The 244,022-nt window shown below is 40.4% G+C and overlaps 4 protein-coding genes, 1 long non-coding RNA gene and 1 other non-coding gene across 8 annotated transcripts; 4 read left to right on the forward strand and 2 right to left on the reverse strand.

The window, feature by feature from the left end:
- The first annotated feature begins 1,764 nt into the window (after nt 1–1,764).
- On the forward strand, nt 1,765–28,990 carry LOC127647928 (serine/threonine-protein phosphatase alpha-2 isoform-like). Its single transcript, XM_052132459.1, has 7 exons — nt 1,765–2,134; nt 16,491–16,622; nt 23,972–24,202; nt 24,579–24,683; nt 26,107–26,330; nt 26,595–26,729; nt 27,031–28,990. Exons 1-7 carry the CDS (start codon nt 2,080–2,082, stop codon nt 27,142–27,144), a joined length of 996 nt encoding a protein of 331 aa, XP_051988419.1. The 5' UTR covers nt 1,765–2,079; the 3' UTR covers nt 27,145–28,990.
- A 2,242-nt stretch (nt 28,991–31,232) lies between these two features.
- On the forward strand, nt 31,233–48,000 carry LOC127647923 (uncharacterized). 2 transcript variants are annotated; one of them, XM_052132450.1, is made up of 10 exons: nt 31,233–31,479; nt 33,299–33,431; nt 33,848–34,013; nt 35,047–35,156; nt 35,312–35,475; nt 35,673–35,692; nt 36,305–36,441; nt 36,631–36,779; nt 36,990–42,194; nt 42,334–48,000. In XM_052132450.1, the coding sequence occupies exons 2-10, from the start codon at nt 33,319–33,321 to the stop codon at nt 42,456–42,458; spliced, it is 6,189 nt and encodes a 2,062-aa protein (XP_051988410.1). In that variant the 5' UTR covers nt 31,233–31,479; nt 33,299–33,318; the 3' UTR covers nt 42,459–48,000. The 2 variants fall into 2 exon arrangements, with proteins under 2 accessions (XP_051988410.1, XP_051988409.1); XM_052132449.1 differs by having other exon boundaries at nt 36,990–48,000.
- Nucleotides 48,001–61,824: 13,824 nt separating this feature from the next.
- Nucleotides 61,825–173,280, forward strand: LOC127647922 (SH3 and multiple ankyrin repeat domains protein 1-like). Its single transcript, XM_052132448.1, is given in 29 exon segments — nt 61,825–61,906; nt 62,104–62,139; nt 95,160–95,714; nt 115,027–115,230; nt 117,468–117,539; nt 117,924–118,032; nt 120,097–120,251; nt 120,375–120,542; nt 124,226–124,342; nt 124,849–124,926; nt 125,660–125,726; nt 125,907–126,076; nt 126,657–126,781; nt 131,784–131,932; nt 132,712–132,825; nt 133,267–133,342; nt 158,565–158,647; nt 158,834–158,958; nt 159,167–159,302; nt 160,288–160,368; nt 163,108–163,134; nt 163,231–163,287; nt 163,729–163,841; nt 164,082–164,199; nt 165,130–167,172; nt 167,175–168,660; nt 169,157–169,572; nt 169,575–170,058; nt 170,340–173,280. Coding segments are annotated over 27 exon segments (7,377 nt in total). The 5' UTR covers nt 61,825–61,906; nt 62,104–62,139; nt 95,160–95,210; the 3' UTR covers nt 170,440–173,280.
- A 941-nt stretch (nt 173,281–174,221) lies between these two features.
- Nucleotides 174,222–175,098, reverse strand: LOC127648441 (uncharacterized). Its single transcript, XR_007971170.1, has 3 exons — nt 175,037–175,098; nt 174,672–174,710; nt 174,222–174,466 (listed from the first exon to the last, which is right to left on the reverse strand). It is a non-coding gene; the product is annotated as an uncharacterized LOC127648441 (long non-coding RNA).
- LOC127648495 (small nucleolar RNA SNORD88) lies at nt 174,536–174,627 on the reverse strand. The gene has a single exon (XR_007971176.1). It is a non-coding gene; the product is annotated as a small nucleolar RNA SNORD88 (small nucleolar RNA).
- A 2,880-nt stretch (nt 175,099–177,978) lies between the features above and the next one.
- LOC127648400 (protein kinase C and casein kinase substrate in neurons protein 3-like) lies at nt 177,979–194,933 on the forward strand. 2 transcript variants are annotated; one of them, XM_052133065.1, is made up of 11 exons: nt 177,979–178,231; nt 182,680–182,742; nt 185,801–185,957; nt 189,232–189,467; nt 190,184–190,339; nt 190,582–190,757; nt 190,898–191,018; nt 191,478–191,551; nt 191,749–191,828; nt 192,459–192,559; nt 193,691–194,933. In XM_052133065.1, the coding sequence occupies exons 2-11, from the start codon at nt 182,683–182,685 to the stop codon at nt 193,703–193,705; spliced, it is 1,176 nt and encodes a 391-aa protein (XP_051989025.1). In that variant the 5' UTR covers nt 177,979–178,231; nt 182,680–182,682; the 3' UTR covers nt 193,706–194,933. The 2 variants fall into 2 exon arrangements, with proteins under 2 accessions (XP_051989025.1, XP_051989026.1); XM_052133066.1 differs by having other exon boundaries at nt 177,979–178,224.
- The last annotated feature ends 49,089 nt before the right edge of the window (nt 194,934–244,022 follow it).

Here is a 244,022-nt window from a genome sequence, read left to right on the forward strand (position 1 = left end):
CAATCAACTTTTTTAAATATTTTTATTGAACACCAAGAACAGAACAAAAAATAGAATGTAGGCTACATCTACAATGGCATTGGTAAGTACAGGTAAATGAGTATTAAGCAAGGCACATATCAGTTAAAAATAAAATAAATTCAATGTATAAAATACAAATACAGAGGGGTCTCTTTATTCCTCTTTTAAGAGCTCAAGGTCTCTTTTATCATTCCAGCCAATTTCTGGGCCTTTTTACTTTTCATACATTCCAACGCTGGAAAGAAATTACAAATCAATTCTCTTTTAAATACAGAAAAATAAGGTTTCGTCTTCATACATTTGGACTTATGAATGAAAAATGTGCCCAGTATCAACATTACATTAATAAGAAATTCATTTATTTTCTCGTTCAACAGCATTCCAAACACAACATGTTTCCTAGCAAAAGTGGGCAGTGAGTGAATCTTAGATTCCAAGACATATTTTCCCAAAAAGTATTTGAAGAAAAACAAGAAAAAAAAAAGATGATCAGTTGTCTCTGTCAATTTGACAAAAAGTACAGGCATTTTCTGCAAAATTAAACCGTTGGCTTAAAAATTCACTTGACGGGTATACCCCATTGAATATTTTAAAATGAGTTTCCTTAAACAATCAACTTTATATACCTGAGATCCACCTGCATACCTGTGCTCAGCCATGATGTTTGAGCCGTGTCTCAAGCTAATGATGTAACTTCCAGGGAGGCATCACCGAGCCCACGCCCCAATCCCCTGACTCCACCCCCACGTCAAAACAGTGGCCATAAAGTGAAACGCATAGAAAAGTGAAGCGCAAAGGCAAAACGGTATCACGAGCTCACACGTGATGGAAATGCAGATTAAAAGGAGCATTGCAAAATAATTAGTAGGCATTGCAAAGAAAAAGATGTGTGGCAAAATCATTGCTGCCTAAAAATCTGTTGCAGAGATAAAAAAGGATAAAAGTTATTTAGTTTCTTTTACAACAGTCATTGATTTTTGCAATTAATTATATATTGGTTTTTGCTATATTTTATTTATATTTTGCAATTCTTTATTTTTGTTTGCAAAATTTTATTTTTTTCTCTCGATACTTTATTTTACGTTTGTGATACTTCATTTTTGTTTTACATTTTTTTTTTTTTTGTTTGCTCAATACTTTTTTTCTTTTGCAAAACTTTATTTTATTTTGCAATACTTTATATTTTTGCAAATATATGTGGCATGGAATTGATTCTATACCGTTTCCATCAGCTTTATTTTGATGCGCTAAAACATTTTTTGCAACAAAAAAAATCCTTGGGTGGAAACGTATGGAAATATAGAGGAAAATGTACATCAATTTCACGCTTTTGTTCTATAATGTAATAATGTGAATTGTAATGGTTCTTGGAAAAAAAAATATTTCGTCATAAATCACGGCTAATTTTGAATTGCTGTCTATGGTGAAATATGCTTTTGCCATGGGGTGGTGTAGTTCCAGCATTTACCAACAGGTGCTAATAGCTAATTACCATTATAATTTTTCAACTGATTTACGTCATTACTTTACAACTCGGGGGCGGGGCATTAAAACAGATTTGTGTGAATATTAGCCAATGAATGGCCGTATCCTCAATTCAAAGTAGATATGTAATCCAATCATCTCCCAGGATTTCCATACGGAGGCGGGCCCTACCAACCTCAATTTTCGACAACACGGTCCTTTTGATGTTCCGTAGGTGATGAGAGAAGGGGGGTGGTGAGGATAAGGAGAACAGGGGGGCATTCCGAATATTTTTAGATTGTGAAGGCAAAAACTGAATCAGATGAACACTTAAAGGGGTATATTGGGGTCTTTTCTATCATATTAACCGTTTGCTGTTTGGTTTTTAATACGGGTAGGCAAGTGTTTGCGCCATCAGGCTTACGGTGTTAGCAGCTAGCGATCAACCAAACGACAAAGGAAATACAGCCAGTCGAATCGCATTTCCATAAAATATATTTTATTCACGTAAACTATTTGGATTGGGTACTTATTTTCGAAAATTCACCGGCAATATTAAAAACAGTTTGAATAAACGCGAAATAATCCACTAAAATGGCGGAGCCGGACAAATTAAACATTGACTCCATAATACAGCGTCTCCTGGAAGGTGAGAATGTTGTCCCATATCTTTACATATGAACTAATATTCGCCAGTGATATATGAAAGAATATATTTATTTAGCTATGTGTGCCTCGCATGTATTCTGCAGTACATTCATTGTAAACAATTGTTGTGTCCCCGAGAACAGCCCGAATGGTTTATGACTATCTTGATACAGAATAGATCAAGCAGGCAAAGGGGTACTTTCTGTCTTTTTTCCCCTTCTTCTATCTTATCATTTAAATCGTTATTTGCCGGTTTGAGTGGAGACCATGTTCATTCAATGACTGCTAGGATGCTTGGTGCGGTTTGGAGCGATCGGTCTACATGTGCATACATACTGTATGTGTCACGTATGCTGTTGTGTTAACTTTCATTTCAGCCACGACGGCTTTGTGTCTAATTAAAACCAACACCAATAGGATTACTGTAACTATGAAGATATGCAGTACCAAGTGGTCTTAACAATAGATTTCCACGCTGGCATTAGTCGTTGAAAATATAGTTGCAGGGAGAGTTTGAAAAGCAGCTGATGTAAATGTTTAGGTATTTCCAGTTACACTTATTGCCAAATGATGGTAGTTTGGTTTGCTTGTTTAGGGACATAAAGGACTAGTTCACCCAAAAGTCTACTTTCTCATATAATTTGCATGCCATCCCAGATGTGTGTCTGTCTTCCTTCTGTTAGAAGACAGATTTTTAGAAGAATATTTCGGCTCTGTTGGTCCATCCAATGCAACTGAATGGTGACCGGAGCACATAAAGGCAGCTTAAGTGTAACCCATAAGCCTTCCGTTGTTAAATCAATGTGATCAGTAGCTATATAATAGATGTGGGTGAGCTAGAGATCACTTTTAAGTCATTTTGGCAAAAATCTCTACTTTCGCTTCCACATTCTTTCCACGATTTGCAGTCTTCGTGCATATTGCATGTCTCTCACATAAACAAAGTTAGACACATCTGGTGGCATGAGGGTGTGTAAATGATTAATGAAATATTCCTTAAGTTTGTTTCAATTGCATTGTAGACATGTTTGGTTTAACTTGGTCTATTAAGCCTATACCTTTAAAGTTGCAATTATATCATCTATCATATTTGCCACAGAGTTTGATTATGCTGTCTAGAATGAGCATCAGACAGCCTTTTCATCTTTTTTGTTCTTTCATCTGCTGTTGCTCAAGAGTCCTTGTTTTGTTTTTTTAGTTTAACATGTATACTACAGAGTAGAAAAATCTCAGCAAGTTCTTCTTAATAAAAAATGGGGTCTATATTGGACTGGTTGAGCTTTCATATCTATTGAGAACGTTCCCTTCTATGTAAAATTGGGACCACTTGTATTCTGAATTCTGCACAACGTCCCTTTGCTAAACTTTTGCTACTGTAGCTGGAAAAGTGCCTTTTGTACTTGGTATTTACTAATGCTTACTGTGGGTAAACCTTGTGAATCACAGCACAGATGAGCAGTTTATCATATATCTGAATCACATCAAGCATGTATGTAACTGTAATAGTGCCATAGGCCTTTTGTAAACTACGTACCATCTTACCAGCCTTTTCCATTGCGAAGGAAGCAGTGATTGTGGTCATGGGTAGTGAGGCATCATTGATGCTGATGCTCTTGGTTTATTTGGTCTGCATTTGGAAGAACTAGGCTACAACTGAACTGAATTAAAATTGAATTGGGCTACTAAAAATGGGGTTCTTTCCTTTTCTGTTTTTTTTTTTTATCTCGGAAAAATATTTATGATATATAAGGTAAAGGAAATTCTGTCTTGTCACAAATGCAAGCATACAAAGTTTTTTTCCCCCATATAAAGGGCACTTTTGCTTTGGGCCCTGTTGACGGCACTGTTGTGTAAACCTGGTTTTTGCCTGCAAAGCACATGAAAAAAATAAACAAGCCCAATAAAAGTAGCATTATATGTCTCCTTATGTAATCCTGGTGTTCTTTTTCCCTCCGAGCTTGATGCCTCTATCCAAAGTCCTGATTCTATTGAGGCTTTTTTCATATGGTTCTTCCAGGTTTTGGTGGCCTTTCAGATTGAACCTGAAAATATTAGTTTTCTTTTTTTAATGTGATAAAGAACAATTCTAGTCATTATCCTTCAAATGCATACAAAACAATAAATATGTAGTTTTTTTATTCTTTGCTGTTCTATTTTGACCTGCGTAGTTGCTGGCATTGATCTCAAGGGTGTAAAAAGTGCATTGCTTTGACCTTGCTTTCATGGTCTGTCACTGTTTGTATGTAGGCAGATTCATCTCCACAAGACAAATGAAACCCAGTGAACCTTACCAGAAACTGGACAGGACTTTAGAAAAGTGACAGATTTTTTTACTTTGCTACTGTGCCTGTAGTTTGGAATTAATTGCATCAAGTAAGTTAAGTAACTTAATATTCACCTCTTCTGACAGGTTGTACCATATTATCCAGATCCAAACACTTGCTCAGTGGAATGTTGAGAAATTCCAGATTATAAATCTAGATACTTTCAATTCTGTACCCTCACAGTTGTGCCTGAAGTCTCATGGTCACCCAATGGAAAATCAATTGTACTGATTACAGGTGACATGAAGGAAGCCATTGTACATTGACTGATTCTTTTGGTTCAGTGTATTTTTGGCCAGCATCTGTTTACACTTGTCATTCTGAGGAGAGCTGTCAGTTAGTTGTTTTCTTCACCCCAGGTTTTCCCTCTATCTGATTGCCTTCATTGGATTGTAAAAGGTATCACCCCCTTGAGTACCTGAAGTGATTGAGGGACATGAATGTCTGTGTGATGACTGCTTGCCAAACCAATTAAGCATGGGACTGTTGACATAGGGTTTCCTGTCATTTCCCATTGCACAGCTGGATGTTATGGACATTTGTACTCCTGTGTTTCTGTGAATTGTGTTTAATGTGATTGGTTGAACTGTTCTCATTCCCTTCTCTTTATTCATATTTAAAGAATTTAGCATGCCTAATTTACTACAAATAACTTGGTACATTGACTGGTTATTGTTCGAGTGGTTTATTTGGTTGTTTATCAACTTGGTCCACTCCCACCCTTATATTAGGCCTAAGCTCTGTGATGCTTATTGGCCCCTTGACTAACTTTAGGGCAAGTGCTCTCAGGGCATTAGCTGGCCATAATCTGGATTTAAAGTGATGAGTGGCAGGTTCCTATTTATACGTTCTTTTCACCGGCTGAGCCATTGGGCTTCTGGTCACTGTCAAGGCCCTCAGATCACTCATCAGCTGCTGGAGACCTTAACCTGTTGATGCGTAATTCCCAGCACGCGGTGGTGACGTCACTCTGCTTACATTTAATATATAATTTACCGTCTATAAATGTAATTAATGTTAACAAATTATGTATCTTTTCAAAGGTCTAAGGGTTCAACATTGATATCCGATCTGTGTTTCACGATAGCGATGCTCCAGAAACAGCAATTTAGTTATTTGTGCCAGGAGTACAAATGAAAACATGCAATATTTTCCCAGGACTTTCAGTTTCATCATACCACGGTGGTGGAATGACCTTCCCAACTCAATCCGGGAAGCTAACTCACTCTCTATCTTCAAAAAACGGCTAAAAACACATCTTTTCCAAAAGCACTTAACCGGTCAATAAAAAAAATAAAAAATAAAAAAAAATAAAAAATATATATATATATATTTACATTTCTTGTTGCACCTAAATCTGTTTTGTATACTATTATGATGATAGTGAAACTTTGTAATATGGCACTTTTTGTACCACTGTCTCCCTAAAATGATTCGCTGATGTTCTTCCTCTTTTGTAAGTCGCTTTGGATAAAAGCGTCTGCCAAATGAATAAATGTAAATGTAAATATCAAAACGGGACTTCATACATTTGTTATGAAAACATGATCGCCAGATTAATCCAGTTCGCCACACTTGGGTCAATTGTCCATGACAAGCGTTCATTGAAATGCATCCAATAGCACTTTTTGTCCATAAAAGTGATAAATCTGAGAAACATTTATAAATTATCCATTGTTTACATGAAAAGCAATACCCTTTGTCATCGTTCTTCAACAAACTATGCAATCTTAGCAGCATTCATGTTGTAAAACTGATATTATCTTGTATATTATAGTCTCGAAAACAAAATGAGCCTGTCTCAAGTCTATTTTAAAATGGGGCGTAGTTTTATTCATAATAGCCAAGCAGTGCATTCAGATTTTGTGTCGTCTTGAAAGGCGAGCATTAATTTTACTCCGTACGCTTCTTTACAGAGAAAAAAACCTTGCAGGAACCTCATTTTTTGTTAGATCATCTTCAAATTTGTGGCTTTGAGAACATTGTATTTCTGGGTTGTCTTGGTACTTTTATTATTGTTTTTTAGATTATAAAAATATGTTCAGCTCAAAATATTTCCATTACTATAAACTTCAGCTTCTGTAACTTTAAAAAATAACAACATATATTAATTCTGAAAATTGGGAAATAAAGCCCAAAGTAAATACAACCATTTAAGTTGAGGTATGTCATTTTCATGGTTTGTGCTCAAAAAGGGGGTGCGTATCAACAGGTTAAAGGCCTTCATTTTAGTGACCCCGACCTCTTTTTTTGGCTGCACCTTTTGCACACATGCAGTGCATTGTCTGATTTAATGTTTGCTTATTCCTTTTTTAAAATGGAACTGAGAGATATTTAATGTTAGTATCAATCACCAAAAACACAAAGTGTTTGTTCCACAATTTGGAAGTCGAAGTCAGTTTATCTTTTCACTGCAGGGCAAGATCGAAAACAAAATGGAGTTTCCCAGGTAACTTTTGTGCAAAAATACACTTACACACATCAAAGTAGCAATTAGTTGTTTTTTTTAATGGCCGATATCCAGAAAGCAGGGTGGCCGATACAATGCCAATAAATCACACAGTTTAATATAGTAAATAACATTCATAAAATTGCTAATAAAATATGATTTAGCTTTATATTTATAGCTCTGTATGCAAAACTAAAAATTATATTGTATTTTTAAATGGGAGATAGCAGTTTCTTCAGATTTCTGTTTATTCATCAAATTTGAGTATTTATTTGCACATGAAGAGATTGTTAATATATTAGGAAAATGGAAATAACAGTACACACTGTAGTCCAGCAACCATGGATTACATTAGCAATCGTATTTACTCAAAAAATACAGAATCAAACCAATTGTTCATGTAGTGCATAGTTAATAATACATTTACTTATCGTATACATGATGCACTTTTACTTTGGGCTGCAGCTGAATTGTTACCTTGCTGCCTAATCAGTTAATGCTTAACTGACAGATGTTTTGAACTCTTTAAGTAAACTGGTCTCCGAACAGTTTGAAAGCACCTTATTTTCATTCTACCTCCGTATACAGCCTCCGGAGGCATCATTTTCCTGGTTTCGGACGCAGCTTTGAAGTTGCACTCACGCGCTTGTGCGGATCCAGTGCTAGCAGTGATCTCCTGACAGTTTAAACGGCCTGAATCACCTGCTTGGATTGTCACAGACTGACCATCATGATTTGTGAATCAGAGGAAGTTTTGATCCTGATCCTGAAGTATTTGATTCTGGCTGATGGAATACGCTTCAGAGGAAGATATTAGATGAGCGTTCGACGGAAAGAAAACACTGGGGTTTTGTGAGGTTCGTGAAATACATCTGTTTAAACGAGATATCTGCATATTTGTAGACTGTATACAAACCAGTTTTATTGATATTTACTTTTAGCAATAGAAAAGGTTAGAAGTTAGAGGGAACTCTAACTTTGCTGAGGAGAGAGAGGGAGAATGAAACAGGCGAGCACTTTAACATTATAAGCTCAAACGTGTCAAACTCTGAAATGCGGATCCTTCAAATGAGATGGAGTTGCACACCGGTCTATAGTAACACGATGGCACGTAACATGAAGACGAACTGTGGTTGGTTGTACAAGAAATTTACAAGAAATCGGCCAAACAGGAAAATAATTTGGCTGATACGATAATTTAAAAAAGCCGACTGCTTTATCGGCATCTGCGATTTTATATTGGTCGACCACTACAGTGAACCCACAGTCAGGCAGCTGTTCACCTCCATAGATCATCAGGTTAAATTGAGAGTCTTTAATGCTGATATAAATTGCTAGAGAAAGGTGGATGCAAGCATGCTCTCCTTTCCACCCATTCATCATGCACCGTGAACTCATTTTGCTGGTAGAAATGTCAGTTTGCATGAAATGGGCTGTTATAACATACATTCAATGCCGTAGAGCTTTTTGTGTCCTTAGAGGTTTGATCTATGTAAAACCGCATGTTTTAAACATTTATTTAGAGATGTGGGCTGGTTTGATCGATTTTGTGACTGCACAAATAAGCCGTCTCCCAAATTTTAGCATAACTGCCCAATTATATGAGTCACTGGGATGTGCTCGGTATATTTTTCTCTTTTGAAGCCCGCCTTTTCAAATGTATATTTAAAAGCAAACACTTGACTGTTGAATGAGACTGCAGGGCTGTCACAGGTTTTATTTCAGAGCAGTACATCAGAATTGGTGTATCTGCATGAGCTGTTTGGAATGGGACACTGGCCATATTGACCTCACAGACGTCTGTGAAGACTAAACTTCCCCTAGCTTCAGTGCTGCTGTGTCCAAAGGGGCACTAATATTTCACCTTTCCAGGTACACTGTGTTTAGATCCTGTAAACCTTGACAGAGCAGCAGAAAGTGTCTTTGGGGCTCCAATTTTTATAGGATCTGTTGACCCATGTTAATATCTGCCTTGTTTGTTTGTCATTAATATTTTATTCTAGTTGAAGCTCAATTGCACATGATCTTAGACAATGGGCAGCAATCCCACTGGGCAAGATCTTAACCCAGTTTTGTCGTTCTTAAAAGCTGTGTGTGTTTGTACGGACAGCGTGTGCATGTTTGACAAACACTAAGGAATGTGTTTAACAAACCTGCTAAATTCTATACATGTCTTCTCCGGGTCTAGCGCGGTTGGGATGCACATTTCAGTAGAGACACACACAATTTTGATATTGAGCGCACCAACATCTGTGTGTCACTAGTCTGACCATCGCATAATTTCGGAGAGCCCCTTGAGACAAGATTTTCTTCCTCTGGTTCTCCCTTGTTCTTAAAGGGCCACGCAGATAACACCGAGCTGGTTCTAAGCTGTCACATTTGCTTTTTCATTTTAGCTTGTGCAGCCCTGTGGGGATCCGGGGTAGAATAGGTCCCTAGCACCCCCTTGCTGATCGTAAGAGGCGACAAATGGGGCAACTTGTACGCCATGAGTTGCGACTCGTGTCAGTGGAGGAAGAGATCCTGGTGCTTGAGGATTTTGGCCTGCTGCGGCCGCCATATATCCAACACATCACTTTGGCTCCTACTTCATTCAGACGAGGGGTTGGAATGGCCCATTCCAATCAATTGGCTTGTCAGGATTTGCCCTGGACTTGGTTCAGAATTACAACCAACTATTTAGTTTTCACCTCTTCCAGAAGGCACTGGCGTAGGGTCAATTGAGTAGTATAAATCTTGTATTTTTATGCTCAAGTATATCATATCTGTATCCTTGGTGTACATCCGGTGGAATCCGCGGCACTGTACATCCCCTTGTAGGACTCGAGGTGGGTGAGGAGCAGAGATGATGAATCTATTCTTTCTAAACATGGCAAATAAACAAAACACCAAAAAACGGATACTGGAACAAGACTTGGAAGTCGAACTAACCACTAACATTTTTTCTTGAAAAGAAGGAAATTGGCAAAGATTTATTTTACTTGAGTCTCTATCAATTGACAGCCCTCTCACTAAACTGTCTCCTTTTGCTATTCAGAAAGGAATCACAGGAATAGCAGGAACAGTCAAGGATATTAAAAAGCTGTGATCGGGACAAATTTTGGTGGAGTGCGCTCGGAAAGCAAACTCCGAGAACTTATTACGAGCAACAAATCTGCCTGGAGTCACTATGAGAGCATTCTGTCACCCTTCTCTGAATAACAGCAAAGGAGTGATCCGCACCAGAGAATTGCAAGACATGGATGAAGCTGACATAACCTCAGAACTGAATCATCTAGGTGTGATTGATGTCAAAAGAATAAGTATCAAAAAAGATGGACAAGTAATTCCAACAGGAACATACATTCTGACTTTTAACAGACCTCTCCCGCCAGAGAGAATTCAAATAGGATACCTAAGTGTCACTGTAGATATCTACATACCAAACCCGTTGAGATGTTTTAAATGTCAGAAATTTGGTCATGGTTCTGCTGGATGCAAAAATAAGGCTGTTTGCCACAATTGTGGTAAGGATGACCATGAAACAAACTGTACTAATTCTGCTAAATGTAAAAACTGTCTTGGTGACCATGCAGCCTCATCAAAGAAATGCCCTGCTTGGATTAAAGAGAAGGAAATACAAAAATTAAACACACAAAGAAGGTGAGCTATCCTGAAGCCCGAAAACTTGTTGAAGGTCTCCCTGCCTTCACGCTGAATAGATCCTACTCTGCTGTGGTCAAACCAAATATACTGAGAAATTAGTACTCAGGCCGGAACTGACTTGGATTTCTACAGACAAACCTCAAGTTATTAGTAATATTAAGAATTCATCTTCACAAAAAAGCAAGAATGTATGTATCCAAACCAACCCGACTCAAGATACCCAGTTGGAACAAAGAGAACCCAGAGAGAAAAGGAAACCTCAAAATACAGTAACTCGACTACCAAACCAAGATAAAAACAGAACTTCACAACATGACAACCCAAAAGATGTCGAAATGTCAGAACCTACGACTAGTCGAAGTCGTAGTCTTTCCCCTAAGTGTAAGAATAAAGGATTTGTACCTATCCTTCCCACTTGAAGATGAGTAATCTTTTAATCCAGTGGAATTGTCGGGGTCTAAAAGCTAATTTTGCAGAGCTGCAGCGTTTAACTTCTGTTTTGAACCCCTTGCCTATTGTATTCAAGAGACTCACTTATCTCCAAATGATCCCCTGACTGTTAAAATTTTAGACTGTTTAATGTCTATGGACCAAATGCACAAAGACCTTCTGGTGGATCAGCTGTCTTGGTTAAAAAGGATATTATTCACAGTCACATTGTACTGGATACCCAAATACAGGCAGTAGCAGTACGTATCACCTTTCATAGAGTCATTACATTATGCTCTATCTACATTATGCTCTATCTACATACCTCCCAGCGAAGTTATTACACTGAAAGAATTGGACAAACTCGTAGCACAATTGCCGACTCCATTTATACTTATGGGTGATTTTAATAGCCATAATCCTTTATGGGGAGAAGATCGATGTGATGCTAAAGGAAAGAGAATGGAGGATTTTATACATAAAAATGACTTGTGTTTACTAAATGATGGAACCAAAACCTACCTTCATCCAGGTCATGGCACATATTCTGCAATTGATTTGACTATATGCAGTGCTGAAATCTTTTTAGATTGTACATGGCGGGTCTGGGCCGATTTACAGTGGGTACGGAAAGTATTCAGACCCCCTTCAATTTTTCACTCTTTGTTATATTGCAGCCATTTGCTAAAATCATTTAAGTTCCTTTTTTTTTCCTCATTATTGTACACACAGCACCCCATATTGACAGAAAAACACAGAATTGTTGACATTTTTGCACATTTATTAAAAAATAAAAACTGAAATATCACATGGTCCTAAGTATTCAGACCCTTTGATGTGACACTCATATATTTAACTCAGGTGCTGTCCATTTCTTCTGATCATCCTTGAGATGGTTCTACACCTTCAATTGAGTCCAGCTGTGTTTGATTATACTGATTGGACTTGATTAGGAAAGCCACACACCTGTCTATATAAGACCTTACAGCTTACAGCTCAGTGCATGTCAGAGCAAATGAGAATCATGAGGTCAAAGGAACTGCCTGAAGAGCTCAGAGACAGAATTGTGGCAAGGCACAGATCTGGCCAAGGTTACAAAAACATTTCTGCTGCCCTTAAGGTTCATAAGAGCACAGTGGCCTCCATAATCCTTAAATGGAAGACGTTTGGGACGACCAGAACCCTTCCTAGAGCTGGCCGTCCGGCCAAACTGAGCTATCGGGGGAGAAGAGCCTTGGTGAGAGAGGTAAAGAAGAACCCAAAGATCACTGTGGCTGAGCTCCAGAGATGCAGTCGGGAGATGGGAGAAAGTTGTAGTAAGTCAACCATCACTGCAGCCATCCACCAGTCGGGGCTTTATGGCAGAGTGGCCCGACGGAAGCCTCTCCTCAGTGCAAGACACATGAAAGCCTGCATGGACTTTGCTAAAAAACACCTGAAGGACTCCAAGATGGTGATAAATAAGATTCTCTAGTCTGATGAGACCAAGATAGAACTATTTGGCCTTAATTCTAAGCGGTATGTGTGGAGAAAACCAGGCACTGCTCATCACCTGTCCAATACAGTCTCAACAGTGAAGCATGGTGGTGGCAGCATCATGCTGTGGGGGTGTTTTTCAGCTGCAGGGACAGGACGACTGGTTGCAATTGAGGGAAAGATGAATGCGGCCAAGTACAGGGATATCCTGGGCGAAAACCTTCTCCAGAGTGCTCTGGACCTCAGACTGGGCGAAGGTTCACCTTCCAACAAGACAATGACCCTAAGCACACCGCTAAAATAGCGGAGTGGCTTCACAACAACTCCGTGACTGTTCTTGAATGGCCCAGCCAGAGCCCTGACTTAAACCCAATTGAGCATCTCTGGAGAAACCTGAAAATGGCTGTCCACCAGCGTTTACCATCCAACCTGACAGAACTGGAGAGGATCTGCAAGGAGGAATGGCAGAGGATACCCAAATCCAGATGTGAAAAACTTGTTGCATCTTTCCCAAAAAGACTCATGGCTGTATTAGATCAAAGGGTGCTTCTACTAAATACTGAACAAAGGGTCTGAATACTTAGGACCATGTGATATTTCAGTTTTTCTTTTTTAATAAATGTGCAAAAATGTCAACAATTCTGTGTTTTTCTGTCAATATGGGGTGCTGTGTGTACAATAATGAGGGAAAAAAATGAACTTAAATGATTTTAGCAAATGGCTGCAATATAACAAAGAGTGAAAAAATTTAAGGGGGTCTGAATACTTTCCGTACCCACTGTATGTGGGAGTGACCACTTTCCACTTATTACCTCATTCCCTCAATCGGATGTCCAACAAAGACCTTCAAGATGGCAACTTAAAAAAGCAAATTGGCCTTCTTTCGAAATTATGTGTTATGAAAAATTTATTTCAGCAACTCAAGACAATCAGAACTCTATAGAAACTTTTACTGAACAGTTAATTGATATTGCAAATGAAACAATTCCAAAGACATCCTCTAAATCGCACTGTAAAGCTAACCCCTGGTTTAACGAGCAGTGTAAAAAAGCTATCGGGGCACGGAAAAAGGCGGAAAGACTTTTTAATAAACAGCCTTCAACGGCTAATTTTATATCTTTTAAAATTTGTAGAGCTCAAGCTCACAGAATTTTAAATGAAGCAAAAAAGCAAAGCTGGAGACAGTTTGTATCAAGTTTAACATGCTATACTCCCATGAAGAGGATCTGGAACATGATTCGCAAAATGAAGAACATTGGAAATGGATTTAATATCCAACATATTAAAAAACTAGATATTCTCCAGACAAAGGAAATGGATATAGCAAACACATTAGCAGAATCTTTTGAAAAGAATTTGTCAATAGAAAACTGCCTCCCTGAGTTCCAGTTAATTCGAATACAGCAGGAAAGGGAAAAATTTAAATTCTGTTCTGATAACAAAGAAGTATATAATCAACCTTTCAAGATGGATGAATTAATACACTCTTTAAAATGTTCCCATGACACTGCTGTAGGGCCAGACCAAATTCACTATCAATTCTTAAAGCACTTACCCCAAAGCATATTATCTCTTCTTTTAGATAATTTTAACTCTGTCTGGTCTTCTGGACAAATACCACTCTCCTGGAAAGAAGCAACCGTAATTCCTATACCTAAACCAGGAAAAGACCATTCAGATCCAAATAACTACCGACCAATCGCTCTTACCAGTTGCCTCTGTAAAACGATGGAGAGAATGGTAAATAATCGGCTTGTTTGGACTCTGGAGTCGAAGAAACAAATAAATGACTATCAATGTGGCTTTAGACGTGGAAAGTGCACCTTGGATCAATTAATCCGACTGGAAACTTATATTAGAGATGGTTTCATTAGAAAAGAACATGTTGTTGCCGTCTGTTTTGACTTGGAAAAAGCATATGATACAACATGGAGATATGGGATTTTGAAAGATCTTTACCACATGGGTTTTAGAGGACGATTACCCATCTTTATTTCCAATTTTTTGACCAGCAGATATTTCAAAGTCCAAGTAGGAAACACCTTGTCGGATATTCACAAACAAGAAATTGGAGTTCCTCAGGGAAGCATTCTTTCTGTCACTCTCTTCGGTATTAAAATAAACAGCATTGAGAGTATCATTGGATCTAATATATTCTGCAGCTTATATGTGGACGATCTCTGCATCTGCTATAGAGGGAAGAACATGAGTACAATTGAAAGACAACTGCAGTTATGCATTCACAAAATATATCAGTGGTCAGTTGAAAATGGATTCAAATTCTCTAAATCAAAAACAGTCTGTACCCACTTCTGTATCCAGCGATCCCTTCATCTTGACCCAGAACTCTTCATTAATAGAGAACCGATTAATGTTGTTAAAGAAATTAAGTTCTTAGGACTCCTTCTTGACAACAAAATGACTTTCATTCCTCATTTGAAAGCACTTAAAAACAGGTGTCTTAAAGCCATGAATATAATGAAAGTACTGGCAAAAACAAAATGGGGAGCAGATTACATGGTTCTTTTGAGACTCTATAGAACACTAATTAGTTCCCGGCTGGACTATGGAAGCATAATTTATGACTCTGCCAGAGAATCATATAAGCGGATGTTGGACTCAGTACATCATCAGGGCTTACGACTCGCCTTGGGAGCATTTAGAACTTCGCCGATGCAAAGCTTGTACATCGAAGCCAATGAACCTTCACTTCAAAACAAGCGATTGAAGCTTTCACTCCAATATGCTATCAAAATAAAGGCAAATAAAACCAACCCCGCTTATTCTTCAATCTTCAACCCACAATTTACTCCTTTGTATGAGAGCAAACCTAAAAGTATCAGATCCTTTGGTATTCAGTATTAAACCTCATTTGGAGAACTTGAATATAAATTTGAACATTCTAACCCAAATACAATTCAATTCTATATCTCCCTGGAAACTAAAGAAGCCTAATATCAATTTGGACTTGACTCATCAGAAGAAAGGGGTGACCCATCCAAATGTATATAGACAGCAATATTTGGAAATAAGAAACCAATTCCCCTCCCATGTACCTATTCACAGATGGCTCGAAGATGAAAAACAGTGTAACGGCAGCAATGGTGACTGGAAATCAACGCTATGGAATTCGTATTCCAAAACAGTGCTCAATTTTCTCTGCTGAGGCTCGTGCTTTACTTTTAGCTTTGGAGCACATTGAAAATTCTCTGCAAAAATGTTTTATAATTTTTACTGACTCTAAATCCTGCCTTCAAGCAATGGGCACTTTAAAAATTGACCATCCTTTAGTGGACTGCATCTTAACCAAAGTGGATTATCTACTAAATCAGTTCTTCAGCATTATCTTTTGCTGGGTTCCAGGACATGTTGGTCTTGCAGGAAATGAACAAGCTGATGCAGCTGCTAAGGAAGCTCTTAATCAGGAAGTTAATGAATGTCAAATCCCTCCCTCAGATATCAGACCGATTATTAACCGATATATTTTAAATAAGTGGCAAGAAGAGTGGAATATGTGCAAGAACAATAAGTTGTATGTAATTCATCCGGAAATTTCAAACAGACTTTTTATCAATTTTAAAACAAGATTTGATCAAGTGGTCTACACCAGATGTTGTATATAGGTCACATAAATCTGACCCATGCCTTTTGCTTAAAGGTGAAGACCCAACCCTATGTATGTTTTGTAATATTCCCTTATCTGTCAAACATATTTTACTAGATTGTCCTGGTCTTAACACAAGTAGAATGCTCTTTTATGAAGTTACCTCGTTAAAGGACTTATTTAAGGAGATTGTGCCTGAAAAGGTTTTGGATTTCTTATCATATATTAATCTTAAAAAAAATATTGTATAATATGACTTGCTATTTATATTTGTTTTGTTTTTATTGTATTTATATGATATTTGTTTTTTTTTTAATTGAATTCTTGCCATGAAAATAGCTTTGATCGCTGACATGGCATTAAATAAAACATACTACTACTTAGCTTGTGCACTGGTGCACACTCATATTGTTTTCCCTCTTTGTTTCAGTGAAAGGCTCCAGGCCTGGCAAGAACGTACAGCTGACAGAGAATGAAATCCGTGGTCTCTGTCTCAAGTCTCGGGAAATTTTCCTCAGCCAGCCGATCTTGCTGGAGCTGGAAGCACCGCTCAAGATTTGTGGTAAGTATGTTTGACCCTGGAAGGATATAAACTTATTCTAATAAACTGATTGCCTCTCTTCTGAGTGTTTTTTTTAAATTAATTAATTAATTTATTTTTTATAGATGTTAAAGGGATAGTTCAACCCAAAATTATTATTTTTCTTATGATTTACTGAGCCTTATGTTGTTGCAAACCTGAATGCCTTTTATTCTTCTGTGGAACACAAAAGTAGTTGTTTGGCAGAATGACAGATGCCACCATTCAATTTAATTGTATGGAAAAACGGTACAGTGATAGTGAACAATAACCGGGGCTCATTCTTCTTAGCATCTCCTTTTGTGTTCCACAGAAGTCAAATGGGTTTGAAACAACATTAGGGTGAGTAAAACACGACAGAATATTTTTTTATTTTTATGAATGATCCCTTAAACACCACAACATAATTTGCATTCAGTACATGTAAAACTGTCCTACTTTGCAAAATCTTACAACATCACTTGTTATTCTGCATATCGTGTCTTGTTTTAAGATTTGTTCAAATTTCTCATCTGCTCTTCACTTTTCTTTAGAGATGCACCTATATGGAAATTTTGGGCCGATACAATGATTCAGTGTATTTGGTCCGATAACCAATATATTTGCTGATTAATCTATATCTGAATATAAATCTACATTTTATGTCTGATTACAAAAAACATAAGGCTCATGTTATAAAACCATATCCGGAGCACTTCTAATAAAATCAATCATGTAAAGTTAGGGGTGTAATGGTTTCAAGGTTTCACAATATACCTCGGTTTTAAAACGGACAGTTATACTGTTGAAATATTCTCATTGACTGTATTGCATGAATATAAAGACAGATTTTTCCAGAACCTTTCTAAAATCCAAATCGGTTTAATTAAGACAATCTGCGACTTTTACAGCATCACATAAACTTGGCGAGATAAAATAAATCTTTAAATTGCGTGTTCCACATGTTACATTCGACTGTCACTCCTTAGACCTTTTTCACAGACCGTGATGACTTGTTTTTGCATTAGCAGCTTAAATCTAACAAACTTTTATATTATAATTTTTTTAAATATTGAGTTTAACTTTATAACATTATACTTTGTGTTATATTACCTTGGAATTAGTTTTAAAAACAAATGACCACAGCTGTGAGAAGCTTTCTGTTACAGCTCCTCACATCTGACTGTCTTAATCCACCGCTCTATTTTGAAATGTAATGGTGTATTTCACTTTTGGTCTTGGAGCAAATGGGTAAGTGAAAATAATATTTCCTATTCACTCCCATTCACCGCTGTCGAAGTGTACCCTTCAATTGTTTACTTCCATGTTTTAAAACCTGGAGGGTGAAAAAGGTCTATTTTAAAGGTGACATGCATTTGTCACGAGCGCAGCGCATCACGAGAAGTGCAGCATGAGCGCATCATACAGACATGTCCGAGCCTGAAACTTTATTTCCGCCGCCAACACATTTGAATTCCGCTGTCTGGTATTACTTTGGGTATGTTAAAGACCCACGAGGCACCATCAATGTTGATGGTTACCCAGTCAGTAAAGTTTGTCTCAAAAAAGGGTCGGCTCAGGCTGGAAACACGTCAAACCTTAAGTGCCTTCTCTGTGAGCACCATTCCAAGGAATTTGCGGAGATGATATAAGTGGAAATACAGTGTACAGCCATGGCCAAATGTATTGGCAGTGAAATAAATTTTGTGATTGCAAAGTTTTCTGCTTCAGTTGTTGTGTTGTTTTCTAGACTATTGTGCAGAGTGATCAGATGCATTTTAAATAATTGCAAAAAGCTTCATTGGCCAAAAAAATTAACTTTATCACAACCCAAATGTTTTGGCCCTGGCACAAAATGACTAACTAACATAATTTCACTAATCATATCAGCAGCTCCTGGGACGAGTACTAGTCTGGTGAAATATCTCTATCATTCTGATTGGATTATAGGAGCAGACTGATTGCATAAAATGAGGGGAAAAGTGCTTCCATCATTGTGTTCTTGTTTAGCAATGGTTACCTCTAAAGAAAGACATGCAGCCATCATCGCTTTGCATCAAAATGGCCTCGCGTGCAAGGAAATTGCTGCAAAGAACATTGCACCTGAAAGAACCATTTACCGGATCATCAAGAACTTCAAGGAGAGAGGTTCAACTGCAGTGAAGAAGGCTTCAGGACATCCCAGAGTGTCCAGCAAGTGCCAGGACCATCTCCTCCTGAGGAGTCAGCTACTCAATCGTGTCACCACCAGTGCAGAGCTTGCTCAGTATTGGCAGCAGGTTGGTGTGAGTGCATCTGCACGCACAGTGAGGCGAAGACTTTGACAATGGCCTTGTGTCAAAAGGGCAGCAAAGAAGCCACTTCTCTCCGAGAAAAACATCATGGACGGAATGAAATTCTGCAGGAAGTACAAGGATTGGACAGCAGAAGACTGGTGCAAAGTTATTTTCTCTGATGAAGCCCCCTTCCGAATATTTGGGACATCTGGAAAATCAATAGTCCGGTGAAGAATAGGCTAACGCTACTATGAGTCCTGTGTCGTGCCAACAGTGAAGCATCCTGAGATCATCCATGTGTGGGGTTGCTTTTCATACGAGGGTGTGGGCTCTCTCAAAATTCTGCCCAACGAACTGCCATGAATAAAGAATGGTATCAAAACTTCCTGCAAGAGTAACTTCTCCCAATGATCCAGGAGAAATTTGGTGATGATCCGTGCATTTTCCAGCATGATGGAGCACCATGTCACAAGGCAAGAGTAATAATGAAGTGGCTCGGAGATCATTACATTGAAATTTTGGATCCGTGGCCAGGCAACACCCCGGATCTTAATCCCATAGAGAACCTGTGGTCAATCCTCAAAAGGCGAGTGGACAAGCAGAAGCCCACAAATTGTGATAAACTCCGAGCACTAATAAGGCAAAAATGGATCGCCATCAGTCAGGATTTGGCCCAGAAGCTGATGAACGAATGTCAGAACGTCAGAACGAATTGCAGAGGTTATGAAGAACAAGGGTCAACACTGTAAATATTGACTCTTTGCATATATTGAATGTTTTTGCAAATAAAAGCCTTTAAAACTTATGAAATGCTTATTGTTTCCAGTATAACATAGAAACATGTGAAAAAATTATCTACAAATACTGAAGCAGCAAACTTTGCAAAACACAAAATTGATGTCACTGCCAATACTTTTGGCCATGGCTGTACAGGCAGGGCCGAATCTACCGGGTGGCAAATGGTGGAAAATGCCACCCTAAGAAAAGGCATTGCCACCCCAGTATAAGTATACAAATATATAAATGTAAGATGTTGATATTGTGTAGGGGTTCATCCATGTAGAACTGCCTCCGCTCTCACCGAACACACAAATGACCACACAGACTGATTTCGTGGTTGATTACAGCAGCAGCCAATCATGTGATATGTTAAAGCAGTTGCCAAAGGCGTGATTTGGTTATAGCAGCAGCCAATCATGTACTTGCTACTACAGCGCATGTACAGTGCTTAGGCACTTGCGTGTTGAGGTTTTTGAGATTATTTTCTCAACCACAATGACAATATGGAGAAATACATGGATAAAAAAAAAAAGAGGTAAGAGATTAATTTCTCAGTTGTTTCAAGTATTCACTGAATGATTATTCGATTTATCGCTGTCAGTTATAGGTTGAGACAGGTCCTCCACACTGTCTGAAATAACATTAATCAGGTATGTGTATAATCCAGATGAAACATCTCCAGTTCTTGAGTAGGAGTTTCTATTTCATCTGATCTGTGTGTGTTTTGATTGGCCATTCGGCACTGGAATGTGTTATTTTGAAAGCTATGATGAGTGTTTGTTGCCGCTGTTATAAGTGTTGTTTAGTGTCAGCAGTTTTTTCTGTAGCTCGTGCTTTTTTTTTTTTTTTTTCTCCCCAGTGGAAAGAAAAGAAAAATACAGTATGTCCTTCATTGTGATAGCCTTCTCGGCCGTATTGTTTGTGTGTGTGTGTAGAGCATGCGTGTTGTCTTTTTCTCCTTCTCTCTTAATTGCTCTTAGGTGTGGGGTAACAAGGTGATCTGATTAATGGGGCGCACCAGTGTGCAGTGTGTTTCCTTCCTATATAAACGGAGTATTCAATTGTTGGATTGTGCAATGGGAGGCTGGTGTTCGTGAGCTGTGCCATCTGATGCTCCGCCGCAGATTGACTTTTTTTCTTTCTTTGTTTTTCTTCCATATTCCTACTGCTGGAGCGGAGAGTTTGTGGCTGTTGCTGTCTGAACTTCTGAGTTATCTGTTTTTTCAAATACAGAACTGTCAATAAATGTGTCTGTGTTTCCGCTATTCTCGTCTCCCTGCATCTTTTATTGCGTTTTTATTTTTTAAAGTGTAACACCCATCCACAGATTTACAGATACAATCTTTGTTTATTAAAATAAAAAGTTATATTTTGGGCCAATTAGAAACTAGAAGCTCTAAAAACTAGAGGCAAAAAGTTATCACTATTCATGTTCTTCAAGCGCTTGTCTAGGTGTTCATCTACTGACTAACAAAATCCCAAAGACTGATAGTGGCAGTTGTAGAGCTGAAAGTACTATATTATGTGAAATATTTATTTGAGTGCTTGAATCTGTCATTAAAAATGACTAATTTAAAAGAATCTTTTACTTTTACTATAATAAATATTAATGAGTTTCACAGCACTGCCACCTACAGTACAATTTTAATACAGTTTATTTATTTAGTACTAACTTTGTTAATGTTCACTTTCAAATGGCTTATTCTAGGTGACACAAAGGTTATTAGTAGAATAACATTGGATGTGCATGCACTCCATTCACGAGAATGCTTAACAAAAAAATTAGGTGGTGACGTTTAGCCCAGATTGCCAGTTTTGCAGTATGTCAAGCTAAGAAACATTTAGAATTTGTTGATGTGTTTATTAGACAATGTCTTGGTGCTCTGGAGATATAATATTTTTTATATTTTGAATAAAATGTGTATTTATATAATTTTTAATGTAATTTAATATTTTTGTTTTTTATGTTTGCAAATCAGTAGCAAGATGGTTACTAAATAGTTCCTGTAGAAAGTGCAGTTGTATTGCAAATTCATGAATATTTATATTTTGATTGTGACTCCAATTAATGAACTTGTATTTGCTACAATTAAGCTTGGTACCTCAATCCATAAGAACTACGCATGGGTGCTTGCTTTGGTGTTGCTACCCCTCATAGTCTGCATGCTGCCGCCTTGCCACCCCAACATTACGCTCAACATTACGATGTGCCTACTGTTTGTTAAAGTGCAGCGTAGCAGTGGGCCAACAATATTTTTGATACTACTAATACTATGTTTTACTTATAAAACAAAAGTACTAAATAGGGGTTACAAAGTGCATGGCTTTTGGTGTGCAGGAAATTGACATTGACAGTATGCATGCTGGAAACTGACAGTGAAACTGTGGCAGAAAATAGACTGTATTGGACAAAATGGCAATAAATAAACTGCAAATGAATAATGTATTTTAAGTAGATTATTGTTTAGAATTAAACTAAATCACAAATACAATAATTTATTGAATGCATAGAAATGCATATCTGAAGTGTTAACCTGGGCAATAATCATTTTATCATGCATTCAGCATATGTTATTTCAATTCAATTTTATAAATCATAAAATAACTAATATATATTATATTTCTGTTATAATCATCTGACTACTGAACATGTTGCACATTTTTTTGTTTTGATATTATTGTTTTACCTGTTTGAGATAATTTTTTTTCCGGCTTAAGAGAGTGTCCTGATGATCAAGATCAAATGTTAAAGGATTAACGTTGAAGAAATGCTAAATACATTTCAAGAACTGGTTAAAACTGAAATATGTTTTTGTGTGTTTATCAGACATATTTTATAACCAAATATTAAACCGCTGATAATATCATCATAGCACCACAAATACCATAATACTGTGGTCATTTTATGTGATGGTTATCATACCGTGAAAATGTCATTCCGTTAGACACCTAATGTAAAGTGGATTATTATTTTTTATTTTAAAACAACTTCAATTGCAGAAAAGCTGGAAGAGGAACCTGCAAGAAACATATAAAACTTTTAATTAATTTACCCCAAATGTAGTCAGCTTTGAACATGTCAAGAAATGTTACATTCCTATGGCCAACTTCTTTTTATAAAAAAAAACAAAAAACGTGATGACTGCAATTTAAGATTAATTTGATGAGTGAGCTACTATTATAAATACAGTGCATTGCACTCTATTCAAACCTGTGAAAAGACAAAATGAAGGAATGCAAACAAGTCTGAAACATACAAAAAGAAGGAAAGAAAAACCATGTATATGACATACATAAATACTGTATAATGGAGTGTTTACTCAGATCCATGATGATCCTTTAGTAGTCTAAAGCAAAGCCAGAAGGCACCAGTCAAAAGTCACATGGTGAACTGGCATGTTCATTAACACAGTGTTTCCCAAAACAGTTTCTGCCACGGCACGCTTTTTACGATTATAAAATCCCACGGCACACCAATATCCCACATAACCATCGTCGATAGTTTTCCTTTACAAGAACTTGTCCGTGTTTTCTGTCTGTCTTAGTAGCACATTTACTTGAATGTTTGAAATGTGGCTATGCAAAAAACGCGTCAAATAGGCACGCTGTATTATGAAGTCACAGGTGACAAGAGTACTTATTGGGTAATAAAAACCCCACAAACGTACGTCTTTTCCAATTTGTAGATTAGTTATTGCAAATTAAATCTTGCAACGCCACAGCAAATACTATTTTTATTTATGTATATATTTACCTTATTTTCCGGAAATAAAGTCGCAGCTGACTATAAGTCGCCCCGGGTCAAAATCGCATTGTTGAGAGAGAGAGAGAGAGAGAGAGAGAGAAAACAATATTAGTCGCATCCACTGATATATAGCGCGTGTTTGGCCAGCCAACATCAGTTACGTATAAATTATGTATATAAATCACTTCGGACTACAGTATAAGTTGCAGGACCTTCCAGATGACGAAAAATCTGTGATTTTATATTCCGGGAAAAATTTTATATATACATTTAGTGGAATTTGATCATTTTCCATGGCACACCTGACAAACTTACATGGCTCACTGGTTGGGAAACACTGCCTTAACATGCCATCATTTATTGGCTTTAATATATTGGCCAAGTTTTCTTATCGGACCGATAACTACAATTCACATTTATTGGCTGATACCAATATGGCCGCCGATATATTGTGCATCCCTAATTTTCTTCCTAAGAGCTGTTCAATAAACATTAATAGTCAAAGGTGCTTCAAATTTTAAAGTTGCTGAATGACTGATTTCCCCATGCAGGTGATGTTCACGGTCAGTACTATGACCTTCTTCGTCTCTTTGAATATGGGGGCTTTCCTCCTGAGAGCAACTACTTGTTCCTGGGGGACTATGTGGACAGAGGGAAACAGTCGCTAGAGACCATCTGCCTCCTGTTGGCCTACAAAGTCAAATATCCTGAAAACTTTTTCTTGCTGCGTGGCAACCATGAGTGCGCCTCTATCAACCGTATATATGGCTTCTATGATGAGTGTAAGCATCAGTATAATCACTGCTGTTGACCTACATTTGACTCGACACCCTCCAATATACACACATACACAGTTTCTAATGTGCACAAACCCATAAAGTTGTACAAAGTCACTCCAGAATCAGTTTGTTAAAAATTGATCTCAAACGCCTTTTATTTGTTTTATATCTGGATTTAAGTGATGTTAAAAACAATAAAATTTTCACCTAAGATTAAATGTGTAGCCCTTGGTGTGATGTAATGTCGAACTGATGGGAGAAATAATGTTTATAAAGAGATCTTGGCTTATTTAAGCCTTTTTGGTCCAAACTTTTCAGAACATTCTGCAATTTTATTTAAAAAAATTTGGACACCTAAAGATTTTATCAATCTTTTCAGGTAAACGACGGTATAATATTAAACTTTGGAAGACCTTCACAGACTGTTTCAACTGTTTACCTGTGGCTGCCGTTGTAGACGAGAAGATCTTCTGTTGCCATGGAGGTGAGTACAGAGCAGAACAAGGTCCTCTGCCCCCATGGTAGTTTTAATGTTCTGTTATAACTCCAGTGCTTACTTTGCAAATTCATTGGAGAAGATGAATGTGGCTGAGTAAAATGTATCTGTTTTATAACCATATCTCTAGGAGACCATAAAGTTTGTTTCATTTGATTGGCATGAAAGCTGTATTCCAAACTCAAGGGCACACTAGTGGACTGAAGTAAGTCCTTATAAAAACGGGTTTAGGGTTCACTTCGTTTGAACTGAAATATGGTTTGCGGATGATGTGGAAGTAATCTGGTCTGGAAGTGAACTGTACTTGATTGTGTATTTTGGGGATAGTCACAAATTCATCATGTCTTCAAAATAAGCAGTGAGGGATTTGTATGGTTGGAGAAGGAAATGCAGTGTTTATAGAAGTAAATCCAATGTAAACGAAGGCACAGATGTAAATATGCTAAGATTATTATATTATAATTTGTTTTTTTACGTTATGGCATTTAAGCTAAAGGGGTTCACTAGAATTATTGATCGATGCTACATATACAGTTCTGTGAAAAAGTATTTGCCCCTTTCCTGTTTTCTTCTATTTTTGTGTATTTTTCATACTAAATTGTTTTAGATCTTCAACAAGATATAACATAAAACAAAGGCAACTAAAAAAAAAAAAGTTTTCTGTATTTAAAAAATACAGTTTTCAAATATATATTTGTTTTATTGAAGCAACAAAGTTGTCCAACACCTATATCACCTATGTGAAAAACTAACTGCCCCCTTAAACTTAATAGCTGGTTGTGCCATCTTTAGCAGCAACAACTGCTATGCCCTAAATGCCCTCGTGACTACCCAGAACACCCTAGGCACCACTTGGCAACACCCTAGCAATCACCTAGCGACAACCCAGAACACCCTAGCAACCACTTAGCGACCACTAAGAACACCATAGCAACCACCTAGCAACTCCCTATCGAACACCCTAGCCACTGCCTAGCGACTACCCTGAAAACCCAAGTAACAGCCTAGCAATCACCTAGTAATGCCCTACCAACCACTAAGAACTTACTAGCAATTACCTGGCAATGCCCTAGCAATCACCCCTGACTCCCTAGCAACCGCCTGTCTGTCTGTTATAACTAGCTATTTGTCTATCTGTTCTATCTATAACTTTCAGACAGGCTTTTTCAAGTCAACCTAAAGTTTGTCCACAAACTTTTTAATCTAGTTTTTCTTTACGCAGCCATGCAAAATTAAGCTCTTTTATTGTGATTATTGCCCAAAAAGTGTGACAACTTAGAAGTTTCTAAAAGTGTGGGAACATCCCTGTCTGTTTCTAAATATACTGATTCGATTTTGATCAGCTATTAAAAAACTGGGGAGACAGTAGTGCCTTAAATCTGCAATGTAAAACATGTGTTATCTGCTTTAGGCCTCTCTCCAGACCTGCAGTCAATGGAGCAGGTGCGGCGTGTCATGCGGCCCACGGATGTGCCTGACCAGGGGTTGCTGTGTGACCTGCTTTGGGCTGACCCCGACAAAGACGTGCTGGGCTGGGGAGAGAACGACCGCGGTGTATCCTTCACCTTCGGTGCGGACGTGGTGGCCAAATTCCTTCACAAATACGACATGGACCTAATATGCAGGGCACATCAGGTTAGTATTTGCTCAGTGGCAAAAGGTTGTCCGGTGTATTCTTTCATGATGCTTTGATGATATTCCACAAAGCATTGGCACATTTAATAATAGACTCTTCAGAAGATTATTGTTCCCAACTATACATGCCAGGGGTCTGAATAAAACTTTTAGCTGAAATTTGGTTTCTTTTTGTATTTTTACCACATTTTAAAATGACATTAATTGATAATCAAACAATAATTGTTGAAAAGTCCCTGCTCAAAGCATCTCTTCTTGTTGCAGGTGGTGGAGGATGGTTATGAGTTTTTTGCTAAGAGACAGTTAGTCACTCTGTTCTCCGCTCCTAACTACTGTGGTGAGTTTGATAACGCTGGGGCCATGATGAGTGTAGATGAGACACTCATGTGTTCTTTTCAGGTAAGAGAGCAAGAACTACCATTTTTCTTGCATCCTTTTGTTTTACCCCTTTACCTGATTATTAGGCTTTCTAGGTCCTCTTCAAATGCATTAGGTATGCTTGAACCAATGGATCCATTTCATCATTAGATTTGCATTAGATCATCTGCTGAAGGTGTATAATATGCATTTGCAATGATTGTCTTGCTTGTGATATACTGAAGAGCTCACTATGTGGGCGGATGTGTCTATATTTGGAAGTCCTAAAAGCAAACATTTGCTGTCATGCACTGTTACTTACTCTCTTCCTCTCTTCTTTCAGATCCTTAAGCCAGCCGATAAGAAGCTGTATTACGGAGGAGGTGGTGGAATGGGTTCAGGTCGTCCAGTAACCCCACCACGAAATTCAGCCAAGGGCGGAAAAGTGAAAAAATAACACCTGCTGGATAACCCCCTTACTTCCCATATTCCGAAAATCCATTTTTACCCCACAATCTTTCTCTACCTCCCTTCTTCCTTTCCGTCTCCAAACTGCTCTAAAGCAAAACAGTACCCAGGGTTGAAGTCTTTTTATTGTCCCCCCCAAACTCTTTGTATTTGTCTTTCCACCCATCCCTCCCCTTTTTCGTTTCCCCACCTGTATCTATTGTGATGGAACCTTCAAAGAAGCCTCCATTTGAATGCTAAACACAGAACTGCACTTTCTCATTTGGTTAGAGAGCCAGTCAGAATGAAATGTAAACATGTATTTACATGTGTACACATATGCAGGGACGGATGTGCAGAGAAAGTGTGAGGTAGAGAGAGACACGTCACAGATGCATATTTTCCATTTAGAGATCCAGTGATTTAAAAACAATCATGTTGGAACTTTTTACTTTTTTTAGATGGATCACAACAAAAGCTTTGAAATTCTTTGCTTATTATGTGTGTTTTTTTTATGTCTTTTTTGAAAGACAGTTATCAATAAAAATAACTTTATTTAAACATCCTGTACTATTTTACTGTCTCTCATTATCTGAAGTCACAACTTGTTTCCTCAACTGAATGTTTACTGTTTTATCCTGTTTTATTTGTTTTGCATGTTTAAAGAGGACTGAATTTAGTCTTTCAGGGTTGACCAGAGCATACAGATTTGCATAGGACTGAGAATGTACATCTGATCATTTTATGTTTGTATTCTCACTATCTGTCTGTCACTTTGGTCTTTCTGTGTAATTCTCTCTGGACCCAATTGTAACACAGTTTCTTCCCCTTTTACCTTTAAATTATGCATTTCTCCACAGCGCTTGTAATCACTCTTTCCTATTGGTCCCTCTGTCCTTTTTTGCCCTCTTCCAAGTGAGCATTATCTGGCTTTAAAGCAGTGGTCATGAATCTTTCTTTGCCAGCTCTCTTCTCATCCCTCTAGACCTTTGGAGACCTATTGTCCTTTTTATCTGTCTCCCTCCATTTCAATCATTGTGTTTAAGTTAATAGGTAGTTGGTAAATCTCAGAGGAGTTGCTATAGTAATTAGGATTTAAGAAATCTTCTGTTGGCCTCACAAATGCACGCCACTGGCTCTGACACATTGTTAATGCAAAACACTGATTCACTAGTTTTTCAATGTGTCCTCTAGCAGGGGATAAGGATATTGCAAAGCAATACATTAGTGCCCTCTGCTGCCTCAAAGAAACACTGTGCACGTAACCATGCCTCTACGCTTTTAAATTACTTTAGCATCACAGCAGTATTTGTGATATACCAAATACAATAGTATGCCATTGTTCCAATGCGTGGCATCTGCTGACCATGGAATCCAAAGTGGTCAAACACACCGGTAGGAGGGATAATATCTCTCTTATACCAAGAGAGAGAGAGTATGCGTGTGTGTGTGTGTTTTAATGAATATGTGGAAAGAAAGCAAAAAGTTTGTCAGTTTCCTATTGCTTAATGACCTGTCTGTTATTTCTGATCCCAGGAAAGGCTGATAAATTTGGGCATAACATGTTTGTTTACAGCAACACTGAGATTATTACTTTATTAATAGTAGAGTTCTTGTTGTTCATTTATAAATAGTTATTTTTCTCCCTTTTGGTTTACTTGATAGAGCAGGATTTTTAGGATTGTTATATATTTTTCTCTCTTTTCTTTCATGAAGCATTCAGGGATGCTTTTCCTCAGTCCACTGTTGTAGTTTAAAAACATTTCAGCTGTACCATAATGACAAATAAAATGGGGGTCCCCCCCCCAATGCAGTTTAATTTCCAACCACAAATCTTGTTTCTCAGCTATCAGAAATAAAATATAATGATAAAATAAAACAGTGTATTTGTACTGGCTGTTTTGATATTCATTATACACTTTATAAAACAGGTCCTCATAATCTATGGAATACGATTTAAAGGTGCACTCCGTAATTGTTTTCCTCATCCTATAAATCAATAAATAGCTATTTTGAAACATATGTATAAATTCATAACCATTCGCATAAGATGAAGACTTGTATACCAGTAACCTTATAAAAGCTGTTTTATTCTACATGGAGAGGGTCCCCTCATGGGGGCTGCCATGTTGGGATCACATGATCAGCTGAATATGATTTATTCTTAGCAAACGCCCAACTATTGGATACTTTCACTCATGGATTAAAGGCTGACTATGATTACTAAATTTCTACATTGTAGTCGGTAACGGAAAACTATTGCATTTGAACGATGCTGCATCCTCTCCTAGGTGTCAGTGTAAGTCCAAGACAACACAAAAATTATTGAGTGCACTGAGATATTCCTCATGAAAGTGGGTGATTTCTTAAAGGAATAGTCTATCAAAAAATTAAGTCTCATAACTTACTCTCATGCCATCCCAGAGGTGTATTTTCTTTCTTCTGCTGAACTCAAACAAAGATTTTCAGATCTCATCGCTGTAGGTCCTGAAAATGCAAGTGAATGGGTACCAAAATTTTGAAGCTCCTAAAGCACAACATAAGAGTAATCCATATGACTAAAGTTTTTTATCCATGTCTTCAAAAGTTTTTTATCCATGTCTTCAGAAGCAATATGATATGTGTGGGTGAGAAACAGATCAATATTTGTAGGTGCACTCAGTAACGTTTTGTTTGTGTCATCTTGGACTTACAGTGACATCTAGTGGTGTGGATGCAGCATCATTAAAAATCTATAGTTTTCAGTTAGATCTGCCATTGTAAAAATTCACTATTAACAATCAGCCATGATTAATTTAATCCAAGAGTGAAAGTGCCCAATAACAAGATGGATACTGAGATTAAGCAAATAGTATACAGCTGGTCATGTGATTCTAAAATGGCATCCCCAATGAGGATGCCCCTGCCCCATGTAGAATAAAACAGCTTTTATAAGGTTACTGATATGACTAGAGCCCTCATCTCATGTGAGTGGTGTTGCTTTTATTTGTTTCAAAATTACAATGAATTTCTTTAGAAGTAAAACTTTTTTAATGGGGAAAAATTACTGAGTGCACTTTTAAGTCATTTTTTTACTATAAATCTCCACTTTCACATTTTAAATTCTTCTTGTGTTTTTGACAATTCATATTCTTTGTACATATCACCACCTACTGGTCAGGGAGAATTCATAGTAAACAAATTACTTAAATATTTATCTGTTTCTAGATTAAACCCCAGAGTCGTGTGGATTACGTTTATGCTGCCTTTGTGTGCTTTAGGGGAGCTTCAAAATGTTGGTACACATTCACTTGCAACAAAGCTGAAATATTATTTTCTAAATCTTTGTGTTAAGCAGTAGAAAGAAAGAGATGGCATGAGGGGAAACTATCTCTTTTATAAGCATAAACAGTCTAAAAGAAGACTAATTATAAAGTAGATTTTATACATTGAAACCCTACCATTTGTAATGCGAAAAACAAACAAACAAACTAGAATATATAGCTACACAGTATAATTTCACCTACAAGGGCTGTTATACAAATATATATATCTTTTTAAAATGATAAAATCTTATACATTTAATTTAAATAAGAATTTTGGTACGTTGAAGTGATTTTCAACCTTATTTTTAAAAGTTAATAGGAACTCAAAGCGCATGTTAGAGACCATGCTATGCCTACAACCCTTTTTTTGGCTTTGATACTATGGGCAACACTTAAATAATACAATTTAAATAGTACAAATACATAGCGAGGGTAATGCATATTTAAACAGCTACTGTGCATGTTCAGAAAACCTTAATCCCATCAAACATACATCTTTCCCAACAAGCAGACTGGTATTTTATTGCATAACTCCAAGAGGTCAGCAGGACACGGTTACAGAGAAGAGGAGGGAAATTATGTTTCTTTGTCGTCCATTGATTGGTCCAACCGTGTGGTATTTTCCACATCTGTACGCCCACAGGCCAGCCTTAACGCCATGCAACTAAACCAGCCAATGGGATGAGGCAATTATCACTGAGGCGCGTGTCACTTTTTACACGAACCAATGGGAGTGCGACAGTGGCCGTCAAGGATTGGTTGAATTCACTTTTACAGTACGAGACTTTCAGCTTCGAAAACAACGCAGGACTGAAAAAAATGAATGCTTATATCTAATCCGAATTACCTCACCCAGCTGCTTTCCCGCTGCTTCACTGATCATATATCCGCACCAGAAACGTTCAAACGATGGATTATGCGGACAGCAGGTGCAGATGGCAGCTGGACTTGTAGCCAACAGGAAGAGCTAGCCTGCTAGCTTTGTAACCAATTTCACTAAAGGACAAATCGATCGGAAATTTTGAAGGAAAGCCCGTCAGGTAACAAAAATGGGTTAAAATCGAACATTAAAATCGATGTAATGTCGCTTTTTTTGCAGAAAAAACCCGATTCAGGTTGATATTTTCAGTCATAAAGATTAAGTTTGGACCGTGCTGGTTTAGGTTATGTTTCCAGCGAGCTAACTGGACCGCGTTGGTTCTGGGAGGTTCAGGGTGAAGTCCGCCTCATCGACTCCTCTGACGGCGACATACTGTCACTTTAACTGAGGCGGGCTATTTAGACAATTATGAAATGGCAAATTCTCTCCTCTGACCTCTAGTCGTTTTTTGTTTTGTTTTTGTGGAGAATCTTTGTTTAATTACAAAAAATACAAAACAAATGCCTAGGTCAAAGCTGTTTGACAACAGACGTGGGATTCACTGCGAGACCATGTGAAATTAATCAATTGTATTAACCCTTTCACACTTGTCCATTATTACTTTTTTTCCATTCACTCTGCTGGCGAAAAGCGCTGTTGTTTTTCTGAGCTTGCCTGCAGCTGGTATATTGTCCACACTCACTTACTACTCAATCTCTGTTACAACTCAAGAGCTGTAATGTTTCCTGATGCAGAAAAAAATCTGCATTGTATTGTGTGACAAGTAAACCTGTCCGCCTCTTCTAACTGGTCAAATACAGAATTTAGTTACAGTGGTGACGGTTATTCAGAACATGCTTAGTGGAGTGCATTTAAAAAAATAAAATAATGTTTGTCCCCCTTCTGCTGTCTTAAGTTATAATTCCTTTATACCTGTGTCTATTGTATCGCTAGGTTACTGGTTAAAAATCATCCTGACTGGCAGATGATTTAATAACCATGCGATATTTCATCTTGTCTGAAAGGTCGGGGGCAATTGTAATATTAATTATGACATAAAGTTGGATAACCTTTAGACGCATAAATTATGTTAAGAAGAAATAGGTGTTTTATCTAGTTTTATATAATTATAATGTAGGTCCTTCTTAGACTTTTGCTTTAGACACGTATGATTTCTGAAAGCTAAATAAATAACCATAAGTAATATAAGTATTTGTGCAGACATTTATATTATTACTTTGAGGTGTGCTCTTATTTGAGATGCTGTGGGGTAGTTTCCCGATCCTTAAAATGGATCTCAACTACTGTTACAGTCGCCCCCGTCGCGAGAGAGATTGAAACACTTCTCGATTGAACCTGCGTTCAAGACGGCCTAAATTATGCCTTCGGAGGGCACTTCTAAAGGATTGCAATCATTATCGTAATGCAGCAGTGTCATTCCAAATAGAATTTCGAATAAAAATGACTCTAAAAGTGAGTTCCAAATTACCATTATTGTTTTTAGCCCTATTCTTTTCAGCACTGCAAAGTGCTTGCAGTAGATGGTAAAGTCTTCAAAGGGAGTAGAGTTTAAGAATGATCAGCTTTGAATGGAATGCAACCTTTGACTTCTTGTATTACATTTGACATTATGACCTATTTTCTGTCAATGTAAATATGGTTATGGTATTACTTTTCATTGTGGGCACATATACATGATTCTTATGCCAATAGAAAATGAGTAGATTTGGAGGAGTCTATGTTTATTGATAAAACAATTAAAAACATCAACTGTTGACCAATGTGCTGTACACCAACGTGTAGATGAAATAAATAGGTACAATGACAAAGGCAACAAAAAATTGGTCTCTAGGATTGATTAAATGGCTGAGAGAAGAGATGGGTTTTTTAAGCGAAGTTTGAGTTATAAAGGTAACAACTACTCCTGTTGTCCTACACTTTGTGCTAGCATGACTTGCAGCTGTTTGAAAATGTAACCCACGGGTGTTATTCCATTCCAGCATGTTGATGGTGGGCGACCATGGAGGGATCCTATAGAATGAGTGTGAGAGAGCTGTGTGAGACAGATGATCTGGCCACGAGTCTGGTGCTGGATCCCTTACTGGGGTTCAGCACCCACAAGATGAACATAAGGTACATATTCTGAAGAAGCATTCTCTTGACACTACTGCAAAAATGCTTTTTGAATTATGTTTGTAATGCATGATTGATGACTTTTAGACATGGCATGTGACAGGGTCAGAAATTAAGGGCGATACCACCGAAAAAATATCACCGAAATGTAAAATATGAGGGCAAAAAGTATCTGTTATAAATTCTTGTCATAAAATGAGTTCATGTTGATTTGATTCTGATACACAGTTTTGTTATAGATGGTTAGAATTTTTTTTAATGTAAATGTCTATTTTTGACACTAGTTTTTGAAGAAAAATAAAAGCTTTATTTACTTAAATGTCGATGGTAATGCTAATAAACCCTCAATTCATGTTCATCTGTTTGAGGAACATATATTACAATGTATTCATTGTTTTCTTTCCTCTTACATGAAGTGCACCCCCAGAGATCCGGCGATGGGGCTACCTCAGAGAAACACTGCTGCGGTTCAAACGCACACATGACTTCCAGGCTACCTTTGATGCTCTGTTGGATGGGGAATGGGTCAGTGACTATTTCACTGGGCTGGGTTCACACCGACAGGAGTTGTTGAAGCAGCATGTGAGTTATCATAATCCTTTTTTCCTCTTTTAAAAGATACATTGAGAATTGCTGTAAGTGCACCTTCTCTGTTTGTTAACCTGCAATCAATTAAGAATGAGATAAAGACTTAAGTCATATCTGTAGCATTTAAACAGCTGTTTTATTCTGCCTGGAGTAGGTCCCCCCCGCACGGGGTCTGCCATGTTGATATCACATGGCCAGCCATGTCTTGAAATTCTATTAATAATTTACTCTATACAGCACATTGCTAAAGCTGAAGGCATGTTCCAAAACATAAGTAAACTGAAACAAAACAAGCTAACCAAACATTATGACAACAAACACAGCATAGCTACAGTGTAGCCTGCCGTGCACTTCTCCAAAAATGTAGCTCACTCTACAACAGCTGTGATTAGTCAGTTTTGTAGCTATTGACAGTCCCCCAGTATGATAAAAAGATATCTGATGTAGCGTCACATTTTCTCCAAGATTATAAGATCTAGCTATACATCATATCATAATGTTTTGGACTCTTTTATTCAGAATATGCTGTTTTTATATTCTGTTCTTGTTTCATGAAGTTACAAGCTAAAAAGAGTACAACTTCACACTTCTCTAGGCTTTTACTTGATACATATTTGTTCTTTGAGTGAAACAATATTTTTTTTATTCTACTCGAGGATGTTTTCACCATATGTTTGACAGTATGGCGTGTGGTATTTGCTCATATTTCATAAGTTATGAAAATAGAACATTTCTAGTTTGTCAGCAAATTAAAAAGCACCTTACAAGAGTTGGTTATATTGCTTTTATGCATTGTAAAGTCCTGCTTCGAAGCTTTAAAAGTACACCAATTTTGTATTGGTCATTGTTATTAATTCATTTGATGCATGGAGCATCATAGTACGGCGAAATATTTATTTCCTTAGGACACTTTGAACCTTAGTTTTTACATTGAAAGAGTGCAAAAAAAAAACAATTTAATCTCAAATACAAATTTTGTAACCTCTTCATTTCTCTCTCTCTCTCTCTTTTTTTTTTTTTTAAATAGATGTACCGCTATATGACAGCATTTCTGTTGGACAGTGGAGTGAACATAGAACCGTGTAACCGCTATTCCTCAGAGACAAATGGAGCCAAAATCACATCCACCCGACACTGGTTAGAATCATCATTCTTTAAATTATTATAAATCTTTTTAACTTTATAACTGTTATATTTCTGATGGCCACATTTTCAGTGAATTGAGGGATATGATGTAGTTGAAGCTGCATCAGTGACATTTAAAATATGATTCTGGGTGTTAAATTCTTCAGGTTTGTGGGAGAGCGGTTGGAGGTTCTGCAGGGCTGCATCGCTGAGCTGAGCCCTGAAGACAGTGCAGTGCTGCAGGCAGGAGTCAATGACTTCAGTGTCATGTACTCAACACGCAAGAGATGTGCTCAGCTTTGGCTTGGGCCTGCTGCCTTTATTAATCATGGTGAGAGGATCATGTTACACAGAAGAACATAGACTCATTCAGTCCATTCAATCATAAATGCCATAAAAAGATCTAAATGAAGAGATTAAAATGAATTTGATACCCATTAGATTTTAGACATATTTTGAAAATACTGTCTTTGGAAATGTAGAGGATCTAATTGTGCATTTTCCATTTGTTTTTCCATTTGTGTTCAGACTGCAGACCCAATTGTAAGGTAAGGTCCTAAATTGATCAAATACTTTTTACTTGTGTGTCACAAATTCTTAACTTAACAAAAAACATATGTACTGTAGCATAATTCAAATATCAGAATGACACAAATTTTACCTTTTTATACACAATTGGAATTAAAAATATGCTCTCTCGCTTCTATGTGTTTTCTTTTAGGTTTTATTTTTTAACAAGTATTTATATCTGGAACAATTCTCTTGCCTTGCATTTGAACTTCTTGATGAAGCAGGAGTGTAAGAGAGTGTGCAATGTATGCAACAATGTGCAATGGAGCAACGATTCAGAACGTTTTAATACTTATTTTTTTATTATTATTTGCAAACTTTTTATTTTTTTTACTGCACCAGTATTTTGACTATATATGGTTAATATCTGTGGAATGTTTGTCTCTGGTCAATCACCATATTCTGAAGTCAAATATTCCAGTATAATGAGCGCTAAACTGTACATTTGACAGATGTCCCAAGCAAGCAATTTCCTATATTGCTGTGCTAGTTTAATCTTTCTGTGCTGTTTATCTTCTCACATAAAAACTAAACTGTCCATAATTTGTTCCTACTCTTTTTGTTTCCATTTCCACTTATGCTCTTTGTAGTTCGTCCCTGGAGATAAGAATGGAGCTTGTGTTAAAGTGGTGCGACCCATCTCACCGGGGGAAGAGATTACCTGTTACTATGGGGACAGCTTTTTTGGGGAAAATAATGAAATGTGTGAATGTTGCACCTGTGAGAGGTAAGAAAAAATGCACTGCTATTGCTTCAAGAGCAATCTGCTTTGGGGATAATGGTCATGTTGAATCTATAACACTTTTAATTAGTCTTATTGAATTGTTTTTTTCAAGTTATGTTATTTAAAACCTTTTAAATACTTTTATCACAATGAAATCCCTTATTATTTAAGTCTTATGATGCCCATATGTAGGAGAGGAGAAGGATCTTTTGAGAAGAGAGACTTGGTTTGCTCCAGTGATCCTTCGGGACAGAAATACGAGTTCAGAGAGACTGATCTGAGGCTTAACAGAAAAAGGGGAAATGGCACTCCAAAGACATTTCTCACAGTGTCACACTCAGGTATGTGTATTATATTATTCATTTTTGCTTAAATATTTATATTCTTATCCTGCTTATGTCCTGGTGTAAAATTATATTTGCGCACAGCTGAATAAGAATCCCAGTGCTCTGTTCCATTCAGTTTTTGGTGAAAAACTCTATAAATTGGATCTGATATTACCATTCCCAGCCCCTTAACTCTGACTGTCTATTATTCTTATTTTCTCTCAGTCTTGCCAATGAGGAATATGTTTTCCCAGCGGACAAAGAGGAACTCCCTTGTTTTGAGCAGAAAGATGAGAAAGACTGGGGGGCAGAGGAGGGAGGAGCTTTGCAAACAGGTGGAGAAGAAGAGGCAAAACCTTTTATCATCTTTGTCTCACCATGGCCTTAAGGAGTTAAGCGTTTGCCTCTATCAGCACAGTGTAAATTTCTTGCTATGCTGTAGGAACCCCACAAGCAAAGAAAGGACCCTGCTATACCTTATTGAGAAGGAGCGACCACAACCTGAGAATATCAAAAGGAAAAAGGAACCTGTTCCTCCATCACCCAGTAATGTGAACGGAAATGGACCAGAGGAGAGTAAGGATAAGGATGGAGACATGTTAAATAGAGACTCTGTCATTAGGTTCAAACCGTTTACTCTTGGATGTGTTTCCAGAGTCCCTGAAAGAGACGGCATGAAAGCCAAGGGACGTAAAGTTGATGCGTCATCTGTCAGAATTGTTCACCAGATGGCCATTTCCTCAAGGAACAGGAATATTCTTCGTAGTCGTCTAAGCAGTCTCAGAGCAAGCAATCGATCTAAACTCTCCTTATTCAATAAAAAACGGACCAGACTGATCAAGCGAAACTCTAAACTCTCTACAGGTGGAAAGGAATGTTCAGTTTTGCAGACAAAAGAAGTGAGACAGCAAAGAGGAAGTGAGGTTGAGTCCAAGAACATGTCCAATTCTATTTTAACCCCTGGTAAACCAAGTACTGCTAAACATAAACGCATCGGAGAGGCTGGAAAAAATGGTGACAAATCTTCACAAACAGCGAGCACAGTGATCAGAGAGGCGCAGCAGAGATTCTTTAGGGATCGCCTCAGGGTGGTGGCTGATGGTAGGAGACACATCAGTGGTTCCAGTGCTACTAGGGAAGGTGATGCTGGTTCTTGTGTAGCTTTAGAGACCTTGGGGGATAACAAGCAAAACCACAGGCAGTCTGTCGCTTCTAGCACTGTAAGCATTACTCCGTCTTCACCATATTATCGTAATCCTGTCTCTCTCCTCCCAGGCTCAAATCATTACCTCAGAGTCAGTCTGGTCAGGGTAGCTATCCCAGGTGAAGCCAAGACTGAAAGTACAGGTCAGGGGCAGGCAGACAGTGAAGGAGACAAGGGTATCACACCAGAAGCAGCATCAGAGTTAAATGGGAGCAAAGAATCCAGTAGACAAGGTAAGAAGGGGGTGAAGGAGATGTATTTCACACCAGTAAATATGGAGAGTGCAGATAAGTACTTGAAAGTTACATGTGATTTATTACCATGTGCTTCAGAGATGGGCAAAAACACAGTTAAAACGCAACCCGTTGTGAAAGAACTTGTAGATGTTTGCAGTTATGGTAGCCAAAGTGACCATGAAATTGAAGGTAATCAAGATAGAGATAATGACATTGTAACGATTGCATCTGTTGAGGTGACCGTCTCAAAAAATTCAGAAGACGCTACAAGACATACACTTGAGAAAGATTTAATAAAGCAAAAATGTGCATCCAAGGATAAAAAACAACCAAGTGTTGAGAACATACCTGAAGTGCAAGGTAAGAAAGAGAGCAGTGGTAAGGTAAGTGTTGAAGCAAAAGATTTAAATAGGAAAGAATTATCAGTGTATTTTGAGAGCAAGACAGTTGTCATCAGAGAGGCAAGGGTACTGCTTTCAGATATTAGAAAGAGTTCAAGTGGCCAGTTTAGCCAACAAAATAAGGATGGTAATGTCTGCCACCCTGCATTTTTGAAGTCTCCATCCAGTTACAAGAGTAAAGTAGCTGTTAATAAGAAGACCCCTTCAGCCAAAAAAGAGATTAAGGACACTGACAAACATGATGCATTAAATAAGAGAAATGAGCACCCTATACATGGTGTCATTCCAGCTGATCAACCAAATATTATGACGGTCCAAGTGAGACGGACAGAAAAATGTTTGCGTTCCTCAGAGCCTCTATCAATGAGCAGGGTGTCTCTGGATAACAGTCCCCAGAGCAATATTCCCCTAAAGAAACGTGCATTTCGAGAATCGCTTGATACAGACCCAGATCAGGACAACAGTGTAGCAACACAATGCAAAGATATCAATAATGACACCGAAACCAAGCTGAACAATCTGTCATCCAAGCCAAACGACAACAGCAGTGTAGAGACAAAAGAGCAGAAATGTCCAGAATCAAGCGCAATTCTCAGACACAATGTTGGTGTTGGCTCAAAAAAGAGTGATTCATCTAGATTGATGAAAACTTCATCGAAACGCTACAGGGGTCGTCCGAGTGCTCCGCCTGGAACAGTACAAAACAAAACTAGAGGATGTGGGGATAGTACAAGTCATGTGTATGAAACTGAGAGAAAAATGTCTGAACCTAAGAAATTAGCATCCAGAATTGATGAAAAAGTGGAGTGCAAGATGAGCGAGATGGAGGGTAATCAAGCAGAAAGTGAGGAAAAATTAGGACAAACAGAAGGGTCAGATGGCTGTGAGGTAATTGATAGTACAGCAGCTTACATTACAAATGAGTCTACCTCAAATGTTTCTGATGAGACGGAGGAAGAGCAGAAGTTAAACTTCAGAATCCGCCTTAAGAGGAAAAGGGGAAAACAGTGGGAAAGGGAGAATACGATTGAAGCAGAAACTGTTGAGGACAAATCAAGCCCTCAGCAACGTTTGGTTGCAGTTGACCCTTTTAGGGCCATTTTGGATTCCGTCTCTATTCTAAATGCAGAAATGGAGAGGATTCAGGGTCATGGGGAGTCAGATAATGGCTTAGGTTTGGAGAAAGCCACCAAAGCAGTCCAAGATGTGCTAGAGCATTGCAGAATGGAATATGCACCCAAGCCAAGAAAAAGACAACGAAAAGTTAACATACCAAAAGAAATTGTTCAAGAAGGCCATGATGTTACAGAGAAAATACAACAAAGCCAACCAGGTCTAAAAGTTGAGGTAGACATTGATGATATTAAACCATTACCTCCAATTCGATTGTGCAGGAAGGCTGAAGGCAAATGGGAGGTGCAGTGGAAGGAAGCTCAGAAACAAGATGGGAACATGCAAACGAAAAATTCTGCACCCATAGAGCCAAATAAATTTACATTGGTCCCTTCTAAGATGGCAATACTGGAACAAATGCCTCACAGTAAAATTAAAGAAGAAAATGTGTCCCCTTGCCAGGAACGGATGGCTGTGCCGAGTTGTAATAAGGGTACAGATGCCTATAAAGATCCACTGTGTTTTGAGGCTGCACCTCAACCATTATCACTTTCACCTTTGTCGCTATATTCTCCTTGCTATGAGGGGATGACAGGAGTTTATGTCGGTGGCAGTATTCAAGAAAAAGAGGATGTTAGAGAGCAAAGAGTTTCAGAGAATATTGACAGGAATGATGGTTTTAAGACTGGAGTTAGTAGAACTGAAATTAAAGGAACAAATGATGCTTCCTTGAGTCACAATTTACTTCAGATTAATAAAAGTCTGTCAAGACTGCAGGCTCTGAGTCAGCCACAGGTATCTGAAAAATGTGAGCCCACTAACACCAGTGTAACTACTACTCAGATTCAGTCTCCTCCCATCTCTCCCTTCACCACTGAGTGCAGCTTTAGCAATTATTCAGAGGATGTCCTTGACTTTCCATGTTTAAATCTTGAAAGCTATGATCAAATGGCAGCTCAAAACAACTTGGCAAGCTCTTTGATGGACTACTGTTCTGGGGAACCACATAATACGGGGTCCTTCACCAGCCCCTTCACTCAAAGTCCCACAGATGCATGGAATCCAGAGACACCTTACCTAGGATCCCCGAGCCCAGTGAGTAACTTCAGTAATGATGAAGATCTTAGCTTCCCGGATCTTGTCTTTAGTCAATCTGACACATTCTCATCGAGCAGTGGTCCTCACCTGCTCTTCAAAGATAAAATATGTAATGCAGCCATGAGTTCTGCTCCTCTTCAACGCACTGAAAAAGATTTATACTTGTCTGAAAGTGATTTGTCAAAAAGTCCCACAGTGCTCCAGGTCCAGGAAGATTCAGCAACACAGTTTCACAGGAAAGACTTGATCATGTTTAATAATGAATCTACAAATGCTAAACAGTCAGTACACACAACTGCACATTTACATCCTCAGGATAAAAAGTTCAATGTCCTTGATTCCAATGTTAGCACAAAGACTGTTTCAGCTGAGTCATGCTTAAGTAAAATCCAGGAAAAAGACAAAACTCACGGACCTCTTAACTTAAGCTCAAATAATAAAACCCAACCTGTCTTTCCGAGCCAGTCAACACAATGCATGCCCGATGCTGGATCTCGGAGTAACTTGGTTACACCCTTCCATTCTCTTAACGTAGGAAATAAGTCCACCTCACTTGCTGACTTCCAAGGGACATTCAGCCCTGGTAATGCACTTTTCCGCAGCTATGACAAGAAGCTTCCATTTTTCCAGAACCCAAAGAATGTCATGAAAACTGAGGCAGGTCAGAATTCATGTAGAGTTTCTGCGGCTGCCAGCAGCCAAAAATCTAGCAACATCCTGGAAAACACCTTTACTGGTCCAGGGCCATCAAGTTCTCACAGTGGAAAATATTCTCCAGCTAAATGTCCTAATGCTGGGTTTTCAAGATTGATTGAAAATCTACAGAGAAGCTCCAAGAACACCTCGTCAAAACCTGTTAATCCTTGCCAGCAAAGTGATTGCATTCACCCGGTTTATTTCCTCAGCTCTAGCAAAACCACAATGAATGCTTTCAAGAACATTCCAGGTATAAAGCCCCAAATTTCACAGAATGACAAAGATCCATCCTTGCCCTCCAAATTTGTATTTTCCTCTTCTCAAAATCCTCAGAGTTACAGTACACCACAAAGCAAAATCTCGAAATCTGTGAAGCCACATGCTGTTGTGGCTCCCACTCAAAATGCTCAACTTTCTGGAGTATCTACTTCTATTCCTAAAAATCTGATAAGCCAGAATGTTTCTCACTGTGATTCTTCTGACTTCAACTTCAGCTCCTCCCTTTCACCTGCTTTGTCACAGCACAGCAGTCCTCAACTGGGATACAAGGAATCCTCAACCCATGAGGTCCCAGGGACTAAAACTCAGTCAGCCACCTTTACACACCGTCAGCCTCCTCACCAGTCGTATGTTGTAAACTTTACAGGAGATCATTCTGTTACATTGGGGTACAGTGATGACGGTAAATGCTTGAATTACTCTGGTTCAGGGCCTACAAATTACACCTACCATTGTCTCATGGAGCCTTCTGGAACCCAAGGAAGGCTAGTTGTAGAGGCATGTGGTCCCTCAAATGTCTCACCTTCTCCCTCTGTGGATAGGTTTGCTGGGTCTAAAGTCCATGGAGGCCAAACTAGTAAAGACCCACAGCAGCAGGGGCAGCCTGGAAATCACCCATACAATTCTCTACACTTTTCCACCTCCCACTCGCAAAGCACCCCCATAACGGATCGCAAGCCTAAGAGACTGCGGCTTGTGGTGACTGATGGTACAGTGGATCTGGACCTACAATATACTGATTAATAATGACTGTTTGTCGTTGCAATGCTGACATATACACCAAGCAGCCACAACATTAAACCCACCTGCCTAATATTGTGTAGGTCCCCCTCATGTCGCTAAAACAGCACTAACCCGCACCTCAGAATAGCATTCTGAGATGCTATTCCTCTTACCACAATGTCACTGAGCGGTTATCTGAATTACTGTAGACTTTGTAAGTTCGAACCAGTCTGGCTATTCTATTTTGACCTTTCTCATCAACAAGGCATTTCAGACAACAGAACTGCTGCTCACTAAATGCATTTTGTTTTTGGCACCATTCGGAGTAAATTCTAGAGACTGTTGTGTGTGGAGATCAGCAGTTACAGAATTACTCAGACCAGCCCATCTGGCACCAACAATCATGTCCCTGTCATTGAGATAAAAAAATTTCCCCATTCTGATGGCTGAATTGAAGATTAACTGATGGTCCGAACCTGTATCTGGGTTATTTTATGCACTCGCTGCTGCCACTCAAATGGCTGATATAGATTATCGCGTGGATGATTGGTGGTGCTGTTTTGGTGGCACGAGGGCAACCTACACAATATTAAGCAGGTGGTTTTAATGTTGTGGCTGATCTGGGTATTTGAGAGAGAATATTTATTCACATTCAGATAAGGTGTTCTTTGTTTTCATTAATTTTGTAGAGATTTTGTTCATATTATCAAAAACAAAAGACTTTTTGAAATATTTAGTCACAATTTTATCAACACACTTGCCTAATTTGTATACTATAGTCTGCTTGGTATGTTAATATAAAAGATATTCTTTCCACACCAGTCAGTTCTTTAAAGGGGTAATTCACGACCATTTACTCATCAACTACTGCTGTTTCCTCTGTGGAATAGAAAAGGAGATGTTAGGCAGTGTTAGAGCCTCAGTCACTGTTCACTTTCACCACCACCATGTTCATCTTTTTTCTGTACATTGAAAGTTATTAGTGACTGAGGTTAACATTCTGCCTAACATCGTTTGTGTTCCACAGAAGAAATTAAATCAGTCATCTTTGGAACAACATGAGGGGTGAGTGAATGATGACAAAATGTTCGTTTTTGGGTGAACAAGTATTGAAGAAGAAAAAATATCCTCTATTTTACCTGTAGTACATAAGACATGCCACATGATGGGGATGCAGTTCTCCATGATGTGGAATTATTTTTCATTCTCTCCTATCTTTTTTCCCCCTTTCATTTCAAAGTTATCGATGTAGTTGTTTTTAAAAGATGTGACCCATCAACATATGTGAAATGTATTAGCACATATGGCAACTTGCATGTTTCATTGGGTTGCACATGAAGGACCAAGGCAGGATTCATATGTTTTTTCCCTGTTTTTTTTTTTTTTTTTTTTTTTTGATCTTGTCAAATTGACTGAGTACACAGTCAATGGTGCGCAAACATTTGTGCAGCATATGAAAAACTCATACATTTGCGCAGCTCTCAGGTGTCCTGCATTTGACTAAGGGGATTCCTGTATGTCACATAAGAGAACTGTAGCAGCTGCTACATTAAATACACACATATGCTCTCGTAACCGTCACATACAATCCTAACCATCTATTGTGATGGTTATTTATTTGAATAACATCCTATCATTAACACACAAATCACACACTTTGCAAGCATATTGTTAGAGCACAATTGTGTTTAGTGTTTGATGCAATTTGAACTCAAAACCTTAGGTGTCTGTTTCAGTTTCATTGGTTTTTGTGGCACAATAGGTGTTACAATGGGACGCAAATGCATATTTTTTAGTTGCCACTTGTATATCTCTATAGAGAAATGTTTAGTGCCCTTTGAAGCTGTTCATTGATCAGACTCCCTGTTTAACACTTGATATAATATTGTTAAATGTACTGTAGCTCTGTAGGTCTCTATGACCCAAAGCCAGACATCACTCGCCATCGTTATGTTGTATATTATCTTACCTTTTTCCCAGTCCATGTCAGAGATTCAAGGTGTTTGTTGGTTTCTTCTCAATTTTGTGGATATGAGAAAGTTGCAAACACGAGAAAGCTTTGGGGTTTGTTGTAGTTGTGTTCAGCCTTGCCTCAGTCTATAAAAGCCAGTGTATTACTTATATTTATTTCAATATGTTCTTAACATGGTGCTTCAATATAACTTAATTTTTTTTTTATTGTACTGGACATAATGTATTTTACTCTGTTTTTAAATGCTAGAACTGAAATATCAGATTTTGTTATGGTAATTCTTGTCTGGCCATCTTGTTAGTTACTTAGAAATTTGTAAGAGATTACATTTTAAAATGTGATTGTTCCATTGTAAAATGGTAAAAATTAGAATAATGCAAGTAAAATTAAATGGTTTTAAAATGAGCTGTTCATTGTGTTTTAAGCATACTGTGGTATTTTGTTGAGAATCTTTCATTGTTGCCAGTTCTCTGAAATCAAGTTAATAGTTCAGAGAACTACAGTTTCTTTTAGTAATTAATTGTTATAAATCTTAATATCTATTTAAGTGGGTCAAATACCTGTAAAATTGAAAGTGCTAAATAATATATTGACTTGGCCTTGAATAGTTATGAGAGGAGAGCTGTATTGCTGTGATTGAATAGTGGTCTATGAGTGTTCCCTTTTTATTTCCTCTTTTTCTTGCAGTAAGCATTTATTCAAGGTTATGAGTCTTGCAGTTATTATTTCTGCAGTGTCTGACATGGCCTAATTACTGGAAAGACATTATTAATGAGATGAATCACTTGACAGAGATCATAGAAGGGAACAAGAATAATTTGCATATCCTCTGCTCACAAACAGTACAAATTCATGAGCATATCTGTATGCTTGCTTATTTGTAGTGCATTACTCGCAATCCATTTTTTTTTTCTCTCTCTCTGGTTTGCATCACTGCAGCTCATTTACAGTAAATGTAACCCATCACTAAGCCTTTTTGTTTCCCTAGTTCTCTTCATCCTCTCTTTCAATATATTTTTTTCAAAGATGCTTATATTCTGTAGCTTACAATTCCTTGGATCTCCCAATTTTTCTATTTTTTTCTCTCTTTTAGACATTTTTCTCCAAAATATAAAGCTGTCTTTTTCACATTTCTGATGTGTGCCATTGCCACATACCTTTTTAGAAACAGACTTTATTATTCATTCTCTATGTGCTATATTGTCCCTTGCCCCCAATGTCATTTTTCCACACTTTTATACTAGTCAGTATATATTCTCTCTTCCTTATCCCTCAATCTTTCAACCCTTTGTCCACTACCTATCTCTCTTGTTCCATATTCTTCCCCTTTCCGATACATGACCCATTTTCTCTTTTCTCACTGGTGAGTGGCGGGTTAACTGAAGCTAAGAGGAACAGATTTTTCATAATAAGGACACTGGCAGCAAGGCAGTGGATAGAGTGTTAGGTGGTAAAAGGATGAAACTGAGGCACTGCAGTAGGATCCAAAAACCTTTCAGTCTTCAGTGACCTTATTGACGTCCATGACAGGCACAATTATTCAGAAACCTCACTCTCCAGTTGTGTTGATGCTAGTGACCGGAGGACCTCAATACTTTTGTGTCGTTTCACTTTAATGCGATAAGCACCAAAGATCATTCTATTGACTACAATGTCATTTTGCTTAATCTGGTGACCCAATGAAGCATGGTTTTGCTCCTTTTGAAGTCTCTGCCAAATCGTACAGACAGTTCTGTGCAACAAAAGAGATGTACAAGAGCATCCTCCATTTTATGGTGCTTGTGTGTGAAACAGGCACTAGCCCGCTTGAGTCATCTGTGCTTTCTTCTCTTTTTCAATTATTCAGTAATCCTTTCCTGCACCCAACCAACCTTCCACCCACCTTCCTGTGTAAACCATGTTACTAATCATTTAGAATTTACAATGGCAATCTATAGCTTTCCTATTAATCTCTCATGGAAACTATATATAGCTCTCTGTCTCACTCTTACACACTTTGGCAAAGGAGATTCTGTGATATTGGTGGTTTGCTGAAACAGCCAGATGCAATCTGTAAAATTGTATTGGTGAGCCAATAAATGAGGGGTGAGGTATGATGATGTTACTTTTTGGAGCAGTGGCCTTGAGATCAATGCTCTGGTGCTTGTAGGAGACCCAGGTACTATTCTGGTCTGGGTCATATTCCCATTGCATTTCCTTCCCAAATACTATATAATGTAAACTGTATCACTGTATAGAAATCACTGTTTTATTATTTTGCTCAGATATATAGTTTTTTCTAAAACAATAGGCAACATCTCTTATGGAATCATGTTATTATACCTACATTTTTGCAAAATAATGTTTACGTGGCAGTTTTCTGGTGAAATAAACACTAGAGGCACTACATTACTCCACAACTACTTTTATTCACCTTCAAACAAATCACTAGGAAAACTACAGAATATCAGTTAATTTCAATTAAAATTCCACTTTGATTGTTTCATTTGCTATTTAAAGGACAGGCGTACACGCGAGTTGACACTTGAGCCAGAAGTTTCATAGAAACACCTCAAAATGATGTTTGAACTATTGTGTTTTTCATCTCATTTACTTTTATGACACCATTGGTTAGGTTTAGGGTAGAGAAGTAGGTATTGTTTATTCAAAACTCGACAGAGCATTAACCTTAAAATGCTAATCTGTTTTTCAAAGGGTAGGGAGGTATATTTTGCTATATTAAAGCTCTATTGAGCATTAACCTTACGTCCTTTAAAACATCATCTGTTTGTGAGAAGTTTTAAATCTCTTTTCATGCCACGCAGTGGACATTTCACCTCGGAGCTACCGTTATATGTGTAAAGAACCACGTAAATTCATTTTGCAAAATATCCCCACATTCACATAATTTTCATGAGATCATGTTCCAAATGGATGGAAGGTTTTTAGCAGTGTGGAATTCTCTGTGAAAAGCATTTCTTTATGATTCTACTACCTTTTAATGTGCCGGATCATATTTAAGTGTTCTTTATGAGAAAGCTTGATTGCCCATGACAAAAAACTACCAACTTCTTCCCTTAAAGTTTGATTCACTGCAAGGTTTGTCTATAGGTATGGTTTTCTTAAATAGTGCTACAAGACAGTGTCGTCCATTTGCAGTACATTTGCTAGAATGTTATTTGTTGTTTCTATCTCTTATGAACATTTAATATACCTCCTTAAAATGCAACATTATCAAATTGTTAATGGAGGAATAGTGACCTCCCAGCATGTGAATAGATCTGTGAGTGGGCTTGAAAGGCCCTGTGCATATGATGCTTTTTACCAGGACCTGGTCATACTGAAAGCTTGTCATGTCTGTAGAGGTTGGAAATGGATTATAATAAAAAGAAGGAAAAAAAAAAAAAAAAACAGTGTTCAGTAGGCACACTCATACATTTAGAACCGGCCAAGTATCCAAATGGCCAGTGATGTGCACAGACCTTAGCAGGGATGGGTGGAAGGATAAAAAAGGGCACTGATTTTTATTTTCATGAGAAGTAATTACAAAAATAAATGTATTTTGTTTTTGAGTATTTAACAATTTTCTTGTGTGTGTGTGTGTGTGTGTGTGTGTGTGTGTGTGTGTGTATGTGTATATATATATATATAATTATACTGTACATCATTTTTTCAATTTTTCCCTAATCACAAATAATAGCCTATTCTGTTATATTTCTTCATGGTTATACACTTGTTTATTTATTTTCAGACATGGTCTGTGATAACCTCATGTTTATGACAAGTGTCATTGTAAAACCATGGTATCATGACATTATCAAATAATATGAGTACCATGACATTATCAAATAATATGAACATGATCAATCATTCAGTACCATGGCATTACTCTGGTAACATGGTGCACGGTGCGAAGGCAAGAAGAGAAAGTGCGAGCGCGAGGCGATCGACTGAATAACGTATAACCTGCGAGTAAGGGCAGCTGGTGGAGTTTCTGGTGCCCATCTAGGGAGTTAGTGCCCTACGCAGACTGCGTAATATGCGTATAGGGAGCTGCGGTACTGGTAGCCTAATGGTATGTTTCTGAAAATGATTAGTCTAATGGCTTATTAGTTTCAACAAAACAAACTGGCTTTGGCTGAACCTGACAGCTTCAGTTTATGTCAATATTCTATAAAAGACTAATATAATTTATATCACTGAAAGCGACGCGACCGCTGTAATTAATACATCTGTCTACACAGTGGTAGCCTACACAATGTTGGAAATTCGGTAGCAATCGAGTATTATTCTTTTGATGAACTTACAACACAATACATTGAGTGGACTTTTTATCTAACCTGCTACTCATCTGAGGTAACAGCACTTATATGTTCCAGGGTGAAATCAAAACTGCATTTTTTGCTTCGTTGAAGGGCACTGCTGCGGGAGGGGACACCTCTCAAAAGCTTCTTCAAAATAAATTAATCTTTTCTCGAAGGGCCCTTCCAGAAGACTGTTAGCGAAGGGTACATTCATACAGTAATGCCATGTTTCCTTCAAGGGCTCTGCCGTTCAGAGTGAGAATAGGGCATAGGGAGGATCACTTGCGATTGGAATCTGCCACCGATCTGCTGTAGCACACGCAACATTTTCTTTAATAGGCCTGTGATTTACAAAGAAATCTCATAATAACACATTATTACGGTTATTGTGAGATTATGATGAGATTTTTGATTTATTTAACTATTTTAATTTAATTATTACAATGTCTCCCCTTTTTCTGGACAATCAAAAGAGCACCTTTAAAATTGTGAACGAAAGTGGCTTGCACCCCTGCTGCCCCTGTTCTGTGCACGTCAGTGCAAAGGGCCACTCAGAATTAGTGTCTGACGCTATTTAAATGTATACAATAAGTGAATGATGGATTATTTTCTTAACTGGATCTTCACAGTTCTCAATAATTCAACATCAATTTAGCAGAAATTGTATATTGAATTACTTGCCCCATGACACATTAAGTATGTGTTGGCAAAGGCAGCATTGTTAAGTAATCTAATTGCTAAGCTGTTTCACTCAGCTGTTATTTGTTATATTTTTGTATGTCTTCCGAGGACAGTGTTACTCGAAATAGTGTGCAGAGACAATACGGTAACATTTTACATTAAGGTTCCCATTGTAAAGTGTTTATAAAGGGGTTCATTAATGACTAATAACTCATCTGCAAATGCATTATAAATAATTTATGTTCAGTTATAAAAATATTAATTTAAAGGTTGATTTTCATGTGATACTTAACAAATTGAGAGCCAATTTAAACTCTCGTGTTATAAATGCTTAAAGGTTTTAATCAGTCATGAAATGTCATAATTCATGGTTTATGTCATGATGCAGCAAACATTTATAATAATAGAGAGAATAAAAAGTGGTGTGTTTGTATTCATTACTCTAATATCTTGACTCGTGTCACTTTGCTTGTCGAGTTGGTGATAAAAGTATGCTGCTACTCAGATTGGTAACCTATCAAAGTTGGAATGTCTCCAAACACCTCTTAGGTCTACATGCTCATCCACAGCAATTATGTATACATGTGACTTTGTTTTCTCTCACTTATTAAAAGTATATATATATATATTCTTTATTTCCCTTAATTTTATTGGTCATTAAGGAATTAAGTAACATAATCTATACCTTGTAATACAAGTCTTAATTCAAGGTGGATTTACACTTCTTTAGAAACCTTAAAAAAGTATTATAATGTAAGCTGGACAACCATGGCCTATATATTGACTTCTGTGAACCATTTACTGTATTAATGAATTACCAACAGTAATACGATATAAAAGTGTGCCTTATATTCACCTGTGAACCATTTATTAACGACTTACCAACATTTATAAGCAATGAAAGTGTACCTTAATGTAAAGTGGACAACTGTGAACCATTTATTGATAATTTACCAACATTTATAGGCGAAAGTGTACCTTAAAGGTGCAATATGTAACAATTTTCATGTAATATTCGCCTGAACGGCTTGTTACGCAACTTAAAAATTAGCCCTTCCCGGACTTCCTAGGTTGCCTATTAAAGCCTGTAGACTGATATTCATGCGAAGGGAGCTGGTCGGTTTTCCTGGGAAAATCCTAAGGATGTGACGTTTATGTGCACTTCTGAGAGCCTCGCCTCTATGGAGGACTAAACATGCATAAATAATAAATGAATAAATGTGATAATACAAAAATAAATAAAGGAATAAATGTCTTGATAAAACAAATATAATTAGTTTTTAATTAAATTTATTCCTGAATTTATTATTGTATGAGTTGATTCCTTTATTATTTTCTATATTTATTTTTAACTTTATTTTTATTCTTTTTAGCTTTTAATTATTTATTCATTTATTTTGCATATTTTTTTTATTTATGTGTTAATTTATTTTGCATATTTATTTATTACCACATATATTTATTTCAATATTTATATATTCCCATATTTATTTATTTATTTATACATGTATTTATTTTTACTTTTCTGTGTGCAACATGGAAATGAGGGAGGCGGTCCTTGCGGAGCTCCAGTGCATCATTGGTCGAGAGCTCAATAGTATTATCGGAAGCAGATGGACGTCCCACCTTAGCACCTTTTGACTCGTTTTGCAGAGAGTTTAACAATCCAGGATGTCCTTCTACATTCATACCGGCATACAGCTCTCTTAAAACATCAATAAGCACCTCTACTCTAAATGAAACAGTTATTTGATGCGTGAATATCCACTTCATTAGCATTTCGCGCAACTCTCTAGATATATGTGAAGCGTCAGCATATACATACATAAACGATCAGGGAAATGAAGCATGGTTGTATCTTTTACAATGAACAATCATAACAACAGAAAACAATATTATGGATTTGCAGACATCAAAATATGAAGTTATATACACACACAAAAAAGAAAAGGACAAGGTTAAATCATATCATTTATGAAACTTGCTCATTTTGTGGTTTTGTTGAAGAAACAGCTCCCCATTTATTTTGTGATTGTAGTATAACCAATACATCTTGGCTTAACGACTCTGTTACTAACGTAACCTCGGTTCCCTGAGAGGAGGGAACGAGTATTGCGTAAGTAGCTTACGCTATGGCAAAACTCAGTTTCTCGAGAAATATTGAAGTCTTTATGTAAAACGCATTGCAGCTGCACAGCAGACAGCAATGAGCGAGGTAGCTCGGTCATTGGCTGTGCTGCAGCAACTTGCTCGAACCAATGACGGGGCGACTCTGAACGCTGCGACCAATGGGCGTGCCTAGCGCTACAGGCTCAGAGCCCGCCAAGATGGGCGTGGCTTAGGGCTATATATTAGGCGCCCGTCATGAGAGTTCTTTAGGTTCAATCGACTGAAGCTGAACTGACCAAGCACTAGCACGGCAGCTTACGCAATACTCGTTCCCTCCTCTCAGGGAACCGAGGTTACGTTAGTAACCGAGTCATTCCCTATCGAGAGGTCTCCCCTATTGCGTAAGTAGCTTACGCTATGGGAACACCATGCAAAACGCTGTGCGTGCTGACTTCGCTCTATAAAGCCAGAGGCAGATGCCTGAGCCTTAAAGCAAAGTGATTATTCCACGAGCCGGCCAACGGTGAGCTACATAATGGGATAGTATAGAGCGCCTTTCAAGGTGGTCCATGGTGGGGTGCTCATAGTTCAAACACAAGCACATATCTTATGTACTGAGTTTTTTATGTACTGATATGCATAAAAAAATCCTTTAAGTCAGTCAGAGACGGACCTACAGGGGAGGAGATAATGCTCAGCATATACATACTCCAGTCCATTCTATAGTCAGGCTGATAGAATGTTGGAATGCAATGAGGGGACCTGTAGGTTATAAAACCTGATAAATGTCGAAGGTGAGGCCCAGCCTGCCGCCGCACAAATATCTTCAATGGGTATCCCACTCGACCACGCCCACGAGGAGGCCATGCTCCTCGTAGAGTGAGCTCTGACGCCTAAGGGACATTGAAGGCCCTTGGCTTCATAAGCCAGCGCTATAGCATCCACTATCCAGCGCGATATTCTTTGCTTTGAAACTGCGAGACCTTTAGTGCGGCCGCCAAAGCATACAAATAATTGTTCCATCTGTCTGAACAGGGCAGAATGTTCCAAATATACTCTGAGCGCCCTGACCGGGCAGAGTAAATTAGCGTCGCTTTCGTCTGCTGGGGACGATAGCGCTGCCAGAGATATCACCTGTACTCTGAAGGGTGTGGAGAGCACTTTAGGAATATACCCGTGCTTTGGCCTAAGGACAACTCTGCAGTCGTTAGGTCCAAATTCCAGGCAAGCAACGCTTGATGACAGCGCGTGCAGGTCGCCCACTCTCTTGACTGAGGCGAGGGCCAGCAAGAGTGCAGTTTTGAGCGAGAGCTGTTTAAGGTGCACGGTTTGGAGAGGTTCGAACTCTTGAGTCGCCCAGGACCGTGGGCCAGGTCCCAGATCGGCACCGAGGGGGCGAGGAGGGTTCATCCTCCTAAGCCTCTTAGGAAACGAATGATTAGGTCGTTTTTCCCTAATGAACGTCCTTTATCAGGATTGTGTGACGCCACTATGGCAGCCACATAGACTTTGAGCGTGGAGGGTGTGCGGCCCGCCTCCAGCAGCTCTTGCAAAAAAGGCGAGTACACTTGGTATCTCGCACGATTTGGGGTTCAAGCTCTTGGTATCACACCAGTCACTGAACACTTTCCACTTTTGGGCATATAAGCGCCTCGTAGAGGGCGCTCGCGCCTCAGTGATGGTTCTCAAAACTCCACTGGGGAGGTTCTTGGGAACCCGTTGAAGGGCCATGCATGGAGGGCCCACAGATCGAGGCGGGGATGAAGAATCATCCCGTTGGCCTGCCTGAGGAGGTCTAGCCTCAACAGAATCGGCCATGGGGCAGATTGCATCATCTGCATCAGTTCTGGAAACCACGTCTGGTTTTTCCAGAGTGGGGCTACCAGGAGCACTGCACATTTCACTTCCCTGATCCGACTGATGACCTGAGGTAGCATCGCGATCGGGGGAAACGCATACAAGGGACGGCTCGGCCAGACTTGGGCGAGCGCGTCCGTGCTCTCTGAGAAGAAAAGGGGGCAGTGTGCATTTTCCCTGGAGGCGAAGAGGTCGACCTCTGCCTCGCCAAAGGTTTGCCATAACCACTGAACCATTAGGGGGTGGAGAGACCATTCTCCTGGGAGCACCTTGTCTCTGGACAGCATGTCCGCTCCCTGGTTCAGGGCGCCTGGCACATGCGCTGCTCTCAGCGAGCGTAGGTGGTGCTGTGACCATAAGATGAGCTCCCTGGCCATAGAGTGCAGGGAGCTCGACCTGAGTCCACCCTGGCGATTTATATACGAAAATACCGTCATGTTGTCCGTTCGGACCAGGACGTGTTCGTTTTTCAGGTACGGAAGCAGGGCTCTGAGAGCCAAGGCGACCGCTTTCATTTCCAGACAGTTTATATGTAGGCGCTTTTCCGGGTTTGACCAAAAGCCGGAGACAGGCCTGCCCTCGTAAAGGGCCCCCCATCCTATTTTGGAGGCATCTGTCGTGATCATTTTTCTCCGCGTATTCACGTCCAGACTCACGCCGGTTTGATACCAGTTGACGGCTTTCCAGGGCGTCAGGGCTTTTATACAGCCGTGATTCGCTCTGATCAAAAAGTGGCCCGAGCGCCACGCGTGAGTGGGGACACGGCTCTTGAGCCAGCGCTGGAGAGGACGCATGTGCAACAATCCTAGCTGGAGTACAGCTGATGCCGAGGCCATGAGACCGAGCATTCTTTGAAATCGTTTGACTGGGGCGTGCGCGCCCGTTCTGAATGATGTTGCAAGGCGTCGAATAGAGAGTGCGCGCTCTGATGAGAGGCGCGCTGTCATCTGCACTGAGTCTAGCACTATTCCCAGAAAAGAGATATTCTGGCTGGGGGATAGCACGCTCTTTGCAAAATTGATTCTCAGACCCAGGCATTCTAGATGGCTGATAATCCAAGATCTGTGCGTCGTTAACTGACCCTCTGATTGTGCTATGATTAGCCAATCGTCGAGGTAATTCAGTATTCGCACTCCCCGCTGTCTCAGGGTGCCGCGTCCATACATTTCGTGAATGTACGGGGGCCAATGATAGGCCGAATGGTAGTACTGTGTACTGGTATGACTGTCCCTCGAAGCGAATCTCAGAAAAGGCCTGTGATGAGGCGCTATCGAATGTGAAAGTAAGCGTCTTTCAAATCCACTGATAGAAACCAATCCCCGGGCGAACTTGCGCGAGGATATGTTTGGTTGTTAACATTCTGAACGAGCCGAATCATTAAAGCTTTGTTCAGATGTCTGAGATCTAGGATGGGGCGGAGGCCACCGTCCTTTTTCGGGACGAGAAAATAGCGGCTGTAAAAACCCGCCTCGCTCATAGAAGGAGGAACAGTTTCTATAGCGCCCTTCTCTATCAGTTTGAGCACCTCGGTGCGTAGAACATGTGACACATCTTTCCTCACTTTCGTCTCGACCACCGCTGAAAAGCGGGGTGGTCTGCGAGCGAATTGAAGTGAGTAACGGTGTTTTATTATATTCAAAACCCATTTCAGCATGTCGGGGATTTTTTCCCAGGCTTTTGCTCGCACAGATATGGGCTGAATGCTGGCTGGGGGCGTGTCGCAGTGACGTATGGGACCCACCGGCAAATTGCCTTGTGCTAACACTGAGTTTACAGCTCTCAGAGGCGCAGGTGCGCGCTGAGCAGCCGTGTTGAGTGCCGAGTGCAGGGGTGCGTGTGAGAGTACAGGCACGCGCGCTATCTCCGAAATGCTTGCAGCATGAGTCGGAGAAATGCTTGAAACTTTATGGACAGAGTTTTCGGGTGGGGGTGCATACATCGTAATAGGCACGCGCGCCACATTCATAAAGCTTCCCGCTCTTAGCGGGTAGTCTTTTGGCTCGCGCATCACATCTGTGATGTTTGCGGCATGAGACAGAGAACTGTTTGAAACTGTATGGGCAGCGCTTATGGGTGGGGGTGCATATGCTGTAGTAGGCACGCGCGCCACTTTCATAAAGTCTTCCGCTCGCAGCGGGGGTTTTTTGGCTATGCATACCGTGTTTGTGTGTAGGGGTGCATGCATAGCAGCAGGCACGCGCGCTACTTTTATAGTATTTCCCGCTTTTACTGGGGAAGTGTTTATAACTGTGGGAACAGTGCTTGTGTGTAGTGGTGCATACATGACAATAGGCACACGATCTACATTTATGGAGCGTCCAGCTGAGCTGGGGAAGTATTCGGCACTGTTTGGACAGTATTGATATGTGGGAATGCGCACTTTAGTGTGGACACGTGACCCCTTAGTGACACAGGCAGAAAATGTGATTTCTGTGTGTTGCCGTTAAAACGGCATTTGATTGCAGGTGAGCGAGTTCTGTGACTGGCCCATTGACTGCTGTACAGACATTTCCAGCCGCCTGTAAGGGGACTGGGTAATGTTTTACACGCTTTGGAGACGGAGGCGCCGCCCTGGCTCGCTGCTGCTGCTGAGGCGGTCTCTGGCGGCTCTGTGACGAGCTGGAGCGCTTGGGCAGGAAGTGACGCATAGCCTGCGAATCCTTCCGAGCTTCAGTGAAGCGTTCAGTGAACTCTCTTACCGTTTTAGACAGGATGCGGACGATCTCTGAGTCCATGCTGGTGCCCGTGCTCGTGTCCGCTAATGTCGACGGCGCGGGGTCGAAGGCCGAGCCTGGCCAGTCGTTGGATGCAGCGTCAATGGAAAGGCTGTCATCCTTTTCACCGTCATCCCCTGACGCGCCGAACGAGACGAGACCCACCGCTCTGTAGGAGGGGTGCTGGTCCGCCTGCGTTGAAATGGACTGGCGGTAGGGAGTTCTCGGGTAGTGGTGAAGCACGCGGGGACTGGCCCGGCGTGACGTCACTGAAGTTCTCATGCTCTGGCGAAGGCCGAGCCCGGCCAGTCGTCGGATGCAGCGTCAATGCAAAGGCTGTCATCCTTTTCACCGTCGTCCCCTGACGCGCCGAACGAGACGAGACCCACCGCTCTGTTGGAGGGGTGCTGGTCCGCCTGCGTTGAAATGGACTGGCGGCGGGGAGTTCTCGGGTAGTGGTGAAGCACGCTGGGACTGGCCCGGCTTGACGTCACTGAAGTCTGCGTGCTCTGGCATCCTCCGTGAGCGGCGCTTTTTCTTGCGCGGCTCGAACAGAGGGGACGGCAGCACGGTGGTAGCAGGCTCGTTCACGGCGAAGGCAGCAAAGCGAGCGTGCAGCTCGGTGAGGCCCAGGGAGTCACATTCGGGGCATCCGCCTCGAGTGAGAGCAGCTTCTGCGTGGTCAGGTCCAAGGCAGCGAGTGCAAATGATGTGACGATCCCCGTCAGGAAGAGGGCCTCTGCACGAGGCTGAAGGCATTTGCAACAACGCCTTGAAAAATTACTCTTTTACTCAATCAAAACGCGTCGCAGAGGCGAGCGCTTGCAGTAAAAGGATATAGCGATGCGCGCCGGATGGCATAGCAGAAGGCTTCGAAGGCGGCTGAAGACGCCGGCGTCCTCTTAGCAGTCCTGCTGTAGGCTTTTCGACGGCGGGCGAAAGACTCCAACAATCCGGAGGATCCAGCGAAGAGAAGGTCTTTGCTGAAGGAGATTAAATCTAAAGAACTCTCATGACAGGGCGCCTAATATATAGCCCTAAGCCACGCCCATCTTGGCGGGCTCTGAGCGCGCGAGCGCGAAGCACGTGCTCATTGGTTGCGCGTTCAGAGTCGCCCCGTCATTGGTTCGAGCAAGTTACTGCAGCACAGCCAATGACCCAGCTACCTCGCTCATTGCTGTCTGCTGTGCAGCTGCAATGCGTTTTACATAAAGACTTCAATATTTCTCGAGAAACGGAGTTTTCCCATAGCGTAAGTTACTTACGTAATAGGAGAGACCTCTCGATAGGGAACTGAAGCTCTTATGTTTATAGCCCCACAAATAGCTATAGTTTACACGCGATATGGCTATGACCTAACGTCACATCAAAACAAGTCAAGAGTAATCGAGCACACGCTTCAATCTACAATAAGCCAATGGTAAGCAGGACCCGCCCACATCATTATCATACAAGAGACAGAAATGTAAGAAGAAATACAAAAATAAATACATGTGGGAATACATTTATATAAAAATAAATGAATGCATAAATAAATAAATTAAAAAAAAAACAAAAACAAATCAAAGAATAAAAATGTTTTAAAGAATAAAAATAAAAAGAGAAAATAATAAATAAAAAGAGAAAATAATAAATAAAGGAAAAAAAAAGAATACAAAAATAAATTCAGGAATAACTTTCATTAAAAACGAATTCTATTTGTTTTATCAAGACATTTATCCTTTATTTATTTTCTTATTATTAAATTTATTTATTTATGTATTTATTTATTATTTTTTCATGTTTAGTCCTCCATACGCCTCAGACAGTAATAGCTTCTCTTCCGCTATTCAACAGCAACATCAAACTGCAACACTAGGTAACGTTATCTTAGAGATGGAATCCAGCAAACGTCCGGCTCCCAGCACAACACCGACTCCTACACAAACTCTGAGTTAGCCAAAAACACACACAATATTTATCTACTGAATATCATCTGGCTAAGCGTGAACATGATCGTGGTCGAGCGAATATCGGCAGGGCATTTGATTCCTGGAGGGACCTTCATTTGGTTTTCGGGATCTAAACTGGTTTTGGGGATCAAAACCTACCCTGAATTGGTGTTCTTCTTATTGAACAGGTAAGCTTACATAACTGCAAAGCATGTGAAATATAGTGCCATAAGGATTGATCTCTGTAAAAACTACAATAACACATGAAATGAATGCTAAACAATGTTCAAGATAATGCAAAAAGAACCATTCATTAGTGTAACGTAACTTGGTTATACAGAAAATATATACAATCTATTATTATAAAACAATAGCGCATCGATATATCAAAATTACAGTTGTGATGGAATCACATAAATACTGAATTGTGTCAACATATGATGTATTTGTCTTTTATTAACAGCTACAGTCATCATCCACTAAATGTAGCTAACAGCTATTGATAAAGCTGGCTAGCTAGCTAATGCCGACATAGGATATCGTATAAATGCAGTCAATGTATCATGCAAAGAAAAGAGATTACTTCAAACTACTGTCTTGCATAGTCAGATCTATATCCACACTTTGTTTTAGCCCTGTTCCAGCACTGGAGAGTCAAATATAATAATACAGTCTCAAAGTTTGTAGTAAAACAATCATAACTGTTATTTTAATTATGCTGTCTCATCTGTCAGCAGGGCTGGACTGGGAAGAGAAATTGGCCCTGTATTTTACATAGCAACTGGCCCAAAATTTGAGCCAAAAGTTATTGAGTGGGCCTTTTCTGCATATGGCGGCAGCGTTTTATGGTCCGTTCTGCATAACACAGCCGTTTCCCGGCCGACCCACCCTGATTGGCCCCAAAGTGCGTCAGCCCATCGGGAAAATGCCTGGTATGCCAGATTACCAGTCCAGCCCTGTCTGTCAGCATGATGTCAGTGAATCACGTTGTCTCTTTGTACGTTACATCATTGTTTTGGCCAGTGCTCACATCCCTATGGATTGTGTGCACGAGCGCGAGCATGAGCAACAGGTAGCTGGCTGCAGTTCACTTAACGGCCACAGGTGTCATTAATAACAAGGGTTTCTAAATCTTACATACTGCACCTTTAAAGTAAAGTGGACACCTGTGAACCATTTACTGATGACTTACCAACATTTATAAGCGATGAAAGTGTACCTTAATGTAAATTGGACACCTGTGAACAATTTATTGATGGCTTAACAACATTTAAAGGTGATGAAAGTGTACCTTAATGTAAAGTGGACAACTGTGAACCATTTACTGATGACTTACCAACATTTATAAGCGATGAAAGTGTACCTTAATGTAAAGTGGACAACTGTGAATCATTTATTTTTCTCCCGAATTTGGAATGCCCAATTTCCAATGCGCTTAAGGTACTCATGGTGGCATAGTGACTCATCTCAATATGGGTGGCGGAGGACGAAACTCAGTTGCCTCCCGTCTGAGACAGCCAGTCACATGGCCTGTTGAGCGCAATAAACCCATTGAGTCACTCAAAATATTGGTGTGCAGTGAACATTTTTCCCCTGCCGATTTCAGACCAGCACAGGGATCTGACGATATCAACATACCAGCGCGCTCACATCATGTGAGAGGCAGCTTGAACTCCACCCTTGTGAAGGTGAATACCACAGCTGGCCAGAAGCTAATATTTTTAGTAAAAAAAGGTTTTAAATATTGATCTATTTCTTACACACACCTAGTGTTTTACTTCAAGAAGACATTAATTAATACACTGGAGTCAAATGGATTACTTTTATGATGGCTGTATTTGCTTTTTGGAGCTTCAAAGTGTTGGCACCCATTCACTTGCATTGTATGGACCTACAGAGCTGAGATATTCTTCCAAAAATCATAGTTTGTGGTCTGCTGAAGACAGTCATACACATCAGGGTTTGCATGGGGGTGAGTAAATGATCAGAGAATTTTAATTAGATGAACTCTTCCTTTAAACTAGTTAAATCTCTGTAAAGTATAAAGTAGTATTTAAAAAATGCTCATTATATATACTGTATGTTTAAATTGTTTAAATTGAACTGCTGGGTACTACCAATCTTGCTTGCAAAAATATATCATATGGGAAACACGATTGGTTAATGGTGGGTCACGTGACTTTTCAAAGCTGTGAGTGTCCAGCAGGTGGGGCACAGGTTAGTAGTGCAGGTAATTAATGGAACAACATGGGAGATTTATTTATTTCATTATTTATTCTTAATTTATCATGTAGAAGTTGCCAATTTGTGTTTGTTAATTCTGTTTTTAATAAACTATGATCTGACAGAAATGTGCTCTGGACCATTAATTTGCTTATATTAATCCAGTATGTAAAGTAGATATAGGCTAGCCTAATGTAATAATGTAGCCTTAGTTTATAGATTAATGTGTATTGATTTTTTCGAATGACAGTGTAAGCATGTCTATTTTTCTATGCTGAATGTTAATTGTATTGTTTATTTGCTATAAAAAAGACCATTACATGATGTATGTTTATTTATAAACGGTATAATAAGTATGATAAATTCTGTAATCTTGATGCATTACAAGTCACTCATTAACAAATGGAGTGCAGGAGTTGGAAACTCTTTTCATCAATGTTTCTTAACTGTCCACTTTACATTAAGGTACACTTTCATAGATTACTAATGTTGGTTACTCGTAAATAAATGGTTCACATGTGTTCACTTTACATTATGGTACACTCATAGATTATTAATGTTGGTAAATCACACAAGTTAAGTTCAATCAACTGCAGTTGTGGCATAAAGTTGATTACCACAAACATTTTATTTGACTCATCCCACCTTTTCTTAGAAAGCAAAAAAAAAAAAAAAAAAAGCAAAAATCAAGGTTAAAGTGTGGCACTTACAATGGAAGTGAATGGGGACACTTTTTAGATGGTTTAAACAAAAATATGAAGCTTATAATTTTAAATCTGTTAAAACTTGTGTATTATTTAAATTGTAATTTTTACAGTAGTTTTAGGGTTTTAGATTTTGTTGACATTACATTACAATTACATTGACAAAGTATATTCAATTCTCAATTTATGTTTGAATACAGCAAGCTTTTTCAATAGAGCCGACATTTTTTCTGTGGACTGCATCAAGGAATGGGTGGGCTCAATCAAACAGCTGCTATTACTGTGTTTTACTCAGATGTCTTCCCCTATTCTGTGTAGTGCTTTCTTTTGTCCTCTGCAATGAATTTATGAGTTCATGTTATTGCTTTGTGCAAGACCTGCGTCTGAGTGTAGAACACAATGTAGCCTGATGTATTTTTCATTTTAACTCTCCTTTCATTCCTTGCTTTGCAACCATCTTAGTCTGTCAAGAAGTCTCTCTCAACCAAGAGTCTAGAACTCCACACAACATCAAAGAAAAAAAGGGAGAGCGAGATGGAGAGAGAGCGAAGGAGGGGGTCTTCCTTGTATCTGGGTTCTGATAGAGAAAAGACAGCGAAGGAGAAACCGGGAAGGGAGGAGGAGGATGGGGGAGGGCCAAAAGCGATTGAGAGAGAGGAAGACAGGTATGGAGGGAGGGAAACAAGAGGATGAGAGAGGAACGAAGCCAACCAACCAGCTGCAAGAGAACGAGAGATTGGGGCTGTTTGAACGTGTTAGGGAGAAAAGGAGGGAGGGATGGAAGGAGAGAGAGAGAGGGTTAGACCGATTGTCAGTACTATTGCATGGCCTATTACACGGCCACTGGAATGGTGTCTGCCTGCTGAGGATATGCATTGGCTCCCAGCGCTCACCGGCTTACAGGACACACTCTAGAATGTAATTTCAGAAGGCTTAATTGTTTCCTCAGTGATTTAGTTTCATCCTGTTCTTTTTTCTTTTCTTTTTTATCTTCCTTTCTCTCCTCTTCTCTTTTGTGTTGTATTTTTTTTTTTTTTTTTTTACATTTATTTGTTTTACCAGCAGCTGGATTTTTCCATTCTTTATAACTACTGTCATTCTCTCCGTTTACAAAGGAGGGATCTGCAAATAGAGACAACCACAGCAAGACAGTAAGTAGGGTTGATTTCTCCTAATGCTTGAGCTTGTGAATGCATGAAATGCTTTGGGAGTCTGGTAAAAATGTGAGGATGTTGAGAAATAAATTAATCTGATGGAGATGGAGGGATTTTAAGAGTAGATCCAATAATCTGACCGGTGCTTTGAAATGTAAAGTTTATCCATTTATATCTGGAATCAGTTCAGCTATTGGAAAGCAGAGCCAGCCCATGTATGCTCTGTATCTACTGTCGGAGTAAAAGATGCGATGAGATCAGTCTTTGTGTTTCTCACTATCTGTATTTTGGCTGCAGCAGTGTGTCTGATATAGGGGAATTTGTGTCTCCGTTAAAGGCGACAGATGCTGAGGTTAGATTTAAACAGGAGGTGCAGTAGGAGGTAAATACTGCATCTGCAGGTATTAAGTTTACCTCCATGTGCAAAAGCAAGTGAATAATGCAATGACTTTCTTGTGCTGAGTGTTATGTGGACTGTTTCTATTCCTCCGTGTATTAAAGTGACTGAACATTGACAGGAGCACGATATGCAGTATACTGTCACTCCCTGAAACACACCCACCCACATACATTAGCATGCATGCAGACTTACTCACCCAGCAACGCCAACTGACTGATCTGCAATCATGGCAGCTCTCTCATATGATTGCTGCTCTCAAAAGCCACATCAGTGTCTATATATCTTTCTCATAAACACACACAATGTATGACTGACTTTACTATGAAGTTATTGTTTGACTCGGAAAAGCAATTCTGCAATAATTCCAAATGAATATTTAAAGGGAAAGTTCACCCAAAAATAAAAATTATGTCAAATAAAAGATAAAGCATTTAAGTCCTTAATCACTATAAATCTCGATATCAGCAGTCCTTGGCGTGTTCATGGGAGAAGCTCGATCAAACACTTCTTTGCACTTCACGCAAGCACAGAGCGATGCTCACAAACCAGACACAATGTTGCCAGGTTCGAGTTTTCATTCCGTTTGACTATTTCAAAAATGCAGACGTAATAAAATGATAGTCACAGGTTGAGTTTTTTTGGGGGGAAACTTTTAAATGTACCATGGTTGCCAAAAGGTTAATGGTAAAAAATGGAAAGTGAAAATGGAACGTCTTACTGATGTACAGTGATACTGGGATTGAGTACCTGACAATTGTGTGCTGCATCAAAGCATCACCGTCTTGAAGCCTGCACTGTGTTTCAATCAGATTTATGGTAAAGACTTACATTTTTATCTGTTTCTCTTACAAATCGATTGTATTTTTTCAGAAGACATGGATTAAACAACTTGTTTTATGGATTACTTTTATGCTGCCTTTATATATAAAAATAAAAGGTAACCCCATTGACTTGAGAAACACCAATTCAAAATATATTTGTGTTCCACAGAAGAAAAAAGTAATACGAGTTTCGGAAGGAGGGTGAGTGAATTATGAATTTTCATATTTGGGTTTCATGATTTGGGTTTAATCATTAAATAACAGACATATAAAAAGCAACTGCAACTCTTAAAGTAGGAGCTAACTAACAGGATCAGATATTTTTCAAGTGCTTTTCATCAACATGAATACCTTTAGTTTTTCCTTTTCTCGCTCTCAAACAGCGGCATAACAAAAATGAATCCACAAAGACACTAAAATATATTTTTCTGGCACAGATCCTGGAGGCAAAACAGTGTTGCCAGTGTCCTTGTAAAAAAGCAGCTCTTCCTCAGTCACACTGTCACACAACTGTCACACACTTTTTTCCATATTCTCTCTTTCTTCCCTTTTAACACATTGAGTCTTTCCGGTGTGTGTTAGCTGATGACAGAGTGGATAATCAGACAAAGGCAAACAAAGAGAACTAAAATTAAACACAATGAACGGGACATTGACAAATAGGGAAACTAGAATGGCACTATAACCTATCCACTCAATGCTCTGGTAAAACACAGCCTCTCTCCTGATCTGCATTGCCCTCTACATCTCATGCATACACATGGATGTGTGCAAATCAATTTAAGAGAAACTGCTATGTCTTTACTCTAAGAAGAGGAACGCAATGATTTGAATTCCAAATAGTATTTTTGTACCCCTGATGGACACTGCGAGAAGAGAACGGTACTCATAGTGTTGTTCCAAATGAAAGTGAGCAAAGGAATCCTTTCATGAAGGGCCCTTCCATCACTGTATATTCATAGTGCCCTGAGTTAGTTACACTTATGTGATGCTTTGGGGTGTGTATAACATCAGTGTGCATCATAAGTAGTTTGTCAAACATGCAGGGGTATCTCATTTACTTATAACTGTCTGCCTCAAACAAAAATGTGTAAATATCTTTAAAAGATAAGATGTCACAAAACTTTTCAGAACAGGTTCTTTATAATAATCATGTTTATGAGTAAAATGAATTAATTAAACTTAATTTAATTTGTCTTTTCATCAAATTAACAGGCCTATCAGTTTTTGAATTTGTAAAAATTTGCTTCTTCATTTGGCGTATATTTATTTCCTTTCATAATGTAATGCAGTCTTAATTCATCTAGACTAGTATTTTATTAATATTTTTTGATAATACCCAATTTATATCTATATTGAGTATACAAAACAGAAATCCATGCACATTTCTTGCTACCCTTTGTTATTCTGTATTAGTTCTGATGTGGGAATCAGGTTTGAATTGGAACAAAATACTTACTGAACTGTGCAGTACTGCCAGTCTATTGTGATGGATGCAGTCCCACGTGTTCCTCTCACACTTTCCCAAGAAATGGGTAGATACAGATGTTTGTTAATGTGTGTTAATGTGTGTGCACTGTGCATTTTTTAAGGGAGGGCTAATTACATGTTTGCCTGCATAAGCTGAATCCAAGCAGTGGGCTCTACCTGGCCGGCATGGATCAATACCAATGGATCTGTTTTAATTAGGCCAGTGTGAAGGCTACATATGGTGTTCAGTCTTTTATTCCTGTTCATTTAACTCAACTACTGTCAGCTTATGTTTGCTCCCTGTTCCAGCCTGTCTTGTCATTATTCCTGACCAGTCCTTCTCTTCCTCCTGTTGAAAAGACCAGCATTGCAGCATTGCAGTTAAGGGTGCAGATCCCCAGTGTAGGTCCTGCTATCTGCAAACTACACAAGTTGCATAGGGGCCCCCTTGCTGTCAAATATATTGTAAATAATCTAGTACTTATATTTGTCATGTAAACATAACAGTAAAATTTAGTAGACATAGAATTAACATCGAAAAGGGAGCAGAGGGCTCTGGAACAGAAAATTGTAGAGACATGGGGGTGGCCTCTTTTCACAAGTTTAGCACAACACCTTGAGGGCCTCTGGGGGTCCTAACTATATCTTGGCACCAGAAAATTGTAGAGGCATGGGTTTTTTGACTTGGGAAAGTGGCTTGACTTGACATTGTGGAGACAGTTTTGCCAAGGCAACCACCATACACACTTTCTTAAGAAAATTGACCTTGCTAGTTATTTTTACTATTTCATTTTTGTATCGGACATTCAGAAAGTTTTTGTATAGGGCCCCAAAAAAGTGGGGACCAGAACTGCTGATCTCCAACATGGGATGCTAGTGTACTGGTCTCCACACTAAGCTTCTTAACTAGTTTAACCAACAGTAATTCCTTGGCCAACCATCTTCACCAGCACACAAGTTGGTCTTTTCATTAGGATTCTTCTCTGTCACCTCTACAGTCTGTAAGTTTTTCTTACCCCCTTGTCATTTTCTCCATCTTGGTGTGTTTACCCAAGAGTAGAAGACAGTGAAATCTCTCCCTGTCTAATATTTGCTGTGTAGACTCTTGGGGAGATTTCAGAATTTAGCCCACTCATTTACGCACTTCCACTCACATTTTTTCCCCTCCCTCTCTCATTCTGCTCGAGGTAGAGGACTGATCTGGGACAGACGGTCTCCCTTGTGCTCTGGCCTACTTCAGCTCTGTCCTTTCTCTCTCCCTTGCCATCCTTTCTCTCTCTCCTCTTTTACTTTCTCCATCTGTCTCTCTATCTTCTGCCCTGGGTCTGTTGCGGTGTCTCTTTGGCTTACGGGGTGATGAGGTTGGCGTGGTGGTGTGTCAGATTGTGTAATGTCTGGTTAACGCAAGTTTTACACTAGATGCATAGCAGTGCATAAGCAGTGCAGTGGTGCATAGGCATAACTAAAGCAGCATGCGCTTGATTGTGCTTTCACATAAGATGCGTTTGTAGTGCGCAACTGAACCTGTGGCTTCTGTATACCACAAATACAGTAAAACAATGGGTAAGTAGTTCACCATTATTTTGTGTCCCCCTCCCCACACACTATATAACATGCTATGTTGTGTATTTCACATGAAAAAAATCGTTAGATATACTTCTGATCGCATTTGTTATTTTTGCAACTCCTGGTGATAGTATGTTTTGGTTTTCTTTGCTTTACCCAGTGCTGAAAGTCATATGGTGAAAGTGAAACGTTTCAATCCATATTAATTTTTTGACCACGAACAATGCACTATCACTTTAATTCAGTGCATGCAGCACAGCAAAAATAAACTCGGTGTGGAAACGTTCGTTGCACTGCTGTTTCTGCACCACTCCTGCAACGCATTGCTGTGCTGCACCTGGACATGGTTTGAATGCTCTAACCTGTTAACATAATATGTATTTAAAACAATGTGTACTGCATATGCACTGCATACGCATCATGTGTTAAACGGGTGTAATAAGGGTACTACATTGTTATGTAGTGACAGGTGTACTCTGATGGTGTCTGTGTGATTTTGGCAGACATGGAGTGCTGAAGTGGATCTTCAAGCCCCCTTGTACTACCCTCTTGAGCATTATGACTCAGGGAGACTCAAACTCTGGACCCAAACTAAAACCCTGTTGTTGAGATTGGTCTAGCACTTTGGAAACTCAGGCACAGAGAGCGTGTGATGGTGTCTACATCAGTGTGCGTATAGGACATTGGGTTCTTCAGTTGTTGTGAATATGAATGTGTGTGGATGTGCATGTAAACAGAATAGATTTTGTGAATCCTGGATGACAGCATCATTCTTTATTCCTTTTTCTTTTTCTCTTTCTGTTTCAATCACTCCATCTCTTTCTTCCTCCATTGCTTCACTGCAAAATGCAAGTGAAATATGGTTGCAGTAATGCAGCTACATGCTGCCATTCCCCTTCCCACTCACCCCTTGCTTTGCAACTTGACTGCTGCATGGCGGGATAAGCTCATTCATGCCAACTGATCTGAGCAATTGGCTGGAGTCTCCTTCACTTCTCTGGACCAGCTCCTGGTGTATTAGTGCTAATTGCACCATTGAGAGGGAAAGAGGGATGCAGCAAAAGAGGGGGAGTGGGGCATGAATTTTTCCCAGCAGTAACCAGCGCATCATCAAAGTACAGCTATTTTTAGACACAGAAGCAGGTTTGGGGAGATGGTCGTCCCAGAACAGCAGTTTTACTGCTGTGGCAGTGCATTACTCCCATATTGACTTATCCATGGCAGGTTTTGCTGCTTGTGCACATTTATTAAGTGTTGACATTCAGGTTCTGTACGAAGATTCTGAAGAGTATATTGATGCTCTATTCAATGCTGTATAAAAGTGTAATCGATTCTGAGCATATTCACATGCACACCAAGATGCTGATAACTACCAAAAAAAGTTTACATGAGACTTGAAATCATCTGATATATTCTTTGATTTTGATGTCATAACTTAATGCACACACGTAAACAGCTCTAAAGGTGTTGCAGAGTGAAATCGGCGTAATAAAGGAAATCCGTGTAAAACGTTAACATTATCGTACACATTGTGGGCTCATTAAGTATAATGAGCTTAATTTGTGTAAGATTTTGCATTACACTTATAAGCTACTGAAGAATGCAAACTGTCAAAACACCATTGTGTGCATAATATAATTCAGCGTGATCTGAATTCAGTTCTACACCCAGTCCCATGTAATTGCTTGTAATCTTGACAGTTCACAAAATTCCATGTCAGGCCATTGGACAAACATCTATAAATCGTTTCCGTTTGTGGCTTCTTTCAGGATAACCTGATCAAAACTGATATGGGGAATGAGCTGTGTGTGTTTGTGGTTAAGAAACACTTATTTTCATTCAGATGGATTGTGTTGATGAGACTTGCTTAATGAAGACAGGAGATAGTCCATTACTCATGAATACTTCTGCATAGAATCCCATTGTTTGACGAATAGTTGCCTTCAAAACTGTATTAAACCATCAATGGAAAATCCTGCAGCACTGATCTTCTTCAGCAGCATCAACATTGTGAATATGTTGCTGCTTTTGATGAGAATATCAGTTAGCAAAATTACTATTGCACACACTACTGCAGATATTAGGAACTGAACGTCATTAAGGCAAATGACACCATCCAGTTTGTTTATTAGGAGCATGTTTTAGAGTTCTGCTGAACAGATAAACGCTGCATACTATCCATTGCATTAGTTGATGAATGGCTTGTTGGACACCAATGATGCATTGGTGTCCTTCACTGTTATCCTTCAGTCTCTGCTCATCTATGGTAGGTCTAACAACCACATGCTTCAGCTCACAGCATTAGATGTTTATCACGGTGGCTTCATTTAAGTTGCTAATGTACCCTTTCTTACGCTGACAGCTGTGGCTCTATTTATCAGTGTCAAGTGTAGAGAGACCATCAATCAACCTTCAACTGAGCTGCGGTCACCGTGTCAATTCAAGTGAATATCTAGATCAATAAGCTTTTGGAGCCATCCTTCATGCCAGTCATAAATGTTTATCTAGGCTAATGCTCAATCATGCTTTTAAAAGGGTAGTTGACCTAAAAAAGTCAATTCTATCACATTTTTGTAGCATTTAACTATACAATTTTTTTTTATAGGTTCAGTATAACTTTATGTCGGGCCTATTGGTTTTACTATAATTTTGCCTTAATGGTTTGCTTAATTAACCTAGTTTTGATTAAGTGTCTAGTGTTTGGAAGAACTTGATATGCGTTTTAACCAAAGAAAACAATGGATATCATACTGATATCATACATACCCTGTGCCTGGCAAACTGGAATTAGGAGTTGATAAATTTGTGAAAAAGAGAGAATTGCAACAACAAATTAAGAACATTTCTTCTTTCACTGAAACAGGTGCATACCCAAGCATATGGCTCTTAGCCTGAAGAGATGAGCAATATGTGGCAGCATAAATTAAAACAAAATAGCAAGGCCCCATCTGTGCACTTGCAGTAGTCTAAGTAATATTTTACACATCTTTTAAAGAGTAAGAGGCCTACCTACCAACCTGTTGGTACCTTCACATTTATTATGTAAACCACACAAATATCTCCCACGCTTTGTGTTAATGTGCATAAGTGACTGCCTATATGTAATTAACAGCTTTCTTAAAGCTACACTACAGAACTTTGTGCTTTCTTTTGACATCTGAGGTTGAAACTTAAAATTGCATGTAACTTGATGTGGAACATTTTACATCAGTTGTGTTTTGGTGTGCTCTGTGCAGATGAATCTCACAGTTTAAGGTTACCTGGGATTTGCCTGTCATCATCATTAGTCGCCTTCACACATACAACATTTTCTAGAAAATTACCTACAATTTTCTATTTAGTGGTAATGTGTACACGACACGATACCTATATATTTAGCACTAGCTATTTCCATGAATGAGAAGTTGTAATATTATCTGAAAAGTTGCTATGTGTGATGTAAGACTGTAAGAATTTAGTTCCTTTGGAGTCAAAAATGTCATTAAATTGGACAGATAGTGAAAATATTTAGTTTAGTCTGAGGATATAAAAATATTTAATAGTTTAGAGCCAACTATAGAGGACATTTCTTAGTGTATGATGCTTCATGGCTCAAATATGAAATTATCTGGTAAATCATTGTAATGCAAGCAAAGCAAATTGACTGCATACGGCCACAACACTGGTGGACCACAAAGAAATGGAAATGGCCAACAACTGCCATTCAAATCCCATTGCAGTTTTTCCACCCAAAACCGCACCCAAATGCACTCAAACCATTTCTTTTGAGATTAGGAAAAAAGAAGCAGCAACATTAATGGCAGCACTCATGAACAAACATGTTTGTTTACATCTGGCATGTGTCTCTTTGAACGGGGGCGTGTGTTTTCACAAGAGTTTGTGATCAGATCAACTTGACAGCTGGAGTGACCCTTAACCATTTAATATGTGATGCTCAGTTTTTGTCTGTAGCCATTTACATAGTCAATGTGTGTGCTACCTAGCATTTTTAGTTTCTGTATTTTAGAAGTGGTGAAGTGTTATCAAGCCTAAAAGCACTTCTCATCATCCGAGCAGATGGAGGAATTTGTCAACTGATAAAATAACAAGCTACATCTCAGAGTTTAATGGCATTTTGGTGCTAATGTGTGAATGGTCGCAAAACGGAAAAAGATGGAAACTGTTGCATGTGCGACTAGTAAATTTGGTAGGCTGCATTTACCAGTAAAAAGTAATTCAACAATTTTACTGAAATTTACCAGGTTGTATATGTGAAAGGGGCTATTGGGAGATATCCACCTGCAAATCTGAAGTCAAAACATGCTATTTTCATGTTGATATTATGTTATTTGTTTAAAATGTTTTAACTGAAATATTACTTACTTTGAGGAAGATAAAAATAAATATTTTCATATATTAAAATGATTATTCAATTGTTTTATCCATTATACATTAACATTATTATTGTACCACACATATAATTTCAAGACGTAAAATTCACAATAGGAGTTAAATGGAAGACCTTTAATTATTTATATATTGCACTTACAATAATAAACAGTTTCCTTTAATGTTTCTTTGAAAGTGAAGTTATAATAGAGAGACTGTTATATGCTAAATATATTAATATGTTCATTACTGTGCTATGAAATTTTATTAACAACTTGAGATGAGTATACATTAATTGGTAGTACCATGCACCTATAGTTGCTTTTATATGCACTTTTTAAATGTCCTCTCTGTTTAAATACACTATCTGCTGAAAGGGCAATAGAAAGTAATACAAAAACTTGTGCATTTCTTTAACTGGGATAAAGAAAATACGAAAACAGTGGCACACACACAGTTAGGGACAGACACACTTAAGGAACCTCGAAACTGCAATTTTATACTTAGAAGTCATGAATATTAGTAAACAAGTTACATTAACTTCACCGGAAAATGAAATCAATTAAACACTTTTCAATCGGTAAACACAATATCCCCAGAGTAATGTTCGATTAATTAAACATGAAAACCAAAATAAGCTTCAACAACCCTACCAGAAAACATATCCAAGCATTATAGCAAGAAAACAACCTTGTCAAAAAGTTAACAGTTAAACATCCAACCGAAGACTGCTGGTCTGCCGTCGCTGTCTTGAACTGTGACTGACTGAACAGCCATAGCTTCCCCAGCCACCACACGACACATTATATGACACGACACAATAAATTACATGACACAGTAATTAACTTTTGTTAATTTTATAAAAAAAATCTTCAGTAGTGCAGCTTTAAAATGTCACAATTAAGTAAATGTAAGAAAAACTTGAAAAAAAAAAGGTAAAATGTAAAGCTTAATTCACTGCTCTTTAGAGCCCCAAAAGATGGATATTACTGTATTACTTTCACTGATTGGGCCATTGGCAAGATGTTGTGTCCTCGAGTGTCAGAGCATTCATATTACCCTCACCACGTGCTCGGTCATCCGTTCACTCCATTTATAAGAGATTAAGGTGAATGAGCGAAATCCACTTTCCCCGCTCACACTGGCCTCCCCAGGATCCCTATTTGATCACCTTCTTAAACCTGTGTGAAGCCGCAGGCCTAATTCAGAGAGCTGTGGGTGGATCAATAAGGCAGGCATCTGGCAGTGGTGCCATTAAGTCTGCAATGATGAGTTTTGGAAAGATTGGTGTGATTGGCTGCATCGGCTCTGTGCATTAATAATAAAAGGGCTGCTAGTTGTATTTATAGTAACAGTGGCGGGTGGCTGCGATGTGAATCGAGAATTATATTTGACAGAACCTCCCTTACCACCCAGCCCGCCTGCGAGAACATTGTATGAGTGGACGGCAATTGTCGTGACTAACAGCTGCAGAAATAGTAGGTGGCAAGGTCCTAGAGACATGCATAGATGCACTGGCATACATTTATGCACTCAGACAAACATGCACTTAGATAGATAGCTCAATGACTCTTCTTTTCACTCCTCCACACACACACACACACACACACACACACACACACACACACGTTGGTGCGGATATCCTTATGAGCACTCTCCATAGACATTATGATTTTTATATTGTACGAACTATAGATTCTAAACCCTACCCCTAAACCTAACCCTCACAAAAAGCTTTCTGCATTTTTACATTTTCAATAGAACATAGTTTAGTATGTTTTTAAAAGTGATTTCAATGATGGGCAAACTAGAACTGTCCTCATACACCCCATTTATAGCATAATACCCTTGTAATTACCAGTTTGTAACCTAAAAAGATGTCCTCATTAACCGCCCAAACACACACACACACACACACTCATGCACGCACGCATGCACGCACGCACACACACACACACACACACACACAAATTAAGCTTTCAGTTCTTCCTTTTGCTGCAAATACACTTTCAAATGAGGCATTTTTCCTTTCTCCTATCTGAACCTTTGTGCAAACAGTGAAAGTTTTCTCATAGAAAGTGATGGAACACACATTCACACACTTGTTTCACTAAATTAGTGAGTACATCTTATAAACACAATAGTTTTTACTTTTTAACAGAGGTAATGATACTATCTTTACCCTAATCCTCACACAAACCTGTTATAGGTGTAGTTCACCCCAAAATAATTATGTCATCATGTACCCTCATGTTGTTCCAAACCTATATACATTTTTGGGTGAATTAATGTTCTCTTATCACAGCTCATTTACCAAGTCTCCTAATAGTTTTAGGAAATGTGTAAATTTTACTTTGTCCTCTGTGGATCCCAAGAATGTATGTTAGTCTCAGTCAACATTCACTTCCATTGCATTTTTTTCCCCCATATAATCAAAGTGGATGGTGAGTAAGGTTGTCATTCTACGTAACATCTCCTTTTGTGTTCATCTAAGGTTACAAACTGTCCCCTATTAGCCGAGATGTTATGTATTTTGGCCAAAATGTGTTGTTCTCTGTTTTTGTGGCATATTGAAGCATTTGGAAGGCTCAAGTGTCCTGTATTTGTGAGACGAAAAGTTGGCAAACTTTTCAGTCATACGTATTTGAAACAACATGCGGGTGAGTGAATGATGACAGAATTTCCATTTTTTAGTGAACAACCCCTTTAGTAGATTTGAAGAAAAACGTTATTGTGCCAATTTATGAGCCTTTTTAATAAGTGAGGACTGCTGGAAATGTCCTCAAGATTCAATTTTTATCATGGCTACTATATTACTAATGACATTTTAAAAACGTGGCCCTCACGAGTACAGCCAAATCTGTACATACATACAATGGCTGAATATATTCTTTCCTCATTACCAAGTCAAAGACTTGCTTCTGTCTTCCTGTCAACATAAGTTCAGTGTTGTTGGCTCTTCAGACACACCAGGTGGCAACTCTTATGTCGTACAGGGTGCAGATTCTCCAGAGCTACGGTAATTATGGAAGAGGACCAGACAATGATGGCCAATGATCTAATTAAAATTTGAAAGCAGAAAGCCTTCACACTAAACAAGATTGATTTCATACAAATCCCTCAAATGTATATTGCCAGATTATTGCTTTATTTTCTGATCAGCTATGGACCATTGATTGCAGAACCCTAAATGATCACAATCAATGTCTAATCCTTCCCGATTAGAGCCAAGAACAAGCATCCCATTGCATTGTTTTCTCAATTAGAGGAGTTTAGTGGGAAGTGATACACACACAAATCAAAAATATTATTTACTCATGTCAAACTCTAAATAGCCATATGTGCACAAGACAAGTCAGGAAATTCAGTAATGTTGTTTTGCTTTACCTGTGGTTTCTAGCCTACTTGCACTATAATTACTCCTTGAATTTAAAATTATAATTCCAACCGTTCCTGCTGATTTCTGGATCTCCTTAGATGTAATCAACAGCTCGCTGTCAGTAAAGTCATGCTTTATCATTTCAGTCCTACACATCATTTAGCATTGTCCTGGGAGAACACAGCACTACGTTAACTCAAACATAATTTGCAGCTTTGCATGACAGCCATAAGACTGCAGGATTCTGAAGTCAAAATGGAAGAATTCTAAGTGCATTCCTCTATTGCTTTGAATAATTAAAAATGCACAAATTCAAAACACAATTAGGAGGTGAAGAGCATGTGAGTGTTATTGAAGCCGGGTGGACAGGAGGAGAGGGAGGAGGGAGACAAATCCCGTTTGTAGTATCGCTATATTGATTGGTCTATCTAGAGTAGATTAGTGATATTAGTGATAGAGGGATATTAAGACAATTCAGTGTTTGTTGGTTCCCCCCTTTCATCCACAGTTTAAATGTATGAAGCCAGATTTAATATTTGGCTTGATGTTCAACTCTCTGTTTCCCAGCATCACTTATCTGACACTCTCAACTAAAATCAATGAGAAATGTTTGTTCCCTATCGGTCACTCACTTGACGTTGTGTCGATATAGTGACACTCCTGACTGCGGTCACATCCATCAAGTGGGTTGGGGACCTGCAGGTGTTCTCTGTCAGCGACACCTGCCTGGAGTTCAGTCCGGGGTACTCTTACGTGTTCTTGATACCCCGACCGGGCTATGTAACCAAGGTTCCCATGACCCCTTTTAGGGATCAGGTGGTGAGCCTGCAAGCACTGCCCTGGGATGGGGCAGACCCAGCCTTGTTGTTGCTGTGTTCGAGGCATGCTTTGCTCATCTACTTGGACTGCACGCAGAGCTTTAGATGCTCTGAGCAGCTCTTTTTCTGGTTTGGTGGACAGCGGAAAGGAAAACTGTCTCCAAACAAAGGCTTGCCCACTGGATCATGGATGCCATCACTTTCACATATCTCCCCTTTGGGATTACAAGCCATTCCACGAGGAGTGCCTCTCTAGCAGACATATGTAGAGCAGCAGGCAGGGCAACACCCAATACCTTCGTGACCCCTTGTGATGTATTTTCCATGGTACGGATTTCCTGTAGGTAAATCCGCATCTCACTTGGGCAGAGCTCCCTCTGCCTCCGGTCGCAGTGTTTGTAGAGCTCCTCCCCACCGGGTAGGACCTACCGCATGACCGGTAAGTTTCTCCACACGTTACCTCCCCTTTGGGTAGGGTGTGGTCTCCATGGTGTCTTTCCCTTTGGGAAAGGACCCCCTCGATGAAGATGAATATGGACCCTGATTGATTTTCAATTTTGTGGAAGAAAAGAGAGGAGAAGAGGCCACGGCTGGTGCAGCCTGTCCCCACTATGAGTGTGTCTTGTCCCCAGGGTGTTAGGGGCTGTAAGATACTCGTGGGGCGTTGGGGGAGGTTACGTGGGAGCCGGGTGCACTTGCTATGAGGCACTCACCTGCACCGCCAAACCACGTAACACAGTTCAGCCGTATAGGGAACTTTGGTGTCACTACATCGACACAATGTTGAGTGAGTGACAGATAAGGAACGTCTTGTTACGGTCATAATCTCTGTTCCCTGATGGAGGGAACGAGATGTTTTGTCCCTCTTGCCACAACGCTGAGCTACCCGCTGAAGTGGCCGGTACCCTGTCTCAGCTCCTCAGCCAAAAGTATTGGCAGTGACATATATTTTGTGTATGTAAAGTTTGCTGCTTCAGTATTTGTAGATTATTTTTTCACAAGTTTATATGGTTTACTTGAAACAATGATACGTGTTTCAAAAGATTTAAAGGCTTTTGTTGGCAAAAACATCCAATATACGCAAAGAGTTAATATTTACAGTGTTGACCCTTGTTCTTCATAACCTCTGCAATTCGCTGTGGCATGCTGGATATCAGCTTTTGGGCCAAAACCTGACTGATGGCGATTCATTCTTGACTTATTAGTGCTCGGAGTTGATCACAATTTGTGGGCTTCTGCTTGTCTACTCACCTTTTGAGGATTGACCACAGGTTCTCTATGGGATTAAGATCCGGGGAGTTGCCTGGCCACAGATCCAAAATTTCTATGTAATGATCTCCGAGCCACTTCATTATTACTTTTGCCTTGTGACATGGTGCTCCATCATTTACATTTATGCATTTGGCAGATGCTTTTATCCAAAGTGACTTACAGTTCACTTATTACAGGGACAATCCCCCTGCAGCAACCTGGAGTTAAGTGCCTTGCTCAAGGACACAATGGTGGCGGATCGAACCAGTGACCTTCTGAACAGTTCTGATTAACAGCTATGTGCTTTAGCCCACTACGCCACCACCACTCCATCATGTGGAAAATGCACGGATCATCACCAAATTGCTTCTGGATCATTGGGAGAAGTTGTTCTTGCAGGACGTTTTGATACCATTCTTTATTCATGGCAGTGTTTTTGGGCAGAATTGTGAGAGAGCCCACTCCCTTAGATGAAAAGCAACCCCACACATGGATGGTCTCAGGATGCTTCACTGTTGGCATGACACAATCAAATCAAATCAAATCACTTTATTGTCACACTACCATGTACACAAGTGCAACAGTAGGGGAAAGTCTTGTGTGCAGTTCCGAGCAACATAGCAGTCATGATAGTGACAAGACATATACCAATTACAATAAACAACATACTTACACAACACAATTTACATATCAAATGTACACATAATTACACAACACAATAATAATATACAATGTACAGTAAACAATACACACAATATAGAATACACATACAATAAAAAATAAAGAGTATATAAAAATATATATATACAGTAGTTGTATTGTGGAGAATATATTTGACAGTCCAGTGTGAGATATAAGATTAATAAAGTGCAGTGCTGATTATTGATCGTGAGAGATCAAGTGTTCAAAATTCTGATTGCTTGGGGGAAGAAGCTGTCATGTCGTCGGCTGGTGCGGGTCCTGATGCTGCGATACCGCCTGCCTGATGGTAGCAGTGAGAGCTACCATCAGGTGGTTGGAGTCTCTGATGATCCTCCAAGCTTTTTTCACACACCGCCTGTTATATATGTCCTGGAGGGAGGGAAGCTCACCTCCGATGATGTGTCTGGCAGTTTGCACCACCCTTTGCAGGACTTTGCGGTTGTGGGCGGTGCTATTGCCATACCAGGCGATGATGCAGCCCGTCAGGATGCTCTCTACAGTGCTGGTGTAGAACCGTGTGAGGATGTGGTGGTTCATTCCAAACTTCCTCAGCCGTCTCAGGAAGAAGAGGCGCTGGTGAGCCTTCTTCACAACGGCCTCAGTGTGGACGGACCATGTGAGTTCCTCAGTAATGTGGACACAGAGGAACTTGAAGCTGCAGACTCTCTCCACTGGTGCTCCATTAATGGTGATGGGGCTGTGTTCTCCGTCTTTCTTCCTGAAGTCCACTACAAGCTCCTTGGTTTAACTGATGTTGAGGGAGACGTTGTGCTTCATTGTTTCATCATTGTCAGTAATCAGACCTACCACCATCATATCGTCAGCAAACTTATTGATGGCATTGGAGCTATGTGTTGCCACAAAGTCATGTGTATACAGGGAATACAGGAGTGGGCTGAGAACACAGCCATGCGGAGCTCCAGTGTTGAGGAGATGTTGCTGCCCATTCTAACCACCTGACGTCTGCCTGACAGGAAGTCCAGGATCCAGCTGCACAGCGAGCTGTTTAAGCCCAGAGCCCAGAGTTTCACATCAAGCTTGGAAGGCACTATGGTGTTGAATGCTGAGCTGTAGTCTACAAACAGCATTCTCACATATGTGATCCTTTTTTCCAGGTGGGAGAGAGCAGTGTGTATTGTAGATGTAATGGCATCATCAGTGGAGCGGTTATTGCAGGGTCCAGAGAGGTGGGCAGCACAGAGCAGATGTGATCTCTGATTAGCCTCTCAAAGCATTTGCTGATGATGGAGGTCAGCGCAACATGACGCCAGTCATTTAAACAAGTTATTTTTGATTGCTTTTGTACAGGCACAATGGTGGACGTTTTGAAGCATGTGGGGACTACAGACAGGGAGAGGGACAGGTTGAAAATGTCCATAAAAACACCAGCCCGTTGGCTTGCACACGCTCTGATGACGCGGCCTGGAATGCCATCTGGACCCGCGGCTTTGTGGATATTCACCCGTCGGAAGTATTGGGTTACATCCGCAACAGAGACGAAGAGTGAACCATCATCTGTAGCGTCGGCCACGAGTGCTCTCTCTGCGAGGGCAGTGTTATTGTCCTCGAAACGAGAATAAAATATATTAAGCTCATCCGGGAGGGAGGCAGCGGTGTTCACAGCGGAGTTTTTATTCCCTTTGTAGTCCGTGATGATGTTAATTCCCTGCCACATACTTCTAGAGTTGGTGGTGTTGAACTGTCCTTCAATTTTGTGCCTGTACTGCATGTGGCTGCTCTGATAGAGTTACGGAGGGCATAACTGGCTTGTTTATGCTCCTCCGCATTCCCGGAATTAAAAGCCGTTAACCCATGGTTTCTGGTTGGTGTAGATCCGTATTGTTTTGGTTGGAATAACGTCCTCTACGCACTTCCTGATTAAACACGTTACGCTATCAGCGTAAACTTTGATGTCGTCATCAGAGGCAGACCGGAACATCTCCCAGTCCGCGTGATAAAAACAGACTTGTAGCATAGAGTCTGATTGGTCCGACCAGCACTGGATCGTTCTGAGGCAGTCAATAAGGCAGACAACATCCAAGACAAAAAAAAAAACTGTAAACAAAACAAACAATAAACTGCAGTGTTGTTACGGAGCTCGCAACGCAGCAGCCATACTTGGTGCCATCTTGAGTCCAAGACACAGGACTCATGGTAGCGTTCACCTTTTCTTCTCTGGACTATCGATTTTCCAGATGTCCCAAACAGTCAGAAGGGGGCTTCATCAGAGAAAATAACTTTGCACCAGTATATTGCAGTCCAATCCTTGTAGTTCCTGCAGAATTTCAGTCTGTCCTTGATGTTTTTCTTGGAGAGAAGTTGCTTCTTTACTGCCCTTCTTGACTCCAGGCCATAGTCCAAAAGTATTCGCCTCACTGTGCATGCAGATGCACTCACACCAACCTGCTGTCAATATTGAGCAAGCTCTGCACTGGTGGTGACACAATTCCGTAGCTGACTCCTCAGGAGGAGATGGTCCTGGTGCTTGCTGGACACTCTGGGACATCCTGAAGCCTTCTTCACTGCAGTTGAACATCTCTCCTTGAAGTTCTTGATGATCCGGTAAATGGTTCTTTCAGGTGCAATATTCTTTGCAGCAATTTCCTATTTTTGTACTTCAATAACTTCAATATACCGTATATTTAAAGTGCTTAAACCATTATCTTAGGGGTTAATGAAGGTGTGTGTGGAGAAGTTTAATGGAAAGGAGGAGGCGAGAACCGGCCTGGCGACATAAACAATATTTTAATGATTAACTTAAACAAAAGACAAACACACACACATGATGGACATCTCCGTAAACAATCTCTCTCTCGTTGCACCACCATCCGCAATTGGCCTTTATCCCGCTCGGATGCTTAATTAGCCTGATAAGGGACCGGGTGTGTATAATCACGACCTGGCCACGCCCTCCGCCCTGTCACAGAAGGAAACATTGACAGTATAGTTTTTGCAAGAACAAAGAATAAGAGAACTCAAAGGGATTTTACTCTCAAAACTTCACTCAATTAAAAGTCAAGGGACCTAGAAAAGCTTTTTTTATATATAATTCTTAATTCTTATTGAAGGGTGAGGGTCAAAATCCCTTGTCTCTTCAGATATATCATATATATATATATATATATATATATATATATATATATATATATATATATATATATATATATATATATATATATATATCCTTTTATATCAATATCTATCTGTATTCTGTTGCTTAACTTCTTTAATAAAGTGATGAATTAACTATATGCATGATCACATAATCAATTCTATTTTCTTATGCATAACTGAAATATACTTTGAATCATATGTGTGTTGAATGTTAACTAGTCTCTTTTAGGAACATTCCAGAGTCTTAATCTCTGTCCTGCACATAGGCTGAAGGTCTTTTGGGGATAAGCTTATCTGTGATGCGCTCCAGCCTCTCAGGGGAGGGGGGCAGGGGGAATGCGTTAAACATAGGTTCCAGATGTATTCTGTGTTTGACTGTTACATTTCCATGACTAATTATATGGTTTAAAGTCCTATGTAATAATACCTGAATAGTAGAAGTGTGATTTTCTCTTATTATTTCTTTAGGGAAGAAATATATGTTATTTCTACCCCTCTCCTCTGCCCGAGGAGTGAATATTTTATCTCTCTGTTTTGGTTTAAATGGCCTGATAACGTTGTGCTCTGGCTCTCTTGTGCCCAGAGAAGAACTGTCGTTCGATCAGTGTTTTGTGTGTGCGTTTGACCTTCTACCCAGGTTTTGAACCCAGGGATGCACACCAGGCCGACTCGAAGACGCCCGCGACCATCTGCGAGGTCACTTCTGATGTAAATCTCGGGCTCGGACGACAAGTGCGCTGATTAATGTTGATAGGCCGCATAGCTGTCCATATGTTGTGACTTTATGGTCTTTTAGCCAATCAGGAGTAAAATAATGGAATGTACGTCCTTGCAAATGGTATAATTGATGTAAGATTTTGTGTAAGGTACGAGTTGGCTTTCGATCTCCTCGTGAGACTTTGCCGCTGGCTCTACCAATTTCACTGCAGACTATACTTCAGTAAATTTTTGATTCTTTAATTGAACTTCTCGACTCCTGGTCTTCTTTCTCCATATCTGGTCCGGGTCACAACTGTTATACCCCTAACATTATCAAAGTGACTAACTTATTGTTAAACTAAAACCTGTTAAACCCATTTAACTGAAATTGTTAAATTCATCGTGAGCTGAATGTATAGTTGTTGGACATTTTAGTTTAATTGTCTGATCACTGACCATGTTTGCATTTGAGTTGAAGTTCATTTAAAATTATTATAATAACACAAGAATGTGTTTTGACTTGTTAGTTTATTTAGACAGACAAAAATATATCTGTAGATAGATTTACATCATGATTACCAATCTACTTTGAAACCAGTGTATTTGAAATGTACCTTGAATAAAACTGTATATCGAGTAAAAAGTATGACCATTTTTTTTTAGATATTGAGTAAAAGTACAATTATTCAGTTTCAACAATACATAAGTAAAGCACAAATTCCCCAAAATAATACTAGAGAATAGCAATGAAGTAGCTTACAGTTACTCAGGTACTCAAGAATTTTACACCCCAGCGTATTACAGTGGTCTTTAACCTTTTTAGAGCCATGGACCACTTGGTGCATTGACAGACAGACACATTGTTAAATATTGTATTAAACTGAATATAAAAGTGTACATGTATATTTTATGTCACATATTTGTGCATTACATTTACATTTTCATTTACTTAAATAATTGTTAACTTAAATAGGAGTTAACTTAAATATTGTATTTTTGTTTAACAAATGTTCTCTTTTTTTTCTTTTACTTTGTTTGAGATCAAACAATAATAGGAGGACCCTCTGTATCACTACAGCCCCCTGTTGAAGACCTCTATTGTAAACACAATAAACATAATTGCAGTGTAGCATTTGGTGGAATGTAAAATGAAGGGTTAAAAGTAAACAATACAATATATGGAACTGGATGAAGTGTTATGCCCATTCAAAGTGAGATGGCACATTCCCTTTTAGATAAGTGAGCTATGTAGATTTTGAATATAATATGTAAATGTAAATTCTATGTTTTTTTTTTTTATTAATTTGCAAGATTATTGCAGGTAGAACATTTCTGTGAAACACAAAAGTTTATCATCAAAATGTCAAAGAGGCTCCTTTCCATACAATGAAAATGCATTGCACTTGTTGTCAAGATAAAATTTAGCTTGATTTAAAGTTATTTAATCAGTTGGGCATTGAACTCAGGTCCTCTTGATCACTAATAAAAAACTCCACTAGACCATCCAATCTTATTCATATACAGTATTATGAAACCACTAAAAAGGACACCAAGTAAGCCAGGACTGCTACTAGTCCCGCTTTAAAAAAATAGTTGCATGATGCCTCTGTATAGTCATTATTTCCCTTACAGCATCTGTGCTGGCTTCTGCCTGTGTTTGTGAAATTGAGTTTTGACATCGGGATTGCAAGTGTGAAATGCACTCTTACTGTGGAATAGATAGCATGTACTTGTCAGAGAGCAAGAGGATGCTTGCAGGCTCAGCTGATCTAGCTTCCTCCCGCCCTGCCTCTCAACCACCTCACTGAAACAGACACACAAAGACATTTTAATCCTGTGTTTGCCCCTTCAAATCCCTTTGAAGGCTGTATCATCGCAAAATATGTCCGTCACAAAATGCTAAATCAGCTTTATTTTGTACCTGAGGGAGTTAAGTCAAAACAGCAGCGTGGCCTTTCAGGAAACCTCAGCAAGAACGATTTTTACTCTCCCACTCTGTCAAACAAGATCAGCTGGAGAAAGCCCTCAGGCCACAGTCATGACATATCACAGTCCAGCAGTGTCTCAAGCACCGTGAAGCCAGCATTATTTGACACACTAATCCAGCACTTAAACAACTGACATTACATACTATTGGTGTTGTTTGCATGAGGAAAAATTTGGATTTTTATCTGTTTATTCTGAATCGTGCCACTCCAGTTGTAATGCATATGCATGTTGGATTAGATCTTTCTATTGTGTTTGCTTTCAAACCAATCTCAGCCTAAGACAAACATTCAGTTTCTTTTTTACTTTCTGTAAAGTATTCAATGGAAAGGAGGAGGCGGGAACCGGCTTGACGATATAAATAATGGTTTAATGATAAACTTAAAAGACAACATAAACACACACATGACGGACATGTCCGTAAACGATCTCTCTCTCCCGCACGATCCTCTGCAGTCGACCTTTATCCGGTGGCTTTACACGGTGCTATCCTTGTACAAATCTTTGAGCACCTTGGCCTGGTGGACCTGCGGGATGGCTATGGCGTGCAAGGCGGAGGTAGCCTGACCCGTGGCATTGTAAGCCTTCGCCACTAGGGACGAAGTAAACTTACAGGCTTTGGAAGAGAGCCTTGGTAGGTTCCTCCAGGTGGCTGCGCCCTGCGGGCATAAATGCACCGTAACAGTGCGTTCTACCTGGGAAAGCTCGACATATCCCTTAGCCGCCCCACCGTCGATGGTAGTCAGAATAGACAAGCCAGCAAAGCAAGTACGGGCAGAGAAAGGTGCCATTACACGACTTTGTGAGCTGCTCATGCACTTCCGGGAAGAAAGGCACCGGGCCCAGAAACCAATCATCTTGCCGCGAACGCTCAGGGCAGGGCGGAGGGAAGTAGAAAGAACAACAACATACAGTTGGTCTGTATTCAATCTACTCAATGTTTATTAGAGCAAGCATGTCATTTATATTTTTCATGAGACAATAAGCAGCCCACAGGAAAGTGGTAACAAGGCCTAGGGTCAAGGGGGAGAAAATAGGTGTACAGGAAAGAGGCCATATACAGATGTTCCAGCCGTGATGCCTTACGGTTGATCTTGTGGATGGGTGTGACCTTAATCAGATCACAGAAATAAGTATGCAGAACATGATAAAGAGGAAGAGAAAAATGGTCAGCAGTTGCTAAATATATTGACTCACTATCGTGCGCACTGCAGCCTGCATCTGGGGTCAACTGAACACACATGGAAGGCCAGAAACACATACACAGAGCAGAACAGCATGTACAATTTCATATTTCTCACAAAAATAAATCACAGTTGTTGCAGTCTGAGCTGTAAAAATGTGTAGTGCACATTTGTAATAGCCTAAACCAACATGGACTGAGACAAACCTCTTTTACCACTTTATTGTAAGCGTATGATTTTTATAATGCGGGATAAGTTGTGATAATAGGTATGTCTTCTGCAGGATTTGATTTGAAGGTACACACAGAAATCTGCCTAATAAAACCTTATTTCTAGCCCCGCCTCGAAAAAAATGACTTTACTTAAAACAATCAATTAAGTCAACTTTTATGCCATTTAAGTCAGAGCAACTAACATTTTTAAACAGCGAGCACATACAATATCAAGTTTGATGGTGAAGGTAGAACATACAGGCCTTTGAACATGCTCAGTTTGATCACTGACCCTCCAACACCCCCTTATTTGAAACTTTGTGCACCTCTGTGAAATGGAAGTTTAAATGTTACTGGTATAGGTCGATAAAACCAGGCTCTACTATGGAAAATCAGTTAATATGTGGGAAATTAAATCTTTGACACTTTACTACACAACACTTTAATGATGTTATCATTTGTTAAAGTCATGGAAAGTTCTTGAAAATTCATGGGTCAAAATCTGGTGGAACTTTGTAAGGCTGAGCACTATGAACATCACATTGTTGCACCAGCTACTGAGCATGCCCACTGGAGAAGCATTGTGGCTAAAGACACTACCCACAATCCCCTGCTCTTGAATTTATTTAAGTGTGTGTGGTCAAAGCGTGCCTACGTATGAGGACACATAAATAATTGGCAAATAATCTGTTTTTAATTAATAGATGTTTTTGCTCTGTGTTTTTAATAATGTTTTGCTGTAAAAAGTTGTGTTATGTTTAAAGTCACCATGAGGGTAATAAGTGTTTGTTTTGATGAAGTTTCTTTATTTATGAAACTGATTCAATTTTGAAAAGTTTGAAGTATTACTTTTCAAGAATCTTGATAATTATGGACAGTTATACTTAAAAATTCAAATTGATTGAAATTATTGATCATTGATATTTTTCAGTTTGCTAAAAATTTTGTGTTAGGTTAATGGAACTTAAGAGCCAACTTAATTTGCCTGAAATGTTTGCAGCTGGTTGCCTTTAAGTTTACAGTGTAATAAGGTTTTAATAATATACATGGGGGTCTATATATGGATTTATTCATGGATTTATTTATTCATTTATTAAAGTTTTTCAGATGCATCGATATGACTGGTATTCTGTTTTGATAATTTTTTATGTATATAATTTTTCAACTTAATTGTGAAAATACATACTGTAATTATAGGATAAATTCAGTTTATTAGATGCCAAAAAAAAAAAAAAGAAATTATGTCACATGTATTTTATACATGTCCTGCTATTGTACTAGATATAATGTAGGCAGTATCTGACCTTAAACACTCAAAAATATATAAAATATGCATTAAAACTGTTGCTAATAAATTATGGAATTAATTAAAGCCATTAGAAGTTTTACAGGGATCAATCAAAAACCGCATCAGAGAAAACAATTAATTGGATGGATTAACAAACAAGCCTTTTTTTTTCTTTTTGGAATTGACGGTGCCGGAACGCTGACTGTACCATGCCCAATTTAACCCCTGGGTCCAGGGGCATGTTCCCCTGAGAGATTTAAATTTTATTTTTTGCAAAAACAACACCAAAGCATTCAATTCTGGTGACTTTGAGAGAAGCATAACATGTTTACATGACAGAACTAGCTGAAGGTTCTCAAAGTTACCTCTCAAAAAGACAAACATTTGTTTCAGTTGATTGAAGGTAAATTTCACCTTTATCCAGTGCTGTTTGTTCTCTGTGTTCTTAAATATCGCGATACTGTTTTACTGTGTGAGAAAAAATCATTCAGAGAAAGAGCGCTCAGAACAATGTACTGAATCGCGAATTGATTCAGACTGTATTTGCAAGCCCATTTGGCCAATTCACTGAAAAGAACCGACCCAAAATAATTATTATTTCGCAAATTGGGCATAGCTTGTTCTTTTAAACAGCCAACAGAAATATGGGGCACACTTGTTTGATGAAATATTATGAGATATAATGTTTCTCAAGTTAGTTGGAGCACTCATGGTATGCACAGTGCATATGGCCATTCAGCTGCAGGCGCCACTGATAATAGGATACAAAGGATTTGTTAGTTAATTTAGTGTGATGTCACAATAATGCCAAACCCAATAATGCAGGTTCTTCTCTCCCACTTTTTGTGCTGTGTCGCTACTTTTCTTTATTAAACTTTCACGTTTAAAAAATCCAATCTCCGCCCATTTGGCCCCGTTTCGCAGCCGGCCCATCTGGAAAAGTCCGGTTCTCCCTATGGCCAGTTCGCCCCTCTTATAAAACACAAGGGTTTAAAGCAGCATGCCATTAATCTGAATTGTTTGTTGATTGAGCCGTTCTGTATTTATGTCATCCTTCATGGTGTCTCATTTTTAAGCATGAAAAACGTAGATCCCACCGATTCTCTACCCCTGCAGGATTCCGCTCTGATGTGTGTAACCACTTTATGCTCTTCCATTCAGGAATGTTTTCGACAGAATTCCTTTCCCATTGAGATTTTTGCGCTTTTTTGGCTAACCAGAAAAAGCAGGCTAACGAAGCATTGGCCATTCGGCATTTGGCCGTTTAGCCATTCGGAGGCGACAGGAGGAGAGCTGTTCCCTTGTTATGACATTATCGGTGTGTCCCATTGAATTTGTACCCAGAGGAAATACAACACAGTGTCACATGCCCAATGTTTAGTTGATGTATGGGTCATGATGAAATATCATTCTCACAGGTAGGCAAAGGAAAGCTACTTGCAGTCATATCTGTTGTTGACAAAGCATAGTGACCTTTCCTCATCATGAACACTCTACATACATAAGTATTGTCGTCCTTGCTCTGTATGTGGGCAGTTGATCTGCATAATAATCTCACGCATGCTCTCCTTATAGATATACAGGTCACTGATGATTGATGCTGACCTCAGAGGCATCAGTGTGTGTATAGAATAGGAAATCACTAGAGCAGCTACAGTACGATCAGGTGTTTCAAGAGAGACATTGCTTTTGAAATCTCCTCTATTCAAACAACATCCATCTGCTTGAGACTGCTTACATGAGTATATATTTAAGGGTCTGAAACTTTTCAAAATAGTGAACCAGATTGTGACTCAGAAACATCCTCTCTTAAGAGTTTATAATGACATTTAAGTGAAAGATTTTGTAAGAAATGTCTTAAGGACAGAGCTCTGTGGTAGAGTGCATTATTCGCTCTGCTCTGGAATATTTCTGATATTTTCTGTGCAGCCATTTTGGACAATATGGTTTGAAAAATGGGATCTGAGATACCAGTTAGACCCATGGTGGACAATGTTTTACTTAGAGGGGGTAGTTTGATTTGTAGCTTCCTCTGAGGTATGTCTACGTCGAAGTACAGCTGTTTCCTGCTCTGTAATGTATTTTTTTATGATATAACAGGGCCAGACTGCTACAGAGTAGCACATAGTAGAGATTTTAGCTTTTTGGCATCCTTTGCTGTGGGAATGGTTCTACACTACAAAATAATCATTTTCTTAATCAGTATTTTTGTCTTTCCAGTAAAAAATTCTAAACATCCTGAAAAAAGATACATATATATATATATATATATTTGAGACTTATCTTGACTTAGGTTTATTTTTGCTACCTCATTGGCCATTTGTTTTCTTGTCTTAAGTATAAACTTCAAAGCATTTTGCTAGCATAAGTTTAAAACAATATAAACTATTTGTGGTAAGAAATTGGGTCAGAAAATAACCTATAAATATTTATTCTTAGTATATTTTTCAGTGTAATATATATATGGAACAATTTGATTCCTAAGTAAATATATCTTGATACATTTAAAATATCTAAACAGTGTTTAAATGTTTTAACTGAAAAAAAGACAAAAAGTGTAATAATCTCCATACAAATGTGACTGTGTGTGTGCTGTTTAATTGTCTTTTGACTTGCCCTTTGCATGTTAAGTACCTTGGTTCAATTACCTAATTGGACATTCACAACACTTAAAAATGGGAATGGGATACAAAAATGGCTGGCAAAAGTGATTTTGAAGTGGGTCACTGTTATTACACACAAAATATGATGTGGCGGTTTATTGTTTTATAAGCTCTAGTGAAGGGGTGGCTGAGGGTAAGGGAATTAAAATAACTTACTTCCATTATGCAAAGGAGATTGCAGAATAACTTTCTGAAGACTTCAACTCTCTTAGGGGCCAAGCTTGTGTCTTAGTAAGTTGATTGACATATTCTGTGACACATGAGATCATCCAATAGGTCTTGAGAGATAGAACTGAACAATGGTGCACACACGTCATTTCCTGGCCTACCTGACTGGTCTCTCTCTCTCTCTCTCTCTCTCTCTCTCTCACACACACACACACACACACACACACACACACACACACACACACACACACATGTTGGTCTACCTATCATTATGAGGACTTTCCATAGACATAATGACTTTTATACTGTACAAACTATAGATTCTATCCTCTAAACCTAACACAACCCCTAAACCTAACCCTCACAGAAAACCTTCTGCATTTTTACATTTTCAATAAAACATTGTTTATTATGATTTTTAAGCGATTTGAATTATGGGGACACTAGAAATGTCCTCATAAATCACATTTATAGCATAATACCCTTGTAATTACTAATTTGTAACTTACAAAATTGTCCTCGTAAATCACAAAAACACACACACACACACACACACACACACACACACACACACACACACACACACACACACACACACACACACACACACACACACACACACACACACTCATAGTATTAGCCTTTGGGTATGTATGTATGTAAGTGTGTGTGTAATGTGTATGTATATGCTTGTATGTATGTGTATGTATCAGAGAAAAATTGGCCGCTCCAGTTTCATGGTGTAAAAGTGGGGCGGTCTGTTCCTTGGAAGTTTCCAAGTATAATGTCCTGGGGGCTGAGATACTGAAAATATCTATCTATATAGATGCTTTGTCCTACATTTAAGTGAGGGTGAAAGAGAGAGAGGCAGAGAGATGGAGAGTAAGAGAGAAGGCAGGACACCTGAGAGTGTACAGGTAACACAAGGAGAGAGCGATAGGAGAAAAAGTCATTTTGGGGATGAGGAATGGTTTAGAAGTTTCCTGCTCTGAAATTTCTCACTGGATGTCCTCCTGACCAGTGAGTGAATTATTTATGGGGATAGAATTCATATTCTGTCATCATATAGGCTAATCACATCACCCTCATGTTGTTCCATCTAACTTTATGGGCCCAAACATACCTCACGCAAGTATGCAAATGCAGATGCAAACACTTCACCAATGCATGGCCAATGTGTGGTCCTGTTGTACATACATTATGTGTGCTCGTGCATTGCTCTGGTGGTTTCAAACCTTGGACCACAAGGGGGTAACAGTGTTTTTTAGTCATTATGAAACCAGATGTGGTGGAGTCAACATGTTGACAGTTGAGGAGTGTGCTTTTGTATTTGCTAAAAAGACGACAGAAAATACGTTTGTGTAATATAACTAGACTCTCCTCAAATTGCTGCTCCAACTTGACAGTTGTTGATTGAAAAAGAAAATATAAACGCTAAGAATACAGAGCATACTTGTTTCAGTAGTTCGCAAGTTAATATAATCCTGTATTTAGGATAATGTAAACATGTGTGGCTCACTGTCCTGAGTGAAGGGCTCGAGACTTGGCCCGAGCTCGAATACCCCCCTGGACTGGATTAGTATTGATGGAACAGATAGGAGGAGATGGGGAGGAGGAGGGATGCTGAAAACTCTCAATACCATGTAGAGGTAAGCTCCTCCCGAACCTTGTTAATGAAACTACATGTTAGGTTATAAATTGCGCTCTGACACATTTCACAATGCAACGACACGTGCAATTGAGCTTGCGTAGTGTTACGATCCCTGGTTGTCTGCCCCGTGTTTCTCATGTCCTTTGTCAAAAACTACACTTCCCACAATTCCCTGCCCTCATCACTACCAGCCCTGTGTCATTGTTCGCACCTGATTGTCGTTTGTGATCATCCTGTGTCAGTGTATTTAAACCCTGTCTGTTTCTCTATTCCTTTTAATCAAAGACAACCAGGGATCATAACACATAACAAGATGTGTCTGTGTTCTCATACTTAAATAGAGTATGTTTGGGCCTTATCTCTTCCATGGAACACAAAGAGAGGATGTGGGCCTCAGTCATAATTTACTTTTGCATTTTTTTTTCCATGCAATGAAAGCAAATGATGACTTAAGCTCACATTCTGACCCATCTAATTAAGTAACTTTGTATCCTAAAATTATTTCTGTATATCACTGTGATTGGTGAATGTAGATAAAGTTAATGATTTACAGCTGTGCTGATGAGCGTTGCAATCCAAAACTGGTGGGACGGTGGCAGGTTTATCATTTCTTTGGCCCCAAGCAAATTTGGATTTGAGGCTCCGGATTTTTACATGATTTACTGCAAGTCCTGATGGTTGGGTTATTTGTTATGTAGAAAAGATGTGTAGACCACACTGATTTATTAAATCGTTTGCGGCCAGCAGAGGGACCTCCAAACCTCCAGGGCTCCACCAAGCATTTATGTGGTGTTAACAACGCCACTGTGGGGGGACATGCCCTCACCCCACCATACAGACAGACACACTAGAAATGTCTACATATTTTTACATACTACATACTTTTTAAACACTCTTGTCTTAATGGCCACTTTTGCACATTAACCCTGTTAAATTGCAGTACAATTGCTGTATTGCCTTTTCTGGTACATGTACCATATCACACTTTCACACATGTAACTGCTTTTTGTCTTATTTGTTTTCTACCATTCACACGTCATCACCAAACTGTCGTTAAACTCTGTGATGTGATTTGCTGGTGTTGATCACTTGTCTTTTGGTCCTGTGTGTACCTCATTCCCGAAGGAGGCTAGTTATATTACCATAAGTAATGGAATCACTTATTGTTTCTGAAAACTGGTGACAAATTACCATATGAAGAGCAGCACTTTAGTATCAAAATATGTGAATTCCATATGGCATTTTTGTGCCCTTGAATGGCACTGTGGGGAGGGATACCACTCAAAAAGTTTGAGTCAACTCAACCCTTTTACGACAGGCCCTTTTATGGCTTTTCCACAAGGCCGTTATTTCCCAATGGGTCCTGTTCACACTTTACCTATAAACAGAAAAATGACAATGTGTCTGCTGTGTTTGTTTTCTGCTCAAAATAAATGAGAATATAGCACAAACTCAGACATAACAAAAGGTGAGACTGTTTTAAATTAAAGGTTGATATTTTAAAAGGATAAAAAAAGAAACAAAAAGTTCCATGGTAACCTGAGGTATACCATCAAACGTCAGAAACCGTGATGCTGAGTAATTACTCCACAGGCTCAGAAACATTGGAGCTCATTAAACTCATGTAGAAATATTGGTATGAGGTTGATTGCCAGGACAGAGCAAGAGAAAAGGTGCCAAGGGAGAAGGACAAAAGAGAACAAGATGATGAGAGACTGTTGCTCTTGTCATCTCTCTGTTTCTTCTGGCCCCACAGAGGGGATCAATCACTTCCTTTGTCTTGATTTATCTTGATTTATCTCTTCACCTCTGCTGATGATTAATTGAGATTTGCTCTGTCTCTTTCCAGCTCTGTCCTTATGCAATCTTTAAAGGAATAGTTCACCCAAAAATGAACATTTTGTTATCATTTACTCAGCCCAGCAGCTATTTTCCAGACAACGGAAGTGGATAGTGATTTGAAATGCCAAGCTCCAAAAAAACATAAACAATAAACATAAAAGTGTTAGAAAAACAGTCCGATATGACTTGTGTGCTGTATCCCAAGTCTTCTGTAGCAATACGATAGATTTGTGTGAGGAACAGACTGAAATGTAATAATCTTTTCTTTTTTTTTGCATTTTGGCCATTGCTTTCAAATACCATTCATGCTTGTGTTCAATTAAACAAAATGGCAACTTTTGATTCGTCATTCCAGGTTTTGACGTCACCTTTGGTTTTGCATGTCACATAATGATCGTAACATTTGTAAAAATTATGTTTGAGAGCAGAGGAAAAGATTATCAGTGAATAATGGCTTAATTAGACAGCTTATGTCTCACGATGATGGTGTAGTTACAACCTCTATTAGCAGGAACTAACTGGGCCATGCTGACCATCCAAACCATGACAACTTGATCATTATACCCCAGATTACTACACACAAAACCATTTATGGTTCTCATTCTTGGTGTTGGGAGGTCAGTTTTGTTGGAGGAAAACTGCACAAAGACAAAGTTTCAGAGAACTTGCCAAAGGTGCATTAGTTTGATCTTTTAGTTGTAAATAAATGGGTTTTATGCCTCATTTATTGTATTTCATTCATATTGCCCTCTCTTCCCACTACACTTCTCTCTCTCATTTCCATTTATTTTATTTGACAGTCATATTATTGCTTTTACAACCCCTTAATGTTCCTAACACATATTTTCTGTCACTCTCTCCACCCATTTTATACCTCTAGCAATCTTCTCCTTTACTTATCTCTATTTATTTTCTTTTTCTCTTTCTCTCCCTCAGAAGGAGTTTGACAGGCTCTAGCTTCCTCTGTCACTCATTTTCAGATTGGGTCAGGCCTGTCATTGTGAGTCCAACATGTCCCTTGTCTTTCTGACACACTTCTCTGTTTTATGCATCCCTGTCTCTCACATAAGGAAACATGCATATGGGTGGTTGACATGTCCTGTGGTGATTTGCTACACAAACTAATATGATTTAAAAGAGCATTTACAATTGTTTTATTTTTTGTATTATGCAGGCAGCTCAAATTAATTTTAAGTCCAAAAGACATTTCAAAAGACAGTCTATATACACGCATCCATCATTCACTTTTAAAATAACGTATCAAACAAAACAAAAAATTTGGTATGATTTGGTATAATTTAGAAATTAATTCATGCATTCATTCACAAAATTGCTTCTCCTTAGTTTATATACACATTTAACCACATTTTGTAGTTATGTCGTTTGTCATTTACCTTCTTGACAAAGTCACTCTTTTAAAAGAGATTTTATTTCAACGAGTTTTTTGTCCTGGTTAAATAAAGGTTACTGAACTACTGAATCTTTAATTAATGATGGTCAACAATTAGAGGGTCCGGATGTTGCACTGAACTTGACGGAGAGTCCTAAAGACAGTATTAAAATACTCTGCCTGGAAGCTTGACTGTTTCAGCGACTCTCTGTGGGGCACTTCAAAACAAATCCACAAGCTCACAGCTATTATGATCTGTGTGCTTTGTTGAAGATGCAAATTGGGTGTAATTGTGTTTGGCACTTTGTCAAATTTGATAGTGTTGCTCTCTGTATTTTTTACACAGTGTTTTATTGTTTTTTTTATAATTGGATGACTAAACTCCTCATGCAGCTAAGCTGTTTTAGGGCTATTTTCCTACTGTTTTGAATAGTTTTTTTTTTCTTCTGGGGATAAGGGCATGGTAGACAAAGGAATCATGTTTCAGCACCCCCAGGAATGGCTTTTGTATTACATTTCTGCTGGGACATTAACACCAGCTGTCCTCCAATGCTGAGTCAATAGCCCTTGTGGCAGTCATGCAATTATGTGTTGTTCAGTGGTTCAATTGCTTCCTATCTCACTGAAGAACAATAATACAAACCAGCATATTGTGTTTTGGATGCTGGTCACCAGCATGGGATGCTGGTATGATGTTTTCCCCACCAAACTGGTTCAAAATTCAGCATCAACGGTATGTTGCTTCACCAGCACAACCAGCACCAAACCAGCATAAACCAGCTTGGAAATGTATGCTGGTCTTTTTAGATGAAAACGGTTCATAGATCACCGAAAATGAAAATTCTGTTATAATTTACCCTGATGGAGAATTCCAGCCTGTATGACTTTCTTTCTCATGTAGAAGACTAAAGATCTCAGTCCATGTTTTCAATACAGTGGTAGTTGAAAGTGCTTCACTTTAAAGCTTAAAGGACCAAAGCATAGTATCATAAAATAGTAATTACGTCATCATATTCTAAATTCTTCTGAAGGTGTACAATTAGGCTTTGATGAGAAACAACCCATATTTCAGTGCAAATCTTGACGTCCTTGAGTGTTCGTAGCACAGGAGAAAAGCTTGTTCATGTGTGTTCACATGAAAACTTGTGTTGTTTAGTACTTAAAAACAACACAAGTTCAAGTGTAGTGTCTTTTCCTATCATTTCCTTTTTCACTATTCCTATCAATAAGTATCAAAAGACCAAAAAGTTATACATTGCATAGAATAATAGCTTACACTATGTGGCCAAAAGCATGTGGCCACCCAAGTGTGTTATTGATCATTTGATTTAAAAACAGTTGGCAATAAGTAGTTGATTCTCTCTAACAGCTTCCACTGTATCATGACTCTTTCATGACTCCATTTCTGTATGTACCTTGCTTTGTGCACAGGAACATATCCTATTCTACAGAAAATACTTGTCTAAGGAGATTGCTTGGCGGTATGATTGATTTTATACACTTCTAAATAATACTGTAGGTGTACCTGAAACAGCCAAACCTGTTAATTAGAAGGGGGCATCCCTTTGGGACATAGAAGCTAACTGCCACAACAACACTAACAAGTCACACATTGAGTTAAAAGACATAATCCAGATCAAAAGTGGTGGGTACAGCATATGAGCCACACAACAGCTGGGTGTTGTGTGAGTTTAGAAAGCGGAGGCACGTGGGTACAAAAATGAAGGGGAGTGGATACAGTGACACCCGGAACGGACAGGTGCGGTGACCTTGGTGTGTGCACGTGTTAAGTCTACTGTGTATTGGGGTTGTACAGAGATGGTTCAATCTCTAAAAAACGAATTTGTGCCCAAGACAAAAAATGACCAAAAAGGCAATTGCCAGTGGGGTACATGGTGGCTATGGCCACCCCTGGCCACCCCGTAGCTCTGCCACTGGGTTAACTGATGTTGGATGTTTAAGTGAAACTAATGTCTCATTTTATTCTCTCAAACTCCTACTTCTGTTCTCTTTCTCATGCATGTACTCCTCCTCTCTCTTCACAGTGTCTCTCTGGGGATGATGCTGTTGCCGTTGGTGCCACTCTCCCTGTCACCATGACAATGCCGCTCAGCCCTCTCTCCAGTGACGAGGAGCAGCGAAGGATGCTGGGAAACAGTCAACACCTATATCCAGGGGCAGAAGAGGAAGAGGGAGAGGAAGAGGAGATGGACGTTGATGGCATAGACGAGGAAGGGGAGGAGGAGAATGGAGAGCTGGAGTTAGAAGAGGAAGAGGAGGTGGATGATGAAGAGGACATCAGGCGAGGACCCAGGCATTTGAGAGGAGGCAGGGAAGAGGGGCACAGGCAAAAAGGCATAATGGCTGGACGACTCCCAGGAGACAGACAGATAAGAACCGGCAACCCAGTCCACACGGCAAACCCTTATTCGTCCAACCCTGGACCTACCCACCAACCATCAACTAATCAGCAGCAACAACAGCATCAGCAGCAACAGCAGCAGCGGAAGCTAAGAGAGCAGAGCTCTAGCAACGCACCTGACGACACACATATAGCTATGATGGTGTTTCGCATTGGCATTCCAGATATCAAACAGACGGTTAGTTACACACACTCACACAAACCCACACCTGTACCCCATTTACCCACTCATACACTATGCAGCAGCCGTCTTTTACTAACTATGCCTGGTTGAGCCCACTGCATACATAATAACCAGGCAGTCACAGCATGGCCAAACACTGTTAGAAAAATCAATGGGCGAATAATGTGGGTGATACAAGGAATCATCATGAGCAAAACATGAAAACCCACAACTCACATGATGCTCATTTATGGGATATGAATTCTATTTTAAAGTGTATGAATCTGAATATGGCCAAAGTCTTTCTAGCAAGTCAGTCCACTGTCGGCCATCTTTGGAACGCTGATAGGAGGCTATTTCCAATTATGACAATGCAGCTCCTATCTACTTGAATGGGGGAATACCGAAATCTCAAAAACTGCTTGCCAAGCTTACGTTTAAATGACATATTTCAAGTCAGCATTAAAATCTGACAACACTGGTATCACAAGTTGTGCTTCTTTACCTCATTTTACACTAAATTGTATAGCTAATGCGTATATTCTCAAGTTGATATCTGTATCTAAAAAGTGATTGGCTCTTATACCTGTAAAGCGGGACTTCCTTTCTACATCCGTTGACCATTGGCCGCTAGAGCTCCTTGGCTGGGCATTCCAATTTCTCCAATTCATTTTTATAGAAGTGGCCCATCTCTCATAAATAAATAGTCTCTGATATGGGGAAGGAATTAATTCAAAAGAAAACAGAAAAGCTGTTCACAAGTGTTCAGTGCCAGAGAGACCATCTGAAACACTCAGCATGTGTTCTACTAAGGAAAACCACAAATCAGAACCTTCAAATGAGTCATTCTCCAAGCCAAAACGCAGTAACTGTGCCAACACTGAATGGAGAAAAAGTTTTTGGATTGCCCAGCCAAATTAGTATTATAAAACAGTGTCTCTGTTTTCTCAGAATCAGAGCATAGTTGAGCCAAATCATCTGTTAGAAGACAGGCCATACAGTAGTGTAAGAGATAAAGAGATACATTTAGACTCCCAAACATTTATTTTGCAAATAGAATAGAATAGAATAGAATAGAATAGAATAGAAGAACAGGGAGCCACAGATGGCATGGTAGCCATAGAACCCACACTGAATATTGAGTCAGTCTGGGATTACAAGAAGATTTAGAAGCATTTGAGATAGCCGATAAAAGATAAAAGAACTGTGGCAAATTCTCCCAGAAGCTTGGAACATCCTATCTGCCAACAACCAAGCAAAACTGTATCCAGGAGTACCTAGGGTAATTGGTGCTGTTGTGAATGCAAAGGTGGTCACACCAACTATTGATTTAGCTTTTTTATTTATGTTTACTTGACTTTGTATGATTTATATTTGTAATTATGCCATTATTTTTGAAGACATCCTCACTATGCAACATTTTTCCCAAGTGCCTAAAAATGTTGCACAGTACTGCATATATATATATATACAACAGTTAGTTCTGGTCCTCGAATCTGATGATGTTCCATGAGTACTGATGGTCTTACACCATCATCACTCAGACGCTTGTGTGTATCAATCTGCTTCTGTTCATGCCATTCTAAACTAAAGTTTAAGAGCAGTGCAGATGGGTTAAGAGCTACTGTATATGTGTTTCTTCACATGTAATCTTTTGACATTACATATGTAGCCAGCAGGTGGTGGCAAAAGATACATTTTGTGTGTAACATGAGTCATTTAGATGATGTGAAGTCAGCATCAGTCAGTGTTTACATACAACAGCACTACGTGATCACTTGTATTACTGCTACACTACTAAAGCTAGGAAATAGCTTTAAATGGCTTTAAACTAACAACTTCAGCATTATGGCTCATCACAGCTGAGAGACACAACAGACTGATTAATTAGACAAACTCAAGGCACTTACCTCTTACCAGACTTCACACATTGGAGAGGACATACTGTTTAAAATGGCAGAGAAGATTGCGGTTTCTATGGTGAATGTCTCTTGCGCACTGGCTACCGTAAAATAGGGATAAATACCCCCTATTGGATGGCTATTTTTCCACTGAGAAATCTGATCTTCAGAAAGCTGACAGCATTTCTGCTTGGGAGTAGCAGCAGGTTGATAGCACATGCTCCATTTCTCTCTCTCTCTCTCTCTCTCTCTCTCTCACACACACACACACACACACATACACACACACACACACACACACACACACAACCTTGTTTATCCAATAACTTGGCAGAAACAGCAAAAGCCATGATACTATTTCTGAAGTGACATGTTTGAATTACTAACGAAGGCTTTGACGCTGTATATATATATATACTGTATATATATATATATATATATATATATATATATATATATATATATATATATATATATATATGTGTCTCGAAACTTATTGACAAATTCCCTTTTGAAATGGTTTGCTGTGAACAGTATGCCAATGATTTGCTTAGGTTCAATAATATGGTAGTAAACAATACATTGTATTCTAAAACCGCTTTTGTATTGTCTTATTAATTATTAACTCTTCTGCCACAAGAATGTAATGCATTTTAATTTTCTGAATATTTTGTATTTATATATTTAAAAACAAAATTACGTAAACAATCGCACTTCCCCCGGACCATAATAAGGAAGATTCCTGAGAATTGCAAGTTTGTGGTACCACCTGTTTACTCCAGAGGGCAGTAAGTGAAATTTCAGCTCTATGAGCAACGCACAGTTTATACAGTGAAGAAAACACTTCAGTAGGCAGAACAACACAAACATGCTTTACGTTCTTGCGTTCAAAACACTCGAAGGAGCGCACATGCGATCTAAGGGATCTCAAGATGTATTTATAGATTAAGTATTAAACTATATTTAACTTGAAATAGTGACCTAAACATTTTATGTTTATGATGCAACACACCCGAGACACTACGCAAGTATGTCTGAAGCTGGATTGAGATTGCAAAATTTGGAAATTACCCATAAATATTTAATCACAAATAAAATCAAAGAAATTTCCTTCAAACTTATTTATAAGTAATAAGTTATTATTTACTTACTCACTAATTATTTTCTGGTAGAGAGATTTAATTGTGATATCGATACATTCTGTACATTTTGTGGTCTGCAGGAGGAAACATTTTTTCATTTATTTTGGAGTATATATATATATATATATATATATATATATATATATATATACAGCGATTAGCAATTAGCCACAACATAAAACCCCCTGCCTAATATTGTGTTGGTCAGATGATATTCTTCTCACCATAATTGTACAGAGTGGTTATCTGAATTACCGTAGACTTACAGAAATACTCAAAAAATTTTGTCAGAAAAGCCTTGTTGATGAGAGAGGACAACAGAGAAAGGCCAGACTGGTTCGAACTGACAAAATATTTTTTTATTTTATTTATTTAGTGTGCAAAACTTGGCAAAATATAAGATTTAATTAACTAAATAAATAGTTAATTGATAATTTTGGAGCATCTTCTATTTTCTCTAGCATCTATGATACAGGCTTTATTTTCTGGAGCTTGCACTTTCAGACCAAAAAGGCAAACTCCTCCACAGGTTCTCACCAAGTACCTGCTCTTACATCACCTACAGGGTCCAGTGATTCTGTACTTGAACTTAATCAGATTGAACATTAAGACATGATTTAACAGTAATATTAAAATTAGATTAGAAATGGTCACTTTAATTAGCCAGAATCCATTGAAGACAGGGAGATTACACTGAAATACAGTTACACTGAAATACATTGCAGAACATACATCTCTTTATATGGTATAGTTTTCTGGTATTCTGATTGCTCAGGAATCCATATTTAAATATAAGCTGACACTTGATCTGCTGAAATTCCCCTCCAGTCTTTGCTTGTACAGTTTGTGTGTGCGTGCGTGCGTGTGTGTGTGTGTGTGTAAATAGATGTAATCCAAACGTCACCTCCATGAAGATTTGCAAAGCTTGGCAGTGCTTTTTTTCCCAGATAAAGCAAAAATGAAAACCAAGAAAGAAAGAAAGAGAGAGAAAAAAGAAGAAAAAAATGGATAAGCAAGTACAGGCATTTTAGTCAAACAACCACGCATTCCTTTATACACCGCACCAGCAGCTGAGAATAAAGCTGTGAAATAATTCAGTAAAGAAGCCTGTAACTTTTAAATAGAAAGAAAAAATAGAATGAAAAAATGTATAACAAAAGAATGAGATTCACGAGAACTCAAAAATTTTAGACAAAACAGCAAGAGAGAAAAAAAGATCAGGATTGGAAGTGGTCCAGTAAAAAGCCAGTGATGGTGTTCAAGTGAAGCTCTTTTTTACAAGTCTAGAAATTAAGAGCTTTAGTGGTTTGAGGAATGAAATCACCACTGCTGTAATCCATTTATTGTGCACCACAAACTGAAGCAGGCACTTTTAATTAATGTCACTGTGGACATGCTTGCTGAGAGGAACACAAACGATGGTGCTGCTCCCTCTCAGTCCAGAATTGACATGGCAGCATCTAGTCTCTGTCTTCATTCCATATAATGACATTTTCAAGGGTTTCTTCACTTTCCCATAATGCTCTATGGCCTGCTTTATAGCTGGGCAGTGTTGAGAGCTTATTGTTTCATTAATAATTTGATTATTTTCAATTAATAATTTAAATAAAATGGTAGGAAAACTGAGACCCAGAGTGTTCGACTGCATGTGTGTCTGTGAAGATTCAGGCTGTGTCTGAAACCAAAGATGCCTTGCTGACCAGTCAATCAATGATTTACTATAACAGCCAGAATATATAATTTATATATTATTATATATGAAATAAATTATATGATTAATTTAACAAAAAATAACACGTTAAAAACATTTACGCAATTAATCGCATGCCCATGGACCATAATAAGGAAGATTCCTGAGAATTGCAAGTTTGTGGTACCACCTGTTTACTTCAGAGGGCAGTAAGTGAAATTTCAGCTCTATGAGCAACGCACAGTTTATACAGTGAAGAAAACACTTCAGTAGGCAGAACAACACAAACTTGCTTTACGTTCTTGCGTTCAAAACACTCAAAGGAGCGCACATGCGATCTAAGGGATCTCAAGATGTATTTATAGATTAATTATTAAACTATATTTAACTTGAAACAGTGACCTAAACATTTATGTTTATGACGCTAACACACCCGATATGTCTGACGTAGGTGTAAATTGACGGGCTCTTAATATATATATATATATATATATATATATATATATATATATATATATATATATATATATATATAATTTTTAATATTTAAAGATAACTATGTGTAATTATATATTGATATATAATAACAATAACTCAATATATAATGATTATACATATTTATATTATATATTGGTATAAATATGTATAATCATTATATATTGAATTATTGTAATATGAGGGCTTTCTCAGCAAATATTTGTATATATGATTAATCGCGATTAATTAATCGGGACACCATGTAATTAATTTGATTAAAAAATATAATTGATTGACAGCCCTAATATATATATATATATATATATATATATATATATATATATATATATGTAGACGTGAGGAGACAGGGACAGTCAGAACGGGAAGACCTTGTACTGGTACGCTCATCCCTCGAAGGCAATCCAGAGAAAAGGTCTGTGTCGAGAAAGGATTGTTGCGTGAAAGTACGCATCCTCAGATCGATGGCCGCAAACTAATCCTGATGTCATACTGATGCAGGATGTGCTTCTGCATCAGCATCTTGTAGGGAAGCCTGTGTAAAGCTTTGTTGAAAGTAAGCAGATCTAGGATCTAGGCCCTGTGGTGGAGAGGATGCCACTGAACCTGGGCGATCGTCTGGCGAACTCGTGTAGCCGAGACAGATCGTCCTGATGAGCCATCGTGATGGGCTGGGAAGCGCTAGCCAGGCTTCCCGACTCTGCGCTAACTGAACCAAGGGGATGATTGGTTTAACTAGGCACGGGGAGGGTGGTTTACGGCAAGGCAGAAGGTTGGCTGGGTCCGGGCGAGCGTCCCAAAGGACCGCCGTACTTACCTGCTTGCCGGCTTTCTTTCGCCGAAGGACAAGGGAAGGCGAGTGGCTTGCATCCCGCTTGTCGACCAGAAAGACTTTCAGCACCTGGTAATCGCAGCTCAAGAGATTCATCCACTTCCGATAGCAGCAGCCCACTCTCTGTTGCTGCAACCGAAATCTCATCCTCATCACGAGCACCGAACGAGACATTAAATCCCCCCGGAGGTGGACTACCTGCACTGCACGTAAACTGTACTAGAGTAGAAAAAGCATGTTGGAGGGTGGGAGGACAGTGGGGATTGACCCGGCGGAAGCGCTCCCATCTCTACATACAAATCACCAGCTTTCTGACAGCAGTTAGTGAGACTGGGGAAATTCACTTCCAGCACCTGTACAATCAGCACTTGTGCCCTTCAGGAATGTGAGCTCTCCCCACTACTCTTCTCCTTCTACACCAAAGACTGCATTGCCAAGGACCCCTCTGTCAAGCTCTGAACTTTGCAGACGACACCACTGTCATCCTGGCTGTCTGTTGCTGTCAAAACAATCTTGAGCTGAACATGCTCAAAAAGGTGAAGATGATTGTGGACTTTAGGAGGAACACCCCAACACTGACCCCCTCACCATTCTAAACAGCACTGTGGCAGCAGTGGAGCTGAAGTGGGAGACCCACGTTGACTCCATTGTGAAAAAGGTTCAGCAGTTGAGGAAGTTCAACCTGCCACAGGCGCTGCTAATATAATTCTACTCAGCAGTCATTGAGTCTGTCCTCTGCACTTCAATAACTGTCTGGTATGGTTCAGCTATGAAATCAGACATCAGAGGACAAAAAGGACAGTTCGGACTGCTGAGAGGATTATTGGTTGCCCCCTGCCCTCCCTTCAAGAACTATAAACTTCCAGAGTGAGGAAAAAGGCTGGAAAAAAACATTCTGGACCCCACTCACATTGCCCACTACTTTTTGAACTGATGCCTTCTGCCGAAGCTTCAAAGCTCATCATATATATATATATATATATATATATATATATATACAGTGAGGAAAATAAGTATTTGAACACCCTGCTATTTTGCAAGTTCTCCCACTTCGAAATCATGGAGGGGTCTGAAATTGTCATCGTAGGTGCATGTCCACTGTGAGAGACATAATCTAAAAAAAAAATCCAGAAATCACAATGTATGATTTTTTAACTATTTATTTGTATGATACAGCTGCAAATAAGTATTTGAACACCTGAGAAGATCAATGTTAATATTTGGTACAGTAGCCTTTGTTTGCAATTACAGAGGTCAAACGTTTGCACACACTGCAGGAGGGATTTTGGCCCACTCCTCCACACAGATCTTCTCTAGATCAGTCAGGTTTCTGGGCTGTCGCTGAGAAACACGGAGTTTGAGCTCCCTCCAAAGATTCTCTATTGGGTTTAGGTCTGGAGACTGGCTAGGCCACGCCAGAACCTTGATATGCTTCTTACAGAGCCACTCCTTGGTTATCCTGGCTGTGTGTTTCGGGTCATTGTCATGTTAGAAGACCCAGCCTCGACCCATCTTCAATGCTCTAACTGAGGGAAGGAGGTTGTTCCCCAAAATCTCGCAATACATGGCCCCGGTCATCCTCTCCTTAATACAGTGCAGTCGCCCTGTCCCATGTGCAGAAAAACACCCACAAAGCATGATGCTACCACCCACATGCTTCACAGTAGGGATGGTGTTCTTGGGAAGGTACTCATCATTCTTCTTCCTCCAAACACGGTTAGTGGAATTATGACCAAAAAGTTATATTTTGGTCTCATCTGACCACATGACTTTCTCCCATGACTCCTCTGGATCATCCAAATGGTCATTGGCAAACTTAAGACGGGCCTTGACATGTGCTGGTTTAAGCAGGGGAACCTTCCGTGCCATGCATGATTTCAAACCATGACGTCTTAGTGTATTACCAACAGTAACCTTGGAAACGGTGGTCCCAGCTCTTTTCAGGTCATTGACCAGCTCCTCCCGTGTAGTTCTGGGCTGATTTCTCACCTTTCTTAGGATCATTGAGACCCCACAAGGTGAGATCTTGCATGGAGCCCCAGTCCGAGGGAGATTGACAGTCATGTTTAGCTTCTTCCATTTTCTAATGATTGCTCCAACAGTGGACCTTTTTTCACCAAGCTGCTTGGCAATTTCCCCGTAGCCCTTTCCAGCCTTGTGGAGGTGTACAATTTTGTCTCTAGTGTCTTTGGACAGCTCTTTGGTCTTGGCCATGTTAGTAGTTGGATTCTTACTGATTGTATGGGGTGGACAGGTGTCTTTATGCAGCTAACGACCTCAAACAGGTGCATCTAATTTAGGATAATAAATGGAGTGGAGGTGGACATTTTAAAGGCAGACTAACAGGTCTTTGAGGGTCAGAATTCTAGCTGATATACAGGTGTTCAAATACTTATTTGCAGCTGTATCATACAAATAAATAGTTAAAAAAATCATACATTGTGATTTCTGGATTTTTTTTTTTAGATTATGTCTCTCACAGTGGACATGCACCTACGATGACAATTTCAGACCCCTCCATGATTTCCAAGTGGGAGAACTTGCAAAATAGCAGGGTGTTCAAATACTTATTTTCCTCACTGTATATATATATATATATATACACACACACACAACAATTAGCTGTGTGATGATGACTAAATGCAGCCAGTGCCAGCCAAATATCACTTCAGTCTATTATGATGGACTTCCGAGGATGAACCGATGCCAACTCCAACCATAAGACATGGGATACTTCATATGCCATTGTCTGAACCTTGGATTTAGGATGGACCACACCGAACTGCGATGCATCTCACTGATCTCTACCTGCATCACCTCAGTCTTTTGATAGACTACGCTCTTGAAATGGAATACATAGACTATCAATTGCCAACAAAAGCCTTCACCAGCCAATTAACAAGGACAATTGCATCTATGTGAACTTCTGCAGTTAATCCAGAATGGACTTCAAAAACATTGGTCATTAAACTTACAGTTCATACAAAATCTATGTTTAAACACTGTCCCTTAACACTTACTTAATTTAATAATTTTAAACCATGACTTGCACTATACATAAGTAATATTTACATTATATTCATGATGTTAGTCAGAGCGGAACTGGCCCCCACAGTGAGTCTGGTTTCTCCCAAGGTAATTTTTCTCCCATTAATCAACATCATATGGAGTTTTGTGTTCCTTGCAACAGTCACCTTCGGCTCATATATACTTATGTGTACTTTTTCATATATTTTTATTTATTTACTTGTTCATTGAATGGTTGTATATAAGCAATATCACACTCGTAATTATGCTATATTGGCAAAATCAGCACTGCTGTTTTTACCTACGGCACAGTGCTGATGTAGTGCCATATTGCACTCTTGCTCATGTGATATTGCTTAAACGTATATATATATATATATGTTGTCATATTGTGTATTCTATATATACTTTATTTTCTATAAAATATTTTGTTATTTTTATTATTATCTATATCTTGTTGCTGTTTTGTATTGTTGTGCACTGGAAGCTCCTGTCACCAAGATAAATTCCTTGAATGTGTAAGTATACTTGGCAATAAAGCTGATTAGGATTTATTGCTGTTAATTTGTTGCAAAGAAATACCTTTTGTATTTACAAAAGGAAATAACCCCCCACCATTGGCTTTTAATAATAATAATAATAATAATAATAATAATAGGAATATATAGGTACATAAATGTATATAAAATACTTTTTTAAGGTTTTAATAATAAATACATTATAATAAACCACAGTGTTTAGACAAGCCTGCAAGAAAAATGGACACTGTTTTTGGGGAATCTTTCTTCTTATGGCTGTCTACAGTAATATCTTATGAATGAGAATGAATGTAAACAGTGGAGGACGAGAAGCATCTGTTATAAATGAGCTATAGCGCTTATGGCCAAGTATTTGAACATGTAATATGTTCTGATTAGGGGTGGTGCTAGTTTCAGTGGACATTATTGGAATATATTACACTTAATATAAAAAATTGGAATACATCTATGAGGTGTCATATATAGTAAACTAGAAAATCTCACTAACTTTTGTCTCAGTCTTAGATATGCTCGTAGATCAGAAATTGCATGCTTTTAACACAAATACTTTAAAACGCGATAAAAAACGTCACTTTGGGCTTTCCATAGTTTGATACACAATGAGTATGCTGTATACAGTTTTCATTGATTTGTTGGGTACTTGTTAACTTACAAAAAAGCAGGTTGTAAACAGGCTAAACAGGTACTAGAGATGAAAAATAATAGCTAGATCTGCTAAAGTTGGCTAGGTTTATTGCATCGTGTCTCAATAAAGAGTTTTGCTAAAAACGCAAACAACCTGCTCGTGACGTTAAAGTTAGCAAATTACTCGAGTATCTGTATATTTGTGGTATTACTCCTTGTTTTCAGGGTTATATATCTAAATATTTGGTACTTGCTGCATCTGGATGGACCAACTCAACACAGTTTCCAAGAAACAGCCGCAATTGCGTGTCGCAAACTCTCTTGTACGTGCACACAAAGGCTACACGAGAGCTGGAAAGACAGCGTGGGACTGAAGTAAGTTTGTATTAGCTGTTATCAATACCGTAGAAAGACAGGAATCGTTAATTTATATATTACCCTAACTTTAAAATGTAATGTTAAATATAATAAATAAATATATTTTCATATCAGCTTGATGCCTAAGCACTGGTACTTCTGACGTTCTTACAAAAAGATGATCAAAACATACGGGGCTTTACGGAAAACTTTCGTGGCTTAAAACCTGGCCGCCCATGGTTCTGATAGACCACCTTGCTTTAAAATATATCGAGAGGACATGCCACACAGGGTCACGTCTTCATAAATGGTAAAATTACTTCCTTGAAGTGACCTTCGCATGTACCCTTTGCTAACGGCCTTGTGGAAGGGCCCTTCATGGAGGGCTTGAGTTGCACACTTTAGTTTCAAACACCCCCTTCGTGTGGTGTCTCCTTCCCTCAGTGCCCTTCAAGGGTGCAAAAACGCAGTTTGGAAATCGGCGTTTGTGTGTGTGCGAGCATGTGCGTTTCTTTGATGGGGACGTTTGTGTATGTTTTAGTGTTAGAGGAAGACAGAGACATAAAGTTTTTATTTCTTTTTTCCAGATATCCAAAGCTGCCTATTTAGTCTAACAAGCTGCTAGCAAATTGTAATTAGTGTAAGATTGGTAGATAGCTGAAACAGTGTGGAAATGGAACACCTGGAGGTGATCTGAACTGAATCTACACACTCTGCCAAATACATTCCTCATGATTGTGTAGCCCATCTGCAAAAACACACACACACACACACACACACACACACACACACACACACACACACACACACACACACACACACACACACATAACCCACAATGACATTCTTCTATCCTTTTCAAATTCTCTTTCATCTCATTCTCTCCTGTCTTCATGATTTCTGTCTTGCCTCAAACCATGTTCTTTTATGATTCTCTCTCTCTATTTCCCTCTCTCTGTTTCTCTTATTCGGAGTAATATTTCTGTGTAATACCAGCACATTAGGCTTGCTCTACATAATCAGCTAATTCACCCTCAATAAACTGTAATTGCTCGTTAATTGTGCTTTAATGAGTTCGGAGAGAGAAAGGAGGTGCACAAACACAACCAAGTGAATATAGGGAGAAGTGCTTCCAGGGCCATGGGAACACCCACTCACCATGAAATACGCTAAAGACTTAAACTGTTATACTTGCCTTTATGATGCAATGGCACATGCATATGCCAATTTTACTGATACAACTGTGGTGGTAGTGTGAGGCGCTATTAGTCTCTGAGGGGCAACAGGGCAGTAGCTGAATGATCTTGCATCCCTACATCTTGCACTCATAAGCCATATCCTTTCTGCAGGCTTATGCACCAGTGATTAGTAGAGAAGTAGAGACAGAGTTAGAGAGAGTGAGAGGAATGGATAGAGGAAGGGAGGATGGCGGAGAACAGCATCACTAGACAAAAATCAGGGCAAAGAGAAGTATGTTGCGTCAGAAACATAGGGAGTAGATGGACCACCCTGTTGAAAATTAGGTGTTTTGGGAACTTTTTAGCTGGTCAGACTGAGATCAGTTTGTCGACCCACTAAACAAGCTGAGCACCAGCTTCGCCAGGTTGGGACAGGAGACCATCTTAAACCTGCTAAAAATATATAGGGGAAATCACAATGCTTAATATGGTGTTTATGGGAATGGAAGTCCCGCCAGAGCTCCTTTCAAATACCTTTCAATTGAGCCATTGCAACACTCAATTTGATGGCTAGATGAATAGAATTCCTTCAATTAAAAGAGCCAGTTGTCTCTCTTTTTTCCCCCTAGAACACACATGCACATCACCTTATCTGGCCTGAAAATTATTTATTTTCTTAGCATGATTTGAGCTAAATAATTAAGTATTATGATACTGTTGTCAGATTTTTTTGCTGATTTGAAATATGCTATTGAAAAGAAACATTGAAAGACCGTTTTGGAGATTGTGGTCTTTCCCATTCAATTGGGTATTGCCAATCTGATCAGTGAACTGCATTACATTTACATTTATGCATTTGGCAGACGCTTTTATCCAAAGCGACTTACAGTGCACTTATTACAGGGACAATCCCCCCCGGAGCAACCTGGAGTTAAGTGCCTTGCTCAAGGACACAATGGTAGTGGCTGTGGGGATCGAACCGGCAACCTTCTGTTACTAGTTCTGTGCTTTAGCCCACTACGCTGCCACCTCCAGACTTTATACTTGCCTTAAAGGGATAGTTTGACAGTTCTGTCAATATCTATGCACCCTCCTGTTATTCCAAGTCTGTATGACTTACTTTTTTTTCTGTGGAACACAAAGGCAGATGTGAAGCATTTTAGCCTCAGTCACCATTCACTTTCATTGTATGGAAAAAAGATACAATTTTTGAATGTGACTAAGGCTATCATTTGACCCAGGATTTCCTTTTTGTGTTCCAAGGATGACAAAAAGTCATAGGAGAAAGAAGTTACATGAGGGAGTGTAAATAAAAAATGTTTTTTGGTGGTGAACTATGCCTTTAAAAGGGATTTTGTTTGAGCAGATTGAACACTAGAAGGGAGCGGTCATGAATATGGCAATAAAGGAGAAGGATAGAGGAGGAGGACATAGTCAAAGTTATTTCCCTATAGATCTCATTAAAGGCTCCTAATCCCCCTGCTCTTGCTCTGCAGAAATGGGCCTGAGGGAGCAGATTGAGAGAGATGGAGAGGCATATAGGTTATAGGGAATAGAATGTCCCATTCATACATGACTGGGGGAAATACAACTAAAAGATGACACCATTTAACACTTTCATATGTATGATTGTTTTAGATTACAATGTCAATTTGTTTTCTTCATCATTAACAATAGGTACATTTATTTTAAATACTGTATATTGCATATTCTGTGCTGTCTCTAAACGATTGGCTCACTCACATGAACAGTATATCCAGAGGTATTCACACTGAGAGCAATTTGCAGCAACAAAGGGACCTGCAGTCATTAATTTTCAGTAAAAGCTGGAGATTTCTGATGACAGCAGAGTTCAACTTTATGCAAATGACCTGCAAAGTGATGTGGCAACTGTCAATGTCTGCACGGCAGGCGCAGACAGTGATTGCTGTCTGATACATTTGGATACTAAAGTCAAAAAGAATGGCTACTTGCAACCAACATCACTGAGACTCATTACTTGGTCCGAAATAGAGTATCACATACTGTACACTGGAATAAGAACAGTTTGAATGTATTCAGAGTAAGAGAAAATATATTGGTCTGTCATGCGCAGCAATCATTTTTGTAGCAGCAAAATTGAGTGGTGGTGGCGTAGTGGGCTAAAGCACTGAACTGTTAAGCAGAAGGTTGTCGGTTCGATCCCCACAGCACCACCATTGTGTCCTTGAGCAAGACACTTAACTCCTGTCCCTGAAATAATACATTGTAAGTCGCTTTGGATAAAAGCGTCTGCCAAATGTAAATATAAAATTACAGCCCCCCCACCCCCAAACGGCACCCAGGATGTTCCACTTAATAGAGATACTTGTTAGATAATGTTAAAATGTCTTGGTAACAAGCCAGACCCACAAAGATTAGTTTAAAGTATCAATTTAAAAAGTAATATTTGACACGTGTGGACCATTCTCATAAAAACTCTCCACTGCAAAACAGTTTTAACTATTGAACCTGATCCCTGATCATTGAACTTTAATTGAATGTTCTACCTCTTTGCACCAAGCTGAATGAGGCTGGATGTGAGAGGGAAATTTCATGAAACAAAGTGATCGACTAAAAACGAGTACACTCCAAAAAATATTTTAGCCTATTTTCAAGATGTATCCATTTAAATTGAATAACAAATTTCCATCTAATTGAATTGCCTAATCTTTAACAAAATAAAATTTACAAATCTTACAAAATGCAAGTTTTATTAATTACATTTTCTTCAAGATTATTCAATTCAATTAGATGGAAATTTGTTCTTAAATCTTAAAAATAAAAAATCTTAAAAATAGGCAAATATTTTTTTTGAGTGTAGTATAAAGAACTGAGAGAAAAGAGAAGTGTAAAGATGATTAACCAGCCTAGACCAGCATGGACATTCATGTTGGTCATTTCAACAGGGGGATCTAGCGCTTGAGAAGGTTTTCTAATTTATTATTATTATTTTGTTTTTTTTAAATAATATACTTGAACTTTAGAAGATACAAGCACATTTCTGTAAATTTGTTAAAGAATCTGTTTCTGTTTAGAACCATCATCCATTTTTCATTAAATTGTTTCACAATTGTTTTAAACACCAGAGACCATGACTGTCTGAGAGTATTCTGCAGAAGCCTCAGATTCAATCTGAAAATAATAGCTCTTAGATTAACAGCTAAATTACTACAATTAGATATCATTATAATTAATAATTTTCCACATTTATCATCATTCAGACTAAATAATTGTAATCACATAGGTGCCAATGTACTCAAGTCTATATCTGTATTATGCACCTTTTTTTAAATTTGTTTTTATCATTTGCATGGTGTGAGTGTGTGTGTGTAGTACTAATGTTGTTTAAGCATTAGCCTGCTAGTACTACCTTAGCATGGATGTTCATACGGGAGTGCATGCAAGATGTTTCACCTCTATGTAATGAAATGTGAGTGACAGGTCATGCATGATCTGGACAAGACTCTAAATTGTCAGTGAACTCACCCACTTGACATCTGAACCATAGGCGCGGGAAGAGGGGTGCTGAAGATGCTGAAGCACCCCCTAGTGAGCAAGACTGGAAAACATTACCAAAGAAATGTCATTGTATTTATGCAGTTTTCGCTTTCAGTATATGATTTATGTTAATAAATATGCCGTCCCACTTCGGAGAGATTTGTCATGCTTATGGGCAGGGCTCTGCCGAACTGATCAGATCTGCAAATTGTGTTATTGTATCATTACTGTTGTTTAATAGTAGTGTAATATTGCAGATTATGAATAAAAAAAATTCAATCCTCAACATTTTTATTGAGAAGAATATTGTGCTTTACTCATACTTTAAAATTATAATAATTTAAGACCCCCCCCCAGTACAGGTTAGAGCTTTTGTGTTTTGTGTTCGTCGCCCTTCGGAAGGCGCTACAACCTCAGCTGAGCAAAAACGTAATCTTCTGGTGTTTGTATGTGTTTAACATAAATCTCTTGGATATTTAAAAATCTCATGAAGATATTTATTAGCAAAACCCCCGACTGTCTACAACTGAGGCCTTCAAGTAACAGGTAGGATATTTCTTAATGGCTTAACATTTTAGCATATGAGTTTATTTTAATAGCTGTTTTGTCTGAACAATTATGTGTTTTATGGTTATTTCTCATTCACACTGACACTACAACCGTTTTGAACGTGGCAGAATGTAACTAATGCATTGGTTTGCTTACTGAATGACTTAATTGCTGGTGAAAACATTCCATTGCGTTTTGAGTGAATGTGTGTGCGTATGTTTATGTGTGTGTGTGTGTGAGCGATGAGAGAAAGGTGCCTCTGGTTGTTCCTTGCAGGGTACTCAGGGGTGGGATTAGGGCATCTGCTGCCTCACAGGAACAAACTGAGGCCCCTTTGTGCAATGGGTTTACGGTGAAAGGGAGACACGTGGTTCTCTGATCCCCTCGTTGCGCGAGCAAGATATGTAAATCCTCCGCCAAAACTGCAGCACCCCCTTGCCAAAAATGAATTCCGGCGCCTTTGCTCTGAATCCCGTCCACTCCCCACACTCACCACAAGATCACACAGAAAAACGTACACCCTACCATAGTGCACCGATGGACTGCTGAAATGTTTCTATGGCAACCTGCAGCTTACTCCACTAATGAACTGGTTGCCATGGTGATGGGGATTGGCTGTGCGCAAAGTGAGAGACTGAATAACAGATGGAGGAAGACATTTCTCACACACACACACACACACACACACACACACACACACACACACACACACACACACACACACACACACACCCTCACAAAAAACATTCAGCATTTTTAAATTTTCAATAAAACATTGTTTTGTATGTTTTTTAAGGGATTTAAATGATGGGCACACTAGAACTGTCCTCATTCACCACATTTAGAGCATAATACCCTTGTAATTACCAGTTTGTAACCTAAAAAACTGAACCCCCCCCCACACACACACACACACACATATGTGCTAGAGGACAGAGAAGGAGAGATCAACCATTTCGGATTTAAATCATAAAGATATATTTGCAGTTACAACCACGGATCAATCATGCCAACTCCTCAAGGTCAGAGGAGGGAGTTTCATTCCAGCACTCTGTGCAGGGCTGTCCAACTGGGGTCAGTGCTCAAGCTTGTAGGCTGCAAGGATTCTTTTTTAGGCAATATCATAGCTCTTGTGCAGCCAGACATTTGACTAAAGGATGTAAGGTCTGGTCCTTATTGCAGCTTATCTTGTCAAGAACCGCCCACACTTATACAGTACATGAAGAGACTAAATACAGTTTCAAATATAACACTAATCTAGAAACCTTTGGCAAATCCAGTGATTAGACCCTTCACTAACCGTCTGATGCATTTAGACCCTTTTCACATTTTTGGCATTTGAAATGCGGAAATAAACATTTGCAGGGTAAACTTATATAGTAGTGAATGGGAGACCACAGCAAAACCTATTTTTGCTTATCCATTTGCAAAAGAAAAAATCCACTATTACATTTCCACAACTTTCCTAATGGAGAAAAAAATGTGAAAGCAGTTGATTACAGCATTGAGAGGAGAAAAGATGACTAATTTACTGTCACTCCCTCATCAGCTATATTAGAAACCCTATTACAGCTGTGATAACTAGTTCTTGTTAACTAATTCCAGGATAATATAACAAAGCATAATGCTATAAATTAACACAAAACAATAAAAAAAAAATATATATATAAAAGTTAGCTAGATTTACACAGAAACGCATCATCACATCTGTGAAAATGGTCTATTGCACACAAAACGGCCAGCCACTTTTCACAGCCTTCATTTGCCATATTTTGGAGAATGCATCAAGTGCATCCTTCACTGCTTTAAATCACCCATAATCCCTTGCACATGTCCCTCCAAACAAAACAAGTCCTTCTGCATGCTATTGTCCTGGTTTCTTCCTCCATATCTACAAAGAACTTGTAGAGGATTTGCACAATTTCCACATCTGTCATATTCAATGCCGTTTGCTCTCTCTTCAAAGTTTTTGAAGTTTTGAAAGTTTTGAGGAAGAAACATTTATGACGTAGCCGTGCGCACTTACTAGACCATCTCATTCTAGCGCTGAGTGCTGAGGAGGAGCCTAGCCTACAGTCTCAGAAGGACTGGTCTAGGAAAGACATTGGCTAACTAGGCTGCAGCCTTCCGACTGAGAAGCAGCCATTTCCCAAGTAAGTAAGTCTTAATCTGATTGGCTGGTTTGGTGGGCCTTTCGTAAATAAAAGCACACAGAACTTTTTTTAGGAGTCTGCCTGGAATCAGAGTCATCTTCTCAAGGTTCTGAGTTGATACAACTAACAGTTTTGAAAATGAAATTATCACTGGATTTGCCAAGTTAGTGAAATTTTTTTAAAGGTACTCAGTGTTTTATTTGAGGCATGTAGTAGTAATCAAAGATAATATCCACAAGCATATCTTTATATTCTGCTTTGTTTTCTTAGGAATGTACATTAAATAGTCTGTACTGAGGTTTTCTGTGCTTGACTTAGACTCTAAATTGTTTTTGCTATTTTCCCATGTGTTTTTTGTGCAGTCGCTCGCAGAGACTGCCGCAACCTTATTTAAATAAATTATTTCCCAACGCCTTTTATTATGGTATAATATACCCCAGATAACCCCACCCCTAAATGGCATGTAATGACAAAACCAAGTGTGAGTGGTCACTTTAGATGACAGTTAGAAGCTCTTCCTACTTAGGTGAGTGGTTCTTGGAAAGTTTAAGCTGCAACAGAGCCTTGACCTTTTACTCTTTTAGTGAGACTAGCTGTTCCTCAACAGTGCTCAATGTATCCTTGTAACATGTTACCTTGTAAACATGACTTTGTTTCAAGATGGACTGATAAAAAAAAATAATAAACTAAACTCTGTGTCCTTACTCATGGAAGTTGTGAAAAGAAAGCCACTCAGATATGAACAGGTGATTTTACCTATTGCCTGCCGTTTTTGAGTGCAAAATGCATCAGTTGGACAGTGACCGGTCAGGGGGTGTGCCTGAAACTATATCATACTGCTGCCCAAAAAGTAGAGTTTGCTCAGTGGGGTGTGTCAAGTCAGATCAGTACATTTCACCATCTTTTACTGTAACGGAGTAGGATATAGATCACAGTTATTATGCAGGCTAAGTAATCAGTTAGCATTTCCATTTAGCAAATCAAGGGTGACCCAAATGAGATGTTAATGAAGCGGATGGGCAGTTGATTTCCTGGGGTCCACTAATTCAACATGTAGTGCTGTTTCACTCAATTTCATAAGACGGCAACCACACTCTCTTCAGTAATCATAATGCCTCCCTCTAGTGAACGTTGGAAAGCATTTGTGCTTAACCTCAGAGTTTGTTCTTTAGGGTCGATAGGGATCAATACTAACTAACTAACTAACTAACTAACTAACTAACTAACTAACTAACTCTGTGTCTGAATAATTTAACATGGTTTTATTTAACATTAGTCTCTCTCTCTCTCTCTCTCTCTCTCTCTCTCTCTCTCTCAGTAGAAGTGTCTGAGGTTCAACCCAGATGCAACAGTGTGGAAGGCAAAGCAACAGGTGTTGTGTAGTCTAACTGAATCGCTGAGGGATGTTTTGAACTATGGCCTTTTCCAACCTGCTACTGATGGGCACGATGCCAAGTTCTTGGAGGAAGAAAGGCCACTTCGCGAGTACCCACAATCCTTTGAGAAAGGTGTACCCTATCTGGAGGTACCCTTCATGTTATTCTCTTTATTTTAAGAATTTTTGGTTTGTTTTTGTTCTTTTTGCACACTTGGTCTATAATTTAATGTGAATGTTGGTGCTAGGAAACTGCTGCTTCAAATTACTGGTTGCCTAGGTAATAAGTAATTCTTTAAGCGTCTTCTCTGGAAACCATGAATCCTAATAACCCTCATATGCTTTATTGTAGATTTGTCTTACAGAGAAAATAATTTAAATGGTTTATTTAGGGGAGATGCAATTTGTAAAGCAGAGGGCAATTAATATTATAAGGTGAACAATGCTTGGCCTTTAACAGTCAGGTTTAAGTAATTAATTTACTAACAAGAAGATCATTTTCCTTCTGAAGTTGATATTGCTGGGAAGAAATTGCCATTGTATATTCTACTTTCAAATGTCCATTTTGGCCAGAATTTCTGTTCGTGTTTTGGCCTGTTTGATCCTGCCCAGTGACAATTTCCCAATAGTATTTAGACACCCTGGGCTGCCATATTTGAAACAAGTTAGTGGAAAACACAGCACGCTGCAGCCATGGAATCCAGCAATACAGCTAGCTAACATTGACAGCGTTATATAAAATCCACATGAGTTGGTTTATAATTTGCAAACAATAAAATCATTGCAAACGTATTAGCTGATCAACTTACAATGTAAGGCTTGTCGCTTTCCATTGTCAGTTTAATCATTCCTGTTGCGTGTCCTCAACCTGGCAACCCGCATTAGCTTTGAGTCTGGGGAGGAGGGGTGGTGGAGACAACTCTCTCCAATATTTTGAATTTGGACTGTAGTACCCATGTTAAATGCTTGATGTCATTGTTACATATTGCTCCTTTAAATACATCTCAATCTCAGCTGATAGCATCTGTGACATACTGTTGATTTTACACAAAATAATTTTGACTCATCCCTTTTGTTTGAAAAAAAGAACTAAAATAAACATTACAAATTTGCAATTCCCCTCAACATTATATGAAATTATAGCCACAATTAAACAATATTAGCATAGCATTAGACTAGAGCAGTGTTTCCCAAACTGGGGTACGCGTGGGGACTCCACGATTTTAGTTTGTCTGTTTTTTCTTATTCACAGTTTAAAATATAATTTGTATTTAAGGTTATATGCATAAGGAGTTTTGACTCAAAAGCTTTGATGACTGGTGTCAGACATTCAGCGCCACCAAATAATTTTCCTCATTCACATGCAGTAATTTTCACTTGCATTTGCATGCACACTAGAGACCTGTTTTTACATTGTTGCATGATGTTTTTTCAGCAAATTAGCTCAACCTTGCTAACAGTGTCAAATGTGTCATAAAAAAGCACCTTGAGCTGACCGCACAGTTGCACAGATACTTACCCGCAGTGTTCAAAGTCTGCCAGCAATGCCGTATATGTAATGATTTGCAATTCCAGGCACAGAACTGAACGCTGTTATTGCGACGCAATGAGGGGAGTTTTCAAATTATGCAGTTATACCAAAACTAGCCATTTATTTTGTATGTTTATGATTAATATAACATGTACAAAACATGTAAAAATATAACATGTTTAATACAAGGAAGTTGTTGTACAGAGATAATTGTGTTAAACAGACATTTTTCAAATTACCTTGTGTGAATTTTATCTATGCGTTAGAGAGGGGTACGCGAAAGGATGTTGAACGTTTGAAAGGGTACGCCACTGTAAAAAGTTTGGGAACCACTGGACTAGAGTGATAGAATAATTTACCAACCTTGTCTGTTTAAAGTTATATCCTATGTTTCAATCCAAATCATGACTATGTAAATCTAGTCAACCTGGTAATTTTCACATGATATCTACACAACACCACAAAGGGACTAGAAGTAACTATCCGTAAATATCATAAGAGGTTCATCCACTTAGAAAAGTAGACCTCAAAAGGAAGATATTAGACCACTTTACAGATCAAATGATGGTTTTACAAAGTAATTCATTAAGAAAAACATCCTTCTTTAATCTCTCCTATTGCCCCATAAACTTCCATTTTAAGTGCATTACTGTTGACACATTTTTGTTTGTTTCAATAAACTGAGGAACGAATCAACATTATTGTTTATGGTAATCAATTGCATGCCACAGATGCTGACAGTAGAGCTTCTGGTATGATGCTTTTAACCCAGAGTATTTCTTTAAGTTCAAATGAGTCTTTGACATCTCTTTTTTCCCTTTCTTCCGCTGATTTTGAATGCTTTCTTTTTACACAGTTCCGCTACAAAACCAGGGTCTACAAACAGACAAATCTTGATGAGAAACAGCTGGCCAAACTGCACACAAAGGTAAGAAGTCAACACATAAACCGTTTCATTCTTCTGATGAAAACAGAAATATAAAGTGATCATTAAAATATTTGTGTATGTTTATGGAATAGAAAGCATGCTGCAGTAACTTATTCTCAGGGCATTGGTTAAGAACTACAAATAGGTATTGCTGCTGCCCAGAGGTCTTCAAATGGGGGCGGGGTTATTCCAGAAGGGGGTTTGGCCAGCTCAGAAAAGGGGGTGACACTTCCACACACGGTTAGGGTTATGGAAAGGGTTAGGTTAGGGACTCTTTATATCTTTGCTGGTGGGTTGGAGCTTTTGCCACTTTTTGGAGCTCTGCCTGCAGTTATATCATTCTCAAAAACCGAGGCATGGTTTTGTGTTCGTTTCCCCCTACAGGCCAGTCTAAAGAAGTTCATGGACAACATCCAGGGTGGCACCATAGAAAAGGTAGCCAAACTTCTGGATAAAGGGCTTGACCCCAACTACCACGACCCTGATACAGGAGGTGAGGTGTCAGGCACTGTGTTGTTCCCTTCCTGAGAGACAATCAACTTCCCATTAGTAAGCTGAATAACCATTTACTGCGAGCAGAGCATATACAGACTCACACACACATCCTGCATGCATATGGAGATAAGGCTGCATGAATATTCAATTAAGGTTTACAGGAATGGACATTTGCATCTTCTAAAATGATGCATGCAGTTTCTAACAAAAGTCATCCTGGGTTTAAATTATGCAACAAATGTGTAATGTCAAGGTTAGACTCGCTTGCTGCCTCCTAAACAAACAAGCAGACAAAAACAAACAAACAAACAAACAAACAAACAAACAAATAAAAAACTCAGTCCTGTGTAGTGAGATGAAATAATTAGCTCAGTGGTTCAGTTCAATAGGTGTCAACAGAGGAAACCCGCTGAATAATTTTTATATATTTGTAACTATTTGCATATTCATAATTTGGCAGCATCTTTTATGGCATATTAAGCTTTTATCATTCAGATTTACAAGATGTTTTTTGAGCATTTGGTAAGCTGTAGAAGTGGCCAGACATGCCGTCAAAAGTCATTTTATTTCCCAGATGACAATGGGGTGTAATATTAGCATTTGTTAGAGTGGAACGTGCCGTCGAGATGACTTTGAGTGTTGTTCACAGTTTGTGTCATCTGCGTAGTCACAGAGCTGATGTTGTGCTTGCCAGGCTGACAGTCACTTCTCAAAGCAGCAGACCCTGCAAACGGAGAAGTGAGAAATGTCGCTCCATTTGAAACCGCTAGGGGCAGCGCAAAGAAACTAAACTGAAAACCACCATGTTCCAAAATAACTTTTTTGCTACACCCTGCTAATAGACCTTATTCACAGTAGCGCTACCTTTGATATTTAACAGGGTAGATTTACCATCCCTTCAATCCCTTGAATGGAACAAAGCTGTATAAGGCTCCTGGATCACATCTGATTTTCCCCAACTCATGATGTCTGTAGTTTTTATCTACTGAATGTACTTGGAAAGATATTTTTCAATGTTTTGTTCATGGAACAATTCAAAAACACATTAAACTGCAGTAAAGCCGAATATACTGTAAGTCTAACCCTCACAGCCATCATCCATTCCCATCAAAAATCAAAGATGGTGCAGCAGTGAATTTGACAAAGTCTGATCAAGTCTGGAAGCTGAATTGAGAAACGGTGAACCTGCACCTGTCATTCTAAATCATAAAATCACACAGATACTGGTAAGGAACTTCAGTTAATGTTTACATCAACCATCAGAATGGGGACAAAATGTGATCTCAGTGATTTTGACTGTCATGATCGTTGGTGCCAGATGGTTTTAGTATTTCTTTAACTGCTGATCTCCTGGGATTTTCATGCACAACAACAAAATACATTATGTGAGCCACAGTTCTGCGGATGGAAACGCGTTCTTGATGAAAGAGGTCAACAGAGAATGGCCAGAGCCGCCAGACTGGTTTGAGCTGACAGAAAGGCTACGGAAACCCAGATAATCACTCTGTACAATTGTAGTGAGCAGAATAGCATCTACAACACGTCTAACCTCGAGGTTGATGGGGCCACGTTGGGCACTTTATTAGGAACATAGTATTTCTAAAAAAGTGCTCAGTGAGTGTATATTGCCACATTAAGTTCTGAGGCCAAAAAAAGAAAAAAGTAGTGATAGTAAGCACTCAGGTAAATGTCGTGTCAGATCTTTTCTTTAGTTGTTTTTGTAAAACAATTTTGTAAAAAAAAAAGTGTAATTTCACAATTTCTGATTAAATGAGACATGCCGGCACATATTTTGAGTAATTCCTTTTTATTTAATCACCAAATATTTTTATTTCAAATATATATTTTTTTTGGTGAGTGTTCATTTTAAACCCTGCATACTACCATTCAGTTTACCTGTGTTTACTTAATTCAGTAGTAAGAAATATTCATAATATTTAAAGAAATGTTCCAAACATGTTCAAAATGTTTGTATTATTTATTTAATACTCTATATGTAGTATAAATTATAAAGTATGTCTGTTAGACACATTCATTAATCTTTGTGTGTGTATGTGTGCAGAGACCCCACTCACTCTGGCAGTACAGACAGAGCCAGGTGGTGGGGAGAACATCAGGGTTCTGGTAATGGGTGGAGCGCACATTGACTTTAGGGCAAAGGATGGCTTGACACCTCTCCACAAGGCCGTCAGAGCACACGGACACACAGCCCTACTGGTAACATGCAAACACACACAAAACCTGTGTTTCTGTGACCATTATGGTAACAGATTCCAAAACCCACATTGGAAATGAAATTGTGCTAATTTGAATCAGAGCTTCTGTTTTTCTCCTTTATAGACGCTTTTGTCTTTAGGTGCGTCTCCTGATTATAAGGACCGCCGTGGGCTGACACCACTTTACCACACTGTGCTGATAGGGGGTGACACCTCCTGCTGTGAAACCCTCCTTTACCACAGAGCCACCCTTGGTCTCTGTGATGAGAATGGCTGGGATGAGTCCCATCAGGTACAAAGAGATGAGGAGAGAAAGGGTGTTGATGAATTTGCATGTCATATACAGCAAACACATGCAAAATCTGGAGATTAATGGTAGGCATAAAATACTTATGGAAAGTTGAGATGCCCTGCAATGTGGCAAACTACACTCACCTAAAGGATTATTAGGAACACCATACTAATACTGTGTTTGACCCCCTTTCGCCTTCAGAACTGCCTTAATTCTACGTGGCAAGGTGCTGAAAGCATTCTTTAGAAATGTTGGCCCATATTGATAGGATAGCATCTTGCAGTTGATGGAGATTTGTGGGATGCATATCCAGGGCACGAAGCTCCCGTTCCACCACATCCCAAAGATGCTCTATTGCAGCATTTCTCAACGGGGGCGGTACCGCCCCCTAGGGGGCGTTTGGACAGTGTTGGGGGGCGGTGTGAATGAGGCAGCAGAGAGGGGGGCGCTCAGGCACAAATGGGGGGCGTTACTCAGAGGTACTCAACAGGCGGCCTGCGCAAAAATCTTTTCAGCTCTTCTCCTTAGCCTATGTCTTCGTCTTGCTCGGATTACTGCTGCCACTTCACCAGGAGGATATGCCAGGAGAGCCGCTTCCTAAGTTACACATGCTTTTAATAGGCGGAGAATTTTCAGCGCAAAATAGAGGCGCTTTCACCGGCTTTTTCTGTACATAACGCGGAATACATAATTAGGCGCAGTTTACGCTTCCCTCCCAACTATTTATGTGACACTCCCACTTTCCCCTTGTCCATCCCATGAATGCATATGCATGACACTAAAAGCGCATTTTGCCATTTTCAATTGCGACAGGCAATCTGCGCTTTCATCTCGGTAGCGCCACGTTCAGTACATACCTCGCCATGGTTTTATGCGCACTTTGCGAAACAAATACGCCTGAAGTGGGCGCAAAAGCGTTAGTACATCTGGCCCTGAGAATTTGAATTGTAATGTGATGATCGGGTGCGGATATCTAATCGGAGAAAATCATTGGTGATGGTGAGTTTGTTTTTAACTGCTGATTCGGGTGACGTTAGAGCTGATCCGCGCATCTCTACTCTGCAATGTGTAATTGGCCGATGGGAATAATAAAGTCATAATAATATAAATATTGATTTTATATTATTTGTCTTTTTGCAGTTATTCACCTAGTATATTAATATTAACTTAAGTTCTCTCCCTCGTGTCCCGCAAAATCAGGTCTGCTGACCTGCAACAGAGCAATAGCCAGGTGGTCACCCTACGTTACTCACTGTTATTCATCACAACGTTTAAGCCTCTGACAACTCATACAATGTTCATTTGAATGTAAAATAAAATTATGTCTGTGCAAATTAATGAATTCATATTTAAATGTTGCTAATAACCCACTCGGCTAGTTACCGGCAAATGATCTCCATAGCAACGCCTAAAAAACAAATGCCGCAGCTGTCAGAGTGGTAGAAATGACCGTTTGTAGGCTATTCAAATTTGAAGCCTAGTATATATTGCCTAATTGAGTGCGTGAATCGACCGCTGCTTTTTCATTGGCCATTTAGGTTAGTTACGTTATTGTTCACGTGATTGGTTCATCTTAAAAAAAATTTGTGTGAGCCTGAATTTGTTTGAATTTCTAAATACATTTGAAATACCTTTCAAACAATCCATGTGTTTTTGCATTTTTTCCAAACACAATATTACTCAACTTGAGGCTTTTACATGTAGTTTAAATACAATAAGAAACTTCTGTTTCAGTTTTTTTTTTTTTTTTTTTTTACCAAAAAGGCTTCAGGTATCAGTGTTGCAATTGTTTGGCTGTAATAGTATTTCTGAAGTGTTTTTTTTTTTTGGGGGCGTTAAGAGGATCATGAAGAGGTCAGGGGGGCGTTTGTTCAAAAAAGGTTGAGAACCACTGCTCTATTGGGTTGAGATCTGGTGACTGTGGGGGCCATTTTAGTACAGTGAACTCATTGTCATGTTCAAGAAACCAATTTGAAATGATTCGAGCTTTGTGACATGGTGCATTATCCTGCTAGAAGTAGCCATCAGAGGATGGGTACATGGTGGCCATAAAGGGATGGACATGGTCAGAAACAATGCTCAGGTAGGCCATGGCATTAAAACGATGCCCAATTGGCACTAAGGGGCCTAAAGTGTGCCAAGAAAACATCCCCCACACCATTACACCACCACCACCAGCCTGCACAGTGGTAACAAGGCATGATGGATCCATGTTCTCATTCTGTTTACGCCAAATTCTGACTCTACCATCTCAATGTCTCAACAGAAATTGAGACTCATCAGACCAGGCAACATTTTTCCAGTCTTCAACTGTCCAATTTTGGTGAGCTCTTGCAAATTGTAGCCTCTTTTTCCTATTTGTAGTGGAGATGAGTGGTACCCGGTGGGGTCTTCTGCTGTTGTAGCCCATCCGCCTCAAGGTTGTGCGTGTTGTGGCTTCACAAATGCTTTGCTGCATACCTCGGTTGTAACGAGTGGTTATTTCAGGCAAAGTTGCTTCTATCAGCTTGAATCAGTCGGCCCATTCTCCTCTGACCTCTAGCATCAACAAGTCATTTTCGCCCACAGGACTGCCGCATACTGGATGTTTTTCCCTTTTCACACCATTCTTTGTAAACCCTAGAAATGGTTGTGCGTGAAAATCCCAGTAACTGAGCAGATTGTGAAATACTCAGACTGGCCCGTCTGGCACCAACAACCATGCCATGCTCAAAATTGCTTAAATCACGTTTCTTTCCCATTCTGACATTCAGTTTGGAGTTCAGGAGATTGTCTTGACCAGGACCACACCCCTAAATGCATTGAAGCAACTGCCATGTGATTGGTTGTTTAGATAATTGCATGAATGAGAAATTGAACAGGTGTTCCTAATAATCCTTTAGGTGAGTGTATACTCCATCTAAAATGATTTATAACCACAATTTGCTACTACTTTTATAATTATTATGCATGCAGCTTTTATGACCTCATATTAGTGAGAGAAACAATGTGAAATACCTAAAGAAAACACAAAAAAAAAAAACAATTCTAACCCTAGGATCATTTAAAATGAATTTACCTAAAATCACAGCACCTGAAATATACATTTTCCTTTATACATTCATATTAATTGTAACCTACAATCTTGATGTTGATTAAAAAACACCAATGGACTTGTTATGCATCAACTGCCTTAATATTTGTGTTTATTTAAACATACTGTATCTCTGTCTCACTGTGAATCACTCATTCAGTCACACCTTCTCTATCTCTGTTTATTTCATGAAACATCTTTCTTACAATCCCCCCACAGGCTGATGGGAAACACCTGTCCTCCCTAAATCTTGAATTGCTGTTGGTCTGTGTGTTAGTTTTCAATATGTATCTCTTCAATACCTCTCTTCTAATTAATTTATAACTTTATTGTGTCTTTTCATCACCGTCTATCCTTCTCTTCATCTGTGGCTTTTTCTCTGTATGTGTGCACTTCCATATCTATTTAGATTTTTTTTCGTACCCTCCCTCTCACTCACACATTCTCTGGTGTTAATTAGCTAAGGTGTCTGTTCTGGCAATGTATAAAATCTATTCTTCTCTCCCTATTTTCCCCTCCTATCAAACAACTGTTTCTGCCTCTGCCATTCCACATCTCTTTATTCTCTCTTCCTCTGTTCCTTCTCCATTTTCTCTTCTTCTATTTCCAGGCCTGTCAAAATGGCAACTCACAACACTTAGAGCACCTGCTTTTTTATGGTGCGGACTCTTCATCGCAGAATGCCTCAGGAAACACTGCCCTGCACATATGTGCTTTATATAACAAGGTATATAGCTGGTGGTCCAGATACAAAACACATGCACATTCTTCTAACCTCTTTCTACACCAGAATTGGTAACAGGATTACAGTAAGGTATCTAGGCTGCACATTTAGCATAAATTGACCTATCACTCATTAGGAGCTAGTTGTTTGGGATCAAATGTTTTTTTATATTTTGTTTTGTACAATGACTTGGACAAAGTTAAATGGTTGAGCTTGACAAATTATATCAACAATACAAATACATTTACAGACATTTGTTGTGTTTAAAAATAGCTACTTTTAATACCATTTTAATTTTATGTTAGATATTTGTTTACTTAGTAGATCTAATACTCTAGTTGTGATCTCACAACTAAAACCAAAGGATTTGTGCCTCTAATGCTTTAGAAAGTTCATGGGACAGTGCTCTATACATGTGGTGAATATACTGAGTTGCTAAAGCTTTTTTGTTACATTTTGCTGCCAGCACCAGTGTTTTGAGGCTGTTATTGTCTAATTCCATCATTTAGGAGAGCTGTGCACGCATTCTGCTGTACCGAGGAGCTAATAAGGACACAAAGAATAACAGTGGGCAGACCCCGTTTCAGGTAATTATGACATTCTTGCCTCCAGGCTGTTATTTATGTTTGTTTGCATTCTGGATATGATTAACAGGTTAAAGAAGTAATTAAAGATAACCAAGCTCCCACAAATGCTTTGCCAGCCTTCTATTGGTAGTTAACTTAAAGGTGAACTGTGTTCTGTTAAAGTGATTTCTCCTATCCCAGTTTATTATGCAGAGACTACTTCAAGTAAGCCATTCGTAGGTTGATTTCCCCGAAAAGTCTAAACACTGTGGCTACTTGGCGCAATAAGAACATCCCAACCAACCCGAAACAGCACCTCTGGCTCAACCAATGGCATAAGCTTGGGGCAGGACTATTTGACTTTTGACCAATGGAAGAGGGGGGTAGTGTTCGAGAAACCAGTTAGAAAACTTGCTTATTTTTGCAATTCCATTTTATGGCAGTAATTGCAGAGATTATACACTTCACTTTTAAGGATGGTGTATCGGTTCAGGCTGATTCTGTAGTTGGTAGTGTGTTATTGAAGAGAAGTGTTTTTGTATGCATTATGAGTCCCAGAAGGAGTGAGGCTTTAGTGAGCCAAAAGAGTTTTATTTAACCTCCGCCATTTCGTGATGGCGTGTATATGTTTTGTGTATAATATAAATGGAAAGGCATTTGTGTGTGTGTTTGATTTTGTCTTATTCCCAAGCTATGCGTCACTCTGCGTCAATTTAGATATGTAAATGTTGAACAATTGCGCACAATTTTCTAGGTGGCTGTGATGTCTGGCCATTTTGAGCTGGGAGAAATTATTAAGAACCATCGAGAATCAGACATAGGTAAGGAACACTCCCTAGGAGCAGCAGAGATTTATTTAAGTTGTGCCAATATTTTTGATCTGTGTGAGATACTTGCTTTTCAAACTGTGGGACATTTGGAGCATAATCATTTTGTCTCTTTCTGTGTCTTTCTTTGCATTCTCATTCTCTATTTCTATTTCTGTCTTGATTTGATGTCAGTCCCCTTTTTGGAGTCTCCAAAGTATGCCCCCCAGAGGAGAGAAAGTGCGCGTACTCTTGGATTGCCCCATCCTCACCCCTTCCTGAGGGCCAACAGTGAAAATAGCATGAATGTGCCTGATTGGATTGCTTTTCCTAATGCTGCTGGATCAAACATTGTCTCTGTACAGGTAATGTGCTAATGTGTGCGAACTCACAGCCAAGATGAAATTTTGCTTGGTAGCTACTAGCAACAGTGTTATAGTAGCATCTGTCATTCATGTTACTTTTAACCAACAACCTGGAAAATAAATAGATACAAATTTAGATTCAAAGGCATCATTTACATATGCATTTGATAGATGCTTTAATCAAAAGCGATTTACAGAGCACTTATTACAGGGACAAACCCCCCAGAGCAACCTGGAGTTAAGTGCCTTGCTCAAGGACACAATGGTGGTGGCTGTGGGGATCGAACCGACATCCTTCTGCTTAACAGTTTAGTGATTTAGCCCACTACACCACCACCACTCCACCATAAATTTAGACTGCAGAAATACTGGGAATAAAAAAAAAAAATCACTTTCACAAAAATGTCTTTGTTTTTTGCACATTTCTCACAAAGTTATTTGATCACACTTCTTTTGTCAGGCTGAGAAAGAGAACTCTATTCAGCATGTGCTGAGAAAATGTCATCACTCAAGCTTGTTTGTATTTATATTTTACAATTGACCTCTGATATAATGGCACTGTTATCTCGTTATCTGTCAGGGTCTGAAGCATGGCGGCACCCTGCGTAGCTCCAGCAGTCCCCGTGGAGCCCGTACCCGTTCCCCGTCCCGTGGCCGAACTGGAGACAAAGATGATCGGAGCCGGCAAACACGTGGAAGACAAGGGTGAGTGAGAGAGATGGAAAGAAAAAAAGAATAGAAATTATAAGGTTATAGCCAGGTTCCACAATGAACACTCAGAAAGCAAATTGCCAGTTGGTTGGTACCTTTATTAGGAACTGAAACACAATACATAGTTTAAATAAGATTGTACAAGTGATATACTGTAAGTGAGTGAACTCTCTACTAATGAAAACATCTTTTGCAACTTAACTTTTACACAACTTTTATCTCAGTGCAAAAGTTATAACAGAGGTTTTCCAGGATGCCTGAAGTACTGTACACAAGTATGGAACAAGGATCTCACCACGTAAAAAAAATATAAATAAATAAATAAAAGAGGTAATTCTGACTTTTGTCTCTGTCTTTCTTTGCATTCTCTCTCTCTCTCTTACTATTTCTAAACACGGAATTGCGAGATATAAAGTCACAATTGCGTGATATAAACTCACAACTGCATGAAAAAAACTTTATTTCTCTCAATTTCGACTTTATAAAGAAATATAAAGTTGCAATTGTGAGTTTTTAATCACAATTGCGAGTTTATATCACTTTACTTTTGCATATGGAGTGGCATTTCGCGTCATTGTGTCGCGCTCTCTCGATTTGACACTCTTACAAATATATCATTAGCACAATTAATTTAAAGAGAATATACTATACGGGAATAACACATTTAACTTAACTACAGAATAAAGCCAGCATATGCTCAGATGCGCATTTCATTGTCGTAAATAAGGGACCTTGTGAAAATTCCACCCACTGCTCTAAAACATCGGTTGTGTCCAAGCATTCAGTCTTATGCCCATTACATAGAAGTTATCTATACACAAAAAACTGTGAAAATACATATTAAGACTCTGAAGGTTGTAGTGTGCTGCAAGTGGATAGACTGTCATATCTTCCCAATATGTTAGTCTAACATATCGGGAAGAATGTCATATCTGCAGTGGGTGGAATTTTCAGTGTCAAAGAAAGCACATCTGAGCATTTGCTGGATTTATTCTGTAGTTACAACAAATGGTGATTGTTAATGTGTTATTCCCGTATAGTATGGTTATATACTCTTTAACGTCATTGTGCTGATGATATATTTACACAATGCCGAGAAATGCCACCGCAAATGATAAATGATAAAAACGTACAATTGCAACTTTATATCTCGCAGTTGCGACTTCATATCTTGCAATTGCGAGCTATAACGTTGAAATTGAGAGAAAAAAGTCTAAATTATGAGTTTTTAGCACACAATTGCGAGTTATAAAGTTGAAATTGCAAGAAATACAGTCGTAATACCAAGGTTTTATCATGCAGTGAGTTTATGTCATGCAGGTATGACTACCAATTGAGAGTTTATTTCTCGTAATTGCAATTTTATGACTCCTGAGATAAAAAGTCAGAATTACCTCTTTTATTTTTTTATTGCGCGGAGGGATCCGTCTTCCATACTTATGTGGAATATTCCATGCATTAATAAAAAAAACTAAAATATGAGGAAGAAAATAGACCTCTGAGGAGGCGAGGGCGTGGCAGAGCGTTCGTCTGGGGAGAGAGGAAGCGGTAAGGGTTTTCACCTGAGATAAATTGCTGCTAATTGTGATTTCTATGTTCACAGTGAGAGGTGGGGAGATAAAAGGCTGCCCAAAACTCCAGAGAGGGAGAGAGAGATGAGCCTACATGTGTGTGTGTGTGTCCGTGTAACTCGCAGTGTGACATTTTCTATTATAAAAATAAAATAACTTTTTGAGTTGGATCAATTGCCTCCCGCTTCCTCCTTTCCCTCCTCCACAAAAGACCTTATTACACTGGTGCCGAAACCCAGGATTCAGAGGAAAAGGATACGCTGTCATGGAGTCGTCACCAATGGAAGAAGTCTTCCGGTTCCTCGCCAGCATCCAACAAGGCCAACACCAGGCCCTCACTGAACTCCGAAATGAGCAGCAGCAGCACTTTGAGGTGCTCCTTCGGACGCAGGAAGAAGATTGGTGGGTGCTGCGGAGCTTGGTTTATCAGGAGGGGGCGGTCGCAGTGTATCCCCATATGTTGCTTACCAAGATGAGCCCCAAGATGACCCAGAAGCATATCTGTATCTCTTCAAGCATACCGCTGAAGTGCTGAAGTGGTCACAGTGCCAGTGGGCGGTGCGTCTTCCACCACTGCTGACTGGGGAAGCCCAGATAGTGGTGCAACAGCTTCCAGTCACCAACCTCCTGGATTACACAGTGCTGAAGAAGACCGTCCTGCAACATGTCGCCATAGCCCGGAAGAATATAGCCAGCGTTTCTGCTTCTTAACACTGAGCTAGTTTGGCCGTCCGTTTGCCTTCACACAGCAGCTTCGCGATGCCTGCCGCCAGTGGGTGCTGGCCAAGGAGGACAGCGATGCCGATGATGTCGTCAACTTGGTGGTGCTGGAGCAGTTAGTCTCCTGGTTGCCAAAAGGGAACGGCCGAGTGCGTCCAGTGCCACGCACTGGCATCGCTTGATGAAGTGGTCCAGCTAGCGGACGACCATCTGGCAGCATATTCAGGTGCAGGTGCACCCCCTGCCTTTCCTTCCACTAATGCCATGAGTGTGGGGGGAGGGTTGGGCCAGTTGTGGGGAGCTGGGTCTTGGCTGTGAAAAGTGCCCAGTAATGGAGGTGGGGACCTTGACACCCCGCAGACCACCTCCGAGCAGGGACGTACCAAATACCCGCATATTGAGGAGGGTACATACCAAGCCTTGGTGGCTTCCGCTTTTAATCAAACCTCCATCCATCAATGCTTAAAACAGGGCATTGGATCCAAAAAATTGGGTATAGATGAGGTGTGTGCACAGGGATATTCAGGATTATCCTGTAGTGACCGTCACCATAATATTCAGGGGACAAAACACAATATTTATCTACGTCAGACTGACACTGGGGACGGCTTGGTCGAACGATTAAAAAAAAAAACTTAAAGAATATGATTTGTAAGTTTGTGCACGAAGATGCTCAGAACTGGGTTAAGTGGCTCGATCCTCTGTCATTTGCAGTGAGAGAGTTCCTGCAAGCCTCCACAGAGTTTTCCCTGTTTGAACTGTTATATGGGCGTAAGCCACATGGCCTGTTAGACATCATGAAGGAAAATTGGTAGCAGGGACCTTAACAGAGCAATAATGAAATTCAATACGTTCTTGACCTGAGAGCAAAACTCCACACACTGGCTATCACAGGAGAATTTGCAACAGGTGCAAGAATGTCAGTCCCGGCTCTATAACAGTGGAGCTCGGCTACGGGAGTTTGCACAGGGAGATAAAGTACTTTTTTCAAAATTTCTCACAAAGTGGCAAGGCCCCTTTAGGTCACACGGCGAGTTGGGGAAATTGATTATGAGGTAGTGCGCACAGATAGGGGCAGGTTACATCAGATTTACCATCTCAACTTACTAAAACCACGGAGAGAGGTGGTACACATTTCCTTGGCTATGGGAGTTGCGGAGAGGGAGGAGCTCAGATCGGAGGTGAATCTAAAAGCTAATCACTTCACCCTGGTCCCTTGTAGAGACCACATCTCGCCATCACAACGTACGGAGGTTTCCAGGTTGAAAAATAATTTCTTTGATGTATTTTTGTCTCTGCGCGGCCACACTAATCTCAGAAAACACCACATCGAGATAACCCCAGGGGTAGTGGTACGTAGTCGTCCATATCGCTTACCAGAACACAAGAAACAGGTAGTATGGGAAGAATTAATGTCTATGATCGATATGGGGTAATAGAAGAATCCCACAGTGACTGGGCCAGTCCGGTGGTTCTGGTACCTAAGAGCGATGGTTCAGTCCGGTTCTGTGTGGATTATTGAAACGTAAGGTGGTGTCAATCTGTTATGCTTATCCAATGCCTCGTATTGATGAACTGCTCAATTGGTTGGGCACGGCTTGACACTGGATTTGAAAAAGGGATATTGGCAGATCCCCTTGACACCAATATCCTGTGAAAAAATGGCCTTCTCCACACCAATTTGTGACCCTTTGTTTGGTTTGTTTGGGGTCCCGGCTACATTTCAGCATCTAATGGACAGGATCCTCAGACCGCACGCTGCTTAAGCTGCTGCTGCCTACTTGGTTGATATCATTATCTTTAGTGGTGTTTGGCTGTGGCACATGCAGCATCTGAGGGCAATTCTGAGGTCGCTGCGGTGAGCGGGGATTCCAGGCAAACCCGAAGAAGTGCACAATTAGACAGGTACGGTATCTGGGGTTTCACTTGGGTCATGGGTAAGTGCGGCCCCAAATTTATAAAACCGCAGCGATTGTGACATGCCCAAGACCCAAGACCAAAAAGGCTGTTCCCCCGACCTGAATCGGGCGTTGTGGGTATGTGGGGGCGAGGGCATGGCCGAGCGTTCGTCTGGGGAGAGAGGAAGCTGTAAGGGTTTTCACCGGAGATGACTTGCAGCTAATTGTGATTTCTATGTTCACAGTGAGAGGCGGGGAGTAAAAGGCTGCCCAAAACCCCAGAGAGGGAGAGAGAGCTGAGCCTGCATGTGTGTGTATGTGTCTGTGCAACATGCAGTGTCGAGTGTGACATTTTCTACTGTAAAAATAAAATAACTTTTTGAGTTGGATCCGTCACCTCCCGCTTCCTCCTTTCCCTCCTCCACGAACGAACCTTATTACAACCTCATTTATGGAACACAAGCAGACAGAATTTATATCATTTGTAAAAATATTCCTACCTAAATATTCAGAATTAATTTAAGACATAAATTCAAGTTCTGCTCGTATTTCATGAATGAGGCCCAGTGTGTATAGATAGACAGAGGCTGGTTCATCATTTATGTGATGCTTCAAGTAAAACTATGACCTGTGCTGTTTGTAATATAAGGAAAAAATAGCTGAATAATTATATGACAATTGAATTATCATTAATTATCATTAATATTAAAATCCCGTGTTGACGTACACCTAATGAATGAACCAAGCTGGTAACAGATGTGCATAAATGAATGTTAACCCTGTTTTCTGACATGTGTCTTTGTACAGAACTGGCTCCATCAGTAGTCAGGGCACAGTGAGCGGCCAGCATCGGCGTCTCTACAGTGCCGTTCCTGGGCGCGTGTTTGTGGCCACTCGCTCTCACTCGGCCCAGGGAGACCGTGAGATCAGTTTTAACAAGGGAGACAAAGTCAAAGGTGAATGTGTATGTGTGTTTCTATTGTTTGGTGTGTAGAAGAACAGCATTCTGCGTGATGTGTGTGTTCTGTATGTCTGTCGGCTGTCATTCAGGCTGGCATAGAGCCATTAAATGTGCATTTGTTTCTGTATGTTTTTCACAGGTGTGGATAAACGTTGTCTGTGTATGTATTCTGGTGATATGTGTTGGTATGTCAGTATATGTCTGTTTGCAAGCAGCATCACCCTGCATGTGAGTGTGTGTGTGTGCGTATGACTTGAAAGAGTGTATATTTAGATCTGTCACTGCTTCAGGGTTCCCACGGTCATGGAAAACCTGGAAATATCAGGGCGTTTCTAAATTTTTAAAGTCATGGAAAAGTCTTGGAATTGTACAGTGTATAGTGAATATACATTTTACTAGTCATTAGCTAGATATTGCTCTTGTGCAGAGCTTGTATAGAGTAAAATATTGATGTTGATTTGTGAGCATATTGTTATTTTTTCCATGAATTGGTCAAAACAGTTCTCAAATCAGACTGAATGATTCATTAGTGAATCGGTCTGAATCAAAATGAAAGTGATGGAAATTGGTCAAACTGTGTGGGAACCCTATAGCTTGAATGTGCTGCCATACATCAGTAAACATTTAAGGGACAGTGACTTGTATGCAGTTTGTGATTCATTGTCTCTGTGTGGGAGGTTTTGTGTTGTTTGTGTTTGTGTGTATTTTTTGCAAGTAAACTGTTTACTTCTCACACACACATACTTCTCTCTCCCCCTGTGTTGTTTGTCTCAGTACTGTGTGTGGGAGAAGGGGGCTATTGGGAGGGGACGGTTCGAGGGCGCACCGGCTGGTTCCCCTCTGATTGCGTGGAGGAGGTGGCACTCCGCAGCCTGGACAGTCGTTCAGGTGAGACTCAAACACACACACGCACACACACACACACACACACACACACACACACACACACACACACACACACACACACACACACACACATTACAGCTATCAATATCGAAGAATTCTGCTCTATGCTCTGAGCTGTCATTTTGTTAATGTCCCATCTGTAGTTGTAGGACAGTTGGACTGACACATCTCCTCTGTGATGTTGTGATGTCTGATGCAGTGAGGGAGAACAGCTATGAGGACTATTAATAGTTTTCAGCAGTACAGGGGTGTGAGGGAGACTGATTGTGCCATTTCATGCTAGTTAAACTCACTGCTGTTTGAGCCACTGCACTCTGTCAGAGCAGGAAACTTCAAGTCAGATGTGTATTTGCTTGTCATGCTGGAGTTACATACTCTTACACACACAATGATGATGTGGATGCGATTGTGTGGGTGTTTCAGAGAGCCGCAGCGAGAGAGCCAAGCGACTATTCCGGCATTACACCGTTGGATCCTACGACAGTTTTGACGCACCCAGGTAGACCACTTCTACAATTTATGTACAAGCATTGCTGATATGTTTAGCTACTCTTACACACACACACACACACACACACACACACACACACACACGCACATTTGCAGATTGGCTTTTTTGAGTTGTGTAATTAATCACTGTCTGACATATTTTGAAACTCAACAACGCACAACCAAAGCACAACATATACTAGTGACCTGCCATCCTGCTTTTCAAACATCAAATTTAGTTTGATTAGTTTTATAAACAAAGTTTGAGTTACAATTATTAATAGAGGATTTCTGTTTTTTAAAGTGGACATATTATGCAAAATTCACTTTTACATGGTGTTTATACATAAAAGCTAGTCAGCAGTGTGTGTACACAACCACCCTACAATGTTAAAAGACCACCCACCCAATCCTCTTTCTTATATTTCTATTAATCAAAAACAGTGTGTCAAAATGAAGTTTTCGTTTCTGCTCTAAAGTGACATCACTTTTGAGCAGGCCTCGCCCACGACTGGTGACTCCACCCTACTATCATAGATCCTTCCCTGAGTGATCTACACACAGTCCACCATTGGTTTCCACGCTGGAGCAGATACAGTGAGAAGAGTATGTCTCAGCTTCATAAGCGTCATAAGTGTTCTGTTGTTGGCTGTGGCATCAGAGCCACTGAATACGCAGTGGACAAGCTGGACTGGTAATCTGGCATACCGGGCATTTTTCCGGTGGGCCGATGCACTTTGAGGCCGATCAGGGGCGGACTGGCCATCGGGAGAACTGAACTGTGTTTACAAGATGTATATTACATCTTGTAAAAAGGGGCATATTAGGTCTCCTTTAATGTACTGAATTGAACCGGTTTGGGATCTCTGTAGTTATTCTTATGATAGGACTGGTTATCATCAGGATGTGGGAATTATGGAAGGTCATGCCTCTGTATGTGTGTACCATGATGCCCATTAAAATATACAAGACTTATATACAGGGTGCAATTTGCCGGGGTGTATATAAGTCTTGTAAGTTTTAATGGGCTTCGTGGTCATTAATTTTTTATCTCCATAAGGGGATACATATCTGTTGTAGTCAGACTAAATGCATTTACCATATCCAACAGACGATGGTGCTATTAAGAAAAGCCCCATTTGGGAGCGATTAGTTTTACGGACAAATGTCTGACTGTAGATGAATAATTTCTGTGGATGTCTGTAATGTTTTCTTTCGATTTGCACGGGATAAGGGATGTCTGGAGAGATCCCAGAGATGCGTGCAAACTCACTGCATTTACACACTGATGTCACACTTCGATAACCCATCAGAAAATGTATAGCTCTGCTGATAAATGATCAAGAATTATTAAACATGAACATACGCTGTATCCTATCTGGGATCATTAAAAGGAATTAAGTGGAATACCTGGAATACCTACCTAAATATAACACAGCTGGTGATATTTGTGAATCTGTAATCATATCACACACTTGAATTATAAGTGTGCTTGTGTGCTAATTTCCCTTATCAAAAGAAAACATGCTGGTTTCTGTCTATTTTACATGGGTAAAAAGACACTTAATTGCATTTAATGCTTGAGGGAAAACATGCATCCTTCCATACGCAACAGCCAGCATTATCTGAAGTTGTGAAGCACTCATTTTTTCTGGTAGCCTATCTTCTTACATGGCCAGCATCTTCAGACACATGGATAACTTGAGAAACAGTGATTATTAAAGCCACCGGCTCACAGACAGTTCCGATTCGCAAAATTTTAACCCTAACCTTGGATTATTTTACCAGGCTTTTTATAATCTTTTTACCGGCACGGCACAGGAACAGATGGCTGATGATCAAGTTTTTTATTTGTTATTCAATGTTAGTCCTGCAGCAAAATATTTGTCAGCTTATCCTAATGCCTCCTGTTAATTGTTTAATATAATTATTATTTTGAGGTGAGGATCATACTTGACTCTGCTACTACAGTGGCTGTTCTGAGCAGACCACGATTAGACTCTAGACTCTGTACTAATTTAATTCACCTTTTACATTGGATGGAATGCCATAAGGCAGTATGTGTACTACCAACTGTTTTACCCAGAAAGTTGACAAAAAGGTCTACATTTATAATGAATGTGCACAAGGCAGCGCAAAATAAAATTCGGTAAAAAAAAAGAAGAATTCTTTTTGAAAAAGTAATATACCACAATCACAAATATGTTTATCTGGACGGGATTAGATTTTTCAAAGGATACCAGAGTTAGACAAAAAATAGTTGTTAATTTACTCTAATAGGCAATGACGTTTAAAGATGTTGTGTGAGGAAAAACACAAATGTGTTTGATTGGGATGATGTTTAAAATCACAAAGTGCATCCATGAGACAAAATTTCCTAATCTGCTCAAAGAAAACTAGTCCTGTCTGTATAGGGCTTTTGTCTTGGTTTATTTTCTGATGAGAGATGATGGAAGTTTTAGTGCTGGACAGAGCAGATGCTCTCTGGATTCTTTTCACATGTCTGCCGGAAGGCTCAGAGATTCTTACTTTCAGTTGTTTAACAATTCAAAATCTTTTCATGTGTTCATTCACAGTTCTCATCGGTTGGACTGATATGCATTGACTCACAGGCTTGTTTTCTCTTGGTTCACCTAAGATTAAGGCTAAGGAAGCCTCAGCGCTTCCTTTTTTCACTGCTGTGAGTGTGAGTGAGTGATAGACTGATGAAAATGTTTATGGAGAGTATGAGATTCATGCATTTGAATGTTTGGTTGTGCATGTGAAGTTTCTGTTGGAAATTGTGAGATGTGAGTCTGTCTACATTTCTTCCAGAAGTTTGAAACTGTGACTTCAATGATATACATTATATACAGGATGATAGTGTGATGCTGGGAAGAAGTCAAGAGAGCTGGATCTTGGTGCAGCTAAGAATTTTAATGAAAATAAACAAATAAAAATAACGGGTAGACACAGAAACAAATAAAACATCCACGATGGGAAACAAGAACATAAACAGGAGCAGAAGGGCACTGGTTAAACATGGGAGGTCAAAACGCATGACCAAGAACAAGCAAACAACAGGGCATTATATACACAAAGGATAATGACTAAATGAAACACAGGTGAGGACAATGAAGGACAGCTGACAGTGATGAGGGCAGGGAATTATTGGAAGTGTATTCCATGGGGAACTGATGACAGAGGCAAAACCCAGGGCAGACAACATTGAATTTTGGTATAGCCCCCCCTCTAAGGAGCGGATTTAAGACGCTCCAAAAAAAGAAAAAACAAAAAATTGTCCATGAGGTGTGGGGATAAAATGGGAAATCGGCAGTTCAAAGGGGCACATGAGGCAAGGGGATGAGGGAAACAGGGCAAAGACAGGGAGGCAGGGCAAAGATGGAGCTGGAGACCAGAGTGAATGAGGCAGAAAGCCAGGAGACCAGAGCAGATCAGATAGACAGCCAGGAGACCAAGGAGACCACCTCAGATTAAGGACTAGATCAAGAGGCCTGGTTGTCAGCCACAGGGCCGAGTCAGGGTCAGGAGGTCTGGGAGGTGGCCGCAGAACCGAGACAGGGTTAGGAGGCCCAGGAGGCAGTCATAGGGCTGAGACAGGGTCAGGAGGTCTGGGAGGTGGCAGCAGGACCGAGACAGGGTCAGGAGGCGGCCACAGGACAGGGACTGGGTCAGGCAGCAGAACCGCTGGAGGAGGAGTCTTTGTGGGAGCGGGCGGAGCTGCTAGAGGAAGAGCCTCTGGGGGGGGCAGGTGGAGCCACTGGAGTAAGAGCCTCTGGGGGGGGGGCAGGTGGAGCATGGAAGGCGGAGTCATAGGAGGCTCGAGGAGCGGAGCCATGGAAAGTGGAGCCATGACAGGCTTAAGGAGCTAAGAGTCCAGCATGACTGAACAAAGATCTCAGTAGTCGGGGGAGTGGCGTCTGTGGTCGAGGACATGACCTGAGTCTCTGGACCCACCTCAGTGGTCGTGGCTGTGAACGCAGTCTCGTGAGCGAACTCCGTGGTCGTGGCTGCGAACGCAGTCTCGGGAGTGACCTCCGTGGTCGTGGCTGTGAACGCAGTCTCGGGAGAGACCTCCATGGTTGGCCGAGGCTGGCAACACTGGCTCTGGGTCGGCCGAGGCTTCCTGCTTGTTGGCCGTGGCAGGCGGGGCCGTTGGCTCATTGGCCGTGGCAGGCATGTGCGTTGGCTCGTTGGCCGTGGCAGGCATGGGCGTTGGTGTTGGCGTGAAAAGGCATGGACCAGTTTGAGGCGTTGTTGTGATATGGCATGGAGCAGATTCTGGTGTGGCTGTGACAGGGTGCGGAGCAGACTCAGGCGTGGAATGCTCAGAAGCTGAAACCGGGATTGAGAGAGGTGGTTCCTCTGCAGCGAGTGTCTCCAAAACTAGACTCACATACTCCTTCCATGTGCAATCTCCGGTAATTCCCTCCACCGGCATGTTGGTAGTCCGATTCGATAGATGGTTTTCAGGGTATCGTCATCAAAACCAATGATACATGATATCAATGATATACATTATATACAGGATGATAGTGTGATGCTGGGAAGAAGTCAAGAGAGCTGGATATAGGTGCAGCTAAGGATTTTAATGAAAATAAACAAATACAAATAACTTGTAGACAAGGAACAAATATAACATCCACGATGGGATACAAGAACATAAACAGGAGCAAACATCTAGGAAGGGCACTTGTTAAACACGGGAGGTCAAACAACTGACCAAGAACAAGCAAACAACAGGGCATTATATACACAAAGGATAATGACTAAATTAAACCATTGTGGTGCACTGACAACAACCTGGCTCTCAACACTAAGAAGACCAAAGAGCTCATTGTGGACTTCAGGAAGTCTAAAGCTGGCACACACACACACACACACGTTTCTATCAACGGGACTGAGGTGGAGCGTGTAACCAGCTGTGTCTCAGTTCGGCATAGCAACTGCTCTGCCCATGACCGGAAAGCACTGCAGAGGGTTTTGAAAACTGCCCAACGCATCACCGGTTCCTTGCTCCCCTCCATCGAGGCCATCCAGGGTAAGCGATGCTTACGTAAGGCGCGCAGCCTCATCAAAGACTGTTCCCACCCCAACCACAGACTGTTCATCCCACTCCCCCCCGGTAGGCCTTTCAGGTCTCTCTGCACCCGTACCAGCAGGTTCAGAGGAAGCTTCTTTCCTTCAGCTGTCACCCTACTGAACTCTAGCTCTGCATCCCGGTGACAATTGACATTTTGGAATAGAATAGAATATTATTATTTTTTTTTTTAATTGTCACAAATGGTGTCTAGTTACAGCACGTAAAATATTGATTTTCCCTTATATGTACAGTATAGGTTTATTCATATATACAGTATATAATTTATTCATATATTATATTTTGTAGGCCAAAGCTATTTTTGTCCATTTTTGTTGTTTAAAGAATAGTTTTGTGCCTCATTGTTTTAAATTGTATTGAAATTAATCTGAAAAGCCCCACTTTTGGTGCATGTTGTCACAAAAGGTCATTTTTCATGTTTTTCAGAAAACACAAAAAAACGGAACCAAATATCATGAGATGATTTAGGCAAAAAATAAACATTTTCCAGAATGGTGAAAATGTTCAAAGCTTTTTTGTTGCCAAGCCTTCAAGGTATGTGACTATGTAGCCCTCATCATTGTTAACATAAAACCTTAAACCCAATGTTATCTGTCAAGTACCCATATACATTTTGAGGCTCTGTTTAATTAATGAGATCACAAGCTCATAAAATCCTTGAGTGAGCTAAATGAAACATATTTGGCTTCATGTATGAGACCTGAATCAAGCTCTACATTCCCCTTGAACTACTTTATTAATCAAGAATATATAATAATCATTACATAATAGAAGTGAATAGAAATAGAGTGTGGTGGAGGGACGCTAGAAGAATGTTTCACAAGAGTGAGGTAAGCAGCTATTTACATATCCTTTCATTGTTGTTGACAGGATTAGATGAACATGCTTCTCCCAAACTTTAATTTACTACATTTTTGGTGGCCATGTTTTGATCTCTAAGAAACCCTGAGACTCTCTCTCTCTCTCTCTCTCTCTCTCTCTCTCTCTCTCTCTCTCTCTCTCTCTCTCTCTGCCTCTGTCTAACTGTCTGTGAGTCGTACGCTGGTAAAGTAACACTGCTGAGTTCTTTTCATTAGCACCTCACCGTAAACATAAAGCTGAGTCACGTGATGTCATTCTGTCTTAGTCACGGATGGAGATCATGCTTACCTTATCTCAGCAGCCTACAATACAAGCCTAGCACATAATTTACATACAAATGCACACATTATAAATTTTAATATTTGTACACAGAATCTCGTTGGTCACACTCACTTTCACCGCCCACCCCCCCACACACACACACAAAACATGCACATACATTGACACTCTGTACTATGTTTTCAGTTTCTCTTTTTTCACCTCTCTATATTTGGCTTTATAACCCCCTCATCCTGCTCTCGCTTTCCCTTGTGCTCCCTCTCTCTTTTAATTCCTCCCATTTTACTTGCCCCCTGCACTCTTTCATTTTCTCTCCATCACCCTCCCACCCCGTAGTGACTTTATCTGGAGGTCAGACGATGAAGGCACTTAAGAGGAAGAGCAAGAGAGAGAGATAAAGAGTGGAATTAATGAAGGAATGTATGAATGAGTGGATGGAATGTTGGGTGGACAAACAAAAAAGTGAAATGATGAGATGGGGGTAATATGAGTAGTCTGAAGTTTGGAGATACACAGGAAGGAACCAGAAAATGTCCATATCAGACCTATATAGACCCTAAAATGGTGCTCTAACACCAGTCACATGAGATGTGCTGAATGGTAGCGCTGATGTGCAGACTTTCATTATGAAATGTGGTTTAAGATTTTAGGATGCTGTGTTGTTGTTGTTTTTTGGCCTTTTCCCACTATATAGCTAAAGAGTGTAATTTCTATGCCATCAATGTCACTAAAAGAAATTGCAAAAATAATCATTATTTTATAGCACATACCAGAAAACTCCCCCTATCTTTCATTGGTTGTACAAACAGATTTTACTGCCCCAAACTCACAACACTGGTCTAGCCAATGTTGCTGTGCCCGGCTGGATGGGCCACTCAGTCAAACAGGGTTGTTTTAAAAAGCACAACAGAGTCACAGTGTTACACATTTAGGTGATATGAACCTATGAATGGCTTAATTATCCACTCATTAAAAAAATTAAACACAGATTTACTTTAGAGGACAGTAGAGCAGTATAGAGACAACCGAGTAGAGAACAGGAATTAATTGGGAGAAGCTGAACAAGATCGAAGAGGAAATGTTTTGCGAAGCGCATTTAAACTAATTTGACCCATTTAAGCACCACTGGTCAATGTGTTTCATGCAATTGCAACCGAATGTCCCCAGCTCCATGCATTTATTCTTAAAAGTTCTTTGAGACAGTCATAACATCCTTTGCTTTGAGAACAGAGCTGCATGTCTCTCTTCCTCTTAAATAACCCCTCAGTTCTTCTTTTCTCATCTCAGCCCATTTTTCTGAACCCTGTACATCACAATGTCCCCTTTGGCATTGCCTCATCGCTGTCCTTCCCTTGGTGAGTCATTTTAAATGGAAACCTTCTCTCTCTGCATCGTCCTCTTTCCTCTGTTCTTTCTGTCCATGCATGCTCCCTTGTGTCATAATCTTACCCACAATTCCAGTTTCTCTGTCCCTTAGCACCCTGCAGCAGTCTCTCAATCCCTTCCACATGCACGTGATCTCTTTATAGAGCAGTGGTCTGTGAAATAGGGTCAAGGACGTACTCTCATTCATTTCAGGCAAAAGTTCACTAAAGGAATCATACATATGCTGTGTCAAAGCATGAACACGCCAGGTGGTGCAGTCTTACATGGAAAACATACTAGGCAAGCAAGTTTTCTGGCATTGATACAAATTCAGGAGTGCACACACACATACAAATACTGTACGTAGTGCACAGGCACAGATATGCCTTCTGCCACTATCCACACTTCCTTGCCCCCTCTCTCCTGCTGCTTTTCTCTCTCATCCTCTCTCCCTTCCTCTCTCTCTCTCTCTCTCTCTCTCTCTCTCTCTCCATCTCACACATGCTCTGAAAGAACAGCGGTATGGTTTAGTCTACCATGCTGGAGAATAGAAAGAGTCTGAGAGCTACTGAAAGAGGAAGAATAAAGCAATGGATTCTGTAAACAGCAGTGCTGTAGAATGAGAAGAAGAGAGATAGAGCAAAGGAGATAGAGGGAGAAGGAGGGGGAGGGAAAGAGGACTCGGGCAGAGGAGCAACATCGACACCCGTCGAAAGAGGTTTTGACTGAGATGATGTGAGTTCCTGCTTTCTCTCCTCTTTAACACTCTCTTCCTCTCCCCATTCCTCTTCTTTTCTCTTCCTGGGTTTCTCTGGCACATCCTTGATCTATTCACTCTCCTCCCTCAGAGCTGTGCTGCTGCGTCTCCCTCTTTTTCGGTTCCCTTGCTCCCTCTCCTCCTTCATTCATAGGTTCCGCTTTGTTTACAGACAATGTTGAAGGAAGGGGGAGGTGGCTGGGTGAGGGGGAGGGGTCTTTTTCACTCTACCTTCTTGTGCATGTGTTGTCCAATGCGCACTGTGTGTTTGTGTGTGGTAGAAAAAGACAGAATTTGTGTGAAAGGTATTATAGGGTTCACATAGAGTCAACACATAAAAAGCGGTGAGATAAAGTTAAGAAGTGTAGACAAGGACAAAAGTGAGGACTGAGTGCGAAAGATGTGGGTGGACAGGCAGAGGAAGAAGAAGGAACGTAGGTCAGATGGACAGAAGGCAGAAGAGGAAGCAGATGGGTGTGGAAGTGTATACATCTGCCACGGTACACAATCATGAAGAGAGCAACAGGTTCACAGGACAAAACTTACACTACAGGCAAGAGCAATGCCATCACACACCTTAAGTTAGTAAGAAGATTTTGCCTGTTTGTGAGGACTCACATTGGCTATGTTCACAAAGCAGCAGAATACAGTTGTCAGTGTTGTTTTACAGTGCCAAATTGATACATTCTCAAACAATATTTGGCTATAAACAAGAGTATTAAATGCATTCTATGACAGAACTGACTTCTGTACATTTTCTGTAACTGGTTAACCTGTGCTGCGTGAATGTAACCACACTGGACAACTTAGAAGTTGTTTGTCATGCTGTACAATGCCATAGCTATTCTGCATAAACGCTTGTCTTGTGTTCTGGGGACTCACAGAGATGGAGAAATAAGCTGTGTCATATAGAGGTTTCAGATCCAGACATTAGCCCATTTCACACGTGTTACCTGGTAAATTGTAGTAAAATCGTTGGATTGCCTTTACTGGTAAATGTACCACATCTGCTATTGACACATGCCCCGCTTTCTGTATTTTTTCCGTTTTGTGACCATTCACACATCAGGACCAAATGAAAATCGACTGTGGATACTCCAGCTGTCAAGTTGGTCCGATCACAAACTCACATGAAATCACTAATGTAAACAAACATGGACGTACGGTAGAACTACAGTTGATGTTGCTGCTTCTCTTTTCCAAGTCTCAAAGTAAACTGGCCGAGCGCATTTGGGCACAATCTTGGATGGAAAGACATATACCTTGGCTGCCATCTCCATTTCTTTGTGATCCAGTCAGTGTTGTGATCACAAGGTTGATTTCCATTGGCTTTTCCATTTGAGCTGTGGAGCATCATACACAACAAGATTTACTCTACATTCTGCTCTAAAATATCAAATATTTTTTTATATCCGAATGGAATAAGTAAGGAATAATTGACTCATTAAATTATTGAAAAATAATACACAGCCGAGGTGGTAATGTGGCCACGATGCACAGCGGAGTGGCCGTTACAGTCACATTTTCCACTTATACCACGGTTACCACACATAAGACATCGTTCAGGGTTTTATCTCAAGACATTTTCTTCCCAAAAACGCTCTTGTGAGTGGAAATACTTTCTTTCACAACAGATTCGACGTCTTGCTTTAATACAGTCAGAGCCTTATTACTCACTTAAGAACTATCAATAGAGGCTTGCACTGCTTTACTGGAGCACTTACTGGAGTAATAAGGTAGTGCGTTTGTGCATGTGTGTGAGTTTGTGTGTGAGTTTGTGTTTGAGTGATGGAAAGAGAATTATGAAACTGGCAGAGAATCTGTGTGGGATTACGTTTAATTGTTGCAGCTCTCGTCAGAAGTAACATTGCTTCAAAATCACCAAGATCGAAGTTTAAGCACTTTTCAGCAGCAGCGAGTGTTGCCATTTTTCTATATAGCTTTTCTGTTGTCTGTCAAAAGAGAGGGGGAGGGGGAGCATGAGGGTGCTTTCCACAGATATTTCAGATAATGTAGAAACTGTATTGATCAAGTCGCAGGGTGCGTTTAGGTCTTTGTGTGTGTGTGTGTGTGTGTGTATGTCTGTGTGTGTGGGCAGGATTAAGTGGTTTACAAGGACTTTTTTAGGTTACAAATTGGTAATTACAATAGTATTATGCTATAAATGTGGTTTATGAGAACATTAATTCAAATCGCTTAAAAAACATACTATGTTTTATTGAAAATGTAAAAATGCTGAACGTTTTTTGTGAGCGTTCGGTTTAGGGGTAGGGTTAAGGTAAGAGTCATTATGTCTATGGTCTATTATGAGTCCTCATAAATGATAGCTGTACCAACATGTGTGTCTGTGTGTGTACAAGTTTCACTATATTTTTGATTGCCACATTTTTTAACATGTCCTCACTAGTTAAACTGGTTTAAAACCCACTAGTGAGGACAATTTAGATGCTCCTCACTAGTAAAAAAAAGGTTCATAAATTAGCCAAATCATGTTTAGCTGATGTGCACAGGTTTCAGTGAGGGTTAGGTTTAGGGGTAGGGTTAGGGAATAGAAAATATAATTAGCCTGCTCTGAAATCAATGAAAGTCTATGAGATGTCCTCACTTATATAGCAAATGTGTGTGTGTGTGTGTGTGTGTGCCCGCATACATGTGAGTCAATGTCAGTATATGTGGGTGAGACGATTGTGAAAGAGAAAGAGGGAGCATGAGGGCACTTTTCAACCGAAATTGAAATAAATGTAGGATATTATTGACATTGTTTGTCATTCTTATCCAATGTAATTTGAATGCGTTCTCAAACCCGAAAATCTTACAATATGGTTCACACTTAGCAACAAAACCGAACTATTCTGGTATTGTTACAACTTCTGATTCAGGGAAATTGACAGTGCAAAATATACCAGTATTTTCAAATAGGGTGTGTTCATACATGACCTCTAATTTGAAAATTTGCTGGTAATTTTCTGAAAAAGGCTGTATGTGTGAAAGTGACAAACGTCTTCCACCGAAGCTGCTCCCACTAGTTTTGTGGTCTGGGCATGACCCAAATGCTCTGCTCTACTTTTGTTATTAAATATAAAGCAAAATTGTATTAGTTTATTAAATACGGTTGTGCCAATAGTGCTAAAACTTTCTGGTGTTTTGGAAGTTACCATCTTCAGAATTTACTCACTGTCACAATGGCTACAGCATGGCGTTATTCATGGCAATTGTTAGTAAATACGTTGTCAGTCCCAAACACTGACTGTGGACTGTACAGTCATTTTGTATACATTTTGTCTACTTCAGGGGTCTGTAAACTTTTTGGCATGAAGTGCCATTTTTATTTATCTTTTAAATCACTGAGACATATCAATCACAATTTGGCACTATTTAGTGGCCTATAAGATTAATACTAATCTCTTTTGCTCTTCTCACCTTTAAAGGAATGTTCTGGGTTGAATACAAGTTAAGCTCAATTGACAGCATTTGTGGCATAATGTTGATTACCACAAAAATGTATTTAGACTCATTCCTTCTTTAAAAAGGACAAAAATCGAGGTTACAGAGAGGCACTTAAAATGGAAGTGAATGGGAGCCATTTTTTATGTTAAAATACTCAGTTTTAAAAGTATAGCCACAAGACATAAACAATATGCATGTAAACATGATTTTAGTGTGACAAAATCACTTACTAACTTTTTCTGTGTAAAGTTATAGCCAATTTTACAACTTTGTTACCATGACAATGCAATGTCAAGAAACCTTAAAACGACTGTAAAAATTACAACTGAATCTAATTTACAGCTCAAATAATACATGAGTTTTCACAGAACAATTAATGTAAGTGCTTTTATAAAATTGTAAGCTTCACATTTCTGTGATTAAACCCTCCAAAAATTGGCCCCATTAACTTCCATTGTAAGTGCCTTACAGTCTGAAGAAAAGGAGGGATGAGTTAAAATAATTTTTTGTGGTAATCAACATTATGCCACAATCGATTGAACTTAACTTGTATTGAACCCTGAACATTCCTTTAAGTTGTACCAATGATTACACCTCCATTGGCATGCATGCCTAATGTTGCCGACACCTGGTCTATTTATTAGTCTGATTAACATGATGAGATTTTCTCAACATTCCAAACAGACCTCATTAACAAGTCAATGCATTTTTAACAGTTAATTATACACCAAAAGTTTGGAATAATGAACAGATTTTGCTCTTATGGAAAGAAATAGGTACTTTTATTCACCAAAGTGGCATTCAACTGATCACAATGTATAGTCAATACGTTAATAACGTGAAAAATTACTAATGCAATTTGAAAAAACAATTCAGAACTTCTTAAACTATTTCAAAGCGTTCTCGTCAAAAAAATCCTCCATGTGCAGCAATGACAGCTTTGCAGATCCTTGGCATTCTAGCTGTCAGTTTGTCCAGATATTCAGGTGACATTTCACCTCACGCTTCATGTAGCACTTGTCATAGATGCAGCTGTCTTGTCGGGAACTTCTCACGTACCTTACAGTCTAGCTGATCCCACAAAAGCTCAATGGGGTTAAGATCCATAACACTCTTTTCCAATTATCTGTTGTCCAATGTCTCTGTTTCTTTGCCCACTATAACCTTTTCTTTTTGTTTTTCTGTTTCAAAAGTGGCTTTTTATTTCTTCCCATAAGGCCTGCACCCCTCCGTCTTCTCTTTACTGTTGTACATGAAACTGGTGTTGAGTGGGTAGAATTCAATGAAGCTGTCAGCTGAGGACATGTGAGGCGTCTGTTTCTCAAACTAGAAACTCTGATGTACTTATCCTCTTGTTTTACATCTGGCCTTCCACATCTCTTTCTGGCCTTGTTAGTATGAAATCGTTTTTTGGCAATATCAAGCATTGTATAACCTTCATTCCTCAAAACAACGATTGGCAGACGAGTTTCTAGAAAATGCTTTTTCTTTTTTGCCATTTTTGACCTAATATTGACCATAAGACATGTCAGTCTATTGCATACTGTGGCAACTCAAAAACAATCAGAAAGACTATGCCAAGCTTCGTTTAACAAACCAAATAGCTTTCAGCTGTTTTTGATATAATGGCAAGTTATTTTCTAGTACCAAATTAGCAATTTAGCATGATTACTCAAGGATAAGATGTTGGAGTGATAGCTGCTGGAAATGGGGCCTCTCTAGATATGATAAAAAATAAATAAAACATTTAAGTAGTGATGGTGCTGTTTTTTACATCAGTAATGTCCTGACTATACTTTGTGATCAGTTGAATGCCACGTTGGTGAATTAAAGTACCAATTGGCTTCCGAAACAGTTAAATCTGTACATTATTCCAAACTTTTTGCCGCCAGTGTATATTATTATATTGATGTAAATTATTAATTACAAATCAGTCATACAAACACTAAAATGTTTTGGTCTTTTTGCATTAACTTTGTGTATTAATCATTATCTTAATGATTTTAATAAGACAAAACAAATTCCCTGACATTCCAGCCTAATTTTTACTTTAACTACTGTTATTTTACAATAAATTATGAAACACAACAGACATAAAATCAGGATGTTTATTGCAGAAACAGAAGCGCTGCTATAAATGGATTTTAAAGACCTTGTGAAATCAAAATTGGATTTGTTTGGTTTTAGTCTATGACTGTTAGCTTTGAAGCTATCTTTATGCTCCTAAATGTTGACAAAATTAACATTTAGCTGATATATGCATTTAAAATGTACAATCTCTTCACCAGGAAAGAGACCCAAAATAGTGATGACTATATGGCAGTAAAAAAAAAAATCTGTCCAATCAAATGCTCAGAAAAAAAAATGTCTCCACTTCTGTTACCACTATGTGTTATCCCTTTAATCTCTTCAAACTCTGTAATGCAATATAAGAATATGTGTTCTGTGTATTACCCGGCATGACTGCATAGTGTTTGCAAAGGTATTAAAAATGTGTTCCAAAGAAAGAGACAAGACAAATCCAAGTATAAATCCAAGCATGAATTACAGGTCATATTTCAGACTTGTAGTCACCCATCCATGAAAATATGAAAATATACAGTTACTTAAAGCATGGCAAACAAAAGAATATACTGAAGTCTATACAAATGTATCAAAAATACTTGCATCACTTAGTATAGTGTAATGGATGTTGCATCCCCTTCAAAACAATCTAATACTCTGTTTAAAAGCCAAAGAAACCAACCGATTTACTCTACGCTCAGCAGAGGCAAAATGACAGACAATTCAGACGTTGAATTGCCCCAAACTGCTGCATGTATAAAACAGTGTAAAATGAATCTGAAGGTTTTGAATCAGATGTGACCAGAGGCAATGGTATTGAATTACAGCTGGTATGGGCTTACACTGTTTTTACACTCTCTTTCTCTCTCTACCTCTCAAACATGCTGCCAGTTTTATGAATGGCAAAACAGTGACTGGAGAAGACAGTAAGAGAAGCCCTTGCTCTTGTAAACTCACTCAGAAGACAAGTTGATGTGTGCAAGAGAGAGATGATTGAAGGAGAGAGACAGATAGATGAGTGTATGATCTTACCCTAGGGAAATCGGTGCTTGGCATTTAAATTGCATCCTACAAATATTATGATTTCCTGTACTGCAGCAGGTGTGTGTTAATACATGTGTGTGTGTGTGTATGTGTGAGCGTGTATTTATCACTTTGTGGGTACCAAATGTCCCCATAAGGATAGTAAAACCCGAAATTTTTGACCTTGTGGGGACATTTTGTTGGTCCCCATGAGGAAAACAGCTTATAAATCATACTAAATTATGTTTTTTGAAAATGTAAAAATGCAGAAAGTTTTCTGTGAGGGTTAGGTTTAGGGGTAGGGTTAGGTTTAGGGGATAGAATATAAAGTTTGTACAGTATAAAAACCATTATGTCTATGGAAAGTCCCCATAAAACATGGAAACACAACATGTGTGTGTGTGTGTGTGTGTGTGTGTGTGTGTGTGTTTGTATGTAGTGCTCTTTACATTCAATGCATGCATTAGCTAATCAGCAAACAAACTCGGTCACCCCAAGACAAAAAATTACATAATTTCTCTCCTCTTTTTTATGTTAATCCATGTCTTCCAACCACACATTCTTTCTCTCTCTCTCTGTCCCTCAATCTCACCCTCCCTCCTTCTATTTCTCATTACCTCGCTCACTCTCCCTCCTCCTCTGTCGCAGTCACAGTGAACCATCTCTCTCTCTCTCTCTTTCCCTCACTCTCTCTTTCTCTGTCTTAAGTATGAAAGGGTTGGGAGAGCTAGGCCCTCGCTCTCACTCTCCCCGTCTCTCTCTCCTCCTCTCCTCCCCTCACGCGGCTCTCGCTCGCTGTTCTCTGGCTGGAAGAGGAGCAGCAATAGGAGGAGGAGTTGGAGGAGGAGGAGGAGGGGGGGGGAAATGGCGATGGGAGGATGCGGAGAGGAGGATCTCTCCCTCTCCCTCTCGTCGTCCTGGCCGTCGCTAGGCCCTATGAATCGCAGCATCTGGTTCATTTACAGGTACTGGCTGTTTTCATGTTTTTCTCAAAGATAAAGGCAGGAGGAAGGGGGAGGTGGGCAGTGAAAGCACTGCATGTGTGTATGGGCATGGCTGTGGAAAGTCGGAGTGATGGAGTGGATCGACAGGCAGGGATGTGTTGCAATGCGTGTGTGTGTGTATGTGCGTGTTTGGACGTGTGCGTGTTTTATGTGTGGAAGAGAGCGCGCTGCTCGTGCAGCCCGGGTGCACTAGGCAGTGTAGAGCATCTCCACTACTGCATGTGTGTGCGTGTGTGTGAATCACAGCTTCTGTGTCTCTGTTAATGGTCGCAGAATACAATGTCTGCCTCCAGCCAAATCTCTACTGATACACCACTGCTCTGATGGACAGAATGCTAAAACAGTGTGGGTTTCTGTATGTGTGTGTGTGTGGGATGGAGAAAGAATGTGCTGGGTTCTATTAGCTGCTGATTTAGAGGAAAGTAGAGGAGTTAGCTGCAGTGAAAGGGATTGTTGCTTTTGGGCTGCACTAGTATGTGCTTGCATGTGTGATTTGCATGTGCATGATGTGTACATTGAATGAATGAAAAAGGGCTGTTCACAACTTTCGTGTTTCACGGATCCCTTCTGCTGTTTTGAATATTTCATTTTGGAGTGTGTGCAGTTTGATGTTGGGCTAATTTTGTAAAGTGTATTGTGTTGCACTGTCTTACAGTTTGCTTTGCAGCACAATGCTTTACTTGCTGTGCACTTATTTTATCATATATGGGATATTCATTTTGTGCTGGGAGCTCTGTCATCGTATGTTATGATTTTTTGGTGGTGAACTCCTGGTTAAGTTGGACACATCCTCTAATAGCTAATTCTTCATTGTGTGGCGTGTTACTGTGGGTGCAATCTCGCTTTTGCTGTTTGCTGTTTCTGTTTTGGGGCACTTGTTAGCTGCCCAGGCTGGTGGATTTGCTGCTCAACCAGCTAAACCAGCTGTAAACCAGCTTCGCAAGGGTGGAAGACCAGCTAAATCGGCTCAAACAAGCAAAGACCGGCAAACCACCTTAGGATGGTTTAAGATCCCATTTCAGGTCTGTTACTGTTGGACTGGGTGTTAGTTTGTCACTCTGAAGATGGTGTAACCTCTCTATTAGTGTATTGTCTTTGGTATCAGTGTAGAAGCTTGCTGTGTAGGCTTAACGTATGTACTAATGCAGGTTCCGCAAAAGCTGTGTCTGCATCTCCTCATAGGACAGACCCAGTGCTCACATACAGAGAGAGAGTGCTAAAATGAAAGAGAGGGAGAAAAGGACAGAGAGATGTATGGCAGAGAGGGATAGCGTGATGTGAAATGTCTGTAACTTTAAGAAGGGAGTGCCAACTTAAAGCAAGACCATCGCTTTCTGCTGCACATCAATTTATTCTTGGCTTGCTTTCTATCTGGACAGAGATGAGTGGGTGATATGGAGAATGGCCACCGTTGGCAACCCTCTGTGCAGGCGTGGTGGAAGATATGTGAGGAGGAGTGTGGATGAACTGTTAGAGAGAAGTGAGGACTGAGATCGAAAGCGGGGTAGGAGGTGAAATACTGAGGAATCAGAGGGAGAGTTCAGAGGGAGATATGATTGACCCCGGCCTCGGGGTTGTGTTCTTTAAGAGTTTCAAAGAAAGCTTTTAAATTAGATTTTCGGATACTGGTTTAGATGGAGAGTTCTAAAGCATTCAAAGAGAGAGAGATATACAGAACGGGAGAGATAGAGAGAGGAGAAAGAGAGCGAGAGCCATATGAACAGATGGAGTAGGTTGAGGGCTGAGCTAGTGTACAGTGTGACAATCAGCATGTGGGTACAGTATAGTACAGTTATGGTACAAACAATTTCTCACCTGACTGGCACTGCATATACACACATACAGTCACTCACAAAGGCTGACTAGCAGGGCGAGGCTCATCACACCTCCACAGCCCCTCCACAAACTAGTGTCAGGAACCGAGGGTATTTAGTAAAAAATACATGGAACCAAATTATTTTCAAACAAATGACTTAAGGTTCCGTTAACGGTACTCAAACGTGCATTGTTCTGCAGATGTGGATGCAACACCGTGGTAAAATACTTTGTTTTCTGCTACCACTCAGCAGCAATGCAACGCAGCTATTGAATCAGCAGCACAAAACATACTATGACATACAAAAAGACTCTTAGGAGCCTGTTATTTTGAATCTACACAGCAAAATATACAGCACTTTTCTATGAATCAGTAAATCGGTAGCAAAACTCGAGAGCTTGCCTATTTGGATTTTAGAACTTGTACAGTAAATATGTGTACTTGTAAGTTGAAATTTACACTCACAGCACCGATGTGAAAACTTTAAAAACAAAATGGTTCAGGAATGGTTTGAGGAACATGACAAAGAGTTCAAGGTGTTGACATGGCCTCCAAATTCCCCAGATCTCAATCCGATTGATCATCTATGGGATGTGCTGGACCAACAAGTCCGATCCATGGAGGCCCCACCTCGCAACTTACAGGAGTTAAAAGATCTGCTGCTAACATCTATCAATGGGTCAGAGCTGTTTTGGCGGTATGAGGGGGACCTACACGATATAAAGCAGGTGGTTTAAATGTTGTGGCTGATCAGTGTACATGTATGGGACATAGGAGGCCTTTTGACGGATACAAAATAATGTATGGGGGTTCAAGGATGTCTTCTGAGAGAAAATTATAAAAATGTAAAAGTCTGAATGGACCATTACTATATTTTACTTAAAGTGAGCATCTACAAACAAACAAACAAACAAACAAACAAACAATTTACATAACATTGAAGCATAAAAATACTGTTTGCTTAATTTAACTATAAATAAGCTTTCCTTGCCACACATGCCATGATGACTTCTCTTATTAATTTTCACAAAATTAGAACAAACATCTGTTTTTCATTTTTTATTATGAAATGCTAACATGCTAATGTTAATGTTTAATTAGCTAAATTTAGACGGATAAAACGTTATAGTCTAAAGGTGGCACGTTAACTTGTCCTGACACAAACCTGGCTTACCTGAAACATCTGGATCACATATCAGACAGGTGAAGATAATTTAACTTTGCTTCATTTTTATTTTCTGCAGTGTGTTTAAGTGAAAGATGGCAGTATCTGTAGCGGTGTCTCCGCTACTGTTGTTAAAATAACCGCGGATTCAACTTAAGTACAGCTCAGGCTTCATGCGCCGCCTCTATAGAGGGGAGAGAGGCAACATTTGCGGAGCAGGAATAAAGCACATTCAGCACGGGAATGTCGTTCCGCACGTGTATGTCTACACAATCACTTAGCCAGGTGTCAGATAAGTAGCACAAAGCTTTAGATCTCAGTCCGGATTGAACTCTCCTTCGGTACGGATCCAGACCGGAGTCCACCTATTGAGTATAGTGCATCATTCCAACGTCTCCATGCATCACGGTTGTTCGCCAGTGTGTTGACATGCCACCATGTTTTGCCATTACCTTTGGCTCCTTTTGCTACCATTCTGCACCATGTTTTGCTTGGTGACCCTTGTCTACGACTGCCTTGGGGGTTCCAATCAAGTGCAGTTTTACTGATGTCTTGTAGAGGCCGACTGAGGGCATGACCAATCCATCGCCACCTAGGTTTCTTGATTTCATTGGCCATTGCATTTCTACTGGTGAGCTCAATCAGATCTTGGTTTGAGATGTGGTTGGGCCAGAAGACATGTAGGATTCAGTTGAAGTCAGTTTACATACATTAAGGTTGAAGTTATTAAAACTCCTTTTTTAACCACTCCACAGATTTAATATTAGCAAACTATAGTTTAGGACATCTACTTTGTGCATGACACGAGTAATTTTTCCAGACATACAGATTGTTTCACTTTTAATTGGCTATATCACAATTCCAGTGGGTCAGAAGTTTACATACACTAAGTTAACCATGCCTTTAAGCAGCTTGGAAAATTCCATAACATTTTGTCAAGCCTTTAGACAATTAGCCAATTAGCTTCTGATTGGAGGTGTACTGAATTGGAGGTGTACCTGTGGATGTATTTGAATGGCTACCTTCAAACTCACTGCCTCTTTGCTTTACATCATGGGAAAATCAAAAGAAATCAGCCAAGTTCTCATCCTTTGGAACAATTTCCAAATGCCTGAAGGTACCACATTCATCTGCACAATCAATAGTAGGCAAGTATAAACACCATGGGACCACACAGCCATCATACCGCTCAGGAAGGAGACACATTTTGTCTTCTAGAGAGGGATGTAGTTTGCTGTGAAAAGTGCAAATCAATCCCAGAACAAAGTGAAGATGCTGGAGGAAACAGGTAGAAAAGTATCTATATCCACAGTAAAACAAGTCCTATATCAACATAAACTGAATGGCTGCTCAGCAAGGAAGAAGCCACTGCTCAAAAACCACCAAAAAAGCTAGACTACAGTTTGCATGTGCACATGGGGACAAAGATCTTACTTTTTGGGGAAATTCCCTCTGGTCTAATGAAATAAAATTTTAATGACCATCGTTATGTTTGGAGGATAAAGGCTGAGCTTTGCTGCAGGAGGGACTGGTGCACTCTACAAAATAGATGGCATCATGAGGAAAGACATCAGCCAGGAAGTTAAAGCTCTGTCACAAATGGGTCTTCCAAATGGACAATGACCCCAAGCATACCCCCAAATTTGTGGCAAAATGGCTTAAGTACAACAAAGTCAAGGTATTGGAGTGGCCATCGCTAAGTCCTGACCTGACTCAATCCGAAATAAATTTGTGGGCAGAAATGAAAAAGCATATGCTAGCAAGGATGCCTATAAACTTGAATTAGTTACACCAGTTCTGTCTGGAGGAATGGGCAACATTTTTGCAACTTATTGTGAGAATCTTGTGGAAGGCTACCCAAAACATTTGACCCAAGTTAAACAATTTAAAGGCAATGCTACCAAATACTAACAAAGTGTATGTAAACTTCTGAACCACTGGAAACGTGATGAAATAAATAATTCTCTACTATTATTCTGACATTTCACATTCTTAAAATAATGTAGTGATCCTAACTGACCTAATGAATGTCAGGAATTGGGAAAACAGAGTTTAAATTTGTTTGGCCATGGTGTATGTAAAATTCTGTCTTGTAAGATGAAGGCATTTATTGACAAACACTTGCAAACGTTTGATGTTCTGCTGTGTGATACCCCAAGTTTCACAACCATACAGGAGCTACACAAGCACCAAAGATGCGAAGCTTCAAGTTCTTGGATGTGGTAGATGACTTCCACAACTTGCTCAGTGTGGAATAGGCTTGCGAGCTCTGTTGATGCGATTGCCAATGTCAACATCAGTTCCACTGTTTTTGGTAATTTTGCAGACGAGATAATATAATTCCTGAATGTCTTTAATGAATACCCCATTTAGGACCAATGCCCAATATCAATCTGCAACTGTTTGGTCTTCTTGACGTTATGCTTCAGTCCAATTTTGGCTGCATTGTATTGAAGGTTTTCCAGTTTAGCTTTGATGAACTTAAGAATAAGCCATCAATCATTTGTCGTCCGCATATCTGAGGTCATGCAAACGAGATGTCGATTGCCATTGTATGACATCAGGGGCCTCGGCGTTAGTGCGCTTCATCACTTTGTTGAGCACAATAAGGAATATCTAGGGTGACAACACACACCCTTGTCGTACTCCTTTATGGATCTCAAAACAGTTAGATTACTCTGCCTGAGTACCTGATTTTACACTTGGGATCCCTGTACAATTCACGGAAAATAGCAATGATGTCTTCCAGAACCCCTAGGTTCTCCGATGCACTCCAAATGTAATTCCTGTTCAACTGATTGTAAGCTATTGATTTAGTCAGTGCAAGATCTTTCTCTGTAAAAATGTATAAAGACACACATGCAATGTGGCCGCATGCATCTCTCTTTCTCCCAAACCGGTGTCTCCGGCTGCCCCTTATCTCGCTCTCCCGCTGATCAGCTGATTCAGCGCCAGCAATGCTCCATCATGGCCTGGCCAATCCCTCCTCCTCATCACAGCCTCACAACTGTGCACATGCCTTTTCTCACCAACTTCTGTTAAGACTGGCCGATGGATGAAATTAAAATGAACTTGGATTAAAACATGTTTCCTGTTATTTCCGACAACAAAGCACATGAACACGACGTTTTCGTAAACATCACTTCAGCTGTGGGAAGTAAGATAATTCCGATTGAACATGAAGGCAGCATAAGATAGACTGTTAGACCGAACGTAGCTATAAATAAATATAATGAAACATACAAGCTACAGTTATGTGCAGGGAAAGTTTCTCTCCTGTCTTCATATTTTTGAGAGTCACAGTAATTCTCAAATCCTCTTTGAAACGGCAATAACAAATGTTTAGTGTTAGATTACTTACATTTATGAATGTTAAACTTCCCCAGGAAAAACTTTACAATAAAAACTATTGTAAAAAATAAGTAATTTGCTGGAAAACCGAATAAAACAAAGTTTTGAACCAGTTGTACACATCAGACTAAATTGTAAAACTATATACACAAGAAAGCAAGTGATCCATCACTGACAATCGGCAAAAAATTATTATTAAAATCAATATTTAATCCGGGATTGGCATTGCATCATCCACCATGTTTCCACCATCCACCATTCTCCAGCTCGGAAACTCAAGTCCACTGTGATTGGTCAAGAGGATCAGCAGCGGGGACTGTTGGGTATTAGTCCGCTGTGGAGACCGGGTGTGTTCGTGAGCACCTTTCTAAGCGCTAAAATGTCAAATAGGACACCCTATGGTCTCGTGGACTTCGCAGGAATGCACAAATGAAGGCCACGAGTCTGCAAGTCTATATGAAGTGTGCCATTTGGGACAGGGCCTTAACATCATGAACCCAGCACTGATCTGACAGGGCCAACTGGCCTAATTCTCTCTAAAACTGGCCCCCAGCCATTCATATTTGTTGAGTCCTATTGTTAGAGCTTTTAAAGCACTAACACATTAAGATACATCTAAATCAAGCTGATCCCTCACAATAACCACTTAAGTGCTCAGAAACAAACAAACTACTTTCTCTTCGATGAGAGGAGAAAAGTGATTGGGTGCTCTACACCCTGTTGAAAGACCAACATTATTCATCACCAGCAAATTCCTTTTTTTGTTTGCGCCATCTTGGACCTACAGTGACACTTAGTGGCGTGGCTGCAGCATCATTCAAAATCAGTAGTTTTCAGCTATAGATGCAGAAATTCAGTATTCACAGTCCCCTTGATTAATATATTCCAGAATGGAAGTGTCCAATAAACAGGGTGGGTAATGAGATTAAGCGTGTAGTATTCGTTTGGTCATGTGATTCTAATATGCCAGCCCCCATTAGGGTACACTTTTATGTTGAATAAAACTGCTTATATTAACAGTTACTGATGTGACTGGAGTCCTCATCTCTGTGACTGCTCATGTGTATACATACAAAATGTTATTCAGTGCACCTTTAACTAGCTTAACCAGCAAGGATTTTTTTATATTTCAAATGCTGATTTATGTAATCTCTTGGAATATCTAATGGAAAACAAAACCAGATTTTCCCCCATACGAGATCATTGGAAGAGAAAGTATTTTACAGGTGAAAAACTGATAGCTTGGCCCATAGTTCAAAGAGATCCAGGCTTTAAATCCCTTGATTTAACTTTTTTGACCTTGGCTTGCTAATCATTTAGCTACAGGCTACAGTAATGGCAAACTTGATGTTTTCTTGTCTTTTCCTCTTCAGCACTATTTAGAATGTCGGGCCTGTCTGGCCTTATGAGAAGTTTGACGTTCTCCAAAGTGCTTCAAATGAGAAAATTCTCAGTTTAATTCAAGTTTTGTGGTCTTTACTGCGCTGTTTATCACTCCTCACAATTCAGTCAAGCTGGATTTATTATGTGTTCTGTGCAAGGAAAATGGGTAGAAATGGGAAGTGCATTTTGCGCTTAAAAAGCACTATGGGATAAACCACTGAACATGAGTTATAAAAGCATGCATTTGGGACTGACTTCAAGACTTCAGACTGATGATTTTTATTAATTATGTTTAACTTTATTAAGCTTAACTTCATTAAGCTTAATGTGTATTGAACCCAGAATAATCCCTTAACCATTTACTTTCAATGAATGGATAAATAATGCAGTCAAATTGAATGGTGACTGAGGCTGAAATTCTACCTAACATCTCTTTTTGTGTTCCTCAAAAGAAAGTCATACAGGCTTGGAACAACATGAGGGTGAATAAAAGATTAAAACATTTTCCTTTTGCCATGAAAGATCCCTTTATCAGCACCAAGCAACATTCCAAAAATAATACCTGTGTCCGAATATGCATACTTCCCTACTATATAGTGTGCCAAAAGCATGTCAATGGAGTAGGGTGTCAGAATCCTCAGTATTCATAAAACAGTAGGCAAGAAATACCCAGATGACCCACTACTTCTGGCAAGATTCTGAGGTGTGCATCCACTGGAAACGTTTCTATGCCATAATCCCATGGGACCTCAGGATCAGGAATTTTAAATTGGAACCGCAAGCTGGCTAGCACTTTTAAACTGTAAGTGCTATACAAACCCCCCCAAAAATAGTTCCTTGTGCTTAAATTTGACTTGTTTTAGAAAACCATGCAGAGAAGATTATATTCGCTGTTGCTGTTACTATGTCGTATATTCGGTTCACGGTACATAGCCCACATTCCCGTACAAAGTATGTATAAATTGTATTCATACTTCTCACCTGCATACTGTATCTACAAAAACATACTTTTTTTTTACAGTCGAAAAGAACATTCTTCATCAAATGAAATGCATGCTTTGAAAGTACACAAACTCAGACCCAGCCATTGTTTGGTCAAACAGATAGTCCTGCCCTCAACTCACACCACTGGTTGAATAATTTACAATATTGAACCGTTTAAATAAACAGAGCAATGCTGAAAAAAGTTACAATGCCACAGCATTTACACTTTTGGGGAAAAATCATCTTATGAATGGTTTTACAATTTAAATGGGGATAAAAGACAGTATTTTACATTAAAGAAATGTCACACTTCACATTTAAGGAGCCAGACAGATGGTACAGGTTATCCTGTAATGTATTCATTCATACACTGTACTCCTCTGGCCTGTGACCCTCCCCCTCACCACCTCCCTCACTTACAATAGTTTGTTCAGGATTTAAATCTTATCCTGATGCAGTGGAGATATTTAGTTCTCTGATGTTTCTCTCCTTCTCTTCTTTTTTCTCTATCTCTACCCCCTCTGATGGTATGCTATTGTCTTCCATTAATGTTTTTCACTATCCCTAATTGTTTCACTGGTTTCTTTCTTTCTTTCTTTCTTTCTTTCTTTCTTTCTCACTCTCGCTCTCAGTGACTATATAATCAAGGAGAAGACAGTCCTCCTGCAGAAAAAAGACAATGAAGGCTTTGGATTTGTGCTGAGAGGAGCCAAGGGTAAGAGGGCACATTACTAAATTGGAATTTGAATATGTTGCACTAATCCACTGTCGTCACTTTTTAATGGTGTTGTAATATTGCATTTTCAATGTGTTATGAACCTCAATAGAACATTCTGGATATGTATATGCTCTCAGCAAAACCACAGCTTGTTCTGATTGTTTAATTGTCCTGTCTTTGTAGCTCAGACCCCTATAGAAGAGTTCACTCCCACCCCAGCCTTTCCAGCACTGCAGTACCTTGAGTCTGTCGACGAGGGTGGCGTGGCTTGGAGAGCTGGTCTACGAATGGGAGACTTCCTTATTGAGGTATCTGCAACTTTTAGTCTGTTCTTCCCTTTGCATCACTGTCTGACAACCAATATTTAAGTCTCTCTAGAATTGTCCTCATTAATCAAGTTCTCTCTCTCTCTTTCTTTCTCTCAGTCTCCGTATCTACTGTATCTTCTCTTATTGTATATCGGTCTTCTTTTTTCAATCTTTGTACTTTTCTACATATCTCTCTCCTTTTTTCCAGGTGAATGGGCAGAATGTGGTAAAGGTGGGACACAGGCAGGTGGTCAATATGATCAGGCAAGGTTGTAACAGCCTCATGGTCAAAGTTGTCATGGTTACCCGGAATCCTGATATGGAGGAAGGGATCAGAAAGAAAAGTAAGATTAACATTAACATTAGGCATTCTCTGCTGAAAAAAAACTGCTTTATCCATCCAAAGCTGGTTTGCTTGTCTTAGCTGGTTTAAGTTGGTCCAGCTGGTATTCCAGCCTGTCCAAGCAGATCTTCAGCTGGTCAAGCTGGACTCTGTGAGATAATTTTGTTTGCTAAGCATGAGAGAACAGCATGAGAGAATGGGAAATGTTTATAAAAGTTTGTGAAGCAAGAATGTCTGGGAGATTATGTATGTCTGAGAATATAGGAATATGAGTGCAGCTATGGCTGGATTTGTTGCTGTTTTTTATATTGACATTTAACTAACAAAGACAGGAACAGTCCACTTTTGGTATCTGCTTAAACACAGAGTTTTTACTTTAGCAAAAGGCTTAGATCTGAATGAAGTAAACAAGTAGATGGGTGTGACTACAAAACAACCTATCTAAGCTTATGTTGAACTTTTATTTGGATGTGTTCCACAGCTGCGTCTGATGGAACCCCCGGCTGTATGCGAATAAACTACAAAGAGAAAATGGAGTCTGACTGATTTATTGCTGCAGCAATAGTTTAGGTAGAAGTCATTAAGTATTGGGACAGGATACAAGATCTCTTGACTGAGTGTGTGTTGACTGCAGATGGGATGCCGACAACTTCTCGTGGATTCTGAGTTGTAAGTTACTGGGTAACTAGGATACCAGTATTATTTTAGGGAATTGGATTCCTCTTGGGTCAGTTAACAATTTTCATTAGATCTCCCATAGTGGTCAAGGAAGTGATCAGCTGGTTTAGCTGGTCAACCAGCTGATTTTGGTGCCCAAAACCCCTCTAACCAGCAAACCAGACCAGCCATAACCAGGCTGGGAGAGCAGCACAGACCAGCAAATGAGGTTTAAGCTGTTTTTGTTCAGCAGGGTTATGCCACCATAATTATAATAATGATGAAGGTGATGATGGTTACCACAGTGGCCGCAATCTCTCTCTTCACAGTCCCACAGCAGAGTAAGAGACTGAGCACACCGGCTATTGCTCTACGCTCCAAATCCATGACATCAGAACTGGAAGAGATGGGTAAGACATGGGGAAAAGAAAGATAAAATTATATAAAAAAAAAACACTAGCTGACAGTACCAGAAGATTTTGAGAGAGAGGGCTGTGGAGAGATGAGAAAGAAAAGAGACAAAGGACTAGTTTGGACGGTCTGAAGCGGGAGGGATGGAAAAAAAACGAGTGTATTGGAAAGTAAACTCATAGTGATACACTGACATGAAGTAGAAAATCACAATGCCTAATATTGAGAGCAGTTTTTGAACTGGATGGCTGGAGGCAGGAGGAGATAGAGACAGACAGACAGACATAATTAAGAATGTGATTGAGTCTCAATGCATTTCACTGTTCTTTCAGAAGTTCCACACTGTCACTACCAGCACCCCCACTACAGGTAACCCCCCCAAAATCGCCTGACCTCTAACTTATCCCTCAACCCTCCACCTGCAACCCTTCTTAGCTTTAACCCTAAACCTGAATCTAAAACATCTCTCGATGATCACACACCTCCGAGATATCAGAGTGTTGTGGTTGTCGTTGTAGTAACGCTGCAGGTGGTGGGCATTGCTGAAGAGGCACAGTATGTGCTGGCTCATGGTGTAACCTTCACTTAAAATTATTTAGTTTAGCAAACAGTGTTATACAGCATCAGGGGAATCAGACTAGATTTTTTAAAAAGCCCACAACAACACTGCTTATTTTGGTCTGTATAATTTAAATGGACGTAAACATATTGTCCTTTAATCCTTTAAACCTAAACCTCCCTACCCCACTACTGTAGTCCACTGAGATTTATACATAGCATGTTTCACTTCTTTTCCTGCCCATGCAAATTTCTCAAAGCTCACAGTCTCTTGAGGCACTATGTCTACTCTAGATTAGTGTTTTTCTCTAATCCTCAATGCTTTTTTCACTTGTAGCCCAATTCCTACAATCCAGTATTTAGATTAAGTGTTAGGGTTTTACAATCCAATAGTAGTGAATACTGGTTGAAGAACCTGATCAGATTTGCAGGCTTTTATGACCAGTCCAGCAAGAAGCAAAGTTGTGTTTTCAAAGGATCAGGCTGCTACAATGGGCACTTCTAAGGAAGAACTAGAGGCTTGAGTTATGGTATTGAATCTTTAAAAAGGTATTCAGCATTTTGTTTGAGGCCCTTAGTAGCAAGTAAACAGTATTGAATCATGAGATAATGGGTACAAATTACTTTTGGATGGACAGAAATTCTGACCACAAAGTCTTAACACATTTTCCAATAATTTCTTGAATGTTGTCTGTAGAACTATTCACAGAGACTGCTGTGCCATAATTTAGTGAGCTACCTCTTTGTTGCACACAAGTCTATTAATGTGGAATGATCCATTTTAGATTTACCTGCCCCTAAATTTTGTATATACGAAAAACAAAGTGTGTTTGGCTTTTTTGCGTGTTTTGGGTTCTTGGCAAGAAAAAGCCACAGTTAACTAGACTTTATGTCAATAGTCAAAAGTCTGGAGACTAATGTAGGGTTTACGATTAATGTATGTACTGTGACGTAACTTCTGTTTAGGGTTAATCCACTGAAATAATCCTGTCTGAACTTGATCAGAGAACTTTTGATGTATTACTTCTGTATCTCCTCAATGTGTGCGTGTTATTATCCTTCTGTACCATATGCCTATTGAAAAGCAGCGTTTTAATGTGAGTGAAGTACTCTCACCTTATTCAGAAGCACTCACCTCCCACCTGGCACAGTATCCCACCTCACAGGCTGCCATGCTCTAAAGATAGCAGAAATCACTATTGCATGAATGTCTTGCTGCACTTGGACTTTATAAACCAGGCAGCATCACTTAAATTAATAAAGAAAAACAGAAATGATTCTATCAAGGCTTGATAGAATCATCTGGGGGAACTTCCTCCTTTAGTTCCCCCAGAATCCCTTAGCTTTATATGCACACAGAAACACTTTGACAGTTACAGTGACAGACTCCCATCTAAATTATCATAAAAAATATTTTTACACACACACACACATTCACATTCACTTGTGGCCCTTATGAACCCCTCCTGCACAGTTGTGTTGCACAGCTTGTTTTTTATTGATTGAAACCTTAACTTACCTATCTTATAACCTTCCTAAACTTTCTATCTGTTCCCGCATTCCATACACAGTGGACAGAGGTAAGGTGCAACTCTTTAACTTATCTAAGTAATTTGCTAAAGTTGTGTGTGAACATGATTGTGAGTGCAAGTTGTTTGTATGTGTTTACATCCTGGAAGTGTTTTTATAAAAGCTTATCATTATTTAACCTCTAGCAACTAGTTAGGGTGCCTACACACTAAAGTTTGCGCTGCATCAGAGAATGCTGCAAATCAGTTGATTTCAGGAGGGATGATGCATCACAAGGACATAAGAATGCAGTTAAAAACTTATGCAAAAGTGACACGTCTTGGTGTGACCAAAAATTTGAAACATTTCAACTTTTGCTCAAATGCACTCTGACGTAGGCACCCATTGACTAATGAAGTATGTCAGACAGACACGTCCATTTGTGTTTCAAAGATTCGATTTGCAATACCGACTGATTTTAAACTGACACAGCTATTTCCTTGCTCTCAAAACGAGTCTTCTGCATTCCTTTCTGTTAAATACTCTATTAAGAGCTTTCTCTACTATTTTTGCACCCTGAGTTGGTGATTGCTGCATTAAATGCTCATATAGTATTTCAATAGGCTGCTGGTGCTTAGCCTTATATTGACTCTCTGTTTGCTTGATCACAGCCTCTGCCCCATGGAAAAAAAAATCAGGTAAAGCTCTTCCACTCTGTCTATCCTGTATGAGACACTTGACCTCACTGGTCTGTAAATATCACTTATTGGATGAATCCTGTTCATCTGTTACAGATTTCGAATCTTCACAAGCTACAGAGAAGAAGAGGACAGTTTATCAGATGGCTTTGAGTAAGAGGGTCAATGTTTTCATACAGTGGCACTATCATACTGTATTTAAACATGCTTGCATAAATGTGTTGAATCAAAGTAACTCAAGCTCAGAATTAAAGAGATAGTTCACCCAAAAATGAAGTTTCAGTAATCACCTTCATGTTGTTCCAACCCCGTAAGACTTTCTGTCTTCTGTGAATACAAAAGGAGATAATCAACAGAATCTCAAGGATAGACAGCCTCCCACACTATTTACTTTCATTGTACATTTGTTCTAAAGAATCTATACAATGAACATGATTGGTGACTGAGGCTGGCATTCTGCCTAATATCTATTTATTTTAGGGTGAACTATGCCTTGGAGGGGTAAATTACGGTAACTTATGCTAAGAATGCATGTTTTTTTTTTTTTTTTTGAAGAAAAACTATTCTCTGTTTCTCTTTCACTTTCTTTGTCAGATAAACTGGATGAGATTTTAGCAGCAGCACAGCAGACCATCAGTACCAATGAGGCTCCAGGGCCCCGGGTTTCGGGTATAAAAAGAGAACGGGGCAGAGGCTTTTATAATGAGGTGTGTTTGTGTGTGAGACCATTGTATATAATGACTGCGTTGGTTACAAAGATTATGTGACAACGATTATGGTAATCAAGGACAGATGCATAGCTAATACAAAAAACTTACTTGGCTATTGTTTGCAGGAATTCTTTAGAAAAATTGCATTCTCTATAAAATTGGTACATAATGTTCAAAGAAAATCATCTGCTGTGTAAGCTCTCAGATATTTCTCTCTTTCTCTATGTGTTCTGGTAGCCAAGTTTTGACCAATCAGGAATGGGAATGACATCTGGGGCTGGGTTAGGCTACGACCGTGGTCAATTTGTGTCTGGCCACACCTCCCAGCACGGTATGCTGCGGCAGAAGTCCATCGGTGAGGTTGTCCGTTAGTCTGTCTGTCTGCTCACCTGTCCGTCTGTTCAACCATACTGCTGTATGTCTATGGTACATGCATTTAGAGCATTTCAAAGAATGCAGCTGTGGGTGTGCTTTAATGCTCTATAGTAGTGACTTCAGTTTGTTGTAACAGTCTGTAAGAATCTTGTCAGTGCTTTAACTGGGTTATAGGAGAAACCAACTGGACTTACTTTAATCTGGTGTTTATCATCATTTTTTGGTTGCGTATAAAATTTTACAGCCCATTTATAACCCCTGAGATTATTAGCACACTATCTTTCAGTATTATAAGACATGTCTAAAGCTAGTAATATCAGTAAATGTTCAATATTAAAATCTTCACTATTTTAGGTTACAAAAATGGGACCTTTGGTCACTTAGAAAATAAAGAGCATTTTTTTTTTTCATTTTGCAAGACATGTGTTTAGTCTGGTATCCCTGTTGTGTATTTATGTCACTTCTTTGTCATCAAGCAGATGTCCTGTATGCACTGCACTTGTACTTCTGTAACGTAAGTTAACACACTGCAATTGTTTCTGGTTTGTACTGACAAATAACAGATTTGCAACAATGTAAAGGGGAACGGCTTATACTTCTTTATACTGGGAGATTGACCAGTCATGGTAGTAAACAGACAAGCTGACAGACAAACTAACAAACAGACATACTCTGCTCATCTGAGTACTTTGTTTTTTTTTTTGCCTCTGCTCATTTTAGTAAATAGAGTTGTCTTTTTCTTTTTCTCTCAATTTCAGCTGCTTGTACATTCTCTTGCTTTCATGCATATATTTCTTTTTGTAACAACTACACTTTTCCCTTTCTATACATTCGCCATTTCTGCATTTTTCTTTCCATGAAAATGTGTTTTCATTTCTCCCCCTCTCTCTCCTTTTATCTTTTTCTGCAGGGTGTCCTGAGGATGAGAAGCAGTTCCTTCATCCTCCAGCCATGAAGTTTGCTCGCAGTCTTTCAGTACCTGGACCAGATGATATTCCTCCTCCCCCAACTACAGCCCCCCCTGAACCCCCTTTCTCCTCAGCTCCCCCTCTTGGATTTAGGGGCAAGACATCCCAGCAACCTTCGGTTTCTGTGTCCCAATCCACTTCCTCTTCTGCACATTATCAGCTATATTCACAGTCAGTACACACCAGGGACAGGTCCCCTGGACACCCATCTGGGTCTGGAACAGGGGACCATGCATTATCTTACTCCCATGCCCAAGCCCACCCCTCTGTACCAAGCAGGACTGCCTCCAGGAAAGTGATTGGGTACACAGGGGACCTTGCAGGGGCTAAAGCTGCAGCATTAAGAAGGGGCTACAGCAATGCAGTCCCACCCACTAGTGTCGCTACTGTGATTCCCCAGCAGCAGCAGCAGACTGCTCAGAGCCAAACTTCAAGAATGGACCGCAGTTCAATGGATGGAGGAGCAGGGGGTGTACCAAAAGGTGGTACACGGAGAGGGAAGGGGCCCTTGGTCAAACAGTCAAAGGTGGAAGATCTGCGTCAGGGCCAGGCTACACTGGAAGGAAAGGGGTCAGTGGAGAAAAGCTCTATTCCTATCCCCACTATCATTGTGAAAGCCCCATCCACCAGTAGCAGTGGTCGCAGTAGCCAGGGCAGCAGTGTGGAGGCTGAACCACCTCCCCCAGAAGAGAGTGACAGTTCTAAACCCCAACCTATTGCTCCCCCACCTGCACCCACTGTTCCACCACCAGCCCCTCCCTCCATGCCTGCTCCCCCACCTCCTTCACTACCATCACTTCATACTCAAGAGAGTTTGGACTTCACCAGCCAGTTTGGTGCTGCCATAGTGGGGGCAGCTCGCAGGGATAGAGAACGATTCCATGAAGCACGAAGGAAGAGTGCCTCTTTTTTTCTCTCTACTGATGAAGAGATGGTAGGAGATGGAGGAGGAGGGGGAGGACGAATCCAGACCCCCCAAAAGCAGCTGAGCTCCCAGCCTTCACCTCGCCTCCGACCATCCAAATCTATAGATGAGGGCATGTTCTCAGGTGATACCTTTATCCACCACACACGCAGTATGCCTCCTGCCTTTGGCCTGCCTGAGTACTCTTCACCTGTTTCTCCTGGGGACTATCAACCCAAGTCTGTACCTGCTGACTTCTATAGGGCAGGGGGCCGACAACAACAACAGCAAGCCTCTACCACAACATTTATTCACCCACTAACAGGGAAAGTTCTTGACCCTTCATCTCCACTCGGTTTAGCGTTAGCTGCACGGGAACGTGCCTTGAAGGATGATGGACATATTCGCAGGGAAAGGACCACAGAAAACAACTTTAGCCGTCAGCTATCCAGCATTGGGTCCTTCCCCTCTTCCACTGCGCAACCCACCTCACACCTCTCCTACTCAATGGCCTCATCTTCCTCTACAACATCCTCTGCTGCCCAGTCCTCCAGCTCCTCCTCGTACCTTGTTACCTCCTCTTCACTAGCTGCCACCACTACGTCCACTCGGCCTCCATCCCCCAGGATCCTGCGTGCAGCAGGGAGTAGCTGGGGTGAGGAGGCAGGGGTAGGAGAGCGCATAGATAGGGAGGCTGCTGGTGCCTCAGCTCCTAGAGAAGGCCTAAGGGTCCGTTTCTCTGAAGATAAAACCGTTCACACACACAACTACCAATCTCAGCACTATCAGCCCACCTACAAGGAGCGTGAAAGGGAGAATCACAGAGACAGATCACGAGAAAGAGAGAGAGAAAGGGAGAGGGAAAGAGAGATGGAAAAAGCTCAGACCCAGATGCAGCAGCAGTCCACAGCAGCAATGACCCAACAGCCTCGACGCCCCTCATTCTTGAGGATGGAGAGTGAGGCTGGGGCATACATTCTTTCATTAACACCTCCATCCCCTTCTCCAACTGTGGCCCCAATACGTCCTTCAGCTGGAGGAGGAGGTGAAGTTGGAAGTGGACCAGGACTTATGGTTCTCCCTCCCCAGCTCCTTCGGTGGATGTAGATGATGAGTTTGTGTTTGTTGATCCTCTCCCTCCACCATTGGAGTTTGCCAATAGTTTTGATCGTGGTTTGGGTTACACTGGGGTGATGTCACGTAATGTGACAGCCCGCCATCAGCTTCAACCCCATCCACCACCTCCCCCACCACCTCCTCCCCCTCCTAAAGACACCTTTATGGCAGGGTTCCCCCCTCACACACCCCTGCCTTCACCCCAGGCAGGGGATTCCACAACTTCCAGTCTTACTTCCTATGACAGTGAAGTTGCCAACCTGACCCAATCAGCCCTGTCTCCCTCTCCATCTTCCCCCTCCACCTTGCAGCCCACTGCACCACCTCCACCTCCCTCTGTATCACCTCCGCCACCACCCACCTCCTACCACAGACCATTTGGCTTATCTCTTTCACAACACTCATACAACAGTACACATCACACTGGATGCTCCTCTTCTCCCACACCCTCTCCCCTCTCTATCCCAGCTCCACCTGCATACCGGGGGCCCCCAGCAGTAACATCCACCCCTGCAACTTCAGTCTCTCTTAGAGGTACCTCAACTGTGAGTTTGAGCAGTTCCACAACTGCTACTGCATCTATCGCTACTATCACAACTACTGCTGCCACTGTCACCCCGCACACACGCATAGCAACTGTCTCCACAGTAGCTACAGGGGGTAGCAGGCGGCCCAGTGCAGAGCATCACCCACCACCCAGTGCAGCTTCTGTCAAGACATGTGAGTCCCAGGAGACAGTGGTGGATTCTGGGATTGAGGAGCTGGACAGCCGAAGCAGCAGCGACCATCACTTAGACAGTATTTTAGCACACAGTGGGACTGGGATCAGAGAGAGGTTGGAAAGAGCAGGGATGGGTTGCTTAGGTGGAGTTGGAGAGAATGGAGGGTCAACAGAGGCGAACAGAATGAGTGGAACAGACTTTTTAGAATCTTACATGAGTTACCTTGATGGACAGACATTTGAAATGCACAATGCCAAAGCCACCAACACTGCATCCACCTACCCGAAAACACAAAGGTTCAGAGAAGGCAGCCGGGCTGGAGATATTAGACGGCAAACCAGCACTGCCCCCCCTGCATATCATCGACGTAGAGAGGAGGAGGAGGAGGACGAGGAGGAGGAGGAGACAGAAGAGGCAGAGGAGGATGTGAATGCCCATGATGGTTATGGGATGAGGGAAGGGACAGGGATTGCTCGTTCCTCTGTAATGTACTTTGACCGACCCCGAACTCCAGATATAAAACCTCTGTGGGGCGATGGATCGGCCGTAGCAGCGCAGTCTGTGGGGGATGGAGGGGGCCAGGCTGGAGGCGCATATGTTGAGGCACGTAAGCTGCATCCTCCCATGACCAGTATGAAGGCAAGCATCATCAATGAATTAAGCAACAAATTACAGCAGAGGAGCAAAGGAACGGATAACTGGGGACCTCAGAGGTCACTGAGCCGACACAGGTATGTGTTTGTTATCAGTGTATATGTGTGGCATGGATGTGTGTTAATGTCTAAATGGTGGCCTTGAAAAGAGGCATGTGGTACGAGGCTCTATCAGCTGCATGAGCATTGTGTGATTTGGGATGTCATGAGTCATTATCAAGATATTTTTTATTATTGAGGATTTGAGCCATATGGTTAAAGGTTTCTTGAGATATTCAGAATCTAAAAAGAAAGTTTGCTTGAATTAAACCTTGTTTTGTAAAGGACTATTTATTATTAACAATATCTGAAACACCATTTAACCCCTTGTGTGTGCTGTGTAACTGTGTGTTTATTTAAACTGTTCCTCTCTTTTTGTGATTTCTACTTTTATCGCAATGTCCATGTTCCATATCAGACACAGGTAACTGCTGCACTATACCTCCTTGCTCTCTCTTTCTTTTTCTCTCTCTTTCTTTTTCTTTCTATCTCTTATTCTCTTGCCTTTATTTGTTTTTGTCTTCTTTCTGTTCAGGTTTTCAGAGGATTCCACAGGTGCACTGAGTCCTCCCTCTGTCCGCTCTACCTCCCCATCTCCTGTTCAGCTTTCTCAGCCTGCCTTGTCTCCCTCACCCACAACTTCCTCCCAGCCGCTCTATGCAAACTGGGCACGATCTCGTTCTCCTCAGCCCCCTGCTACCTCATCCCAGCCTCCTCCCCGCTCCCACTCACCCATTTCTCCCTCATTGTATTCACCGTACCCAACTTCACCCAAACACCGGCCTGTGTACCGTACTAAAGCCTTGGAGTTCCAGTTTATCCCCAGCCGAGAGTCCCGTAAGGCTGAGTCCCATCACGGCCAGCGCAGACGAGCACCCAGCCCACTAATTTCTCCCTCTGACTGCCCAAAGATTGGCCCTCCCCGACCCTCATCCCTTCCAATTCTCCCCACCGCCCCCTCTATAGCAGCCTGTATGACCTCCGAGGTTCTATTACTCCACCCTCACCTGCCAACCCCCTTGGGGACCCCTACTTCTCCCCCTCTCCCCCTCTCTTTGCCCCCTCAGGTGCCCCACCACCTCCAAATTCCTCTCTTGTGGTCTCTCGATCCCTGTCCCCCACCCACTTTTTGTCAGGGACTTCCTCCCCACCTCTCCACCCTATTCCTCCACCCACTTGCCTGAGTTATCCCCACCTTCCACCTCCTTCACCTACAAAACCCTTTGCCTCCAAACCACTTCCGTACTGGACCAAGTATGATGTGGCTGATTGGCTGGGCTATCTGAACCTGGGTGAGCACAGGGAGCATTTTCTAGACAACGAGATTGATGGCACACATCTGCCTTCTCTTACCAAGGAGGACTACCTGGACCTAGGAGTGACCAGGGTTGGACATCGCATGAACATAGAGAGGGCACTCAGGAGAGTGATGGACAGGTGAGAGAAGAGAAAGATGAAAGGCTGGACAGCGATGGAGAGAGGAGAGGGATAAGGGTGACAAAGGGATAGTGCATGAGGAAAGAGAGCTAGTATAGATTAGGGAAAACAATGATCATTTTGGGATTAATATCCTCTGGATACAGCTGGAGTAGGCCAATGCATGTGCTCAAAGATGACATGGGGAAAGAGATGGACAGAGGAGAGAAGGAGGGGGATGTGGGAGAGTGAGAAAACAATACATGTTTTTAAAGACTTTCCACCTTCCACCCCATCATCAGGCTGACTTTCCCTGTTTCTGCCCTCTCCCCTCGACGTGAACGGATGGACAGAAGGAGAAATGAGGCCAACCCAGCTGAGAGGACAGGAAATGTGAGGTGACAACAACTGCTGCCATCAGAGATTATTCACTGAACGGGAAAAAATTCAAGAGGGGACTTTGATATCAACCTACCTGCTTACAGATGAAGAAGAGAGATATGAGATAGAAAGTTGAAAGCCTGACAAACTGTGAACACGCCTGCACTCACACGTGTGATTCAGTCAACTAAACCATAAACACCCACATACATGGTACATATCAACAGATAAACAAAACACACTTAGTTTTAGATTGCAGGCATTCACAAGATTATCAAAATGGAAATGATCAAATTAATCAAATAGGTGTTCAAAACCAACTCCACAATGGGGAAGGTGATGTACTACACCACTGAGCCAAATAATTTTGAGGGAAAGAATTAAACTGATCATTTGCATTCATACTTTTTTTCTGTGGTTCTTTAGAGATAGGGAGAAAGAGAGATATTGAAACCTCCTTTGCTGTCTTTCTCTTTTTCTCAGTTTTTGAACCAAGTCTGTTTTACTGACATATTGGTCTAATTTGTTTTTATGGAGACCAACACAGAGAATGCAAGTACTGACAAACCCCCTGTCTGGCATGACTTTAAAGAAGTCAATTTAATGGCAGGCACTTATTTGGTAAGCGTGTGTGTGTGTGTGTGTGTGTGTAAACTGAAAGGTTATCACTAGAGGCATGACCGTGATTTGTTATTTGTTTTTATCTCACCAATGATGGGATTCTATTTTGCCGAAGACAGATTGAGGTTAATGCTTATCTTGTATTTCATTAGAATGTATTTACCTTCTCATGTCTTATAATGGAATTATATATCTATATCTATACAGACTGGTCACTGTATTAAAAACTTGTAGCAAGAACAAAGTGCCCAGACCAACAGAATAGAAACTCAAGCACTCTACCACATACAAACACACGTGCACATGTACACAGGACATCCTCTGATTACAACATACAAACACATACACACGAAAAACCAAACATTGATACACGTAACTTTTATTTATATAAAATATAATGGGACACAGTGAAATATCTATGTTTAGACTCTAAATGATGGTTAAACATATGGAAAAATAATATTTTAATTAAGATGATACAACATTGTAAAAAAAAAAACTAATATATATATATATATATATATATACACTGAAAATTATAAATTTTTACCACAGACTCAAAATGACTGCAAATTCAATTAACCTTTCAAAGATACAGCAGCTCCATTTTAAGAGACAACAAGGAGAAGAGGGAGAGGGGAAACCAAACTGCCTGTATTTCTCTTTTTCCAAGTCACTCTCTCTCTATCCTTCCAAAAACACTCATGAACATGCACTCTGACATCGGCGAGGCATACATGCTAATATCTGCTTTTTTTTTTACTACAACAATTGTTCCTATAACAATTTTTAAACTATAAATGAGTCTGGAATTGTTGATTTAAAAAGAGATGTTATTTATTGCAGTCACTGTTCTCATCGTCCTTGCTGTTATCGCATTGACTGAGCTGCAGTGTTTGTTTCTGAGAGCTAATGCTGAAAGTTTATGGGTGACAATTTTTAGATTGTGACCTCATGCAATGTGCTTATTGTTGGTACCTCTAGAATTTAAATGAATGAAAAGACTTTAATATCTAACAATGTCCCTCACCCTTCTCTTCCCTCTACATAATCACACAAAACATTGACCACTTTATATGCAAGGACTATCAATTAATTTATCAAAGATTTTATTGTCTGTGCAGTATACACCCTTTATGATCACACTCCCTTGCACAAACACTAGTAAATCTAGTGACCTCCATCACAAATAGTTGCTCAATCAATTAAAAGGGCTTCTCATCACATTGCACTTACTTTTATGAGTTAGTCCTACTCTTTCTTTAATCTGCTGTCACCTTTACAATGACTTCACGTTTATGTTCCCTTCTTATCTTTGTAATGTTTCTTTTAGAACCATCAGTAAAGATCCTCACTCCCTCCATCATCAATCCATCTGGCATTAGTTACTCCTCTCATAAAGACAGAGTGCATTCATCATACATAACAGTGATCGCTTAATCACTTATGATGAACAAAGATTGCAATTTTTTTATATTTTTGATGTTTAAGGCTGGTAAGTATAGTAAAATTGATGATAACAGTAAGGACAATGAAAGAAATGATTGTTCTCATGGATTGAGATGGAAAAAAATTATTCTAAGTTTAAAAGAATCTCTGTCTTCCAAACAGTGTTTAACGTTTATCATGCTTTCTACACATCCTGCTTCCCGTTTTCTCACTTTTCCTCAGTCTAATTCAAGACAAGTTTCAATAGCTGCAGGTCAATAGTATCCAGGTGTCATGAGTTGCCCACTAGGTGGAGTATGTCACTCACTGTACTTACTATTCACCCTCAGTTTCAATCAGTTTCTGGATTGAATGATTGGTTAATTGGAACACACAATGCAAGAAAGCTAGCATGTGACATCAGAAGCCTTTTCTGGATTGAGAAGGACATTTTTTAAACATCAAGCACAGATTTCTTGGCGTAATGCTCATTCGTGCTTCAAATCCTTAAAAGAACAGTATTCAACCTTCACTTGACACGCTTTGACTCACTGCAGGGTTATCCATTTTAATTCTAAAGTCACATTGAAGATCATAGAGCCATTATAGTGTCTGGAATATGTGACCCAGGAAGAGGTCACAGATGAAACGGGAGCAATTGATGCAGCAGCCATCCAGGGTGTGCAGAAAGCATCCCTTTCCTTTGAAACTGAAAATTAACTATGAGCAGATAAAAGGTTATTTACAGAGTATATATGTATACGATACACTTATTCATATACACAAAATACTAATGTTTTAAGAATTGAATAAAAGTTATTAGAATTATAATAAAAGACAGGAGTGACTTGTGGTTTGTTTGCGATTTTAAACGTAACGAATGCCTGGCTTATGGGAATTTAAAATTCATGCCAGAAGGATGAGTTCTCCTGCTGTGGAGACTCGTTTCCCTCATCTGCCAAGCCGTTTAGCCTTGACAAGGTTCTTATGACTTACTGACTGGCGGTATTAATGGGACACGACATGAATGCATGACCCATATTACTTTCTTCACAGTAGATATTAAATGACAGCCTTAATTGCAACGAAAGTGAATGCTTAGAGGTAGATAAGTCAAATATATTGTACAACACAAATCAGTAAATTAGAGCATTTTTAAAATGCTAATCCATTTAAAGCTGCTTTGAAAATTGTGAAGTGCTATTCAAAGACTTCACAAGAGAGAGAAAAACTAAAACCCCATGACTTTTGAATAATTTCTTATTTTGAATTTAACTTACAAAATCAGTACAATTCAATTGCCATTTAAGTTGCTTAAATGTGCAATATTGTTACTGTACTAAATCATAAAATGTGTCAGAATTAGGAAACCTGGAATTAAGAAACGAACTGGATCAGAGAAAACAGATTCCACCGAAATAAAAACCCTCGCCAGTAGTCTCAAAAAAAAAAAAAAAAACACAATCATGACCAGAGGTGTAGTAAAACAAGGATAAGAGATGCTTTTGAAAGGAGACAGCTTTAAAGCCCAGAAATCCTTTAAACTAATGCTGAATCAGCTAACAGGAGACAACGATCCGCAACATGCATGGGCTTCGAGTCTGGGGCTGGGCAGACAAAACTAATATTTTGAAAGGCAGTACCCATTTCAAACGCGTGTCAACCATTGATAAAGCACCTTTAAGCATTTTCTCTCATCAGAATTTTGGAAAATGCAAATAGAAGCCATTTAGAAGTCACTAGAAGTTGTTAAATTGTTTTATTTCAAAAGATTCACAAGTTCACACACAAAAATATTGTTAATCTATACAAAGATACAATACACAAAAATAACTTTAAGGTTTAAACTTTGTGTAAAGATACTCTTCATAAAACTACACAAAGATATGTAAAAGGAAACCACTTTTGTGGGGTGTTTAACTGTCATTAATGCAGCAGTTGCAGAAAGGAAGCGGCTTGACCACCGACCAGACACGTTCAGATCCAACCATATTCCAGTCTGGAAATGAAAAACGCAGGCTTTAAATCAAATAAGAAATTGAAATGTTGAAATAAAATATCAAAATTAACACTTCTCAGAGTCTGCCATGTCAGGAGCAGAACTGCACATTCGTCTACACAATTTGCTAAGAGCCCAGTGCTAAAACATCACAGAAGTGTTAAAGACAGCACTTTAGTTTTTAAAGTTTTCAGTAATTTCTCACCTCAAAACAGTAGCATTGAGTCCTAGGACACTCGACCCTCTGCAAGAGAACAACTGAGAATATAATTTCTGTATTCAACGTTAGAAAGCAGTCATTAGTGAAGCCTGATCTCACACATTGTGCAAATGTGGCTTACGACAGACAAGTTTACATTTACATCCCATTACGAAGCAAAATACGTCCATTTACGCAATCAAGACTCCACGTGGTAACGCGGAAAGACTGCATTGAAAAACCAACATAACGATTTAGAAATGTAAGTTCTCGAATATCTCTCCATAATCTTATTTACCTGACAAAAGGCTGATTTTTAAATTACGAAACATGAGCACGCGCACGATTACAAAAACTTCAAATATGCTTACCACTACAAAACAACAGATCTCCCAACAACACGAACTGAGGATTTGCCACTAGCAGTGTAGCACGTTATATAGCAGAAGACAAGTAGGACCTTTAGGCGGCCGTTCATATCGCCTTTACGAAATACAAGCACATTTCACAAAATTCCTTTCAGAGGCTGAAATCTAATATTGAGTTATATTCATACATGCAGTTTGAAAGTACATTTGCTCTTTATAGGGTCTTTTTGTATTACCTTTTAAATGTCTTCCATGGTTTTTCAAAAATAATTGTGTATTATATTTTGTTTACTTTAAATTATGGTGAGAACTGCTAAACCTCTGACTAAATATTTGTCTGTAGCCTAATCATTGGCACAGTCACATGGCTGCAACTAACATTTTATAATTAGGTCCCCTTCTCACAGAGGCCCAATATTGCTAAATTAAGGGGACATTAGGCCTTGTCCTCACTAATACATTTTCTTTGCATTTTCCTCCACTGAAAATCTAGACCTTTGAGAACACTCTAAATAACTGCATACATAGGTATGCAGTTTTATTTGTATGCAGCTCAGCTGTTAACGTTTTGGCATGACCTTATTCACGCTAGCGCCATCTTTGATTTTTATTGGGAATGACAACAAGGGTGTGAGGGATTGACTTACAGTCACTTCAATGGGATGTACAGCAGTTTAAAGACAAAACATTCAGAATTCAAAACTCCAGACAACATGAGTTGTGGAAAACTCTGATGTGATCTGGGAGCTGTATACAGCTTTATACAGTCCGTGCCTTTGAAGAGACTTTATCCCCTACAGCCTTTTCCATTAAAAATCAAAGATGGCGCTAGCATGAATAAGGTCATGAATAAAGCATGAATAAATATTTGTTCAAGCTGATATCTATGAGCACAGTAACTGGAAGAATAGCAGAAAATTTTATTTAAAACAATGGCTTCGTTATATGCTCCAAACTAAAATTCATGAGATTAAAATGTATTTGAGCCATAAATGCATGCATAGATATTTGGAATAGGCTGTACATAACAGCTGCCACATTTTAAATACTGAATCTTGGACCTTTGTTCAGCATCTGAGGGTTCACACTGTCACCAGTCCCTACCACTTCCCCTCCCTTCCTCTGTGTTTCCCGATCTTTTTCCCTCCTCACCAACCAATGAATGTTTTGGCCAGCTGTTGTGTAGTAGACCCCCTGAGTCCAAGTGAAATAAATTCTTAATCATTGTCCAAATGGGGTTGTACGGTGGCCCAGAGATGCACAACACAACAAAAATTGAAAACACAATGAAAATAAACTACAGCATAACGAAATCAGGCCACAACACAATGGAAATGAGCCACGATGCGACAAAAAAATAAATAAATAAGCAGCACATCAAAATTCTGCCACAACACAACAAGATTTACATAAAATAAATATTTTTAAATACCTGCCCCCTGTTTGGGGCCCCCTGCTGGAGCAGCTGCCCCCGCGACCCGACTTCGGATAAGCGGTTGAAGATGGATGGATGGATGGACCTGCCCCCACTGGTCTCTGTTCACAACATGTTATTTGGGTCCAAACCGCGGTCCGCTTGCATCATCAATGTGAGGATAAGCAGCAGCTGTAATATCACTGTAACTAGGTAACAACTCAAGAGGTATTTAGTTTTACTGTGTTAAGTATTTATCTCTTTGGATTTACCACCAAAATTTTACATGCTCAGAATGACACTTGTGTTTTTCTGCCACAGATGCATCGAATATGCAATAATGTGATTACCCAAAATTTAGGTTTTATGGCAAATTTGCCACAAACTTGCCTCATATTTGCCACTCATTCTTTTCATTTGAGCTTGTGATTCACAGCAAATGTTTGCCAGAAGTTTGCAGCTTTTCACTGATAGTGGTGAACCTACAGGAAACCTTTGGCAACAATTTGCCTCTGTAAAAATGATCAGTGGAAAATTTTCCATGAATTCTTGATTTTTGTAAAAGTTAGCATTTGTCTGCCGCAAGTCAGCAAATGCACTGCAAGAGATGTGAAAAATATGAGCTGCTCTCTATTGGGGATTTATTTGGACACAAGCAGGTATGAGTGATGCATTACCATTATAATTGCAATTAGATGCCTGCAAAGATGTGGATTATACGTCAATAGCATTTCACTTCCACAATTTGGTTCAACTGTGTTTATAATCATATCAGCAGCAAACTATACTGGAGTTCACATGAACCATACCCCAGACCACCTTTTGAAGTGGACTCGGATTCAAGATTGGAAAACAGCGTTCACATCATCCAAACAAACCGAACTTTGATGTCATTTGAACCTGGGTGCGCACTAAAAGTGCTAGTGTGAAAGCACCCTTAATTTTGTTGTGTTTTGCTTTACTTCTGTTGTGCTGTGGATTTTGTGTTGTGTTGTGCCTTTTTTGTGTGTGTGTGTATGTGTGTGTGTTTGTGTGTGTGTGTGTTGTGCTATGACTTAATTTTGTAATGGTATATTTCTGTTGTGCTGTGGCTTTTCTGTTGTGGCTTAATTTAGTGCTTTACAGTATATCCATTGTGCTGTGGATTTTACTGTTGTGTTGTAGCTTATTTCCGTTGTGTTGAAGATGAACTTTGTTGTGCTTTTTTTGTTTCCATTGTGTTTTCAGCTTTTATTTGCTTTGCTAATTTTGTTGTGTTGTGTATCCCTAGGCTACTGTAGGATTGGGCATGTATTAGAATTGTGAAATTCAGCATTTTAAGAGGAAAATAAAACAAAACTTGATAGGCCATGTGTTCTGTGCAACAGGTACTGTATGTTCCACCTTTTCTTGGTTTATTGTTGATTGAAACACATACACACTAATTGTCTGGACTCTTCTCACTTCATTACTACTTTACTGTAAGGAGCAGAGAGAGAGAGGAAAGGAGGAGTGGTGTGGTCATGTAGTATGATCTGCAGAGCGAAAAGTCTGGTCGTCCACAGCTGCTTTGGAAAGAGGGAGATCTGGAGAGAGGGAGGAGAGAGAAATAAATTGACAGGAAGCCACCTCATTAAACACTGACAGTGGGTCAAAGACAAAGAAGAGGAGAAAGAGTGTGTCCAGAAGAACACGGCAAAACCATATGGTGGTCTTAAAAGTGGAAGAGCAAGCAGAAAGAGGGTGATCTGTTACTGTTAAAAAGGAAAGCGTAAACTAAAAAGAAACTTTCTGAAAAGTAAGAGGTGAGTCTATTATCTCCTTTTCTCTGTACTTTATTCTTGATGTGTTTTTGGTAAATAAGATCATATTGCAGTGGATTGCATGGATGACTTCTGTAGGATACTTAGACTATTTTTGTCTTATGCATTCAGAAGTTGCTATATATTTCTTCAGTGTGTGGGTGTATTGAGTTATGTGTGACACTCAAAACGGGGACAGGGGGAGGAGAGATAGAGGGAGCCAGGGTGGGTGAGGGGTATAGGGGTCTGAGGGGCTTTTAAAAGGGGGGAAAATAGAAAAAGTTGGAGAGAGATGAGGCAGATTCACAGCAACGTCATGATGATATTTTCAGAGAAGTGGGTCATTCCCTCTGCTCCAAAATTAAAGAGCCTTTCAAATCTTTTCAAAAGTATTGGATCTCCATTTTATAATAACTTTGGCTCAGATTTACCTTACTTTAATGAATGTAAAATTTCTTTTCTAAAATGTGATTCTTTAATATTCCTCTCTATAATGAGTTTTTCATGAAAGTTTTTAAATACCCCATTAGTTTAATTTACATGTCAATGCAACACCATTTAATGACACAAGGGAACAATGTTTTGGTCCCAAATGAGTGATGATTTAATTCAGCCCATGAGCTGTGTTTATTAGGATGACCCATTTATTCAATTCTAAATATAATGGAATCAGGATCCAGTGTAACTCACAGGGACTGATCTGGATAGTGATTTCCAACCAGGAATATATGTACTTCTGCATGTTTCTGGGGGTACTTAGAAATATTTCAATATTTAAGCCTAAAGCAGAAATTATAAATGAAAAATATTAGGCCTGTCAATATAATAAAATAATGAATGACATGATTTTTTTGTTGTTGTTATTATTACATGCATGCACATATTTAGTTCCCTTTTAAAGGAACATTTCAGGTTTGTTACAAGTTTAGATCAATCAACAGCATTTGTCACATAATGTTGATTACCACAAAAAAAAAAATACAAAAAAATAATACTATTTGTTTTTACAATAGACATGTTTACTCTTCCCTCATTTATTAAAAAGTAAATTACAGTAAGGAACTAACACTGAAAGGGAATGGGGCCAGTCTTTAAATGCTAAAATCCAAAACGTTTCAAAAGTACAACCACAATACATAAACATTGTTAACATGATTTTAGTTATTGTCTTATTCTATATCTTATCTTTAAAGTTATATCCAATACAATATGGGATTACAGGATTTAATTTTCATGACAACAAAGTTGCAATATTGAATATAACTTTACACAGATAAAGTTAGAAAGCAGTTTTATCACTTAAAATAATTTTAACAAGTGTAATCTTGAAGTGTTGTACATTTTAGCATTTATGGACTGGCCCCATTCAATTCCATTGTAAGTGCCTTACTGCAAATGTGATTGTGTGTGTGTGTGTGTGTGTGTGTGTGTGTGTGTGTGCAAATCAACTTTATGCCACAATTTCTGTTAATTGTTTAATTGAATTGTATTGAACCAGGAACAATACATGGTTCACTATTTGTATTTGTTATGTATACCATCTTGGACTTAGACGCCAAAGTGTTTCTAGCAAGTCAGTCCACAGGTGGCCATCTTTGGAACACTCTCCTGCAGCTATTTTTCTATGTAAACAAGTGGCATATAAGTGCAGCTCCTATATACATGAATGGGGAAACACCAAAATCTCCAAAGTGATTGGTCGAGATTATGATCAAAGGACATATTTCAACTCAGCAGTAAAATCGGACAACAGTGGTATCATAAACATAGTGGTGTGCTTCTTTATATTATATTATTATTATATTCCCAGCTGGCGAGCTAATGTGTATCAGTGTTCTCTAGTTGATTGACAGTCATTCTCCCCATTCATTTTAATAGAAGTGGACTGTCTCTGCTAGTCTCTGCTTACAATGACACCTAGGGGCATAGATGAAGCATCATTCAAATGCAATAGTTTTCACTTACTGATGCCATTGTAGAAATTCACTATTCACAGTCAGCCATTATTAATTTAATTTATGTCTGAAAGTGTCCAATAACAGGGTGGTTACTGAGATTAAGCCAGAAATATTCGGCTGGTCATGTGATCCTTCATCTCATTTGAATACTCATTATTTTATACATATTTTTTTAATTACTATAATTGTTTTTAGAAGTAAAACATTTGTGGATAACATAGCAAAATACATCTTTAAGACTAGAAAACAAAACACAAAATATGTGTAATTTGTGTGGATGTCATTTGTAGAGGAATAGAATACAGTTGACAGACATACATTTCTACAACTTGATTAATTATAATGCTAAATAATATCCAGTATAGTATGAGGTAAAATTAACCAATTTCTGGTTTTGGCATTAATGTTAGTGATAGGTCTGTGTGGGGGTAAAAAAGCCAAAAGGGTTAGCTAGCTCTAACCCAACAGAGATTGGTCATACAAAATAAACCTTTCTAACAGCTGTTCAAGAATCAATGCAAACTTACAAGTATAAAATGTAGGGGAAATAAAAATGCTCATATTATTTAACATAGCGCAAGACTGCCTGGAGGTTGAGGAACAGAGGGGGAACAGGAAGTGAGGTCAAAGTTCAAATATAGGGTGATTTATAATACCCATGACCCCTGGAGTGGGAAAGAAGGACAGGAAGAGACCAAATAGGATAATGCACTGAGGGACATAAACCCATGAGAGGGAGTTTTAGCTTTAGTTTTAGAGATTTGAAGACAGGAAAACAAGAGATTTCATCTTGTTCCTGCATTTCCTTTCGCTGTCTTGCTCTCTGTGTCCATGTCTTGTGATACAATGTGGTTTACTGCACTTACAGAGACAAATTGCCACAGGCATGTTGAATTGTCAGTGTTGTGTGTTTATGGCATGTGTGTACGCGTGTGTGTGTGTGCACATTTGGGGCAGCTTAAACATGTTCCTGTGTGGATGGCCTTCCGCATGTGGTGGTGTTTGCAAGCACATGTGACAATGAGCTCATAAGCATGTGCTCTCTCATAAGACAAGGCCTGAACATTAGCTGTGAGGGTGTGTGTATTTGAGAATGTGTTGGCATTGGTGAACTTTCACCCTTGTTTATTTTGGGATGGTTCAAGTTTCAAAGCTCTGGATCAAGGCAGATACCAGAGGAGAATGTTGTGCACTGTCTGTCTGACTAGAAAAACCCAATCACTCCAGCTCTCATGTACACTTCAAAAGCCCCTTCAACACTCATTGGAAACACAGTTTAGAGTAGTTTCAGATTTTTATATTTTAAAGGATTAGTTCACACAAAAGTGAATATTTTACTATCATTTACTCACCTCCATGTTGTTTCAACCCAGTATGACTTTCTTCTGTGGATCACAGGAGAAATTCTGAAGAATTTACTGGATGCATTTTTCCATGCAATTACAATGCATGGGAACTGGAAGATTCAAAAAGGATGCAAAAGCACCATAAGAGAAATTTAAATAAAAAAAGAAAAGTGGTCCGTATGACTTGTGCGTTAAATTCCAAGTCTTCTTAAGCTATGCAAATGTGAGGAACAGACTGAAAATTATGTTGTTATTAAAAAGCTCCAAAAATCTTAACCTCAGCACCAGCTCTTCTTGGTGCATTCATGAGTTAATAAGAGAAGAAAGGATGTCTGATATGTGAATGAATCATTTGTGTGGAAAAGAGTGATCAATAAATCAATTGGTCCAGTTCACAAAACTGGTCTGAATGAATTATTTACAAATTTAGTTTCAATGGTTGCAGGTAACTCTCAGGAGGGGTAAATTAAAATATGTTCCTCAAACAATCAATTGAATGACTTCAGAATACTTGAAATATATTGCATGAGTTGTACAGACCACTGTTTTTAGTTGTTGTTGTCATTTTGGAGCTTTAAAGCCCCATTTCTCATTCACTTTTATTATATTGAAAGAGAGGCCAGGATATTCTTCTTTTATCCTTGATTGTTTTGTGGAAGAAAGAAAACCAAATGGGTTTGGAACTACATAAGAATACATAAATTAAAAAATAACTTTCAATTTTGGGTGAACCTTTAACATGTCAACTAATTTTCATCCAAAATAGCACTTTGATCCTCCTTAAACAACCTTATATGTCCTTCCTTTCTTCCTGAACTAAACTACAAGACCATTAAACTTGTTTGTTACATCCAATGTACTTTCTGTAGCACTTTGTAAACTGTAATTAAAATAGAAGAAAGCTTGTAAAACACAACACTCTCCCAACTTGTTATTATACTGCACATAATGAGATTCAGTTATGTTACACATATCTGACTATTGCATACACTTCTTGTTTGCCTGTTAGGAATAAATTCCAGTTGTGTGTCCTATTGACATATTTGGACAAATGGAAAAGACTTTAGCAGAATGGTTGACCCCTGTAGAGCATTGCTAATTTGCATCCCAACCCTAAAATGTTTCAGTCTCTCTTGCTCTGTTCTAGATCATGTCGACACTGCCAGCAGAGACAGGCCCTGAGGATGCCAATAACAAGAGTTTCTGGATGGTAAGTGAAAGGGGGGGAGGAAGGACAGCAATGAGTCAGACAGGATGATGGACCTCTTGGAAATATCCTCGGCTTCTATTTGTTTTTTAAATATTACCATTAATGCATTTGGGGCGATGATGTAACTTGACTTGTTTTGAACTCCTAAAAATTAGTCTGTAAAGCAGTCAATAGAAAGGAGGAGGCGAGAACCGGCTTTTCAAAATAAATAATGGTTTAATGATAAACTTAAAAGACAAACACACACGACGGACATGTCCGTTAACGATCTCTCTCTCCCGCACGATCCTCTGCAGTCGACCTTTATCCCACACGGAGGCTTGATTATCCTAATACGGGACCGGGTGTGTAGGATCATGACCCGGCCCCGCCCTCCGCCCTGCCACATAGTCCTTTAAAAGATTTACAATTGAGTAGCAACAGATGAGAATATTTGTTAGGTTATTAAGTAATATAGTCTTCTGTAGAAAATCATATTTAAGACTCCACATTTACCAAATAAAGAGTCATATTTGTGAAGACTATTTTATTGTCTTCTTTGGGACCACTGCACTATGTTTTATTGAGAGTTCTTTAACCTTTAAATCTCATCCATTGCACCTCTTCCCATTTATTGAGCTCAGCTTTTGTCTCTTAGCTCCTTCATTAGTTCCAATTTTTGTTTTCCAATATTACTGGGAATCGTGCTATTGTTTGCTATTTAATACTGTAATAGACTGTTTTAATTTTGTCCTACTTTCTCCTTTGTAAAAAAATTATGTCATATAATTATTATTCCATAATAATAATTACTATTATGAATTCTCTGTTGTATTTTCACATTGGAATGTTCTCTGATCTTTCTGTATTTGCCATAAAATGCACAAATATATATGTATGCATACATTTATTTTAGTGTTGCTATATGAGACTACAAGGGAATAATGCTAGGTTTTATTGACAGGGAAAATTACATTGATAATCAACAATATTAAGGAATCCATGAGAACAACTGACAAAATTGTAGTTTGTAGGAGTTCCAAATGCATCAATTCATTAAAGAAGTATTAATTTAAATTAAAATAATATTCTGGGTTCAATACAAGTTAAGCTCAATCAACAGCATTTGTGGCATAATGTTAATATATATATATGTACCCCACATATGGAAACTAGGGCTATCACTGCAAACTGGAGTTTGGTGCCCAACTCCAATTTGGAGTTATTACTCCAAACTGCCTTTGAATAAAAAAAAGCCAACTTTATTCAAAAATATTTCCTTTAACATCTATATACATCTGTAATACTACATACCTAAATATTACATATAGTGTACTGTATATGCAAGACTATTAAATATCATGCTAATATTAAGATTAATATTTAATAAGAAAGTAAAGAGTATGTTGTTATTTTTTTTACACGCACACACACACACACACACACACACATGTTGTGTTTCCATGTTTTATGGGGACTTTCCATAGACATAATGGTTTTTATACTGTACAAACTTTATATTCTATCCCCTAAACCTAACCCTACCCCTAAACCTAACCCTCACAGAAAACATTCTGCATTTTTACATTTTCAAAAAACGTAATTTAGTATGATTTATAAGCTGTTTTCCTCATGGGGACCGACAAAATGTCCCCACAAGGTCAAACATTTCGGGTTTTACTATCCTTATGGGGACATTTGGTCCCCACAAAGTGATAAATACGCGCTACACACACACACACACACACACACACACACACACACACACACACACACACACACACACACACACACACACACACACACACACACACACAAAGGAGAGATTTAAATATTATGCTTCTAATTGTATTTGCATTTTAGAGGAGTTTTTAGCTGATTAGTATTAATGGAGAGTCTTCCATGGTGATTGGTTGTTACAAATCTATGACATATATAGAGTGCTCACTACTGCTTTGAGAGCTGTTTGCAGCTGTTTAAGATTCTCCTCAGCTCTCCTCTTAGCCTTAGCCTGTTTTTGCTGAGTTGCCATCCCCACTGGAGGTGGGCCAATGGTACAGTTTTGGTCAAATGCTTGTGCCCTTTAACCAATAATGTTTACAGCAACCACATTGCTTTTGCTCAGTGTCATTGTCTGACAGACCTGCTGGGGTTTTGTTGCATGTCCTCCCTTGTAATTGGCTGGCCGCTGACCAGAACTGAGTATTGAGGGGTTTTGTGTACATCCCAGGCGCTGTGATTGGTTAACCATCAAATTGGCAGAAGATTGTCGAACTCAGTGATGAAATACAGGCTCTGTCACCCACAGCTGTCACAAACAGCCACTTTGAGGCAAGCTGAATGTACCATGGTTTTATATTCTGTTTGACAGGGAATTTGTTATTTGTTAGGTCTTCCTGCTTCTCTGATTGGTTGGCAGGTGTTGCTCTGCACCGCTCTTGGCCAGAGCAGAGATTCCTCAGCTGGTTTTACTTTTTCTTAGACTGGAGAAAAAAACATGGTCCAAACCACAGCTAAAGAGAAAGAAAGTCAAGAAAAAGAGCAAAAAATTAATTGTGGGGGAGCTGCTAATGGTTACCAGTAAAATCGAGGAACACACTCCACATCAGCAAACAGGATGCCTACTATGGAAATAGCATTATGTTTACCCTCCTCCCTCATTTATTCTTTTAATTCAGTTAATCAACCGCTTTCACTGCTCTGTCTATGTAATACCCCACTTAATATGGCCTGAATTCTATATCGACTCTATGGTACTCATCTAGTCACAGATGTTTTGATGGAATAATGTTTGAATTATGCTCTGTTTTTCCACACCACATGTTGTCTTCGGGCGTTTATATTAGATACAAAGCTCATGCTCTACTGATAGCTCAGTTAATCCATAGCAAACAAACCCAGTGACCTTCTGGAAAAGAAATGAGGCCAATCTCTCATAAGAGAGGGAGAAATGTTCCCTGTGTTATGCAGTAAATAACCCACTCTTGACATCATAAACACTTTATATTTCTACCTTTAGTGCTAGGTGCTATATAATTGTCTTTAATTTTGTCTCTAATTTTTCTTTTCTCTATCTCAGCCAGGGAACTACCACCAGACAGTGAAGCGGACCGAGGATGCCTTCCAGGCATGTAATGACATAGTGGCATGTTTCCAGGAGAGGGCCAGGGTTGAGAGGCAGTATGCTCAGCAACTTAGTGAGTGGAGTAACAAGTGGAAACCTTTAGTGGATGCCAGTGAGTACTGAAGTTTGTCCTTGAACATTGCTGTTCGGAATGTAATATAAGCATATTGATTACTGCATACTGAGCATTATATACTATATATTTGAAAAATAGTAAGTGAACAATGAGCAGTATGTAAAAATAAATATCACCATATTACAGCAATGTAGCAAGTAGCAACAATGATAACTATATGTTGTCAGATGTCATGACCTCACTACGTTGCATGTTTTATTTAACAACTATATTTTTTAATTAATTAATTTTAAATTTTTGTGTAATAAGGACTTAATCATTACTTAAGTCATATATAATGAGTCAAGAAGAAGATTGCAGTAATAATCACAGTTAATATTTACACTGTAAAAATGTCTGTAATTTTTGTTGTAAAGACTGTCAAAATGGTACAGAAAAAAACTTTAATTGATTAACGAGTATTTATTAAACGAGAATATATAAAAAAAGATAATTGTTTTATAAAATACATTTTAAAAGACAATACAGTAGTTTTTACAATAAAATGTTGTAATGATTTTCCATTTTAATGGTAAAAAATTTACATTATGTTTAACAAGAGAGTACATGTACTTTTTACCGCAAATTATTGTTAAAATTACAGTAAAAAACAATAATCAGGCATTCCCACAATTTCCTACATCACCCATCATATTTCATTATATTTTATGGGAATAGTTGTTTCTTCTTATTTTTAATATAGGTTACGTACACTGGGGTGTTCTGTGTTATATTTGATTTAATTTAGTTAATGTTTACTGCATTATTAAAATTTCACATGTTACCATGATGGTGATTAGTGTTTGTGCGAGTGATACTTAGCACTGTCTCTACATTTTCATAGGTCAATGCTCCTGGAAGAACCACTATATATTGATATTGCTTATATACAACAGTTCAATGAACAAGTAAAAACATTATATATTTTTTTAAACTGAGTACAGTCATAAAAACGCATTTGTGCATGGAACTACTTTATTACGTGGCGGATAAGAATCTGCCGTTGATAATTAAAACAAATGATGCATCCAAGCCTCCATTAGTAATTCAAAAACGTGACTTCAGAAATAGTATCACAGCTTGTGCTGATTCTAACAAGTTATTGAATAAACATGGATGTCTGTGTGTGTGTGTGTGAGACAGAGACAGAGAGAGAGAGAGAGAGAGAGAGAGAGCAGCTTGTGCAATCGCCTGTTGCCACTCCCAAGCAGAGATGCTGTCAGCTTTCTGAAGAGCAGCTTTCTCAGTGGAAAAATAGCAGGTGTATTTCTCCCTATTTCGCGGTAGCCGGTGCCCAAGTTTCGATCACTATAAAAACCGCAATGTCCTCCGCCATTTTAAACAGCACCCATTGTGTAAGTAATCAGTCTGTTGTGTCTCTCAGCTGTGATGAGCCGTAATGCTGAAGTTGTTTGTTTAAAGCTATTTCCTAGCTTTAGTAGTAGTAATACAAGCGATCACGAAGAGCTGTTTTATGTAAACACTAGCTGATACGGATTCACTTCACGTCACCTAACTGGCTCAGATTAAACACAAAAATTATCTTTTGCCACCATCTGCTGGCTAACATATGTCATGACAAAACAAAAAAAGACAAACAGAGGCTCTTAACACATCTGCACTGCTCTTACACTTTAGTTTAGAATGGCACAAACACAAGCATTGTGATACACACACACAGTGACGCTTCGGAGTGCTCATTTTATCAGTCAGATTCGAGGTCCCGAACTAACTGTTGTATATAATATATATAGTATAATATACAGACATAGAACACTGCACTCAGAACTGTAAGTTGGTGTGGCGGATGCAGAATTATTACAAAATACACTTTCATTGCTTAGCATCTTAAGGGACCGTCTGAAAATTCCACTCACTAGTAAACACAGGCGATGTCCAATCTCTCATTCAGTTGACATTCAAGTTAAACATTAACGGTACACTTTTACATTCCAAATGTTGTAGTAGGCTGACAGTTAATAGACTGAGTTTTACTGTAAGTTCAATAATAAGAGTACAGCATTAGATTATTTAAAATAAATAAATAATAATTCACCCAAATTTTATTTTCACATTCCAAAGGTTGTAGTATGTTCCAAGTAGAAAGACTGATTTACTACAGGTGAGATTATTACAGTAAATCCAATAATATCAGTATTAGGTTATTTTTAGGATAAATATAATAAAAATTCCTGGCACTTAAGGGTCCAATTTATTCTGTTTGTAACCTCAATCTGGGTGGCGGAGGACAAGTCTCAGTTGCCTCCGCTTCTGAGACTGTTGATCTGTGCATCTTATCACGTGGCTTGCTGTGCATGACACCACGGAGACTCACAGCATGTGGAGGCGAGAACCACTTAATTGCGACCACGAGGAGGTTGCCCCATGTGATTCTACCCTCCCTAGCAACCGGGCCAATTTGGTTGCTTATGAGACCTGACTAGTCACTCAGCACTCTCTAGATTCGAACTCGAGACTCCAGGGGTGGTATTGAGCATTAATACTCACTGAGCTACCTAGGTTCTAGGTTTTTTTGTTTTAGTTTTTTTAAACTTACGCACCATAGGTGAATATCTAATGAATATTGTACCTAAAACTAACTTTATCCCACAATTAAACATAAGCTTATGTCTTTACAATGTAGGCATATGCTTCAATAGTCTTATGAATGTATGGTTATTTTCATCATCTCATTTAAAATCATGCCTTTTCAAACCGGAGCAACGTCAAAGGCAGCAGGTTTATGTGTTGGGCTGTCTGATAAATCTGGCTACTTGATAAGAGAGATAGCTCAGCTGCAATAAACGTGGCGAGTTTTGGAGAATAAATGGTAAACAATTTAATATTAACTGCGACGAATTCATCTGAACAATTAAACAGCTGAGAACTTCTTTCTGTCTCACAGCATTGAGAAAGACGACGGTGCGGGTTGACCAATCAGAAGAAAGGGACGTTTCAAATTAAATCAAATAATCAAAAATGCACAGTGTCCTATGGCTATATTTCCAATGTCCTATTTTTAAATTGAAATTATTATAAAACTTATAAATATTATAAATTATTATACAATTATAAAACAAGTAATTATTAGTTTTTTTAATATTGGTTTTGTAAACGAATAATGAAATAAGTAGTTTTTTTGTTTTTCCAATTTTGAATTCCTAATTGAATATGAAATGAACGAATGATACACGGATTTAACAGGTCCATTCATTAATTTCATGAGTTTCTTTACACTCCCATGTATCTTTCCCTCATAATATGTGCGCAGGTCCTCTATATGGCTCTCTATTGCGAGCGTGGCAGTGTTTCCTCTCTTCTGCTGACCGCCTCTCCTCACTGCACTCCTCCATCTGCCGTGCTTTGGTGTCGGAGGATGGAGACCGCATTCGTACATGGCAGAAGGAGACTTTCCATAAGAAGATATTTGGAGGTTTCAAAGAGTCTCAAGATTTTGAAACAGGTTTCTCACGTGCTCAGAAGCCCTGGGCCAAGAGATTGAAGAAGGTAATGCAGTTATAGGGTTATTATTTAGCTTAAGATGTGTAATCTAGAGAGTCTAGCAGTTAGCAAACTACCTTCGAAAGCATAGAGCCCGCCCTCGCTTCAGAGGTGTCTCCAAAGCCACGCCTCCTATATCACACATGAACACACACTGAGTCTAGCACCAGGAGGAGAGATGTGTTGGTGGAATCGATCACAACGGTTTCAGATTACCTCATGTCTCATTCACAGGTTAGACATTACAATAACAATGAACGTAATTCTCACACTCGCTCTGCACAGCTTCAAGGAACCTGCTTCTTTTTTTTTTTTTTTTTACATTTAGACCACTTAAATTATTGATCGCTATCAGGATGTGAAGAGACTTTGAACCAGTATAACAAAAATGTTTCTGGAAAAGATTGCACTCCCTAGCTAAAACTAGAACTAAAGTCTATCAAACAATCAGATGATGGATAAAGCCCTTTTGAATTCTCAAGTCCTTTTGAATTCTCGATTCTGATTGGCTGGCACAGGTTCCATGAATTTTAGGATTACATTTCATAAGACCTGTGTCAACAGTATTAGCAGTGTTTAGCATCTACTGTAAGAGCACACGTTCAGAAAGTGTTGCTCTATGTTAGCAAATAATTTGTTTGCAATAATTAAAATAATTTTGTTCATTTTACAAGTATACCATTTACAATACTGAATCTGACAGATGTGTGTACTTGCGACAGCTAGAGAAGGCAAGGGCATCATTTCACAAAGCTTGCCGTAAGGAACACATAGCTCGTGAGCGGGAGGCCCACACCCAAGGAAACCCTGACATTGCCATTGAGAAACAGAGAAAGATCCAAGAGGAGACTGAGCTGGCTCATCTGGAGACTGAGAAAGTAAGTGTCAGGAGAACTATAGAAAAAGATGGAAACTTTCAATTGATCCATCATTGACAAAGCCAGGAAAAGGAGGCAGAAAAGACCTACATTTATATTTGCGAAATTCCAAATATGTACAAAATATGTATCACTTAAAAATCAAGTATTAATCACCCCATAGCACTCTACAGAATCTGGAGAATGGGTGCAAAGAAAACAAGCCAGATGACAGTACTGATCGACTACATTCCTGTGTTCAGGTGCGAGCCCGCTATGAGAAGGTTCTGGAGGAAGTTACACATTATGCTCCTCGCTACATGGAGGAAATGGAGTCTATCTTTGACCAATCACAAGAGGAGGAAAGGAAGAGGATTAGCTTCCTCAAACAGGCTTTCCTGTCGATCCACAGACACTTGGATGTAACTAACAATGATAGGTGTGTAAGAAGGGTCACATTGGTAAAAATTGCAATTTAGTAAACTTCATATATAACTCTTTCAGTATTGTTCTCTTTCTCTCTCTCTCCTCTCTCTCTCTCTCTCTCTCTCTCTCTCTCTCTCTCTCTCTCTCTGTTAGTGTGAAAGCGGTGTATAATGAGCTCCACAACACTCTGATGTCCATCAGTGACCAGGAAGATTTGCGCTGGTGGAAGAACACACATGGGCCAGGCATGCCCACTGACTGGCCTCAGTTCCAAGTATATACTTTTATACAGTGTACATAGCAAACACATATACACTGACAAACACTAGCTAAAATTTTTTACATTCAAGTTATCAATCCATATAACAAAATGTCAAAAGAACAAAGTGTCGCTATATTGTATGATACAATATATATTTTTAAAACCCTAACTTTAGGTTTGAGCAATGGTAATAGGGATAGCAAGCTCCACTAATAACTCTTGGTTCAGTTCGAGAGTGTCATTTTCTCTATAGTGATGTGTGGGCATTGTTTTGAGAATAATGCATTCTCATCTGCGTTTACTTCATGCTGTGTAAATAAGGGTATTAGTGTTAAGCTTGTTGTTGTGTTGTCATTTAATATATTTATGTATATTACAAGTACATCCTCAAATAGATTGCATTCTGTAGTGCAAAAAAATAAATAAATGTACTCCTTCACTCACTCTGTCTCTGTTCTCTCTCTATTTTAGGAGTGGACTCCAGACAAGAAACATAAAAAGGGAAAGAACGAGGTTGAGCAGAAAGCAACAGTGATGGAGAGAAGGTCAGATGATCTTTCTTCATTTGTGCTTGTTACTGGAGTGATATACTAGAGTGCTCTTGGGGTCTCACAGCACAGGGCTGGCTGAGTATCATTTAGTACAAACCAGACTGGGTTTGTACAAACTTCAGGTCTTGTTATTACTTGATGCAGTGTATTGTATTATTGACTTTGACAACCTATCAAATATTTTGTTTCAGTGTAATGATTGGAGGGGTGAGAGTCAGAGCTCTCTATGACTATGTTGGGCAGGAGACAGACGAACTGTCCTTTAAAGCAGGTAAACTGTTTTGTCCATATTTGTGTGGCTGGGCATTCACAGCGTTAATGTATACGTCTGTATATTGTAGGTGTCGCCATTAAATGTGCCTGACGTCATACTGTCTCCCACGCTGCCTGATTGTCTGAAGAAATATAGTCAGAAGAATAGAATAATAGAATTGCGACACTTTGTAACACCGCAGGACAGATTAAGCCATTTGTTTATAGCTTTAAAGCTAAAAAGTCCCTTTATGGTCATTTGTATTATTTTCATAAATTGAATACATCAATGGAAACAGAATGTGTGCTTCACACCACAAGACAGTAAAAATTATACATTTAATAAGAAAGTTAAAAAAACGTTTTGTAACTTTTTTAAATAAGGTTCCATTTATTAACATTAGTTAACAAACTTAGTTGACATGAACTAACAATGAACACTACTTTTCACATCAGGTATTAATCTTGGTTAATGTTAATTTAAACCATTTGTTTTTTAAATCACAGTTGTATAGTGTATGTTAACATTAGGATATGCATTTGTGAAGGTGCATATGAAGAGTTGTATCAGTATGGGTGTGTCTACAGTGTGTTTGCATATGTACAGTGGGATGATTATAGTGGTATAATCATTTATGTGTGTGTTCAGGTGAAGTGTTTCTGAAGGTCGAGGATGAGGATGATCAGGGTTGGTGCAGAGGCATGATGGATGGAGGGAAAGAGGGTCTTTACCCAGCTAACTACGTGGAGGTTGTGTAAAACCACATATTTCTTGCAGTTCTGATGTTAATGCTCATTAAGGGGATATTCATCTGAGCACATACTTGTAAATGAATCCAGCTCTGGGGTCCTTACATGTTCTATGCTGTGCAGGTGCCAAGTTAATGCCTGTTTTTAGCCATTTTTCTTGAAGTTTGCTTTGTTTACTCTGAACGGAATGACAGAGATACTGTACAGGTTTAAAGCTGACATTGATGATTGAAGTTGGTATCAGAGAGAGAAAATGCTTCCAAAAGTGCTTTTACCTCAATCTTACTTGAGAACAAATTAATATAATATTTTATTGTGCCATACTGTGAGTTTAAAGGGATAGCTCACCAAAAAAAGGAAAATGCTTTCATCATTTACTCACCCACATGTGTTTCCATATCAGTGTGACTTTCTTTCTTCCATGGAACCCAAAAGAAGATATTAGGTAAAAATAGGATAGAAATTGAAGACTGCTAATTAGGCTTAAAAATGTATCCAAAAAGAATCACGAGGAGAGGTGCTCATTGCCACATGTCAAATGGTTACTGTCAAAACATAAAATGCCAGATGATAGCAAAAGAGCAAGGCACTCAATTTCCAAAGAAGAGTGTTTATTTCATAGGCAACAAAACATTAAAAAGCCAGCGTGTATCAGCAGACAAGCAGCCTTCATCAGGGCATGAGAATAAACATACACCAGTTCCTTATTTAAGTGATACTCAATTGACAGCAGCGATGCCTAAAGGATTGATTTGCTGAACATAAACATGCTATTAGATCAACTAACAAAAGGCATCCTATGGCGGTACACTATAAAGAGGCAAGAGTCTTTTTGGATTCACTCATTATGTGCCACAGTGAATGCGGGTATAAATGGTGAATTCAATTTAACTTACAGTTATTAAGGATTTACCAAGGTTTTATGAAAATTCAGTGGACTCAATCCCTCTTCATATTGTGCATGCTGTTCTCATGAGGTGTAATTATGTGAGTTTTAACTTGTTTTTCTCATCTCATTATCAATTTAGACAAATACATTATTTGAGTGTATGACATTTTAGCAAATTTCATACACTCAAATAATTTGTTTTGTCTAAATGTAGTGGTATAATCATTTATGTGTGTGTTCAGGTGAAGTGTTTCTGAAGGTCAAGGATGAGGATGATCAGGGTTGGTGCAGAGGCATGATGGATGGAGGGAAAGAGGGTCTTTACCCAGCTAACTACGTGGAGGTTGTGTAAAACCACATATTTCTTGCAGTTCTGATGTTAATGCTCATTAAGGGGATATTCATCTGAGCATCTACCTGTAAATGTGTGTAAATAGTGTGGTTTTTTGGAGTTTTTGTACTCATTGTTTTGTGACTAATTTCACTAATTTGAATGATTGATCTATGACTGAAGCACTTTGGCTGCTGCCTATTGAGTATCACTTACTGTAAATAAGGAACTGGGGTATGTATATTCTCATGCCCTGACAAAGGCTATATACATTGGCTTTTTTAATGTTTTTTTTTTTTTTTTATGAAAAAACACTGCATTGGAGATTGAGTGCCTTGCTCATTTGCTGTCAATTGGAGATGGCAGTATGTTAGTCTCTGTCACAATTTTTTTGATAACATCTTTTTTTTTTCCCCCTTACAATGAAACTTCTATTCAGCCTAACTCCTTTTGTGTTCCACATAAGAGTCACACAGTGTTTTTAACAACATGAAAGTGAGTAAGTGATGACATCATTTTCATTTTTGGGTGAGCTATCCCTTTAATGAAGACAATCAAAACATGTAGAGATTTTCATTCGTTTATTCAACGAATAGGTACGGAAATCATCTAATATTTAAAGAGAATATAAAAGAGAATGGCCTTGATGCATGAACCTACACAGTGCCAAATATTTCACTTTGAGTATTTTAAGGACAATGTCTCATGCCAAAGATTTTAGTCCTTATTTACATGATATCAATTACATATTTCTAATGATAAGTTAGGGTATGAGTGTTACATTATATCTGATGCCTGAGGGCCAGATGGTTACTGTTGTCATCTAAAGCTGCACATTTCATGCAAAATGTGTTAATATGATCATATGCTTAATGTAATCTGCTTTGGAACTGTCATTAAGTGTCATCTGTCTCACATTTACCTGTAGTTGTAGTTACTCTAAGGCAGTATTAATCACCACCACTTTAAGGTTATCAGACCCCATTGAGGTCTCTTGTGTATTTCTGTTGTGTATAAGATGTTATACTAACCAAAGAAACGGTGTGTATGCAAATTAGAGTATTATTTGTTTGTACCACAGTAAGAGTAAATAACATTTGGATCCCTGAAGTATCTTATGCACCATAATTAATCTATTGCAAGCAGTATTAAAAGGGATAAAGATTTTGTTGAGTCTTGCTTTATTTAATCATCTTGGGAAAACCTTTATGACACACATAAACATTGTTATGATTCATATTTCACTCCATGCGTGTCCTGGAGCCATGTTCCACAACTGCAACTGCAAATATATGGGACTGTAAATTAATATTTGTGTGTGTGTGTGTGTCAGGGACGGATAGCCGACCGGGCCAATGGGGTCAGTGCCCTTGGCTTTAAGGCTGCGCAATCTAGTTTGGTGACCCCCCTGCTTGAAAACCCTTTTGGGCATGATTTTGGGTGGAGGGGGGCCCTTATAACCAAGGGCCCCAGGGCATTTGCAAGTAATAATCCATCCCTGGTGTGTGTGTGTGTGTGTGTGTGTGTGTGTGTGTGTGTGTGTGTGTGTGTGTGTGTGTTCATACGTATATGAATCATTCTGCACACATTTCTCCTGATTTCAGCTCCAGTGAACCCTGCAGCTCATGTCTTAATAGTGTCAGATCATTCAGTGTGTTGCCCTGAGTGGTTGTCACACATATTCACACTCACATATACACTTATCCTGCATCACTGAGTATGAGTCAGAAATGTGCCCACTGTGAAATTTTCAAAGGATCAGTTTCTTTCCCACAGGTTTGAGCAACATTACCCTTTCACCTTTGCGAGAACAAATTAAGCCCATAAAAGTGCTGAAGATTGCTGGTTCTCTTAATAAAATTCCTCACAGGGAAAAAAATAAAATAATGCTCATGCTAAGAAGAGCTGGCATAAGCAATAAGTAGGTCAACGATGCAACAAAAATGTGATTTGATTCAGTTTTATATACTCTCAAAGCCACAGTGTTTACCAAACAAAACATCTGATATAAGTGTTCAGCTCAGAACGCAGAGAAATGCTGCATGCTTACTTGCTCTCATTGTATGCATGCACTGTCGATATAAGCGCAAATCAATCCAACAACCTCACGCAAATGTATCAGTGTCACAGTAACTATAACCAAATATATTTAAGAACAGGTGTCTCATTTGGGGGGACAACCATCAATGTTGTCCCGACCCCTATTATAAGGGGGCCCACTAAATGAAAACTAAAATTTTCTGCTCAGAAAACCCATCCTATATCCAATTCCACCCCAAAGGACTTTACAAAGAATCACTAACCACCATCGTCTGCACGCTGCCCTAATGTTAAGATTAGAGGTTGATCAATATGAGGTTTTCAATTATTGATTATTAAACATTTGCAAATGGTTCCTTCAAATCTTGAATATTTGATTACATCCTTGCAATCATGTAAGATTTTCATGAGTATACATCCCTACAGAACAAGATAGGGTGAGATGACAAGATACAAGATTGCAATAATGCACTCACTCCTGCAAACATCATGGTTACTGTTGTAACCCGAACGAGACATTGTGTCCATTGTAGTGACACAAGGTGTCTTTCTTGAGAGCCTCACGTACCTCTGAACTTGAGAAAAGGCTAATGAGAAATTGGCAGACAGATTTTGCATGTCCTGCCTCCGGAAATACGGGTATAAATGGAAGCGGACGTGCGTCTGTTAGTCAGGTTTTTGCACTGAGGAGCCGAGAGTAAGGTTTGGCCATTTACAGTGGTAGGTCTAGTGTCATGGCAAGGGGAACACAATATCTTGTTCCCTCCATCAGGGAACGGAGGTTACAACAGTACCACGATGTTCCCCTTCTGTCACTCACTCGACATTGTGTTGATTGTAGCGACAAAAGGGGTCCCATTTAAAAATGTCATGCACTAAACCGAGCGACTGCCCAAGGGAGACGCGGGTCCGCCAACAGGGGGACTGTACCGTGGAAAATACATCACAGGGAGTTGCCTGAAAAGGGAATTAGGCCTGTGGAGCCCTACCCCAGCACAGAGCACTCAGGAAGGCTCACTGGGGGAAATGCGTACTTGTGCAGCCCCCGGGGCCAGCTGTGTGCCAGTGCGTCTGTCCTGAGGGGGGCCCCTGTTAGGGAGTACCGTAGCGGGCAGTGGGAGTTGTTTTGGGAGGCAAAGAGATCTATCTGTGCCATGCCGAACTGGTCCCAAATCAGCTGGACTTCCTGGGAGTGGAGCCTCCACTGAGCTCACTCCGCTGAGCATCCGCTGTCGTGTTGTGGTTGCCCGGGATATGAGGGGCGTGCAGCAACCTGAGTCATTGCTGACTCCAAAGGAGGAGATGGGGGTGAGCTGTGACATATGACGAAAGCGCACGCCGCCTTGGCGATTTATGTACGCTACCGTCGCGGTGCTGTCTGAACAGATCAAGACGTGCTTGCCCCGAATCAGCGGGAGAAACCTTCACAGGGCAAGGAATACAGCCAGCCATTCTTGGCAGTTGATGTGCCAATGCAGCAGGGGCCCTCTCCAGGAGTAATTTTCAATCCAAAATTAAGTATGAATGCATTGCCTCCATGACTGTTACACTCAGTCAAGATTTATCCGGTGTCCATGCTGCGTTCATTAATGAGAACACACGCTCCACAGATGCAGATGTCACAGGCATTTATAAAAAAAACTGCACGACCTTGGCTAAGACTCAGAAGTTGATAATCTGGCTCTCCAGCTCATGAAAAATGTCTGTCCATATCTCAGACAGGGCCATATTGTTCATGTTCCACTCAGTGATATGGCGAGTGACAATGATTTTCGTGCAAGCTCACTCTTCAAAGAGCATGGTTTCATCAATCAAACCGAGAGCGGGGATTCTGGAGAAGAAGTGTTCGAGGCTGCTCTGAATGTTTTTCCACCCTGGGATGTCTCTCATTAGGGCCCACACAAATGTTTCTGTGTTCTCCAGTGAGCGGTTCCAGTTTTGGAGGTAATCTACCGATGCTGAATAAAAGTTTCTCACTGCGCAAAATAAATAATATGCTTGCATGTCACCAGCTGTCAGAGGGTATGAATGATTCCTCCAGCCTGCCCTGCAAGACTTTTCTCAGGTCATGAATGTGGAAAGCAATGCCCCACCCCATTTTTTATTAAATAATTCTTGTATTACCTAGCCTTGAGAGAAGTTGAAGCTCCATCCCCCAGAGTCTGAATTAGCAGGGAGTAATACACTAATGCCTCATGACCTTTTCCAAAGGCAGTATTCACCACTCCCAGAGTATCTGCCGCTTTAGGGGGGTTTATGCTACTCAAAAAAAATGGTACAGTGCAGGTGGCGCAACTCTAAATACCTAAAAAATCGAGACCTGGAATCACAAACGGTTGAGCCATATTTTCAAAGGATCTCAACACTCCACTCTCATTTAGGTCACCGAGTGTATTAACATTCCTCTCAATCCACTCTGACCAGCAGAAAGGGGACATACTCATACATCATTTTGGGTTCAGCCATATGCTCGAGGCAACATTTAAATAAATGCCTGAATTAAACACTCTGGACACTTTTGTCCATACTGCGTGCAAATGCACTATAACGGGGTGTAACTTCACTTCTCCAGTTAGTTTGATAGAAAGGCTTTGCAATCTTCCTGTTCAATACAAAACAATGGAGGGGCTCTCTCAGGTGGAAGTGACCAATGGACCAAATGTCTGAGACCGAATGTATAATAATAAGTTCTAGTAGGCCTAGCCCACCTTTGTCAATCGGCCTATGTAACTTATTGAAGTGTAATCTGGGACGCTTGCCATGCCAAATGAAGGACTTTGCTATGCTATCAAATTGCTTGAAATAAGAGAGGGGATATCTATAAGGAGAGTTTGTAGCAGGTAGTTGAATTTTGGAATTATATTCATTTTAATAACATTAACCTTCCCAATCATGGAAAAATTTAATGAAGCCCACCTGCCCACATCGCTCGAAAACTTTTTATTAAAGGGTCAAAATGTACTCTAAATAAATCACACAAATTGTCTGGGAATAAAATACCTAATGCCCTGTTTGGGCCTCTGGAAGGCGCCCAGCTGAAAAGCTGTTACAGAGCAGTACACTGTCAGAGCCTAGTAGGGTCAGAGACAAATAATAAAATATAATCTGTGTAAAGCAAAAGCTTATGCACCACAACTCCTGCCATCAACCCTGGAAAATCCTTCTCCTTTCTTATACTGGCTGCTAATGGTTCCATCCAGGGCAAGACAGAACAATAATGGGGAAAGAGGGCAACCCTACCGGTGTATCCAGAGTAAAATAACCTGATATTAATCCATTTGTTTGTACCACCACTATCGAGTGTCTATAAAGTAACTTGATCCAACCAATAAAAGTATTTCCGAACCCATACATTTCCAAAATCTTAAAAAGATAATCCCATTCTACCATATGATATGCCTTTTCGGCATCAAGTGAGAGGGCAGCGACCGGAGGCTGATCATTCGCCACTGACCACATGATTTTGATGAGACACCTAATGTTATCAGAAGAGTTATGGCTCCGAATAAACCCCACCTGATCTATATGTATAAGAGATGTCATAACTTTACTTAATCGGTTAGCCAAAATCTTTGACAATATTTTAATGTCTAACTGGATCAGGGAAATTGGACGGTAACTCTTATACTCACTTGGATCTTTGTCCTTTTTAAGAATCAGACTGATCCGGACTTGAGTCACGATTGGCGGAAGCTTTCCATTCTTTAACTGATAATCTGTATAAACTTCTAGCAAAGTGGAGCCAGTTCTGTAGCTTAAGATCTAAAAAATTCTGCAGCAAAGCCATCTGGCCCCAGAGCATTGCCAGTAGGCAAGGCCTTAATTACCTTGTTAAGCTCTTCCAAGGTTATCTCAGAATCAAGAGATTTTTTTTGCTCAGTCGTAAGTTTAGGAAGTTCTAATAGTTGCACAAAGTTTCTAACATCAACATCAGTAGATGAAGATGTGGAACTATAGAGATCAAGATAGAATTCTTTAAAAGCATTATTAATATAAATCAAATATTTCACCACCAGCAGATTGGTAGAAAGAGACTCTCTCTGTTTTATATATCTAGCCAGAAGCTTCCCTCCTTTGTCCACTGACTCTAAGTATGACTGTCTAGCCCTGAATAGCCAAAAATGCACCTTCCATGACAAAATAGCATTATATCTGTATTTCAAATGGGTCAAATCTCTGAAGCCATTAGATGAAATTCGGCACTTCAGATCTGCCTCAGAAATGTTTATATTCCCTGCCAATTCCACAAGTTCTTGTGCTTTGGATTTTAAGGTGAATGAGGTATACTGTATGATCCAGACCCTAAGAACTGCCTTAAGTGCCTCCCAAGCCACACCCACAGAGGATATTGAGGACTAGTTGGTCTATATATAGACATTGATTTCAGCCTTTAGCACTTGTTGGAATTCAGGATTTTGCAAAAGGGATACATTAAAGTGCCAACTATATGATTTATTTTTCTCCAAATGTGGCAACACCTCTAAAAACACCAGTTCGTGATCTGAGGCTAAAATGTTTACAATTGATCAATCAACAACAGATTAAATGAGGGACTTAGATAAATATATAAAAAAATCTATTCTATATTAAATCTTAGGGACTGAAGAAAAAAAATCATAGTCCCTACCAGATGGGTTCAAATGTCTACAAATATCAGATTTTTACACATCCTGTCAAGTTAGGTGCATAAATATTAGCCAAAATAAGACCTTGTTCCTGAATTTCAGCTAAAACAATAATAACTCTTCCTAACTTATCTTTACTCTGTTTGAGACATTTGAATTATAGATGTTTACTTATCAGTGTAATGATTCCCCTGCTCTTACTTGCCCACCCCATTTCTTTACAAAAAGCTTCCTGTGGAGAAAGGTGCATTCCTTGAAGAAACACTATATCTTATTTCTTACGCTTCAGAAAAGTGTGACAGGGCGGAGGGCGGGGCTGGGTCGTGATTCTACACATCCGGTCCCTTATCAGGCTAATCAAGCCTCTGAGAGGGATAAAGGCCGACTGCGGAGGATGGTGCAGGAGAGAGAGATAGTTTACGGACATGTCTGTCATGTGTGTGTGTTTGTCTCTCTTTAAGTTCCATCCATCCATCCATCTTCAACCGCTTATACGAAGTTGGGTTCCGGGGGCAGCTGCTCCAGCAGGGGGCCCCAAACTTCCCTATCCCGAGCCACATTAACCAGCTCTGACTGGGGGACCCCGAGGCGTTCCCAGGCCAGTGTGGAGATGTAATCTCTCCACCTAATCCTGGGTCTTCCCCGAGGCCTCCTCCTTGCTGGACATGCCTGAAACACCTCCCTAGGGAGGCGGTCAGGGGGCATCCTTACCAGATGCGCAAACCACCTCAACTGACTCCTTTCGACGCAAAGGAGCAGCGGCTCTACTCCAAGCTCCTCACGGATGACTGAGCTTCTCACCCTATCTCTAAGGGAGAAGCCCGCCACCCTTCTGAGGAAGCCCATTTCGGCCAATTGTACTCGCGACCTAGTTCTTTCGGTCATGACCCAGCCTTCATGACCATAGGTGAGGGTAGGTACAAAAATTGACCGGTAGATCGAGAGCTTTGCCTTCCGGCTCAGCTCTCTTTTCGTGACAACGGTGCGATAGAGCGAGTGCAATACCGCCCCCGCTGCCCCGATTCTTCGGCCAACCTCCCGCTCCATTGTCCCCTCACTCGTGAACAAGACCCCGAGGTACTTGAACTCCTTCACTTTCAGTATAATATGGGTTGTGCAACAGGGGTCAGTGTAATGCGGGTCAGTGCAATATGGTGTAATATGGGTCAGTGCAATATCAGGTTAGTCAGGATATGTGCAAAATTGTGGTTTGTGCAATATAGTCGATGCGTTCCAATTTTCTATATGTCTTTTGTTGTCCACTCTTGTTGTTAATGTTTGTTCTAACATGTTGTGATCACTGCTCTTGTCCTTGTTTTTCTGTATATAGTCTGTGTTTAGTGTATTGGTATGTATTTATTAATTTCTTTGTGTAACATCAACCTGCCTGAGGGTCTGCAGATGGAAATTAGCCTAAGGCTATAATCTGACATATTTACATTTGTGAAAATGTTCATTAATATGTATTGTCCCTTTTAAGAAATTAAATTAAATTAAAATAAAAAATTTAATTAAATAAATTAAACTTGGGGCAATACCTCCTTCCCTACCTGGAGTACGCACTCCATCGGTTTCCTGCTGAGAACCATGGCCTCAGATTTAGAGGTGCTAATCCTCATCCCAGCCACTTCACACTCGACTGCCAAGCGATCCAATGAGAGCTGAAGTCACGGACCGATGATAACATGAAGACAACATCATCTGCAAAAAGCAGCGATGAGATCCCCAGCCCACCGAACTGCACACCTTCCCCACCCCAACTACGCCTCGATATCCTGTCCGTGAATATCCCAAACAGGATTGGTGACAAAGCGCAGCCTTAGCTGAGACCAACCCCCACATGGAATGGACACAGCTCTCGCTATGGATGTACAGGGATTAGATCGGAAGAAGGGATCCCCCCACCCCATACTCCCGCAGCACCTCCCACAGTCTCTACCGGGGGACCCGGTCATACGCCTTCTCCAGATCCACAAAACACATGTAGACTGGATGGGCATACTCCCAGGCCCCCTCCAGGATCCTTGCGAGAGTAAAGATCTGGTCCGTCATTCCACGGCCAGGACGAAAACCGCATTGTTCCTCTTCAATCCGAGGTTCGACAATCGGCCGATCCCTCCTCTCCAGCACCTTGGAGTAAACTTTACCATGGAGGCTGAGAAGTGTGATACCCCTGTAGTTGGCACACACTCTCTGATCTCCCTTTTTGAAGAGGGGAACCACCACCTCGTTCTGCCACTCCTTAGGCACTGTCCCAGATTTCCACACAATGTTGAAGAGGCATGTTATCCATGACACCCCCTCCACATCCAAAGCTTTCAGCATTTCTGGTCGGATCTCATCAATCCCCGGGGCTTTGCCACTGCAGAGTTGTTTGACTACCTCAGTGACCTCCCCCAGAGAAATAGAATCTGATCCCCCATCAGCCTCCGGCTCTGCTTCTAGCATAGAGGGCGTGTTGGGATTTAGGAGTTCTTCAAAGTGTTCCTTCCACCACCCAATAACCTCCTCGGTTGAGGTCAACAGCGTCCCATCTTTGCTGTAAACAGCTTGGATGGTTACCCATTTCCCCATCCTAAGGTGGTGGACGGTTTTCCAGAAGCACTTTGGTGCGGACTGAATGTCCTTCTCCATGGCTTCTCCGAACTTTTCCCACACCCACTGCTTTGCCACCCTCACGGCCAAGGCCGCAGCACTTTGGGCCTGTCGGTACCTTGCAACTGCCTCCGGAGACCTCTGGGACAACAAATCCCGGAAGGCCTCTTTCTTCAGTCGGACGGCTTCCCTGACCACCAGTGTCCTCCACGGTCTTCGAGGGTTACCACCCCTTGCGGCACCTAAAACCTTGAGGCCGCAGCTCTCCACCGCGGCTTCGGCAATGGAAGCTTTGAACATTGCCCACTCCGGTTCAATGTCCCCAACCTCCGCAGGGATGCCTGAAAAGCTCTGCCGGAGGTGTGAGTTGACGATCTCATGGACAGGGACCTCCTCCAAATGTTCCCAGTTCACCCGCACTACTTGCTTGGGCTTCCCAGGTCTGTCCAGTGTCTTTACCCACCTCCTGACCCAACTCACCACCAGATGGTGATCGGTTGACAGCTCTGCCCCTCTCTTCACCCAAGTGTCCAAAACATATGGCCTCAGATCCGATGACACGATTACAAAATCGATCATCGACCTTCGCCCTAGGGTGCTCTGGTACCACGTACACTTATTAGCATCCTTATGTTCGAACATGGTGTTTGTTATAGATAATCCATGACTAGCACAGAAGTCGAATAACAAACATCCACTTGAGTTCAGATCGGGGAGGCCATTCCTCCCAATCACGCCTTTCCAGGTGTCCCTGTCATTTCCCACGTGTGCGTTGAAGTCACCCAGCATCACTATGGAGTCCCCTACTGGGGCCCTATTCAGGACTCCATTCAGGGTCTCCAAGAAGGCCGAATACTCTGAACTGCTGTTCGGTGCATATGCACAGACAACAGTCAGAGCTTTCCCCCCACAACCCATAGGCGTAGGGAGGTGACCCTCTCGTCCACCAGGGTAAACTTCAACGTAGCGACGCTCAGCCGGGGGCTCGTGACTATCCCCACACCCGCCCGTCGCCTCACACCCTGGGAAACTCCAGAGAACAATAGAGTCCATCCCCTATCCAGGAGTACGGATCCAGAGCCAAAACTGTGCGTCGAAGTAAGCCCCACCAGATCCAACTGGTAACGCTTCACTTCCCTCACCAGTTCCGACTCCTTCCCCCCCAGTGAGGTGACATTCCACGTCCCTAGAGCTAGCCTTTTCTGCCCGGGTCTGGTCCATTGAGGCCCACGGCCTTCACTGCCACCCATATGGCAGCGCACCCGACTCCTGCGGTTTCTCCAATGGGTGGTGGGCCCAAGGGGGTTTCACGTTGCTTCTTCGGGCTGTGCCCAGCCGGGCTCCGTGACAAGCCCGGCCACCAGGCACTCGCCAACGAGCCCTCCATCTGGGCCTGGCTCCAGACGGGGGCCCTGGGCTTCCTCCGGGCAGGGTAACTCCTCCTCTTGCCGTTTTTGCCATAGAGTCTGTGTGAACCATTCTTAGTCTGGCCCCTCACCTGAGACCACTTTGCCTTGGGAGACCCTACCAGGAGCACATGGCTCCAGACAACACAGCCCTCAGGATCATAAGGGCACACAAACCTCTCCACCACGATAAGGTGCTGGTTCTCTGTTTAAGTTAATCATTAAAATATTATTTATGTCGTCAAGCCGGTTCTCGCCTCCTCGGCGGGGAGGGGCTTGCTGCAGACCGCCTAGAGTGGGAGAACCGCTGCCAGGGGCGGGGAGACTCCTTCTGTTCCCTGAGAATGCGGCGTGGTGTTCCGTCCTCCAGGGGCTGGAGGACTGCCTCCGATCTGCCCGGAGAGGCGCGGCTGTAGTCCGTTAGAGGGTGGAGGAGTGGAACAAGCTACGGCATATAGGAAAACTGGCGAGTAAGTGTTTTTTTTTCATCTATCTCTCCTCTCTTTCTCTCACTGCCACTCCACGTTGGCCTTTTCCCTCTTGTTTAAATTTGACAGAGTTTTTTGGGGGGTACTACACTGTTACAGGAACACCCCCATTTTTATATTTCTGTTTCACTCCCCTTGTCCCCTCCCTCATCCAGGTAGATGGGGATGATCTGCCGGCAGACAGGGCTTAGGGCACGCCCTCTCCCAGGGAAAGGGGGTGTACGTCATATACGTTATAGATACTCATGGGATAAAGGCAGATTGCGGACGGTGGTGCCAGGAGAGAGAGATCGTTTACGGACATGTCCGTCATGTGTGTGTTTTTGTCTTTTGTTTAAGTTTATCATTAAAATATTTTTTATATCGCCAGTCCGGTTCTCGGCTCCTCCTTTCCATTGAACTGCTTTACAAAGAGAAATAACCTTCCTTAATTTTTTGGGTGCCCAAAACCATTTACATGAAGAGAGAGAGAGAGACAATCCACTCATATTAACATTTTACATTTTGATATATAAGAAAAAACAGATTGTGTGTCAAAGACAAGATTATAAAGACCACATTCCAATATTAGTGTAGCAATCAAACCCCGAACATCCCTTAGAACAACAACAAAAAAAGCAGAAAAAATAAAAATGTGCGCATTAACCCTGCACACAACAACGGCAACTGGCATCCATCTCTCCAAACTCAAACAGCCCACGTACGCCTACAAGAGCCCCCGTGGCAAACTTGCCGTCGGATTGCTCAAATCGGTGTTTCTAAACACATTTTATGAGACAGAATTACACAGCAAAGGATAATCTATAAAACAAATTCCAGCCATTCGGCAGAATAAACACAAAGAGCGTGAGGATTCTTCTATAAAACTGTCCTGAAGGTGTGTTACTCTACAAAATAAACTCCAGCTGCTAGGTGTAACAAGCACAAAAAGAGCATGCAGATTCTTCAGAGAGTCAAACAAATGTTCAGTGAGCCGGTCCATTTGGCAGCAACATGAATGCAAGCAAATGACTTAATCAATCCAATGACTTTGCAAGAAATACTCAACAAAATAAACTCCAGCCGCTAGGCAGAACCAGCTCAGAAAGAGCGTACATAACCTTCAAACAGACAAGCAAATTCTCAGTGAGCCGGTCCATTCGGCTGCAAAGTGAGTACCACAATATGACTTACTCATGTTTTGACTTTATGAAGGACATCCATTGCTGTTGGCATGTGAATGTTTTACGGACATCTTTAGCATCTTTTCTCAATTTGGCCAGGAATATCAGTGCAAAAGTGACCTTCTGTTGATGCATTCCTTGAATAGATCACATTTCTCTCTTTTCGAGTTTGCAAAGTCTGGGAAAAAGAAAATGCTGTGGTTCTTCCAAGAAAGCCTTCCTCTACTCCTCGCCTCGCTTAACACAAGATCTTTATCGGATGATCTCAGAAATTTGGCCATAATTGATCGGGATCGCCGAGACAGAACCCTGTGAGCTCGCTCGACAGCTCCCTCTGCGCCCTCAAGGATTCCCACGATATGGACGTTATTCTGCCGGCTATGGTTTTTAATGACCTCCAACTTCTCCCAGACACACTCCAAATCCACCTTAGTCACTAGCAGATTAGCAGATAATTCTCTCTCCAATGACTCCAGATAATCAATCCATTTCTTGACATCAGTAAATTTCACCTCCATGGCAGTGAGCAATCGACGTATTACAGCAAGATCCTCTAAGTCATCAACAACCGCCATCAGCATTGCTGATATGCCCAGCATCTCTCGCCGCAATTCCCGCAACTCCAGGTGTACATCGAATCTCACCAGTTTATGTCATTAAAAGGTATTAAAACTAGCAAAAAACTTGCAGTTCACACGTCAGATCCTCGCATGGAGTCAATTGACTCCCTGAAGATCCTCATTATAGTCCTCATCTATAGTTTATTCCAATCATGCACTTTAAATTTACAAGCTGTATTCTTGACTACCTTTTATTAGAATACTCACTTGACTGAGAAAACCAGAGAAGACAGAGAAACTTTACATAATTTTTTTTCAGAATAAATCAGGACACTAGTAAAAAATACGGGACTGCCCTGGGAAAAAATGGGACATCTGGCCACACCATGCTTGATGTTTGTACAATCCTTGTGCACTGTATTTATAACTTAATGTGGGTATCTGCTTTATAAACAGACATTAATGGCAAGGCCTACATTTTTATATGGTGTTAAAAAGATGAAAAATGGTCTCAGCCAGCAGAGGGCGCTGTTGACTCATAAAGCAATAAGCCATTATGATTGATGGCCTTTTACAATTGTGGACTAAGGCTAGACTTCTAATGCACTTACACTCACTACAATACACACTTCAGAGGCACTGAGAGATCTGTTGAAATACAAGTCTTTATACTTCGAATAGGATGGGGTGATTGTGTAAAGCCAAACCTTTGCTGCAGCTAAATGTTTATGTATTTAAACAGTACTATACCATCATGTCTACCAATGCTTTATGCAAACAAACATGCGTGGATGTATGTTGATGATCTAAATTCCATAATTTCCGTGGATGTGTGTGGGGGAAGGATGACTCACGCTCTTCCAGAGAGGCACATAGCAAATGAGCAGTTCAGCATTCTGTCATTCATATGCTCCCCCTCACTGTCCTGTGTGTGTACAAGAAAGAGAGAGAAATAGAGAGAGAGAGAGAGAGAGAGAGAGAGAGAGAGAGAGAGAGAGAGAGAGAGAGAGAGAGAAAGATTGACCCACACACACAACCGCACGAGGCAACTGACAAAACAGTAAAGCCCATCCCGCATTCTCAGTAGCTCACTTTTACTGATGTCGTGAAGGGCAAAATACACACAGTGTGAGACATCTTCTACATCTCATCTGTAGAATACTGGGGTAAGCCAACAGGACCATCAAAACACCTCACTTTATTTCACAATAACTTCTTTCACTTTAAGCTTATGGAATATTCAAGGCATCTCCTCCACAATCTTAGAAGCCAAGACTTTAAAAATATTTATAACCGGGACGTAATTATTCTGCAAGAAACTTGGTGAAGATCAGACGTGGACAGTCACTTTAGGATACAGGGAAATTCTATTGCCATCACTTAAAAACTGTAACGTGAAACATGGAAGAGACTCTGGTGGGGTCATCATTTGGTAAAAAGAGACTTTAAAAAACAACCTATGAATCATGAATAAAGACTCAATACAAGTTTGGCTTAAACAAAAAAAATGTGATAAGGACCTTTACATCTGTACAGCCTAGATACCGCCATCAGAGTCTCCATACTACACAGACAATCGTTTTGATCAGCTTCAGACAGAAACCAGCCAATTCTAGGCCCAGGGGAATGTGATGTTATGTGGAGACCTACATGCAAGGGCAGGTTCCAATTCTGACATTATAGATACTCATGGGAATAACCACATACTGAAGACACATCTAACCCCCACCACTACAGCACAGAACAATCCGGACAGTACAGCCAACAAAAACGGTAAGGAGTGTGTCTCTGTCGAGGCCTGGGTCTGTATATGCTTAATGATAGGATCCGAGTGGACTCTTTAGGTCGATTCACACACAACTCAGCTCTTGGGGCTAGTGTAGTTGACTATGCCATTACAGAAATGGACCCCTCCATATACAGAGGTGGGTAGAGTAGCCAAAAACTGTACTAAAGTAAAAGTACAATTACTTAAAAAAATTATTACTCAAGTAGAAGTAAAAGTACTAACATAAATAATTGTTTGAGTAAGAGTAAGAAAGTATCCAATTAAAAGAGTACTCAAGTAGTGAGTAACTCGTTATTTTCACAAATGACATAATGGATGTTAACTCCCCTATATTCTATTATATAACACACATTTAACATGTTTAACATAATTATTATTATTAATGGAAATTCTGTCATCATTCACCATCATGTTGTTCCAAACCCATATGACTTGCTTTCTTCCATGCAACACAATAAGGAGATATTAGACAGATGGTTTGCCTGAATCACTATTTACTTTCAATGAATGTTTTTTCCCTCTATATTTTGAAAGTGAATAAGTGACCCAGACTGTCAGTCCCTAACATTCTGTCTAATATATTTTGTGTTCCACATAATACAAAGGGTCACATGGGTTTGGACCACATGAGGGTAGAGAAATGGTGACAGAATATTAAATTGTGGCTGAGCCATCACTTTAAAGGGATAGTTCACCCCAAAATAAATATTACTCACCCTCATGCCATCCCAGATATGTATGACTTCCTTTTTCTGCAGATTTTTTTAATAATATTTTATCTCTATAGGCCAAAATGTTTTTGCTGCCAAAAACACATAAATAGAAGAATGTGAATCAACAAAAACACAAGAAGAAGGTGAAGGTGATTTGTTTCTCTGTTTCTCATCCACACCTATCACATCACTTCTGAAGATACTGATTTAACCACTGGAGTCTTAAGCATTACTTTTATGCTAACGTATGTGATTTTGTTTAGCTTTAAAATGTTGCCACCGATTCACTTGCATTATATGGACCTACAGAGCTGAGAAATTCTTCTAAAAATCTTTTTAGTTCAGCAGAAGAAAGAAAGTCATACACATCTGGTGTTGCATGAGAGTAAATTTGGGTTCTGGTCAGATCTGGATGAAGCAAGGTTTGGAAACACTAGTAACTGTTCCATTGAAAACATTTTAATGTCCCACAAGGACATTATATAATACTGAAATATAAACCAAAGCAAAAACATGCTTTTTTAATGCCTACTTTCAGTATTTCATAGCTAGTGTTCTGTACAGCAGTACCGCCACTCTCTAAATGCAGAGTACACAACCTACGTAGGGCACCAGCCCCGGTCATGGAACACTCGCTGTGTCCGAAACCACCCCTATCCACTATATAGTGCACTATTTCAAGGGTCCGCCATTTTGTAGGAGTGCCTGAATTCTGAGTGAGCCACTCGTTCCCTACTTTTGTTCTCTCAATTTTACCCACAATGCACTCTAATTTTGAGTGTACATTTGATGTACACCTGGAGTATGGGCTTAATACACCCATTATATAAGAGTGGATACCAATTCGACCCCAATAACTACCAAGGCATTTGTGTGAACTGTAATATGAGGAAGACTTCCTGCTGTATCCTGAATGCCCAGATACAGGCCTTCCTTACCAAGCACAATGTCTTGAGTAAGAGTCAGATTGGATTCTTACCAAACCACTGCACCACCGACCACATTCACACGCTACACACGATAGTCATCCAGCACTTTCATCAAAAAAGCAATGGCAAAAATGATGCATGTTTTGTTGATTTTAACTACTTAATTGATGGTCTATATTATAAAATTCTACAATCCAGCATTGGGGGTAAAATGTATGACACAATCAAGTGTAGTTCAAAATGGCAATAAAATAACTGAATTCTTCACTCAAGGGTGTGGAGTGTAGAGTCCAACTCTGTTCAACTTTTACATTAATGAGTTTGCAGTGCTACTGGAACAATCTGCAACACACGGTCTTACTCTAAATACATCTAGTGCTACTGTCAGCTGCTGCACAAGGGCTACATGAATTCATGAAACTTCTTAACTACCATTTTCTTCTTAATTTCTATCTTAAGAAAAAAGTTAAGAATATTTTGTATTCCCGAAAAACTTCTTAAGATAATTCTTATCTTTTATTTTTAAGATTGTTCTTAAGAAAAAACTAAAGAAGCATTCCAGTTCTTGAAAATAATAATAATAATACAAAAGAACAAGTCCTTATAAATCTTAAAGTTAGAATAACGGTTTAGTTTAATTAAAGATGTTTAATTAATTTACTGACGCAATCGGCTGTTTACGTAGACATTTTTGACTGTTTTGTGTTTTAATTATATTTTTATTTTAAGCTTTCAAACCATGTAAATTTGATCACCAAATTCAAACAAATTTGAAACTTCTTTCCGTGGTGACCAAGTAAATTCAAGTAAAGTAAAAATTATCTTATGACATGTAGTGTCGTTAAGCAAAATTATCAATATGATCACACGGGAAGTTGGCATGATGTTTCCAATAGTTTCGGTACCCAAGAATTGGTGACTGTATGCCGACACGCTGACATACAGCATTCTTATCAAACATCTTTGCAGTACTTTCACTGTGTTTACCGTTCCACCTAGTGTGATTGGCAGCGCATTGCAACAGCAGTATGGGAGACTAGGTTCAAAGCCAGGCAGTAACCCCATTTGAATAATCAATGACTAGCATGATTCGGAGGTTTCATTTTTCCCTCTAACATTACTTTTTCACTCCACTGATGGTTAAGGTAATGTTTGGGTTTAGGTTGGGAGATATAAACAATAAATATATTTTCTCTTCATTGTATAACTTCCTGTAAAGCTGAAAACAACTTGCTTCACTACTAGCTTTTGGTGACTTCTCCTGGATATTTATGGAGTTCATGGAGTACAACACTTACCGCTTTGGCCACTGGAGGAAGTGTTTCGAAATTTCGGTCAGTGTATATCCATTTTGCCGAAAGAAAAGTCAATCTACTCTTTCCAATTTCACTGTGAAACACTTTACATTAAAAACAAATTATCGTGAGGTGCTTGCTACTTTTAATAAAAATTGTTAATAGATACATTTATCGTTATGATTTACTAGTGTTGAAGTATTGAATTTGTTGTAGGCTATTAGACAGGCAAGCCCATGAGCAGGCTGATTAGACAATGTCAAAGAATAAAAATTAAGATGATCTTAAGAAAATAACTTTTCAAGAATTTTTCAAGAATTGCACTTAGGAACGTTCTTACGAACTTCTTATAATTTATCCTAAGAACTTAATTAGTTTCTTAAGAACATTTTCGTGGACTGGACCTGCTGAAAAACTACTGTCAGAACTGGGCACTGACAGTTAATTTGAAAAAAAAATAAAATAAAATAAAAATTATGATCTTCCAGAAAAAAAGCCAGGTTACAGGAAACCAGATACACATTCACTCTGGGATACAATGCAATAGAACTCACCCTATACTACGACTTCGTCAGTCTAAAAATCAGTGCTTCAGAAGGTTTTGGTCTGGCAGTAAATGCACATAAAGAGAATGCTAGAAGAGCATTCTATGCTATTGAGGGAAAATTTTCCTTTGCCCTCAATAGACATTCCTGTAACAATTTAGTGTAAAATCTTTGATAGTATTATTATGCCTATTGCTCTGCACAAATATGAGGTTGGGGTCCACTCTTTCTGGCAGATTACAGACATTCCACCTCTCCCGTAAGTTCTGGGAGTCTCCTGCATATTGATAGCGGCTCCTTGACGCCCGCAAATTATATACAATATCCTGGAAATCATAGATAAAACTGATTTGGGGGGCTGTGGAGCTACCTCCCTGAAATTAGTTTTTGCAGGGTGGGATGTCTGAGATTACTCTAGATGGGAAAAATACCCCATAAAATTTTGTAGAAACATTCTAAGAGTTCAGAGAAGAACGACTTCTAATGCATGTCAGGCCGAACTAGGCAGATACCCCCTAATTATACATATTGAAAAATGACTCCTTAAATTCTGGACACACCTAATTCAAGTTCCCCTAACACACTGCAACATGAAACCCTTAAAACCCAAGAGTTGAAGCTAAAACCAGTCCCCTTTGTCAGCTTGCTCTGAAACTCACAAACCCACTAACAACTAACAAACACCAGTTTCAGACCAGCACTGCTGAACTAAACCAAATCAGAATAAACCAAATCATAAAAGAAAGCAAAAATTCATATTTGGACCATTGGGAAAATGAAAGTAAAAACCAAAGCAAATTGGAAGGTTATCGGGCCCTAAACATAAAGTCTCAAAGATACAAACAGAGATGGATCCTCACCAAATACAGACTCAGTGATCACAGTCTGGCCATAGAAAAAGGCAGACACGGACAAACATGGCTTCCAAAGGAAGAACGAGTCTGTGCTCACTGTGACACTGGTGAAGTCAAGACAGAGACACACTTTCTCCTTCACTGTGAGAAATGTACAGAGATGAGAGAGAAATTATTTGACAAACTCTCAAACCTCATGCCACAGTTTTCCAGTTCAGAAACAGAATTAACTTTACTGCCAAGTATGCTTACACATACAAGGAATTTGTCTCTGTGACAGAAGATTCCAGTGCACAAACAATACAACAACAAGACAGAGATAATAATAAGTGAAAAAATATATAAGTATATATAGAAATACACAATAAGACAATATACAGTATATATATATACACACACTTGTATGTACAAATACAAATCTGTTATATACAGACAGTGCAAGGGAATGTAGTGGCAGAAGAGGTAGGATATGTTAGATAAATATAAATAGACTAAGCTGTGTATTGCACATCATTATTGCTAATGGAGCTGATTTAACAGTTTATGAGATGGATAGCCTGAGGGAAACTGTTCATGTGCCTGACGGTTCTGGTGCTCAATGCTCTGTAGTGCCGTCCAGAAGTCAACAGTTCAAAAAGGTAGTGGGCTGGGTGAGTGGGGTCCAGAGTGATTTTTCCAGCCTTGTTCCTCATTATGGATGTGAACTGTTCTTGAAGGGAGGGCAGGGGACAACCAATAATCCACTCAGCAGTTCGAACTGTCCTTTGTGGTCTTTTTATGTCTGATTTCGTAGCTGAACCAAACCAGACAGTTACTGAAGTGCAGAGGACAGACTCAATGACTGCTGAATAGAACTTGGTGAGCAGCGCCTGTGGCAGGTTGAACTTCCTCAACTGGCAAAGGATGTACAACCTATGCTGGGCCTTTTTCACAATGGAGTCAATGTGTGTCTTCCACTTCAGGAGCTTGACAGAGTTGTCCTTGGCAGTGCAGTCATTTGTTTACAGGGAGAAGTGTAGTGGGAAAAGAACCCATCCCTGGGGGCACCAGTGCTGATCATACAGGTGCTGAAAGTAAATTTCCCCAGTCTCACTAGCGGCTGCCTGTCTGTCAGAAAGCTGCTGATCCACTGACAGATAGAGATGGGAACAGAGAGTTGGGTTAAGTTAGTATGGAGAATAGCTGGGATGATGGTGTTGAAAGCCTAACTGAAGTCCTCAAAAAGGATCCTTGCATATGTCCCTGGTCTGTCCAGACGTTGCAGGATATGATGCAATCCCATGTTGACTGAATCATACACAGACCTTTTTGCTCGATAAGGAAATTGAAGGGGATCCAGAAAGGGTCCAGTAATGTCCTTCAGTTTGGCCAACACCAGTCTCTCAAATGACTTCATGACCACAGACCGTCAGAGCGATGGGTCTGTATTCATTAAGTCCTGCTATCTTGGGATTCTTTGGGACGGGGGGGTGGTGGAGCATTTGAAGCAGCTGGGAACTTCACAGTGCTCCAGTTATGTGTTGAAGATCTGTGTGAAGATGGGGGCCTGCTGGTTGGCACAGGATTTTAGAAAAGTGGGTGACACACAATATGGGCCCTGTGCTTTCCTCATCTTTTGTTTCCGGAAAACAGGCACACATCCTCTTCACAGCTCTTAAGTGCAGGTTGAGTAGCAGGAAGGGGGAGGAGGGTGTTTGCATGAATTAAATGTCAGAGCGGTTGTGGGGTGTGTGACTGGGCTTTTCAAATCTACAGTAAAATCATTTAGGTTGTCAATCAGTTGTTTATTCCCTACAGTGTTGGGGGATGGTGTGTTGTAGTTAGTAATGTCTTTCAAGCCTCTCCACACTGATGCAGGGTCATAAGCTGAAAACTTGTTTTTCGGCTTCTCAGAGTAGCTTCTTTTAGCCACTCTCATTATCTCCTTTGTCATTGTGTTTTTGATCTGATTATACAAGATTGTATCCCCACTTCTGTAAGAATCCTCTTTTGCCTGAAGAAGCTGCCTTAGTTTTGCCGTAAACCATGGTTTTTCATTGTTGAATGTTAAATAAGTCCTAGTAGGAATGCAAATTTCCTCATAGAAACTGATATATGATGTTTCAGTATCTCTGGGCTCATCCAGATTGTTGTCTGCAGCTTCAAAAACACTCCAATCAGTGCAGTCAAAGCAGGCTTGTAGATCCAGCTCTGCTTCATTGGTCCGTCTTTTTACAGTCTTTACAACAGGTTTAGCTGATTTACGTTTCTACCTGTAGGGAGGAAGAAGATGAACCAGACAGGGATCAGAGAGTCCCAAAGCTGCTCTAGGGACCGAGAGATATGCATCCTTTAATGTTGTGTAGCAGTGATCCAGTATATTTCAGTCTCTGTTGGAGCATATAATGTGCTATCTGTATTTTGGCAGTTCACAGGTGAGATTGGCTCTGTTAAAATTGGCAAGAATAAAAATAAGTCAGGCTGGGTATTGATGTTCTGTGTCATCATCTGTTTTGTTTATTAATGTTTTGGCAATATTGTATTTAAACACAATTATACTAATAAAGTACATTCAAATTTAAATTTAGAGAGAGAGAGAGAGAGAGAGAGAGAGAGAGAGAGAGAGAGATAATAAAGTCCACCTTTATTATAGCAACATAGTTAAAGCCATAGATCCAACAGCAGTGATTATAGCCAGTTGAGGTGAGTGGAACAGTGGTGAACTCAGTTTTGCTGTTGCACAACCGCTTGGCTCCGAAGAAAAAATCTGTCTGACATTTGCTTGCCCGCTACCATTTGCTTGCCCGCTTTATACCCGTATGTCCGAGGGCGGGGCATGCAAATTCTGTCTGCCAACTTGACATTGGCCTTTTCTCAAGTTCAGAGGTATGCGAGGCTCTCAGAAGAGACCACTTGTGTCACTAAAATTAACACAACATCAAGTGAGTGACAGAAGGGGAAAGACTGTTTTTCACCCACACCTATCATATCACTTCTGAAGAGATGCATTAAACACTGGAGTACATTTCTGATGCCTTTATGTGATTTTTGGAGTGTCAAAATTTTGCCTTGTATGGACCAACAGAGCTGAAATAGTCTGTAAATTTCTTTGTTTGTGTTCTGCAAAAGAAAGAAAGTCATACACATCTAGGATGACACGAGGGTGAGTAAATGATGAGTATTTTCATTTTTAGGTAAACTATCCCTTTAAAACAGCTTTCTGAATATGCTGTATGCTGGTGTCCAAACTCCTTTGACAATCTGAAGGCTTAGATCAAAACACAATATTACAAGACTCTCTGAGAAGATTTGTGAGTGTGTTTATGTTTGCTAATGTATATGTATAGTTGTACAGGAGTGGATATTGGTGCACATCTCTATGTGCATCTAGTCTCAGGTAGACCAATGGGAGGTGGAATGGCCATGTGAGAAAAAAAGAGAAAGAGAGAGAAACAGCCTCCATTAGCAGAAAGCTGTAGCACTGTAGAGGTTAATCATTACTTCAGCATCACTTCTTTCTACTGAGAGCCAGATGGCAGAGCAAAAACTGAGAGTAGCACCCCCTGCTGGACCACATATACACACACACACACACACACACACACACACACACACACACACACACACACACACACACACACACACACACACACACACACACACACACACACACACACTTTTCTCCTGATTTCTGTTGCTCCATAGTGTGACTGTTCCGTCTGAAGTGTGGAGCTCCCCAGCGCTGTGCAGAACAGCTGAGTAAGCATGTAGCTTATTTTCCACAACTGGCATATGTTAAGGGAGATATCATGTACATTGGTTTCACACTGACTGACCAACATCACTCAAAGTGTTTATATTTAGAGGCCCTGAGGTCTCCTTCCCTGTGTCCAAAACAATTATTCTGCAAATGGAAAAATGCATTAACTGTGCATTTTTTTAAAATCAAGTTATACATAAAAAAGAAAGGCACAGGAAGATATTGTCTTCGTTCTGAGGACTTATTACTGCTATCTGTCCCTCAAGTTCGGACTAAACTGGGAAAAGGGGCGTTTAAGTATGCGGCCCCCTGTGCTTGGAATCAGCAGCAAAATGTTTCACTGGTTGCTTTTAAAGCACTTTTAAATGACATAGAGGCTGTACACACAGGCTGTAGATGTTATGATTGATTACTCGGATGATCCTTGTTGTTTTTCACTTGTGGTAAATATTTATGAAATTTTTATATTTTATGACCTTGTAACTCACTATTTATTCCCATCGTAAATTTGTTATATGTTTTACGTTTATGTTATATGTTATATGTTTTTACATTTCTGCAACCTTGTTAATTGTGCTGCTGCCTGTCTTGGCCAGCACACTCTTGGAAAAGAGATTTTTAATCTCAATGAGTTTTCTTTCTGGTTAAATAAAGGTAATATATAACTAAAATCAGGTCTCTTAGATAATGATGTAATCTGTCAGAGATGGGTGTGGCTGAACTATAATCATGTACCATTCAAATTCGTACTAACGAGATAAGATGTCATTATTAAGATGCAGTGTGCATTGATGGGAGAATGCACACTGCATCAGTATTTCTGTCTTTACCCCCATACTCTCAGTCACAGTCTAATGGTCATGCTTAATTGGCAGCTGTCTAATTGCTTCTCATTAGCTTGTGAAACCAAACATCCCTGACACAACAAATAAACAAAGCCTTTTCTCATTTGCTTCATTTTTTCCCCTCAGGGTCCCACGCAACTCCCTGCCCATGTTCCCTCTCTTTCCAAGATTTTATCTAGTTTCGATTTATTTCCCTCACGACTACACATGTTTAACAAATGGCTCTTTCCAGTCTATCCCTTCTCTTCCCACTCTTCTCAGCTGATGAAAAAAATAGAATAAATCATCCTAAGCTGGTTTGTCAGTTTTAGCTGGTCTCCCAGACTGGTTTGTTTTTTGGTAGAGGGTTTAGAGTGTTTTTGGCATTTGTCAGCTGGTCATGCTGCTAGACCAGATCTGCCATACAAAGGCTTAACACAATAACTATGGCAACACTCCAACCAAGAATATTTGTTTTTATTTATTTGGTAACATTTAAATTAACTGGTTTTATTCGTCAAAATAATTTTTCAACAGGACTAAATCAATCTGACAAAATTACGTTACTCCAACCACAAGCCTTTTATAGGGGTTAGATCAAGTAGAAATAGATCGATTAGGTAGCAATTGCACGTTAACATTGTTTACAGTGAACACTGGATAATGGTAACCTAAAATGTGATTCATGTGGTTACTGGTTTTATTCAAGTCAAAAAATATTATATAACATAATTGAATCAAATATGTTAGTTTAAAACAACAAAACTAACTGCAAGGATTAGAGCAGGTATAACTTCTTAAAGGGACAGTTCAAAGAAAAAGGAACATTTATAGTAAATAAGGACTTAAACATTGATCAGTTTCTCACCAACAGCTATAATATGAGGGTAAGTAAATTATTTTTCATTTTTAGATGAACTATTCATTTAAAGTAAAAATTGCAGTTTACTACTTTTACATTGTATCGTAGATTCTGTACACAACAATTTTCACACTATTTAGTTTATAAGATTATTGCTCCTCAACCCCACCCCCATCCTGGTGGACTGCTAATAAATGAAATTAGAAATGAATAGATAGAAATCCTCCTCAACAATCTTAGTTTTAAGCATGTGAGTTTAGTTAGACCAGCTAAGACCAGCAAGCCAACTGCCAAACATCATGGTCTCTATGCAGCAGTCTTTACATTTAGTTTTTCCTACAGTCTCTCTTTCTCTTCACTCTTCTGCCTCCCTGCATCTCCTTGCATTTGGCAGTGTTTGCAACCCGTGTCACCTTTAAATCTACCCCCCATGTACTTCCATACCCCACACAGAGAACTCTAGATTCTAATTCTCCTCTCTGTGCAGAGTGCTTTATCGGCCTGCTGGCCAACTCTATACACCCAGCAATGCATCAAGCTTGAAAATGGACATCTGAACAGCAGAGCAGTTTAGCCAAAGCAGTAAGTGATATATAGAGCTCTGTGATTCACAGTTGTGAAAAACATCAGCCCATGTGAAGACAGACGTCTTCCTATGACTTTGCCACAGAGTGTCCCCAGGGTGTGAAAAAAGTGTGAACAACAGTATTTGCTTTGAAGAGGAGATGACTGTTTCGGCTGTCTCTTTTTTCCCAAATACTCTATCACTCCCATGCAAACAGCCAAACACAAAGTATGGCATAGGATTGAATATTCCGATTTTTTCTCTTTTGCTTAAAAGGAAAGGGACACAATCGTGCCAAAAATGTCTGAGGGCCAGATTTTTGTCCTGAAGAGGTAACTCAATAAGATGTAACCAGACACACATGCACACTTTCTCAGAAACTTGTGAATTCACACAGATAGGCACCATGTCTCAGCAACATACTGTATGAAGCAAATTTTGTGTGGCTGTCTGTCTTCCCTGACATAATTGTTTGCTTTGCCTTTGATAAAAAAGTTATTTTAGGTGAAGTATTTGATCTTTAGTCTGGTACAAAAAATGTTTAAAACTTGTGGTCATTGATCTTTGTCATCCTTAACCTATATTCAAGTCTGTTGAGCTGCAGTTTTAGACAGGAAGCAAAAAGCCAGAAGCACCTCAAAACTCATAATAAACTCTGTTTCTGTGTCTCGTTTCAAAGGCTGTGTGCTAGTTAGGATGCATCCTTTGAAAGCTGTGATACACCGAGCGTCCTCCTTTAAACAGGCCTTGTTTAAATGAGACGGCCTTCATAGGACAAACAGAAACAACATTAATCATGGTTGTTATGACAGAACGCCACACTTTACCAAGTGTGTCTTAGAGTGAGAAGGGAACAAATTCCCTTTGGAAGGGAATGTATGAGGTAAATTTTAGGAGAGTTTAAGAAAATAGATTTTACATGTCAACATTATACATGTGTAATACTTTATTTTAATTATATTTTACTATAATTATACATATTATATACTGTGCATCCGTCTGCTGAGGTACTTCAACTTTTTTGGGGGAAAATTATGTTCATTTCCATTGAAGCAATGAATTGTGGGTTGTGAGTGCCCATGAAGGATACACCTCATGCATCCTCCATATTCCCATGAAAGAACGTTGCATTCAAAGGCTGCATTCGTAGTGTCCTGCTCACTTTTCTGAAACGAGACAGCCTTGATGATGTACAGTATGTGGCCAACAAATGCTACCTCCGGAGGACGCAGCTTTTGAAATGAGACACAGCCTGTATGTTGGAGATGTTTGGAATGTTACCAAATTTTGAAATATTTTATAGCAGACTGTGAATAAAAATAAAAATAAATCTGAATCACTTATTAAAATGGTGAACATTTTAAGAATTGGGGTAACCCAGATGTGTGTTAAACACAGCGTCACAGTGATGGAGCAAGAACAAGCAGGCGTATGAGTCGAGAAGATGGAAAGATTAAAGTCAATGCAAGGAAAGTAAAAAATGAAAGAGAAAAGGGAACGGGGGATGTGAGCGATTCACTTAGAGACAGTTGTCATGGTAACAAAATCAAATGGTGAAATCAAAAAGGAGCAATCTAGTGGAAGAGGGCAGACAAACTGTTGCAGATGAGAGAGGTGAGACTTAGGCGCTGTGACCTGCAATGTTATCAACAGTTATCAATCTCTCAGGACAGATGATTTTACCAACAGAATGTCAGGAGTTGAAATGGATGAAAATAGGGTCAGAAATGTCACTTGAGGTGGCTCTTCACCCTTAACATTATTTAACAATACTTAACAATATTCCCATCAACCAATCATTGCCCTCTGATTTTAGAGGTAGCGCAAGGGCTATGATTAGTTGATAGAAATGACTTTACAAAACTTTGTTAACATTCGTTAATGCATTAGGTATCAGTAACTTACAACAAACAGTTATATTTCTTATTCATAATGTTAAAATTAGGGCTGTCAATCACTTAACATTTTTAATCGAATTAATTACATAGTGTTCCGATTAATTAATCGCGATTAATCACATTTAATCGCATATGCAAATATTTGCTGAGAATGCCCCTCATATACCAATAATTCAGTATATGATGATGAAATCATTATACATAGTTATCTTTAAATATTAAAATTTTTATATATATATATATATATATATATATATATATATATATATATATATATAATAAAAAATATTCAGATAATTAAAATGCATTACATTCCTGTAGCAGAAGAGTTAACCATTGATAAAACAAAAAGCGGCTTTAGAATATAATGTATTGTTTACTACCATATTATTAATCATATGTCAATCATTGGCATACAGTTCACAGCAATCCATTTCACAAGTGAATTTGTCAATCAGTTGGAGATTTATTATGAGGGCTTTTTCAGTTCTGCCCACAAATTTTCTTCGGACTGAGGTCAGGGCTTTGTAATGGCCACTCCAATACCTTAACTTTGTTGTCCATAAGCCATTTTGCCAGAAATTTTGAGGTATGCTTGGGGTCATTGTCCATTTGGAAAACCCATTTGTGACCGAGATGTGGCTCCAATATATCCACATACTTTTCTTCCTCATGATGCCATCTATTTTGTGAAATGCACCAGTCCCTCCTGCAGCAAAGCATCCACAACATGAATCTGCCACCCTATGATTATTATGGTTGGGATGGTGTTCTTCGGCAGGAGACTGTGATGTATTTTTATGGCGGAAATACATCACAGGGGTTTACCGGAGTACCTGTGGAGCACCTAACCTAGTACATGGCATATTACATTTACATTTATGCATTTGGCAGACGATTTTATCCAAAGCTACTTACAGTGCACTTATTACAGGGACAATCCCCCTGAGCAACCTGAAATTAAGGACACAATGGTGGTGGCTGTGGGGATCAAACCAGCGACCTTCTGATTAGTAGTTATGTGCTTTAGCCCACTACACCACCACCACTCCATATTAGTACCCGTAGAGGGTCTGGCTGCGAATTCCTCTGCCGAATTCGCGAGCCACAGGGCTAGGGAGGAAGGACATCCAGGGTTACAGTTGGTGAACTTGCATGGGAGAAGAAGTGCACATCTTCGCCTCATGGAGGCCTGGGCCTGGTATGCCAAAGTGATGGCATCCACAATCCAGTGGGCAAGCTTCTGTTTGGAGACAGCATTCCTTTTCCGCTGTCCGCTGAAGCAGACAAAGAGCTGCTCAGAGCGTCTAAATATATGCATGCGATAAGTAGATGCGCAAAGCACGCACCGGACACAGCAACGACAGGGCTGGGTCTACCTCCTCCCTCGCAGTGCCTGTAGGCTCACCACTTGATCCCTGAAGGGGGTCATGGGAACCTTGGGCAAATAGCCCTGCCAGGGTCTCAATATCACATGAGAATCTACCGGACCGAACTCCAGGCAAGTGTCGCTGACAGAAAAGCCACAAAGTTTCTAATATCCTCATCAGTAGACGAAGACATGGAACAATAGTATAATATCAATAGCCGATGTAAATAGTTCACCAGGGAATGGTAAACTCTCTCTGTTTTATATATCTAGCCAGATGTTTCCCCACCTTGTCCCCCAACTCAATGTATGACAATCTTACCCTGAAAGGTCAAAACTCCGTGAAAAACTATTACATCTGTATTTCAATCGGGTCAATTCCATGAGGCCATCCAATTCCACAAGTTTAGGTGATTATCGTTAGATCAGTATAAAAATGCATGGAGTCTCCACAATGATATAAAAACAAGTTTGTGTGTGTGTGTGTGTGTGTGTGTGTGTGTGTGTGTGTGTGTGTGTGTGTGTGTGTGTGTGTAAATGTAATTTCTTAGTAAGTAACAGGAACAGTGCAAGTACATGTTCCCTCAGTGACATGAGCTCACTAAGGACAGTGGCTGCCACCCGAGGCCAAGCTTTCAGTTTCCTCTCTCTGAAGTCATTGTGTCTCAGATCTCCTCTTCTCTCCTTAACCTGTCTCTCTCTCTTTCTCTTAGTCTGTCTGTTAGTCTACCATCTCCCTCCCTCGTTCTGCTGTGCACTCTGTCTTTCTGCCCTGTCCTCTCCTGTTAACTCCCACATACTCTTTCTGTGCACTGCTTTGACAGTTAGCAGAGGCAGCTGTTAACACTCATCTATACCCCAATCATTGTGCTCAATGCCTCAGGCTGTGACTCTACATGCCCTTTATTTTTACAGATTCCTCATCAATACTGTACAGTAACATGCATAGATCATCGAGAGACCACACATGCAAGTATGCTAGTAGACTTAACTCATAATTGGTATTTAAATATGGTTGTTTCTACTTAATTTTAGTTGACTTTACTAAAATGTAGATAATAAAACAACTAAAAGATTATAACCAATTCTAGGTTAACCATTACTTATATCTCCATTGTAATGCAAATAAAACTGTACTTCAGTTACACAAACACAAGATGATCTGAAATAGGGTTAACAGGGTTCATCTTGACCAAGGAGCAGAGAGATTACCCTAATGGTGTCATCACACATAACAATTATTTGCAACAAAACACTATAAGTAAAACTACAAAAGAGCTAAAAGATCTAGAATGTCTTATAATGACAACAATTATAAATAACAACTATTTAAATGTTCCCATAAGTTGATTAAATAACTGTCTAGTAACACACACAGAGGACAGCAATTTTAGTATATACATTTGCTCATTTGCTCAGGTTACCACACAGAACATGTTTTTGCATACATCCACACTGTTTTTCTATTGTTCTCCCATAAACATGTATTAGACAGACGTCTTTGACCATTGTGTCCAGTGAAGCGACCATATGGGACTTCTTTGAAGGCCTCGGTTAATTCAAATTAAGGCACTTACTGTTCCACTCACCTCTGCAGAGCTTACGCTGTTGGATCCTACGGCGCATATCAGTGGCTCTCCTTCTCTGCATGGCAGTGCAGCTTTGCCCCTGGGCACTTCGACAGCACTGCTAAAAGATAATATTTATAAAAGAGTTTATTTTCTCTAAAAGAGCAAATACACAACTGCCATTGACGTCCTTTTCAGGATGTATCTTTATAAAGATGCCCTTCCGCCTCGTGTAGTTCCTGGATGCGGTTGATTTCTCTCTGCTCCTGACAGTCCACAAAGGACCTCTGCATTGGCAGACATTGCCTGTCCCACACGGCTCCTCATTAACGCAGCTAGCCTGCAAAGGACCCTGTGAAGATTCAACTGACCCAGCTGCCCAGTCCACTCTTCAAGGACCCTCTTGGGGGTCTCAAGTTCAGCATCCTCCAGCCCAGCATGGCAACTACTATTGGATTGCAACTCTACGCCCTTCCCACTGCATACCCGCATCACATGTGTAAGACGTCTCTACTGCCGGACTGATCACCTGACTGTGTGGAATGTAGATATAAACTTACTAAACCTCTTTCTAGAGACCTTGGAATTAGTTTATACCTGCAGCATATGTTTTTCTTGTTTAACTTGCTTAGATAACAGTTATCAGGGGTCAGCTTGTTACAGATAATATGTATATTATTTGTTTAATGATACATAAGAATTATTTATCACCATTTTGCCAGAGCCATTAGGCGGTTCCCCATAAGGAGCATTCTCATACAATTCTCTCCCATTGCTACATTCAGTTCAACAGCATTGCATTTATCCATTCTGTGTTTAAAAAATGTATTTGTTTTAGTGTTTAATTCCGTACTTTCCTTTTGGTTATTAGTTTATTCTTTAGCAGTGCATATTCATTATTAGCATTATTAATTGATGTGGTATTTACTCTTGCATATCGTCTAGGTTACATATGTAACCTCTGTTCCCTGATGGAGGGAACGAGACGTTGTGTCGAAGAAGCGCCACTAAGGGTCTCTCTTGAGTGCCGAATATGCCTCTGATCTATGAAAAAAGGGAGCCACTAGGGTGACTTGTTCCTCATCCTCCCTGACCTTGCACAGCACCCGTGCAAGAAGGCTCACTGGGGGAAATGCGTACTTGCGCAGCCCTGAGGGCCAGCTGTGTGCCAGCACGTCTGCCCCAAGGGGAGCCTCTGTTCAGGCATACCAGAGCGGGCAGTGGGAGGTCTCTCGGGAGGCAAATAGGTCTTGCCGAATCGTTCGCAAATCAGCTGGACCGACTGGGGTTGTCATGACAGAGCGTCCACTACCACATTGAGGTCACCGGGGATGTGAGTGGCACGCAGCGACTTGAGTCTCGAACTAACGGGAGAAACTTCCGCAGGGCAAAGAAAACAGTCAGCAACTCTAGGCATTTGATGTGCTAGTGCAGCGGGGCCCCTTCCCAACCCGATCTGGAGGCATCGGTCGTGACCAGGACGCGTCAGGACACCTGCTGCATGTGCTCTCCTGCCTGCAAGAGGTCTGTCTGAATGTTTGGCAGCAGGCGGGGTGACCATCACCCGGTGCGTGCAGTGGCGCCATGTTCGTCTCAGGACTGGAGTCTGAAGCCAGAGCTGAAGCGGTCTCATATGCATCCACCCCAGTGGCGCGACCGCCGTGGAAGACGCCATATGCCCCAGGAGCCTCTGGAAAACTTTTAAAGGGACCGTTGTGCCTGGCCTAAAGGTGGCAAGGCATTCCAGCACTGATTGCGCACACTCGTTGGTGAGACGTGCTACCATTGAGACTGAGTCTAACTCCATGCCGAGAAAAGAGATGTTCTGAACCAGGGCGAGCTTGCTCTTTTCCCAGTTGACCTGAAGCCAGTCATCGAGGTAATTGAGAATGCGGATGCAATTCTATTAATTCTATTAGAACCTAATAGAATCTAATAATAGAACCTCTGATTTATTGGAGTTGAGTAGAAGGAGATTTCTAGCCATCCAATTTTTGACATCATATATAATTGTGAAATTTTGTCGGTTTCGGATAAATATAAAGTTGGGTATCGTCGGCATAAAAGTAAAAACTAATTCCACAGTTTCTGATAAAGTCTCCCAGGGGAAGCATATATGAGGAGAAAAGCAGAGGCCCTAAAACTGATCCCTGTGGCACTCCATACTTAACTTTATTTTGATCTGACAGTTCCTCATTTACACAGACAAACTGTTAGCTGTTAGAGAGTTAGGACCTAAACCAAGCTAATACCTGTCCACAAATGCCAACATAATTTTTAAGACAATCCAAGAAAATTTTAGGATCTATGATGTAAGAGCACTAGAAGATGATGGAGCAAGTCATTTGTAACTCTAATAACTACAGTCTCTGTACTATGATTGGGCCTAAATCATGTCTGAAAATTCTTCATATACAGGTGAAACTCGAAAAATTAGAATATCGTGCAAAAGTTCATTAATTTCAGTAATTCAACTTAAAAGGTGAAACTAATATATTATATAGACTCATTACAAGCAAAGTAAGATATTTCAAGCCTTTATTTGATATAATTTTTATGATTATGGCTTACAGCTTATGAAAACCCCAAATTCAGAATCTCAGAAAATTAGAATATTACATGAAATCAATACAAAAAGGATTTTAAATACAGAAATGTCGGCCCTCTGAAAAGTATAATCATGCATATGTACTCAGTACTTGGTTTGGGCCCCTTTTGCATTAATTACTGCCTCAATGCGCGTGGCATGGATGCTATCAGCCTGTGGCACTGCTGAGGTGTTATGGAAGACCAAGATGCTTCAATAGCGGCCTTCAGCTCTTCTGCATTGTTTGGTCTCATGTCTCTCATCTTTCTCTTAGCAATGCCCCATAGATTCTCTATGGGGTTCAGGTCAGGCGAGTTTGCTGGCCAATCAAGCACAGTAATACCATGGTCATTGAACCAGGTTTTGGTACTTTTGGCAGTGTGGGCAGGTGCCAAGTCCTGCTGGAAAATGAAGTCAGCATCTCCATAAAGCTTGTCTGCTGAAGGAAGCATGAAGTGCTCTAAAATGTCTCGGTAGACGGCTGCGTTGACTCTGGACTTAATAAAGCACAGTGTACCAACACCAGCCGATGACATGGCTCCCCAAACCAACACAGACTATGGAAACTTCACACTGGACTTCAAGCATCTTGGATTGTGTGCCTCTCCATTCTTCCTCCAGACTCTGGGACCTTGGTTTCCAAATGAGATGCAAAATTTGCTCTCATCAGAAAGGAGGACTTTGGACCACTGAGCAACAGACCAGTTCTTTTTTCTTTAGCCCAGGTAAGACGTTTGACATTTGAAGCCCATGTCCAGGACCCGTCTGTGTGTGGTGGCTCTTGATGCATTAACTCCAGCCTCACTCCACTCCTTGTGAAGCTCCCCACACATTTGAATGGCCTTTTCCTGACAATCCTCTCCAGGCTACGGTCATCCCTGCTGCTTGTGCACCTTTTTCTTCCACACTTTTCCCTTCCACTTAACTTTCTATTAATGTGCTTTGATACAGCACTTTGAGAACATCCAACTTCTTTTGCAATTACCTTTTGAGGCTTTCCCTCCTTGTGGAGGGTGTCAATGATGGTTTTCTGCACAACTGTCAGGTCAGCAGTCTTCCCCATGATTGTGAATTCAACTGAACCAGACTGAGAGACCATTTAAAGGCTCAGGAACCCTTTGCAGGTGTTTTGGATTAATTAGCTGATTAGAATGTGACACTTTGAGCCTACAATACTGAACCTTTTCACAATATTCTAATTTTCTGAGATTCTGAATTTGGGGTTTTCATAAGCTGTAAGCCATAATCATCAAAATTATATCAAATAAAGGCTTGAAATATCTTACTTTGCTTGTAATGAGTCTATGTAATATATTAGTTTCACCTTTTAAGTTGAATTACTGAAATTAATGAACTTTTGCACGATATTCTAATTTTTCGATTTTCACCTGTATACCATTTCTCTGTATAACTGAACATAGTTGGGAGGACACTACCTTTTCTAATATTTATAACATAAATGGAAGATTTGAAATTGGTCTATAATTTGCCAGTTCTCCTGGATCAAGCTGTGGTTTCTTGATAAGAGGTTTGATAACTGCCCATTTTAAGTTTCTTGGGACCTGTCAAAAGGATAGTGAGGAGTTACTATTATTAATAAGATGTTCTGAGATAAGATGAAGGTTGTAAGGTGGTATTGGATCTAACATACATGTTGTTGCTTTTGATGTTTTGATCATTTTTGTTAGCTCTTCCTGACCTATAACAGCAAAGGATTACATTTGCTTGTGGGGAATAATTTGAGTCTTCTGAGGTGCTGTGGCAGATGGATGCATAGTTAAAATTTTTGTTCTGATGATTACAATTTAGTCAGTAAAGAAATTCATAAAGTTATTTCTACTATACAATGATGGAATATCTGGTTCAGTTGAAGTTTTATTACTAAGCAATTTAGCAACAGTACTGAATAAACACCTAGGGTTGTTGTGAGTTTGCTCAAATATGAAGACCTCGCCATTTTTAGAGCCTGTCTGGAGTTAGAGAGATTATCCTTCCATGCACCATGAAATACCTCTAATTTTGTTCTCTTCTACTTATGCTCCATTTTCAGAGCTGCTCTCTTGAGAGCATGAGTGTGATCATTGTACCATGGTGCAGGGTTTTCTCTTTAACTTTCTTTAAACAAAGGGGGGCGACACTAGAGCGCTAGAGAAGACTGTGTTTATATTTTCTGTGACAACATCAAGTTCTTTGGAACTTTTTGGCAAATTGAGTTTTTGAGAGAAATCTGGGAGATTATTATTGAAGCTATTTTTAGTAGTTGAAATAATAGTTTTACCTGAATGATAAAATTGTGAAGATTGAGTGAATCTTGATAAGTGCAGCATAAAAGAGATGAGGTAATCATCTGAAATATCATCGCTCTGCGGCAGAATTTCTATATTATTGACATCAATTTCATCAAAAATTTGATTGAGTGTACGATTATGGCAATGGGTTGGACCTGTCAACTTCTAATTTGTTCAAAAGAATTATGCTGCCTTCACATGTGTGGCATGGTCAAGTGCCCGTCTGGGAGAGAAACGGTAAGGGTGCTTACACCTGAGCTAAATTATGTCTAACACCTGTGTCTAATTGCAGTAGCATGAGGAGAGCGGCATAAAAAGCAGCAAATGGAGAGCCTCGAGAGAGAGAGCCCGTCACCAAGCCTAGAAAAACGAACTGTGTGATATTATTGTGTGAAAGTGAAAAAAAGATTAAAGAAACCTTCCTTTTGATGCTGTTTCCTGTCCCTTCCTTAGTGGAAAGTCCTACACTGGTGCCGAAACCCGGAAAAATAGGATTTTTTTTTCCAAGCTATGGAAAAGGTTCGCCCCATAGAGTCCTCCCAGCTGGCGGAAGTCCTCCAGTCTCTCGCTACACTCCATCAAAGCCACCAACAATCCTTGCTTGAGCTCCGGCAAGACCAGGATCGTCGGTTCTTCGAAATCATGCGGGATCAAGCAGAGGACCGGCTCAGCCAGGAGGCCGCTCCAGCCGCAGCTGCGACCCCGGACACCCGCGCCACACTGCCCCCGCCCGCGTTACAGAAGATGGGGCCGGCAGATGATCCAGAGGCGTTCGTCGATTTATTTGAACGCACGGCGGAAATTTGGGGTTGGCCACAAGACCAGTGGGCAGCCCGCCTAGTCCCTCTCTTGTCCGGGGAAGCACAACTCGCGGTGCAACAACTGCCGGCAACAAGCCTCCTGGCCTATGCAGACCTGAGGAAAGCCATCCTGCAACGGGTTGGTCGGAGCCCGGAAGAAAATCGCCAGCTCTTCCGGGCTATGAAACTGGTTAAGTTCGACCGCCCGTTTGCGTTCGCCCAGTGGCTTCGTGATGCCTGTCGGAGGTGGCTGCTTGCGGGGACCGCGACGTTGAGGGACTTGTCGATCAGGTGATACTGGAGCAGTTTGTTCAGCGCTTGCCAAGGAGAACGGCGGAGTGGGTCCAGTGCCACCGCCCGGCGTCACTGGAGGAGGCCGTTCGTCTTGCGGAGGACCACGTGGCGGCGTTTCCGAGAGCGGATGAGCTCTCTCTCTCTCTCCCCTTCCCCCGTGTCTTCCTCTGTTTTTTCCCCTCCCCTGTGCCCTCTCGCTCTGCTCTCTCCCCAGGGCCCGTTCCTGCCCCACACAGGCGTGGAGGATTCCCGAGATCAACTTCCCGGCCGTGGGAGAACCCGCCTACCCCTTCTCCATCCTTCAGCCGCTCTCCTCCTCAGGTGGGGGCACCCGCCAGCACGGGTGCGGCCGTGGCACCTGGGCCGGCCTGCTGGAGGTGCGGAGACCCGGACCACTTCCAGGATCAGTGTTCGCTGATGGAGGTGGGGACGGTGGTGCGGGTCTCCGATGTCCCGCAGGCTGCCCCCGATCGGGCTGGAGTGTACCGGATTCCGTTAAGGATCCAGGGGGGTACATACCAAGCATTGTTGGATACAGGCTGTAATCAGACCACCATCCACCAACGCTTGGTTCAACCTGGGGCTTTGGGCTCAGCTAAATGGGTGAGGGTGAGGTGTGTGCATGGGGATGTTCACAAGTATCCCATGGTGACTTTAGTGATCAAATTCCAGGGAGAAAAACATAGTGTGGAGGCAGTGGTTAGTTCCCGCCTCACCCATCCGCTAATCTTGGGTACTGATTGGCCGAATTTTAGAAATTTATTGGAGGGAGTTTGTGCGGATGGGTCCTGCATGAAAGTGAAGAGATGTGTGATGTGTGAGGCTTTGGCAGGGGAGGCGGAGCCGGGGCTGTCCTCGGCTGCTCCGAATGACGAGGGAAGGGGCGAGGTTGTCGCCCCTCCTCTCAGGGACTTCCCCTTGGAGCAGTCGCGGGATGAATCCCTTAAGCACGCTTTTGACCAAGTGAGAGTAATCAATGGTCAACAACTCCGGCCGGGCGTTGCCGTTTCATATCCATATTTTTCGGTTATTAAAGATCGGTTGTACAGAGTGACGCAGGACGCTCAAACAAAGGAGGAGGTGACACAATTGTTGATTACACGGAGCCGCCGGGAAATGGTTTTCCAGGCGGCTCACTATAATCCTATGGCCGGTCACCTAGGGGAAAGGAAGACACTTCTCCGTCTAATAGCCCGTTTCTATTGGCCGGGCATTGGCGGCGACGTCCGCAGGTGGTGTGCGGCGTGCCGCGAATGTCAGCTGGTAAACCCACCAGCCACCCCAAAAGCGCCTTTGCGCCCCCTTCCATTGATCGAGGTTCCCTTCGAGAGAATTGGAATGGACCTCGTCGGGCCATTAGAACGGACGGCACGTGGACATCGCTTTGTGTTAGTCCTGGTGGATTACGCAACGCGATATCCGGAAGCAGTGCCTTTGAGCAACATCTCAGCACGTAGTGTTGCTGGGGCACTCTTCAAGATAATCTCCCGGGTGGGGGTTCCGAAAGAAATCCTCACCGACCAAGGCGCTACTTGTATTTCACGAACACTTTGCGAACTTTAGGAACTCTTGGACATTAAGTCAATTCGCACTAGCGTGTTCCATCCTCAGACAGATGGTTAAACGTACCGATAGAGGGGGCGCGCGTCAAATATATCACCTCAACCTCCTGAAATTGTGGAGAGAAGAGGCGGCCTCTGTGACGTTGGCAATGGTAGTTCCGGAGAGGGCGGAGCTCAGACCGGAGGTAAATAAAGCCTGCAATCCTAACACTCCGGTTCCTTGTGGAGACCACCTCTCGCTGCGCCAACTCGCAGAGGTTTCCGAACTACAAAAAGAGTTTGCAGACGTGTTTTCTCCTCTACCGGGCCGCACAAACGTCATACAACACCACATAGAGACCGAGCCGGGTGTGGTGGTACGTTGCCGCCCCTATCGCTTGCCCGAACATAAAAAGAAAGTAGTTCGGGAAGAATTGGACGCGATGCTTGAGATGGGAGTAATAGAAGAATCCCACAGCGATTGGTCCAGCCCGGTTGTCCTTGTTCCCAAGAGCGACAGGTCTGTACGTTTCTGTGTGGATTATAGAAAGATCAATGCGGTGTCCAAATTCGACGCGTACCCAATGCCCCGTGTTGATGAACTGCTCGATCGGTTAGGTACTGCTCGGTTTTATTCGACCTTGGATCTAACGAAGGGTTAATGGCAGATCCCCTTGACACCAATATCCCGCGAAAAAACGGCCTTCACCACGCCGTTTGGATTACACCAATTCGTGACGCTTCCTTTCGGTTTGTTCGGGGCACCAGCCACGTTTCAGCGACTCATGGATAGGATCCTCAGACCGCATACTGCTTACGCCGCTGCCTATCTAGACGATATCATCATTTATAGCAATGATTGGCAGCAGCACATGCAACATCTGAGGGCCGTCCTGAGATCGCTGCGGCGGGCGGGGCTCACGGCAAACCCGATTTGGGGTTCCACTTGGGTCATGGCCAGGTGCGTCCCCAAATTGACAAGACCGCGGCGATTGCGACTTGCCCTAGACCCAAGACCAAAAAGGGGGTGAGGCAGTTCCTGGGGCTGGCTGGCTATTACAGAAGATTTGTGCCTAATTATTCGGATGTCACCAGCCCGCTGACTGACCTCACTAAAAAGGGGGCTCCAGATCCGGTCCAATGGTCGGAGCAGTGCCAACAGGAGTTTACACAGATTAAAGCTGCACTTTGTGGGGGGCCGCTTTTGCATGCACCTGACTTCTCTCTCCCTGGACAGAGGGCTGGGGGCCGTACTCTCGCAGGTGGTGGAGGGAGAGGAGCGCCCGGTGCTGCACATTAGCCGGAAGCTCTCCTTGAGGGAGACTAAGTACAGCACCGTAGAGAAGGAGTGTCTGGCCATCAAGTGGGCGGTCCTCACCCTCCGATACTACCTGCTGGGGTGGGCCTTCACCCTCTGCTCGGATCATGCCCCACTGCAGTGGCTCCACCGCATGAAAGATACTAACGCCCGGATCACCCGTTGGTATCTGGCCCTCCAGCCTTTTAAGTTCAAGGTGGTCCACAGACCAGGGGTGCAGATGGCTGCCGCTGACTTCTGATTTAGCTCAGGCGCTTACACCTGAGCTAAATTATGTCTAACACCTGTGTCTAATTGGAGTAGCATGAGGAGAGCGGCATAAAAAGCAGCAAATGGAGAGCCTCGAGAGAGAGAGAGAGAGAGAGAGAGAGAGAGAGAGAGAGAGAGAGAGAGAGAGAGAGAGAGAGAGAGCCCGACACCAAGCCCAGAAAAACGAACTGTGTGATATTGTGTGAAAGTGAAAAAAAGATTAAAGAAACTTTACTTTTGATGCTGTTTCCTGTCCCTTCCTTAGTGGAAAGTCCTACAACATGCTATCAAAATTATCGTAAATACAAGAGTAGGATTTTTGGTACTGATGAATTTAGAAGGGAACCGTTAAAGTGCCCTCATTCTCATACCATTATATGTATTTAGGGTCTAGATATATGTGCGCTATGAAGTAAATTAAACTGTCCTGATTCTACATTACTATGTAAGGCAATTTATAATGGAATCAGTCACATTCGACAACCATTATAAATTAGATAAATGACAAATAACTAGATTATTTGTCTGAATAAAATTCTCCACCATTAACATCGTAATACAACGTCTCGTTGTATCCACTCACAATTTCTACTGTAAGGAATTAGCTTAAATAAGTGAATTATGTTTAATTCACTTATTGGAGTGATATTATTCCCATGGCTTATTGAAAATAATATCACATGTATTTAGGTACAGTTTTGAAGCTAAATCTTTTAGAAACAGGGATGAGATTATTTATCAAAATATACCACAGTCAAATTATCTTTGAATACAGACAAACTTTATTGCTATTCTAAACATAAATCTAATCTAACACATATATACATGAGACAGGTTGGTGATAAGAGTGACAGAATGTGAAATAAATACAGTGAAAATGAACTTTATGGAGTCTGTTGACAATGCCTTAAGAACCATTTAACCTTATTTGAGTCTACATCGATTTGCTATCAGATTCAACTAATACACCTGCACTTTGAGCACAATTTTGGAGATGTACTTATGTGTCTTTGTGTTTCCTTGCGTTCTTTGTGTTGCTTGGTTCTTGGCTCTTGGTTGAAAGTTCGTTCCGTCGATGTTAGATCGGATAGTTATTGTCTGTATGAATGATGAGGTTGGCTTTGAAGCGTGGCCTTCTCATGGACCATAGAGAGTGAGAGGCTTACTCGGGACTTCGATTCCCAAGCTTCCTTGGACCTCACATGGCATAGATCTGGTTCCAAACAGATCCAGAGAAGACCACGAGGGAAGAGCCAGAGCAGAGAGTGCAGAAGGGACGAGACAAGAGAGGAAGAGAGAGAGCGTGCTCTTCCTGTTTGGAAACATTTTAACTGAAATTGGCCGCATCCCCAAAGATGTCCTGTGCCAATCAGAAGTGACTTTTCAGAGTCACATGTTCAACTGGGCTGTCTTTTCCGACAGTTGATTTTATGGTCCTTTGTTTCAGATTCTTTTAAATCTCCTGCTCAAAAATAGTGCATTAACTTTTATATCTTGCAAATGGTACAAGAGGAATGACATTCATATGTAAGCAAGCAAAACTTTACATACTAAACTTCACATTCTTTCATGGATATTATACATGTAGGTAACAAAATATGAAAAATCCCTGGTTACAAATTATACTGGTTAATTCCTTGGATATACAACATGGATACAACATTACACACATTTTAAAGAGGTACATCAGGCTATAATAATTAATTTGTCAGTTATACAAGTTACCACAGTTCAAAGCAATTCAGTAAGAATTACCTAGCAAGCCTAGGTATTGTATAAATAGTGGATTTAAATGCATTCTGTACATTTAAAAGGTTAAATTGGTAAAGTACTGTAACTTTGTTTAGAATGTTCGCGGATTAAGATGAAATGTGTTAGTATTCGAGTCGTGCAAATCTCATGGTCTTTTGGAAATCTTTCAAAAAGACGTCTGCTTTAACTCTTTGTGGAAGTTCAGAAGGTCATGCTGATGGGTCTTTCTGACCAATAACCCTTTTTGCTTTAAATTTGGTTGTTTAGAGTGTCTTGACCATTTTATTGTCCAAAGACAGGCCTTCAGTTGGATTGTTGATGCTTGGTCTGTTAATTTATGATGTTGAAGAATTCCAGGATTAAAAAGGCTGGGTTTTTCCTAGATTCAAATCATGTCTTTTCAATTCTTCTGCATGTATAATACAACATATATCGCCCTTTTGATTGAAGATGTTTGAAGTGGAAGCAAACCTCTGCAATCGCTGGAAAACAAGCAGAAGAAGACAAATACAAACAACAACAAGACAACACCTCCATCAAAGCTAAAGCACTGGTGCAGAATAATTAATTACTCAGTAAGTGTTCTAGCATTCAGGATTCTTGGGATGTTTCGGTACTCTTGGACTCTTTTACGATTGTTTGTGTTTTAGAATCATCCTTAATTATCTTAAGTGGTTCAGAAACCTGTAAAGGATAATTTGGTTTTTATTGGGGTGAATCATTGTGAAAACGAGTGATCATTTGTGAAATTAAACCGATTAGAGTCAGTTCCGTTAGGAGAATTCCTTCCGCCTTGTTTCTGTCGCGATTCAGAACCAAATGTGAAGGAGAACCCATTTTAAACCAGAAGGATTGAGTTTCGTTTGACACTCTTGACTCGGGGAGTACCGAAGGCTAAGTCATAACATGAATGCTTGCGTTCTTTTGGAAATTGATCTGCATCGTAGGGAGTGGTGGTGGCGTAGTGGGCTAAAGCACTATACTGTTAAGCACAAGGTTGTCGGTTCAATCCCCACAGCCACCACCGTTGTGTCCTTGAGCAAGGCACTTAACTCCAGGTTGCTCCGGGGGAATTGTCCCTGTAATCAGTGCACTGTAAGTCGCTTTGGATAAAAGCGTCTGCCAAATGCATAAATGTAAATGTAAATGTAAATGCATGGTTAATTTGTGTAGTGTAGTGTAATGTGTTAAGTTCCTTCAATTTAATTGGGACGGTTTCTTTGTCCACTATATCATGGCATATCATGGGTTAATGTCTTATTTGCACAAGGCTTTCTGAATGCTCTATGAATTAATGGTGGCTCGTAAACGAAAAGCATAAGTAGTCAATCCTGATATAATGCCACTGACTTTCTTGCTAGCTAAATGGAATTAGCTTTAGCATTTTGCCTATTTGAGTGTGTTTCTTATCATAATGTTTGGGTAACATAACCAGTGTTGAGGGGTTAGTGTGACCTTGTACTAAGAGTAGGTAGGGTTTCTGAGTACCTTAAAGTAATGTTGGGTGCCTTGTCTATGAGGAAAACAGTTTGCTATTTCTGTATAGTGTTTGGGTGCGTTAAAGGACTGCTGTAAACTGTGTCAGACTATGTCAACCTGTGTCAGACTGTTTCAAGCTCCCCTCTTTTCTGGTCTTGGAGCTCTGTTCTGTCGACTTGGTTTCGGTGGACCCATTTGAAGATTAGCGCTTTGTGTCTTGGCTAATCTGGATCCTCTAAGTGACTGGGTGCTGATAAAGCCACAGTTCATTGAAGTCTTTCGCACAGTTCTTGAGGTATGTATATAACTCGTCATGAGCTGTTGTATGACTAAGTTTCTGTCATGTCGGATTAAGATATGGTTGAGGCTCATGGCTGAGTTTTAGGTCCATAAGCTGGTGCCACGTCAGTCACTGCTGTGCCTGGCATCTTTATTCCTGTTATTGAGTGTGACAGGAGGAGTATGAAATATCTTCATGGTCTGCCTTGTGTGAATTCTGCTTGAAGTATGCTGTGAGTAGCTCGTCTGGTTTGTGAGCAAGCTTTGTTCTGTGTTCATGTGCAGGCTCAGTTCTGTGTCTGTCAGCAGGGTGTTGCAATGGCTTTCATTGTCGGTTGCATTTTAGTGTCCATCTGGGTTCCCATGTCATCCTTTCTTTCGTACTGCTTGAGGGATGCAGTCTGTTCCACGGTTTCTCCCAGTGGTTGGACGTGCATATGGGTCTGGCTCTACTGTGGGGGTCACGCTCTTGAACGCCATGTGTTTTACTTCGCTATATGCTGAAGAACCTGGCTTTGTGGTGATGCCACATATTTTCTGATGCTAGCCCTTGGTCTTGAGAGGTAAGGCTTGAGACTGAAGATGACTTGTGGGCCTTTCTTGAGGCCATTCTTTGTTTAACCTGAGCTGTCATCGTGCGAGGACAGGCCATGACTCCTAGATGATAGTTTCAGAGGAAGATGGTTTTGAAGTCAAAGTCTTCTTTCATCTCAGGTTCATTCCGAGACTGGAAGTAGTCTTGACGTAGTCTACGATAGTAGACTTGTATGGTTTCTTTTCGTCCCTGTTTGGTGTTCAGGGCGGTAAACAGTTCTTGTCCAGACTCTGGGTCTGAAAATACTTTAACTAGGGCCTCTCTCAGATGTTGGTATTCAGACTTTGTGTGGTTTGACTGTCTGTCAAGAAAACCTTTTACCTCATGGATGGATGTTATCCATAGTAGGTATAAAGTGTCTCTGTTAGTCATCTGAGGCCTCATATTTAGATGGAAATCTATGTCACACAGGTAAGCACGGATCGTGTCACCCTCAGCAGGATCTGGTGTCACCTTGTCAATCCTTAAGATCCATTCCACGTGCTGCTTCAGGGTTCGTTGGGATGTTTACCCTTTCACTGAAGTTGTAGAGGGGTTCTTGGAAGAGGGCCACTGAGGTTTTGTGCTGTGGGCCTTTGTGTCGCTCATCTTGTGGAAGCTGTTGGTTGTAGAATGTTGCTTTGTCCTTCTCTCCACCCTCTCTACTCTGGGCATCAGAGGAACTGTGCTTGACTGGTTGACATTCTATCTCTCAGATAGGTCCTTCAAGGTAGCTTGGAGAGGTGAGGTATCCAAGCCACATCAGTTACTTACTGGGATACCTCAGGGATCAGTGCTTGGGCCACTTCTCCATATACACAACATCACTGGGACCCATCATTCAGTCACATGGTTTCTCTTACCACTGCTACGCAGACGACACGCAACTCTAATTGTCTTTTCAGCCCAACAACACCACAGTGACTGATCGAATCACTTCCTGTCTAGCAGACATCTCGGCCTGGATGAAGGAACACCACCTGCAACTCAACCCATTCAAGACCGAACTCCTTGTCTTTCCAGCCAACCCTGCTGTTGAACACAAAATCACCGTGCAGCTGTGTTCAACTACAGTATCGCCCTCCAAAACGGTCAGAAATCTAGGGGTAACCATCAATGACAAGCTAAATTTCACAGACCACATCTCAAAGACTGCAAGATCATGTAAAGTTACACTCTACAATATCAGGAAAATAAGACATATCCTCTCTGAACATGCCACAAAACTACTTGTTCAGTCACTTGTCATAACTAGACTGGACTACTGTAACTTTCTCATTGCAGGCCTTCCTGCATGTGCAACTAGACCTCTGCAAATGATTCAGAATGCAGCAGCACATCTGGTCTTAATGAACCAAAGAGAGCGCATGTTACACCACTCTTTTTTTCTCTCTCCACTGGCTGCCAGTTGATGCACGTATTAAATTCAAGGCTCTGATGCTGGCATACAAAACAGTCACTGGGTCTGCTCCAGCATACCTAAAATAATTTATGCAGATCTTGAACATTGCCTTGTTGTACCAACACAAAGAGGCAACAATAAGTTTCCCGGACTCACAGTTTCATCATACCACGTTTGTGGAATGACCTTCCCAACTCCATCCGTGAAGCAGACTCACTCTCTGTCTTCAAAAACGGCTAAAAACACATCTTTTCCAAGAGCACTTAACCAGTCACTTAAAAAAATAAAATAAATCTTGTTGCACTTAAATCTGTTTTGAATGCTATTCTGATGCTAGTGAAACTTTGTAGTATGGTTCATATCCATTGAATATTAATTGAATATATATTGAATCATAGTAAGATGATTCACTTATGTTTTCCTCTTTGGATAAAAGCGTCTGCCAAATGAGTATATGTAAATGTAAATTTAATTTTGATACCTGAGTTTCCAAGATGGGAGGAGTTCTCTTACGAGAGGTTCTCTCGTATTGCGTAAGCTAGCTTACGCTACGGGAAAGATTCATCTTTTCTGAGATATTGAAGCCAAAAAATTATCCTTAATTTTTGTATCCATTGTCAACGCAGTGCGGCAGCTGCAGACCTTGAGCGGGCTAGCTAGCGAGCTCATAGGTTGCTCTGCGGCAACTGCTGCAGCCTATAGACGAGCTTGGGCTGAACTCGCGATCCAATGAGAGGCGTCCGCGCGCTCACTGCAACAAAGCCCGCCAAAATGGGCGTGACTAGAGTGCATATAAGCGTAGTTCGTAGGCTGGAACCCTGATTTTCATCTCTTCAGCGAAGCTCTTCGCATCTCTGAACTGGAAGCCGCGCGCCGTTCGAGGGGCATCAAGCAAGCGTGGACAGCGCCGAAGAAGCCGGCCGTCTTCGCCACCTTCAGCCATCCTGCGAGCTACGCCATCCGGCGACGTATCCTTTTAAAGCAAGCTAGTTCTTATGAACTTCACAAAAGAGTACGAGCGTCTTTTTAAAGATGCCTCGCTCCACTTGCGCCTCATGCCGCCCCTCTCAGCACCGGAGACCGCCACGCCATCTGGCGCTCTCTGCCTGGGACTGGGGCATGCAGAGCTCGCCTCGCTGAAGGCGGATGCAATCTCTGCGAGGAGCTTCGATGTCGACCCTGCGGGCTAGACTCGAGCGCTCAGGACCGAAGCCGCCGCGCCTAACATTCAGCCGCGCAGTAAAAGCGCCGCTCTCAAAGGCTGCCGGAACCAGTGGTAGAAGCGATTGCCTCGCCGAGCCCCTCCCTCGAGCATCGCCTTCACCCTCCCCGCCCACCCGGACGCGCAGTTGCCACCGAGCGGCTGCTCTGCTGCCATCTCGGACCTAAGAAGCGGAGGATAAGGGTTGTTCCATCATGGCTTCGGACAGCGAGGAGTGGTCAGGCTCACACGCCTCCTCCTCGGCCCAGGAATCCAGCAGGACCCGCGCCGAGTCGAGGGGAACTAACGCCTCCTCACACAGGCCGCCGACCGCCTCGGGCTCGAGTGGTCACCGCCCTCTGAGCAGGCTCCCAACAGACTCCACGCCGCACCTTTGCCCGCCCTCCGCGAGATGGCGGTCTAAGCTGGTGCTCCCGCCTAAGGCCTGCAGAACTACTTCCGCCTGTGTTGGCCGTGCCTATACCGCCGCCGGCCAAGCCGCATCTGCTCTGCATTCCATGGCCGCCTTACAGACAGAGGCTGTTTCAGATCTGACTAGCCGACTTGGGAGAAGCTGAACGCACTACGCCCGCCTCTCTGTCCGGTCTCTTTGGTTCCGCGGTGAGTGGCATTGTTGACCGCTTCGAGCCCAAGCCATGAATCTCTTTCTGCCTCGTCGCGCTAGCTCCTCTGCAGGCCGCCCACGTGACCAGCCTCCTGCACGAGCCTCTTCACAGCTCCAGCTCAACAAGCCAGACTTCTCAGCGCCGACAGGGCGGCCGCCTCGATCGCGCTCAGACAGCCGCCGCAGACCGCCGCCTCTGCGGGCCTCGGCCTAAGATTGTACTGAAACCTGAGCAACCGAAGTCCTCCTAGCGTTAGTTGAGAAAACGACGGCTCAGTCCCGCCACGGCCGGACCACCGTCAAAGCTTCGCCCCGTCAGTCCCCTTCTCTCAGGCTACTGCAGTGGTGGATTCAGCAGCCAACAAGCCGGTGATACTACCCGCTTGCTCTGCACTCAAACGCCGCTTTCACGGCGACCCAAAGAAATCTTGTAAAGAGTAAACATGCCTTATGTGTAGAAAATGTGCCCACAATCCAGTGCTCACCCCTACACACAAGCATTACACATCCCGTGTCCCTATCAGAGCACACTCACATAAGCGGTTACGACCGCTCGAGTGTTAGAGTTAATAAACGCGCCCACGAGCCCGTGCGTGCGCTCCTCCTCTGCCCGCTCTGTCACACGGCCAGCTGTATGTAAGTCCCAGTATGCCCCTGTCAGTCCCCTTCTCTCAGGCTACTGCAGTGGTGGATTCAGCAGCCAACAAGCCGGTGATATTACCCGCTTGCCTGCACTCAAACGCCGCTTCCACGGCGACTCAAAATAAAGCCTGATGTGTAGAAAATGTGTCCACAATCCAGTGTTCACCCCTACACACAAGCATTACACGTCCCGTGTCCCTATCAGAGCACACTCACATAAAGCGGTTACGACCCGCTCGAAAGTGTTAGGGTTAATAAACGCACCCATCGAATCCATGCACGCGCCCATTCTCTGGCCGCTCTGTCACACGACCAGCCTTATGTGTAGAAAATGTGCCCACAATCTAGTGTTCACCTCTACACACAAGCATTACACGCCCGTGTCCCCATCAGAGCACACTCAAAAGCGGTTACTGAACCACTCGAGTGTTAGAGTCAATAAATGCGCCACGAATACGTCGCGCTACCATTCTCTGCCCGCTCTGTCACACGGCCAGCAAACACTTCTCTGTATGTAAGTCCCGTGCTCGTGGCTATGCTTGCGCATCACTTAACAGACGTGACTCTTTCCCCATTCACCTCAATCGGAAGTCACTCACAGAACAGCCTGTCCATGCTGTCTGCGAGCAGTCCAGCATAAGCACAGTAAGCGCCACACATTCTGTTCAGCCGCTGTGTGCGGCAATCAGAGCGATTTGGCCATTCACCCTCTAACATTACGCTTCAAAGCATGGGAAGATATTCCAGGGATATCCGAATGGGTGTTAAGCACAATAAAACAGGGCTATTTGCTACAGTTCGATCGCCGCCCTCCTTGCTTCAGAGCCGCTCGAAACTACTTTGAACACGGAAGCAGCGTGCATGCTTCGCTCAGAAATAGCAAACCTTCTGTGCAAAAGGGCCATAGAGAGAGTGCCGCCTCCCTGAGCTGAAGTCGGGTTTTACAGCCGCTATTTTCTTGTCCCCAAGAAAGACGGCGGCCTCAGACCAATATTAGATCTCAGGGTTTTGAACAAAGCGCTTGCAAAAAGACCGCTCAAAATGCTTACAACCAGCAAACTCCTCGCAAGATGTGCCTAGGGGACTGGTTTATTTCTCTCGATCTGAAAAATGCATACTTTCAGATTCAGATAAATCCCCGCCACAGGCCATTCTTGAGATTCGCCTTCGACGGCCAGGTTTATCAATACACCGCCCTTCCGCTCGCCTGTCCTTAGCACCTCGCACTTTCACGGCGCATGGACGCTGGGCGCCGCACTCCCTGCGGAGTCAGGGTTTGCGAATTCTGAACTATTTGGACGATTGGCTGATTTTGGCACAATCACATACGGAGCTTCTGTCTCACAGGACAGTTCTCCTCAGTCATCTGAACAGTTTGGGCCTTGCAGTCAATTGGACCAAGAGCTCACTACAGCCCAGTCAGGCAATTTCCTTCCTTGAATAGAACTAGACTCAGTGGCAATGACGGCTCACTTATCTACACAGCGCACGGCTGTGCAGCTTACTCAGCCGCGGCTATTTCAGATGAACAGCCTCACACCTCTGAAGAAATTTCAGAGAGTGCTAGGCTACATGGCCTCAGCCGCAGCAGTACTTCAGCTGGGTTTACTGCACATGTGCCCGCTTCAGCATTGGCTAAACACCCGCGCGTCTCGCCGGGCTTGGGCCATAGGCCGCCAGCCCATCAAGGTGACTCAGACCTGTATTTCAGCTCTGCAGCCCTGGACAGTGGCCGAATGGTATCAGCGGGAGTGACAATGGGAGCTGTATCTCGCCGAAAGTCATCTCGACAGACGCGTCCAACACGGCTTGGGGCGCGGTCCGCGAGGGCTCTCCGGTTTTCGGCCTATGGTCAGTTCAGGAAAAGCTCCTTCACATAAATTGTCTGGAAATGATAGCGGTCGAGCACGCCGCGGCGCTTTCTCCCGGTCATTCAGGGTCACCACGCCCTGGTCCGCTCGGACAACAGATCTGTGGTATCCTACCTAAACCGCCAGGGCGGTGTCAGATCCAGGAACCTCTTCCATCTGATCTAAACGCATACTGAGTTGGTCCCAGTGCCACCTGCGCCGCTGAGGGCGACGCGACGTGCCAGGCCACCTGAACGACGGCCCGGACAGACTGTCCAGAGACAATATTCCCCAAGGGAATGGTCCCTGCACGCTCAAACAGTCCAGACGCTATGGCACCTATTCGGCAGAGCAGAGATAGACCTCTTTAGCGCCCAAAGAGAACTCTCACTGCCCAATATTTTTCTCGAAAGCGAGGACGCCGCTGGCCCAGGACTGGCCCAGACGCCCGCTTTACGCCTTCCCTCCCGTCTCGCTATTGCCACAGGTAATGCAGAGGATCAGGGAAACGCGCCACTCGGTGCTCCTCATAGCCCCGCGTTGGGAGAATCAGACATGGTTCCCGGAGCTTACGCAGCTGTCACTGACAGCGCCATGGCCCATCCCAGTGAGAGCAGATTTCCTCTCTAAGCTCACGGCACAATCTGGCATCCCCACCCAGAGCGCTGGGCTGCATGCGCAGGTGATCAACGACTACCCGTCGCTCTGCCAGAAGGAGTAATAAACACCATCATACACGCTAGAGCCCCTTCCACGAGAAGACTCTATGCGCCAAAATGGTCTGTGTTCTCAAAATGGTGCACCGACCGAGACCTGGACCCGCTGGACATGTGGGGTGTCGCCGCTGCTCAGTATTTCTACAAGAGCTGCTGGATAAGGGCAGATCCCCATCCAAGCTCAAAGTGTATGTGGCGGCCGCTGCGGCGCTCGCTGAACCCCTGCACGGCCAGTCATGGGGTAAAAATGAGCTGGTCATCCGCTTCCTCAGGGGAGCTAGAAGGATGAACCCCCGCGCCTCCATCGAGTTCCTATCTGGGATCTTTCTATAGTTCTCGAAACTATGAAAGCCCCCTTTCGAACCACTTCAATCCGTGGATTTGAAATACCTTTCACTCAAAACCGCTTTTCTGACTGCCCTGTCATCAGTCAAACGTGTGGGAGACCTTCACGCGCTGTCTGTCAGCGCTGCGTGTCTTGAGTTTGGACCAAGTGACTCCAAGGTCATTTTAAAGCCTAGACACGGCTATGTTCCCAAGGTGATCGGTACTCCTTTCAGAGCACAGGTCATTTCCTATCGGCGCTACCAGCACCCGATAGTGAACGCGACGCCAATCTCCTTTGCCCGGTCAGAGCACTGAGATTGTATACTGCGCGCTCCGCCGCTTTCAGACGCTCTGAGGAGCTTTCGCTTCGCTCGAGGGCGCACCAAAGGTCTCGCGCCTCGAAACAGACACTATCTAGATGGATAGTGGACGCTATTGCTGCTGCATACGCGTCAAAAGACCTGCCATGCCCGTTGGGCATTAGGGCTCACT

This window comes from Xyrauchen texanus, chromosome 8 (assembly GCF_025860055.1).
Source record: "Xyrauchen texanus isolate HMW12.3.18 chromosome 8, RBS_HiC_50CHRs, whole genome shotgun sequence".
Lineage (NCBI taxonomy): Eukaryota > Metazoa > Chordata > Actinopteri > Cypriniformes > Catostomidae > Xyrauchen > Xyrauchen texanus.

What these genes read in the sequence shown, in the direction of transcription:
- LOC127647928 (XM_052132459.1), top strand. Translation starts at nt 2,080, where the DNA reads ATGGCGGAGCCGGACAAATTAAACATTGACTCCATAATACAGCGTCTC. An exon ending in AGCACCGCTCAAGATTTGTG is followed by an intron (nt 16,623 to 23,971) that starts GTAAGTATGTTT and finishes TTCCCCATGCAG; the next exon opens with GTGATGTTCACGGTCAGTAC. An exon ending in TAATATGCAGGGCACATCAG is followed by an intron (nt 26,331 to 26,594) that starts GTTAGTATTTGC and finishes TTCTTGTTGCAG; the next exon opens with GTGGTGGAGGATGGTTATGA.
- LOC127647923 (XM_052132449.1), top strand. Translation starts at nt 33,319, where the DNA reads ATGGAGGGATCCTATAGAATGAGTGTGAGAGAGCTGTGTGAGACAGAT. An exon ending in ACTGCAGACCCAATTGTAAG is followed by an intron (nt 35,693 to 36,304) that starts GTAAGGTCCTAA and finishes TGCTCTTTGTAG; the next exon opens with TTCGTCCCTGGAGATAAGAA. An exon ending in GAATGTTGCACCTGTGAGAG is followed by an intron (nt 36,442 to 36,630) that starts GTAAGAAAAAAT and finishes GCCCATATGTAG; the next exon opens with GAGAGGAGAAGGATCTTTTG.
- LOC127648400 (XM_052133065.1), top strand. Translation starts at nt 182,683, where the DNA reads ATGTCGACACTGCCAGCAGAGACAGGCCCTGAGGATGCCAATAACAAG. An exon ending in GGGCCAAGAGATTGAAGAAG is followed by an intron (nt 189,468 to 190,183) that starts GTAATGCAGTTA and finishes TACTTGCGACAG; the next exon opens with CTAGAGAAGGCAAGGGCATC. An exon ending in CGAACTGTCCTTTAAAGCAG is followed by an intron (nt 191,829 to 192,458) that starts GTAAACTGTTTT and finishes GTGTGTGTTCAG; the next exon opens with GTGAAGTGTTTCTGAAGGTC.